Source organism: Antechinus flavipes, chromosome 2 (assembly GCF_016432865.1).
Source record: "Antechinus flavipes isolate AdamAnt ecotype Samford, QLD, Australia chromosome 2, AdamAnt_v2, whole genome shotgun sequence".
In the NCBI taxonomy this organism is placed as follows: Eukaryota; Metazoa; Chordata; class Mammalia; order Dasyuromorphia; family Dasyuridae; genus Antechinus; species Antechinus flavipes.
This window is the reverse complement of record NC_067399.1, coordinates 334,287,300-334,549,019: the sequence shown is the minus strand read 5'-3', so window position 1 is coordinate 334,549,019 and position 261,720 is coordinate 334,287,300. Positions and strand designations below refer to the sequence as shown.

General features: G+C 34.6%; 2 protein-coding genes across 9 annotated transcripts; both read left to right on the top strand.

The window, feature by feature from the left end:
• The first annotated feature begins 8,774 nt into the window (after positions 1–8,774).
• Positions 8,775–43,769, top strand: WDR89 (WD repeat domain 89). Of its 2 annotated transcripts, XM_051977801.1 has the most exons (3): positions 8,775–9,189; positions 31,949–32,043; positions 42,407–43,769. In XM_051977801.1, exon 3 carries the CDS (start codon positions 42,438–42,440, stop codon positions 43,587–43,589), a length of 1,152 nt encoding a protein of 383 aa, XP_051833761.1. In that variant the 5' UTR covers positions 8,775–9,189; positions 31,949–32,043; positions 42,407–42,437; the 3' UTR covers positions 43,590–43,769. The 2 variants fall into 2 exon arrangements, with proteins under 2 accessions (XP_051833761.1, XP_051833763.1); XM_051977803.1 differs by lacking the exon at positions 31,949–32,043.
• A 34,450-nt stretch (positions 43,770–78,219) lies between these two features.
• PPP2R5E (protein phosphatase 2 regulatory subunit B'epsilon) lies at positions 78,220–248,865 on the top strand. Of its 7 annotated transcripts, XM_051977795.1 has the most exons (15): positions 78,332–78,423; positions 80,763–80,926; positions 170,448–170,644; positions 210,066–210,167; positions 213,159–213,251; positions 224,721–224,851; positions 224,939–224,998; positions 225,955–226,063; positions 228,511–228,564; positions 228,660–228,710; positions 230,146–230,265; positions 232,777–232,904; positions 235,728–235,829; positions 236,275–236,312; positions 244,217–244,372. In XM_051977795.1, the coding sequence occupies exons 2-14, from the start codon at positions 80,770–80,772 to the stop codon at positions 236,276–236,278; spliced, it is 1,308 nt and encodes a 435-aa protein (XP_051833755.1). In that variant the 5' UTR covers positions 78,332–78,423; positions 80,763–80,769; the 3' UTR covers positions 236,279–236,312; positions 244,217–244,372. The 7 variants fall into 7 exon arrangements, with proteins under 7 accessions (XP_051833760.1, XP_051833755.1, XP_051833754.1 ...); XM_051977800.1 differs by lacking the exon at positions 236,275–236,312 and having other exon boundaries at positions 78,220–78,423; positions 244,217–248,865; XM_051977794.1 differs by lacking the exon at positions 236,275–236,312 and having other exon boundaries at positions 80,766–80,926; positions 244,217–248,865.
• The last annotated feature ends 12,855 nt before the right edge of the window (positions 248,866–261,720 follow it).

The window sequence follows — 261,720 nt, the reverse complement described above, 5'->3', positions numbered from 1 at the left end:
ATTTCCTTAATGTCATAAGGAAGCTAATTAGAAAAGATACCTAACTAAGATGACCCAAAATGGGAAAAAATGATCCAAAAGTTCTAGAGCTTATCTAGTTCAATTCTCGCATTAGAGACAAAAGTGCTTTGAAAAGGTAAGTAACTTTCCCAGGGTCTCCTTATGACCTGCTGATAAGAACCAGTAGTAATAGAACTAATTCTCCCGGCCTAATCCAAGCTTCTTTATCCTATCCTATTTTATGTCTATGCTCAAGTAAATGGAGACAAAATGAATTCCTAAGAGCTTCAAATTTTTATCTTCATTGTAAATATTAACAGTTAAGAGATTTTCTTAAGCAACATTTTTTATTTTTAAGTTCAAAAATCAAATTTCATGATCTCACAAGATAATCTAGTCAAGCAAATGTTCCATGAAAATCCAATTTAATTAATATTCTAATTTTTAATAGAAATGTGATAAACCTAAATAATAGATATGAAGAAACTGCTAATCCCTATTTTTTATATATTTTTTGTAACTTTAAGAAATACACATTTTCAAAGACAAATCTTTTTTTTGCAATGTAGAGAATACACTTATTTAAATTCTATAGGAATAACTGTACTGTCCAATTTAAAAAAAATGTTTAAAATACAAATATTTTCTTATGTTTATGTGACATTTCCATCTGAAGTTTTTTTTAAAAGAAAAACTTTTCTGGTTTAATCTTTAGGTCCTGAGTTATCACAGAGTTTAGGTATTGAAAGCATCTTAAAAGCTGTATAATAAATTTTTCCCACCCAATATAAGAATAACTTTCATAATATCACTGACAGCAAACCACATGGAATGCTTCAAAATTCTTTTTTTTTTCCCCCTGAGGCAATTGGAGTTAAGTGACTTTGCCCAGGGTCACACAGCTAGGAAAGTGTTAAGTGTCTGAGAACAGACTTGAACTCAGATCCTCCTGATTTCAGGGCTAGGGCTCTATCCACTGCACCACTTAGCTGCTCCCATATGGAATACTTCCAAGTAGCAGGGTACTCCATTTTTAAGGCAACATGTTCCTCTGTTCCATCAGCTATCTGGGATCTAAAAGTAAGCTAGTTTTCCATTTATAGAAAGTGAAATCCTCCCCACTGAAGAGTAAAAAGTTACCATGAAGTTTCATTGAAAACTAGAAGAATAGGGGAGGAGTGGAATGGGGAAAAACATTTGTCCACCAGGGAGAAAATGGAAGAATGTCATAAAATAATAATGAAAAAGGAGCTACCATATATTTGATATTTAAAAGAAAATTTGAAGCTCTTGGAAAAGAGGAAACTAAATGTTCTAAAGAAGCAGATGCTTGTCCTTTAAGAAGTGACAGTAGAGCCACTAAGTCTCATTCAGTGAGGATCAGAGAAGAAAGGAATAGGTGCTCATTGGAGACTACTATGAAATATGAAGGCAACTGCTTGTCAACCTGATAATAGGACTTATATCAAAGACATAATAGAGAAATTTCCAAGAATTTTTAAAACAGATAACTTATTACCAACTTCTATTGATTCATATTGTCACAAATGGTATTGTTCAAAGAAAACTTTTAAATTCACCAAAGATTATGAAGTTTTGAGGCAAAATGACAAAGGCCTAAGAGGGCGGGCAATGCCCAGCCACAGACTAAGGCCAGTGAAATTATTTGCTAAGGTGTCACTTAGGTGATATGAGCTGAGAGGTATAATAGTCTCCACACTGTTTGAGTTCTATAAATTGATAATTTTGCATGTTCTGGGAATTATGTTTTTATAATGATCTAGGGGGAGGGGAGGGTAAAGAGACAATTTTTGTCTTGTTTTGACTAGAAAATGACCTTGTGAAATTTAAAAGGTCAAAATAATTTGCTAAAAAGTGTCCATTCAGCATATCTGGAACATCAGTAGCTAACTTTAGAATGTTGTCATAAGCTAAAGACAAACTAGTCATTGTCAAAGCTTTACAAGGAGCATGGTAGAAGACCATTGTCATACTAAATGGCAGGGTTCATCAGGACACTACAGAAGGGACAAAAGAACTTTGTCAACTAGGAATTATCAGTTATTCCTTTGTCACATGCTCCTTCTTGTGTTCTCTAAGCTGACCCCATTTTTCTCCTGGACTCTTTTTGTACTTTTGAGAGAACTTGGCCCCAGTTTGGAGGTTATTTGTACCAACTACAACTCTGGTGAAGTTCTTCTTGTACTATAGTCAATATTGATATCAACTCATAATCAATAGAAACACATCAGTGGGGGCTAAAAGTACCAAAAAAATAGAACCCTAATCCCTCAGTTTTACCCTTGGAACTCTGAGGAACAAGTAACTGCATTCTAAAGATCTAGCCTGGCAGTGAGAATGTTGCTTGGGATAATGAGTCCCACAGCCTACTTTAAACGTTATAGTGCAGATTCATTTTGGGATCTGGGTTGAACGTATATATACTTTATAGTTCAGGTTCATTTTGGGATCTGGGTTGAACTTAAGTTCCTGTTCAATTGCAATTATATGAGTTTGTGGATTCTTTTAGAAAGTTGTTTATATTAAAACTAAAATCTGCCTCAGTCTACATTCAATAACCTTAGTTGCATTGTAAAAAACAGTGGTGGAGTTCCACCCCCCCCCCCATATGACTATTCTTCAGATATTTAAAGGCAGTAATCATATCTTCCCCCTTAGTCTTTTGTAATCTAAATCATCTCTAGTTTCCTCCACCATTTTTTTAATATAATATTGTTTCTAAATATTACCATCCTGCTTGCACTCTTCTGTATAGAACATAAAGTATATTCAGAGAGGGTTAGTACTTCTAGTGTGAAGGCTGCTGAACCTTTTCAGGGCTGCTTTCTATCCTTGGTGTCCACTTAATTCACAAAACTTTCATCTATGAGTCCAATAAGTTGTAGTATGCACAGTGGCCACCTTCTGGCAAACTGTTTCCACAGACAGATTAAACCAGATTTAGGATAAACAGTGGGTCTTGGATCCTTTGGTGAGCTGGGGTGATGAATCCCCCAAATATGTGAAAACTTCCTCCAGTAGAGTGGGCAGATGAAAACAATTTGTTCTACCAGCCAGGAAGGTGACTGAAACAGCCTCTAAGCTTAGTTAGATAATGAAGACACCAAGGTCATCTATTGAATCCCAAGCCATCATCAGTTGTCTTGACTTTGTCTTACTAATGGACTCCAATGACTCTGGAAGAATGAGGCTGAAAACTTAACTCAACTATGCATCACCTAAATCTAATTTATTCATGAAGCAAAAAGACATAATCCATATACCATTTTTTAAAACCTATCTCAAAGTTCTGGGGCAATAGGCAAGTAACGAAGAAGCAGGTGAGTATATATTGGGAGCTGTAATCACAACCCTGAATGCAAGTGGCTCAGACAATAGAGTAATCTTTTCACTGGGCAGGGGGTTTCTGCAGCCCCCTGGGTGTCTGAGCAGCCTTCTAAGCATTGTACTGCTCACCACCTGGTATGAGGAAGGGGCTAAAAAAAGTGCCCTAAAAATTGATTGCTTCACCCAATTCTGCCTTTCTTGCCACAGCAGGTGGGAATCCCACTCAGTGGTCAGAACATTAAAAAGATGTAGAAAAACTTTTGCAAATATGATTCCATGTGCCATTGGTACATGAAATATATGTATACTTACAGGCAACATAAAATCCAAGAGACCTGAAAGATGTATAGCTCTTGTTGCAATAGAATTTGGCAGGTATCACATGCAAATAGTAGCCCTCAGTGAAACAAAGCTGGCAAATGAAAGTTAGCATGTCGAAGTTGGAGTTGGTTACACGTTTTCCTAAAATGGCTGCAAATCAAAACAAATCTAGGCAACAAGCTTGTGTGCCTACCACAAAAAGTGAATGATAGATTCATGATAATGCGATTTCCACTTGCAGGAAAGCACCATGCCACCATCACCAATGTGTATGCTCTCACTATGACAAACCCTGATGAAATCAAAGAAAAATTTTATGAAGACTTGGAAACCTTTCTCATCAACATGCCAAACAAGCTTATAATTCAGGGTGACTTTTAATGCAAGAATAAGCACCGTTAGCAAGGAGTCCTTAGAAGGAATGGAGTTGGAAATAGCAACAGAAATGGTCATTTACTGAAGACCTGTGCATCTCATGACCTCTTCACAAACATTTACCTAAAAAATAAAACTTTGTAGATGCACCACCCTTGCAGCAAACATTGGCATTTAATAAAAACTATTATTGTAAGAAGAGTGCTAGATTGACCATAGCCTTATCCTCTCCAAGCTAAATATTTGCATTCAACAAAAGCAGTGACTCCAAAGTAAAGTGACCACCAGAAGACTTAATGTCAACAGATTAGAGTGATTGTCCAAGCAGAACAGTTTGTTTACAACTTGCAGGGAAAACTGAGCCAAAACATGGTTGGCAACAGTGGAGCAGAAATGGAGTAGCCAGTTTTCAGAGATTTGGTATACTGCACTGCATTTACTTATCTGGACAAGAACATGTGCAAATATCAGGACTGGTTTGACAAAAATGATGGGAAAATTCAGAAATTGTTAAATGAAAAATGAGAACTCCTCAATGTACCAGAAGGATAGTTTATCCATCTCTAAGAAGGCAGCATTTATTTCCAACCAGTATGATGTGCCCATGTCAAAGGTATTGTATTCTATGATTGAAGCAGAATTGGAGGAAAAATTAGTTTTTTTTTTTGGTTTTTTTTTTTTAGTATTTGCCTGACTTACCAATCTATATCAATACTTAAAAAACTTCAAGATTTCATCCATGTTGGGCATTCATTCCATCAAAAGGTTGCATCCTTAGCTCCATAATAGACGATCTTAATGGGTTTCTATCTTAATGGGTTTCTGTTTCTCAAATGCCCCTTTAATATAAAGCTGATCATTAGAGGATAAAAAGACAGTGTAGATGGCACAGTGGATAGAGTATGGGATTTGTTCCGGAAGACTGATTTTTCCGAATTCAAATCTAGCACTTACTAGCTGTCTGATCCTGAGTAAATCATTTAACTGTGTTTGCCCCAGTTCCCATAACTTGAAGGAAATGGCACAAGAAAACACCCATATATAATTGAACAACAATTAAATTAGAGAGTAAACATACAGTCCATCACAGGGTATATACGCAAAGTTTTCTAGCTCAGGAAAGAGTAAAAATTGATTTTTTTTTTCTATTTATACACGTATATAAACTTTTAAAATACACATTTCTTTATGAATCGTGTTGGGAGAGAAAAATCTGAACAAAAGGGAAAAACCACAAGAGAAAAACAAAACAAAAAAGTGAACATGGCATATGTTGATTTACATTCAATCTCCATAGTTCTCTTTCTGGAGGCAGATGGCATTTTCTAACCAAAGTTCATTGGAATTGCCTTGGATAACTGAATTGCTGAGAAGAGGCCAAGTCTTTCATAGTTAGTCATCACACAATCTTGCTGTTACTGTGTACAATGTATTCCTGGTCTGCTTGTTTTGCTCAGCTTCATATCAATCTAAAATCAGTTTGTTCATAATTTTTTATAGAACAATAATATTCCATTACTTTCATATACCATAACTTATTTAGCAATTCTCCAGCTGATGTGCATCTACTCATTTTCCAATTCTTTGTCACCACAAAAGGAACTGATACAATTTTTCCACATGTGGATCTTTTTCCCTTTAAGATTTCCTTGGAATATAGAGCCAGCAATGGCACTTCTGGGTCAAAGGGTGTGCACAGTTTTATAGCCCTTTGGGCAAAGTTCCAAATTGCTAAGAGTACACTTTTTTGAAAATCTTGACAAAGTAAAAAACCTGGACAATACATTTCAATGCATAAGGAAAGAAAATTGCCCAGTAAATCAACGAGAAACAGAGGGGAGAGTAAAAACAGAAAGATTCTAATAGTCATCTCCTGAAAGATACAGCAAATGAAAATATCCATGAATATCATAACCCAAATGTAGAGTTTCTAAATCAAAGGAAAAATATTTCAAACTGCCAGATTCTTATTCAAGTACCAAAGGTGCTGGCCTTAAATATAGAAGGCAAATTAGAGGAAGAGAGAAGGATGGAGCTTTTAAAATTATGGATAGTGGAAACAATCTTAACAAAAGATGATCATAAAAAAACATAACTTTTTTTCTTGACTTTTTCATTTTTTTTATTAAAGCTTTTTATTTTCAAAACATATGCATGGATAATTTTTCTACATTAACCCTTGCAAAACCTCATGTTCCAATTTTTCCCTCTTCCCCTGCATCCTCCTCTAGATGATAAGTAATCCAATATATGTTAAAGCTGGTAAAAATATATGTTAAATCCAATATATACATATATATCTATACAATTATCTTGCTGCACAAGAAAAATCAAATCAAAAATGCAAGCAAACAACAAAAAGGAGTGAAAATGCTATGGTGTGATTCACACTCAGTTCCCACGATCCCTACTCTGGGTGTAAATGGCTCTTTTCATCACAAGATCATTGGAACTGGTCTGAATCATCTCATTGTTGAAAAGAGCCACATCCCTCAGAATTGAGCATAGTGTAATTTTCTTGTTGCCATGTACAATGATCTGCTGGTTCTGCTCATTTCACTTAGATCAGTTCATGCAAGTCTCTATGTCTCTCTGAAATCATCCTGCTGAACAAAAAAAAAAAAAGATAATTCTGATAACATTAAAGTTTTATACAAACAAAATCATTGTAGTGAGAACTGTAAGGAAAACAAACAAGAATTATTTTTTTTGGTAGCAAATTTTTCTGATAAGGGTCTGATAAACATAGGGAATAGCTATAAATACATTCAGAATGCCATTCTTCAGGAAATAAATAATCAAAGTATATGAACAGGTTATTTTCAAAGGAGGACAGGTGAATTTGCAACAATATAGTGTTAAGTGTTCCAAATTAAGACAACTCTGAGGATCATGGGAACTAAGTGTGAATCACAACATAGCATTTTCACTTTTTTGTTTGCTTGCATTTTATTTTCTTTTTCATTTTTTCCTTTTTGATTTGAGTTTTCTTGTGCAGCAAGATGATTTTATAATGCTTATTAAGACAACTCACACCCATCAAATTGTCAAAGATTTAAAAGGGGGAATGATATCTATTGCAAGAACTGGGAGGGAGAGGGAGAATGGCAGGCATGAGCACACTAATGCATTGTTGAAGGAGAAATGAACTGGTTCTAACATTCTGGAAAGCAATTTGGGACCATACTGAACTCAATATGCTATGCATATTTTCTTTAAGCAATGATAGCACTACTGGATATATAGTCCCCCAAAAATCAAAAATAAAGAGAAAGGACATATCTACAGATACAAAAATATTTTAGTCACTTTTTTTTTCATTGCAAATAACTGGAAACTAAGTGCCCCAAAGAAATTATCATAAATGACAATAATTGAATATAATTGTAGCATACAAAAGGAGGAAAGGGACATATTCACAGAAACATGAAAAGATTTGAATAAATTTATCTACAGTGAGGGTGAGAGAGAACCAGAACATTATGCAATTGTTGAGCAAAATTACCTTCAAAAGCTTCAGAACTCTAAAGTAGCAAAGACTGATGATGACTCATGCTTTCCACCTTTTGGTAAGGAGGTAGTGGAGAATGATTGTAGTGCATATGAACAGGCTGAATGAGACATACATTGTCACCTACAATCAATAGGAGAATTTATTTTGCTCAATTTAACCTAGGAGTTTTTTATAGGAATAGAAGGGAATTGGGAGTCTTGGGATGGAAATGTGGTAATAAAACTCTCCAGTGGTTTAAAAAAGAGAAAAAAAAAAAAATGAGTAGAGCAGCATCAAGGAAACATACATAGAACAGAGAAGGGATTTCAGAAATCTGACTTTTTTGGGAGCAAGTGTTTTTTTAGGGGGGCATTTTTTGTGGTCCCAGCTTTTAGCATAGTAGGTACTTAATAAATGCTTGTTGACAAGGAGACACAAAGCACAAGCAGGAGGTGTTCTCTTTGTTGTTCAAAAGTGGACTCTTCTTTGTGATCCTATTTGGGGTTTTCTTGGCAAAGGTAGTGGAGTGGTTTGCCATTTCACTCTCCAGGTCATTTTTACACATGAGAAACTAAGGCAAACAAGCTTACATGATTTGCTCAGAATACACAGTAAGTGTCTTAAGTCAGATTTGAACTTAAGAAGAAGAGTCTTCCATTTATCTTGTTGCTCTGCAATGTTGAAGCGACTGTTAAATTTAAGCTATATTTTAAAAAGAAAAAGCTATAAGAAATCTAATCATAATCTTACTCTTTTTTTTTTGTATAAGGAAAGTTCCTGTTTATCAAGTTCATAACTTTTTAAGATGCTATAAAATTTTTTTTAAGTTTAAAAAACCCCAAAACTCATGTGAGTGGGTGGGATCGCCTTCCTCTGAGAACATGGCTCCCAGGAGAGTCAGTGACACCAAAAGGGAAGCTTTCAAGCAAGGACAACTGGAAACCACCAGGGAGCATCCATAACATCGCGGCTCTTCTCATGCCACTATGGCTTCTTGAAAGAAATAAAACTGTTGATGTTTCCGTTGACGTAATGGACCGAGGGAGTGGGGGGAAGGGGGGAGGGGAGGAGAAGGGAGAAAGGGGGAAGGGAACGTCGTAACGACGCAGCCGCTCGCTTCCCCTTAGCTCTAGCCATTTTTTGTTGGGCCACCCGCTTCTTCCGCATCCACCCTCCTCCCCCTTTCTCCGCCCCATCTGTCTCGCTTTGACCAATCCCCTTTGAACTTCCGTTCTTGGTCTACCAATGGGAAAAAAGAAGAATCTTAGCATTGCCGGAGGTAATTAAGGAAACGGAGCGGGTTCTTGGCTTCCTTCGAAACTCCGCAGAGCGATGGTATCCACGTGGTTGGGACACTGTGTTCTCGGTTCTCCCATATCTCTCGGAGGTGATTTGAACCGACTGCGAGGGCGAGTTAGGAAGCTGGATTGCAGAAGCATTCTGGGAGCGGCCATTGATCCCTGAAACCCTGGGAGCTGATCGCGTGCGTGCGAGAGAAGAGGGGCATACCTCCCTTCTCCCTCCCCCTCGGCGCCCTGAGGAGGAGAAAACACCTTCCCCTTTAGGAAACTTAGGTTGCCGGAGAAAGGTTCATCGAATGCAGTTGATAAGACCACGATTTTCTCGCCACTTGACCCTGGAACGAATCCCCGGTGAGTTTAGTACATTACCTCTGCTTGTTTCTCTCGAAGGGACTTGTAGTGACACCCAGCGGACTCTCTAGGAACTACAAGGACGTGGTAGTTCATAATGGGGTGGCTATTAACGTGGAACTTAAAATAATTTTAAATGATTTGGTGAATTTTTGTTTTTAGCTTGGGGGAAGCATCCCATTTGCCTGGAATGGTTTGCAGTAGTCATAATAGCTAGCATTTATGTACCGCTTTAAGGTTTGCAAAGCACTCTACAATCACGTTTTTATCTTAACGCTGCGAGATTGGTGCCGTTATTACCTCCATTTATAAAAGAAGACTTAAAACAGATAGAGATTTCGTGACTTCCCCAGGGCCACGTAGTGAATGTGTTCAAGGTTGGTTTTAATTTCTGGTTTCCCTGATTCGCAGTCCAGCACTTCATTCAGTGCATCTCTTAGCTGCCTTATAATCATAGCTTTTTAATCTGGGGTTTGTGAATTTATTTAAAAAAATATTTAGAAAACATAATTGGTTCTTTTGAATTCTGCATATCATACTTAATGCATCCAAAAAGATTTTTCTAAAATGGAACCCATAGGCTTCATCAAAGATCTGTGACATAAAAAGGCAAAGCCACTTTTTGGCGCCGTGCTAAGCCCTTGTTTAAAATTGGACTACGACTGGGATCCACAACACGCAAAAAAAGATGAAGAACTTTTTTCAGAACCAGGGGCTGGGGATATAATTTAAACCCAAATTGTGAATGAAAATTAGATGCATATAAATATATAGTTAATCTCTTTTACCCACTTTTTCGGTGGATGAGGTGTCTCGGGTATTTTAAGTACCCAAACTTTTTTTTAATGCTTTGAAATACTTTCAAATCTGGGCATGTTGGATTTAATTCATTCTTTAATGACTCAAGGTATGAACTTCAATTTTGAATTGAATTGTCTCAGTCCGAAGGGTCTGTTTGTCTTTACACTAAATTAGCCTCAGAAGTGCTGTGCTTTTTAGGAGAAAGAGAGAGACAGAGAGAATGTGTGTGTACTACATGTAAATTTGAAGTTACCTCTCAAAAAGAACATTTCCAAATAACAGTGGAACACAAAAAGACGAGTGCAAATAAAACCACGAATTTTTGTTTCATCTTGCTTGCTTTTTCAGGTATATGCTAAAGCTCACATGTAACGTTCAAAACGGTATTTGTTTGTGCTTCCTTTGTGAACTCCTGTTATCTTTTCCGTGTGTGTATACAAATACATACATACTTATTTCAAAAATGCTTCAATAATCTTCATTTTGGCTTCAGTATTGCTAAATTTTCTCTTGTTATTTTCTTCTTTATCACTAGAAGTTTGTTTCCCATCTTTAAAATTTACTACAGACTAAGAAACCTGTTACCTGACTTTACAGCTGTCTAAAATATGAGTAGTTGGCAGTCTAAGGTGTGAGCACTCTCTCTAAAGTATTCTTTAGTGTGAATTTAAGGACACTGCTTTTCTAAACTATTTTGCATCTAGAGACTTGTTTTCTGATTTGTTGTGATTTGTTGTGAAGTTGTTGTTCTCTGGATATGTGAGGTGTTTTATGATATTGTGTATGTTTAGTTTTATCATGGAAAAAATGTATTTCTTGTAGATGAAATAAACAGATTGTACATGCTGTATCTCCCTTCCCTCAAGTTATGCTCCAAAAGTTGTTTGAGCTATCTTGTTATGTCTTTGGGTTCTCAAGATGAAGGGGGGAGAAGGATAAGGTTAAAAAAAAGCTAGGAAAGTAGATTGAGGCAGGTTATAAAGGATAAATAAGAAATGGGAGTTTGTATTTGAATTTGAATCTAGAGGTAAAAATAGAGGCATTTCGAATTTATTGAATAGGGAGTGAAATAGGTGTAGTCACACCTAGAGAAATTTAGAGAAAATTCTTTTGACCATTGTGTGGAGGATGGATTGAAGTGGAAAGAGGTTTTAAGACCAAATATTAGGATGTGGTTTTTGCAACTATTTTCTTGGAGGGCTTAGAGTAAAGAGAAGGGAGGAGAATTTAAGAACTATTGTGAAGATCTGATTGACAACTTAGAAATGGATTAGATGTGTGAAAGGAAGAGTGAGAAGTGAGTGTTTATCTTGAAGAAAACATTTTGCTTTCTATTTTTTTAATTCGTAGACTAAAAAAGAAAGGTGAAATGTTTTAATTATTTATCACCTCACAAATAATAATTGTTATTTATAGTGCTCATATAGTAGCCGCTAGGTGAAGCAACAAATAGAATCCTGGACCTGGAATCAGAAAGACTCATCTTCTTGATTTCAAATTTGGCCTTAGTCACTTAATACCTGTATGACCCTAGGCAAGTCATTCAGTTCTTTTTACTTCAATTTCTTCATATGTAAAATGAGCTAGAGAAGAAAATGGTAAAGTGCTCTAGTTAGTGTCGATGTCAAGAAAGAAAATGTTCTTTCTTTGATTTTTGTCTCACCCCAACTCTGGGACTTAGACATCACAGGTATTATTCAAATTTATTTTTATTTATGAAATAATCAAAGGTACTCTAGTAAGGGGACTTGCCAATGGTAAAGTATTAGAGGAATGGTTGAATCAGGGTTGTCCGACTCCACTTCTAGCATTCTGTCTACTACACTAAGCTGCTTCTTGTGAGACATGATTTATTTGGACCCTTACGCTATCCTAATCAGTATTAATAGAATCATATCAAAGTTCATTATATAAGACCTCAGAGCTGTGAGCTACTGATTCTAAATTCAATTGCTTAACTATATTTAGGAAGTTAACAAAAAGCTCTCCATCCTTGTTTTTCCTTCTTATGGTGACCAAACCCAGTGTGGCAGAGATGACAGATATATGGCAAGTCTCCTAAAATATTTTTGTACCTCTGGACCAGTCTCTTATCCAGTAGGAATAGGAGACTATCTTATGACCACCTAGGTCACTTATCGTGATAGCTTGTACTGTTTCCTCCTGCCCAAACTAAGAAGAAATCTGTCCATTTTGTGTGGAGCTATCTCTTTACCCAATTTGTGATCCTGCTGACATTATTTTGCTTATTTTAGCTTATATATCAAATGTTAATCAGTGGAATTATTCTGTGTTTAGTATAGCTGATCTGGAATGACTGGACATCTAGCCATATAAAAAAGGAACCCTGGAAGGAAGAGGCATGTCAGATTATGATGAAAACTCAGAGGTCCACTTCATTAGAGGGAATCATGGATCCTTTAAATAAATGTGTCGCTGGCTCAGAGATCTCAGTTCCTCAGATACTCAGTTCCTGTAAACAGGATAATTTTAATCCCTACACTCTATTTTGTGTAAATTCACCTAAAGAAAGGGGTGTTTCTATACCTACAAGAGATTATCACTTCAACAAGTCTCTAAGAATCAAGTTGTTTAAATGATTAAATGTTTCCATGTTAAGTCAGTAAGTCTTCAAGCTTTTAAATGCTTTTTATGTGCTGGGCCTTGCACCATCAGGGAACTTGCATTCTACAGGAAAGAATATAACATGTCCAGAAATAAGTATATATAAGTTATATGCAAAATTGCATTGGGGGGAGAGTAGTGGCACTAACAGTGGGGAAGGCTTTCTGGAAGATGGTGGCAGGAGCTAAGCCTGGAAGAGCTTAGTTGCAGTTTGCTTATATGATTTAGCTTGTCTAGCAATGTGACCTTGTTGATCAGTGAACAGAGATCACATATTTAGAGTACCATTAGTCAAAGTATGGATGGTCAAAAAACTGATTCTTAGCCCTCTGTCTTCTTTCCTGTCATATTGTTAATCATCATTGCATAGGAGTAAGGGGCCACATGGCACAAGATGGAGGCCATTTAAAAAAGTTTCTTTGCTTCATGGATGACTATAGTCAAGAAAATTCATCACCAGGAGGCAGTCTAATGACAGCATACATCTAGTTATTAGCGATGTTGGTCTTTGCAAATTAGACTCAATCAATTTCAGGGCCTTAGTTAGAGCCTTCCCAGCATGGGAGAAATAACTCAAAGTTACAACAACAGTTGTTAAAAGACTGGGGGGAAAGGAATGCACCATAGAAAAATTAAAAGATTAAGGAAATAAGCCTGCTGAAAATATGTGATCTCAACTCATTGTCAGAGAAATAAAACTTCAAGTCCTCCTTTGGCCTTAACTTTTGGGTTTCTGAATCCTTGAAGCTACTCCAAAGTCAGGGCAAAAGCTTAACAGGCCAATCCCTGTTCTTCAGCTTCTACCTTTGGTCACTTGGGCTGAATTCATGTATTGGCTAGAAAAAAAAGTGTTTTTTTTTTTCTTCTTGAGTTTCCCAATCATTCCTGGGTTTGATACTCCTCCTAGATCTCTTTGTTGGAGTTGTACTATTTTTTCCTAGTCCACCCTTTTCACCAGTCTCTGCTAGCAAAGAAAAATTGAGAGAGCAGCTTGAAGTAATAGATAGGAAAAGGGAACCTTAAGTCCTGCTTCTTTTGATCCTGGGGATATATCCTATGCAGCATTAGGTGAAGGAGTTTCCTAATTGGGAACAGCTCACACCTGTGAAATCACCAACCTAGACTAGTCTTAAGTGTCAAAAATTTACCATATGGCTATTGAAGTTTCTGATTAGGTAAAAGGGTAGAAAAGCTGAGTGTCATGGAATGAATGGAGAGAATGTAATGGAAAGAGCAGTGTTAGAAGAGGCAACCAGAAACATCCAAATCTCAGTGAAAAACCTAAATTCATTTAATGTGAAGAGGTGGAAGGAATTTAAAATAGGCTTAGGTGGCAAAGTGGATAAAATGTTTTATCGATGTTTATTTTTATTTTTCCCATTGCTGTCACTTCCCAGCCTACTGTGTGCCAGAGACTACACTAAGCTTGAGTGATGCAAAGAAAGGCAAGAAATAGGCCCCATTCTCAAAGAGCTCATAGTGACTCCAAATAAAACTATTTTTTGAAATAAAGTACAATAAAGGGAATCAATATTGAGGTCAAAATCTTCTCTTTCCCACCTATATTCTTGCACTTCTCTGATGAGCCTGATGTCATGCTTTCCCACTAGCCTTTGGAAATCTCAGTTGGTTATTGTATTGATTAGAGCACTAAAATCTTTTATTGTTTTTCCTTTTTATGGTCACGTTGTAAATTGTTCTGGTTCTGCTCTTTATAGGTTCATATAAGACTTCCTAAGTTTCTCAGAAATCTTCATGTTTGCCATTTCCTATGGTTTAATAATGTTCTACATATGCTCTAATTTGTCCAAATGTTTATCATTTGATGGTCCCCCACTTTCTTTCCAAATCTTTGTTTGTGTTGATAGCATAACTAAGGACATCTTGTTGTTCTTGGGATATTTACCAAGTAGTGGTATCATTGATATCTGTGATAATGTTTTGTAAAATGTTCCATTGAAAATGATTAAAATCAGTTTTTTAACATTTAAAAGGTTAAATTCCAATCATGTGGAAAATTCTTAAGGAACACATTTCCTGATAATGTCTGTTATTTATAAACATGACTTTGACCATCAACTATAATTTTTCCCTCAGAGAACCCAGATGGTTCCTGATCTTCAGCTGCCCTGTTTATGGGAATAACTTCCAGATATATATATTTATAGAGAAAACCGAGAGATTGTTATGGAAAGAGCAATTAGAAGGGACAACCTGAAACATCCATAATCTCAGTAGACAAAATTCATTTAGTATGAAGAAGTGGAAGGAATTTAAGATAGTCTAGGTACTACATCTTCAGTTGCCTAGAGGACAATTTTGCATTTGGTATTTCAGGTAATGTGTCAAAAATCCATTCTTTATTATCTGCTCCCCAAATAAGCTTTCCTGCCAACTTCTCTGCTTCTGTGAATGGTAGCACAATTTCCCAGTAATTCAAACTCAGAACTTGGAATCATGTTCACACTTTCCCTCTTCTAATTCCCTAGTAGTTGAATAGTAACCAAGTATTCTCTTTAACTTCAAAAATCTCTCATATATCCCATTCATTTTCACTGAAACCACCTTACTTCAAAATTGTTGTTTTGTCATTTCTTCCCCATTGTAGTAATTCTACCTATACATTGCTGCCACATCTATCTTTCTTTTTTTTTTTTTTTAAGTTTTTTTTATTTAATAATTACATTATATTGACACTCATTTCTGTTCCGATTTTTTTCCCCTCCCTCCCTCCACCCCCTCCCCTAGATGGCAAGCAGTCCTTTATATGTTGGATATGTTGCAGTATATCCTCACATCTATCTTTCAAAAAAAAAAAAAAAACCCAACATTTTACAATATCTTTAGAGTTAAATCTTAGTAAAAATGAGTCTCTGGATGGATAGGATCAGTTTTGTGATTTATTGTATGTTGTCAAATTGTTCTCCAAAGTTTTTGGACCGTTCTTTACCATTAATTTTTCCTATATCAAGGGGCAAAAGATAAGTTTTGATTGTTACCACTCCTCTAGTTCTAGTTTGAGTCTCCTACCTCTTTTTTCCCTTCTTGTTTTGTTGGAATCTTTACAAACTGCTAACTCATTAGAGTTGATAGATTATTGATCTGCTCTTACAAGAAGATCCTTTGGGCCAGAACCTGAAATAAGGTACTAAGTAGAACTAATACAATGCCTGTGTTCACACCTCTACTCATTGGAGTTCACACATTTGGGGGATTTCAGGCTTTAGTATGAAATATCTGAATTCACACCTCCCTTGAAGCTCTTAGGGCCAGAGAGCTCTATGGGAGAAAACCCATAACTCCTCTCTCTGATATATAAGAAAGCAGAGACCCAGTTAAGATAATTCAACTGAATTACATGGAGAGGGGAGCGTCAAGTCAGAAGAAGCTATGAGTCGAGAGTGGAGCTTAATTTGGATTGAGAGGGGAGCGTCAAGTGAGTTCAGCCAGAAGCCCTCTCTGAGTGAAGAGTTTTACTTCGGAACATTGACTGAGGTTGGAGAGGAGCACTCTGGGAGATTGAGAGCCAGAAGCCCCCTCTCAGAGGCAAGACTGATTCAACTTGGTGCTAGCTCTGGAGGCTGAAGAAAGCAGAGGCAGAAGCAACGGACAAAGCTGCAAGAGCTCTTGGAACCAAGCAGAGAGAGAGGCCTCTAAGCTAACCGGGCTATATTGGAGACAATAAAAGATCTGAACTTTTATCACCTGGCTGTGTTTATTATTATATTATTATAGGTGATTATTACTTTCGACTGCAACAAAGACTGCCTCCAGAAAACCTCCCTGAGAAACCTGCTCTCCCCCAGAGAGAATCATCATATTATAATTTTAAAGAATAAAATCACCACATTGTTTCTTTAAAACCTTTCTAAAATATATAGTGATTTCATCAGTATAGTAATTCTGAAGATTCTTACATTGTTAATAGCTGATTTGTATTAACCATTTACATTTTTTGCTGATGTTGGAAGGCTTCCTTGAGATAGATGATGTCTTTTTGCAAGCTTTTTTGAACTTTGCTTTTTAGAAATGTATCTCCCACTTCTGGGTAGGTTATGGTGTATTTATAATGCATGCCTCTAGTTTTGTACCTTTTTTTCATTTGTCTAATTTTGCCTTTTCCCATTTTTTAAAAATGTTATCTTGGAGGCTAATAATGAGTATTGAAAGGAATATTTAATCTTGCATTCATTTTCAGGATTCTCTGCACATTTTGTATATTTTTAATTTCTTTGGACCTCAGATTCCTCTACACAACTTATTTTCTTATACAGATTTTTTTTGGGGGGGAGAAGATGTCAGCAATCTTAAATTGTTGTGTTCACCTGTTCACCAAGTCCATCACTTAATTCTATATATTTTTAAATTACCTTGCTAATTCAATGATTTTCCTGTAGCTATATTTTTTGTAATCTTCATTAACTGTCATTCTGTTTTATGATTAATTCTGTTGGTTGTAGTTTTTTGTTACAGTCTCTATATAGATAACTTTCATTACTTCTCAATTTTTTTACTATTTTAAAATTTTGGAAGGTTTTCTCCCAGATTGTTTTCTCTTTAGTCTTCTATGTGACGTTGTGATTTTTTAAAGTGGTATTTTTTCTTAATTATTTTGAATGTATTCTTTAAGATGATTTCATTTTAGGATATTTTGTGTATTTTCTCTTTCCTCTCCATTTATTTCTGGTATTTTAACTGGTTTAGTGGCTCTTTTAAATCCTTTTTCTTTTTTAGTGTTATTTTGTTATTTTTGAAGGACTTGGAAGGAGTGTAACTGAGATTGGAATCTATACTTTCCAGAATTTTATTGATGGATAACTCGTCTGGCTGGTCTTGAATATGTTTAGTCTTGGGAAATTACTCTTCAAGACAGCTTGCTTCTTTATTAGTTCTAAAAAGTTGGCATCTGTTTCCTTTTAACTTTGATTAATAGGATCATAAGAGTAGAGTGGGAAGGACCATAATAATAATAATAATAGCATTTGTAAAGCACTTTAAGGTGTTTGAAGTACTTTATAAATATTATCTCATTTCACAATCTGGAAAGGTGCTGGTGGTGTTCCCATTTTACAGATGAGGAAACTGAAGCAGGTAAGTTTAGTGATTAGTTCGGGGTCATGCTACTAGTAAATATTTTAAGGTCAGGTTTGAACTCAGGTCTTCCTGATTTCAGTTCTAGTGCTCTATCCACTTCTGCCAGAAACTAGCTCTATCACATCTCTACTTTCCAAGTAGGATACTGAGTCCTAGAGAAGTTAAAAATTGCCCAAGTTCACACAGATAGTAACAAATACAATACTGAACCAGAATTCAAACTTCTTTCTGTCCTAGTTCTGCTGTCTTGAGCAGCATAGAAAAAGCCCATTCACCTTTACATATGTTAACATTTCAAATGATTAAAAATGGCTCTTATGTAAGATTGAAATGGATTCATGATTTAGACAGAAAGAGTGATACTATAAGCAAATTAGTAAAACAAAGGATAATCTACTTCTCAGATCTGTGGAGAAGGAAGGAATTTGTGGCCAAAGAATAATTTGAGTACATTATGGAATGCAAAATGAATAATTTTGATTATATTAAGTTAAAAAGTTTGTTTACAAATAAAATCATTGCAAACAAGATTAGAAGGGAACCAGTAAATTGGGGGTGGGGGTGGGGGACATTTTCTATCCAAGGATTCTGATAAAGATCTCTTTTCTAAAATATGGAGAGAATTGACTCAGATTTGTAAGAATACAAGCATTTTCCAATGATAAATGGTCAAAAGATATGAATAGACAATTTTCAGATGAAAAAATTAAAACCATTTCTAATCATTTGAAAAGATGCTCTAAATCACTATTGAGTAAAGAAATGCAAATTAAGACCACTATATACCTCTCAGATTGGTTAAGATGACAGGAAAAGATGATGATGAATGTTGGAGGAGATGTGGGAAAACTGGGACACTAATACATTCATTATTGGTGGAATTGTGAAATGATCCAACCATTCTGAAGAATTGAAGCTATGTTCAAAGAGCTATAAAACTGTTCATACCTTTTGATCTAGCAGTGTTTTACTGGGTCTATATCCCAAAGAGATAATAAAAAAGGAAAAAGGGACCCATGTATGCAAAAATATTTGTGGCAGCCCTTTTTGTAGTGGCAAAAAACTGGAAACTGGATGCCCATCAGTAGGAAAATGGTTGAATAAGTTATGGTATATAAATATAATGGAATATTATTGTTCTATAAGAAACAATCAGCAGGATGATTTCAGAAAGGCCTAGAAAGACTTACATGAACTCATGCTAAATAGAGTAGAACCAGGAGAACATTGTATTGTACACAGCAATAACATTATGTAATGATCAATTCTGATGGACATGATTCTTTTCAATATCGAGGTGATTCAGGCCAGTTCTAATGGTCTTAGGATGGAGAGAGTCTTTAGACCCAAAGAGAGGACTGTGGGAACTGAGTGTGGATCACAACATAGTTTTCACTTTTTTTGTTGTTGTTTGCTTGCATTTTTTTGTTTTCTCTCTCATAACATATCATACTTGCTATCTAGAGGAGGGTGTGGGGAGGAAGGGAGAGAGAAAAATTTGGAACACAAGGTTTTGTAAGGATGAATGTTGAAAAGTATCTGTATATGTTTTGAAAATAAAAAACTTTAATTAAAAAAAATCTAATATCTCAAAGAGATCTTAAAGAAGGGAAAGGGACCTGTATGTGCAAGAATGTTTGTGGCAGGTCTCATTGTAGTGGCCAGAAACTGAAAACTGAGTAGATGCCCATCAATTGGAGAATGGCTGAATAAATTGTGGTATATGAATATTATGGAAAATTATTCGGTAAGAAATGACCAGCAAGACGATTTCAGAAAGGCTTGGAGAGACTTACATGAATTGATGCTGAGTGAAATGAGCAGGACCAGGAGATCATTATGTACTTCAACAACAATACTATATGATGATCAATTCTGATGGACATGGCCATCTTCAGCAATGAGATGAACCAAATCAGTTCCAATTGTTCAATAATGAAGAGACCAATGTGGAAATATGCTTTAAATGATTGTATGTGTCTTACCTGTATCAAATTGTTTGCTGTCCTGGGGAAGTAGAGAGGGAAGAAAGGAAGGAAGAAAAAACTAGGAACTCAAAATCTTACAAAAATGAATGTTGAAAACTATTTTTACATGTAATTGGAAAAATAAAATTCTATTGAAGGAAAAAAAAGAAAGAAAACTCTTATATAACAAATGCTATATTCGTATACACTCTTCTCTGTATTTTCTGCCCTCTAGGTCAAACAGCCCTAATTATTTATATACTTATTCTAGAGCTGTTACATTTTGGTCAGTTTTCTCTCTCCAAGTTCTCTAGTATGCTTATAAAGTCATAGATGAGGGGCAGTTAGGTGGTGCAGTGGATAGAACACCAGCCCCTGAAGTCAGGATGACCCGAGTTCAAATCTGGCCTCAGACACTTAACACTTCTTGTGTGACCCTGGGCAAGTCACTTAACTCCAGTTGCCTCAGCAAAAAAAAAAAAAAAAAAGTTATAGATATGAGATCCTGAAGAGACTTAGAAATTTATTCCAAACTCTCTTTTTCCCCCTTTGTTTTTGCAGATGAGGAAACTGAGGACTGAGGATAGTAACTTGTAATGTCCGGGCTAGCTTTCTGAAGGGCCTTGGGACCAGCGTTGGTCTCAACAGAATAATCACCACAAGAAGAGTCAGGAATAAAGTCCAAAGTCTTTATTGGTTCCTTCAGTCTCCCAGTCTGTACCAGCAGTCTCAGTCAGTCAGCCAATCTGTAGTCAGCAATCTGCACATCTCAGTCTCTGACCTTGGTCTGATTCTGACCTCTTAAATACTCTATTACAAATACATCAATTCATCATACTGAGTATAAGCCAATCTCACCTCCCTGAGAACCACAAAAAGGAGGTGGTCACACCCTCCCTAACTTCTTAGAAAGGGGGGTGAAAACATCAAAAAGGAGGTGATCATGCCCTCCCCGATGTCTCAGGAAGGGAGATGAAAACACCAAAGGGAAATGGGGAGTCAAACTAGATTAGTGGGTTTCTTCTGGGCTGAAATTGAAACAGATATACATAAATCCATCAGCAGGGGGGTATTACATAAGCACATAGCAATATAGCACAGGCTAATAGTGATGAGTCTCCCCACAGCTAGCACAGGCTCAGTGTGGTGTAACAAACATGAATTGCACATGCAAGTAGTGATATAACAAACAATATGAATCAACATGAGGAATTATACATGTCCATAAGTCCTAGAAGGAAGGTGTGTAAATAACAATCACACATACATCTCATCTAGCAGCCAAGAAATAATCCCAAACCAATCTATTGTCCATTACTTCATGTGTCAGAGAATCCAAGAATTCCTGCAAGTTTTAAAGTCTGTGTCAGTCTCATCATGTGTCAGGGAATCCAATGATTTCTAAGGGTTTTGAAGTCCCGCACCAGTCTCATTAACAATTTTTTATGATTGTGAGGCAATTAACATAACTGTCATGCTCTTTCAGTGGTGGGCACAGTCAACCATGGAATCACCCGATGGGTCTTTGTTTCAAGGGTCTGCTCTGTCTCTCTCCAATGGACAAGGCGAATATGGCTCGTTGGCACTCATCTGATTTCTTCTCCATCTGTAGATACAAGCAAACCTCTCCCCCAAGCAGCTAACCTATCTGGTCCCTTCCATTCACCACTTTCTGGATCTCTCCACATCACCTGGTGATTATCTAAAGATAGAGGAGCCAAACCTACAGAAAGCTAGCCCAGACATTACATTTACTGACTTAGTTAAGGTGACTTGATACCAAATACAGCCTTTTCTCTATGTACCAAATGCAAAGTGGTTTTTTTTTTCCTTTTGGGGGTTTGGTGGTGGGGTTTGCTTCTCTGCAGATCCTACAATGAACCTGTCCTGAGATAATGGACTCACACTACCATTATTTGTCTGAGTTTGCATTAACTTTGTAAGGATTACATTCTGGGTTCATATTGAACTTGCCAGCTTTAAATTCTGAGTTATCTTTTTAAGTAAGCTTTTCAATATAGGTTTCCTTATTTATTGTGCCAATAAAATTGACCTTTTTAATACAGGGCTTTACATTTATTACTGTGGAACTTTGTCTTGATTTGAACCCAGGATTCTAATCTATTAAAATCCTTTTAAGGCCTGATTTTGTCTTTATTAACTATCTGGTATTGTTTCATTTGAAAAAATTATGAGCATGTATTTATAAAAACTGTTGATAAAAATCACATATGATTTCAGAATTGAACAAGAGTTGGATTAGAGATTTAGAGCTGGAAGGAAAGTCACAGGCCATCCAGTTCAACCTTCGTTTGCAAAGAAGTAAATTGATGTTCAGGATGGTAACATGTCTAGCCCAAAGTCAAAGAACTAGTAAGTAGTCGGATTGGATTGGGTTTGGTTTGAGAACCTAAGATCTGCAGAGAATGAAGGATGTGTATATACTCTATATTAAAAGTCACTTTGGCAGACTTGGTAACTCACTTAACATTGAAGATACAGCTGTGCTGGGCACACAGGAAACTCTTTTAAAACAGTTAAGCTATCTTTCAAGTTCATCTGACAAAAGACATTTGTTCTGTGCAGCTCTTTTTCCCCATTAGATTTGTGACAGAAAAAAACCCAGAGTGAGCAAGGTAGAACTGCTGGAGAAATCTGCCCCCTCCTCCCCCTTCCCCTCCCCCCTCCTCCTCTTTCCTCCCCTCCTCCCCCTCCTCCCCCCCCCCCCCCCCTCCCTTTCTCCCCCCTCCCCCCCCCTTTCTTTCCCCTTTCTCCTCCCCTCCTCCCCCCTCCCCCCCTCCCTTTTCCCTTTCTCCTCCCCTCCTCCCCCCTCCCCCCTCCCTTTTCCCTTTCTCCTCCCCTCCTCCCCCCTCCCCCCTTCTCCTTTCTCCCCCCCTCCCCCCTCCCTTTTCCCTTTCTCCTCCCCCTCCCCTCTCCCTTCCCTTCCCCCTACCCCCTCCCTTTCTCCCTCCTCCCCCTCCTTCCCTCTCCTCTTCCCCCCCCTCCTTCCCCCTTCAGCCTTTCCCTCCTCTCCTCCTCCTCCCCCTTCCCCCTCCTTCCCCTTTCCCTTGCCCCTTCCCTCTCTCCTCCCTTTCTCCCCCCTCCCCCCTCCCCCGTCCCTCCTTACCTCCTCCTCCCCCCCTCCTTCCCCTTTCCCTCCCCCCTCCCCTCTCCTCCTCTTCCCCTCCTCCTCCCTTTCCCTCCTTCTGTCCTCTGCCTCCTCCCTTTCTCCCTCCTCCCCCCTGCCTCCTCCCTTTCTCCCTCCTCCCCCCCTCCTTTTCTCCCCTCCTCCCCCTCCTCCCCCCCTCCTTTTCTCCCCTCCTCCCCCTCCCTTTCTCCCTCCTCCCCCTCCTTCCTCTCTCCCCTCCTCCCCCCTCCCCCCTTTTCCTCCTTCCCCTCCTCCCCCTTCCCCTCCCCCCTCCTCCTCTTTCCTCCTCCTCCCCATTCCCCCTCCCCCCCCCTTTCTTTCCCCTTTCTCCTCCCCTCCTCCTCCCCCCCCCCCCTCCCTTTTCCCTTTCTCCTCCCCTCCTCCCCCCTCCCCCCTCCCTTTTCCCTTTCTCCTCCCCTCCTCCCCCCTCCCCCCTTCTCCTTTCTCCCCCCTCCCCCCTCCCTTTTCCCTTTCTCCTCCCCCTCCCCCCTCCTCCTCCCCCTTCCCCCTCCCCCCCCTCCCTTTCTCCCTCCTCCCCCTCCTTCCCTCTCCTCTTCCCCCCCCTCCTTCCCCCTTCAGCCTTTCCCTCCTCTCCTCCTCCTCCCCTTCCCCCTCCTTCCCCCTTTCCCTTGCCCCTTCCCTCTCTCCTCCCTTTCTCCCCCCTCCCCCCTCCCCCGTCCCTCCTTACCTCCTCCTCCCCCCCTCCTTCCCCCTTTCCCTCCCCCCCTCCCCTCTCCTCCTCTTCCCCTCCTCCTCCCTTTCCCTCCTTCTGTCCTCTGCCTCCTCCCTTTCTCCCCTCCTCCCCCCTGCCTCCTCCCTTTCTCCCCTCCTCCCCCCCTCCTTTTCTCCCCTCCTCCCCCCTCCTCCCCCCCTCCTTTTCTCCCCTCCTCCCCCCTCCCTTTCTCCCCTCCTCCCCCTCCTTCCTCTCTCCCCTCCTCCCCCTCCCCCCTTTTCCTCCTTCCCCTCCTCCCCTTCCTTCCTCTCCCCCCTTTTCCTCCTTCCCCTCCTCCTTCCCCCTTTCCCCCTTCCTTCCTCTCCTCCCCCCTTTTCCCCCCTCCCCCTACTTCATTCCTCCCTCTCCCCACTCCACGCTTCTCTCTCCCTGCCTTTCCTCCCTTTCCTCCCAGAACTTTGGGAGGAAATTTGAGAAACTGCCCAGGCTGGCAGGCTTCTCTTCCCTCTATTCTATCTCCTCTCCCCTTTCCAGTTATGCTCTTGACTTCTGTCTTCTTTTGTGGTTAGCTTCTCTTCCCTCTCACTACCTGGCTTTCCAGCTCCTTTTTATGTGTTGTCTTTCCCCATTAAAATGTCTGCTTTGAAGTCAGAAACATATTCTGTGTTTCTGGGGCTCTTGCCTCAACACTGGGTACAATGTAAATTCTTATTTGCAAGTGCTTGTGGGAGGAAGAGGCTGAGAGAAACTCTGTCTCTCTGGTATTGCTTAGGATGGGGCCCACTAGAGCCTTGTCAGTAAATTGCCAACTGTCTTTGTCTGAGACCTCCAGAAAAAAAGGAACATTCTACCTCTCAAACAGTTTATTTTATTTTTTGGCTAGCTCCAGTTGTTAGAAAGGCAAGTAGGTGGGACACCTGGCCTGGTGACAGGAAAATTTATCTTCCTGAACTCAAATCTGGCTTTCAGCACTGTGTGTGACTTTGAGCAAGTCACTTAATCCTATTTACCTCAGTGTCCTCATCTGTAAAATCAGTTGGAGAATGGCAAACCACTACACTATCTTTGCCAAGAAACCCAAATAAGGTCATGTAGAGTCAGACATAACTTGGGGGGCGGAGAGGGAGGACTGAACAACAGTTGTTAGAAAGCTTACCTGATATTGAACCTTAAATTAATCTGTATTTCTGCACATCTCTTTTGATTCTGACATCTGGGGCCAAATAGCTTCCTGAGCATAGCTGTCTCCTCCTCATCCTGTGCCCCAACATTCTAGGTCAGACATATATACTTCCCTTAACTAATCCTCACATGACATGAATTCCTGGTTATTTTCTAAGTGCTTTCCATTTTATATTGTTCTTGAATTGTGGTGCCCAGAACTAAATGAAGTGACCCAACTGTCATCTGACTAGGGAAGAATTCAGAGGGAAGATTACCTTATTTCAGGGAACTTTTGCCTTTCTTCATACAGCCCCAAATCACCTTAGCTATTTTGGTCGCAGGCCACTCAGACTCCTAGATCTTTTTCAAACAAACTGTATTATTAGGACCTCCCTCGTCCTGTATTTGTGAGAATTGACTTTTTTGACCTCAAGCCCTATCAAAACTCTTTCTGAACCCTGATATTATCCTATGTGATAGCTATTCTTCCCAGTTTTGTGTTTTCTGCAGATTTGAAGAATATTCTGTCCTAAACTATATCCATGCCCTTTTCCTGAACTGCTGGTTAGTAACTTTGTTAAAAAAGGAAATAAGATTAGTCTGGCATGGCTTGTTCTTGGTGAAACTATGGCTCTTTATAACTACCACTTCCTTTTCTAGTACTTATCATTTCTTTACTGATTGATTTTAGAATTTTACCAGGAATTGAATGAAGTTAGGCTGACTAGCCTATAATTGGCAGACAACATGTTCTCTTTGACTTTTTGGAAAAATAGGACAAAATTTGCCATTCTTTGGTCTTTTTATATTCTCCATCAGCTTTTAGATATTGCTGACAGTGGCTCATCAATCACATCTGTCAGTCTTTTCAGTTTCCAAAAATGATGAACTTCTAAGTCAAATGATCTGAACTTAAAAAGGAAAGCCCAGTTGTCTTTCTCCTTAATTATCTTGGGCATTGAATCTTTGTTCTCTCTTTCTCTTTAGTAGAGAAAACATGCAAAATAAAAATTAACGTGCTTTAGGCCTTTTACCTTGTGTCTCTAATCATTGTCCTATCCAGGGAAGCAGAATCCTCTCTTCTTTGATCTCCCATGTTTTATTTGATGCTGTTTTTAATTTTTATTTTTTAAAATCTGCCTTTATTTTATTTTATTTTCCTTTTTTTTAACTTTTTATTTTCAAATTACAAGTTTTCAACATTTACCCTTGCAAAACCTTGTGTTCCAAATTTTTTTCTCCCTTCCTTCCCCTCATTCTTTCCCTTAGACAGCAGTTAATCAAATACATGTTAAACATATGCAATTCTTCTACACATATCTCTACAATTATGTTGCGCAAGAAAAATCGGATTAAAAAGGAAAAAAATGAGGGGGAAAAAAGCAAGCAAACAACACAGAAAAGGTGAAAATACTAGATTGTGATTCACACTAAGTTCCCACAGTCCTTTCTTTGAATGCAGAAGGCTCTCTCTAACACAAGACCATTAGAACTGGCATGAATCATCTCGATGTTGAAAAGAGCCATGTCCATCAGAATTTTTCATGGCATAATCTTGTTGCAGTGGACAATACAATGGTCTCCTGGTTCCACTCACTTCACTTAGCATGAGTTCATGTAAGTCTCTCCAGGCCTTTCTGAAATCATCTTGCTGACTGTTTCTTATAGAACAATAATATTCCATTACGTTCATATACCATAACTTATTCAGCCATTCTCCTACTAATGGACATCCACTTGGCTTTCAGTTTTTTGTCATTACAAAAAAAGCTGGTACAAACATTTTTGCACACATGGATCCCTTTTTCCTTTTTTATGATCTCTGGATTAGAGGCTCAGAAAAGACATTGCTGGATCAAAAGATATGCACAGTTTTATAGCTCCTTGAACAAAGCTCTAAATTGCTCTCCAGAATGGTTGGATCATTTCACAGTTCCACCAACAATGAATGCATTAGTGTCCCAGTTTTCCCACATCCCCTCCAACACCTATCATAATCTTTTCCTAGCATCTTGGCCAATCTGAGAGGTGTGAAGTGGTTCCTCAGAGTTGTCTTAATTTGCATTTCTCTGCAATCAATAGTGATTTAGAGCATTTTTTCAATGTGACTAGAAATGGCTTTAATTTCTTGGTCTGAAAATTGTCTATTCATATCTTTTGACCATTTGTCAATTGGAGACTGGCTTATTCTTGTAAATTTAAGTCAATTCTTTATATATTTTAGAAATGAGGCTTTTATCAAAGCCCTTAGATGTAAAAAATTTTTTTCCAGTTTAATGTTCCCTTCTAATCTTGCCTGCATTGGTTTTGTCTGTTCAAAAATTTTTTAATTTAATATAATCAAAATTATCTATTTTGCATTTTATAATGCCCCCTAGTTCTTTTTTGGCCATAAATTCCTTCCTTCTCCACAGATCTGAGAGGTAGATTATCCCTTGTTCTCCTAATTTGCTAATAGTAAAAGATGCAGAGTTTTAAAGACAAAAATAACTCTTTGAAAATTAGAAATGGGGTAAAGGGAAGCTAGTGAAGCTATAACAAGACAGAATATAAAGAATGAAAAAATAGAACAGAATGTGAAACATAAGAAAAACAACAGATCTGGAGAAGAAAATATAATAACAGACCAAAAAAAGAACCGTGATGCAATAATGCAAAAAGTAACCCAAGAAAATTGTTCTGAAGTGATAGAATGTGTGGATAAAAGTAGAAATAGGAACAAATCTACCTATCACCACCTCAAAGAAATCCTTTGTGGCAAGCACATAGGAATATTATTGCCAAATTTTGAAAGTCCCCGGTCAAAGATAGAATCTTACAGAAACAAGGAAAAAACAGTTCAAATATATTGGAGCTACAATTAGAATTGGACAGGACTTATCAGTAGCCACAATAATGATCACAGGTCCTGGAATCATATATACTGGCAACCAAAAGAACTAGATTTGTGGCTAAAAATATTGTATTCAGCAAAATTATCTATAATACATAGGCAGAGCCAAAATGGCAGAGATATGCTTCATTCTGACCTCCCCTACTACCCTCAAACTATTTGTGAAATTCAGCCTCTGAATTAGTGCTGGACTATCAGAACTCATGAATATTGGGAGTGCAATACATTACCAACAAAAGATAATCTTGAAGATCACCAGAAAAGGTCTGTTTTGGTCAGGCACTGGCTTGGGTAGGCAATCAGGCAGAGCATGGAGGATAGCTTTTAAGGACTTTTCCTTAAAATAGTCAGTAGTATCTATTTAAAACCATCATATGTAATGGGGATAAACTGGCACCATTCCTTTTTTTTTTTTTTTAATAGCTTTTTATTTACAAGTTATATGCATGGGTAATTTTACAGCTTTGACAATTGCCAAACCTTTTGTGGAACCATTCCTAATAAAATCAGGAGTGAAACAAGGTTGCCCACTATCACTATTACTATTCAATATTGTATTAGAAATGCTAGCTTCTACATTAAGAGTTGAGAAAGAGATTAAAAGAATTAGAGTAGGTAATGAGGAAACCAAATTATCACTCTTTGCAGATGATATGATGGTATACTTAAAGAATCCCACAGATTCTACTGAAAAGCTATTAGAAATAATCCACAACTTTAGTAAAGTTGCAGGATACAAAATAAAACTACATAAATCATCAGCATTTTTATATATCACTAATAAAACCTAATAGCTAGAGATACAAAGAGAAATTCCATTTAAAATAACTGCTGATAGTATAAAATATTTGGGAATCTATCTGCCAAGGGAAAGTCAGGAACTATATGAGTAAAACTACAAAACACTTTCCACACAAATAAAGTCAGATCTAACCAAATGGAAAAATATTAAGTGTTCTTGGATAGGTCAAGTGAATATAATAAAGATGACAATATTACCTAAACTAATCTATTTAGTGCTATACCAATTAGACTCCCCAAAAACTATTTTAATGACCTAGAAAAAATAACAGCAAAATTCATCTGAAAGAACAAAAGATCAAGGAACTAATGAAAAAAAAAAATCACATGAAAGTGGCCTAGCTGTACCAGATCTAAGACTATATTATAAAGCAGCAGTCACCAAAACCATTTAGTATTTGCTAAGAATTAGACTAGTTGATCAGTGGAATAGGTTAGGTTCACAGGACAATATAGTTAATAGCCATAATAATGTAGTGTTTGACAAAAACTCCTGGTAAAATTGGAAATTAGTATGGCAGAAACTAGGTATTGACCCACACTTAACACTGTACACTAAGATAAGATCAAAATGGATTCATGATTTGACATAAAGAACGAGATTATAAATAAATTAGATGAACATAGGATAGTTTACCTCTCAGATCTGTGGAGGAGGAAGGAATTTGTGACCAAAGAAGAACTAGAGTTCATTATTGATCACAAAATAGAAAATTTTGATTATATCAAGTTAAAAAGTTTTTGTACAAACAAAATTAATGCAGACAAGATTAGAAGGGAAGCAATAAAGTGGGAAAACATTTTTATAATCAAAGGTTCTGATAAAAGCCTCATTGCCAAAATATATAGAGAATTGACTCTATGAGAAATCAAGCCATTTTCCAATTGATAGTCAAAGGGTATGAACAGACAATTTTCAGATGAAGAAATGGAAACTATTGCTAGCCATTTGAAAAGATGCTCCAAATCATTATTAACCAGAAAAATGCAAATTAAGACAACTCTGAGATACTACTACGTACTTCTTATATTGGCTAAGATGACAGGAAAAAATATTGGTGAATGTTGGAAGGGATGTGGGAAAACTGGGATACTGATACATTGATGGTGGAATTGTGAACGAATCCAACCATTCTGGGGAGTAATTTGGAATTATGCTTAAAAAGTTATCAAACTATGCTTATCCTTTGATCCAGCAGTGTTTCTACTGGGCTTATCTCCCAAAGAGATATTAAAGAAGGGAAAGGGATCCATATGTGCAAAACTGTTTGTGGCAGCTCTTTTCGTAGTGGCTAGAGACTAGAAACTGAGTGGGTGCTCATGAATTGGAGAATGACTGAATAAATTGTGGTATGTGAATGTTATGGAATATTGTTGTTCAGTAAGAAATGACCAGAAATGACCGGAATCAGGAGATCATTATACACTCATAATATATGATATGATGGTCCTGCACACTTCACTCAGCATCAGTTCATGTAAGTCTCTCTAAGCCTCTCTGTATTCATCCTGCTGGTCATTCAACTTCATTTTGCAGGGAAAGATAATTTGGGCACAGAGAAATTATGTCACTTGCCAAAGGGCACAAGTGTTTTCCAGTGATAGAATCAAGATTTGAACCCTGATTATTTGACCCCAAATCAAGTATTTTTTTCATTGTACCATGCTATTCCATTCCATTCCAAGATGTTCTAGCTTATAATCTTTCTTCTGAACTCTTGTAATATTTGTTATTTATTCCTTCATTCAGTTCTTGTGCTCTGCTTTGTGACTTTTGAACTGTTATTTCCTTGTTTTGTTTTATTTTGTTTTAACTTTTGTTGTACAGTATCTTAATTTCCCAGCTATTCTTTCTCATTGACATTCTGGATTTTGGCATTCTGTGCATTCCCTCCAGTACCTAGCACACATAAATAGCCTTATATTTTACTTGCTTTCTGTAGAACACTGTAATATATTTAGTTTTATTTATATATATATGTGTGTGTGTGTGTGTATATATATGTGTGTGTATATATATATGTATATATATATGTGACATATCTGTAAACCATAATATATCTAGCTATTAGATATTGTGCATGAAACTGTGAATCACTATTCTATACAACTTGCTTTTCCTGTACAACTTCCTTTTTAATTTTTTGCTCTGAATATAAAACAAGCAATTTCCCTATGTATACTAGAACAGAGAAAGAGGATTTTACATGAAAAATGAAACTCATACATAGCTTACCTTTATTTTTAAAAATATGTAATAATTAATTATTTAACTTTATTCTTTCTGACCTGATTTCTTCTGTGCATTTAAAAGAAATGCTCACCCACATGTGCAAAAATGTTTGTAGCAGCTCTTTTTGTAGTGGCTAGAAATTGGAACCTGAGTGGATGCCCATCAGTTGGAGAATGGCTGAATAAGTTATGATATATGAATGTTATGGAATATTATTGTTCTGTAAGAAATGACCAGGGTGATTTCAGAGAGGCCTGGAGAGACTTACATGAACTGATGCTAAGTGAAATGAGCAGAACCAGGAGATCATTATATGCTTCAATAACAATAATATATGCCGATCAGTTCTGATGGATGTGGCTGTCTTCAACAACAAGATGATTCAAATCAATTCCAATTGTTCAGCAATGAAGAGAATCAGCTACGCCCAGAGAGAATTATGAAAAATGAGTGTGGACCACAACATAGCATTTCCATTCTTTCTGTTCTTGTTTGCTTGCATTTTTGTTTCCTCTCTAAGGGTTTTTTTAAACTTTCTTTCTAGATCCAATTTTTCTTGTGCAGCAAGATTACTGCATACATATATATACATATATTGTATTTAACATATACTTTAACATATTTAACATGTATTGGACTTCCTGCCATCTAGGGGAAGGGTTACAGGGGAAGGAGAGGAAAAATTGGAACAGGAAGTTTTGCAAGGATCAATGTTGAAAAATTACCCATATGTTTTGTAAACAAAAAGCTATAATTAAAAAGTAAAAGAAATGCTCCAATGAATGCCTTTCTTTTCTTTCTTTTTGATTTGGTTTCCCTTCTTTTACACTTTAATTTACCATTCTGCCACTGAAAAATAACAAAAATGTATGGTTCAGCAAAGTAAAATTTCCATATTGGCCATGTTCAAAAGTATATCTCATTTTCCATCTTCCCACCTCTATGTCTAAAGGTAAGTAGCATGCTTTATTCTTGGTCCTTTGGAAACATAGTGGCATTACACTTTGTGGTTTTTAAGTCTATCAGAGTTGTTTTTCTTTGTTATTATAGTGTACATTGTTCTCCCAGTTCTGCTTATTTAATTCTGCATCAGTTCATACAAGTCTTTCCAGGTTTTTCTGAAGCCTTATGTTTCATTATTTCTTATGATCAAACAGAAGAGAAGTTTCGATTTTAATGTGGAGTAAGAACTTCTGACTGATTGATTTACTAATCATATAGAATAGGTGTGGGCTCTAAACCTGTGAGGGTTGTTGAGGTCTTTCAGGACATGCATATCTTGCAAACTTAAAAGTATCTTTGTTTATCTGTGATATGCATGCTCTCCTGATTAGTAAACCTTGTATGTCTTCTACCATAGATGTGCCAAGCTTAAGAGAGGTGGGTCCTCTGAGCTGTTGGTCGTCCTTCCTTCTTGTAGAAGACAATGTCATCAGAGAGGTGATGCCATGACATGTAAGTGAATTGGATTTAAGTGCGGGAGGGCTGTGCAAGGTCACCTGCTTCACTTTTCCCTCCAGAGTTATCTGGGCCTAGTGGCCATACAATTCAGAACAACTGGAGGTGGCCTGTGTGCAGTGGGAGACTTTGGCCTTTTTATTCTAAGTCCTTCAACAGATTTCAGTTTGACTGAGTGATTAAGTCTGGATAGCAATTGAGGCAAAGAATCTCCTCTTTTACCCAGGCAAAGTCTCCCAAGGCCCTTTCTAGTCTTAATCTATCTCTTGGGAGCTTACAGTCAATTTGAGAACACACTTTTAACACATGAAAACAGAATAATACAAAAGGCAGAATACAATGAAATGATAAAAACTGCACAATTTATAGGAAGTTAGGGGGAAAGAAATTACTATAGGACTGAATTAATATAGGTCTGAAAAGCTATATGGCATGAAGATCTAGGTTTCAATCTCATCCATCTTTTGACAGTTCATAGCTTTAAATAAAACTATCTCTTTTAAACATCTCAGATGGGATTAATAGTAGTATCATCTATGTCATAAGCTGTTGTGAGCTTAAATAAGCACATTTTCTGTATAAAATTTAGTGATGATGATGATGATGATGATGAATGAAATGGAAAGGGTGGATTCAAAGGATATTTCAATGGTAGCATTGATAGACATCTTGAAACTCAGCATGTCCAAAACTGAAATCATTATTTTTTCCCCCATGCCCTCCTCTCTTTTCAATTTACATAATTTCCCAGGGTATTGCCATCCTTCCATTCATCCAGGCTTGCAAACTAGGTTTTATCTTTTAACTCCTCACTCTCTCTTACCTCCTAACCACATTTAGTTGCCAAGACCTATTCTCTTCCATGACATCTCTGGTATTTGCCCATTTTCTCCTCTGATATTGCCACTGCACTGAGAGAGGCCATTATCACCTTATATTTGGACTGTTATATTAGCTTTTGAATGGTCTCTCTGACTCAAGCTGTTACCCAGTCCATTTCATCCATGAGACAGGTAGGAGGTACAATGGATGGAATGCTGAAACTAGATTCCAGAAAACCAGAGTTCAAATCCAACTTTAGACAGTGACTAGCTGTGTGGCTCACCTTTGCCTATCTTCATCTCTTCATCTGTAAAATAAAGTAAATAATAGCATTTATCTCCCAGAGTAATTGTGAGGATCAGATGGTAGATGTAAATATAAATACTGACTATTACTATTCTTCACTCAGCTGCCATCTTGATTTTCTTAAAGCACAAGACTGATCATGTCACCTCCTATTCAGTAAACTCCAGTGGCTTTTCTGGGATAAAAGATAAAGTCTTTTGACTTTTAAGGCCCTTCATGATTTTGCCCCTTCCTTTTTGTCCAGTCTTTTTATACTTATTATCTCTTTTACACACTCTACAATCCAGTAGCGCTAGCCCTTCTTACCCTTCCTCATACAAGACACTTCATTTTCCAACTTCAAATATTTTCACTATCTCTCTTTTCTGAAATTCTCCATGTCCTTCTGTAGTACTTTGCTACCTGAATACTCCATCCTCCACATTCCCCCCTTCTACGTTAGCACAGGAAATAAACTTATTTTTTTATTTTAATAACTTTTTATTGACAGACCCATGCCAGGGTAATTTTTTACAGCATTATCCCTTGCATTCACCTCTGTTCCGATTTTCCCCTCCCTCCTTCCACCCCCTCCCCCAGATGGCAAGCAGTCCTTTACATGTTGAATAGGTTACAATATATCCTAGATACAATATATGTTTGCAGAATCGAACAGTTCTCTTGTTGCACAGGGAGAATTGAATTCAGAAGGTATCAATAACCCGGGAAGAAAAACAAAAATGCAAGCAGTTTATATTCATTTCCCAGTGTTCTTTCTTTGGGTGTAGCTGCTTCTGTCTGTCTTTGATCAGTTGAAACTGAATTAGCTCTCTTTATCGAAGAGATCCACTTCCATCAGAATACATCCTCAAACAGTATCATTGTTGAGGTATATAATGATCTCCTGGTTCTGCTCATTTCACTTAGCATCAGTTCATGTAAGTCTCGCCAGTCCTCTCTGTATTCATCCCGCTGGTCAGGAAATAAACTTATAAGTAGCTACTATAATTTGACAATAGTAGAAAGATTAAAAGGGGGAATTTGGAAGTCACTTATAGACTGTTGCATAAATTTAAGGGAGAATAAGTTACTTGTAAATTATCTTATAAATTAGAAAAGCATAGGAGCTATTGTAAACTGTATATTAACTAAGATTACATCCTGAGACTATGTGCTAAAATAAGGGAAACCAGCTAGACCTTAACCCTAACCCTAAGGTGTCACAGACAAAAGTTTGTCCCCTACCACCAAAACTATAAAAATGAGATCCAAACTCTTAAACCACCACCACCACTCTATTCCCTATTCCCATTCCATTAGCCTCTGAATTTTCTGTCCTTATTAAAGTGTGATTGAAGCATTGTTCTACCATTTGTTGCCATCATGTCTTTCCTGGGGAATACCAAAAAGTAATTGGGTGTGCCTGCCCCTTCACCCTCAACCCAGAAGGACTCCTTAGCCATCTCACTCCCTTAATCATAACCTGAGATCTCAAGGACTGGAACTATAAGCTACTCATAGCTACTCCCTTCCTAAACAAGTTGGTTGTAAGGAATAGATAGAAAGCAAGGACAAATAACTGAATCTCTTGTTCCTTTCCAGGTGAACACCTTTATCTGTGTGGCAATAATAAATTAATTGGCAGTTCAGTCTTCATCTCTACTACCTTACTTTCCTGATTTCCTTCAAGTTGAAGCTTTAGAAGCCTTTTCTCATGTCCCTTAATGCTAATGCCTTCCTTTTGTTTATTATCATCAGTTTGTCTTGTATATATCTTATTTGTTGCTTACTTGTAATCTCTTACATTAGGTTTGTACAGTACTTAGTATAAGTGCACATTGACTTGACTTTTTGGCCATCATTGTCAACAAATATTAATCATGCTTCTTAATACTAGGGCTGGAATTTACTTTGAAGGACAAAGCTGGTTTAGTTGACACAGTGTGTTTTTTAACTCATAAAGCAAAGAAAATGGGGATAATAGAATGAAATTTTTATTTCAAAGTAAAATTGTATGTGTGTGTTGATGATCCTTTTCAGAATGTTAATGGTCTGTTCAAAATAAGCTTGCTGTCATAACTGTCTTAATCCAGTGTCATTACTCCTTAACCTGACCTAAACAATTCATCCAATGGACTTTTCTGCAAGATGGAGTATGCCTAAGATAATTTCAAAAGGCTACTTACTACAATTTTGAAAATGTGAATTGATCACAGAGCTGGGAGAGCATGAAAGAAAAGTATACATTCTGTTAAGCAAGCTAGGAGGCTTAGTAGATAGTGTCAGGCCTGAAATCAGGATACTCATCCTTGAGTTTGAATCTAACCTCACACACTGTATGACCCTAGGCAAATCATCCTCTTTGTCTCAGTTTCCTTATCTTTAAAAGAGCTGGAAAAGGAAATGGGAAACCACTTCAGTATCTTTGTAAAACAAACAAACAAGCAAATCTTCAAATTAGGATCAGAGTCAGATACAACAGACAACTGAAAGCAAAGCATGTATCCTGTTAATAAAACTTTGAGAGTACAAAGTGGGAATGCTAATTGCCACAACTGTAATTGGAGGAATAAGAATCGGATTAGTCTTGCTAAATTTTTATCAATTATTTTATAATTTATGTTTTGATACCATTCTTTCAGTGTTGCAGTTATTTTCTTGGAGAGTTGATAAAGTACTTTTTCTTTATAACTTTATTAGATTACCAGTAATCTGTAGTCAGATTATAATCTTGTGATCTATATTTTCTTTCAAGTCTAGTGATATTTTCATTTATTAAAAAAGCTCATGTGAATGCATATTTCTACTTTATTGTTATCTGGTATCTGAAAGTCTGATTAATATAAGAAAGATAAATTCATTTAAATTCTTAACCATATTTCTTTGTAATATTTATTTTTCATCCTTGGACCTATAACAGTAATTGCAAGTTTTATTATTATTACAAGTCTTACCCATACTTTGATGTTCAGTTCCAGTCAATAAGTATTTATTAAGGACTTATTATGCACTAAATCCTGAAAATTCAAAGAAAGCCAAAAACAATCCCTGTTTTTAAGAAGTCTTTTTTGGGGGTCCAATATGTAAATTACAAGATATATTGAGTAAATGGAAGGTAATCTGAGAGGGATAGCTGTAAGAGCTGAGAAAGGCTTCCTGCAGAAGGTTGAAATTCAAATGAGTCTTTTAAAATTTATTTTATTTTCCCAAATACATGCAAGATGATTTTTAAATTCACCTTTGTAAAACCTTGTTTTCCAAAATTTTCTCGCTCTCTTCCCCTGTCCCCTTTCCCCACACAGCAAGCAATCTGTTATAAGTTAAGCATGTGCAGTTTTTGTAAAAATGGAATGAGTTTTGAAGGAAGCTAGTGAAGCTAAGAGATAAAAATGAAGAGAGGATTCCAGTTATGGAGGAAAAGCAGTACAAAGGAACAAGTAGAAATACTAACTGAAGTGTATTAATAATGTTTGGAGGGAAGTATAAGAAGACTAGAAAGGCAGAAAGAGGCCAGATTATGCAGGGCTTTCTGTGGCAAATGGAGAACTTTAAAATTAGGCCTCAGATAATAAGGAGTCATTGAAGCTTACTGTGAAGGGAGGAACTTAGTATGATGTTATTATGTGGTGTAATATGGTTATTAGACCAACAATTTAAGAAATTCATTTTGGTGTCTGAGTGGAAGTTGGATTGGAATAGGAAGAAATTTGAGGCAAGAAGACAATTTATGAGACTATTACAACAGTCTATGGGGCAGCTAGGTGGCACAGTGTGCCACGCCTGAAATCAAGAAGACCTGAGTTCAAAAGGGGCCTCAGAGGCAAATCACTTAACCCTGTTTAACTCAGTTTCCTCATCTGTAAAGTGAGCTGGAGAAAGAATGGCAAATACTCCAGTATCTCTCCAAAGAAAACCTCAAATTGGATCATGAAGAGTAGGAAGTGACTGAAAATGACTCAAAAACAGTGACCAGAACAGTCTATTCAAAAGACAGTGAGAATCTGAACTAGAATTGTGATTCTCTGAATAGTTAATTATCAAGTATTTCTCTTATATTATCTTCATAGATAATTTATAATTGATTTGAGTATAACACAATAACTTAATTGTACATAATTACACAATTATTTGAATTGCTATTATTGTATATACTGTTCTCTTGATTCTGTTTATTTCACTTTATTATTTCTTGCAAATCTTGTTTTTCTAAAATCAACCAGCTCCTTTCTTTTTTTTTACTTAATAATAAATTTTTAAAAATTACATATAAAGATAATTTGAACATTCATGTTTATAAGATTTTGAGTTCCAAGTTTTTTTCCTCCCTTCCTTCCTTACCTCTCCCCTCCCCAAGACAGCAAGCCATCTGTTACGTTTTTACACATATACATAATCATTTTAAACATATTTAAATATTAGTCATGTTGGGAAAGAAAAATCAAAACAAAAAGGGAAAATGATGAGAAAGAAAAAAAAGGTGAAGTCGCCATTCTTTTTCTGGTTGTAGATAGCTTTTTCCATCCCAAATCTATTGGAATTGCTTTGGATCACTGTATTACTGAAAAAAACCCAAAGTTTATCAAAGTTGATTATCACACATTCTTGTTGTTACTATATACAGCGTTTTCTTGGTTTTGCTCACTTTACTCAGCATCAGTTCATGTTAAGTCTTTGCAAAGTTTTCTGAAATTAGTCTGCTCATCATTTCTTAAAGAACAATAGTATTTCATACATTCATATATTACAACTTATTCAGCCATTCCCCAAATGATGGGCATCCACTCATTTTCTAATTCCTCGTCACCACCAAAAGAGCTGTTGTAAACATTTTTGCATATGTGCGTCTTCTTCCCTCTTTTATGATCTCTTTGGAATATCTAGTAATGACACTGCTGGATCAAAGAATATGCACAGTTTGGTATTGTTGCAGTTTTCCCATATCTTAATCAACATTTATCATTATCTTTTCCTGTCAGCTTAGTCAATCTGGTAAGTGTGAGGTTTTCAGAGTTGTTTTAATTTGTATTACTCTAATCAATAGTGATTTAGCAGCTCATTATTTCTTATAGCACAGTAATTTTCCATTATATTCACAAACCGCAAATTCTTGAGTTGATAGACATCCCTTTAATTTCCAGTTCTGTCACCACAAAGAGAGATGCTATAAATAATTTATATTCAAGTAATATAAATATATTTATATTTAGTAATATATCATTAGTAATATGGGTTATTTTCTCACACACCCCCCATCACCTTGAGAAACATGGGAGAATTCTTAAAAACAATTTAGAATCACCTCCTCCCCCCTTTGCTAATCTTTGATTCAGCAATACTATTACCAGACACATATACTTCAAAGAGATTACCTTGGCTACAGTTATCCCACTTGAAATTATGTCTAAAAAAATGAATGAATGCATAAAGATCATTGAAAGAGGCTTAGAAAGAAGGAGTTAATAGTAAAGTTGTTATGGCTACTTGTTGAAAGTCAAAATTAGTTTTTATTATTTGAAAATTTATAATTAATTTTTAAAAAGAGAATAACAAAAATATAGAATGTTACAATCTAGTTTTCCTTATTGTTAATACATTGTTTTTTGGTTGTCTTCCCCCCCATCCCCCATTAAAACACCATTGCCTTCCTCCTAAGATTGAATCAATATTATACTTCTTTGTTCTGTCTTGGGCTTTTCAGGAGGTTTAAATTATTTACTTTTCTCACAATTGCTTCCTTTTCTTTTCTTTTTTTTTGCTGAGGCAATTGGGGTTAAGCAACTTGCCCACAGGATCACACAGCTAGGAAGTGTTAAGAAGTGTTAAGTGTCTGAATCCAAATTTGAACTCAGATCCTCCTGACTTCAGAGCTAGTGCTCTATCCACTATTCCACTTAATTGCCTTCCATTTGGATTTTTTAAAAAAATTCTACCAGCTTCTCATTGGACACAGTGCTTCTTTTTTTTTTTTTCTTCCCCTTTTCTCTCTCTCTTTTTTAAATTCCTAGTTCATCTTTGTGGATACTTCAGTACCATATGTAAATACTACTCATTTAAAATCAAAGTTGTTGGCAGATATGGACATCTGATTTCATGAGAAGAAAAAAAAGATTGTGAATCATTAGATTATTTTTTTGAAAATCTTTAAAGGTTTGTAAAATCAGTGAGTCAAGAATGTTCACCTACCATTACCAGGACTCTGGTAATATGGTATCCTCCTCTAAAATAACTTTATTTTTATTACGTACTCACTATATAACATTCCTTTTTATAAAGACCTATGGAAACCTAGAGAAATTTCTAAAATTCCTTCCCTTGAGAAGCTTACAATCGAATTATGGTGATAAAATACAGAGTTAAATAACAATAAAGAGGTAACATTTCAGTATGAAATTTCATAACATAGTATCTGATTAATTGCTAAAATGAATGACAGATACAGTGGATGCTCTAGGAGTTCAGAGATTCTTGGTTCAAGTTGTAGCGTTTGGAGAGGACTTTAAGACAGACAGCACAGTTTGATTGAAAGAATATTAGACTAGAAGTCCAGACACTATCCCACTAGTCTGTGTACCTCTTAATATCAAAATTATGAGGCAAAAATAAGTGTTTTTCTCAGTCTCCCTATTACCCAAGAATCTTTAAATCTTTGTGTTCATAATGTCTTTAACACATTTTTTGGTAGCCATAGTTGCCTCTCTGATAGTCAAGATCTTTATGAATTTAGTCCTTAATCTGTCTTTAATTGATTTGCTGAGCCTCAATTGGGCTAGAACATCCCAAAGCCTTTTTCCAGTTCTAAAATTTTATTTTCCTGAATTGGTACAATTTGAACTGAGTTTAAAAAACAAAATGGGGAGAGGGAGGAATTCGATAGTACAGTTGGAATCCAATTTGTAGTTAGTCAAACCTCAACTTTCATGAGAGGTGTAACATTCCTAATAAAAAGTATGAAAGTAAAGAATGAAAATTTTTTTTTAACATTTAACATTAACATTAAATGTGAGGTTCCTGTGATCACCAAAAATGAATTTTTCATTAGAGATTGCTGAAAATACACTTTTCTGTATATAGTTCTTTATAAGTGGCAATGGGCACTTTCCCTAACTTTTAAAGTAACCATGAAATTACCAATAAAATGCAGTACACAAAATAAAATTGGTAACATGCAAAATGTTTTTTCTTCACTATTAATTCCCTAAAATTGACCTTTTGTGCTATAAAATATTAATTTCAGACAACATTAACTCTTTATAACAGATGCAATCTACTATATCATAAGTACTGTGTAGCAAATTAAAATTCTTAAAATTAAAATTTTTTTTTTAACCTGAATCTTTCCTTCTACTGTAGCAGATAACGGTGTGAGGGTATTGTACTGCATAGCTATAAATCTCTCTACTTTGCCATCCTCTGAAAACAAAAAGGAGAGGTTACTGGGACATTAGTCACCATTGTCCGAAGATGCCAAATTAGCAAGTTCTTAATATTACCTTAGAGCCTGAAGGACTTGCAATCATGTCCCCAAAGCACAGTGCAATATACAACTTAAAAGTTTTAAAAGTAAAATATTTAAAATATGCAACAAATGCACAGGAGTTCCTTACAACAGTAAGTGAACAAGACCATTGAGATGTCTAGTAGGATACCAGCTGTTCCACAAACTGACACTCATTGTGCCTCTCATTTTTTTTCTACTGCACATAGCCATGTTGTATGCAGTTATCAACACAAAAGTGAAAATGAAGTTACTAATAAAATCACACAAATGCTTGATGTTGTGAAAATTCAGCATGGGAATTATGAAGATTATACACTGAAAAAGTTTGTGGGAAAAGGTCAGAAGGGGGATACAGGAAATTCTGCAACCTCTTTGTTGAATTTAATATATTCTTTTAAAAATGTACATAATCTGGTTTCAGACACTTAACACTTCCTAGCTGTGTGACCCTGGGCAAGTCACTTAACCCCAATTGCTTCAGCAATACAAAAAAAAATGTACATAATCAAATATTATGGGTTCATATTTAATCTTGTTCTTTATATATTAAAATACAATTTTTGCTTTTAATATAATATTTATTAATCTTGTTCTTTATATATTAAAATACAATTTTTGCTTTTAAGATAATATTTGTTAGCTGAAGATAAGACAGGCTAACTAGATTTGTACTGTCAGTGATGATTATTAGTTTATTTCTTATTGACAGGCAGTAGTAACTGTAACAAAGTATTAACAAGTTTAAAATAAATTAAAAACTGGGACAAATGCAGTTACATATGTATATTAGTTCCTTCTCTATAATTCATAGTCTTAAAGATTATATGCCAAGGGCATTGAGAGGTTAAAGAGAGTGACTAGAACTGCCATACCTAGTATGAGAGGCAGAACTTATCAAGGCTGGCTAACTATCCCACTATACCATGCTGCCTCTTTAAACCAGAATTATTAGGTGGAAATAAATGCTTTTCACTTGATTTCTTTTATTTTTTCCCTCAACAGTATTTTATTTTTCCAACTACATGTAGAGAGAGTTTTCAGCATTCACTTTTGTAGGATTTTGAATTCCATATTTTTTTTCCTCTTCTCTTCCCTTTCCCCACCCCCAAACAGCAAGCAATCCGATACATATATAATCACTTTAAATATGTTTCCATATTAGTCATGTTGTTTTCACTTGATTTCTGAGGTTAGATTTTAAAATCAGGCCTTCCCGACTCCAGGTCCACTACAACTCTATCCAGCTTAATGCTGAGCCCCACCCCTTCTGTTTCCCCAATTATCTTCTGAAAAGTTGTATAAAGCAGATTGGATCAATTGGAGGGTCATGATCAGTCAGACTTTTGAGTATGGCCACAATGGAATGGGAACTAATAGAAAAGGGCAAGAATTGAGCTAAAATTTAATGTTCTTTTTTGAAGGGGGAGGGATCAAATAATTTCTTTATTCTACATAACTTTCTCTACTGGAATTCTGTGAAAGGACATACAAGAGGTAATTAATATGGATAAAATATACATAATATGCACTATGCTTACTTGTATTTCACAAATCATTGGGGAACTTCTTATATTACTGATATAGTTAAAATATTTATGATTACATACACCATGGTGGAATGGCAGTTGATTAAAGATTACTCTAACTTATTACAAGAATAGTTTTCTAATCTTTGCATTTTATGCAAAAAAAAATTCTTTGCTTTAATTGCGATTTTCAAAGGAGCTTTAACTCAAATTTTGGTTGTTCTTACAGATTTTAACTGCCTTTGAATGCTACTGCAGATATGGAGAAGACTGAAGAACATTTTGCAAATTTGTCCATTGCTAGACGTTCTGCAGTGACTAAAGAGCCTACTTACCTCCTTGACATAGACACTTCAAAAAATGTACAGAAAGAAAATGGATGCATAGTTGCTGTTTCATGTTCCAATGGATCAGTTAGACTATATAATAAAGAGACATTAAGTTTGCTAAGGGAGTTTAATGAACAGTCTGGACTCCTTAAAGGAGTCAAATTTGCAAATTCTTATTCCCATGTATTTTCAGCATGCACAGATGGCACTATAAAGTGTTGGGATATGCGCTTATCAGGTAAAACACCAGTACAGGTATTCAAGGGTTATCCTTCCAATGTTTTCATCAGTTTTGATATTAATTGTAATGATCATATCATTTGTGCTGGAACTGAAAAAGTGGGTGATGATACTTTGATGGTATTTTGGGATGCAAGAAGTAGTTCTCAAAGTTCATGCCCTGTTAAAGATCCATTAGGTGTTTATTCAGAGACACACAGTGATGATATAACCCAGGTATGTTTTCATCCTGACAATCCTAACATGCTAGTCTCGGGATCAACTGATGGACTTGTGAATGTTTTTGATATAAGCAATGACAATGAAGAAGATGCCCTGATTGCAACTTGTAACTCTGGTTCGTCAGTAAGTTATGTTGGTTGGTCTGGGAAGGAATATAAAGAAATTTACTGTATGACACATGATGAAGGATTTTGTTGGTGGGATCTTGCCAATTTAGATACTGATCAACCAGTTACATGTCTGAATATCCAGGATGTCAGGGAAGTAATTAATGTGCAAAATGGAAATCTGGATTATTTGGTTGGTGGCTTATACCATGAAAAAACAGACCAACTATTGATTGTTGGAGGTACAAATACAGGAACTATTCACTTAATAAACTGTGCCTCTTCAGGATTGACATATATGAAAAGCCTTGAGAGAGGGCATTCTGCCACAGTTCGTTCCTTTTGTTGGAGTATGCAGGATGATTCTTTACTAACTGGTGGAGAAGATGCACAACTGTTACTTTGGAAACTTGGAGCCACTGAAAAGATTCTTGCAAAGAAAGATAACATGAAAATAGCTTCCTCTGTGCAGAAACGTATTAGAGTTCACAGTAATCATTCTTACAAAAAGTAAGAAAAAGCATAGTGGTTAAAACAGCTTATGATCTTGTTTGGTCTTCTGTTAATTAATATACTATAGCCTGTATGCAGAAATGGATCTATTTGTAAATTAGCTTTTTCAAGTACAGAAAAAACTTGATTTATATAGAACTTGAAATGTCATAAAAATAAAATATTTCTGAATTCAAAAGAACAGTCTGAATTCCATTACTTTTAAATTTTTTAAATCATTGTTAAACTGATAATGAATATATTTTAAAAATTAGATTAATTTTAAAAAAGAAAAGGAAAAAAATTAGATTAATTTTAAAAGCAATTTTCAAAGCTAAAGTTTTTGGTTTTTTATAAACTTTTTTAGCTTTGAATTGTTACACATTTGGCAGCTACTGCCTAATACACAAATTTTGTTCTGTTATTTACAATTAAACTTAGAATTGAATTTAAAAAAATAAATGGTGGAGTAAAATTTCTAAAATTATTTGAATTTTCTGTATTTTATTTTAAACCAAAAAAAAATAACATCAAGTAAATGGCAATAAGATGGCTGGCGAAAAGGGATATGAAACACATAGAATTGCTGGAGTGGTGCTACCAGGTTTAGTGAACTAAGTGAATTTATACTCATCAGTGAGGATGGTTTGGTTACATCCAAATTATAAGCTGAGTATATCATTCTTATAAACTTCATCCCTTTAAAAATGTCATTTTAATCCATAATAATACTTTTAAAAATAGAAATTTAATAGAATTAGAGTTGGAGGTGACCTTAGCCCTCATACTTCACTGAAAATTAGTAATCCCAGAATGTTTACTCAGAAGAGACTTCAAAGAAACCATCTAATCTAGCCTAAAAAATAAAACTTTCTACAACATGGATGAGAAGTGGTCATCGGCCTATTTTACTTGAAAGGAAACTTACTATCTCTTCAGATAGTTCATTCTACTTCTTAGGTCTGTTAGGAAGGTCTTTCTTCCTTACATAAAGGGAATTTACTTTGCAATTTTAATTCATCACCCCATGGTTCTGGCCTCTAGGACTACTTGTTCAGTTGTCTCAATAATGTCCGACTTTCTGTGACTCTCTTTGGGATTTTCTTGGCAGAAATATCAGCATAGTTTGCCATTTTTTTTTCCAACTTATTTTGCAGATTAGGAAACTGAGGTAAAAGGGCTTAAGTGTCTTTTCTGGGGTTACACAGCTAATAAATGTCTGACACCAGATTTGAACTAAGGAAGAGGCCAGACTTCAGGCCTGGCACTCTATCTACTGTACTACCTGGCTCCTTTTGTTTGTTATGTTGCCCCTTTGTATTTATGCAATGGACTTTTTGAATTCAAGTGTAAGATTTTGCCTTTTCCCCATTAAATTGCACCCTGAGAATCTGCCATAATTACCATCATAGAAGAAAAATTATTGAGAATGCACCAAAATAAGACAAATTGTTGGAACTTCTCTCTAAGGCCCCTCATTTCACATATTTTAAAATTTTAAAATGCCAAAGAGATTAAATGATTTGTCCAAGTATAAACGTTTACAAGGCAAAATTCAAAGTTTTTGAATTCTCCTTCATGAATTTTTGCCCAGGATGCTTGCCTTCTGATCTTTCAAATCATGGTTCTGTTGCCTAACATACTTGCTATTTCAAATTCACATCCACCTTAACATTTTAAAAAGCACGCCATCCAAATCATTGTTAAAGTGTCAAACAGTGCAGGACCAAACACATGTCCTTGGCACCTTATTAGTAATCTTTTAAATAGATGTGGATTAGGAGTAAATTGTGGATTAAACATTTTAATAGCTTTTTATATACAAAACATGCATGGGTAATTTTTCAACATTGACCCTTGAAAAACTTGTTTCAACTTTTCCCCTCCTTCCCTCCACTCCCTCCCCTAGATGGCAGGTAGTCCCATTTATGTTAAATATGTTAAAATACATTTTAAATACAAAATATGTATACATATTTATACAATTATCTTGTTGAACAAGAAAGATTAGATTTAGAAAGAAGGTAAAAATAACTTGAGAAGAAAAAACAAAAATGCAAACAAACAATAACAGAAAGAGTAGAAATGTTATGTTGTGGTCCATACTTGTTTCCCAGTGTTCTTTCTCTGGGTGTAGCTGGCTCTGTTCATTACAAATCAATCGGAACTGAGGAATTGATGTTTTTAAGAAAGAATTAACATGTAGAATCTAAAGATTCCTAGTTGAAATCTAACTTTGACAATTAGCAATTGTTCATCTGTGAGGGACAGCAATTGTATTATTAAATATCTTTGACTACTTGCTTGATAGTCATTTACTCTCAGGCCTTCAGTTTTGCTTGTCTACTTAAATTTCTTTGTGCCAAAAATTAACTTATCTTGACTTCTGCAGCCCATGTCTCAGAGAAAAGTCATCTCTCATTTCTTGTTCCCCACCCCCCCACCCCCCACCCCCACCCCCTCACCCCCGCCTCCCCAAGTACTTTGTATAAGACTATCTCAGGAGATAAGGCATGAGGCCACTGCTAGTATTTTTCCATCCTGCTTTTTCTCTGATACATAAAAGCCTCTCCTTTGAACGAGGTTATGAACCAGCTTAGCACTGGGCCAATGTTCTACTTGTCCCTTTGATTAATGAGGCCCACAGCAAACTTCTAGAGTGCAGGAAACTGCTATGCTGAATAGGGCTGCTGCTTCAGATCAGAGATGAAGGCCCTCAGAGCAGAGGTGATTTCCACCTGATGCTATGCATTTTGCAGTAAGTATCAATCAATAAACATTTATTAAGCATGTATTAACTAGGTGCCTGGCACTGTATTAAATGCATGGGCTTCAAGGGATAAAAGGACAGTGCTTATCTTCAAAGAGTTCACATCTGAGTATTTTATGTCAGTCATTTTCAGTAACTCATAATTTAAACTGGAGCACTGAATAGCTAGACCATCGGGCTAACTTCTTTGAACCTCAGTCTTCTCTCATCTACAAAATGGGAATAATAAAGAGTTGTAAACCCCAAATGAGAATAACATGTAAAGAACTTGGAAACATCAAATATCAATTTTGCCTTCAGTTTTTATTCAGTTGAATAAAACATTTTATTTTGTAGATTACTAAAAATATTAAATGGGAAATTAAGACCTGAGAAACTATTTTCATATAAACATTAGCAGTACTAATATATAGCTCTTCAGATGGTCAATTAACTGTCTACCAACTATGTATTTAAGTCCTCCAAAGATAAATTACTCATGGCAAATAATATTCAAAACACATAATTCCTGTAATGTGGGGGAGAGAAGGAAATTCTTTCAACTGAAATATAAAAAATGTAATTTTGTCTTCAATTCCGGATCTTTTTTGTTTCATAAGTTATCCAGATACGTTTTATTTGTTTTACCTTTCATGATCTAATGCTTTGTCCATTAAAACTTACTCTAATTGCTTTATAACACTAGAGTAGTAACACTAGGTTTTCAAAAGTTATGCCAATGAAGTGTAAGTTGGCAGGTCCTAGCAAGCTGGAACAGCTTCAAGTAGAAACTCAGCAACAAATTATCTGTCATTGGAGATACAGCCTAGGCTTGTTTTCTAAACAAGACTCATTTCTTGAGGGTTGAATAACCACCAAGGGATTTGGGGGAGAGGAGGTGTTTTGTTTTTTTATTACAGCAAATGATGAAGACCTATGCAATAGTAGTCTGTATTGAAGATGCTGGTCAAATACCCATTTTTGAAATTTTAAAGGTTTTTTGTTCTATTTCTGTGTTTTCTTTATCTAGCTCAATTGTCACTTTTCCTAGAATAATCATTTGGAAAATCCATACTTAATACATGTTATCTCTATCCCAGAAGGACAAGGATTTTTTGGGGGTTGCGGAGGGGCATGGCAGAGGGTGGTAAAATAGTTTATAATTTAAGAAGTAGGAAAGGAATAATAAGTGTTAGTTCCACTAATCCTTCTAAAAAGCTTGACAGAATGCTCGGACATGTTCTACTATAAGGTACACACTGCAAAAGAACTTGCTTTTTATTATATTTTTGAAAATCATTTGACCACTTGTAAGTTTCCTTGTCCAGAAGGACCACGTTAATTGAGCAGCTATAACATATTTTATAAAAATCACTGAACTTTTATGTTGGTTGATTCAAATTATGGTTAGAAAAATACATGAAAAAAATTTAAATATTTGAGCCCCAAGTAAGACAAATACATGAAAAAAATTTAAATATTTGAGCCCCAAGTAAGATGCTTTTCACATGTATCCAACTTTGTCATTAGTAAAATTAGCACAGAACTATTTTTTGCTAGTGTTGCTATGGGAAAAGATGGTAATCTCTCAGCTAAGATGGCAACATAGGAAAGGTCTAAAGGAGCCTCACTCTCACACAAACACTCTAACAATGTTCTAGAAATGTACAGCTAAATAGCAACCAGTCATGGATTAATACTAGAAAATTTTGAAGACCTCAGAACATTCTCAGGAGGAGATAAGCTGGTGGAAGAAGAGACCAGTGGGAACTTGGCTCTGATTTATTAGAACAGTAGAGAATATAACAAACCACAATAAGCTACTGCATTTAGGAAATAGGACCAGGCAAGTTTGCATACACCCGAGGCCTTGTAAGAGTCCTGAAAGCAGTGCCCTGGCATCCCATATAACAATAATAATAGGAGATGGGGCTGGCACCATGACTGGACAGTTCTAATATCAATGATTCTCCAAGAGGTTTGGAGCCACTGCTCTTATTGGATATACCACAAAATACTGGGTCAACACAATGCTTGGACAGTCCTAGAATAAAAACAGCAAAACCTCTGCTATCCATTTGGGACTTGTCAGGGTTATATCAAGGCACAGCCAACTCTCAAAGGGCTGTGCCCTGAGAAGATGGGGAAAAACTAAAACCTTGGTGGGCAACCAAGAGACCGATTCAGAAACCAGGTTTTCCTAGCCACTCAATCTAGAATGTCAGTGGCTTCAGAGAAAAACTATGGAGGAACTAATTATTCAGTTTGGGAGGGAGTAGCAAGTACATAGTCCTAAGTCAGGAAAAAATGGAAAAAAAATCAAACAATTAAGAAATAAGTGAAGCCACAATTGACCTCTCAAACCCTCTAAAAAATGCCAATAATAAAGCAACTTTAGCTGTCTCCATAGTATATAAAACACACAATTGAAGAGGTTTTTTTTAAAAAGCAACCATGAACTGAGGCACTCTTCTTCCACTTCTCATGCTACCACTAATGGATCTGACACATAGGTAAAGGCTTGCAACACAATGTGTCTCAGTACCCCACCCCTTCTAATGCTGTGGATTCTCCGAACTAGGCTGGAGAAGGTTCCTTATTCACCCAGCCAATATGGTAGATGGCAGCCCTTTAGCAGCCAACACCTGCTGGGAGTCCCTGCAAAGCTCGGGACTGAGGCAGACAGCCCTATCGCACCAGTTTGCCAGCCCGGGATTGGGACAGTACGCCAGGGTGGTTATGCTGGGGGTCGAGGGGACAGAGGTTAGTGCACTCCACTAAGCCGAAGGGAAACAGCACAGCATATAGCCAGGCCCAAGACACTCGGAACAGAGACCTAAACTTTTGAACTATCAATTACTCAGAGTGGGAGGCTGCTTTGAGATCCCCAAGGAAACCGTTATCAGAGGAGACAGAATCAGAAAGTGAATAGGGGAAAATGAAAAGGAAAAAAGACTGAAACTACCAAATAAGGAAGAAGAAGATAACTTAAAGATTTTGAATATAAGCAGATAAATGAAAGAGAGAGATAAGAAATTGAGAAATAGGAATATAATAAAAATAGGCTAAAGCCACAAAAGATCTCAAGAGAGGGGCAGTTAGGTTGTGGTATAGTGGGTAGAACACCAGCCCTGAAGTCAGGAGGACCTCAGTTCAAATCTGCCTGGATTTGATCTCAAGAGGAAGAAAATTTCATTAAAAATTTAGATCACAAGCAGATTAATCAACAAAAATAATAAAATTAGAAGAAAAGATGAATAACAAAATATACCCCCAAATTACAAGTTACATATTATTATTGACAAATTTATATAAGCATGTATATTACAAAATTACAGATTTGTATTTACATACACACATGTTACAATACAAAGAAATTAAATCAAAGTCTGATGAAAACATTCTTAAGAAAAGCATGAAACCACAGCAAGATATTTCATTATACTTAGGAGAATTCAGAGTCTTTGAGAGAAAGGAACACATGAGAAGATTTTTTTTAGCCTGCAAAGCCAAAATAATTAGCAAAATAATAATTTTTTTAAAACCCTGAATCCAAAGAAATCATCATCAATAGATAAAAAGTATTATTTAAAAGCACATATAATCTCAAAATAGTACATTAAAAACAGCTTAAGGATCATAGGCCATGATAAATGAAAAAATTCTTAACACCACAAACATACAAGAAAACTGCCCCCATACTTTTGCATACAGAGAATAAAGCACCAATCACAAGAATCCATAGATCAGTACCAGGAAGAAAAAACCCTCTGCTTCAAACTCTAAGACACATAGTGGTTAATTCAACAATTCCAATGATAAGCTCTGCAAGTGATTAGAAAGAACTTAAATATAGTGGAAACACTACCAAATAACGCAATACTATTCTGTTCCCACCAATATTCTGAAATAGGGAAGGCAGGGGAGATCAATATTCAACTCATAATGACATACTCTTCAAACTTGAGCCTATACTATGAAAATAAACACAGTAAAAATAAATATATTTGAAGTATTTCTAAGACAAAAAAAAGCAAGTAGATTAGATTATTCAGCTTGCAAAAATCTCAAACAATACAAACATAAGAAAAGTAAATAGACAACTACCAAGGGAAAAAACAATGAAATTACTCCATCATTAGACTAAAAAAAAAAAATAGAAAAATAAAGGCACTTATTAATTTAAAAATAGCTACAAAAAGACTATCAAGAAATTCTTTCTAAAAGCACTGATGAGTTGATGATGTAACCAGAAATTATAGAAAAAAAAAGTAACAGAAGAGCAGGCTTAAAATAACATTGACTAAACTATGAAAAATCCTTCTTTCCCTCCAGATGAATCAGCATATTTTGTGAAATTAAATTACCGAATGAAAAGATGCATAAGGGGAGAGAAGATAGAGAGAAAAGAATTATATCATATTATGGTTGAATTCATAGTAAACAATGAAGGGAATTTAATTCATATATTTGTATTATGAGGGGAAGCTTTAGGAGAATAGGTGAGTTGACAAAGAGATGGATTAAAGTGGAGAAAAGAAAGTGGGAAAGCTTGATTCACTGAGGGGAGGAGGTCCCACCAAAGTGTAATTCCATGGGAGGAGATACTTTGTAATGGCAATTGGGACTTTGCAATGGGTTTACTTTGCAATGAATTGGTGCAAAGGGAGACCCCATCCTATAAGTGTGTGGTATCTTCATGCCTTCCTTAAGGGAAGTCAAGTCAGCTAACTTATGGAGGCAATATCTTGCCTCAAGAGAGAGGAAATCGGCGCTTGGAGACAACTGGTATCTAGAAGGCTGAAAGGGGATAGGGAGAGAAATGGGGATGGGGGAAGGGAGGAAGAGGAAGAGAGAAAGAAAAAAGAGATGGAGAGAGAGGGAAGGAGACAAATAGAGCCTTCCTCTGGAAGGAGGGAAGGGAAAAGAGAGAGAGAGAGAGAGGAAGAGACAGAGACAGAGACAGAAACATATATACACACATAGAGAAAGAGTTGTGGCAAAGAGGAAAGTCGTCTTAGGGAAGGCAGGGAGTAGAATTGGGACATAGGAACATCTCTACCAATATTTCCATTGTTATCTCCCTTGTGAATTGGTACTTCTAAGAATGAGGCACAATAGAAGAATAAAAGACAAGGAGATGAGATCTAAAAAGGCAAATACAAATTGGCTAGATGAGGATAATTAAACATGACTTTTCATCTTTTCATTCTAAGAGGAACACAAAGAGGTTAAAGAAGAAATAAATAAGTATACAGACCATGAAATCAGAATAGAAAGAGAAGAAAATTAATTTTAAAAAAGCAAGGTTTTTTTAAAAATTCCTAGAAAAAGTCAGAGATTAAAAAAAAAAAAACAAACCTAACAAAAAAACTGCAGAGGTGGCAGAGGGGGAATTTTGAATTAACCATTTACCTGAGAGAGAGAGAAAAGGGAAAGAATTCTATAACTAAATAAAAGGAAGAAAAAATAAGTAAGACTTCTAAACTAGGAAAAGAATTGGCAAACAATATGGGGAAGAATAGTAAGAGTGAGAAGAAGAGAACTTGTTGGGTTATCACTGCCTTGAAGTAGAATTCTATAAGCAAAAAATATTATAAAGACAAAAAACTGACTTCAAAGAGAAAGGGAGACAAAAAAAAACTTTAGTTTAAGAAAAAAACACTAGAGACATAAATGGAACAAAATTTAAAATTCAACTCAACTTTAAATATGAATGGAATAAACATTTCATTTTTTTTTAAAGTGACAGATTGAAGAAGACAAAATTCAAACAAGAATTCGTCAGGTACTGTGCTAAATGAAAAAACAGTCCCTTTTTTCAAGAAGTTCACAGTCTATTTGTGAAACAATTATATATAAACTACATACATAGGATAAATTGAAGAGAATCTCTAAAGAAGGACATTAACATTAAGGGGAACCACAAAAGGCTTCTCAAATAGGCAGATTTACCTGAGTCTTGAAGGAAGTCAAAAAGATGGAGAAGGGGGTACACATGAGAAATAGCTGGTGACAATGTCAGGAGTTAGGAGATGATAGTATGGTGTGTTTGAAAAACAGCAAGGAGACCAGTAATACTGAATCAGAGTAGAGCAAAGCATAAGACTGGAAATGTAAGGACTAAGTTACAAAGGACTTTAAAAGTCAAACCAGATTTTATATTTGATCCTCGAGGTGGTGAGGAGCCTGAAGTTGTTTGAAGGGCTGGGAGTAGAAATAATATAATAGATCTGTACTTTTTGATAACATGGTGGAGGACTGACTGGGGCGGGGAAAGACTTGAATCAGGGGGATCAGTGAGAACGTTACTGCAATAAGTCCAAGAGAAAGGTGATGAGGATCTATACCAATAAAATGGCAATGAAAGAAATTGCAAAAGAAAAGATGGCAGGATTTAGCAACTGTTTTGATATGGAGAATAAGAAAGAGTAAAAAGTTGAGTATAAAACCTAGGTTTTGTGCCTGGCTCAACAAAACTGGGAAAGTTACAAAGAAAAGGGGATTTTGGGGAAAAGATAATGAATTCAATTTTAGACTTGTTGAATTTGTGATGTTAAAGAAATGAAAGTGAAAATCAGGAAGAGATTACAGATGGATAAATAGGTCTGAGAATAATCTGCATAAAGATAATACCTGAATTCATGGCAATTAATAAGATCACCAAGTGAAACAATATAGAAGGAAAAGGCATACAGAAAATAAAAATGACAGGCTGGAACAAAATTCATTCTGCATGAGTGCATCTAAGAAGAAGGAGTTTGCAATCATCCTATCAGTCAAAACAAAAATAAAAATTCACAACATACACACAAACAATGATAAAACATTTTGCTTAAAGGATCTATAGAAAATGAACTAATATCAGTATCAAACCTATATGTTTCAAATACCTTAGCATCTAAATTTATAAAGGAAAACCTGAATTACAGGAAGACAAGAAAATAGCAATCATTGAAGACCTTCATGCTCCTTGGAGTTGGATTAAATCTTACAATGATCAAAAAAAAAAGGAAAAATGAAGAATTGAAAAAATTCCCAAAGTGCTTATGGTATCTTTTGAAACAAAGAATACATACATTTCTTAGCACTGCATGTAACCTTTGCTAAAACTGATCACATTTTAAGGCACAGAGAAATTGCAAATAAATATAAGAAGATTAAATTGTAAAAGATTTATAGATCTCGATGCAATAAAAAGTCTTCAGTTTAAGGAAAACAAAACACACAGATCTAAATACAGACTTAATAATTAAATACTAATAATTAAATGGGTAAAAACAATTACATGAAATACAAGGATAATGTTTAGATAACACAAAAGTTTATGGAATGTAGCTACGCAATCATAGAAAAGAATTACTTTCCTAAAAGGCAAATGAACAAAGTAATAAAGATTGATGAACTAAATACAAACCCAAAAGAAGCATAAGAAAAATATTGAAAAAAAATAAATTGGAAAACAACAGAAATGATAAACAAAATTAAAAGCTCATTCTTGGAAAAGATTTAACAAAATTAATAAACTTTTAGTTAAGAAAATTTAATCAACAAACTAGCAAGTGAACAAAATAAAATCACAAGAAAACCAGAATAAAAAATTATCAGAACCTATTCTTCAGTTATCCAACAAAACTGAGAACATAAAATAGAGGACTATCTTCAAAAATGTAAACTATCTAAACTAACAGAAGATCAAATAAAGATCTTAATTAAACTAATCTCTAAAAAGGAAATAGAGCTATTTGTAAATTTGTAAAGAATTGGGAAGTTGGAGAGTGGCCAGAAGGAAAGGGAGAGAGTAAGACACTTCCTCCCAATGGATTGACAGGATAGCAAGGAAAAAGAGTCCAGACACACATGGATAAAAACTAAAGGAAAGAAACACATTGTATTCCCAGTGTTTATCACAGAGTCTGGTACCTATCTGGTACATAGTAAAGACTTTGTCTAATCTATTAGGTTTAGATCATTTATATATTAAAGAGTTTCCTCCATGCCTATGCTTTGTAGAATTTTGTTTTCTAGCACATGTGCTATACTTGACTGAAAGTTTTTCATTCTCTAATAAGATAATTTTTGGAATTATTATTAATCAGAGAAATGCAAATTAAGACAACTCTGAGATACCACTACACACCTGTCAGATTGACTGGGAAAGATAATGTGGAATGTTGGAGGGGATGTGGGAAAAACAAGGGACACTGATACATTGTTGGTAGAATTGTGAACACATCCAGCCATTCTGGAGAGTAATTTGGAACTATGCTCAAAAAGTTATCAAACTGTGCATACCCTTTGATCCAGCAGTGTTTCTACTGGCTTATATCCCAAAGAGATACTAAAGAAGGGAAAGGGACCTGTATGTGCCAAAATGTTTGTGGCAGCCCTGTTTGTAGTGGCTAGAAGCTGGAAAATGAATGGATGCCTATCAATTGGAGAATGGCTGGGTAAATTGTGGTATATGAATGTTATGGAATATTATTGTTTTGTAAGGAATGACCAGCAGGATGAATACAGAGAGGCTTGGAGAGACTTACATGAACTGATGCTAAGTGAAATGAGCAGAACCAGGAGATCATTATATACCTCAATAACGATACTGTATGAGGATGTATTCTGATGGAAGTGGATTTCTTTGACAAAGAGACTTAACTGAGTTTCAATTGATCAATGATGGACAGAAGCAGCTACACCCAAAGAAAGAACACTGGGAAATGAATATAAACTGCTTGCACTTTTGTTTTTCTTCCCGGGTTATTTATACCTTCTGAATCCAATTTTCCCTGTGCAACAAGAAAACTGTTCAGTTCTGCACACATGTGTGCAGATAGATAGATATTGTATCTAGGATATACTGTAACCTATTTAACATGTAAAGGACTGCTTGCCATCTGGGGAGGGGATGGAGAGAGGGAAGGGAAAAATCGGAACAGAAGTGAGTGCAAGGGATAATGCTGTAAAAAATTACCCTGGCGTGGGTTCTTTCAATAAAAAGTTATTTAAAAAAAAAGATAATGTTTGGAATATTTTTATTTTTTAATATGATGTTAATCAGTTTTCTTAATGTTGAACCATGCTTTCATTTCTGGCACAAATTCAACCTATGAATAATTTATTGGATAAATTGCTCTAATCTGTTTGACAAGATTTTAAGTCAATATTCATTAATGATATTGTTCTGTAGTTCTCCCTGTGTTTTACCTTTCCCTGATTTAGATATTAGATTTATATTTGTTTTATAAAAGAAATTTGATGGAGTGCTTTCTTTTTCAATTTTGAGCATTTGTGTAATATTGTTACTAGTTAATATGTAAAAGTTTAATAGAATTTTCCTGTCAATACCATCATTGGAAAGATAATTTTTCTGATTCTCTCCCCTCCACATTCTAACATTTATTTAACATCTTCTATGTGCAGGGCATAATTTCTATTAATCCATTCCAGATGACAAAAATGACTTTTTTTTCTAAATTAGATTTTACTTGTTACTATGAAACACATGGTTTTTGTCATTTTCCCATTACAAAAGAATCTCTACTATAACACATCAACTCCTCTTATCCCAAAGTGTCCAATCTATTTTTAGATAGTTCAGTTAAGAAGTTATTTCTTATGTCAAATCTAAATTAGGTTTGATTCATTTCTTTTTGCTCCCTGGGGGCCATGCAATTCAAATCTAATCTCCTTTCCATATGTCAGTCCTTCAAATACTTGAAGAGGGACATCATATGGTGAACCTTCTGTCTCAATTCCCTTGTGGAGAAAAAAACCAAAACTATTTTCCAGTCTAATTATCCATAGCTTATTTAACTGATACTCATATAACATGGTCTCAAGACCTTTTACTGTCTTGTTTCCTCTCATCTGGACATCCTCCAGCTCAAAGTTCTTCTTATTGTGGTGTCGAGAAATGAATGCAATGATCTAGATTTAGTCTTACCATTGTATCAGGACTATTACATGGAGTGCCTTTCTACTTCCACTTTTGGAAGGTCCTAAACATGAACTAAAAAGTTTTGCTGGGACTCTCAGGTAGGGATATTTTTAAGGTCCAGGTTCCCTTTAGTACTTAACCCAGTTATAAGTTAGAGCCCATCTAGAAGAAGTGTCTTAGTGGAAAGGGAATGGATGAATATCACAGGTCTTTAGTAGTAGCAATAGTTATTATTATTATATGTATATTTCTTTTAAAAAATATTCTCTTTGCATCTACATCCATCTCATCAAATAATTCCCAAAAGGATTCTGAGAAAAGGGCAGTGTAGGTCAGAAAATTCCAAGCTTTCCAGATTTCCCCCACAAACAAAACAAAATTTTGCCTCAGGGTGAACATAGATCAGTGAAAAAACAAATAAAACTTAGAGCAGAATGGGAGTCCTCTTGGGACAACTTGAGAAGATCCAAATAAAGAACCTAGGACAGGTCTTTTAACTGGTGTGAAGTATAAACACCTCTAGGTTAGCTCTGTAGAAACAGCAAGAGGGGAGCCCTGGGACTAGCTGGGTTCAGAGGTAGCCTCAGCCCTAACTACCAGAACTTTCACTTATATATAGAATGGGGAATCTGGGATCTGAGTCTGGGAAAAAATCAGGAAATCTCTGCTAATTAGGAATACCAGATCCAGCTGTGCTGTAGAGACATGATCTTGGAGAAGAAACCAGTGTACCTGGTCAGTGCAGAAGCAGTGGGACAGGGCTGCTGCTGACTGTAGGCACTTGCAGGAGGGTAGAGATTTTGGTTTGGAGTTCCAGGATGAAGGTGAGAGCTGAAGTGAAGCTAGAGGCTCCCCCCTTCTCCAGGATTATAGGTGGTTACACTAAGTTCTCATTTTTTTTTTTTTAAAAGGGCACACAAAGAAGAAAGAACCCATCATAGAAACTTATTATGGGAATAGGGAAGACAAGGGTTAATCTTCAGAGAAAGACATTGAAGTAAAAAAACCTCTCCTACCCTCAAAAGTAACATTCAATAACTGCCCAGAAAGAATTTATAGAAGAATTCAAAAAAGAGTTTAAAAAATATATTGACTGAGGAAAAAAAAATCCAAGAAAAACAAGATTATGAAAAAAACCTTAAACAATTAGAAAAGGAGATACAGAATCTTAAATAAGAAAATAATTCTCTGAAAATTATAATTGGACAAAGGGAAGACAATGAAGCTATAAGAGATCAAGAAATAACAAAACAAAATAAAAATGAAAAAAATAGAACAGAATGTGAAACATAAGAAAAACAACATATCTGGAGAACAGATCAAAAAGAGAAAACATAAGAATAACTGGACTACTGGAAAGAACCTTGATACAATAATGAAGAAACAATCAAATAAAATTGTCCTGAAATAATAGAACAAGAGAGAATAGTCAAAATAGAAAAAAACCCACTGATCACCACCTTAGAAATCCACAAGGAAATCATATAGGAACATTATTACTAAATCCAAATCTAAGAGAAAATTTTACAAGAAGCAAATGAAAACCAATTCAAATATGCTGGAGCTACAATTAGAATTGAACAGGATTTATTAGCAGCTACAATAAAAGAATGCAGGTCCTGGAATATTATATATCATCAATCAAAAGAACTAGGCTTGTAAGCAAAAATATCATATCCATCAAAACTAAGCATAATATTAAACAGAAAAAAAAGGATATTTAATGAATTCAGGATTGTCAGGATTTTGTCTCAACTAAACCTGAACTTAACAGAAAATTTAACAGATAGGACTAATTTCAAGAGACTTAACAATGACAAAGTGTTAATGTTTTATATGTAAATGTAAACAATATGTTTTTGATATCAGTAATTGAACAATTTGAAAGAAAGACTGGAGTAAAGCTCAGTATAAAAACTGACTCTAAAAGGCAAAAAGTCTAGAAACAAATACAAAAAAGGGAAAAATAGTCATTATACTATACAAATGAGGTACAGAGGAAGAAATGATACAGAGGTATTAGATGGAGGAAGAGGGATGACAGTTCTGAAAACCCATTCACATTGGGAATAGATTAAATAGGGAACAATACATACATACATATATAGGTATATATATTTTTATATTTTTATACCATGAATATAGAACTCTTCAAAATCTATAAAGAAATAAGGAGAGAGGGAATAGGATAGGGTATAGTTTAGAAGGGTATATAGGAGTGGGATTAATAGGAGTGGGATAAAGTATGTAGATTAATGGGAATAAGATAAATGGGGAGGGAAAAGAGGGAGAAAAAAGATGAGAGGAATCTATGGGTGGGTAGAGGTTAAGAAATAGCAAGGAAAGTTAAGGAATAAAACTAAAGTAGAAGAGTTAGCAGTTATAGGAAATAGGAGATATACACAAATACAATAACAAAGATCTGGAGTAGAACTTATTAGAAAAAAATAGGACTGGTAATCATTGATCTTAAAGTCAAACTTAAAAGATTCAATCAAGAATCTCAACGTTTTATCTCAACCATATTAATACTGTTTTAGATGCATGTCTATGTATGTGTATATATATGTGCATGTGTGCATAGATGCATATAAATGTATATAGATATATATAGAGAAATATGTATATATGTGAGTGTGGGTGTAAATATAAATATATTTATGCTTAACTGTAGCCTGCTTGGGGGAAATGGAAGGGATGAAAGAAAGGAAAAGGGAAAAAGTAAAGTGTGCAGCAGAGAACAAAAGAATAACCTATAAAAAAGCAAAGTTGGACAGTTATGAAGATATCTCCTTTTATTATAAATGCTTTTTTGAAATGGAAATTTATTGTTACATATTTTGAATTCTCTCCGATGTTCTGCTGGACACATAATAATGTTTTTTGTTTTCTTCTTTCTGTATTTTTCTATTTTTAAAAAATTTTGTATTGTTAAATTAAAAAGAAAAAACAAATAACTCCCGTTTTTCCTCTTCATTGGAAGTGTGTGTGTGTGTGTGTGTGTGTGTGTGTGTGTGTGTGTGTGTGTGAAAGAGAGACAGAGAGACAGATAAAGAGAAACAGAGAAAGAGAGACAGAAAGAGAAAGACAGAGAGAAACAGAGAATGAGTGTGTGTATATGTTTGGAAATTAAGGCAAACAGAAATAATAGTCTAAATATGATCAATTTATTAGTTAGGCCTCTTTCAATGACCAGAGACCCCAAATGAGGGCCAACAAGGTCTTTTAAAGCTAGGTGTATCTTCTAATTGGCCCAACATTATGTCATTTGGACCACTCTTGGCAAAAGTAAGATAATCCCTATTGCTAGCCATTTTCATGTTCTCTTCTTGAGTCCCTTGTCCCTTTATGCTATCACCAATCTTGCCCCACTAAGGCTTTACCTTGAAATTGCCCATTATTTGCTGCCATTTAACTGAGCTGAAAAAAAAAATCACAAAACCTGTTAGGTCTCGGCCCTAACTCCTGAGTGGAACAGGCCTTATGTGACTAGCACTAGAACTCCACCTGAAATGGCGAAGACTGTGAGCAATGAGGGTGGTGTGAGACTCCATTTATTACAAAGACTGCAAGTCCTTTTATCATCTTGGTGCTTGTTTTTAGTTATTACTTCATACATAATCACATCCTAGCCTATAGTAGATACATGATTCTCTACAGGAAGCTACACATAGATATGTTATGTGCATTCCTTTCCTAATAAAGATGTTCCCCTCTAAGGTCTGGCATGCCTTTCCTGGGAACTGCCATGTTGCTCCTTAGGGTGGGACCCCCTTCCTCCCAGTACCACCTTGTTCACCCTTACTTACAAGGCTACCCTTGGATTACCTAAGCCATGCCCTGTGTGATGTCCAAGGATGGGGGTAGGGTGGGTTTGGCAGGCCCTCTTACTTAAACCACTTTTGGTTTTATGACTACAAAGTTACATAATCTCAATTGTGTCCTTACTGCATCAAGGAAAACTTTTTACACTTTTCTGTCCCACGCATCACAATACCTTACGCAAATCTTTTCACTCTTACAATCTCTGGTTGCCCAAACTATCCCAAACTTCTTATCCAAGATCCTTGTCTCTTATTTCACAGAAAAAACTAAGGCCATTTCAAGAGCTTTCTCTTTTTCCTTCCTCATTTCATTTCACTCATAGATCCTCCATCACTATTTCCTCCTTCATCTTACTTGGAGAGATGGTTCTTCTTCCCTTCTCTACATGCACAAGTGATTACATTCTTCCTCAGTCAATTGTCCCCTCTGGTATTCTTATTCTTTCAACTATCTTCAATTTCACCTGATTTATTGATTGCTTATAGTTGCCTACAAACATGCCAATATCTCTCCCATCCTCAAAAAACCTTCACTTGATCTGCTCATCCCTGTTTGCTATCATCCCAGACCACCACATCCTTTTGTAGCTAAGCCACTTGAGAAAGTCATCTATAATTGATTTCTCCACTTACTTTCTTTTTTTTTTTTTAATAACTTTTTATTGACAGAACCCATGCCAGGATAATTTTTTACAGCATTATCCCTTGCATTCACTTCTGTTCTGATTTTTCCCCTCCCTTCCTCCACCCCCTCCCCCAGATGGCAAGCAGTCCTTTACATGTCGAATAGGTTACAGTATATCCTAGATACAATATATGTGTGCAGAACCGAACAGTTTTCTTGTTGCACAGAGAGAATTGGATTCAGAAGGGATAAATAACCCGGGAAGAAAAACAAAAGTGCAAGCAGTTTATCTTCATTTCCCAGTGTTCTTTCTTTGGGTGTAGCTGCTTCTGCCCATCTTTGATCAATTGACACTGAATTAGCTCTCTTTATTGAAGAGATCCACTTCCTTCAGAATACATCCTTAAACAGTATCGTTGTTGAGGTATGTAATGATCTCCTGGTTCTGCTCATTTCACTTAGCATCAGTTCATGTAATGTCCTCTCTGTATTCATCCCTCTGGTCATTCCTTACAGAACAATAATATTCCATAACGTTCATATACCATAATTTACTCAACTATTCTCCAATTGATGGACATCCTTCCATTTTCCAGCTTCTAGCCACTACAAACAGGGCTGCCACAAACATTTTGGCACATACAGGTCCCTTTCCTTTCTTTAGTATCTCTTTGGGGTATAAGCCCAGTAGAAACACTGCTGGATCAAAGGGTATGCACAGTTTGATAACTTTTTGAGCATAGTTCCAAATTGCTCTCCAGAATGGCTGGATGTGTTCACAATTCCACCAACAATGTATCAGTGTCCCAGTTTTCCCTCATCCCCTCCAACATTCCACATTATCTTTCCCTGTCACTCTAGCCAATCTGACAGGTGTGTAGTGGTATCTCAGAGTTGTCTTAATTTGCATTTCTCTGATTAATAATGATTTGGAGCGTATTTTCATATGTCTATAAATAGTTTCAATTTCTTCATCTGAGAATTGTCTGTTCATATCCTTTGACCATTTATCAATTGGAGAATGGTTTGATTTCTTATAAATTACAGTCAATTCTCTATACATTTTGGAAATGAGGCCTTTATCAGAACCTTTGATTGTAAAAATGCTTTCCCAGTTTGTTGTTTCCCTTCTAATCTTGTCCGCATTTGTTTTGTTTGTACAAAAACTTTTCAATTTGATATAATCAAAATTTTCTATTTTGTGGTCAATAGTGATCTCTAGTTCTTCTTTGGTCATAAATTCCTCCCTCTTCCACAGGTCTGAGAGGTAAACTATCCTACGCTCTTCCAATTTATTTATAATCTCATTCTTTATGCCTAGGTCATGAACCCATTTTGACCTTATCTTAGTGTACGGTGTTAAGTGTGGGTCAATGCCAATTTCTGCCATACTAATTTCCAATTTTCCCAGCAATTTTTGTCAAATAATGCATTCTTATCCCAGAAACTGGGGTCTTTGGGTTTGTCAAACACTATATTATTAAAGTTATTGATTGTTTTGTCCTTTGAACCTAACCTATTCCATTGATCAACTAGTCTATTAAGAAATAAGAAATACCAGATGGTTTTAGTAACTGCTGCTTTATAATGTAATTTTAGATCTGGTACAGCTAGGCCACCTTCATTTGATTTTTTTTCCATTAATTCCCTTGAAATTCTTGACCTTTTGTTTTTCCATATGAACTTTGTTGTTATTTTTTTCTAGTTCATCAAATTAGTTTTTTGGGAGTCTGATTGGTATAGCGCTAAATAAATCGATTAATTTAGGTAGTATTGTCATCTTTATTATATTTGCTCGCCCAATCCAAGAGCATTTAATATTTTTCCAGTTGGTTAGATCAGACTTAATTTGTGTGGAAAGTGTTTTGTAGTTTTGCTCATAAAGTTTCTGATTTTCCCTTGGCAGATAGATTCCTAAATATTTTATACAATCAGTAGTTACTTTAAATGGAATTTCTTTTTGTAACTCTAACTGTTGGGTTTTGTTAGTGATATATAAGAATGCTGATGACTTATGTCTCTACTTACTTTCTAAGTATGCAGTCTGGCTTTTGATCTCTTCATTTAACTAAAACTACTCTCTTTAAAGTTACCACTGATCAGATTTTACACTCTTTTCTCGATTTCTCTTTGACCTTTCTAAAGAAAGTGTCTTTGACATTGTTGATCACCTTTTTGATACTCTCTTCTCTCTAGGTTTTTGTGATATTACTTTCTTCTGTTTGACCATTCTTTTAGTTTTCTTTGCTAAAGCTTCACCCAAGTAATGTCCACTAATTGTGGGTGTCTTAGGCTCTCCTCCTCTTCTATATTATTTTACTTGGTGATCTCATCAGGTCAGATGCATTCAATTATCCCTACAATGATGATTCCCAGATCTACCTCTCCAGTTTCAATCTCTTTACCCACCTCACTTTTAGGTTATATATGTACAATCATGTTAAACATATTTCCACATTAAACATGTGAAATTTACAAATTCTTCCCTTCTCCATAGTTCTGAGAGGTAAACTATTCCTTGTTCTCACAATTTGCTTATGGTATCACCCTTTATTTCTAAATCATATACTCATTTTGATCTTATCTTGGTAAAGGATATGAGATGTTGGTCAATGTCTCCTAGTTTCTGCCATACTATTTTCTAGTTTTCCCAGCAGTTTTTGTCAAATAGTAAAATATCCTAAAATATCCCAGAAGCTGGAGTCTTTGTGTTTATCAAACACTAGATTACTATAATCATTAATTACTGTGTCTTAGGTATCTAACCTATTCCACTGATCTATTTTTTAGTCAGCACCAAATAGTTTTAATAACTGGTGCATTATAAATATAGGTTTAGATATGGTATAGCTAAGCCCCTTTCTTTAGCATTTTTTCTGTTGTAAGTTTATTTTTCCCACTTAATATTATTTTATTTTTTCCAATTACATGTAAAAATAATTTTCAGCATCTACTTTTGTAAGATTTTGAGTTTTAATTTTTTTCTCCCTCTCTTCTTTACCTCCCCCTTCCCAAGAGAGCAAGCAATCTGATATAGGTTATACAAGAATAATCATGTTAAACATATTTCCATATTAGTCATGTTGTGAAAGAAAAATCAGAACTAAAGGGAAAAGCTGTAATGTTCTCTTTAAAATGTTCTCTGTTGAGGTTTTCTTGGGGTCTCTGGGAGAGCCTTCATTTCAGTTCAGCAATCACCACAAGTGCAGCCAGAAATCAATCATAATATCACTAGGAAACCATTATTTGTTGTAGGATTAAATCAATGCTAAACCAGATTTAACCATTGTCTCCTCAATTCCACTTAGTACCTTATTTCAAGTTCTGGCCTCTAACATCTCCAGAATTAAATCAATCATACTGAACCCTGCTAAATTAGATAACTATTATCTCTTTCAATTCCACTGACTTAGTACTTTATAAGAATCCTTTGTTTCAAGTTCTGGCCCAAAACAAAAAACCAAGAGAAAGAAAAAACAACAAAAATGAAAGAGGTGTGCTTTGATCTTCATTTAGTCTCCATAGACTTTTCTCTGAATGTGGATGTCATTTTCTATTACAAATCTATTGGACTTGTCTTTTATCATTGTATTGCTGAGAAGAGCTAAGTTTTTCATAGTTGATCATTATACAATCTTGCTGTTACTATGTACGATGTTTTTCTGGTTCTATTCACTTCATTCAGTATTAGTTCATTTAGGTTTTTCCAGGATTTTCTGAAATCAACCTATTTATCATTTCTAATAGAACAATGTATTCCATTACATTCAAATGGAATATATTCCATTACATTCAAATACCATAACTTCTTCAATCATTTCCCAATTTATGAGCATTCTCTTGATTTCCAATTCCTTGCCACTACAAAAAGAGCTTCTACAAACATTTTTGCACATATGGGTACTTTTCCGTCTTTTATGATCTCTTTGAGATACAGACCCAGTATTGGCACTGCTAGATTGAATGGTATGCACAGTTTGATAGCTCTTTAGGCATAGTTTCAAATTGTTCTCTAGAATGGCTGGATCAATTCACAACTTCACCAACAATTCATTAGTGTCCCAGTTTTCTCACATCTTCAATAATCATCATTATCTTTTCCTGTCATCTTAGCCGATCTCATAGGTATGAGGTGGTACCATAGAGTCTTTTTAATTTGCATTTCTCTAATCAATAATTATTTAAAATATTTTTATATGACTATAGATGGCTTTAATTTTTTTTTCATTTGAAAAATTGTCTGGTCATATCCTTTGAGCATTTATTAATTGGGAAATAACTTGTATTCTTATAAATTTGGTTCAATTCTCTCTATATTTTAGAAATGAGATTTTTATCAGAAACACTGGCTGTAAAACTTGTTTCTCAGCTTCCTATTTTCCTTCTAATCTTGGCTGCATTGCTTTTGTTTGTGTAAAACTTAATTTAGTGTAATAAAAATATCCATCTTGCATTTCATAATGTTCTCTATTTCTATTTCTTATATGGTCATGAATTCCTCCTTTCTCCAAAGATCTGACAGGTAAACTATTCCTTGCTTTCCTAATTTGCTTATAATATCACCCATTATGTCTAAATTTTGGACCCATTTTTATCTATTTTTTCCTCCTTGCTTCTCATCTCTGAGAAACAGCTAGTTCTTCTCCTTTCTAAGGCTAAAACCTTTTATTTATTCCCTTGATCCTATTTATTCCTGTGTTCTCCAGGAGCTTGACCATTTGCTCAATCTCTTCAATCTTTTCTTATATAATTCTTCTCCTGTCTGTAAACATGTGTAGATTTCACTATCCTTACAAATGACTTTACTTGTTCTACTTATCTCTTCCAGCTACTGTAATAAAAAATTGTTTATCATGAGCCTAACAATCGTCAACTTATATGAATATTTCAATATCAATCAACAAAAATTTACTAATAATCTATGTACGAGGAACTTTGCTAGGGATACCAAGACAAGAAAAAATGAAAAAAATGAAAAAAGTTTCTATTGGTTAGTTTTTTAAAATTTTATTTTAAAATCAGCATAACAGTAATTGATAGTATGCTTGCTTGTCTGTGCTTCCTTTAGAACTTCCTTCTGCTATCTTCTGGGAATTTTAAAATTGATTTGTTCATGCTCTTTATTTTCTTTATTTTTATTTTTTGACATAACTTTTACTCTTCCATTTTCCCCTGACAAATATTATCTTCTACCCCAAATAGTCCTCCCTTATAACAAATAAGAAAAGTGAACCAAAACAAATTTTTACACATTGACTAAATTTTTTTTTTTTTTGGTAAGGCAATTTGGGCTAATTGGCTTGCCCAGGGTCGCACAGCTAGAAAGTGTTAAATGTCTGAGGCTGGATTTGAATTCAGGTCCTTCTGACTTCAGGGTGGGTACTCTTTGTACTGTGCCATCTAGCTGCCCTGTATACATTGACTGTTTCTGAAAATGTCTGAATCTGAATCAGTCCTGTGGAAGAATTGGATCACTTTTTTGATTTTAAGTCTTTCAAAGTTTTAGTTTTTTTTAAACATTAATACAGTGGTATAAGTTCTGCTACTTCTGCTTATTTTATTCTTTATCAGTTCAAATGAGTTTCCCCAGATTCTTCTTAATCTGCTTCTTTTGTACCATCTTTTAGTTACAATAATATTTCATTATATTAACATAGCATTTGCAACCATTCCATGATTGAGAGGTACTACCTATTTTTGTGTTTTTTGTTATAACAAAAGTTCTACGCCCATATTTTGTATACATGAGTTCATTACCTTTGTTTTCTCTTTGTAGTACACACTGAGAATGATAACATTAGGTCAAAGAGCATACACAATTTAGTGACTTTTGGGGAATAGTTAAAAATTGTTTTCCAGAAAGGTTAAAACAATTTATAGCTCTACCAAAAGCATGTCCTTTTCAAATCTTCTGGCAATTACTATTTTCCTTTTATTTTTGATCATTTTGGATAAAGTAATGTGTGTTTGAAATTGGAGTTAATATTTCTTTTGTCTTATCAGTGACCAGGAGTATGCTTTTCCTTTGAAAACTGTATCCTTTGGTTACTACCAATTAGGGAATGGCTCTTATTCTTATATATTTGTATCAATTCTCTAGGATATTAAACTTTTTTTTCAGAGAAATTTGCTGTATTTTCCCTAGTTAACTGTTTGCTTTCTAATGCTTTCATTTTTGGTACAACTTTTTTTTTTTTTTTTGGCTCATCTGTTAAGAACTTTCCTCTTATATGTTGTAGATCTCCTCCCCAGCTTCTCTTATTTCAACATTTAGCTCATGCATCCATTTGAGCTTATTGTGCTAATATGACATATTTGTCTAAACCTAATTATTGCCAAACTGATTTCCAGTTTTCCCCAGAAGTTTTTGTCAGTGAGTCCTTACTTAAGTAAACGTTTTAGGGTTTATTGCTCTACTAATCAATTCTTCCATTTAAAAAAATTGGTACCAACTATATTTGTTTTTCCAGTATAGTTTGAGATGCAGTACTGCTAGATATCTGTCTGTCTTTTCTACTTTACCCCTGTTATTTTACTTGAGGCTCTTGACCTCTTATTATTCCAAATTATTTTGCTAGTTCTATACAAAACTTATTGGTGGTTTGAGTGGTATGATGCTAACTTTGTTTATTGATTTGTTATGTTAGTAGAGCCTAACATAAGCAAGTAATTCCTCTCCATTTAATTATTTTTTATTTAAAGAGTGTTTTATAGTTATATAATTTTATAATTTCTGTTTATGATGTGGAAGGTACATATATATTTTTTCTCTCATATTCTGTAATTAATTTATTTGTGATTTCTATCTCCTACTGAGTTTTATCAGTAATAAACAGAAAAGTAATTGATTTTTGTGAATACTTTACTTTTTAAACTTTATCTATATGTCAATTAAATTTAGTTGAATCTCTAAAATTCTAAGAGTCCCTCATATTTATTCCCTCAATTTTATTTTCTTGTCTTCTTCATATCTAGCACCATATCAAATAATAATGGAAACAATGGATAGATATCCTGCTATACTCCTGATATTCCCAGAGAAGCCTCTAGTATTTCTCCATTACAGATAGTTATAGCAATTGATTTTAGATAGTGGCTGTTTGCCACATGTAAAGTTATTTTTAAAGTCAGACTAAAACATAGGTTCTATATTAGAATAAAATGAAACACTTCTAGAATATTTGAGTTAAAAAAGATTTCCTTTAGCAGAAGGATTCTTCAATAGGACATTATGCTGATTTTAGGTAAGTGCAGCATTCCTGTGTTGTCCATACAGTCCAATGATCAAGTATTCTCCATACCCACCTGGAGCTCCTGCAGATTTTTATACCGAGGAGACTAGCAATTATAAAAGCTGCCTAGCCCTTAGTCTCCTGATTCAATTAAATTTCCAAGACTGTTTTAATTTCTTTTAAGGAAAATTTGCATAACTTGATTGAGGCTGTCAGTCAGCTCCTATTGAGGAATCTAGCAGTTCATAACATTTCAACTTACAACAGTGCTATCAAAACTAGAATTATCTAGTTCAGAATTGACACCCATGCTAAAGGAAAAAGACACAATGTAAAAACAAGAAAAAGATACAAACCAGAGAGTCTTTTAGGCCATGTACTCTGTGATGTATAGAAACTTCCATTTTTGTTAGGATGGAAAAGGGAACTTTAATTCACCCCTCATTGGGAGCAGGCAAGGAGGGAAGGGGAGAATTTTAAAGTAGGTGCTGGAGAAGGGAAGAAGTGTTTATATAGTGGCTATCATGTGCCAATCATTGTGCTTTAATTTTTTTTTTTTAAATTTTGGAGGCAATTGAGGATAAGTAACTTGTAAATGTCTGAGGTCAAAGTTGAACTCAGAAATTAAACTTCCCGACTCCAAGATTAGTGCTCTCACTACCTAGCTGCCTCAATGGATTAGGAACAAAAAAGAAGAAGGAAAAGAGAGGGCCATTCTGAAGTAGAAACTGTTTATGTTTTAAACTGAAGTCATCCAACTCTGTTATCACTCTCCATCCTCCCTCCTCTCCTTACCCTCTTCAGAGTGTATTTATCCATATCTTCAATTCTAGAAAGATTTCAAGGCTCTTGGGGAAAATCAATCATTGTCTTCTCAAATGCCTAATTAGAATAGTGTTCCAAAGAATAAAAACAAAGTACAGATGGCAGTTTCCAATGGCCTTCAAATGCAAACTAAAAAGTTCCAGGCAGCTCTTTGCAAAATTATTCATTACATCCTAAAAATAGTTAGGTGGATTAGAGAAGCCATACTGGTGGACTTGACAATTGCCCTCAAATATAAAAGTTATGCAGAAATCAACCAGTACCAGTTTATTGTAATTCTCTTCAGGATATTTATATTTGTCTGAAGTAGATCATCCTGTTCCAAAACTGTTAACACCACCAAGAGCTCATCAGGTTGGTCAGTTACTTTAGAGTCAATATTGGAATGAAATAAAACATTCATACATAAAATGGTGAATAAAGAGATTTATTTGGATATAGCTAAGGAAGGTTATTCAAAAGTGGACATTTATTTGGTCACTCCCTCACCTCTGTGTTGTATGACATAATGTACTAGTATCACGGACCATTCTGACGTACTTCGTGGCTTTTTGTATTAAGTTGACTAGATGGCTACTTCAACAGCCTAATAAGTCTTATTCCCTTGTGTTGGTCAAATCTTGATTTGACTTCATTATGTTTTAAGTAATAACTAGTTTAACCTTCATGTACTGGGCCATAAGATATTCCCATTACACATAACTTAAGGCCTATTTAGTCCTGAGATTTAAAATAAAAACAAAAACAGAAGGGGGTGTTGTATTTTGTCAAGCCTTTTCTGTATATCTTGACATAATTATAAGTTTGTCAATTTTTTTTATTAGACTCATCTACTGTTTAATTTTCCTAATATTAAACCAACCTATATTCCTGCTATAAAAGTAACCTTATTGCATTATATAATCTTTTAAATATATTTTATAACTTCTTTGATAATGTTTTATCTAATGTTGATATTAGAAATATTATTCTAAAGTTTTTTGCTTTGCTTATCTCTTCCTGATTTAGCTGTTAAGACCTCATTTGTTTCATTAGAGTTTGGTAAGATGCCTTCTTCTTTCTCTATTTGTCCAAACAGAGTTAATTGCTTTATAAATATTGATAAATTCACTTTTAAATTCATTTGGGCCTTGGGTTTCCCTCCTTCTCCTTTTGGGAATTAATTTATGACTTAATTTTTTTTTCGTTAAACTGTCTGAGATTTTATATCAATTCTTTATTTTTTGTTCTATTAATATGAATTTTGTATTTTTGTGAATGTTCATTTTATCTAATAACATTGTTAATATATAATTGAGCAAAATAGTTTCTAATAATTTTTTTCACAAAATTTTTGTTATGAATACTTTTTCATTTTTGAATAGTTACTTAGTTTTCTTTTGTTTTTTTTCCTGTTTATTTTTTTCCACTTACCAGATTTCTAAAAAAAGAATTCTCAACTTTATCAATTCATTGTATATATTTTTTGAACATTATCTTTTCTTTGAATTTTCAAATATCCTACTTATGTTTAATTTCTTTTTTATTTACTGTGTTTTAAGAAAAAGAAATTACATGTCCAATTCATTGATTTGTTCTTTCTTTTTTTTGTTGTTGATCAAGGTGTTTAGAAATACATATTTTCTCCTAAAGCTTTGGCTGCATCTTAAAAATATTTTGGCATTTTGTGGCACACTTACCCGTATCACTTACTCTCGGAACTATAATCAAAACAATGCTATTATTTCTGGAAATAATGTCAAATAATCCATTTAAGATTCCATTCGCCATCTCTATCACTTCCTTGACTTAAAAAAAATTGCAAACCATTCTGGGCCCCCATTTTTCTTTATATCCTTTTTCTTTCAATTACTCAAGAGAGATTATCTTGCTTTTTGCTTTTCTATCCCTATCATTTAGCAAAGTGCTTGGCACATGGTAATCCGCTTAATAAAACCTTTCATCCATTTTTTCACTGTAATTTTTATTGGTAATAATAGCTAGCATTTATATATTAGCTTTGGATTTGTGAAGGGCTTTAGAAATATTTCATTTTATATTCACAACAACACTGAGAAGTGCTATTATCTTCATTTTACAGATGAGGAAATTGAGACAGACAGATGGACAGTAACTTGTCTAGAGTCCAGAGTCAAACAACTTGAACTCAAGTTTTCCTTAATCCAAGAATAGCACTCTATTCCCTGTGCCATCTGTTATTTGTTCTTTGCCTTAAATATTCTTTAGGATTATATTATTTAGTCTCCATTCTTTATTTGGAGGTACTTCCAGAAGTAAAACTTTTTTTATTACAATATGGTTAGTGCAGCATTTTATCATTAGTTTTTCTGCATTTGCTTATGACTTTTTAATGTATTAGATTCTTTCTAGTACCTATAACATGCTTAATTTTTGTAGTTCAGCTGAAATTTATGTATATTCCTTTTCATTCGCATTCAGAAATTTGCAAAGATTTTTCTAAGATTCTATTCAGGATTTCAACTTTTTTCTTTCAATGTTAGATATATCTAGATCTGAAAGAGATCCTTTGAAGTTCTTGGTACAGTTTTGTTATTTCTCCCTGTAATTCAACTAGCCTTTCCTTTAAGTTTGTAGATGCTATGCCATTGAAATACATTTACTATGTCATAGATATGGATACTTTATTTTTCTTTAAATCCAATGTAATTTTCCTGCTTATTTCTCTTGTCTATTTTAATCATTGCCTTGTCTGAGCCCATGATTATCACCCTTCCTTTTTAAGTCATCTGATGTACAAAAAATTCTGCTACATCCACTCATTTTTAATTCCATGTCCTTTCCACTCCTTTTTCAATTTTATCAATTCTGCTTTCTAATCCATCCTATTAAGTCTCTCCCATTTAATGGGTGAATTCATTCCATTCTTTCTCTACCTCATCTTAGAAACCTCTTAAAAACCCTTCATCTCTTCCTATTTCTACATTAAACTCAGAGTGTGTGTGTGTGTGTGTGTGTGTGTGTGTGTGTGTGTGTGTGTGTGTTTAACCCTCCTTTCTTGTTTATTTGATCCAGTTGTGTCTGACTCTTCTTGATCCCATTTGGGGTTTTCTTGGCAAAGATACTTAAGAGTAGTTTGCCATTTCCTCCTATATTTTATATGAGGAAACTGACTCAAATAGGATTAAATGATTTGACCAGAATCACACAACCAATGTTTGAATTCAGGTTTTCCTGACTCTAGGCCCAATGCATTATCCACTGCACATCTTGCTTTCCTTGATCTTTCTTTGCCTATTCCAATAAAAGTGAGGTTCATGATATGCTCTTCTCCCCCTCATTTTCATTTCCAAGTCTGTATTATCTTCTGGTGCACTCCCAATTATGACCAATAAAAAATTAATCTCTCTTGCTATGGATTTTTCCCCTAGTGTATCCTTCCCCTTCCCTTTTCTTCCCTCTTTTTAAATCCAGCAAAACAGAACTGAACTATAGTTGGACTCTTTTGTTTTCTTCACTTTCTCTGAGTCTTATAGTGGAATTCCAAAGGGATGCTTGTCCCTTCTATTAGAATGTTGGCATTTAAAGCTCCTTCCATGTACTCAAATACATCTGGGAATTGACCTTCATCATCCTTTCTCCAGCCCTGAAAGTAATCCCAAAGTATTAAAGAGGTGTTTCTATATACCCAAAGCTCTTTGTGACATGCAAATACCTTTACATTTACAAAATTGTTTACTGAATAAGCAAATGTCCGAGGCCATATTTGAACTCAGGTCCTCCTGACTCTAGGGGTTGTGCTCTATTCATTTCACCGCTTAATTGCCCCCTCTGATACATCTTCAGTCTTTTCCTTCTTACCAACTCTCTCTCTCTCAGGCTACCAACATGCTTTGATCTCCTCTATTCTGAAATGAATTAAATCTTTCCCTTCAACCATAACCCAAACTGAACATCCTCCTAAAAATTGTCTCTCCTTAACTTTTCTATTTTGATTCTCCTAGTCACTCAAGTTCACCACCTTGGAGTATTTTTTATATGATTTTAAAAACTGTATCCTAAACTTAGCAAACATAATAATTATCAACAAAAACATTCACAAAAACAGATGAGACCAAAAAATAATCATACACAATTTCATGAACTCCAAAACTTACACTTTAAAAAATTATGTTATTTTCATGTCCTCTTCTGAACACTCTTTGGTCTATCTTTTCCCAATTTTGTTAATCTTACATAATTACAGTGTATACAATATTGTTCTGGTTCTGCTTTTTTCACTCTTCATCACTTTATCCTTCCCATCTTTTTTAATTTCTCATGGTACACCGCTCTTCTATTATGCTTATAATTCACAATGTAATTTCTTGGTCATTAGATAAATGTGTATTCCAAATTTTCGAATAATTTGTTATGAATAAACTATCATAGATTTCTGTAGTGATGAGTCCTCCACAATTTTCAACTATGTTTAATCTACATCCTTCATGTATTCTTAAGTTTCAGTAGAACTAGATGACTTGCCATCTCATTCTAATTTTTTTCTCCCATTTCTGGGCTTTCTCCTATATGATCTCAAATTTTTTTTTTTTTTTTTTTGTATGTGTACCTTTACATCGTTCTTATCTTACATTACCTTGTGTTTCTACTGTTTGTGTGCATGCACAAACTATTCCCACTATTAAAGAATATAAGCTTTCTGAAAATAGGCTGTTTGCCACATGTATCATTAAATGTAGTACAATTAAGAGCTCAAAAAAAGTTTATTAAGTGTATATTCCTGCACAATTACAAAAGAGCAGTTAGGTGGCAGAGTACTCTCCCTGGAGTCAGGGAAACACAAGTTCAAAATTGGTTTCTGATACTAGTTATGTAACCCTATGTAAGTCACTTAACCCTGTTTGCCTCAGTTTCTTCACCTGTAAAATGAGCTGGAGAAGGAAATGGTAAATCACTCCACTATCATTGCCAAGAAAACTCCCAAAAGGGGTCACAAAAGGTCAATAAACAAAATTACAAATTAAACCAAAATCTACACTCCTTAACCTGATAACCTTAACTCCATCATGTGGCTACAACTTACCTTTATAGTTTTATTTTCTACAACTCACCAACATGAACACTATTCTCCAGCTAAATTAATCTTTTTGATGTTCCCTTCATTTATACTTTTCTCCTTCTATGCTTATGCTATCCTTTCATCTGAATTGCTTTTCTTTCTATCCATATCCCTTAAGGCTCAGCTTTAATTCTATCACCTCTGTGAACCATCTGTAAAATAAAAAAAAAATATGATTTTATTTCTTCCTGCATTTGTTCAGTTGCTAAATGATGTATCCATTCTCTGATTCCCTAATTATTTATTTTCAATTCATTTAGGCAACAGAAATATAACTCCACACTCAATGGAACTGATAGTTTATTAATAGTATATAAGCCAAGTGATACACACAAATAAAAAGGATTATGCAGAGAAAAACACTGATCCACTTCACTGTCAACAGGTTTTGCTCCTGAGAAATGAAATATCCACTATAAGTCTCATGAAACTAGTCCTGCCTAGAATTATCATTATAATTTGCTATCCAAGAAGTTGAGATGGTTTTGTTCTTTGGAAGACAAAGGGAATTGGAACCCTTTATAAACTGTTATGAATTTATAAAATATGACGAGCAAACTTCAGGCAACACTGATTATACCATTCAGGAGTAAGCTAGAAAAAAATGCACATCACAGTTAGTAAAATTCCTTTGTGTTAGGGCTAGTCTCATGCACTCATCATTCTTATTGTTTTCTGTCAGTTCACCCATTCCCATTTCTATACCTTTTCTCTGGGGGAAATGTCTAGACTAACCAAATTATATTTATTTGACAACTAAATACTATCTTGTGGTATCTCTTATTTCCTTTTGTTATATAATTCACATAAACTTTTTTTCCCACACATTTCTTCTTAACGTCTAAGCTCCCTGAAGGTAGAGACTGTCTCATAATTATTTATATTCTTCCCCTATGTCTGGCATGTAAACTGAATATTTTGATAGATAATGAAATTTTATTTTCCATTAATACAATCACATCATATTTTTTCTTTTTTTTTATTATAGCTTTTTATTTACAAGATATATGCATAGGTAATTTTTCAGCATTGACAATTGCAAAACCTTTTGTTCCAAGTTTTCTCCTGCTTCCTTCCACCCCCTCCCCAGATGGCAGGTAGACCGATACATGTTAAATACGTTAAAGTATATGTTAAATGCAATATATGTATACATGTCCATACAGTTGTTTTGATGCACAAGAAGAATTGGACTTTGAAATAATGTACAATTAACCTGTGAAGGAAATCAAAAAATGCAGGTGGACAAAAATAGAGCGATTGGGAATTCTATATAGTGGTTCACAGTCATTTCCCAGAGTTCTTTCACTAGGTGTAGCTGGTTCTATTTATTCCTGCACTATTGGAACTGATTTGATTCATCTTATTGTTGAAGAGAGCTACCTCCATTAGAATAGATCATCATATAGTATTGGTGTTAACATATATATACACATCATATTTTTTCAATTTTTATTTCATCTCTTTTCATAGAGTATATACTCAATGAACAAGGGGTATTCTGGTCAACTTAATATTTTATCAACACCAGTGTACCATTTAGGCTGTTCATGCATTAATATTTTGGTCAAAATCTTTAATGTCTTTTATGTCACTTATTCTTTGTAATATGCTGTAGTTTATTTATGTGCATCTTGAATGTTTGTAGTGGCTTTGGATTTTTAAAAATGATTTTTCAAGATCTTCCATGATTCAGGCACATAGTTTTTGAAGAGAATACTGGTATTAATGGTTTTCTGAGGTTTTGAGAAGTTTGCAATTATTCAAATTTTCTCTATTTTTCCCTTTGTCTAATCTCTACTCTAGATAATACTGAGTTAGTTCATTTAATTTCTGCAGTATCCATCTATCCATCTAAATGGTCTCTACTAATGGATTCTCCATCTAGCTACCTGCTATAGTTTCATCATTTTCACCCACTTTGTTTTTCTAGTTTAGATGAACTTAATAAATACTAAATTGATATGCCAAGTATTGAAAAATAGATAGCCCTTAGTTAAGATCATTATTATTTAACCTTTAAAGATCAGTAGAATATTGCTAAAAATAAGTAATTCTTGTTATAATACTCTTTAACAATTCTGAATTGTGTTAATTTTCTTCTTCATGAACATATATTTGTGTGTCAATGGAACCATTCCTATTTAGATTGAATTGAAATAGTGGGACAGAATTTAATTTTGTTGAAGGTATATGTAAATTTTCATATTTTCACCTATGTTATGTTGCCTATTTTAAGACTGTAAACTTATTATAGAGAAGTATTTTATAATAATATTGGTATTTTACATTTGTAGGAATGTAGAATATAAGATTCTTAAAAGCAGACTTCTTTAAACTTTGTATCCATAGTACTTAGTATGGATCCTCAACAAATATTTTTTGTTGATAACTCAAGAAGCATTTATTAAATACCTACTATGTGCTAGGTATTTTGCTAAGCAGACACTAGAGATGTAAAGAAAAAATAAATGAAAACACTCCCTGTCTGCAAAGAACTTACTGGGAGATGAGAGGGAGGACAGATCATGTACACAGAAAAGTAAATACGAACTATGTACAAATTAAACAAAACTTAATTTTTGGGAAGGGGATGATGTCATCAATTGATCATGAAAAGACCCGAGTCAAAATTTTAAATGGACTTAGGGATTCTAAATAGCAGAGGTAAGAAAAGAGTGGCAAATTCCTGGTGGAAGCCATTAAATTTTTATGCTGAACTTTACAATTTTTAAGCACTTTCACACATCTTATTTTGCTTGAGCTCTGTAAACCTGGGAAATGGCAAGATCAGATACTATTACTTTCACTATACAGATAAGGAAAAAAAAGGAGTAACCGCATAAAGTTTTCAACATAGGACAAGAACAGAGGTCTTCTGACCACTGGCTACCAATGGGCATTGCATTATACCATTTTCTTTTCCTTGGCAACGTGTTAAACATAATGTCCAACCACTGTGGGTTACTAAGAAAGAAGGCCATATTTGGAGTCAGAGGGACTAGGTTGAATGCTGGTTTTGCCGCTTATCACCTCTATGTGACCTCGGACCAGTTTTATCTGCCAAAGGAGAGATTGCGATAGATGGTTCTTTCCATTTCCAACTTACTGGTCCTATTACGTGAACTAGAATAAAAGTTTCTTCAGGGTGATTGCCTTCCTAAAGGCAAAATGCAGGATTATTAATTTGGGAAAGGAAGGACAGTACAAATAATAATAGTACAAAAGGATGAGGGGAAATCGGAGCATCCCTGGTTTGAACCCCTGGGCTCAGGTCCCCAGTGCAGGGCAGTGAAGAAGGAGAGCTTAGCCATCAAGAAAGAGAAATCTTAGGCTTAGACCACCACCAGAATCACCCTGGCTGAGAAAGAAGGCGGCTGCAGGCGTTCTGCCGGGAGGCTTCTCTTGCGATTTTACAGTCACCAACAAACTTGCCCCAGAAAGATGACCCTCCAGGGAAGGCGGGGGCCAAGATTAGCTCTGGCGGTGGGAAGAGAGGAAGGTTCCTCATTGCTTCCATCTATTTCCATTGGGGTTCCCTCACCAAAGGCCGCCGCTTCCTCCGTTCCACTAGCAGCGGGCTCCGAACCACCTGGTCTCCCGGCACATCCTCCAGTCCAGCCAAATGCAAGGCGTCCTAAACAGTCTTGAACCTTCCTCTGGATCAATAGCAAGTGGAACAACTGAGTCCAGGCCAGTGCCGGAAACAGCAACCACAGGGCCGGAGATTGCCGTTGCATCCGGGTAACATCATTCGCCAGCCCAATCAGCAACCTTTTTTCTTCCCACCCTTGCAGTCTCCCCGCCCCCCCACCGCCAATCCCTGACCAGCTCTCAGCCTAACATGCTGGAGTAGGAGTGAAAGCGCACGCGGACCAATAGGGCGGCACTTCCCTTTTAAAGGCTCCAGTGGGCAGCTGCGGGGGGCGGGTGCTGGTCGCCAGCATGTTCGGTTGCGCGTGTGCCATGGACTCAGCGGCTCGGTGATATTGACAATAGGAGAGAGAAAGGGGGCATTGACTGAAATCTACCGCGGATACCGATCGGCGGCTCCGGCAGCTGCGGCTCCAGCATCTGCGGCTCCTCCTCCTCTTCCTTCCTCTTCCTTCTTGCTTCTGCTGCGGATCCAGCTTCCCTCCCTTCCCTTTCCCCCCCTCCCCACGTCGTCGCCGCCGCCGCCGCCGCCGGGTCCTGGGCAACGAGCAAAGGCGCCGCCCGCCGGGAATGTGAGTGAGGAACTGCCGGGACCGCAGCGGGGTAGATGCCGATTTGATGGGACGGGCCCGCGGGGGAGGATCGTGAAGCTGCTGCCGCCGCTGCCGGAGCCGGAGCCCTTGGGTACCGCTGTGAGGCCTAGAGGCTCCGCCGCCGCCTCCCGCCGCTGCAGCCACCGAAACGAGCAGGAGAGACACCGCACGGGACTGCCGTAGCCAGGGACTCCCTACTGTCCCCTGGCCTCCCCGCAGCCGCACGCCGCCGCAGCCGCTCCCGGAGCCTCAGCCGCCAGCCTCCTTCCACTCCCCGCGGCCCCGCTCCCTTACCCAGGAACCACCTATCATCTCCGGATTCTCTCCCAGGAGCTTCAAGGTAACTTCGCCCCTATGCTGCCTACCCGGGACCTGCCTGCGGCCGGCCTCCTCCAGCCCGCCTTCCGGAGGAAGAAACCTGCTTGCAGCTCGGCCCGGCCCGGGGCAAGGCCCGACCCGAGCGCGCTCCACAAATTTACCTGGAAACGGTCCCGGCTCTTTTCATTAACACACCTCTACTCCTTTCCCTTTCTCTTCCCTTCCGGGATCGGGGTCAAATTTTTCCCCCCGCCCTCCTTCACCAGCCGCAGCCAGGGTTGGTTTGGTGAAGGGGCTTGAGCAGCAGCTTCTCTTCTTTAGAGCTGGGGGGCGGGGAAGGGATAGGAGTGGGTGGCACCCCCTTTGACAGACTCCCTTCCCTATCTCTTCTCTTCCTTTTTTCCTCCATTCTTATCTGTTTTCCCTTCCTCATCTCTTCTTCTCTCCTCCATCCCTATCTTCTCATCTCCTGTCTCCACCTCATCTTCCCCTTCCCCCTCTCTTCCTCTCTCCTCGGTCCTCATCTCTTTCTCTTATTCCTTTTCTACATCTCATCTTCTCATCAATCTTTTCATCATTTCTTCCATTTCCCTCTCTTCCTCCATTTCTTCCTTTCCGTCCCCTTCATCTCTTCTCTCCTCCATATACCTCTCTTTCTTTCTCCTTTCCTTTCCCCCATTTCTTTTCCTTTCCCTTTCTCCATCTTTCTCTCCCTCCTTTCCTCTTCCCCATCTCTTTTTTCCCTTTTTTCTCATTTCTTTCTAACTTTTCTCCATCTCTCCCCTCCTCCTTTGTCCCCACCTTTTTGGGTTGTAGCTCCCTGAAAAATACCCAATCCCTGCTGTCCCGGAGAAAATAAAAAGCTCCTTGAACTCAGATTTAGTGAACCTGTTAATTCATTACTTTTGCATACAAACCTATTGATAGATATTAATTAGGTAGCCCCTTGGGATTGGCATTTCTGACATTCATTTTCCACTGTGGACATAAGAATCAAGTCATTGGAATTCTCTGTTTTTATAAACTCTATCTTTGTATTTGTCATGTACCAGAGATTCAAAGTTAGAAATGTGGGAGGGAAAGTGGAAAGGGGAGATGAAAGTAGTGAGGGAAGCGTAGGATTTAGGGAAGTCTTGCTGAGTTACAATTAGAGCTAAATAATTCATAAACCAGGGTACAGAGGTTGGTCCCAAATTCAAAGCAAAAACAATGTGTCCTGAAATTCAAGTGATGTTTTGTGAATTGTACCCCTTAATGGCATGCAATTTCATTTTAGCTCCTGTGTTTATATTTAAAATCACGTGGATAGATTTTTTTAAAAAGAAAGTTTGGGAATTATGATTAACTGGAAAAAGCTTTTTGAAGGAAATAAAACATTAAAAAAACCTCTCAAACCTCAATACTATATATGGGTGCATTTGTTTTTAAAATGTAGAATGTAGGTAACACTTTTTTTATCTATTGGAACAGCAGATCAGTTATTGTATTTCAGCTTTTCTCCATATGTGGTATTTCTATCCTGCTCTACCATTAATCTTGCATTGGGGCCATGGATATGGTGGCATCTGTTTCAGGTGCTGAATAAAAACAAGGCTTGTTGCATTTAGGATACATTCTTTTAAATTTATTTAAGAGTGTGAAGAACCAAAAGCTTCAGTTTTTGGAGAAAAAGTCAATTTGAAGGCATGAGAATTGATGGTGATGAACTAACTTCATTGCTTAAATATTAGGGGAATTCAGTTTGATTGTCTGAGAAAGCTGTGGATTTTGTTTTGAGTTCAGCTGTATTTACTGCATGATTTCATCATAGCTTTTTATATTCAACTTTAATAATATAAGATGGATTCATTAAAAAAACTGCAACTTGGAAAATAATCTTAATCATGCTCTTTTATATGTTCTTTGCAAAGTAATTGAACCTGTCATTTGCATCGTGGGACATTTTATCATTGATAACATGTTAAAAGTAATTTCTAGGTAATTGCAACATTTTTGGTTCACTTCTTGGCAAGGTAATGATATGGTTGCTTAGAGTGAAAAAAACTATGGATGTCATTCATAATTTCAAATATTTGGGGAAAATGTATTATGACTTTCTAGTTTTAATGTATAAATGTGATTTGATGGTTTTAACATTATTGTAGGAAGAAGTTTCTTATGCATCCTAGAATCTAGAAATTGTATATCTAGGAAAAACAGCATAGCAGATTAATTGATCAAACATGCTTTCTTCCTAGCATACTACCAGTTTACTTCTCATTTTATAGACATCTTTTATGTGATTTTTAGTATTTAATCTGTGCCTAGCACCTTTTTTGTATTTGCTTTGGGAATATATTTATAATACTACTTTCTCTTCAGTAGGGATATGTCCTCAGCACCAACCACTCCTCCATCAGTGGATAAAGTAGACGGATTTTCTCGGAAGTCCGTCAGGAAAGCCAGACAGAAGAGGTCGCAAAGCTCCTCACAGTTCAGATCTCAGGGCAAGCCTATTGAGTTAACACCTCTGCCTCTGCTGAAAGGTAAGTTTTGTTATATGCATTTATGTGTATATAATTTTCTCAACTTGAATGTTACCTATTAAAATGTTGTAAATGACAAAATAATAGGATTACCAAATTAAATCATTATAACAAATTTTGGCATAGTTAGGTATACTATTGAAGTAAGCCTGTAGTTGGCTAGTTATATGATTAGTTGATTTCTCTCCTTCCTGCCGTTTTTAAGAAGTAGTTTTTGTTTTTTTCATAAAATCACTAGTGACCATTGGGAGAATAGGTGATACTCTAAGAAAAGGTACATTGAATTTGCAAGTGGAAAAATTAACTGTTCCAATTCTCTGGGTTCCCTTTTTTTAATTCTGTGAAAACTTTTGATTCTTTGGGCTTATGATGGATTTATTGTGTATACCATTAACTAGGGTTTTTTGTAGATTTTGCTACAGGAAGTGGATAATCCTATAGTAGAAGTTGATGCTATATGAAAAGGTCATGGGGAAGGATAATTTTTTAAAATAAGAAAATTTTAGTCACTCTAATAAGCATTAAAATTCATGGTATTCCATTATTAAAGATGGATATAATTACAACCTACTTCCTACCCTTCCCTATTTCTGCCCCATCTTGCCTTTCTTAGAAAGTATATTTCTTAGAAAGAAATATACCAATAATTGGTATATTGTACAAGGGATTTTGCTTTAGTATTTTCAGTTTATCTTCCCTTCCCCTCTGTCTTATTGTTTATGAGCAGTCATTGTTTTCCAGTCTACCTTCTAAAGAATATATCAATCAAACATACTTTCATAAATAAAAAGATAAAGACTTTGGACAGTATTACACATGCTAGTCATTTAAAAGAAAGTCAGCAGTTTTCCTTGCTAATTTGTTACTCCACATTTGGTTCTGTATTTTTTTAAAGAATGGTTTAGTTTTTTTTTTTTTTTTTGGTACAGTTTTGTATGCTGGAAGCTTGTATAGAAAAATTGGGCTTTTGATGGCAAAAAAAACTCAAACATGACCTAAAACATCTTAGGCTTTTAATTTTTTTAAAAGAAAGTGAAATGGTGGTAGGAATTAAAATTCTAAAGTATCTAATTGGTGATTTTGAAAATCTGATTGGGAAGCCCCACGGGACTACTAGAGAGGCAATGACCCTTTAAATACTTCATGGCATCCTAGAACTCAGAAGATCTGGGTTCAGATTTTGCCTCCGACACATCTTGGCTGTGTTAGGAAGTCACAACTTCTCAGAGCCTCAGGCACAACTCTTAAGATTCTAAAGTTACAGATTAGTGGCTCTGCTACATCATTGGGAGGAGTTTCTACACTTGGGAATTCCCTACATAGATGAAATCACAGGTCTGAACCAAAAAACATCACTACTGATTCCTGGAAAGAATATATTTCCTGCTTAAAAAGGAGGGTTAGAATGTGAGTTCACAGAAACTCTGTAGTTAAACAATTTGGATAAAAATATTTCTCAATAGCAATGAAATTCTTTCCGTTGGTTAGAGAAATGTAGAAAAACCTCTTTGGGGATAAAACTTATCATAGCTGCTGAACTGACAAGGTTGGGAAGAATCCTGATTTCTATAGTAATTTATTTAATCTGAAGCAGACATGTAATTTATTTAATCTGAAGCAGACATGTAACATGCTCTCATTATCTTCATATCTGACAAAGGACAAGGTAGAGTCTGACAGACCTAAAAATTAAACATTACCCTGAAGACCTTATTTTGCTTTTGGGGATTAGAAAGGATTTTGATCATCATTAGACCAGAAAAATGAATAGAGGAATATGGTGACAGTACTGGAATTTGAGTAGAGAAATTGATTTTAAGGATCCATTGAATGTAGAAGAGGTCCTTGTGAAAAGAATTAGGGATACATTGTATTGTTCCTCTGCTCAATTCTTTTCAAGGTGTTGTTTTCTTCAGTGTATTTTTTTTTTTTTTTTGGCATTTGGTCAATTGTGTTTTTAAGGAATTGTTTTCTTCAGTTTTTATCCTTCCTTTTCCAAACTGTTGACTTTTGCCTACCTCTTGTTTCTTTTCCCAATTTTTCTACTATCTCTTTATTTGCCTTTTGAGATCCTTTATGAGAGCTTCCAAGAAGCTTTTTTGGGTTCTAGATCAGTTCATATAACCTTTGAGATTTTCCATGTGGGCATTTTGTCCTTTTTTAACTTGGTGTTTTGGTCTTCCTTGTCACCTTAGTAGCTTTCTGTGATTAAGGTTCTTTTCTGTTTCTTGCTTATTTTCTTCTTTTTTCTCATTTTGTGACTATTTTGGTTGACCCTGATCCTAGGATATACCCAAGCTTCTTGTGCAGCTCTGAGCCTTGGCTTTGAGTACAGGGGCCCCTTGTATTTGGTGTCTCACTCACATCGCTGGGTAGCCTTACCTGCTTTCTCCAGGCAACAGCCTGGTTTCCCAGGCTGGCAATTTGCCATCTGAGCTGGGACTGGAGGCTGCCCCACCAGGTTGGAGCTGTTACTAAGCCAGGACTGAGGGTCTCAGTTACTGATCTGTGGGATTAGGACCATCTCACTGGCTTTACTGGACACCATCTGAGCTGGGCAGAGTGCCCCTTTCGCCTCTGTGAGATTGACCTTTCTTGAAGTCCTTCTAATCTGTTTTGAACTGGAGAGTGGTTTCATTCCTTCAAACTGTTTAGAGGCTTGATTTCCTGAGGTTTTCAAGAGAAATTGGAAAAGCTCAAGCAGCTTCCTGCCTTCACTCAACCATCTTGGCTTTGCCCCTGGAACTTTCCCCCCTGCTCAATTCTTAAGAACAGTCTGGTCATGCTGAAATCCTAAGAACTCTATTCTTCAAGAGTAGATTTTTTTTGGGGGGGAGAAGAGATTTGAACTTCATCATTTTGCCAGTTTATGATAGAACAGTATGATAACACAATATTATATATGAACCACAAAACCCAATTTCAGACAGCTTATTGAGAGTAATTCTGTTTAATAAGAGTACTTTGGGAAGGTAAAAGAACCTTGGAAACTTCATGTTTCCTTAGATAAATTGATTGTTGCCTATTACTTGATCATTAATTTTAGTAATAACTTGGAATATAATGAAGATAAAGGGAGATTTCTAGATGGTAAATTCTTTTTGCTAAGTCAAGAAGCATTTATTAATTCCTTCTTATGTGCCAGGCATTGTGCTAAGTACTGGGGATACAAAAAGAGGCAAAAGATTGTCCTTACTGTGGAGGTATTCACAACTAACTAACTAGGTATAAATAACCTATATACAGGAAAAATAGGAAGTAATTAAATTAGAAGGAGGGGTTGGAATATGCTTCTTATAGAGGATATGATTTTAGTTGGGACATGAAGGGAACCAGGGAAACTAATTAGGTAGAGACCTTCAGAGAAAATGTCTGGGGTCAAGGGATGGAATGTTCTGCCGGAGGAATAGTGAGGAAACCAGTATGAGACTTTGTGATGGGGAATAAAGTATAAGAAGAGTGGAAAGGTGGTGATGGTGAGTAGGGCTAAGTTAGATTGAGCTTTGAACACTAAGCATTTTGTATTTGATTCTGGGAGGCAATGGGGAGCCACTAGCTTTTATTGTTTAGGATGCTGACATGGTTGGATCCGTACTTTAGGAAGTCCCATTAGCAGTCCAATGGAGGATGGATTTGAGGAGATTTGAGGCAGACAGACCCAATAGCTTGCTACTGTAGTAATCCAAGTGTGTGTGTGTGTGTGGGGAAGGGCCTGTATTAAGGTGGTGGTCAGTGCCACTTTTTTAGAGAAGGGGGTATTTTAAGAGATATTGCAAAGATGAAATTGACAGATATTAGCAGTAGATTGAAAATAGTGGGGGGAGGTAAGAGATAGTGAAGATTTGACTGAGATACTAGAAGAATCATCGTTGTCCTTTATAGTAATAGGGAGTTTAGGAGGGGAGATACTTTAGGGAAAAGGAGTGGGTTCTGTTTTGGACATTTTGAGTTTAAGAGTTTATTGGACATTTAATTTGAGGTATCTGAATGTTAGTTGGAGGTGTGAGATTGGGAGTTAGCAGAGAGGTTAGAGCAGAATATGTAGATTTTAGAATCAATAGCATAGAGATGGTAAATAAATCCATGGAAGTGATGAGATCACCAAATGAAATAATATATGAGGAAAGGAGAAGAGGACCCAATTCAGAATCTTATAGAACCCCTGAAGTTAGAGAGTGTTACTTGGATGAGGTTTCAGCAAAGGAGACTGAGAAGAAGTAGACATATAGATAGGACAATCAAGTGAGAATGGTCTTCTTGAAAACCTAGAGAAAAAAAGAGTATTAGGTTTAATGCCAGGGTTCTTAGCATGGAGTTAAAGTATTAGATTTTAGGGAAATTTATGAACATGGATAGGGGAAAAAAAAGTATATATATCCAATAAAAATTTTGCATTTCCTTCAATTATTTAAAACCATTTTCTGAGGAATCCATAGGGTTTAGCAAACTGTGAGAGGGAGTCTGTGGCATTCAAAAGGTTAAGAAACCACAACTAAGTTGATAGTTATTGATTTAACTTTTCTACACTCTTATTTTGAATAAATTAGAATATTTGGTCACAATTTTATTTGGGGCTTATTTTTATGGATGTATAGGTGCATAGGTACCAGGTCTGGAATCAGGAATACCTGAATTCAAATCTGGCATTGGACACTTGGTAGCTGTGAAACCCTGGATAAGTCCCTTAATTCTGTTTCCCTCTGTTTCCTCATCTGTAAAAGAGCTGGAGAAGGAAATGGCAAGCCATTTTAGGAGCTTTGCCAAGAAAATCCCAAATGTAGTCAGGAAGAGTTGGACACAACGAAGTGACAAAGAAATTATGACTGAATTTGTCAAGGATCACTTATAGAATGGGCAAAATGAAAGTTCTTATGGCTCTAATTTCAGCAGCTTTGAAAACAGGAAATAGTATAGCTTAAATGCTTGAGAATTTTGCCTTCTGTTTACTAACATTAAAAAATGGCCAAAGTTGAGAACTTTGTTTGGTATATTATTGGTAACAATTGGTAACTTTGCTCTTAAAAGCACAAAAATCAGGAAACAAAGAATAACAGTTTTGAAGACAGGATCTTTTCTGAGGTCCCCTCTAACTCTAAATCTGTTGTCTTATGATTTCTTATCTTTTTTATATGTGCATTGCAAAGAATTTTCCTTATGTCATATATTAGAATGTGACAGGCTTTTAAATAAATAATTTTTCATTAATACTTGACATAATATTCAGAATCTATCTCTTTCATCTCTGAACCTTAACCTAAAAGGAATGGAAGTAAGCAACATTGGTTTATCTCTTCAACTAGCATTGTATGGTTTTACAATTTATATTGATGGTGATAATTTATATAGAAAGCAATATGAAATTTTCTAGTTCTACAGATATATAGGAGAATTATATTATATAAAAATTATATAAAAATATTCTCCTCTGTGACCTGTGTCTCTGTGACTCTGTTCTGTAATCTCATTTTACAGATAGGAAGCTAGATCTCAATTTTAAGTGCATCGTTTACTCAACAGTTCATGGGTTGTGTTCATCAAAGAGACTGAATTTGAACCTATATCTAACTCCAGTGCCATTGTTTTTTTCATAAAAAACCTTTTGTCAAGGCATCAGAAGAAGGCTATAGAGAATTTATTATTTTCATTTAATCAAGAAAGACTGTAGGCTTTCAAAGTCAGTTTTAAATGTGAATGATTGTGTCTTGTTACTATATTTTAGGGAATGCATTGTAATCTGCCATGTGCCAGGCACTGTGCTCTAAGTGCTGTTATTTGTACATTTGTCTTTACTGTTATTTGCATGTGTCTCTACAGTTTTTTCTACATTCAAGAGCATTTTCTCAGAAATAAATGATTGTACCTTAGTACACTTACAGATTGTGCAGTAGTGTGTTTATTTTAATATATGGAGATTTACACATTTGAATGCTAATAAAAAGTACAGTTACTATATTCAATCTCACTTCAGATTTTGCATGGTTTTGGGCATCATCAACAGCAAATATCAGAAATAATAAGCACTAGATCCCAGTGACAACATTGTTAGATTCTCTTATTGTAATTGTCAGAAATCAGTTCCTCATTTGTACAGAATTATTATTACCTGCAGCCTTAGTAGGAGTTAGTATTATTATGTTGGAGGAAAAGTAGATCAGACCACTTAGAGGAAGGACTTAAGAATGTGATTTTCTTAATATGTTAAAAGTTGTATTATAGTAATGGATATTGGTCCTACTTAAAAAATTAAATAGGAAACTTTCTAACATTGTTGTATTAGGCTTATTATTTTCAGGTCTTTGATTTGGTGATTTAATTCTTTTCTAGAGCCTTGATACCGTTACACTACTTATATACATAATGATAATTTGTTCAGTTGTATTCTTCAAGGTACCATTACTGTTGCCCTCCTTGCTTAACCATCTTAACCATCTAAACCCTCTATTAATTTACTAAACTGGATCAGTGATGTCCCTGGCATGGCTACTTTTCCTTAGATATAAAATGCAGTCTCTCCCTATTTTCCTGTTCTGAATGATTCTCATTTGTATTTTCCCTCTCAGTTCCTTCAAGTAGATCTATTGATTGGAGACCTTCCTCCAGTTCTTTTACTATTTTGTGGATACTAGTGCAGTACTCGGGCTATCCTAATATAGAGACTTTCACTATATGATTGACTTACTCTTTTTTGGTCATATATTTCATTTCTTTCAAGTTATCTTCTATGTAACTATTTGTGTATAAGTAATCACTAAAAACTTTTATTCAGATATTTAGACTGCTTTAAGACATATTTGTTTTTATGCTTAGAGAGCCATTCGTAGTCTTCTGGTATGAAAAGTAAATGAAGAGAGTCTTTTCTCTCAACATTTTTGTATTTAACTTTTTTCTCTTCATTGAGTAATATAGGATTCTAAGCCTAGAATAGCTGCCTGATAGATTTGAGGCTAACAATCCAAATCTGAATTGTTTGAAAACCAGATATACATTCTGACTTTTGAAAAATGTTTTATTGATTCTTTTCATTTAAAACATTTTCAACCACTGTTACTTCCTGCAGATATTCTCAGGTCTTGCCACTTCCTCCCCCATATACAGATTAGAGTAGTCAAGCAAACAAATCAACATAGTGTTTGGGTCTGAAAATATTCATCTCATTCTGCACTTCTATCCATTACTTCTGTTTACTTTTCTTTACATCTTTCCGTGGTGTTTTTTTTTTTTTTTTAATATTTATAAATTCTTATATTAAAGTAATATTCCATTATACTTGTGTGATAATATTTGTGTACCCTGTTCCCATTTGAAAAATACTTTGTTTCTAGTTTTTTGCTTCCACAAAAATACCAGAATTAACATTTTGCCAAATACAGGGTTTTTCTTTGTTTTTGACTTTCAATGCAATCATTTGCTCAAAGGTTATAGATATTGATCATTTTTTTTTGTTTAAATATAACTCACAATCCTACCACTAGTATTTGCATGTTATTTTCCTATAGATCCTTCATCATATATCTTTTCTGTATTTTGTCAACTTTGCCAATCTGTTGGAAGGCAGAGACCAAGAAAACTCCTACCATGATGTAGAAAGAATCAATCAACAAGGAAACATTCATCACCTACTATGTGCTAGGCATTATGTTAAGCACTGAGAATACAAATGAAACAGTTTCTGCTTTCATGGAACTTGTAGTCCTAATTGGAAATGACAGCAAGGACATACATACAAACACACACACACACACACACACACACACACACACACACACACACACACATACAGATACACATACAAGACATACATATACACATATGTATGTGTGTGTATATATATATTAAGGACACACACACACACACACATATATATACACACACATAAATGTATGTATATAAAGAAAATAAATACAATGTATTAGGTAGCACTAGTAGTGGTTAGGGCAGGATGTCAACAACAGACTATTAAGAGCAGAACTGGCTGAAAAAACAAACTAGAAATTGTTTTTATTTTAGGAAATCCAGTCAAAACAGTAGTGGGGAAAGTGAGAAGGATAACTTTCAAAAAGTTAAATGCATAGAGATCTCTTTCTAATAGTTAAGGAGGTAACAACTTTGGAGGATTGAGGAATAGATCTAGCTTTTGGATCCAGATAGGGATTTAATTGAGGGAGGGCTGTGCAGAGTCACTGGCTTCACTCTCTCCTTTGGAACTATCTGGGTCCAATGGTAGGATAGGGAAATTTTTTCAGTTGGAAGTTTGGTGGAGGCAGGGGGAATTTTCTACTCATGGCCAAAGATGAATTATTAGGTACCAGTGTGTTTTTTTCAAGTTTCTCCCGTATTACTATCTCCTCTCTCTCTTTTTCAAATTCCTATCCACTTTAAAAAATTTATTTTAAAATAAGTTTTTTTCTGAATTTAATGAACACTAAAAAAAAGGAGAATTTTCTGTATACAAATAAGAAAAGGAGTATATATATATATATATATGTACATATGTGTATATACATAAACCCTTTTATTTATAGTTTGCATTTTTAAAAAGTATATAGTCAATTTAGTAATCTTGTTTGTGATTCTTTTTAAATTTCACTCTATTTTTCTTCCTGCATTTTTAAAGATATTTCAGTGGCCCTCTTATTTTCTTTTGGGTAGGGTAGGAGCAACGTTATTGCTAGTTCCTCCTTATCTCACTCTTCCTGATAATAAAAAAGGGAATACAGAGTCAAGTAAAACAATTGGCATATTTGTCAAGTCTGAAAATGTATGTCTGATTCTGCACCATGGTTCCATCATCACTCTACCAGGGATAGAGCCATTATCAGACACCTTAATTTTTGTTAATGATTCAGGAAGAGAGAATAAAACTGGTGAGACAACAACTATGCTTCCCTTAAATCCAATTCATGTAGGAGCAAGATATCATTCATGTGTCATTGTCCTCTTCCAAAAACAAAGAATTAAACAGCAACAATAAAACTAGGGGAATCTGGAGTTCTCATTATTCCTGTGAATAATATTTCTACCTAAATTTTTTTTTCTTTTGGTTCTATCTATTTTTTAAAGTCCAGTTAAAGTACCACCTTATGAAGCCTTCTCGGGTTTAACTTTCAACTCTCCTTATAACAGTCTTTCTTTTTGAATCTTATGTAGGACTGCACTTTTAATATATTTATGTAATATGTGTATATTATAATTCTCACTCTCATCCTATTAAGTAAGATGAAGTTCCTCAAAGGCAGGAACCCTGTAATATCTAAACATTTTATTTGTACACTGTGGTTTAATAATATTTGTTTGAAGGAATAATTATAGATGACTAAGTTGGGGATGGGTGGATGGGTAGGAGGGAACCCTGCTGTAGGAAATCTTTGCCTAAATTTTAGAAACATTTTAGAAAATGCGAATGGTAACCCTAGACAGTTATACCAGTGCCTTGAGATTAAAGCTAAATTAATCCAAGGGTCAACTTCTTTAAAAAATTTGGGCAGGAGTGAGTTAAGGAATATGTTGGTTTCTGTCTAGTAATTAGGAGTCTTAATAAAATTATGAAACTTCCCATCCTATTTCCTGATAGTGTTTCTCTTTAAATCACCTTAGTACTACTATTATTGTAGAAGAAGATAAAAAGTGGGATGCAGGAAGTTGTGGGTTTAGAGAATAGTGGTGAAGGTATAGTGGTATTGGAAAAAACTTCAAAGGGGAAGTAATCATGTGTCAAAATCTGACCTTGCCGATAGGAAGAAGCTAAGAACAGCTGTTGCTGGTGGTGGTGGGCTTCTGTCAGCTCCAGGTTTTTTTGGTCTTAGTGTGGGATTTCATCCATGTAGGAACTCTGTCTGAGCTAACATGGATTTGCAATTCCCTTGTATTGTAATTAGGAGTCTTGGAGTGTTGCCTGGGGCCATGAGGTTGACCTATCTGTGACCATTAAGTAGTCCCTGTCTAAGGCTGAACTTGAACCTCTTAATGGCCAAGGCTGACCCTCTATCAACATGACCACAATCTCTCAGGTGCTCCACTTTTCATTCTTTAATTGTGTCAACACAGTTTCAAATATAACAGAACTGTTAATCTGATAAATGGTGATAACCAAACGAAATTATTTACACATAAGAATCTTTGATAATGGGTGAATTGGAAATCATTCTAACTGATGGGGTACTTTTCTTTTTGATTTTGCTTTTAGGTTTAGAAGATAGTTTATAAGCTGTTTAAGAAAATATTAGCTCTCTGAAAATGGACATGACAAATGTGGCATCAAGCTGGGGTTGTAACATAATTTATTGCCACAAAGTGTACATTGTGATTCAGAGGTATTTTACAGGTAATTCTGGGTGTTCATTTACATTAAGACTATTCAGAAACTTGTGACAAATGAATTCTATAGATAACCAGAAACTTTTTTTGCATTTTTGTTTGAAAAGTCTTTGAGAGTGTTCCTTTCCATTAACTCCTCTCCCTTTTATTTAATTGAAGACACAAGAGAATAGATTATGGTTTGTTTAATTTTTAGTCTTTTTGACAATATTTTTAAGAGTATTTTTCAATTCAGAATTGCTTTTTTTGGCACCTTAATTCCTTTTATTCACCAGAGGGATAAATTCTCTCATTCATCTTTGACACAGTTTTGGTAATGACTGCTTTGGTGTGGCAGGGAAGCCACATTGTGTGTTGTGCTTATGCCAAAATTTTCATGAATCTGTTTTATAATCCAAAATATATTTTGTAATTTGAAATAGCATCCAAAAGAATTAAATACCCCTTTGAAATTTTTTATGTTTATCACCTCATTTGTCATATTTAGTGTGGTTTTATTCTGTTTTTGCTTAGTTTTTAGAGGATTTTTTTAAAGCGATCTTAGAATACTAGTAATTTAAGTTATAACTGTTTGACTGCTTCTCTTTCTTATAGCAAAGAATAGAAACTGAAAAAAAAAAACCCTCCTCTAAAACATTGTTTTTAAAAGTGTTGTTTTGTAGTTGTAAACTTCTTTTGGCCCCTAATCCCCAAGCAAACTCTCTCAGATATATTTCATATTCAATATAATTATTTTATTTCAACTTTCACATAGTTATGTGGAGAGAGGGGAGATTATTTTCAACTGGTGCCTTGCCATTCCATGTTAGGGATACCTTATTTTTAAAGTGCTCATTGTTCTTTAATCTTTTGAGCATAGGGGTTTAGAAAAATTACTAAGTGTGAAAATAGCAAATTTCTGTTTTTTTTCTCTAGAAAAATGTATGTTAGTTATCAGGTAATTTTGGAGCCTTTGAAACCAGTGTGGTGTTTTCTTGGGAAGTAATTATAAGATTTTAGTAAAATTGAAAAATTAAACCTATCTTTTAGATATATTTCATTTGCTTTGAAGTGTGAATATTTGTTGTTTTCTATGTAGCAAAGCCATTCCAATAGTCATTATGCAACCCTAAGTAATTATGGGTGGTAGTGCTTCTCATTTATTTATTGCTTAAAACAGGGTACCTGCCAGTATGTGCCTCATCTCATCTATTAAAAATCACTTAGAATGCCCATTTTAAAGACTGAATGTTAAGTTGTTGTTGTTATTTTTTTTTTTTTCAAAACTTTGTCCAGTTGTTTGATGAACACATGCACCAGACCAGTTCACCAAGAAATCAGTTTAAACTATAAAGCAGTCTTTAAATTGTAGGGTGTGTTTGTTGGGTCTTTCATGGAGCCTTGACAAGATGGCTTAGTTGAAGAGCCATCAAAATTACTTTGTTGTAGATATGGTAAAATCACTGTCTGTCCTGTGGGCATAAACTCCACAGACTACATTATATTTGACTTTTACATAGATAAGAAATAGCTAGTATTTTAAAATCCTAATGTTAAATGAGTGTTAATTATATGTAATACTATTATTAAGTACTTAAATTAGAGAAAACACTGATGGTGAGTGAGTATGGCTACCTCAGGTGAGGTACCTGTCTGTAACTAATAACTGAAGCTGTGTGTTCCATTTTATAGAAACATTTTACAGAATACAGTGGAACCTCTTGGGATATAAGCACTTATGTTTTTCATTCAGTTATTTTAGACTAACCATCTTTTCATGGTTAAAGGACTACAGAAATGTGAGTAGTGCAGGTATCATTATTAAAACTTTTGTTTTTTAATTATTAAATATTAAATTATTATTTTCATCTTTTTATCATGATAATTTCCAAGACAAAGTAAATTGATATTTATATATTTTAAAGATACATTTATCTTTTAGGTATTATTTAATTTGGTTTAGATAACGGTTCTTTGAAATATTCTTTGCCCACTTTTAAGTCAGTATCACCTCAGATATTTGAGGATAGCATGAAAGCAAATGTTGCAGTCTAATCTTTCATACATAACATGTTCATTGAAAAATACATTTTTGTAATTTCTCAGCCTGTGCATGTGAAAAAAATGTGTAAAATGAGATAAATACTAATATATGGAAGTAGATTTTTATTCCCACTGCCTCTTCATAGTTCAATATAAACTCCTACTTAAGAAAGATGTGAGATTGTTGTTAAAACAGAATATTGGAAATGGTTGATATATTTAAAAGGAAAATATTTTTTGGGACTGATTTTTTTAAGGAAGAAAATTTAAAATTGGTTAATAATGCAGTTATGTTTGAGGGAAGTCCCATCTGTTGACCGTCGATAATTATAATTATTTTGGAAATGTCATTTAAAGGGTAGATTTGTTTTGAGATTTTGAGTTGAATAGTGAACTAGGAATAAATTCATATAAGCTGTGGGGATTTTGTGGTGGCTTTTTTTATGCCAGAGAGAAAATATAGAGTGGAATGTGAGGAACCTCCTTCCCCCTTTCTCTGGTACTATTCTTTTGTGGATGTGGGTTTGTAAAGGCATTCATGTTAAGTACAAGATTAGAATATAAATTATTGCCTGTTCTCCCTCAGTTTAATATCTGAAGCTTTAGGTCAGTGGTTCTCAAACTATGGTCCAGAGCAGCCTGGTAATCTCTGAAATCCTTTCAGAGAGTCTACAAATTCATAATTACTTTTTATTTATTTATTTATTCATTTATTTATTTATTTATTTATTTATTCATTTATTTATTTATTTATTTATTTTTTCTTTTTTTTACTTTTTATTTTTAATGTGCTCAATATCTATAACTATAACCCACATAAACACAAAATCTTTGGACAGATCCTCAATCCTTTTTAATAGGATAAAGATATTGAGAACAAAAGTTTGAGAACCACTGTTTTAGGTGGTCAGTTTTTATTTCCTGACTGAGGGATGAAGATAGATAAGGAAGAACTTTTTGTTGTAAACCTTTTTGCTCTTTCCTATTGGTTAGAGTTCTTCATGGCCAAAGATATTTCTTTTATTTTTGTAGTCCTCTTCAATTTTGTCTTGTGTCAGATTTAAAATCTCTTTTTATATTAAATGATTTTCCAATATATTTAAAAATATTTGTTGCCAAGTCCCAATTTTATTACTTGGAAATTTATCATTAGTGCTATTGGAAAGTTAAGTTGGATAACTTTAAAATTTGGATTTATTCAATAAAGATTTATTAAGTATTTTCAGATTGTAGAGTACTATTCTAGTCTCTGAGAGAGAAACATAGAATAAATGAGATTAGGTGTCTTTTCTTGTGAAGTTTAAAAACTAGTAGGGAGTTTATTAACTAGTCAATATTTGTGTGTGCACAAGTACCTAATAAAAAACATCACATGACAAATGAAATATAAAATGATGTATGAGATCTTAATGAGGGATGAGCACTACTGATTGTAGGAATCAGGGAAAATTTGAAGAAGAGGTGACATTTGAGTTGCTGTTTACATGATAGCCAGGATTTAAATAGAAGGAGGAGGGGATACTAATTTAATAAAGTCTTTACAGTCTAAAATCTTACCTTGGACCTGAACCCTCAGGCTTCTGGATTAGCTCCAGATTTGTAAGCCATGGGGGTTGAGAAATAAATAATAACAGCAGAAACAAGAATAGCTTTAAAATTTGCAAAGCAATATACAACCATTTCATTTTATCCTCACAGTAACTGTGGGAGGTAGGAACTATTATTTTCTCCATTTTTACAGATTAAAAAAACTGAGGCAGACAGAAGTTAAGTGATTTCCTTAAAGTCACATAACTAGCATGTGTCTTAGGCAAAATTCAAACGGGGTCTTCCTGACCCCAAGCCTGGTGCTGAATGCATTGCTTACAATTAAGACATACTATGCACAATTGAGATGATTGAGATGCCTGGAAGGTCGAAATGTGCCAAGTATAATTTCTGTTTCCCCCCTACTATGGCCTTTTTTTTTTCTTTTCTTTTCTTTTCTTTTTTTTTTTTTAAAGATAGCTGAATGAAGGAATGTGGTATGGTGTAAAGAATGTTATGTTATACTTGTAATTAGGAAGAGCTGGGTTCACTTTCATCAAGGAGACAGAGATGAGAAAGAGTAGTGTTCCAGGAAAGGGGCACAGCTAGTAAAAAATGCTTGGGAGTTGGTATGGCATGGATGAGAAATAGCCAGGAGGCTAGCTAGTATCACTGGATCCCAGAGTCCTTAGAAGAGACTAAGGTGGAGGAAGATCGGGAAGATAGGAGAGGGCTAGTGTATGAAGACCCTTGAATATTAAATAAAATTTTATATTTGATCTTGGAGATAAGAGAGAACCACTGGACATTATTGTCTTGGGGCCAGATCTATGTTTTAGGCAGATCAGACTTTTGACAAGTTTTGACAGTTTTGACAAGTTATCTTTGACAAGGTAGATTGGAGCTGGGAGATACTAGGCAGGAAGACTAATCACAGATCTAGATAATGAGTTTACCAGATTAGGACTTTAGTGGATCTCATCAGCTCCCATGGATTCAATGATCGTCATTTTGTGGATGACACTTAGCCCTAGTATCTCCTATGAACTCTAAGCTCACATCATTGCTAATTTTGAAATAATTATAATATTGGATGAACTCAGCATGTGCAAAATAGAACTTCTTATCTCCCCTCCCCACAGAAGAAAAACCAAAAACTGTCCTTCACTTCTCTATTTCTGTCTTGGGCACTACCATCCTTCTAGTCACCCAAGTTCACAACCTTTGCGTTGTCCTTAACATTGCACCCTCCCTCACCCCATATATTTTTTTGGTCATTTTTCTGTACAATATCTTTCATATCTGTCACCTATCGACCTATGTGAAGTTCATTCAGACTTGTCATTTGGAATATTGCAGTAGGCTTCTACTTGATTTCCTTTTGTCTTTTTTCTCTTCTCCATCCTTCTCATTTCTGTGGTCTTCCTCCTACCTAAAGCACAAATCTGATCATGCTTCTTTAGCAACTGAGATCCAAATTTTCCTGTTGGACATTGGAAATTTTTCACAACAAGACTAGCCCACCTTTCTGGGCTTCACTATTCTCCTCTCCTACACAGAGTTTGAGTTCTTTGCCTGATTCCTTATGTATAGTGTTCTCTCTCTTGTCTTTTTTGGTTATCCCTGGTTGTCCCCCATGGTTGGAATTGCTTCCTCCTCTTTGTCTCTTAGAATTCCCAGTTTTTTTCAGAGCTCACTTTAAGTGCTTCCTCCTAGCAACTGAGATCCAAATTTTCCTGTTGGACATTTGAAGTTTTTCACAATATGAATTTGTATCCTGAAATGACTTTGTAGAGATTTAGCAGAAGATTTGTTTCTGTATGGTTTCTTTTACAGAATGTAAGTTCCTTGAGGATTACGATCATTTAATTTTTGTCTTTATATCCCTATCATGTAGCACAATGCTTGACACATCATAGACACTAGATTGTGCTAATTTGTTGATTTCATTTATTTGTTGCTTGGTACTCAGAAGTGGCTTCTTCCTCACAAAACAGATTTTCTCCCAGATATTTCTAGATCCAGAATTATTCCATAAACCTTCGGGTTTTGAATGGCAGGACTGTATATGATAGGCATTTAATGACTTTGCTGAAGTCTAGGTCAGCTAGAGGGCTGAGGGCTTAGAGAAAAGATTGGCAAAAATGTTACCTTCTAAACTCTGATGAGTGATTTATAGGTTTTGGAGTAAGTGCTCCTCAAAATGCAGTAGCACGGTTTCTTGAAATAGGCTTTTTGTTTTTTAATGACACAAATTCAGCAAATCATCTACAAGAGGAATGTGCATTATTCTAAAGGTACAGTCTAGTGTTGTAATGATATAAAATTATGGTGTTTGAAATAGCAAAAAATATGAGGATACTAATAGCATGAGCGATGGTGATATGTTTTTCGAATGGTATGTGAGAAGTGTTTGGAATCTGGCTGCCTTAGCCTTTGATTCACTGATTAATTTTGTAGCAAAGTGAGAGAATCATGAAACTGTGTGTTTCATTCATTCTTGATGAAATAAGAGTGAATGGGTTGGAAGATAGTTGATATTAGACTTTCCCCAAGAAACAAAATTCTAGGGCAACTCTAGGGATTAGTACCCATTGGCCCACAATTATATGTTTATTTATATACAAGTTATTATATCCACAGCACATGGTGATAATTTATGTTCATAATGATGACCCTGATTTATGTTTCATTATGTTAAACACCATCTGTCTTAAAACAGCATAATATGACATTCAAGAAAGATTTGAATTAAAAATAATTGTTAAAAAGAGTCCTACATAGCCAAGATTCTGTTGTATTTATTTTTTCCCCTAATAATGTAAAAAAGGCTTAACATTAATTCTTGCACTCATTTCTGCTTTTATTTAAATAAGACTTCCATAATCTGATTTTGGATGAGTAGGTTTTCTATCATAGCAAAGAGCTGGAAATAACGCATTTACTTTATCCCATAGATTGGGGTATAGCTAAACAAATTGTAGTACATGAATGTAATGGAATATCACAGCATATTAAACAGTTAGTCTGAAGATTAGAGAAACATGTATGAGCAGATATAGAGTGAAGGGAGAAGAAACAAGAACATATGAAATAAATAAGAAAATATGAATAATCAAGCTAGGACCTTCACTCCAAATTTGGTGCTCTATCTACTTCACCACCCACACTTTGTTGTTGCAAAGATGAAAATGAGATGGGGAAAAGTGCTTTTGAAAGATATAAAATATCACAGATCTAAGTTATATTGAAGGAAATCTATTGATCTAAATTCTTTTCCTCATGTTCCTGAAATTGCTATTGTTAGTCTCTTCTAGGGTGACTAATTAGAGTTGTATGGCCATTGATCCTAAGGTTGACAGTTAAAATGTATGTGGTAAACAGCTCTGCCTAGTATAGGTTAGTTTGGTTTATAAGCTTAATTGCCTGGGGAAATGATATTTAGGACATGTAAGTTTCAGGAAAAGGAAGATTTGGACAGAATTTGAGGGAATACTATAGGGTAATAACCAAAGAGGATGATTCCAAGGTAATAGATATCCTAATATGATGGGGGGAAAAGTAGAAAGAGTTTGCCTATTTTCCAGTTTTGCTAAGGATTGCCCTATGGTACTGTTTTTACTTATTTAGTGCTACTGGGATTAGGATAAGAGCAACAAACAATAACAATAACTAGCATAAAATAACTCCTAAGATTTGCAAAACACTGTACAAATATCATTTCATTTTAGCCTCACAACACCCCCCATTGTACAGATAAAGAAAGTGAGGCAGACAAAAAGTTGTGATTTGTTATTAAGTGTCTGAGGATGACTTTGAATTCAGATCTTCTTGACTAGAATTCCATCTACTCTGGCACCTACCTTCATCCTTATCTGTAAAGTGGAGGGAAGGAAAGATAGCTAAGTGATCTAGCTCTAAGATCCCATATTGCTAAAATGGGAAGACTAGACAGATTTGGATGTAGTTATTAGATTGGAGGTTTTGCAAAACTAGGCCAGATAAGATGATTGTGAAATTGCTTTATGTAGCGTTCTCTTGCAGATGGTTGCATTATTAATAAAAGTTTTTTCTTTTCATGATTGTTTTGCTCTTCCCTCTAAAGTATGGGAGGTTTGGGCTGATAATAGGTAAGAAGCAGCACAAAGAAGGGGATGCTTTTTGACATGGACGCACAGCATGTTGGTTATAGCATTTCCACATCATGGTTTTTAGAGTCTGTATGAGGGTATGATTTGTATTTGGTGTGGCAGCCTGGAGTAGTGGATCAGAGTCCTGGATTTGGAATCAGGAAAACTTGTATTCAGATTCTCCCTCAGATCTTAGGTTAGCTAAACTAATTACACATTTGTCATTCTTTGGATGCTGTGTGATCCTGGACAAGTTTTCTCATCTATAAAACAAAGGAATTGGATTCAGTCTTTAAGATTTCTTTTCAGCTCCAAATCCTTGATCTTATGATTCAAATGACTAGAATGACAATCAGATGATCTAAATGTAATTCAGAGACCTTCTGATTTATGTGATCCAAGTAAGCTTGAGGTGGTTGGTGTTTCCCATTTATAAATTACTTTAGGAAGGAAGATGATATATTTAATTTAGACATGTTGAGTTTGAAGTGTAAGTAGGACAGGTAGAAATATAAATGTTTGAGATATGGCACTGGGATAAGAGATGAAATTTTGAGAGTCATCTATATAGAGGTTTTGCTTAAAGCATAAAGTAGATGAATTCTTCTAGAGAGAGCTTAAGTAAGAAAAGCTTAAGAATAGATTTGAGAAATACTGATTTTTTTGAGGAAGAGAAAACGGCGTAGAGGAAGATGAACCAGTGAAAAAAACCAACCAATAGGTATTAAATATCTGCTGTGGGCCAGTTTACTCTGCATGATGTTGGGAATAGTAGGGGAGCTTAAGCAAATCAAGATAGTTAGTAAAAATCATTAACTGTCTCAATTTCACAATCAGAACAACATGCTTATACAATATACTCACATAGTGTGTGAATATGCATACATGTATGCATATACATATATGTGCACAAATGTAGATGAAATATAAACAAGGTGATTGGTTAAGGGGATCATGAAAGGCTTCAAGGAAAAGGTAACATTTAAACTAGACCTTGAAGAAGGATAAGAATTCTAAGAGAGAAAGATGAGGAGGAGGGGGGTACATTTTAGGCCAGGATGACAGATAAGAAATTCAGTTCCATAAATAAGGAATAGTAAGAAGGCTGGCTCAGTTGGACCATGGGGAGTGTGAAGGGAAGTAATGGGCAGTGAGGCTGACAAGGGAAATTGGAATCAGGTTGTGAAAGGCTTTAAAGTTTCTATTATATGATTGAGACCAGAGGAAGCCTTTAGAGGTTATTGAGTAAGGAAGTGACATGGATAGATATGTGCTTGAGGAAAATCTCCTTGATAGCAGTGTGGATGAAGAACTGTGTATGGGAGAATCTTGAGGCAAGGAAGTTAATAAGAAGAATGCTATTGTAGTATTATGGATCCAATAGTATTAAGAGTCTAAACTAGAATTGTGGCCATGTGAGTTTAGAAAAGAGTAGTATAGAGATGCAATTAACAAAATCTGTCAACTTAGTAAATATATGAAGTGAGGGGAGATGAGGAATTGAGGAAAATATTGAGTTTACAAACTTGAGATTTTGGAAGAATGGTGTTATCTTTGATTGAGATAAAGTTCTAAAGAGGGATCTGTTTTGGGAGAAAGATACCAGTCTAATTTTGGACTTGTTTGCAATATTATTATATTCAGTCTGAAATGTTGACTAGTCAGGCAATTGGTAATGTGGGCCAAAGTTTAAGATAGATAGGACTTAGAGATGTAGATGTAGGAATCATTGACATAGAGAAAGGAAGCAATTGTATAGTGCCCACTATGTGCCAGGTGATATGTCAAGAACTTTTTATAATTATCTCATTTGATCCTCACAATACTGTGAAATAGAAGTACTGTTACTTTCTCCATTTTATTCTTGAGGAAACTGAGGCAAACAGAGTAAATAGCCAGTAAGTTTCTGAGTTGAGATTTGAATTTAGTACTCCTTGATTCTCGGTCCAATAGCATAGAAATGATGATTTAATCTCATGAGGATTTGTGATGTTACCACTGAGAGAGTAATAGGAAAGTGAAGCAGGTCCAGGATAGGAGAAAACCTTGAGGTATAATCACATAAGTTTAGGCGGTGATGATACAAAGAAGATTCAGGAAAAACACAATCTGTTTATTAATCTTTTTCTGACAACATCTAGTTCTTATCTTTTGGTTTTGCTCTTTAAAACTTACACCTGGTATTGTAAGTTTTAAAAATACCTTGAATTCTTTCAGAATAGACAGCAGTAATATCTTTAGGTATAGCAGCTATGTGAATTATAGTTCTTGCTCCACAGTATAGAATATTTCCCAATTCTCAATACTTAGGACCATAAATTTAGAGGAAGGTAGGATCTCTGAGACCTAGCTAATTTGGGATTTGTTTTTCTCTTTTTGTGTCACACAAACTTTAGACAGGATGGTGAAGCTTATGAATTCTTTTTCAGAATAATTTTTTAAATTAAAAATTAAAAAAAATCATTAATGAAGGAAATGCTACATTTCAGTGAAAGATTAGTAAAAATAATGATCTGATTTTTTTGCTTCCACCTAAGTCCATGGATACCCTCAATCTCTTGGCAGATTCCAAATTCATAACCCTTGATCTAATGAATCTCTTTCATTTTGGTAAATGTGAACTTATTTGATTTGCCTAAGATCACATAATTAATAAGGTGATATTTTGGAAGCTGGGAACTAGATTGACAGCACTAATTGAAGTTCATTAATTTAAAATGCAAAATAGTAGTGAAGCCACAGGTTAATTGAATTAATTAAACATTGGTCATTCTTTGCTTGCAAAGAGATTGCAAAAATAAATCTTTGAAAACATCTAAGATTTGACAAATTGAAGTTAAAAACTGAATCTACCTCTTCATTGCCAATTTTAAATTTTATTGAGTTATTGTTTTTTAATTTTTTGAGAATTATCTCTGCCCATTTTATGTGCATAAAGTTGTATGAAGTGATTAAGTTTATTTGGTACCAGTTCTTGCTTGGAACTTGAGAATTGTGATGGTTTACATAACATTGTCAGAAATGGAGTACTTATTCTTCAACATCATCTGTAATTATATCAGATGCCAACACTTGTGTACCAGGAAAATAAATAAATGGGTTGAGGAATTGGACTGGTTACTTGAATAAAATGGATACTTTGCTAATAATTTCAGAATGATTTTTAGAATGGCCAGTGTTGTTGGAGAAAGTCACGAAATTCTTAATTGAATTTACTACCAAATTATCCTTCTTAACGTTGGCTGAATCCTCATTATTACTTCTGTTGCTTTGTATTATTTTTATAGATTGTTTATAGAATTTCTCATAGCTCATGTTCATAACTATTATTTTCTGTTAGTTCAAAAATACAACCTTAACCTTCATTTTCACCTTTTGACATTATTTCCTTCTTTACTGAAGACTACAGCTATCTTTCATTAACTCCCTCAACTTCATTTCCTCTGTAGTTCAAATCTCCTTCATTGGAATGAAAAGTGGATTTTCTTCCCTAGTTTTTTTTTTTTTTGAAATGTCTAGTTTTCATTTTTATAATATAGTAATTTCTGATATGCCACTACTGTCTTGGAATTGTATCTTCTTTCTTATAGCAGTGAAAAACTTAAAAAAACAAAAACAAAACCCCCCCAAATGATCCAGGCTATATAGAGTCAAGAACTATGGTTCATGATGTTTTAGTTTAAATGGTCTTTTATTTTACATTGTTGTAATCATTTTTATATTCATTTTTCTGGTTCTCTCTCTTTTTTCTTTTTTTACTTTGCATGATGTCATATACATTTTCCAACATTTATTCCTCACGTGAATAATTTCTTCCTGCACACTAATAATGTGCCACTACAGTCCTGTACTAGTTATTTAGCCATTGTTCATTTTCTTTAAGTAGGCTATACTCCTACTTGAACCCTTAAACCCATATCCTCTAGATTCTAGCTCCACCAGTAATTTTCATCATCTTTTTTTTTGTACCTTTAATCTCTCCCTAAACCTAGATTCATTCCCTTTTAACTAAAAGTCCTGAGTTTTCTGGATTCGGTCTGAATATAGATTTGAGAATCATTTGTAAAGAGATGATTTAAATGCATGATAGCAGATAAAATTAAGAATTGTGAGAGTGTAGAGAGATAAAACAGTGCTGGACACAGCCTTTGGTGGTATAATTCAGAATTAGAGTGTGACATAGATGATCCAGCATGGGAAATGGAGGCATATAGGACTGGAGAACTAGGGAGAGAGGAGTATGATGAAAATCCAGATATTAGGTGGAGAAGATGGTCAAAGCCTACCAAATTCTACATAAAGGAAAAAATGATGAATCCTGAAAAAAAATTAGCAATTGGAATATGCACCTAAAAATAACAGTGACTCTTTTGGATTGAGCAGTTTCTGAGTGAGGTATAAAGCCACTTGGCTAGAGGGGTTAAGGTGAGTGAGAAATGGAATCAAAGCCTTTGCAAGTGAAAGGAAGGAAAGATAAAGGATGATAACTTAGGGAGATGTTAGGACCCAATGAAGATTTTTATGGATTGGGACACCTGGGCTTGTTTGTTGGTTAGGAGAATTTGTAGATAAATAAAGGATTTGAACATTGGAAAGGTGCTGCATATGGGAGGTAGTAGGAACTAGGCTAAACATAGAGAAGTTGGACTTGGTGAGATGGGGTCACTTTATTATCAGAAAATTTAGAGTAAAGGAGGAAAGAATAAGAGGATGATGATGATGTTTTCAGTTGTAGAGTAGGAGAGCGTGGAGGGAAGCTCACTGTGAATGACCTACTTTTTTCTGTGAAGGATGAAGTTGTGTTCATTGCTGAATGGGTGGAGGTAGTTTATGAGCATTAAAGTGGTATTCAGAACAAATGATTTTGGGGAATTTGAAAGAGTGCCTATTAGAGAAGATTAAAAGTTTTGCTGGTGGTTGTAAGGTTTTAGTTAAGATTAGATAACATATATTTATTTGTACTGGACCCAGGTTGCAGGATGTGTCCAACATAATTTACCATATGTTGTTGGATTCTTGAATGTCAGCTACATTAAGTTAGGATGGATTTTTTTTTTTTAAATGTGTATTGTGTGGTACCTGTGTGTTCTACAGCTATGTGTGGTGAATTAGTCAGCAGGAAGGGGTAATGACACTGAATCGTCATCGTCATCACTGTGAAGCATCAGTAGAGTCTGCTTTTTACAGTTTGTGGTGGGTGGATACTAAATGTAGTTAGGAAGTTGACATGCTACCTGGACAGAAATGAAAGATTTAGCTGGATATGTGAAGTACCTATGAACTTGAGACCTATGATTAAGTAGATGGGTTGAATGTTCTAAAAACAACAAAAATGAGTTTGTTGAAAAATGTTATTTTTAGAGGCAGGTTGGAGTTTGAATATCTTGTGGTAGTAGAAATTTCTCTTATATTCTTATCTTAGAAATACAAAATTACATTCAGAAAATAAAATATAGATTTGTTGAACAAACATGTCAAAGTATAGTTTTCAGGACTAGCTATCTAAAATATTTTAAATTCTTTCTTCACAAAGAATTCACCATTCATTTAATTTCTTTTTTCTTGATACTTTTTTTTTCATACATCATTCACAGTTTCCAAATAATTGTCTCCCTTCTCCCTCACCTTTCAAAGCACAAAACTGCCTAAATAGAGTAATATTGGGTAAGTAATACTCTTTGTTTTGCTTTCCTCTTTTGGAGGTTACCATATAATAGAAATGAAGAAAAAATATGTGTGTGTGTGTGTGTGTGTGTGTGTGTGTGTGTGTGTGTGTGTATTTCAAGCCTAATTATTTGTTCCAACATTGTCCATTGTGTTTGAGTTGACTACATATTTGTTACATTGGTAAAAATGTCATCATTCCTATGTCTTCTGTTTCTATGGACAAGAAAATTATTACCATAGTGATTTCCTTCTACAAACCATTTAAATAAAATGGATTCTTTTGAATTTAGTAGCCCAAAAATATTTAGTAAGATGTCTGTGAAAATGCTATATAAACCATTAAAGATTTTGTTATTAGTTGTGTTTAAAATTGGTAGTGATAGAAAAACTGAGGCACAAGAAGCTGTTAGTGTACCTATGAATTATGATTGTGCTGGGATTAGAATTCAGAATTCCTTTGTCCCCATTCTCTCTTTGGCTGGTTGCATATGTGGCTAGTTTAGGTGTTACCAGGTCAGTAACAAAGTACTGTTATTTAATAATGGTTAATTTCTGGAATTCTCCCTCTCTCATCCCCAACAAACAACTAACTCTCAAAATAAATACATTGGTATTTATTTATTTAAATTTTTATTTATTTTTTTCTTAAAGCTTTTTATGTAACATATACATGGGTAATTTTTCAACACTGACCCTTGCAAAGCCTTCTGTTCCAAATTATCCCTTCCTTCCCCCTCCCCTTCCCCAGATGGCAGGTTGTCCAATACATGTTAAATTACATTGGTATTTATATAATCCTTCCTGCCTTGTTGTGGTAGAGGGACTTGCATAGCTCAATGAACCAATTTACTACACTGTGCTGGGTTACTTCAAGACAGACAGATCATAGTAAAGAATTCTGACAAAGATGATCCACTGGAGAAGAAAATGATAAGCCACTTCAGTATCTTTGCCAGGAAAACCCCATGATCAGTTCTAAAGTGATTAAAAAGTGATGACATCGGAAGATGAGCCCCTCAGGTTGAAAGGTGTCCAGTATGAACATGACCTTGGACAGACTTCGAGAGATAGTGGAGGATAGAAGGGCCTGGCTGCTACATGAGGTCACAAAGAATCAGATGCGACTGAATGACTGAACAACAAAAACTTATATGTCAACTTCCTTACCAGACCTGGACAGAAGGAATTCTTTAAACAAGAGGTATGAATGTCTTTTTTATATCATGACTTTCTTATTCTCATTCCTTTTCAAATATATAGGGGCTCTCAAAAGTCTTACTACTGTTTTAAGCTTTAGTAGCTTAAAAAGCTTAATGAACTTTAATAGCTTAAAACAGCACTAAGACTTTTTTGATTCCTGTGTATTTGTGTGTATGTATGTATGTAACACATCGACTCCCCCCAATATTTAACATTTTCTAATATTGTATTAAAGGGTAAATTTGAAAGGTCAGAATTTTGGTTCTTTAGAGCTGTATATTGAATTAAGCTAAGATACATACTATTTGGCAATGAGTAAAAAAGTACACGTAGTTTTTGCCAAGGTTCAAGTTGCTGACTATGGCTCCCCCATGTGATCAGGCACTGGATTGGGCACATTTTCTGTCTATTGTTCAATAGTGTTTGCAGATGTGGTTGATACCTCAGTGTCATGTGACAGTTAATAGTCCCAGTTTAGAGAATTAGAGTGCTATTTTGGGGTTAATATCTGTTTGATTAAGTGATAGCCACAAAAATAAAATAATCATTAATTTGGCTTTCAGTGTTAATGCAGACTAGAGAATAAAATTAATTTACTCACCTGTCATCTTATGCTTAACTTCAGTATAGAATTTCTGTCCTGAAGATGCTTGCCTCTGTTATCACCAACTTTTCTCACTTCCTGGCTGTAACTGGAACCTGCCTTTCCTATGATACCATCTCCTTTATCAGTATTAGCTACTGTCACCCCTCCTCCAACTTGCTTATAAAAGAGGAAGGATTACTATCTGCTGACCTGAGACAATCACTAAGGAAAAAGGAGAATGGGGTATCTTAGAAGCCAAGGGAAGAGATGAATATCCAAAATGAACATGTATTCAGAGTTGTCAAATATTGTAGTCTAGGAATATGACCTGAAAAAAGATCATTGGAATTGGCAGTTTCTTTAGACTATCTCTTCAAAATTATCAATGATTTGAGTTGTGGGGATTAAAGCCAGATTGCCAAGGACGGTAAGGAAAGGCTGAGAAGTAAGGAAGTAAAGGCAAAAAATATTTCCCCAAGAAATATTAAAAAAAACCCCAAACCTTTAAGTATTTATGATCATATTATTTTGGAGTTGAAAAGTACTTGAGAAATCACCTAGTCCAGCCCTCTTATTTTTAAAAATGAGGTAAAGAAAGGAGTAGCATGTAAATAAAGGTAATAAGTCATAGAGTTGGCATTTTTACTTTGGCCCATGGTTCTAAAACCATATTTGTTTGTTTTTTACCATAACACAATTAGAGGGCCACTAAACTAAACTTGACCTCTTTTTGATCAACCAAAAAAGTATGTATGTATTATGTATTCATGTATGTATGTGTTTATTTATTTTCTGAGGCAATTGGGGTAAAGTGACTTGCCCAGGGTGACACAGCTAGGAGATGTTAAGTGAGTGAGACTTCTGACTTAAGGGCTGGTGCTCTATCCACTGTGCCACCTAGCTGCCCCCCAACAAGTATTTATTAAATCTCTTCTGAAAGTGCTAAGCAGGGGGGATAAAAATACAATGAATGAAATGATTTTTACTCACAAAGAGTTTACTTTCTAATGGGACAGAAAAAAAATCAATATAAAAGGAAAAAGAAAAATAAGCCCTAAAGTAATGAACTACAGTTTATATGGAAGGAAACTAGCAACTGCAGATATTAGAAGAAATGTGTGGCCTATATTTAAATTAAAAAAAAAAAAGACAAGCATTACAGGTTTGTGTTATTTGTTACGCTGGACTGAGTCCCAAGAGATTTTGACTGATACTGTCTTTGAGATAATGGACAGATCACTTCACCTTTCTAATCCTTAATCTTTCATGCTGTATAACAAAGATTATGTCTATATCATACCACATTTAATTTTTTTTTTTTTTTTTTTTTTTTAGTATTTGAGGAAAGCACATTGTAAAATTAAGCTTCATATAAGTTTATATGATCCTACTCTTGGTTTTCATTAGCAAGTTACTTATCTTCACCCAATTAACTGGAAAATGAAGAAATTGAGCCAGACACTCTTCTAATTCTAAACTTATGTTTTATGTTGTCTTGTACTTCTGATTATTTGGAAGACCATCAAGAGTTTTATTTCTTTACATCAGAAGACAGAACAAGGGACAATTGCAAAAAGTCAGATTTGGCTGACATTATAGTTTATTGAACTTAAAAATGAGTAGGTGGGCTTGAATAATTATATAATCTTAAGGTTGGAAGGGACATTCTTTTGTTTGCATTTGCTTTTAGCGACCCTTAAATGCCTATCCACTCAGCCATTTGTCTGCCTTGTACTTCAGCAATACATAGTAAGCATTTTATACATTTTCTTTCTTCTCCATATCACTGATGTTGGCATGAAAACCCTTCCCTCTGTATAGAAATTTTCTTTGAGTTTACTCTGAGTTTACCAAAGCTTTTTACTTTCAGATGCTTTCCCTAACTTTCCAACCTTTCTTTCCCTAGCTCTTACTCTTTTGGAATCTTTTGTTCAGCTGTGTTCTATTCTTGATGACCTTGTGAACTATATTGTTAATAAGGTTTCTTTGTAAAGATATTGAAGTGGTTTGCCATTTCCTTCTCCAGGGGATTAGTGACTTATCTAAGGTCACAGAGATACTAAGTGGATTTGAACTCTGATCCTACTTTTTCTAGGCCCAGCACTCTACAGTCATCTGGTTGCTTTATGAATATCTTAGAATTATTTATTTGGATATTCTGTTTACTTATTCATTTCCTAGCATTTATTATAATTATTTGGGTTTTTATCCTTTTCTCTTATGGTCTTTTTAGAACAGAGACTATGACTTCTCATTCTTGGGTTCTCCTATTTCTTTTACATAGGACTTATTTCCTGTGCATGAATTGACAGAGGCTTTTTTTTTTTTTTTTTTTTTTTTTCCTTTCTGAGGCAATTGGGGCATGCTTAGGGTTACACAGTCAGGAAGTGTTAGTATTTGAGGCCAGATTTGTACGAATGTCCTCCCAGCTTCAGGACTGGTGCTCTATCCACTACATCAAATGGCTGCCCTTACAGAAGCTTTTAAAAAATGGAAGTGATGGGTTTTAGAACAACTGATTTCCAAGGTGAGGGGAGATGAGGAAATTGATTTAATGGCTATTTTTCTAAGTGTATTTCCGAAAGTGTATTTTGAGGGATGTTCATATCATTCCTTAAGCAGAATAGATCCTCAAGACAATAAATTTATTTTGGTATGCTTGGATTAAAACTTTCAAGCCGTTTTGATTGTGCTTGGGGTTTTAACCTTCTTTTAAGGCAGGCAGAAGGTAGGCAATCACTCTGTTTCTGGAATACTTTAAAGGGGGTGTTTCTTTTTTCATTGTGAATAGAAAGTGGTTAGTACTTCATTCACCTTCAAATAGTGCACAGGAAATTGGACAGTCAAAATTTTTTTGGCATAAATTCTTTCAGAACCACACTTAAAAAATTCTTGTTTAGTGTGATTCATTCCTATGTCTATTTAGTAACAGTGTTTAGCTGAACTAGGTACAGGGATTTTTTTCCCTCAAGGAGCCCCAGAAATAGTTTTGTTATACCTAAATGTTATTGCTTCTATAATATTTCACCTTTGGGAGGAGTTGAATTTTATTGAGGTCAAGGCTGCATGGTCATCAAAAGATGTCTTAAGAATTGCAGTATAAAGACAAACTAATCTCAGAGCTAATGTTTATGTTAGAGAAACATTGTTAGCTTTATTTTTATTTTTTTCCCATTTATTCATTGTTTGGTTAAGGAGTTGGGAATCTGGTTTGAGAAAGAAAGAATGGTATTCTTCCTATTTCACAATTTTCTGCCACCTATGTATGAATTCTGTTTCCACCTGCCAGAAAGAATCAGGATAACAATTAGCTAATCTTTTTTGATAAATAGAATATGGCATAGACATTTTTTGTTTTTGTTTTTGTTTTGTTTGGCTGGAGTAGAGGGAGAGAATAGGGATGAAAGCAGTTGTTAAAACTTTGGACATTTAAAATTTCATTATGTTTTAATAAAAACTATTTCTATATAAACTTAAACTTTGTGAGTTTACATAGAATTTTTGTAGCTTTTGGTGGTCTGTTCTTCTTATTCTATGCCAGAAGCTTAAGATCCGGGAAGTCTTAACCAAATTGAAAAGACTTTCATCTCAGGTTAGTTATATACTACATCTAAGTAGAAATGATAGTTGACATTTATGGTTTGATTTTATGATATGACTATGATTTATTAAATATTTTCAGTCTTTATGTACATCAGATTTATGAACCTCATAATTGCTGTTTAAGGATCACATAAAGGATCTGTTATTTGTTCTTCTGCAAACTTTTTCCATACTGGCTTGCTGTTGCAGTCTGTCAATTAATGTGTCAAACTATGTGCTAGGCATATTGCTGGGAATACAAAAAGAAGCAAAACACCATCTCTGACCTCAAAAGAAATCACAATCTGATGTACAACATACAGATATTTACAGAGCAAGCTATAGACCATATATATAAAGAAACAGTTACTAGACGGAAGGCACTGGAATTAAGAGGGATTGAAAAAATAGTAAGTTTTATTGCCTAGGTCTCAGAGACATTGATACATGCAATAGGGATAGGAATACAGGTCTTTCTGATTTTAAGTCCAATATTCTTTGCTAAGCATAGTAATACTGATATCATCTCTCCATATTACAGAGGAGTTGTATCCATCATACCATCAGGGAGGTGATGCTATGCAAATGATTCAAGTGAGGGAGGGCTGGTCAAAGTTCACCTGCCTCTCTTTCTCTTCTAGAGTCATTTGGGTCCAGTGGCCAGATATAGGCAGCTGGACAACTGGAGATGGTCCTGCATGCAATGGGAGACTTTGGGCTTTTTAAGTTAGGATGTTAACAGGTCTGTTTGAGTAAGGCCACACTCATTCAATGATGGCCCATAGGCTAGATAGCAATTGAGGCAAAGAACGGCCTCTATCATCTAGTCCAAGAGAAAAAAAAAAAAAAAAACCTAAATAAATAAAGTTAACTCTGGGAGGGGATGACTTTCAGGGTTTCTGTTCTAAATAAAAATGATTGCTATTTTTTACATTTACTCTGAGTCAATCTGAACCTAACCAATGACCAGCTGGGGCTTGGCCTAAGACCTGTTGTTGGGCAGTCAGGGAGAACTAGTGTGATTTTGATTTGAGGCATAATCTAGCCAGTAAATTGCAAGTTATCTTAGGAAGGATCAGTGATTTAAAAAAAAAAAGTTTTTAAGAACATTTGTAGGTAAGATATGATATCCTTTGTGGATAGAGGGAGGGAAGGAAGGGAAAGAAGTAGTTATAGATGAATAAACTAGGACACAAAAGTTTCAAGCTGCTATGGTCATACAAGAGTATATGTATAGATATGACATACATATACATGAATACACATTTCTGAATGGACACAAAGTTTGATCATGTACATATTCTGGTTAGGTAGAAAAGATGAGGAATATTGGGCTTCAAGGTTTATAAAACATTTTTCCAAATTTATTTTGGACATTAAGTAATCAACAACTGAATTTCTTAACTGAACTTAATTGAAATTCTTTTGAATTCTCATCTTTTTCCCTTCCCCCAATTCTTACTTCCTTAGAGACTGGTAGATAACCCTATGGGGATTAAATCCTTCAGCTAGGTTGGTCCTTGAATAAAAAAACACACAGTCATCCCCAGTCCCCCACTGCCAACAGCTTGTTTATCCTATTCTAAAAGCCTTTTCACCTTTGTAGACCAAACCAGAGCTATGGCTTCCCTAGAACTCATGCCATAATAAGGTATGACAGTAGGATTTTAGTGGAACATTATTATTAGGTTGGTTAACACCATAACTTATTCAAGAAATGGAATAAAAACTAAATAATATGTAAAATTAGCATTGTTAGGGGCAAAACATGCATATATGATTTATCCAATTGTCCAGTGAGTCACCATTCTTGTTCCTGCCCCTCCTGGAAGTTGGGAGTAAAACCAGAGAAAATTAATTATGAATATTGAGTAAAAGTAAGAGACCTTCAAAGACCTTACACAAGGATTTCCCAACCCCACCCCCCTCCAAAAAAAAAAAAAAAAAAAAGAAACCCATACACAAAAATTTAATATAAAAGTGAAGACCGAGAAGTATAATATTGTACAGAAGTTGGATGATGTTCACTTGGGGCAAAGAGCACTGGATTTGGAATCAGAAAGCCTGAGTTCAAATACTAATTCTGCTAATTTATGGAAAGTCTCAATTTTTCTGGGCTTCAGTTTTATATCCTTAAGTGGAACCAGATGAGTTCAAGAGATTCTTTTCACCTATGATCTTGTGAGCCTGTATTCACACCTCCAGCAATGTGTAGTATCTGTGACCCTGAATAAGTCATTGAACTTTTTAAAATTGCAAATTTCCTTCTCTGAAAAAAAGAGGATAATAAGGACTTTGAGTACCTACTTCAAAGGGTTGTTATGAGGGTCAGATAAGACAATATGTCTCTATGACTACTTGTAAAATGCTATTTGTTTTATAATTAGGACAGTAATAAGAGGCTCTAGGTAAAAAGCACATGATCTTTTCTTTATTGAATGTCCTTCATCCCGTATATTCCTGCCATACTACCTGTCTTGCACTTACATTACTGTAAAAAGTCCCAACCTTAATTACTGTATACCTGGATGAGTACAATAGTTCCTAATGACTTTTCTTTCTGAAGTTTTTTTTTCATTTGTCATATCACAAGAAAGTGTTCCTCAAGCACGATTTCAGGTATTGTTGTTTCCCCTTTAAAAACCTCTAACAGTTTCTGATCAGTGTCAATATCCTCTTTCTCCCCACCCTTATACACTATACACTTTTACATTTTTAGTTTAGACTTTTTACTTTAGAACAGAAGAACAGAGATAAGTCACATTTTCTTCATTCTTCTCACTCAGTCCTCCTGTCATCTTTCTTAAAAGTTTTATCATATTAATCCCCCTGATGCTGAAGAGTCAGCATGATGTGGTAGAAAAAACACAGTAAATAATATTTACAAAAACCCAAAATAAATATGTTTTTTTCTTAAGGAAGAAATACAGTAATTAAAATAACAAAATCTGGATTCATGTCTTGGCTCTGCTACTCACTAGCAGGATACCTGTGAACAAATCTTCTGCAAAATCTTCCTTATGTGTAAAATGGAGATAATCATAATTTTACTACCTTTCTCACAAAATGGTTTGATGCCTTCAAACATGGCTAAATTGCCCCAATAATTAAAAAAAAATCTCTAATATCACGTCAAGTTATCATCCTATCTTCTTTTTTTCAATCAAATGCCTGGAAAAAAATGGCCTATTTACCTTCTCTCCCCAACTCCCCAACAAATATTCTTTCTTGCTTTAGCCCTTCACATTTCCACCATCAATCATGAAACTGAAATTGCTCTCTCCAAAGTTACTAGTGCCAAATCTAATGGTCTTTTCTTGATTTCCTTCTTGACATATCTATACTCTTTTCCTCTTCTGGGTTTTGTAACATCATTGATGGTTTTTCTATTGCACGTCCTATCATTTAATTTTTTCCCCTTCTAATTAGGTCATAGTTTTGATCTTTATTGTAAGATGTTGATGATATTTGTACACAAGTAGCTAAGTCAGAAATGACTCTCACATTGGTCACTTATTACTTTCTATATGTTTAAAATATCAGTTTCATTTTTTGGTGGTCTATATCCATTCTTCATGTCCAGCAGCTTTTAATCTCCTTTCCTGAAGAAAGTATCATTGCATGTGGATATGAGACTTTGTTGTACTCTACAAGTTTTCAGTCTTATTTCTTATTTTTTAAACATATTATCATATTGTTATTTATTTTGCCATATCCTGTGATGCTTATCTTTGAATAAAAGGCACTGAATATTTAAAATGTTGCTTTAATTTGGAGGTCTTAGTATAATTTTTGTAGAATTTGGCTTATATCTTCGTCTTTTGCTTAAATTTTAATTCTTTTTATTGCGAGTTTTTTTTTTTTTAAACAAATGCTTATCTTTAGCATCATGATAGGACATGATCAAGTTCTCTATAAATTAATGTTTTTGTTGCCTTTGGATTCAACTATCAGCCTTTTTATTTAATAATTTCAATTTAATTGGTACTTTTTTGTTCTTCTGGTTTTGCTTATAGTAATGTTAAAAATAGCACTCTTGACACTGAAAATCAGATGTCAAGGAAAATTTATTAAAGAAGAATCTTAAGGAACTGTCTTAACGGTTCTGGCTAGACGTGGGCCCACTCCTCTCAGGAAGAGGGAGCATTAAGTACAGAAATAGGGGAACCTTTATACTTGCTCATGTAACACAGCTCCTTCCTTCAGAGAACTGATTGATCCATTTTATCTGGGTTATACTCTTTCTGACAGGCCTACTACGTGTTTCCCCTTAATATGTATAAAATATGCGCTCCCTCCCCCCATACATCCCATGATCAAAAATGGCAGAAAACTCCTCTGGGATGTAGTGTTTAATATTCAATTAGCCTATTAAGCAGGCTCAGTAGTAATTTGGTTAAGTCAGGTCATTGACCCCAACTAATTTGGGCTGGATGGGCTATTATCTTAAGTGTAGTTTTCTCAAAACCACAAGAATCTTTGATTGGCTGAATCCATCTGTGGCTTCTTAGCCCCCCCCAATTTCTTATTTGATCAAGACTTCTATTAATCACTTAATTGTTCTGTGAATCCTAATCTTAATCACTTGTATTCTGAAAACCTCTTGGTCAGTGGTACCCACTATCCCACACTACCTTAAGGCTTGTAACTCTGTGGAAACCCAACTTTTCAGCATTTTTGACAGTTAAGATTTTTTTTGGGGGGTCAGATATTGTAAAAATTTTCTCCCAATCTTACTATTTTCTTTTTCTCCTATATTTATTTCTTTTATATAAAATTTTATGTGATTATCAAAATTATTTTTTCTTTTAGGATCAGATTATAATTTTATAATTATTACATTATTAGTAATTTGATAATTAGATTGCTATTATGAAATTATTTTTATGATTAACACAATTCAGTTTCTCTTTATGCCAGTTTGTGTACTTGATAAGGTTATATCAACTAAGTTGGAACAGTCATTCTTTTTAAAAAAATTTTAATAGCTTTTTTCCAAATACATGCAAAGATAGTTTTCAACATTCACCTTTGCAAAACCTTGTGTTCCAAATTTTTCTCCCTCCTTTCCCTTCACTCCTTCCCATAGTTAATCATGTGCAATTCTTCTAAACATATTTCTATATTTGTTATGCTGCGCAAGAAACATCAGATCAAAAGGTGAAAGAAGAAAAAAATCATGAGGAAAAAAACCAAGCAAACAAACAACAACAACAATCAAAAGGTGAAAACTATGTTCTGATCCACATTCAGTCTCCATAGTTCTTTATTTGGATGCAGATGGCTCTTTCCATCACAAGTCTATTGGAATTGCCTTAAATCACTTCATTGTTAAAAGAGCCAAGTCCATCACAGTTGATCATCATGTAATCTTGTTGTTGCTGTATACAGTGGAACAGTTATTCTTTTTTTTTTTTTAAATATAATTTTTAAAAAAAATTTATTTTATTTAATAATAACTTTATATTGACAAGAATCCATGCCAGGATAATTTTTTACAACATTATCCCTTGCACTCGCTTATGTTTCGATTTTTCCCCTCCTTCCCTCCACCCCCTCCCCAAGATGGCAAGCAGTCCTATATATGTTAGATATGTTGCAGTATATCCTAGATACAATACATATTTGCAGAACCAAACAGTTCTCCGGAACAGTCATTCTTAACACACAGTATTGCAGTTATTGTTGTGGATGGATGGATGCTCTCTAGGACTGTGAGTGGGCTATTTTATGTATATTGTTTTGGTTTCATGGATTACCATGACCAAGAGGTTGCCAAAGTATCTTAACTATGAGGATGAGCCTCTCTGGCTTTAATTAGGTTAATCCTTGGAAAGCCAACATAGACTATTGCTAGGACTTAACTCAAAGCTTTTCCAACATTGGAGGACCTTCCAGAGTCCTCCCCATACCCTTCAAGAATCCAGGTTTGTCTCCGTGTCACAATGGAGCATAGGAGTCCTTTGTGCTTTTGCATGGAGTTACATTGACAATAATGATAGTATTAGTAATGAACATTTTTATCGTGCTTTTTAGACATTTTCATTTGAGCTTCACAACAACCCAATGAGGTAGGTCCTACAGGCATTATTTTCTTCTTACTGTAGTCATGCAACTAGTCAGAGGCATGATTTGACTCTTAGTCTTCTTGACTATAACTACAATAATTTTTTTCTTAAAAACCACAGTGCTAGTCTGTAGTGTTAGAGGCAGAGTTTGAACCCTTGTCTCTTCTGAGCTCTTTCCACTGTACCACACTGTCTAAGCAGAAATAAAGAAAAAAAAATATCACTAGCATACATGATAATTCTTTGGTAGCATTCCTATTTTTCTAGTAGTGAAGTCTCTTGGGGTATCGAGAAGTTTAATGACTTTCTCATTATCATATAACTAGTTACGTGTCAAAGACAGAATTTAATCTAGTTCTTCCTTATTCTAAGATTAGCTTTTATTATGTCAGTCCCATGCTCCAAATCTTCTTTGCTTCCCTATTGAAAATATATTATATCAAGTCTAAGCTCCTTTATTTGACTTTTAAAATCTTCATTATTTGGGTCTATTCTTCTTCATCTTTTTTTATAATCTCTCCAAACTTTATGCTTTAGTCATTTTCATCTGTTATCTTCATTTCATACATGTTTTTTCTCTCTAGTTCACAGTTTCCTTTTGTTGAGAGGTGCCTCATCTTTCTCTTGAAAGCCTACCCAACCTTTAGCATAATATTGTAGAAAAAATGGGGCAAGGAGATCTAGATTCCAGTCCCTATTCTGCTACTAACTGTTGTGTGACCTTGATAAATTATCCAATTATAAATTTCTCTAAGCCTCAATTTTATCATTTGTAAAATGACATTGTTGGTTTAGAACATTGGTTTTCTTCCTGAAATTGCAACCAAAAATATAGGCTGCTTGTGGGTCAACATAAAGATCCTCAGAAAAATATATACATCCCACAATCTTGTCCAAACATTGAGATGACCAGAGAGTGCAAGACATTGGGGGAAATCTAACAAAGAGACACTGGTTCCAAGATTAACCCCTTTTATGTTGGTAGCACTTCCTCCAATCACAACTCTGTATAACCTCTGTCTCCATGGAGGTATTGACTGCTGTCATTCTCTGTCTGGCCTCCCGGGGTATAAAGAGTACGGGTAGGGAGACTGAACAGCATGGGAAAAACCACAGAGTATCCCTTTAAAGGGTAAAGGAAACATACTTGGGATCCAGAAATATCTCTAAGAATGAGAATGATGGGCATAATTTAATTAGATTGAATTGAATAGAGACAAATGTTCAGTCTCTGTACTTTTTGAACCCAAATACTGAGAGGAGAGTGTTCATGTGAAAAAGACCCCGAGGCTTTAGAAGACAACAAACACAAGACAATTCACCAAGACAAATCACCAGTGGGATGTGGTAATCAAAAAGAGGTAATGCATATATAAAAATATATATATGTTACGTTAATAAAAAAACAGACATCTACAAGGCTGTCTTCAGAGAATAGTTGAGAAAATAAATGCACTTCCCTTCCTTCATTGCAGAAATAGGCAACTTTGGATATGGAATAGTGTATAACTGGTCAGATATGATGGAAGTATTGGCTGGTTTTGCTGAACTGTTTTTTCTTATTTTAAAAGAAAATCTTTGTTCCAAAGGAAATCAGGAGGAATATATATATATATGAATGTGATTCAAAAATGGATTGGAGTGGCAAGACTCTTGGCAGGCAGAGTATCTAGCAGGATATTGAAATGGTACAGATATGAGGTGATGAGGACCTGTGTGTGCTTAATTTAGGAGAAGGAAGTACAGAGGTGACCTAATAAATAAAACTTAAAATGTATATGTTATCTAGAATGAGAGAGGATGTAGATTTGCTGTATTCTGTCCTAGTTAGACCATATCTAGAGTTAAATTCTGGGTGTCTCATTTACGAGGGACATTGATAAGCTGGTATATAGATAAAGAAGGGTGGCCAATATGGCAAGGAGGGTTGAAATTGGGCCTATAAGGAACTGGGAATATTTAGCCAAGAGGAAATAAGTCTCTGGGAACAGTTGTTTATTTTCTAATATTTGAAGGACTGTTATGTAGAAGAAAGGTCTCTTGTTATGTGGTAGAAAGTTTGAGTTCTGAAGGCAGAACTAGTTAGAAGATTGAAGGAGGAAGGTTTTCTCTAAATAGAAGAAATTCCATAATAATTAGAACTATCCAAAAATAGAGTTATAAGGGATAGTGAGTTTCCCTATCACTAGACACTTTTTTAGGCAAAGGTTTGATGACCTCTGATTGGATATATTGTGGACTGGATTTGTGTTTTAGGTATAGATTAGAGTAAATGAATCCCAGCGTACTTTTTATTTCTAGGATCCTATGTATTTGAAAGTACTTTTGTTGTCCTTTTAGATCTTAGGTTGAAAAGTGTTATGATGTTCAACTTAAAATTCTATTGAGAAAAATCTTGGGGGGCAAGCTAGGTGGTGCAGTGGATAGAGCCCCACTCCTGAAGTTAGGAGCACCTGAATTCAAATGTGACTTAACACTTCCTAGCTGTGTGACCCTAGGCAAGTCACTTAACCCCAGTTGCCTCAGCCAAAAAAAAGGGTGGTGGTGGTGTTAGTTTCAGATTTATGAAGAGCTCTCATGTGAGAGAGTGATTAGACATTTTTTGTAGTACTGGATGACAGAGGTAGAATATACTTCCAAGTTGAATATTCTGATTACTTCAGTCTTTTTAACTTTTAAAAAAAAATATGTACATACTGTATTTTCATTTCATTCACAATAAATTTCATTTATCATCAACATTCAATTTTGATAATAAATCTTTGCCTGCCTATTATGATACCTAGGTAGGAGCCCACATTTCTCTGTTTTACAAATTAAAGTTCTTTCCTTACCACAAACTTTCTAAGTATTGTCATTATCTCCAGTTTTCCAGATGAGGATACTGAGACTCAAAAGAAATTAATTAGCTTGTTCACAATTAGTGACAGAGCCATTACTTGAACCTAGGTCATCTCCCAATCCAGCAGTCATTTCACTACATCATACTGTTGCCATTCACAAGAAGAAAAATGGTAAATATTTTAGAGTAGTCTATTTAAAAGCTTTTGGAAAAGAGCCTTCCTTAGTCTGTGATAATTGACATGTAAACTTGGTATTACTTAATAAATCCAGACCTCAGCATTTTCCAACCAATGGTTGCCTTTTGAGGAAAAATCTTCTTAGCATTCTTTTGGTTTGACTTAAGATTTTTTCCCCCACTTACTTTCTAGCCCTCTTATGTAGATTCACCCTTACAACCTCATTTTTTTTCATTTCTAAAATGGAAAGAATACTTGTCCAGTTTTAGAGTTGTTAAGAGGAAGATACTTTGTAAATTGTAGTAGATAAATGAGTTTTTCAAGTGAAAAATATATTATTTCTATACATCAAACTGGTAAACTATGATTAGACAATTTTTTTCCCTCCAAAAGTTTAGATTTAAAACAGTATCTTTTAAAAGTACAGTACATAAAATGTAATTTAGACATTTTGTTTTACCATTTTAATTGTCATTCTTGTGTCCAAAAATCTTCCCACGGTTCTCCATTGCCTACAAATTTAATTTCCTAAGCTAGCATTCAAGATCTTCCACAATCTATTTGACTTTAATTTGATCTCTCTGTATTTCCCAGTGTGCATCATCTATGCCTGCCACACTTAACTGTTCACTATAGCCTTGAATATATTATTGTTGGTTACTAAGCTCTCATTTCCTTGCCTTGAGTGCTTTCTCTTCTGCCTGAAATCTAATCCAGATTTTACTTCCTCTGTGTTTCCTAACTTGATTATCTGCAGCCCACAGAAATTTCTCCCATGTTCTCTCTTATAGTCAAGAACCTTACCCCTTCTTGGTCTTACAACCTAAATTGTCATGCTTGACCCCTCACTTTCTCTCATATGCCATATCTAATCTGTTGATTTTCCGTTATTAATGAATGCCCTCTTCTTTCTTCTCCACCTGCTGCACCTCAGTGCAGGGTGGGTGGGGGAGAGGGAGGCCCTCATCACCTCACACCTGTGCTACAGTAACCTGCTGGTCGGTCTATCTGCTACAAGTCTCTCCTCAGACCGATTCACCCTACAGCCAAAATGATTTTTTAAAATGTAGATCCAACATGTCACTCCTACTCAGTAAATTTTAGTTGCTTCCTTTCGTTTACACTATTCACATAGAAAATGTTCTGTTTGTCATTTAAAGTCCTTCATGACTTGGCCTACCTTCCCAGTCTTCTATCATGCTTGCTCCCTCCCCCCCAAAAACAAACAAAACAAAACACCAAAACCACACACTACCACACCTCTCAGCACTCCTCCCCATTCCCCCATTCACATACACACATTCTTTAATTCAGTGATACTGGCTTTCTTTGCTATTACTAGAACAAAATAGGACATTGCATCTGCTGATGGGTCTTTTTTACCCACCCTGCCCCCTGCCTAGAATGCTTCCTCTCTCTTTCTCAGCTTCCTAGTTTCCTTAAACTTCCCTCTGATATCCCACTTTCTTACAGGATACCTTTCTCATTTCTTCCTTAATTCCAGTTCCTTCCCTAGATTATTTCCTATTTATCTTCTATGTAGCTTATTTGTGCATAGTAGTTATGTTGTCTCCCCCCATTAGATTGTGGCTTCTCAAGGATAGGGAATATCATTACTTCTTTTTGTAATCCCACCGTACAACACGATACCTGATACATATTAGACAGTTAATAAATGTTTATTGACTATCTTAACTGACCTCTAGTAATTCATACTTTTCACTGTTCCATTTATTTAGTACTTAAATATTAACTTGTGCTAACTTTTTGTCTTGCAAATCTATTTTTTTTCTTCAATTATATTGTAAACTTCCTGGGAGTAGCTAGGAGCATCTCATGCTTTTTTCATCCTCCACTGCATGCAGCATAATGTCCTTGTACTAAGTGCTCAATAAATGTTTTGATTCTGTTCAGTTCTTTTTATGTGTGTGCTTTTAAAAAAATTTCAGTTTCTTCAATTTCAGATTACATAAAGTACACAAAGGTACTTGTTTTACTGTTAATATTAATGAGTATGAGTGTTGTAATAAGGCACCTGCAGAGTGAACAGTATAGTCTTTAATTTGATAAAGTTCTTTTAATTTTCTTGAAGCATATTTCTGCAAAATGGCATATACAAATAATGTTTTAAAAACTGTTACGGTTGAAGCTGCCATTAAAGTTGATTTGTAGCATTTAGAATTTATTTTTGAGTACTATTGGCCTCTACTAGAGCTTTCCCCTCTTAACATTGCTTTTCATCTACCCTATGGATCTTGGGTGACTTACTTATTTACATGTTTTTCCTTTCTGGTATATGAGCCTCTTGAGAACAGGGATTGTTTTTGCCTTTCTTTGTAGCACCAGTGGTAGCATTGCTCTTGTCCCTTAGTAAATGTTTAATAAATGTTTGTTGATTGATTAGTTGTAAGTTCTCCATGTGTATAGTTCCACATCTTTCTTAATTAGATAAACTTTGGAAAGTTATATGAATGGAATAAATGGAATTTGTTGATATTATTTTATTGTAATTTAGACGTGTTCTCATAGGAAAAAATATGGGATCCTGACTCACAACAAATGCTTGTTAATTTGCCACAGATTTGACACAGGCCATTCTTTCCTTTTGATTAAATAATGCTGGTTTATTTAATATATGAAGCTAGTGAAATGCACAAGCAATGCATGTTATCTTTTTATTTCATTTGAAAGTAGAGAGGTTTAATTTAAAATTGGTGCATAGTTTAGTTTCAAGTTTTGGTAGTATTGAGATAGAGGCTGGATTGGATGACCTCTAATGTCTCTTTATACTTTGATTTTATAATTCTGTGATGACATGTTAAAGTGTTTTCATTAAGATATTTTGTGACCTGGGAATTTCATTTTTAAGTAGCTACATTGGCTGTTACTAATGTGCCCAACATTTAGCAGAATTTATAACCTAGAAGAACCACGTGAAGATGATGATTTTTAAGTATAGCTTTATAATATAAGCTGTCTTTCATGGCATCATCTCCCTGATGTCCTGGTCCTCTTGGAGAATGAAGAATAAACAAAATAACCCTTAATAATAAAGAGGTTGGGATGAAGGAACATTGTAAAAGAAGTGCTAAATTTTATTTCTAATATAGTCATCAGGTATAGTGACTGACTTGGCATCTTAGTTAGGGAACATCACGAAATATACAGATGGGATATTTTATCAGTGTCAGGCTTCCTAACATTGTGGTTTTAGGCAAGAGAAATATAGTAGGTGAGAGTGGGGTTATCTTACAATAAATCTCTCAGGCATTTCTCTCAGATTTCCTTTGTAGCTTCTTCTGTATAAGTTACTCTGCTACCATCTGTATTGTCCTGTGTCAGATTTCAGAAAGGGTCTTGGAGTCATTTAGACCAAAACCTACCCAAAGTTTGAAATCTTACAAAATCCCTGACAAAGGGTCATTCAGTCATTCTATGTGAAAGTTAGAATCCGACTTTTCCCCAAGGTAGCTATTGCCTATTAGAATGATGCTAATTTTTACAAGGAAAAATGTTAAGCTAAATGAAACCTGCCTTCCCTATATCTTACATCTATTTGCTCTGATTCTGCTGAATTTATCCTATTTGGCCAAGGATAGTAAGTTCAAATCCTCAGTTTCTGGGAGGAGAAAGTACCCCCTGATTGTTCTGGCTATTTTTAGAATTTTTATGTTGAGATGGAGGAGCTAAGACTTATAAGGTCTAAGTGTGTGTGTGTGTGTGTGTGTGTGTGTGTGTGTGTGTGTGTGTGTGTGTGTGTGTTGTTTCCAGTGAGAATGTAAGCACCTTGATAATAGACTTTTTTCTTTTTCACAGAATTTAGTTTAATATCTTATATACAGCAGTGTTTAATAAATCCTTGTCAGTCACTTGATTGACAGGGTAAAAGATGTTATATACAGAATGCTATAGTGGAAAGAACATAAGGTTTGAGTTCACATCTCAAACATTAGTAGTTGAGCAGGCCAGAGACAAACTAGTTCATCTTCTGAGTTTTGGTTTATTTTGTAAAATGGGGCAAATATTATTTCTAGTGCTTACTTGAAAAGATTTTTATGAGGATCAGATGACCTAATGTATTCAAAGTGTTTGGCAAACCTCAGAGTGTGTTCTAAACATCAGTTCAAATTTTAAGGTGCAAAAGAAAACTCTGTAGTATATTGTAGTGTTCTTGTTCGGTTTTCTGAAGTCTCTGGGGCAGCCTTCTTTTCAGCACAATAATCACCACAAGAATAGCCAGAGGTTAGAGTCCAAATCCTTTATTCTCTCTTTCAAAGTCTTGTCTCCTTTCCTGAGGCCTGGTTAGCTTTCTTAAAGGCTTTCCCGAGTCTTGATTTCAGTGGAGAAAATGCAGGAGGACAAGTCTGCCGCCACAGAGTGTGAGATGGGATGATTGAATCTGAGTTCAAGGGTTTGTGCTTCAGCCTCCAGTCTGCTTGTCTTCCCCAGCTCTGAATTTGGCTGAGGCTCCTAGCTTATATGCTCTATACTAAGTATTAACCAGTCATTTTATCATTTTATCACTAGGAAACCATTATTTGTTGTAAGATTAAATCAATCGTACTGAATTTTGAGAACTATTAAACACCATGCTAAACTAGATAACCATTGTATCATCAATTCCACTGACTTAACATCTTGTATGAATCCTTGTTTCAGAGTTTTGGCCCCTAACAGTATATACCAGTAATTTGTATAATTTTAGAAAACACTTTAATCAAATTTATGAAAACACGTGAAATGCCTGTGGCACAGTAGTGAATGATGGTTCTAAGCAAGGAGTATTTATTTTTTATTTTAATCAGAATCACTGTGTTTATGATTTTGAAAAGGACTGCAGTGCCTTGATAAGTTTTCTTACCTTAACTATTGATACTTCCTTAATCTGTTAATTGTGGACCACTTTTGCCTTTGAACAAGCCCATGGAAAATGATCTAATCATTAAATATGACAGTAACAATTATTATGAATATTAAGTATATGGTTATTATTAAAAGTAATAGTATATGGTTAGTGATAGGATTCTATAGCTACAAAGAAATGTATCAGATTTTTTATTTAGCTTAGGCCAAATTACAGTGATAATCAAGTGTCTGAAAACCCATTTCTCTTCCATATTTGACTTTCAAAGAAGAGGAAATATGGCCAACTTTTAAATTATGAAGTTATCCCCACATTTAGAAATATAATTATATAGATATTATATATTTGTTAAAGTGAATATTTCAAAAAAGTTAAAAACAGTATGATAAAAAAACAGAAGGGAAGTTAGAGTTTGTTCATAGATGTTTGTTACATTTTCTTCAAGAGCAGATAAATTAGAGCTGTTGTAGGTCAGAGTTCTCACTTATCTGTAAGGACCTGATGCTGTGTTTCCATTTGCATTGTGTATGTCTACATACTTAGGAACGAGAAAGATTGGCTTCTCTGCTTAAAATCCAACACAGAATGCCACAACCTTCAGGAAGCCTGTCGTGCTCTCAAGTTTGCAATGACCTACTCTCCTTGACTCTGCATAGCATTCTTTTATGCTGTAATTGTTTCCTATAATTGTCTTTGTATGTGAATCATTTTCTCCAAAGAACTATCTCTTTTAATAAAGAATAAAAAAGTAGAAAGAACAGTTCAATGCAACTAATGCAGCAAAAGTCTGACACTTTATGTATAGGTGTCCCTACTTTTAATACTTTAATATATAATATATATAATACTTTAATAAGATACTTTTAGTGTTATTAATTTAGACAAATAATTTGGAGGACACCTTAGGAACTATAAAGCTGTGAATAATTTATCATGATGTATTTTTTAAGCTGGCAAAAAAAAAAAATTGGATGGAAAGAAATGAAAATGTTCATGAAGGAAACTCCTGCCTAAATGAACCAAGGAAGAGGAACTACTGCATTGGTCTGAATGTAGGTTATTGCCTTGAAATGAGAGCTTTGAAAAAAATGTAAAAGCTTAAGTTGAAATATTAAGGTTTTTCTACACGTCATATTTTGGGGTAAAACATAACCTCTTTTTATTTTTATTTTCAATTAAAAGTTTTTATTAAAGCTTTTTAATTTTCAAAAGATATGCATAGATAATTTTTCAGCATTAACCTTTGCAAAGCCTTGTGTTACAATTTCTCTTCCTCTTCCCCCCATCCCCTCTCCTAGATGGCAAGTAATCCAGTATATGTTAAAAATGGTAAAAATATATGCAAAAAATTGTTTTTTTATATCAATCTAATATATCATTTTGAAATTGTTCTGTTAAATGCCTTCAGAATGTTCTAGGTTGCTGGCATCCATATCTAAAGGTGACATTAATGATAGGCTTTCTATTTAGGGTCTAGACATGTCCATCTGTCTTTTCTAAAAGCATTGAATCCTTGTGAAGAGACTCACTGAATAGCTGTAGCGTCAGTTTTCAGGTTCCTCTTTGGCTTGTAGCTCTACTTCTTGGCTTGGCAAGCTGCTTGATTGCTTTGTTTAAATAGGCCCACATCACTTCTTACTGCTACATGCCAGGCTGCCTTTCATTTTGCCAATGTTCTGAAATGATAGTGACAAATAGATATCTCTGGTTTCCATTAGTGTTCATTGAGACTCGCACTGTGGCTGCTAATACTCCCTACTTCTTGCATGATTAAATCAGAAGTGAGAAAGGCAGAAAGAGGTGGAAAGAAAGAGTGCTATGTTCTGGCACTTTGTTGTTCAGAGTGGATGCAACTTTTGAAATTTCTCCTTTGGATTTTAGCATAAGAAATACCTGTCATTTAGATTAAACAAATGATTAAAAATAAGAGAATTTAAGGAGGTTAAATTAAAAATAATGGTTATAAAATAAAGCAGTGATTAGATAGGTAGAGTCTAAAGAAATTATCCCGGATGCATTTCTCAAGTTTGCAGTTGACCAGTACAAAAAGAAACTAAAGGTGTATATGAATGTTTTCCTTGAATTATAAGTAAAGAGACTGGGAAAACCCAGATCAATGTTTTTAGTCATTACATTGCTAGAATTACCCTTTAAAATTATCATATTCTTTTCACATTGCTAAAATGAGTATATTTTAATAATTATTTTCACGACCATTCTAGGAACTTTTGTTCAAGCCAAAATATTGGCATTTTCTTTTCTGTTGAAAGAAAAGCTTTTCTAAGATTCCATTCTGTTTCATCAAAATTTCCTATGTCACCAATAGAAATAGGGCTTTACTTGAGAAAAAAAAGAGTTTGGGAAAGAAGCCATTATAATAAAAATTTCTTAGGAATAGGACCCCAGCTGGAAAATGTGGGATTATCTATTTCTCCTTGTCACAACATAATTTTTACTATCTCTAATCTTATAGAACACATAATTTCAGTCAAGTTGCTATTAAATCTGCCAAAAATAAATTTGCAATAATTTTTCAGAGGTGGTAAATGTCATTATAAAGACTATACTTTTTTTTCCTCTTGATGGGAGTTCTCAAAGTTTCAGAGGCCAAAGAATCATAAGTTCTCTTGGTTCCATGTGCTCTATTTTGGGGTGGGGGTGATCTCATGTACTTCCATTTTTCTTTCAGCTTGATAATTGATTCCTTTATTTTGTTGGTTATAAGAGGGCCTTAAATGCGTAGCCAATGAAGATTGGCATGCTAGAAGTAGTTTAAAAGACATCTTTGAAGTCCTGTATGCCTTGAAAATAAAGTAGTATAGGCTTGAAGAACAAGAGATATCAGATAGGTAGTCAGCCTGAGAATGGCCCTAGGAGATTCACAAGTTATTAAAAGAACTAGAGAAGAGCCTTATAATTCATTGGATAGATCCCTTAATGGGAATTAATGGAAGGATGTAGACAAGAATTATACAGAGTAAGAGTGGGAGGGTTTTGGTCTGTGGTAAAGGTAATATTTACATTAATGAGAACACACATCCATTGATATGTCTGAGAAGATATGGGCAATTGAGGGAAGGATTATAAGTATATTCTGATTTTTTTATTGATGTGAAAATGGAACATTAATTTGGTTAGCTGGTCTGTGACATCACCAGCCCTGAAATCAAAAGGACATGAATTCAAATCCAGCCTCAGATAATTAACACTTCCTAGCTGTGTGATCTTGGGCAAGTCACTTAACTCCAATTGCCTCAGCCAAAAAAAAAAAAAAAAAAGAAAGAAAGAAAAAGAAAAAAAGAATTACTGCTTTACAGAGTGGGGAGAATTTTGGGGGGAAACTCTTAAAATCTGAGGGCAAAAGCAATGAAATCATAAATGAGAAGGGATAATGTGGGCAAGGGAAGCAAATGTTGGTAAGGGCTTGAAAATGGGGTGAGACCTGAGGCTGAAACTGCCATGGAAACACTGGTATATCACTTTCTATATACAGAGTAAACCCAAGACAATTGAATGAATTATGATTAAATGATTATAAACTGATCCTATTCTTTGACCTTGTTATTCTTTTACTAAAGACACATGTTAAAGACATTTATGAAAGGGGAAAAATATTCATTTATGAAACAGTATTTGTAGTTACTATATTTGTAACTTTTAGTTTTTACTGTCCAATTATGTGAACCCATTTGGGGTTTTCTTGGCAAAAATTCTAGAGTGACTTGCCATTTCTTTCTCCAGCTCATTTTACAGATGAGGAAACTGAGACAAACAGGGTTAAGTGACTTGTCCAGGGCCAATACAGTAAGTGTCTGAGGCTAAATTTGAGGTCAGGTTTCATATCTCCTTCATTTTGTTTGCTTCTTTTACAAACGAGACAAAATTTTTAATTTCAAAAATTACTTAATATTTTATTTTTCCCTAGAATTTTAAACTTTCTTTTTTAAAACTTTGAATTCCAAATCATTTCCCTTCTGAAGTCCCTCCTTGAGAAGACAAGCAATTTCATATGTTATACATGTAAAACATTTCCATATTAGCTTTATTGTGAGGGAAAACATAGCCAGAAAATAAACCAAAACAAATAAACAAAAAAAACCTCTAGAAAAATAAAGTTAAAAGTATGCTTTAATCTATATTCAGATCATCAGTTCTTTTCTCTGAGTATGGATAGCATTTTTCATCATGAGGCCTTCAGTGTTGTTTTGTTAAGAAAGCTAAGCCATTCACAGCTGATCATCTTATACTATTGCCATTATGTAAGTCTTTCCAAGTTTTTCTGAGATATCCTGCTCATCATTTCTTATGGCACAATAGTATTCCATCACAATCACATACCACATAATCACCTACCACATAATCACATATCATAATTTGTCCAGCCATTCCTCAATTAATGGACATCTCTTCAGTTTCTATTCTTTGCCACCAGTAAATAGCTGCTATAAATATTTTTATACATGTGGACCTCTTCTCCCCTCCCTCCCCCTTTTTTTTTAAAGCTCTTTTGGGATACAGATCTAGTAGTGGTATTACTAGGTCAAAGGATATGCATTTTATGGCCCTTTGGGCATAGTTTCAAATTGCTCTACAGAATAGTTGAATCAGTTCACAAGTCCATCTATGGAGCATGAATTTCTCATTTTTCCCACATCTCCAATATTTATTATTCTCCTTTTCTGTCCTATTAGCCAATCAATAGGTATTGAGATGTATTATTTCAGAATTATTTTAAAATGTACTTATCCAAATAATCGTGAGTTAGATCATTTTTTCATATGGCTATTACTTCATCTGAAAACTGTTCATTTCTTTTGATCATTTATCATTTGGGAAGTGACTTTTTTGTAAATTTGACTCCATTATCCAAGTGCTTGAGAAAAGAGGCCTTTATCAGCGAAACTTGTTTCAATTTTCTTTTACATTTAATATTGCTAATTGTATTTTCCATCCATCCTATTTTACCTCAGTTTATTCTCTCTCCCTTTACTTCCAAAGTATTTTGCCTCTGATTATACTCTTCCCTCAATCTGCCTTCCCTTCTGTCATCCCCCACTATTTCCTGTAGAGTAAGACAGATTTCTATCCCCAACTGAGTGTGTATGCTATCCCTTTTCTGAGCCAATTCTAATGTGAGTAAGATTCACTCATTCCCTTTTAACTCCCCCTCCTTCTCCTCCACTTTAAAAGCTTTTTCTTACTTATTTTATGTGAGATAATTTACTTCATTCAACCTTTCCCTTTCCTTTTCTCCCAATAGGTTCCTCTCTCCCCTTACTTTAAGTATTTAGATAATATCCGTGCATATTCAACTTACACCTGAGCCCTGTGTGTGTGTGTGTGTGTGTGTGTGTGTGTGTGTATGTATTTCTAACTGCACTAATAATGAGAAAATTCTTATGAATTAGAAGTATCATCTTCCTATATAGGATTGTAAACAGTTTAATCTTATTAAGTCTTTTATGATTTCCTTTTTCTGTTTCTCTTTGTCTTATATTTGAAAGTCAGATTTTCTTTTCAGCTCTGGTCTTTTTTTTTTCCTCAGTAGTATTTTATTTTTCCAAATACATGTAAAGATAGTTTTCAACATTCATTTTTGTAAGACTTTTGTTTCAAATTTTTTCTCCTTTCCCTCTCCCCAAGACAGTAAACAATCTGATATAGGTTAAGCATGTGCAGTCCTTTTAAATATATTTCCATATTTGTCATATTGTATAAGAAAAATCAAATAAAAAAGAAAAAAAATGAGAAAGAAAAAGGAAATAACCTAACAACAACAACAAAAGGTAGAAATATATATGCATTGATCTACCTTTAGTCTCCTTAGTTATCTTTATGGGTGGAGGTGGTATTTTCTATTCCAAATCTATTGAGTTGCCTTATATCAAATCACTGCATTGGTAAGAAGAGCAAAGTCCAGTGTAGTTGATCATCACATAATCTTCCTGTTATTATGTACACTGTTCTCCTAATTCTGCTCACTTCAACTCAACTCATCAGCTCTGGTCTTTTCAACAAGAATGTTAGAAAGTTCTCTGTTTCATTGAGCATCCATTTTCCCTCTTGAAGGATAATACTTAGTTTTGTTGGATAGGTGATTCTTGATTGTAGTCCAATACCCCCCCACCCCCCCAATATTAGGTTCCAAGCCCTCTGATTCTTTAATGTAGAAACTACGAATCTTATGTTATCTCGACTGGGACGCTACAATACTTGAATTGATTCTTTCTGGCTGTTTGCAATATTTTCTCCTTAATCTGGGAATTTGACTATAAAATTCCTGAAAGTTTTCATTTTATGATCTCTTTCAGGTGGTGATTAGTGGATTTCTCACAATTATTCTTTTACCTCTGTTTTTAGAATATCAGGGCAGGTTTACTTGATAATACCTTCAAAGTTGATGTGTAGACTCTTTTTTGATCATACTACTTTCCTCTCTTGGATCTGTTTTCCAGGTCAGTTGTTTTCCAGTGAGATATTCACATTGTCTTGTTATTTCATTCTTTTGATTTTTATTGTTTCTTGATTTCTCATAAAGTTGTCATTAGCTTCCATTTGCTCAATTTTAATTTTTAAAGAATTATTTTCTTCAGTGAGCTTTTGAATTTCTTTTTCCATTTAGTCAATTTTACTTTTAAGGGAATTTTTTTTCTTCCGTGATGTTTTTGTGCCTCTTTTTCCATTTGGCCAATTCTGCCTTTTAAGGCATTCTCCTTATTGGCTTTTTATACCTTTTTAGTTTATTATTTTATTTTTTTTTACCGTTTGGTCTAGTCTGTTTTTTAAGATGTTATTTACCTCAGTATTTTTTGGTGCCTCCTTTGTCAAGATGTTGACTCGTTTTTCATGATTTTCTTGCATTACTTATTTCTCTTCCCATTTTTTCCTCTACTTTGCTTATTGATTTTCAAAATCCATTCTGAGCTCTTCCATGGCCTGAGACTGATTCATAGTTTTCTTGGAGGCTTTTGATATAGGAGCTTTGTTATCTTCTTCTGAGTATGTGTTTTGATTTTCCCTGTCACCATAATAAATTTCCATGATCAGAATGTTTTTTCTGTTGTTTGCTCGTTTTCCCAGCCTTTTATTTGACTTTTAACTCTTTATTAAAGTAGGGCTCTTCTTCCTGTTCCAAGCTCAGGGTTTAAAAGTGCAGCTGTTTTCAAAGATGCTTCTAGGGATACCTGTAAGTATTCAGTTCTTCCTAAGAAATATGATCAGAGAAGAAGTGTGTTTACTACTCATCTGGCCTGTGCTCTCATTTGTGAACAACCACAAGCCTTCTTTTTTGGTCTGGAATTTAGGGAGAGTCACAGCTCCATTGTGGGTACAAGCTCTGTGCTTTTCTTCCCTTTGAGACTGCTACCCAGAACTACCACCTGGGACTGTGATTTGGATTTGATTATGGGCAAAGCAACAGAGTTCTGACACAGTACTAGCAAAAAGACCCTTCTGATCTCCTGATCATTTGGGCAATTCTTTTACTGTCTGTAGGACTGAGAGCTACAGAACCAGGTGCTACTCACTGCTGATTCAGTGGCTTGCAAAACCTGCTTCTGGTTTTGCTGGGGTTAAGTCTGTGCTAGCTTGGCCTGTGTTGGATTGTGCTTCATTCTCATATATCCATCACCTTTCTTTTTCTGCTGACCTTCTAAGTTGTCTCACTCTGTACTTTTGTGGGTTCTGCTGCTTCAGGAATTGTTTTATGACAGTATTTAAAGGTATTTGGAGCATTTTGGGGGAGAACTCAGATGAGTAGATGCTATTTTTTTGCCATTTTTGTTTGACTCCCATAATAATTATTTAAAAAAGAAATTAGGTGATGAGATAGAGGATGAATATGTGAGTAGTAGGTTTTTTTTTTTTTTTTTTTTAGCAAACTCTGTCAGGATTTGTTTGCATCTTATTTTACATTTGTTTCTTGTTTTATTTAAAAGTTTTGAATCTTGGTAAACTAATTAGTAATGTGAGGAGTATTAAAAACACAAATATAAAGAGCTTCCCCAAAATAGGAATTCCATTACACCTTTCCCCCAAATATGTTAGAGCTACCAAAAATATTTGGCCATATTTGCCAAGCTAGTGCTTTGAATTCTTTAAAAAAGTTTTATTATTGCTATTATATTACATTCATTTCTGAATATATCTTTGCTGATCCCTGCCCGCTAAGTTATCCCTTATAACAAGAATAAAAACAAAAGCAGAAAAAAAAAGCATTTCAGCTAAACTAATGAACATGTCTACCAAGTTAGAAAATATATGAAATGATCTATGTCTTTAGTCTTCTCCTTACCTCTGCAAAGAAGGGAGGGAGACTGTACTCTATCTTCCAACCATCCTTATCTTGATAATTTTAATGCTAAGCTGGAGAAGGAATAGTAGCTGCTTCTAATACACATGTAAGTGTTCTGGACAAGTATGAAGCAGAGTATTAAAAAAAAGTGGAACACAGGAAATTCATTTTAGTTCCACATGCTGATATTCATTTTAGTTCTTCAGCCTGATGCACACTGGGCTTACATAGTTTTGTTTTATTTTCTAAGCAAAGGCTTAGTCATTCGGGGTATTGGCTATTTTCACAGTTGAACTATATATGTCAAATTTTGAGCATCACTTGGAAATTAGTGGGGTGGGGGGGAATGTATTTAGATACCAGCTTTATAGCTAACTGTTAGTTATACTAGACAGATTATTTCTCTGATTTCTTCGTTTGGTAGATTGAGATTTTATGAGATCGTGTATTTATGAATTTTTATGAATTTTATGAGTTAGTAAGCTCTTTTCTAAATAAAACTTTTGTTGTAGAAACAAATAAATCTCATTATAATGCAGCTATTTGAGGGCAAGTAACATCTGTCTTAAATTTTTACAGTAAAAGTGAACCTCTGGGGATATAACCATGGACTTTTAGCTGGAAGGTAAAATATATGTGTGTGTGTGTGTGTGTATTCTTTTGTGTGAGGAAAGCATTTAAAATGGTAACTCTTGAGTGCTATGTACTTGTGAGATGTGTATAATAATGCTAAAGTAATAATGGAAGCTCTGATGCCTTTAAATCTTCACTAAAACTTTTGCGCAATCTTGGACTAACTAGTTTACTTAAGTAGTCATACATAACAGTTGTGGGTAACTAGATGAATTAATCTCTCAAGACTTCCAAACCTTAAAATTTTATATTGTTTTCTGTCAGTGCATATTTTCCTAAGACTCGCCATGTGAAAGAGAGATTGATTTGTTTAGCTTGGTTCCAGAACCAAACGTCCAAGGAGCAATGGAGACAGAAATTTCGAAGTCAAAGCTAAGTTTGATTAAAAAAAAGGGAAATTTCCTAACAGATTGAACTGTTCCAAAGTGGAATAGATTGCTTCCAGAAGTAGTTGGTTAGGTCTTCCAGGTTAGCTCCTTATCTGGAGTGTTATAAAGAGAATTCTTATATTGCTGCAGATGTTGCTAAATCACCTCTGAAATTCCTTCTGACTTGAGATTCTGGGATGAAAAGTCATGGTCTTTAAGGAATTTTTATATTATTTAATTTTTTCACACCAGTAAGAAAAATTATTGATTATTCATATACTTATTTTCCCAGAACATATCAGCAATAATAACTTATGTTTTACTTTAAGATTTATGGAACAGTATAACTTTTCATTTGAGCATCACAATAATTGTGTGAAATTATTAGAGGTGTTAAAACCCCCATTTTATACAAGAGGAAACAGAGGCTCATAGGGATAAAGAAGGATCACATAGCCAGTACAGTGGTATAGTCAGTAGTGGTATAGCAGGTTGCAAACCTAATATTTCATGTACCATACATGATGCCTTGATTATTTTAATTGTTTGGCAAATGTAAGGGAACCCACCATTTGTGCAAATGTTTCTGTTTTGTCACAGAGAAAATATTACTTAGTGGAAATGTTTTATATGTGATAGGGGAGAGAAAGTTGAGAGAGGAATAAAAATAAACACATTTTCCTAAGCATTTTTTTGGGGAGGGCTCTATCAATTTGCTATTATGTGGAGACACACAAGATTCCAACAAATGAACTAAGAGTTATGTGTTATAAAAAGTGAAAAGATCTTTAAAATCTATAGCTTGTTTTCTCCATATAAAAATTGGAAATAAACAGTAAAGAGGTTTTAGATTTCTTTTTTCTTATAGCTTGGTATTAACCACTATATTCTTTTAAATAGCCTATTTTTTACTGTGTCTATGAGAGAAATCAGGTTGAAGTTGTGTGAAAGGAAAAGATGTTCTGTTCTGCATAGTTTTACCAAAACAAGGGGTATTTAAGGAAATTAAGAGTACTTTTAGTTCAGAAATATTTTACTGCTTTAGAGAAAATTTAAAGAAAAGTTTGTCCAAAGCAGAGCTTTCTTTTGTGAACTGTAGTAATATTAGTCAATATAACTTTTTCAGGTATAGCAAGTACTTCATCTTTTCTGTTTGTAGGTTCATTTCAAGGCCACAGTAAACAAATTAACTTGTATTTGGTTATTTAGAGGTTCCTGTAGATGTCTGAAGCTAATTTTTTCCAACACCTCTTTCCCCCCCAAAAAACCCCCCAAAACAACACAAACCTAACATTATATAAAATGAGCATTTCAATTTACAAAGTAGAACAAAAACAAAAGAGAAGTATATTTGAGACCCTAAATCTCGTTCCATACAGTTCACATATTAATAAAGTAAGCATGCAACTTTCAGAGCTTTCCTGATTATCTGGGTTTCCTTCTTACCTTCTCTTCCTTTTTATACAATTTTAAGAAATGTTTCATTGACCCATCCTTCCTCTTCCCATTTTCTCCATTCTCCCTTGACCCCTCCTTTCCTTCCCCTTTTTGTCTCCTCCCTTCTCTCTCTCCTCCTCTTTTGCCCTCCCTTTAATCCCTCCATTCCTTCCATTTTCTCCATACACATAGACCAAAAAAAGACCCTTGTAATACGTACAAAATACAATGTAAGTATGTACAAAGTGAAGAAAAATTTACCATATTGATTGTGTCCAAAAACATATTTATCAATTTGTATCTTGAGTCTTTAATTTGTTTATCAATTAATGGGGTATTTTTTTGCTTCATCATAAAAGTTCTAGAATTGTACTTGGTCATAGTCACTTGTTCTTAAACTTAAATTTGTTTTAATACTGTTGATATATCAGGGAACAATTTGAGCATAAGATATATTTTGAATTTGTTTATGCATGATTTTATCTGTGAGAAACCATGTATATACATGGAATACAGTACATAATGGAACTGAGCTGCATAGATTGCACATATGCACAGATCTCAAACATCGACCAGCTACTCAGCTTTTAGACAGTTCTAATTATTAGAATTTTTTTCCCTGATACCAACCCTAAACCTTCCTCTTTATAGTCACTTATATTCATTGTCAATGATTTTTCCCTTTCTTCCTCTTTATAGTTTCTACCCACTGTTCTTCATTTTTCTCTTTGAGAACATAAGTCCAATCTTTCTTGCACATGGAAGCTCTTTGACCATAGTGATCATATCCTCCCCACCTCCAAGTTTATAGTTTTGTTTTCTTCTTGTTAAACAATCCCATCTCCTATATTTTCAACATGTTTCAAATTCTTTTGCCTCAAAGTGAAGCTACATTGTCAGAAATCATCTGTATTGGGAGAGAGGAGGCATGGTACATGTCTGTCTGTCTATCTAATCTAGCAGACTTACCTCTTTGATCTTTTATTTCATCATCTTTAAAATAATGTCATATAATAGCACTTTAAAATGGACAAAACGCTCCTCAAAACAGCCCCATGAAATATGAAGTGCAAATAATTATCTCCCTTTTATAGATGAAGAAATGTAGACTTAGGTAGTGACTGATCCTAGGATACACTATTACTTAACCTCAGGCTTTGCTCATTTTACTTTATCGTCAGGTAAATATGATGTATTTAATTTATTAAGCACTTTCTGGTTAGATTTAGATGATATCTAAGATCCTTCTCACATAAAGTTTCTTTGCTCTTATACAAACATCCAAAGCAGTATTTAGAAAACATTTGTTAAATGAAGTGGCTATTTAAAAAACCATCTCTATTTCAACACACATAAAATCAAGTAAAGAGATTCTATAAATATCATAAATGTAGAGGTAATTTGAGATTTATTTATTGCAATGTCCCAATCAAAAACATTCTAAGCAAATTAGAGTTCTAAAGATGCCTAAAGAGTTCTAGAAATGTTCTAAAAGAATTCTAAAGATGTATCCACTCTTGCCTTTATCTTGAGATTGATTTGGCCAGGTAATATATAAAACAAATTTGAATAGTTAATTTTCCAGTCAGTTTTCTAATTACATAAATAGGTAGTCATGAAGAAGTAACATTCAGTGATTTCTTTGCAATCAATTTTTAATGGACTTGACAGCTTTGGTTTCCTTCAAAAGGAAGAAGACAATGGAATATTGGGATTATTAAATATTTACTATCTGCCAGGTTCTGATGTATTTTACAAATAGGATTTCTTTTGATATTCACAATCACCCTGGGAGATAGGTGTATTCATTATAGAATTATCTAGTGACTTCATTGTTCCTATCAGGAAACATGAATAATATTTTTGTCTTGATTAGTCTTTTTGGTAGTGAGCAGGAAGAAACAATTACAATTATAATATTTCTGTTGCCTAATTGAGCTATTAAATCTGACTTAGATATCAGAATAAAGTTGAGTGAGATTTGGATGAACATTTTCAGTGACTTAGAATCTCTTTACAATTTAGAGTTATATTAGCCATATATAAGGAATTGGGCTTGAGAAATGGGTCTTCTTGCTTTACAGTTTATTTGTAATAATAGGCAAAAACCACTTCAATTTTCCGCTTCTCATTTTCCTTTGTTTCTAAAATGGGGCAAATAGTCACTGTGATGTTCTAGTCAGAAGCTTTTATGAGAATCAATTGAGATAACGTGTATATAAACATTCGGAATGGTACCACGTATATAGACATTTGTATATTTATTATATCTAATTTGGAATGTAAGATTCTGGTTTGGGCAGTGTAACAGTCCACCTTTAAAAGTATTCCTATGTTTATCTTAAGTTTACATCTAATAAATCATAATCTTCTTTTAGACTATTAGTTTGAAATGAAGTATAGCTTTATTTATAGCCATAGATAGCAATATATGTGTGTGTGTGTGTGTGTGTGTGTGTGTGTATGTCTATATGGCAGCAGTATTGTTCTTGATAGTACAGTTAAAATTTTGCCAAAATTTCCTTTGGTAACTTCTTTTTGGATGCTTTACCTTTCAGTTCGGCTTTGCTTTGGGGCCACAGTGATAGGCTCTGAAATTTTTTTTTTTTTTTTTTTTTTCAGATAGTTTCCTTTGTTCTTCAGTGGCGTAAGAATGACGGATATTTTATGTGGCTTTTATTGATATGTTCTCCACAACTTTATCAAAAAATTTTGAAAGTTGTATTCTATACAGCTTTATAAAAAAAAAATTGAAAGTAGTTTACCTTAATTTTTGTAAATCTCTTCTACAAAAGTGATAACCTGAATGTAAGGTGGCATATTTTGAATTGTCAGAGGCTTCTAAATTGTCTGCAGGAGTTCTGGCAGGCCCTATTTAACTAGAAAGGCCACATGGTGATACTACTGATGGGTTTCATGTTCATCATAAATTGAGTTTCATTATCTGGCTTGACCACTATAGGGTGAATTTCTTTAGTCACCGTTAAGTCAAAAGACTTCTATTATGGTTTGCAGTGGTCTTTATGTGGGTAGAAGGAACATCCATATAAATGAGATTATAAGCTCTTTGAAATAAAGGTAGTATTCTGTAGAGGTAGACTCTTAGAACTAGAATGACCTCAGTGTGAATTCTACCTTGTGATTATTGTGTCATATAACATTCCTTGAACTGTTTATTTCATATAGGATGAAATATTTATCTTAATTGGGAAGTTCTTTCTAGTGAATGGGTAGAGCTGAGGGTACTCTTGGTGGCTCTTTTGATGTGATAATATGCTTTTAGAACCAACAGAGCCCTTGGCAGGTATCATACTATCATTGATACTTATGCCGACTTTTTAGTATTCTCACTTGGGGCTGGTTTCCATTATTCTTAAATGTTACGAATTAAAATTTAATATTGTACAAAAGCTAATATGATTGAAACCACATGTCAAGTTTTATTAGCTTAAAATCAGATCTTTACTCTTTTGGATGTTATGGAACAAGTCTAGTTAAGTGGGTAGTGAATTGGGGGACTTGAAAACATTCAGTATTGATTCACTGAGGAATCTCCTTCTTTCCTTGAGGAAATTTATTAAAATGCACTAATATATAAGAAGAGATAAAAAAAATCCTCATACATCTTTCTCTTTTATAATGAAGATGGTATTTGTCTTTGTTCATTTCTTAATTATCATGTCATCTACCTCTGTTTCTGTTATTTTCTTCAGTCACTGTTCTTTCCCCTGATTCTTTTCCTTTCCATTTTAAAAATGTAAATTCCTTTGAAATACATTTTTGTCTGCAAACAGGAGCATCTGGGGGATTTTACCATCTATAGGAGCCCCACAGATGCTTCGGTTTGCAAGATGTGTTGATTACCTCTATCCCTAAAACATCGCAGAGCCTCCTAGAAGAAATTTGTTAATCATTCAGTGACATTTAGCCTAGCTATCCATTCAGGAAAGTTCATGTGGATGAAAAATTTCTATTGTTCAGATTTCTACATGCATTGGAATAGATGTCATATAGCATTCGTTCAAATGTTTGGAAAAGATAGGAAAATGAGGGAAAATGAGGATAGTGGATTGTATTGCTTTTGGAAAATTGAGAAGTATTTTTAATGATTGTAAGCAAAAAGCCCAAAGCCCATCTTTTCAATACAGTTTACTGGTGTTGGCAAATAGCAGCAAGCTCTGAAATATCACTGTCTCTGAAGAACTAAAGTTAAATGTCACTCAAAGAGCAATGGAAAGGCACATGGTAGGTGGGAGCAGGCTTCAACATATGACCAGTGAGGAATTTGAAAGAACTGGAGACAAAGATAGCATCAAAGAATTGTATGACAGAGAGGATATGTTAGTCATTGGACTAAAATGAGAGATGACAAATGGGTGGCTTGAGTTCTCCACTTGGGACCCTTACTAGTGTTAAAAGAAAGCAAAGAAGGGGTCTGGAAGATTGGATAGATCACCTGCAGCAGTTTTGTAGTGAATTTGTTTAGGATTGGTAGGTGTGGATGTTACATTCTGCATCTTGGAGAGAATTTCTGAATTGATAAGATTTTACATCTGAGTTAATTATTCCTTGAAATACTTCTAGTGTCCCCAAACTTGCCATACTTGGCTCATCTTATCTAGTGTAGCTTCCCTCCCTTTCCCCACTCCCTCCCCCCCTTTAGACCTGTATTCTGAATTGGTTCTCAACACCTTTTACAAAATATTTATTCTTCAAAAATTGGGTTTAATGGATTTAAATGAAATAATATTTAAATATATTAGGGGAACCATTTGATGACTTCTAATTTAATTTTTAAAAATTAATATTTGCCTCTGAATTTATCTCTTTTGAAAATTATTTTCAGTCAGGTACTTTTTTTTTTTTTTTTTTTTTTTTTTTAGCATTTTGCTCTATGTCTCCCAATATGCAAACTCTTAAATTACTGCATGTCTTATAGCAAGAAGAGGGATCATTTTTCCTTTCAGGGGTAATTTCCTGAAGAGGGGAAAACAAATCAGACATTAGATGGGCAAAAAGTAGCTTACTTTACCCTCACTCCCTTCAGAAAAGAAGAATGAAAAACATCTAATTTTTAACTTAAGAAGAAAGGTCCTTTTTATAAGAATTACTGAGGAAACAGAAGAAACTAAGGTTAAACAGACATTTACACAATATATCAGAATAAACTCAAAATGGATACATGGCATGAATGTTAATGATTATAACATATACAATTTAGAAATGGAGTAAATTCAGTTTTTTTTTAAAGAGATTATGATTAAACAAGGAATAGAAATGATAATCGGGAATGTGTGTAATTAAAAGCTTTTGTTCAAATAAATACATTTAGACTAAGAAGGGAAGTGATCATTTGGGAAAAATAATATTAAATATCTCTCCAAGATATATAGGCAACTAGTAGAAATAAATAAGCTCAAAAGCCATTGCCTAATCCTTAGGTGATCAAAGGATATGAAGGAACTTTTCTCAAAACATTGCACACTGTTTACGACCATATGAAAGAGTGCTTCAAATCACTAATAAAAATTGAAGTGCAAAAAAATAAAATTTTCGTCAAATAGACAAAGATCACAGAATATGATCAGTGGTCAGTGTTAAGTGGCATTGTAGAAAAATGGGCACTATTAATGCAGTATTGGTAGAACTGTGGCTTTATCCTGCTGCTCTGGAAAGCCATTTAGAATTGTGCTGAGAAAGTGATTAAATGTCTTCCTCATTTTCTCACTAATCATTTAGTTTCTCCTTGTCTACTAGTTGTTTCCTTGCTACCTACAAACAAATTCATATTTCCCTAAAAAGCATTTGCTTGTTTCTAATAGCATGATTAGTTGTTGTCTCAAGCTTTTTATAGCCAAACTTTATACTAAATATAAAAGTGGAATCACAATCAGGAATTCCACTTTGTTTCCTCTTACTCTCTTAAATCCCCTACAGTTACTTCTGACTTCATTTAACTGCAACTGCTTTTCCCTAAGTTATATGTGATCTGTTGTTTCTTCTCAGTCGCATTCTTCTTCATTTCTCTGCAAACTTTAATACTTGTCACTTGCCTTTTCCTCTAGGTTTTTGTGTTATTGCTCTCACTTTGTTGTCATCCTGTCTGATTATTTTCTTCAAGACTAAGCTCAAAACCCACTTTCTGCTAGAGGTCTTTCTTGGTCCCTTTTAGTGGTCTTGCCTTCCTCTGAGATTAACTCCAGTGGATAATCTGTAAATGCTTTATGTCTTTAGTTATTTGAAGATCTCCCTCTTTAGAATTGTAAACTCTTTGAGGTCACTTGTTGATTAAGTATATCAAGTATTTTTTGATATACTTATTTTCTAGATTCCATTTTGTGTTTTTTTGTTTTTGGTTTTTTTTGGCCTTTATTTGGGTGATATGTGGTGATCTGTGTTTCTATTGCACCTACACTTAGATGTTGATATAATTATTTCCACTGTCTATAGGTCTTCAGGTTAGGTTAGGTTAGGTTAGGTTAGGTTAGGTTAGGTTAGGTTAGGTTAGATTAGGTTAGGTTAGGTTGTGGTCCTTCATTTTCAAAGAAGAACAAAATGACATCACTATGTTAGAGTCAAGTTCCAATATGTCTGTCTATGGCTGATGAGACCAATCTAAGTTTGGAGTGCTCTGCCACAGGTTGGACAGAAATAGGCCTTATGAACATTTGAGGTGGACTCTTTAGAATTTTGTGCATCTTGCATTTCTTTGAGCTATTTCAGTTCTGCTTTGCTCATATAGCATAGCACCTTCTCTGATGAGAGCACGCCATGTTGGACAACCATGTGCTAGTGTCTCCCATGTCATACAATTAATTTTAAAGTCAGTAAGTTTTCTCAAGTAGCTGTTTGCCCATATTTACTGTTTTGGAGAGTCATCTCAAATATCATCGCTACACTCACTTCCTGTGCTCCTTACTATGGTGTTGATTGTAAACTATCTTGATGTGTGTAGATTAGATTCTGAGAAGTTTGTAGACTGTCATATATTGTAGGATAATGTGTTTATTCATGATGATTACTGCTAATAGCAGTTTTTAAAAATTAAGTCTGTCTTGATACAGTTGGTTTATTAGTTGGATTTATGTTTTCAAACTCAAAAAGGGCTTTTTTTGACATGTTTTTAAAATGTCCTTCTCTTTTCAAAGTCTTTCTACACATGGTACTTTTTGTTTTTTAAACATCCATTTCATTATTAGGTAACACACTTGTACCTAGTAATGCAATAAAAATTAAATTTCAGTGCCTCTAGGCTCTTTAGCTTTTTCCCCTTTGGATCTAAGTATTTCCTAAATTTCTACTTTAATTTCAAAATGAAGTAATTTCTTGTGATTTCCCTGCTTTTATCTCCAATTCATTAAGATATAATTTGGAGCTAAGGGTATTATTTACAAAAGAGGTATGAAGACTTTTATAACTGGTAAAATGTTTCCAATTTTATTAGAATATGGTACTGGCACATAAACAAAACAGTACATTTTACTCACACTTAGGATATATTTCTGCTTAGTGGTGAAGAGTATCTGAATACATATATACACATTTATAACAAGTGGATATATCTTATTATCTTGCCTTGTGTGATGGTACCAGAACCTAAGTAAGACTTATGCTGTTTTTTGGGTCAAATTGATTATCAACAATGGTTTTGAGTAAGGTCAGCCTGCTAAATCTTCTCTCGATTTCTTAGATCTGTAAAAAGGAATTATGTCATGCTGGCTGCTCATCTTTTTTTTTTTTTTTTTTTAATTTTATTTTATTTAATAATAACTTTGTATTGACAGAATCCATGCCAGGATAATTTTTACACGACATTATCCCTTGCAATCACTTATGTTTCGTTTTTTTCCCCTCCCTCCCTCCTCCCCCCCCCCCCCCAGGATGGCAAGCAGTCCTATATATGTTAAATATGTTGCAGTATATCCTAGATACAATAAATATTTGCAGAACCGAACAGTTCTCTTGTTGCACAGGGAGAATTGGATTCAGAAGGTAAAAATAACTCGGGAAGAAAATCAAAAATGCAAATAGTTCACATTCATTTCCCAGTATTCCTTCTTTGGGTGTAGCTGTTTCTGTCCATCATTTCTCCAATGAAACTTAGTTAAGTCTCTTTGTCAGAGAAATCCACTTCCATCAGAATACATCCTCATACAATATCGTTGTCGAAGTGTATAATGATCTCCTGGTTCTGCTCATCTCACTTAGCATCAGTCCATGTAGGTCTCTCCAAGCCTCTCTGTATTCATCCTGCTGGTCATTCCTTACAGAGCAATAATATTCCATAACATTCATATACCACAATTTACCCAGCCATTCTCCAATTGATGGGCATCCATTCATTTTCCAGTTTCTAGCCACTACAAACAGGGCTGCTACAAACATTTTGGCACATACAGGTCCCCTTCCCTTTTTTAGTATCTCTTTGGGGTATAAGCCCAATAGAAACACTGCTGGATCAAAGGGTATGCACAGTTTGATAACTTTTTGGGCATAATTCCAGATCGCTCTCCAGAATGGCTGGATTCGTTCACAACTCCACCAACAATGCATCAGTGTCCCCGTTTTCCCGCATCCCCTCCAACATTCATCATTATTTTTTTCCTGTCATCTTAGCCAATCTGACAGGTGTGTAGTGATATCTCAGAGTTGTCTTAATTTGCATTTCTCTGATCAATAGTGATTTGGAACACTCTTTCATGTGAGTGGTAATAGTTTCAATTTCTTCATCTGAAAATTGTCTGTTCATATCCTTTGACCATTTATCAATTGGAGAATGGCTTGATTTTTTATAAATTTGAGTCAGTTCTCTATATATTTTGGAAATGAGGCCTTTATCAGAACCTTTAATTGTAAAGATGTTTTCCCAGTTTGTTACTTCCCTACTAATCTTGTTTGCATTCGTTCTGTTTGTACAAAGGCTTTTTAATTTGATATAATCAAAATTTTCTATTTTGTGATTGGTAATGGTTTCTAGTTCATCTTTGGTCACAAATTTCTTTCTCCTCCACAAGTCTGAGAGATAAACTATCCTATGTTCCTCTAATTTATTTATAATCTCGTTCTTTATGCCTAGGTCATGGACCCATTTTGATCTTATCTTGGTATGTGGTGTTAAGTGTGGGTCCTTGGCTGGCTGCTCATCTAATTGGGAGTGTTACCAGAGTGACACTTTTCTTCTTCTTGAAGTTCTCTTCTTTTTGAAGGTCAAGTAGAAATGATTATATATTTAATTTTATATAAGCTATTCCATAGGTGAATAAAATGATTGTTTTTTAGTAATTGATAAGAGTACTGGGATACACATTTGCTTTCTGAAGGCGCACTGATAACACTATCAGGAATACAGTAGTAGAGAAAAAATTAATGATACTATAAATTTTTTGTGTTCCCACATAATTTTGATTTCTTCTGCTGGTTCTCTATATTTAGAAAACCCTTTATTCCAGATAGAGGATAGATTTATGAGTATTTGGTGTAATGGCATGAATTACACACACACACACACACACACACACACACACACACACACACATACACACACACACACACACACACACATATATATTTATGGAAAAAAAATATATACTCAATTTATCTGAGTAGTTGTGAACAACAGTTTTGTTTATAATGATACTCTAGTTCCAGCATATTTTTGTTGACAACAGCAACAAAATTTATAGTACAGGAATTTGTCATCTCTTAATTTATAAAGGATAGCAAGTGCCTGGTGTATTTAGCTTCTGGCCACCTGATCATGTCTTTCTAGTTATCTGGCAGATGCTAAATTTTGCAGCCTGCCATGATATGTTGCAGTTTTCACTACTTCCTTGCATAATCTGTATCAATCAATAATCTGGGCTTCCTAAACAAAACTTTCTTGTAATTTCTAGTGACTCCTGAGTTGCTTTCATAAACTCTTTTTTTTTTTCTGTAAATCTATATGATGCAGCCATTTATTTGCTGCTTCCTTGTGAATGTATCCATAGATTGAATTTATGTGGATGTTACCCACAGATTTGGAAGTGTCTGTAGTGCCAGAACTCTCTTAGTTCAGGTACAGTGTTGGTACAAAATGAGGTGGTACTTGCAAGTCATTAAACGGGTAACAGAAAGAAGTCTGCTTTGTTCCAATACAACAAAGAGATGCAACAGAATAGAGTGGTTCTTCTCATCTCCATATGGAAATACTTTTGGATGTTAGGATAAGATATGGTGAAGAACGAGGCAGCTAGAGTGACCTTTAGAAGTCTACAAAGTCAGAAGGCTTGTTGGGACTTTTTGTATCCAGAGGTGACTGGGAAGCCACATTGGGGAAGAAGCCACATTGGTAAATAACTAGTCCTATCGTAGAGTGCCTTTTAATCTCACATTTGGGTCTTAATTATTTCATAGACTTCAACTAAAGTTAAACTATTTTCAATTACATTTGGCAAATCAGATATAGCTGTTATCCTTTACTACTGTTTGGTGCAATGATATTTGCTTGTTCTAGAAGTCATTCTGTATTAACTTTCTGTGTGTACAGAGATGATCAGTTCTCTTCCTCCCCTCCTCCCCCCTGCTTTTTTTTTGTGAGAAAGCATTAGTGAATACAATAATTATTTTTTGTAGCTGAATACAAGTTTAGGATGTAAGTTCATCCTCTGAGGATTCAGTGATTGCATCTTCCTCACAGTTTTAATAACAGACAGGATAACTGGGATGATAGGCATCTCATTTGGTTCTTACATTTTGAAATCCTCTACTGGGTTTCAGTATTTTGAAAGGTTTTCATTCTCTGTAGCTTAGAGATTATGGATAATTTGGTAAAGATAGCTATTCAAATGTTAAGTCTTTAAAATTATTATGTCTAGGTACTTGCGGATGACAGTTCTTTCTGTAATGATGCTGCAGTTCTACTGAAGTTTATTGGTTAAATTGTCCAGGATATTTTGAGTTAGCTAGTTATAGTATGGAATATGTTATTTGTTAGTCCACATAGAGAGCTTCTGATATATAATTGTGTTGCTAAGGATTAGTAGATGTTTGATTTTCATAGCCTTCAATAATGTGTTTTTATAACATCTATCCTTTCTTGCAAATTCCACATTGATCCCTAAATCTAGGTTCTTTAAAAGGATAATCATTCTGTAGTTTCCAGTGGCAGTGATCTCTTCTGAATTACCATCATAAACCCTTCTCTTTCCAAAAACAGATTGGTGTGACTCAGCTGTTGGTTTGCTTCTTTATTGACATATTCTTGGCTGAGTTTGACTGTATGTTGTATATGGACAGCCTTTCGATTCCACTGTTTCATAGGCTCTGCCTGGAGGTAAGCTACTTACAGTTATATTTAACAAATCCAATGGCGTGTACCTCTTATCAGCCTTTGTTACTAATGCTTGCTAAAGTGAGTTGTGCTTGTTCCAAAAGTATATCTGAAGTCTTCTAACCTGTTTATTAATTACTTGAAGCATCTTGTTTGTTTTTTTCTTGATGAGGAAGTCTTTTCTTTATATAGCTTTTTTTTTGTGATAAATCCTGTTTCTTTAATATTATATAAGTTTTTACTAGCATATTTCTCTTCCTCTTCTCATAATTTCATTGATACAGGTTTAAAAATAAAATTTTTTTTTCTCCATTTTTTTTTTTTTTGAAACCTTAATCATCCAGTATTTCTCACGCACTCTGATCCCAAAATATCCAAACAATTATACTTGGGCAACATCTTTTCTGTCCATCTTCTCTTCTTACTGGGCTAACTACCACTTTAATTCAGGCCATGATTTCTTTTCACCTAGACTAATGATACAGTCTCATAATTGGCTCTTAAGTCTTTTTTCCTTTTTAAAGATCCTCATACAGCTGCCAAAAAGATACTCCAAAATGCAGGCTTATCACTTAATCTTGTTTCTAGAATCAAGTACAAAATCTTTGTCATGTAAAGATCTTTACAACCTGGCTTCAACCTATTTTTCCATGTTTATTATGTATATAACACTCTCTTTCATGCAATCTACAATCTAAACACATTAACCTTCATGCTGCTTTCATATCTGACCCCCTTCAGACTACTTCCTGTTGCAGGAATGGCATCCCTCATTTTCACCTTTTAGAATCTTGTCTCCTTCAGAATATAAGCTTAAATGCAGTTTTCTATATGAAGCCTTTCCTGATCCTTCACCCTTCCCTCAGGTATTAGTGACTTCTTTGTAATAGTTACATTTTGTATGTACAGATATGCACAGAGATATTATAGTGTATATATGCATGTAGTATTTAATAGAATATAAGCTTCCAGGAAACAGGGATCACTTCCTTTTTGCCTTTTTATCCATAGTGCATGACACACAGTGGATATTTAATTAATGCTTGTTATGTGATTGCTCTAGCCCTCATTGATCTCCTTTTCATCTAATATTCACAGTCTACTTTTAGTATCATAGACATAGAGTTGGAACTAAAGAGTTCTTTCTACTTCCTCTTTTTAGAGAGTTTTTAGAAAACAGAATTACTTGCTCAAGTAACTTCAGCTTGGCAGGATCTGAACCCAAATTCTCTAACTTCTAATCCATCAATCCTCCCACTGCACCCTATCCTCTTCCTTTGCATTTCTATCTTTGTTTTGTTTTAATGAGTTGATTTCCCTTCCCTGCTTCTTGATGAGTTATTTGAGGGCATTTGCCATGTTTTCTGTTTCTTATCCTTTGTAATGCTTAGTAGCTACTGTGTTGCTTAATTGGAGGTCTTAGGAGGATGACTACAGGATTAAAGGAAGCTCAAAACTGGTTTTACCCAATTAAGAGAAACAGTTCTTTTATATTAAGCTTGAAACCTTGGGTGACCTGTTTCAGGTCTTTAATTTTTAAGGTTTCTGAGAACTCAGTTTTTCAGACTATTTTGACAAAGTATAGTACTGAGGGATGTTTAAGTGAAGATAATCCTATAAACACAGAGGATCACAAATTTAGAGTTTGGTAAAGGGACCTTGAAGATCATTTAATAAAGAGGTGGCAAATTCTTGTGGAGTGTTGCCAGAATCAAACAAACATATAATTGGGAAATGTTTTACAAAATAAATAAAATACAACATAGATAATGTAAAATTGTGGTTTTCTTAGGCAATAAGGGGTCTGAATGGTTTGTTTTTATTTGAATTTGAGACTGCTGATTTAGTACAACTTCATATTAGTTGATACCATTAGCTTTGTTGAACACTGGGGTGCTGACCTTCCTTTACATGCTAACCTGCTTTTCTAAGCCTGGTTATCCCCAGATTATTTTAGGAATGTTTTATTGTTAGCCAGGCTTGTCTCTGTATTGAAACGAACTTTTCTAGATTGTTGAGGGTTTTCATAAGCTTTTTGCTGAAAGCATCCTCTAGGATTTTGCCATTTTCTTGAAATCCATCTAGCAGAAACACCTAGCATTTTGAATCAATACTGTGCATTTAATTTCATGAAATTAAAATTGCTTTTGTTATGGTACAATATTGTTTGCTTAATGATTGGTTCATGTACTAATTGGACAAACAAAAAAATAGGAAAAAAAAACCTCATGAATACAGACTCCTTTACACCCTTATATAATCTTGAAGGTGTTTGCTTTTAATTGACTTGGCTTATGATAGCTACTTGTTTGGCCCTGTTTTTCTTGTAACTTTGTGTTTCTGTTTGTGATATTGTTGAATTGCAACTGAAAAACTTGTGCAACATAAAACTGTTTTCCATTTTGTAGTCACCTTGCTGTACTTTCTGAAGTCAGACCTCATTTATTGAATAAGATGATGAATAAGGAGAAACTGTTATTATACAAGGCATTTGTAGAAATAAAACTAGTTTAGAAAGTGCATGTGCAGCAACATACTTAGCTGAACATTTAGGCGTTAATACTGATCAAAGAAAGTGGGAGCTTCAAGTTCAATATGTACATACCTGGCTTTATTTGTATTCTGTAAATGGTTCCTGAGAAGTCTTTTCCATCTTGCCTTGGTATGCAAATAGATTTTTATCCTCAGGAAATTAGTAAGGGTAGGGAGGGACTTCTTATTTTTATAGCTATTAAACTCATAAAAATTAACTCAAAATAGCAAAGAGGATTTCTAAATTCATTTGTAACTTTAGTGCCTTGAAATATTTTCTTCTTTGTCTTCTGAGACACAAACTTTTTATATTTTCTTCTGTTTTCTGAGACACAAACTTTCTATATTCTGTTCCCTCTCCAACTGCTGCACTAATGTTTTTGAGAATAATAACGTACTAGTCTATCCTCTTTTAATATGAATATTAACAGATGCTATATCTGTAGTACTTTTCATTTTGCAAGAAGATTCACATGTTAGCTAATTCTTAAAACAATCTATTGGTGTAAAAAAGTGTAACAATTAGTGTCCTCATCTATGATGAAACTGAGTCATGACTATAAAATATCAAGTGTGACAGTTTATAGTTAAAGGTTTTGTTTGTATATTTGTTTCACAGTTCATTTGAGCATACTCAATTCATATTGAAAAGAAGGATACATATTTCACATTCAGTCTCCATAGTTCTCTCTCTGGATGTGGATGGCTCTTTCCATTCCAAGTCCATTGGAACTGCCTTGAATCACCTCATTGTTGGAAAAAGCCAAGTCCATCAAAGCTGTTGATCCAGAATTTTAATTGTGTTGATGTTGATCCTGAAAATAAATGCAATGGGAACATTTTTTCCCCTTAAAGTAAGCCAAGAATAAAAAGTTAATTATGAAAGAAAGCAGGGAGTTAGTCCCCCCATTTTAGAGGTGAGTAAACGGAAGCCTAGATACTTATCCCTAACAGGGAGCAAGCCCTCAGGAGCAGAACTTGAACCTGGATCCTCTGACTTGGAGTGTGGGACCTTCTGACCGAAAACAAATAAAAAAGATATTTGTACAATGCACCATACATAGTGTTAATCATTGCAGCTTTTATCTCATTAGATCTTTACACAGTCCTGCTAGGTAGATGCTGTTATTGTCCTTCCCCATTTTACAGATGAGGAAACAGAGGCAGACAAAACTAGCTCAGAGTCACACAGCTAGTACTATTCTGCGGCTGGTTTTGAATGCAGGTCTTTCTGACTCTGAGCCCAGTGTTCTATCTGTAATCCTCTAGATACTCTTATCATCCACCTTCCTCATCTTTAAGAAATTTTTATTCTGTCCATTGAATTTTTTGCTTAACTGAAAAGGTATGTAGAATTTGTTTTTGTTTTTATTGTTCATTAAAATTTTTTTTCTAAAATCCATTAATTGAACAAGTTTGACAACAGAGAAGAGATGAGAAAGTGTATTTTTTTCCTTTTATTGGGTTGATGTGGAATGTTAAATCTGTTGTATTATGTATCAGCTTATTTTTTGAAATGTTTTTGTTTCAAATCTTTGTTACAAGAGAAATTTTCTGGATATGGGAAGTAGAAAGGGATCTATATATCTTTTAATAATAGCTTTTTATTTTCAAAATACGTACAAAGATAATTTTCAACATTCACCCTTGCAAAACCTTGTGTTCCAAATTTTTCTCCCTCCCCTAGACAGCAAACTATCCAATGTAAACATGTGCAGTTCTTAGGAAGAGATATATTAAAAAATGAATTTGATATAGGTATTCAAAAATGAAACCAGGAAAAGTTTGACTCATTAGGTTATTTTCAGTGCCGTAGAATGCAGTTATGATTTAATTTTTCAAAATTTGGGAATAGCTTACATTTATAAAACTCTTAGAATGCATTGCCTCATTTGAATCTTAAAAATTCTTGGTGAAGTAGATGCTATTATCATTCCCTGTTAGAGATGAGGAAAGTGAGGATCGAGATAGAAGTAGTTCTCAAATCCTATTTTGAACTAGGTCTTCCTAGGTCATTGTTTTTATGGCTCTGCATATTGGTTGTGATTGTGTAGTACTATAGATTTAGAACCATGTACAAAATTGGACGGAAGATGTATTAATCTTAGAATATATTTTAGAAGTTTTTTATTTAAAAACATTTGAAAACATTAACTTACTAATGATTTGATTTTTTTCTGCTAAAAGTCTAGTTTGGAAAAGTATTGTGATTGTTTAAAACATTTCAGTTATTTGTTGTACTGTGTTATTATTAGAATCACAGATATACAAATTATTAACAACCAATTATTTTAAGACATAATTTTACTGGTAGTATATTGTTGCATACTTGGCTTTGTAGTTATTCATTTACTTGCATTTATTTTTTTATTTTATATATATATATTTATTAATAACTTTTTATTGACAGAACCCATGCCAGGGTAATTTTTTACAACATTATCCCTTGCATTCACTTCTGTTCCGATTTTTCCCCTCCTTCCCTCCACCCCCTCCCCCAGATGGCAAGCAATCCTATACATGTTAAATAGGTTACAGTATATCCTAGATACAATATATGTGTGCAGAACCAAACAGTTCTCTTGTTTCACAGGGAGAATTTGGATTCAGAAGGTATAAATAACCCGGGAAGAAAAACAAAAATGCAAGCAGTTTATATTCATTTCCCAGTATTCTTTCTTTGGGTGTAGCTGCTCCTGTCCATTCTTGATCAATTGAAACTAAATTAGCTATCTTTATCGAAGAGATCCTCTTCCATCAGAATACATCCTCATACAGTATCATTGTTGAGGTATATAATGATCTCCTGGTTCTGCTCATTTCACTTAGCAACTTGCATTTATTTTTATGGCTACTGTTTATTATAAGCTAGGTGGCACAGTAAATAGAGCACCAGTCCTAAAGTCAAGAGGACCTAAGTTCAAATCTGGTCTCAGACACTTACCACTTCCTAGCTGTGTGACCCTGGGCAAGTCACTTAACCCAGTTAAAGGGGGGGAAAAGAAGAAATGTTATTTTAAATATAAAATATTGATGGGCAAGCATGAGCGGGTTTTGATCTGCATGATTGGAGGGAAGTTTTAAAGCAATGAGATTGCAGATCAATTTGAGTAATTATAAACTAAGAGTCCATTCTGATAAAAAAAATTTTTTTAAAGACCTGAGACATAGGTATAGTCTATAAGAACCTTGGGTAACTTTTATACTATGAGAAGTATCAGAGTAGGGCTTTGGAAGTATTACCTCCAGAGTAAGCTGAAAGATTTTATAAATAAATAATTCAGTATAAAAAAGCTAGGCATCTTTTATTTGCTATAAGTTTTTGATTTAAAAGGAAAATCAACAACAAATCAACAGAAAAATACAAACTCTACAAAAAAAATCATTTGCTTTTGATCAACACTGCAGTATTCTTCAATAAAATAGTATGCTCTCTTTGGATGTTCACAATTTTGTAATCTAACACTTTTCAGAAATTATTGGCTTTAAGAAACGAACAGATTGTTTGGTGCTGAAAGAAGCAGCAGAAATCCAGCACAGACAACAACTCAGAATGTTATAACAGAATTTTTAGTTTTGGAATATTCATCAAAGTAATGAAAATGTGTCAATTTTAGGTATGACATTTTGAAAAGCAGTTCCCTGATTTATAAATTCTATTAACCTTCATTTTAGTTATAGTGAGCATCTCTATGGTGAATGATACTATTGCAAGCAGTATAATAGCAAGAAAATATGCACCATGGAAAAATTTTCATAGTTGCATTACTTATGATAACAAAACTCTATAAACAAAATATTTGCCAAATGATTAGAGAATGGCTGAATTAATTGTGGCTTGTGATTGTTATATTACTATGTCATTAGAAGTAATGAATATGAAGACTAGAATAAATGTTGGAAGACTTAAATAAAATGATGCGGAGAGAAGAAAGTAGAAGCAAAAGAATCAGTATGCAATGACTGTAATAATGCAAATAAAATAAAAATGAAGGAAAATAAAATTTTAAAAATTAGTGTTTATTAGTATTTCATCAGAATAAAAGAAATACATCCTTTCTGTTGATTCTCAGGCTACTGCTTTGCAGATTTAGGTATTTGCTGGACAGTCTGTTGTACCAGAATAAAATGCTCTGATTACAGTAAATTAAAATATAAAGATAGTTTTCTGTTTTACTTTGTCCTCATCCCCCATCTTGAATAGGAAATATTATTAAAATAAATTTAAATTTAAACATTTTAAATAAAATAATTTAAAATTATATAATTTTACTGTCTCATCAAGGCAAGAAATACTTAAAAAATTTGCAATGTACCATGTAACATAAGTGCTAAATTTTATATATGTAAATACATGTTTATATATGGCCACTGCTACATATAACTTATATATATAGAAATAAAATAACAAAAATATATATAAACCTTTTGATAAAAGTCAGATTAGAACTCCATTATAAGAGAGTAATAAAAAGTGCTTGACAGTCAGAACTGGAAAGAACAATCAGAAAATTCATAAGTTGTAATATTCTATATTGATTTGGGGTATTCCAGTATAAAATACAGCATTGAAATTGTTAACACTTATAGAAAATTCTACTCATTTTTATTTACTGCGGGTACAAATCTGATTTAAAACAACTAAATGATTACCTTTTATCATGCATGTGTAAACACAACTTTAATTAATGAATTTGGTAATTGTTGTTTACTGATTGATATTAATTTATTTTTTGATTTGATTGATTAATTAACTGATTGATATTAAGTACAGTGAGGCAGTCTCTACCTTATAATTTTTCAATTTTTTTGTTCTAATACAAAAACATTTACTTAGATCATGAAACAGTATGGATAGTAAGGGAGAAGATCAAATAGTAAAAAAGTTCCTGCACTTATACAAAAATTCCCCCTTTCTCCTCCAATTCTTCAGTAAGGATATAATTACTCAATATTCCAAGATCGTCAGGGATAAATTTTTAGGATGGTATCAAAGGATTTTTTCCTACAAATCTTTTTCTTCAGGACATTGAAAACTTCTCTTTGGCTCTGGAGTATTAGGATTTTTGTAGACTTATTCAGTCACAGAATTTGAGAGTTGGAAGGGACCTGAGGACCACCTAGTTCAATCAGTGACATGCTAGTAAACAACTTGCTGTCAGGATGGGGACTGAGAGGGGAGAAATTTTAAGATAGACTTGAATCTGCATTAGTATAAACATTTTCCCATCATTTTTGTGAATCTAGAGAGGAGTTGGCAAACTGTAGGTGAGAACAAAATCAGGCATGTTTTTTGTATAGTCCTGGGGCCACATATTTTCACATTTTTTTAATACAACAAAACTTTGTTTTTGTTTTTATATTTCTTTTAAAACAACAACAACCAAAAAAAACCAAAAGCCCTCCCCACCCCCCCAACAAAAACAAAAACAAAAATCCTGTCTTAGTTCTTAGACTGTATAAAAACAGGCACAGGATGGCTTTAGCCAAAGAACTGTTTTTTGCTGACTCCTGGTGTAGATAATCAACAAAATAATAAATCAGGATGATTTCTTGAATTCCAGAGTACACTGAAAATTTTAATAACTGGCTCTCTAGAGCTGGCCTTTAGAAGATTCCAATATATCTCTGAGTTGAATCTATATGTATGACTAGAATTCTCACTAGAAGATATCCAACCAGGTATTTGAATTGAAGCAAATGGACAGACCTCTGATTAAAGACTGCTAAGGAGGAAGACTCCCCTACCTTTTGAGTTGATTTTTTTTTTTTTTTTTTTGTGCCAGTTCTTACTGTTAGGACTTTGTTTTAGAAATGAGTCCAGGTTGATCATGTTTCATTCCTGCATGTGCTGTGCTCATGACTGGTGTGCTTTGCTGTCATGCTTCTTTGTGAGGCATGCCTCTTCCCTCTACCCCCCTTAGCTTTTCAGATCCCTTTTGGATATTATGTTTCCTCATTAGACTGTAAGCTCTTTGAAAGCAAGGACTGGCCTTTTCCTTATATTTATGCCTGAAGCCCATAACATAGCACTGCCTAGCATATAGTAATTGGTTGATAAATGTTTGTTGCCTTGCATTAGGAAGTTTTTGTCCAGACATCGTCTCAACTGGATTCTGTAACTTCTGTGCATTGCCTCAGGTTCTTTCCTTTGGAGAGAAACAGAAAAAAAAAATCTCCACATGACAGTCTTAACATATACTTGAAGTCTGTTGTCATGTTTCTTTGGAGTTTTTTCAAAGTTAAATGTGCCAAGTGTCTTCAACCAATCCTTATACAAGATTAGCTCAGGACCCTTCAGAAGCCATCCTGGTTACCCTTCTCTGAACACTTATCAATGCTCTTCTGAAACCATGGTGCCCATAATTGAACACAGTATGACAGATGAGATCTAACAAAAGACAATCTCCTCCCTGTTCTTAGAAGCTATGCCCATTTTAAAGCAGCACAAGCCTACATTAAGCTGATTTGGCAGCTATGTCAGATTGTTGACTCATTGTTTTATTCCTGATCATTTCCCATTTTCAGAATAACTGCTGTCTAATCATGTCTTCACTATCTTCTACTTATAAACCTGTTTTTGTACTCATATGACTTTCCATTTAACTTTAATAAATTTCATCATCTTCACTTGCTTCACAAGCCCAATGTGCTAGCCTAAAGATTCTTTTAGATTTTGATTTTTTCCTTCTATGTTAGGTACCACCCTCCCACCTTGGTTCAGGCAGCAGGGTTTGGTGAGCATATCTTTTATGTTTTTATTCAAGTCAGTGATAAAATGCTAATTAGCTCAGATCACTGGACTATATTACTGCAAATTTCCAGCTTCATTGACATCGAACCATTAACTAGTTCTTCAGACTTGCCAGCCAACCAACTGTATTATTGTCTAATCCATATTTGTTTATTATTTCTTTTCTTACAAGCATAATATGAAATAACTTTATCAAAGATTTTGCTTAAAAAATCCAGGTAAATTATATCCATAGACTTCCCCTTATTTATTTTAGTCAATATATGTGGGAGGGCTTTCAGTTGGAGAAGGAACGAAGGGGGAGGGAGGTAATGAGATTAATCTGTCATGGACCCATTCTTGATAAAGCCAGGCTGAGTCTTTATGACCATTGCTTCCCTTTCTAAATGTTCAGGAGTTGAAGTTAAGCTCACTAGCCTACTTTCTGCCAACGTTGTTCTCTTTCCTACATTGAAAATTAGAATTTTCCATTCTCCAATCTTATAACACCTTTTTTATTTCCTATAGTCTTTCAGATGTTACCAATTCTGTCTATTAGGTGTCTTTTCTTTTTCTTCAGTATAATGTAATAGTGAAAAGGGCTCTGAATTAGATATTATTTGTTTTTTGGGCTTTTTGCGTAGACATAAAGTCATAGTTTTTACTTTTTTCCCGAATTTTGTCTCCTGTGACTTTTTGCATGTTTTAGCTACTAATCTAATTTTATAGCTTTACAAAGATAATTTTCTCCCTCTCCCATTTGTTTTAGTTTGTTGATTTCATTTGAAAGTACTTTGCAAATACATTCTTACCAGCCTTTGTTAGGTATACCCCTTCTCTGGCCTTGATTCTGTCATTCCTCCATTGTAAGCCATTATACAAAAATCTAAATCCCATATTGAGATACAACTTCCTTAACCAGCTTCTTAACTCCTAAATTAATTTTTCATTTCTGCATCCATTTCCTAAAGTAAATCATAAACTGACTTTATGGTTCAATTTTTGCCCAAGACTTCATTGTTAACAAAATTTATAGGTTTATTTTAGAAGTGTCATTTTTGCTTACACAATTCACCCAAAGTGGGTAATTTACATCCATTTTTATAAAACTGGTATCTTTTTGTTATATCTGTTATCAAATGACAAATGGGATATCAAATGAAATAACATGTAGAACATTTGGTAAACCTTAAACTGGTGTTTTTATTTGATTCTTAATATTATTGCACATGCCTCACAGTACAACAGATCTTTCTTGTCAGGACCATGCTACTCTTTCTCTTTTTCTTCTGATCCTTACTATAAATTCTCAGTTTGATAATTTCTCTGGTTCTAATGTATCACTCTTTGGAGGACAAACAACTTCTTTCTACCCAGAGCATTTAGCTTTCTCCTTTTTGGGAAGAGCTTCCAATCTCTTTTTAAGCTCTAATTGTATAGCTTTCCTTTTCCTTCCCATCACCTTTTATGTAACTACTTTTCCATTCATCATCATAACAAATGTCAGTTTTCTCTTCTTCCCCATCAGGTTCCTTTGTCTACCCCTATTTAAGTATTTCTTCTGTTTACTTTAGGACAGGGTCTTTGGACTTTTAAAAATATTTTGAAAACCAGTTCCTTTATAATCCTTTTATTTCATTTATGCATTTAAAATCATTTTCTGGGAAGGGTTCACTACAGTAGGCTATGGATGGCAATTGTGGATGGATGAAGGCAGTTCACCATGTGGATTCTCAAAAGCGGTCCATGATGGGGAAAAAAGGTTACTAAGCTACTCCAGGATCACTGCCTTCTTCTCTCTTATAGCAGGTACAGGGGATAGAACGTTGGGCTTGCAGTCAGTAAGATCCAAGTTAAAATTTTGCTTCAGGCACTTAGTAGCAATTCAACCTTTTCTTGAGTGGTAAAATGTGATTATAATAGCATTTTTCCTCCCAGGATTGTTGTGAGGATCAAATGAGATAGTATTTAATATTTTTAAAGCATTGCACAGTGTTTGACACATACTTGTTCCCTTTCCTTTTATCTTACAGTTTGGGTTGTAGAAAAGGGTTCCTTAAGTCCTTTCACATTCCTCTAGAAAGGAAATCACTTTAAATTTAGGACAAATATAATAGCTATTCTAATGTAGTAAGAATATAAACTTTGTATAAGATGCTAGCCATTGCACAATTCCCTCTATTCTTTATAATGCTTGGGATTTTCAGTCTTATTTCTTTGAACTATTTGAAGGTAATTATACCTCAATCCTAATCATCTGGTTAAATTTTTACAGCCAGTTATCACCTTTTGATAGCCTGAGTCCTCTAGGAGTTCCTTTCTTTTGCCTCTGCTGGTGGGGCACATCTATCCTCCTCTCTGTCTTTCACTCATATCCTCTTTGTCTCTTCAGTTTGTCCCCTATAATCATCCTATTTGATTAACCCTCTATTTGTTTCACTTTCCCCATTATTATTATTATTTTTTTTAACTTAGCCTTACCTTGTATTACCAGCTACCTTAACCTTCTCCATCACAGCACATTTTCAAGTTCTACTCTATAATTCTCCTTAATTCTGTTCTTCTTTCAAACAGAAGTAGAAATTGGAACAGTATCTAGGTGTTTGTTCTTTGGGTTTTCCTCCATTTCTCCAACATTTTGTCCTCAAACTCTGAATTTCTCCAACCAAGCCACATAATTTCATTTTCCTTCTTATTTTATTTAAGACCTTCTTTCATCTCTCCATTCTTCCCAATAAATCTCCTTCAGAGAAAACCCAAGAATCCATTTTATCTCTCCCCTTTGTTCGCTATTATTTAATAATATCTGGTTATAAGATATAATTTGACTATATATATCTCTTACCTATTAGCAATAAAGAATCCAATAATTTTTTGTGTGTGATTTTCTGGCCAAGTACAAAGAGTTTTCTGTGGTCAAAATTTCACGTCCAAAAAACAGTTAAGTCTGAAAGAATGATCTAACAACACCTTTTATTTCCTAGTGGTGCTGGTTTGATCTGATAATATTGCATAGCTACTGATTATTTCCTGGCACATAGTAGGCATTTGATAAATGGTTTTTGATTGAATAAACTGCGGAGAGAGGAAGAAAATGAAGGGGGAGAATCTTCTATTAGTTCTTTTCTTTAAGGTCAAGTTTTGACCTTTATCAATGTTGTCAAGTTATGCTTCTTCAGACAGCTCTTTAATAGGATTTGGCCTGTCCAGATTATCTCTTCTGTTAAGTACAGGCTAGCTCCCTGGAGGCCTCAGGGTCAGCCAGAGTCAGGATAAGTAAAAGTCCTTGGTCTTTAGGAGGAGAAATGAAAGAAATAGGCAAACTGCCACAGGCTCCCCAAAGATGTATCCTCAATTCTGGAGTCCAAAGTCATCAACTTCTCTTCCCTTCATCTTGCCTCTAAGTGAAGCTCTGGCTTCTGCCCCTCCACCCTCTAATCCTTGCCTATGATTATCTTAACATCTAGCATTCACCCAGCTTCAACTGTGAGAAAAGCAATTTATCCAAACATATGCTAATAGAGTCATTGTCTCATATCAAACAGGTAATTAACCTTAAGTGCTCAGTTGTCTGATTCAAACACATCTTTTTCAGAGTTTTAGCCCTTTACACACTTCTCTCCCAAACCATTTAGGATTTTAAGAAATCAAGCAAAATTATCAATAACAACTGTTTAATGTTATAAGTAGCATTCCTTTTAGGTACAATTTCATTATATGTTTGAGTACAATTTTGTACTTTAGAGTACTACAGTATTTTAGATAATCAATAGGTATGGTGTATTTTTATAAGACCATGGGACATCGAACATTTTCAGAAGGTTTAAGAGTACAGTTGTCTTATCTTTGCCTTATGCCATTTTATTTGTTCACAACTTATGATGAATTTGGATTCCTAGAAACAAAACTTTCTGATTTTATCATTGGAAAAGCTTTACAACATGACAGAGCTATGACTATATTTTATTTTAAAATAACTGAAGCTGATGAATAAAGGAGATAGAGTAGGCTTCATTTTGCACATTTGGAAACAGAATTAGACCTGAAAATGTTTTTATTGGCTTATAGTATTTATACTGCCTTTAAAAGAACCAACATCAAGGAATGATTCATTAATAACAGTCGAATTCCTTTCTCTTTTCTACCCTTTCATTCTTGGTATGTAAAGGACCCAATAAAAATATGTTTCCAGTGTTTTTCCATTCTATGACATACAGCTAAATTTCATAGTTTGAAGATCAGGGATATAAAAACTTTCAAAAGGATACTAATAAGAGAGCATGATATAGAGGTCTTTGGGAGAAAAAAAGAGGGTGATAGGGAAATAGAAGAGGAAAGGCAGTGATTATACAACTGTTTTAGAAAAGTTCAAATTAGCTCCTGTTAATACACTTTTATATTACATTAGACTTTATAAAGTTTTTACATGTATTATTTTGTTTGATTTTTCATGACAACTTGGATAGTATATAGTATTAAATATCATCTCTAGTTTTTTAGGTAAGAAAACTGGCAGAGAAAATCTGTCAATCAAGCAGCAATATATGGGGCGACTATGTAATACAGGATAGACTGCAAGAGCTGTATTAGAGAAGATATGAGTTCAGATTGGGTCTCAGACACTTAAGAGCTGGGTAACTATGGAATTCACTCAACCATTGATTGCCTCAGTTTCCTCAATTGCAAAAGCAGATAATAATAGCACTTACTTCAAGGGGTTGTTTCAGGGATCGACAAAAACAGTCCCTGCCCTAAAAAAAACTCACGTTCTAATGGAGAACACATGCAAAACAAAATGGTATGAACAAGCTATATCCAGTGTAGATTGGGAGTAATCAGTATGAACTAGCAGTAAGGGGATGGAAGTGTAGTAGATAAAACTGGGATTTTAGTTGATCATTGGAAAAAAGGCAAAGGATCCAAGCTTTGGAAATGAAGAGGAAGAATACTTTGGGTTTAAGATAGCTAGTAAAAATTGCTTAAACAAGCTTATTTAGATTAAACTCAAAAGTTTGCTTCTACAACCCTATTCTGAGATTTTCTCTCTTAGTTTGATTATTTGGAGATATGAGGGTCACTGACTTTGAATAATACTTAAAGATTGTTTTAGGGAAGGAAAGTTTTAAAAAAAAGTATTAGTAACTAGGTGGGGCTAAAGGTAGTAGATATTAGAGCAGGCCCTGGACTCAGGGAAACCTGAGTTCAAATCCAGTTGTTAGTTTCTGTTTACTTCAGTTTCCTAATCTATAATATGGGGATGATAATTGACCCCATTTCCTAGGACGAATGATAATTTTGTAAAGTGTTTTGCATACATTAAAGTGCTACATAAACAACTATTATTATTATGATAGTATATTTACTATTTTAATAGAAGTCATAATGTCCATATTTGCTTGGGTTTTATGGTGTTTATGATTTCATTTGAGAAATTAGATTCATTTATTGACCCTTCATTATATCTTTGAGGGAGAAGCCTCTGTGTGTGTGTGTGTGTGTGTGTGTGTATTCATTCTATGGTGCTTCTGTCAAAAAAAAGTTATTTTATAGTGTGGTATATGGAAAGCTGATCTAGGGGGCAAGAAGTCCTGAGTTCAAGTACATCCTCTGACACAGATTTGCCTTGTGACCTTGCGTGATGTTGAACTCAGACCTTGATGTAACTTTCTTAATAAGCTTTTGTTTTTCCTTTGCAAGGCATTTGGAGTTGTGACTTGCCCAGGGTCACAAAGCTAGTCAGTATTAATTGTCTGAGGCCAGATTTGAATTCAGGTCCTCTTGACTCCAGGGATGGTGCTCTATCCATAGCATTGCCAAACCCATCATCTCATTTGATTTTCACAACATTCATGTGTTATAGGTGCTATCAGTGCTCCATTTTACAGATAAAGCAACTTGGGTTAAGTATCCAGGATCAATCAACTAGTAAGTGCAAACACTTACTGGGATTTGAACTCAGCTCTTCTTGACTCCTCATCCAGTGCTCTGCATTGGTAATTCCCTATAACTAGGAAACCACAGATCCAATCTTAATTCCCTTTCTCGCCTTTTCCCAAGTGTTACCTGGCATTGAACTATGAAGTAGAGATGTGCATGTGCAGGGTTGTATAGTGGCATCAAGTCAAAGTTAAGTCATAAAGAGCTAAAAAGTCTTCATTTGAGAGTATTATAAACTTAATATTAAACATTAATTTAGTGTAACTTAGTGGAAAGAAAATTGTCTCTGGAGTCAGAGAATAGGGATTTCTATCTTGCCACTTTGGGTAGAGTTACTTTGCCTTTCTTGGGCCTCAATTTCCTCTAAGTAACATGAAGGCTTAGGGCTTTTTCAATCTACATCTACATTTGTTTTCTAATTATTTATCTTTAATTGAATTTCATTGTATAAAATATTATAACTTCACCAATTATCCTTGCCAATTTTGTTGTATGGAGTTGTATTAGTTAAGCTATGTTCTTCCTGTTCTGCTTTTAAAAGGGAGTTTTATTTCATAAAATTCTTTCCTAATTTATTTACTTCATAATCCAATTAATATAAATAATTATGTATTCCATTACATTAATGTACCACAATTTAACCATTTCCCTATTATTTAATGTTGATGGCTTATATGTTCTCAATTACAGAAGTTGCTATAAAATTCTTTGAACAGATAAGCCTTTTAATATAAAGACTTTTCAGGGAGTTAAATAATAATGTTAAATAGTATGATTTTTTGTTTCTTTTTTAATTGTTTTCTAAAAAGATCCTGCCAGCTAGCAGACTAGCTATGACTTTTTCAAGTGTCATAGTATCACTAGCACATTTATCATGTCCCTAATAATTATATTTGTTTAATAGAAAAAGTCATTTTTCCATAACTGAGATTATACTTTTTATACCTTACATCATTTTATTCTCCTTTATGATATAATTCCTTTGTATGTTTTAAGTTCATTATACAGCTAAAATTCACTGAGATATAGTACCAGGTATGAACTTAAAATCCTCCTCCTCCTCCTCCTCCTCCTCCTCCTCCTCCTCCTCCTCCTCCTCCTCTTCTTCTTCTTCTTCTTCTTCTTCTTCTTCTTCTTCTTCTTCTTCTTCTTCTTCTTCTTCCTTCTTCCTTCTTCCTTCTTCTTCTTCCTTCTTCCTTCTTCCTTCTTCCTTCTTCCTTCTTCCTTCTTCCTTCTTCCTTCTTCCTTCTTCTTCTTCCTTCTTCCTTCTTCCTTCTTCCTTCTTCCTTCTTCCTTCTTCTTCTTCTTCTTCTTCGCAGATTTGAACTCAAGTCCTCCTGACTTCAGGACTGGTGCTCTATCCACTGTTCCACCTACCTGCCCCAATTTTCATATTTTTTAAGTTTATTAAGGGCTTTTGTTTGTTTTTGTTTTGTTTTGTTTTTTTCTTAGTTATTTGGTTATACATCTGGCACTTCTCTTTTCTTGTCAGTTCATTTCTGTTTGTTTTTTGCTTCCCCCTTACCTCCAACACCCAAATATCCATTAATTTTGAAGATAATCACACATACAGTATTTTAAAGATTTAAAGTATCAATCAACTTTCATCAATTTCCTTCCATCCTTACCCCATCATACTATTGTTTTTTGTTTGTTTGTTTTGCTGAGGTAATTGGGGTTAACTGACTTGCCCAGGGTCACATAGCTAGGAAACATTAAGTGTCTGAGGAAAGATTTGAACTCTGCTCTTCCTGACCACATCATCTAGCTGTCCCTATTGTTTGTTTTTAAAATTTTTACTTTTCATGTGTAGTTGTTTGTAATTATGTCCCACTCTTTGACCTCTTTTGGGATTTTCTTGGCAGTGATATTGCAGTAGTTTGCCATTTCTTCTTCCAACTCATTTTATAGATGAGGAGTGGACAGATATAGGGTTAAGTGATTTGCCCAGTGTCACACAGCTGCTAAGTGTCTGAGATAGAATTTGAATTTTGTCCTCCTGACTCCAGGCCCAACATTTCTATCCACTCAGCTTCTCTTTCCTCCTATTCCCTAATTTATTTATTTATACAATTGTTTATGTCATCCTCCTATTGCCACATCTCTTCTCTTCCCTGTTTTGAACAGTAAGAAGAAAAGAAAAACTCAAAAGAGTGCATAGGGGCAAACAAGATAAATTGTGACACTGGCCATGTTCAAAAATGTACGTCCTGATCTGTATTGTAAACTCATCCTTTCTGGCAGGAGGTAGCTGGCCTCTTTCATATTCAGACCTTTGGACTCATGATTTATCATTGCATTGGTCATAGTTGTAAAGTTTTTCAAAGTTGTTTTTCTTTCTATGTTGTCATATAAATTTCTTCATAGTTCTGCTCTCTTTGTCCTGCATTATTCTGTTCAGTTCTTCCCAGTTTTCCTCTGAAACTGTACTTTTCATCACTTCTTATGATACAATGATATTGCATAATGCTCATTTATCTAGTTTTTTTTTTTAAACCATGCCTAATAGGTCGATTTCCTTTTTATTTTCCAGTTTGGGGTAATTATGAAAAGAAAGGCTATCGGTATTTTTATATATAACAGTTCTTTTCAAGTCAGAGTACCTACTGTGTGCCAGATACTTATCTTATATGGGTATTAGCCGATTAGTGTTATCTCTGGGTTAAAGACAGTAACTTTTGGGGTCATAAGTCCAAATTGCTTTTCAGGACAGCTTAGATCACTTTCACAGCTATAGTGATTTTTGGTTCAGTTTTCTTGGGGGTTTCTGGGGGTCTTTGGGAGCAGCCTTTGTTTCAGTTCTGTAATCACCACAAGAACAGCCAGGTGTTAAATTCCAAAAGTCTTTATGTCTCCTTGCCTTGGACTGGACAGCTTTCTTAGAGGCCTTCTGGAGTTTTGGTTTCAGTGGAGAAATGCAGGAAGAGAGCCTGCCACCAGGAGCCTGACTGAAGGTGAAAATGAATTTCTCTCTTCTTGGTTCTGATAGTTTAAGCTCCTGCCTCCAGGAGTCTTGTCTAGCTCTCTGAATCTGAGGGTTTTCTTGAGTCCCAGCTTATATGCTCTACACTGAGCATAAATCAATCATTATATCTTTAGGAAACCATTATTTATTGTAAGATTAAATCAATCATACTGAACTTAGAGAACTATTAAGCACCATGCTAATCTAGATAACCATTGTCTCATCAATTCCACTTAGCTAATACCTTTATAAGCATCCTTGTTTCAAGTTGAGAGTTCTGGCCCATAACATCTCCTGCTTTCTTTTGTTTTAGAATATAAGGTGGTCACTCTCCCTGACTTCTCAAAGAGGTGAGAACCCCCAAAAGGAAGTGATTACGCCTTCCCTGACTCCTCAAAAAAAGGTTGAAAACACCAAAAAAGAAGGTGATCACGCCCTCCCTGACGTCTCAGGAAGGGAGATGAAAACACCAAAGGGAAAATAGGAAATCAAACCAGATTAGCGGGTTTCTGAAGGGTCTCACTTGAAACAGGTATACATAATATTAACATGGGAGATATTACACATAATTACATAAATTATATAAGCACATAGTAATACAGGCTAGTAGTGATGTGACAAATAACATGAATCAACATGAGGAATTATATGTTATGTCCTAGAAATAGTCCAAAAGGAATCTATTGTCCATTACTTCATGTGTGTAGGGAATCAAATGATTATTGCAAGATTTGAAGTTCTGCAACAATCTTATCAACATTTTTTTTTAATCTCAGGAAATCCAATGATTCCTGCTGGTTTTGAAGTTCTGTAACAGTCTCATTATCAGCCATAGTCTTTCAGTGTCAGATGTTTCTTAGGTCTTCTCCTTTATTTCAAGGTTTTTCACTGTTTTCTGTCTCTCTCTGATGGACAAAATGTTATTGGCACCCATCCAATTCCTTCTCTATCTGTAGAAATACAAGCAAACCCTCTCCCCCAAGCAGTTAACCTATCTGGTCCCTTCCATTCATCACTTTCTAGATCTCTCCATATCACTTGGCGATTATCTAAAGATAGTGGAGCTACTTGCACTGGACACTGCCCTTCTGTCGGGTTAAAAAAGCTTATATTCTCCCCAATTTTCTTTCCCCAATCTGATTGCTTTTTGGCTGATTGATCATGTAATCCCTTTTTTCCATCTGATTGCTTCTTGGTTGATTGATCATGTAATTCATTTCTCCCATCTAATTGTTTTTCTGCTGATTGATCATATCAGAATCCTGAACTTCTAAAGACTCTCTGGGTATAAATTTGGCTGCCATCATGCCCCACCTATTTTTTGTTTGATGTCTTGGAGTTTGGGCCCTGCCTCCTGTTTCCCTGGGTTAATCTATATTCTGAAGCCCAATGGAAATCTTGGTTGCATTTTGAATATAGAATTTTGGGTCTTATTTTCTCACCTTGTCCTCTCACTCTATCTGTTTGCCTACATTGCTTTCAGATGCCCTATTTTTCCACATTGAAAGCATTGACGAGTTTCTCTGGAAGGCCCTTGCCAAGAGGGACCCTGTCTTCCCATGTTCTGCATCATAGCCTGGATATAAAAGGCATTTGTGCCCACTGTTGCACAGCGTTTTATGATCTCCTCTAAAGGAACATCTTTGTGTAGTCCCCATATGATTCTTCTACAAACCTTATTAGCATTTTCCTTAGCCAGTTGTCTTATCATAATTCTTGTAACTGCATTTTCTCCAATGGTTCTTGTGACAGCTGTTTGCAAACGTCCCACAAAATCCACAAAGGGTTCATTTGATCCTTGCACTATTTTTGTGAAGGTTTCCCCTCGATCTTTCCCAGGGAGGGTGCCCCAAGCTTTTATAGCAGTAGCAGTAATTTGCTCATCTGCTGCTATGGGGTAATTAATCTGTGCTAAAGCATCTGCAATACTGACCTTTATCTGCTAGTTGGTCAAAGGTGAATTGTATATTAACTCCAGTTTGTCTATTTTGTTGGGCTTGTAGCTTGCATAGTTTACTATACTCGGAAAGCCACAACAAGTTTTGTCCAGGTTCTAACCATGTCCTTGCTATAGATTTTCAATCACTAGAGGTTAAGGTTTCATAAACCAAAGTCTCTAGTAACATCTTTTTTTTTTTTTTTTAATAGCCTTTTATTTACAAGTTATATGCATGGGTAATTTTACAGAATTGACAATTGCCAAACCTTTTGTTCCAATTTTTCCTCTCCTTTCCCCCACCCCCTCCCCCTAGATGGCAGGATGACCAGTAGATGTTAAATATATCAAAGTATAAATTAGATATACAATAAGTATACATGACCAAACCGTTATTTTGCTGTCCAAAAAGAATCGAACTCTGAAATGTTGTACAGTTAGCCTGTGAAGGAAATCCAAAATGCCGGCAGGCAAAAATATAGGGATTGGGAATTCAATGTAATGGTTCTTAGTCATCTTCCAGAGTTCTTTCGCTGGGTGTAGTTGGTTCAGTTTATTACTGCTCCATTGGAACTGATTTGGTTCATCTCATTGCTGGAGAGGCCCAGGTCCATCAGATCATCATATAGTATTGTTGTCAAAGTATATAATGATCTCCTGGCCCTGCTCGAAACGTTTCACTCAGCATCAGTTCGTGTAAGTCTCTCCAGGCCTTTCTGAAATCATCCCATTGGTCATTTCTTACCGAACAATAATATTCCATAATATTCATATACCACAATTTATTCAGCCATTCTCCAATTGATGGCATCTACTCAGTTTCCAGTTTCTGGCCACTACAAAGAGGCCTGCCACAAACATTCGTGCACATACAGGTTCCTTTCCCTTCTTTAAGATCTCTTTGGGATAAAAGCCCAGTAGTAACACTGCTGGATCAAAGGGTATGCACAGTTTGATCACTTTTTGAGCATAGTTCCAAAATGCTTTCCAGAATGGTTGGATGTATTCACAATTCCACCAACAGTGTATCAGTGTCCCTGTTTTCCCACATCCTCTCCAACATTCTGCATTGTCTTTCCCTGTCATTCTAGCCAGTCTGACAGGTGTGTAGTGGTATCTCAGAGTTGTCTTAATTTGCATTTCTCTGATTAATAATGACTTGGAGCATCTTTTCATATGGCTAGAAATAGTTTCAATTTCTTCATCTGAGAATTGTCTGTTCATATCCTTTGACCATTTATCAATTGGAGAATGGCTTGATTTCTTATAAATTAGAGTCAGTTCTCTATATATTTTGGAAATGAGTCCTTTATCAGAACCTTTGACTGTAAAAATATTTTCTCAGTTTATTGTTTCCCTTCTAATCTTGTCTGCATTAGTTTTGTTTGTACAAAAACTTTTCAATTTGATATAATCAAAATTTTCTATTTTGTGATCAGTAATGATCTCTAGTTCTTCTTTGGTTATAAATTCCTTCTTCCACAGGTCTGAGAGGTAAACTATCCTGTGTTTCTCTAATTTATTTATAATCTCATTCTTTATGCCTAGGTCATGAACCTATTTTGACCTTATCTTGGTGTACGGTGTTAAGTGTGGGTCGATGCCTAGTTTTCTAGTAACATCTTAACATAAGATAATGTAGCCCTATAAAGAGTGCAACCTTTTTTCAAATCCTTAATTTTTTCCAGATCAAAAGGAGAACTTAAGCTCCTGCCTCCAGTTTTCTTGTCTTTTCTGTGTGAATCTAGCTCTCTGAATCTGAGGGCTTTCTGAGTCCCAGTTTATATGCTCTACACTGAGTATAAACCAATCATTATATCTCTAGGAAACCATTATTTGTTGTAAGATTAAATCAGTCATACTGAACTTAGAGAACTATTAAACACCATGCTAATCTAGATAACTATTCTCTTATCAATTCCATTTAGTACCATGTAAGCATCCTTGTTTCAAGTTCAGAGTTCTGGCCCATAATACACAGCTCCATCAAAAGTGTATAAAGGTGCCCATTTTCCAGCAGTTCCTTCAACATTTGTCATTTTCCTCTTTGGTCTTCTTTGTCATGCTCATGAGTGTGGGGTGGGACTGCTCAGTTGCTTTATTTTGTTCTCTATTAGTGATATGGAACTTTTTTATATGGTTGCTCTTAGTTTGGATTTCTTCCTCTGAAAAAATGCTTTTTTCCTATTCTTTGACCACTTATCCAATGGAGGATGGATGACTCTTTAATGAACTTTAATTGATTCCTCATATATGTTGGATATGAGATTTTTATCAGAGAAATTTAGTGCAAAACCTTTTAATTAAATTATATGTAATCAATATTTCCAATTAATTTCTATGAACCTTTTTTTCTATTGTTTGTTTACTCATTACCTCGTCCCCTGTTCCAACTATTTATTTATGTTACCTTATACATTTAAGTCATTTATCCACTTATCATTAATCTTGGCACGTGGTATAAGATGTTGACTTATACCTAATTTCTGTTGAACTGATTTCTAGTTTTCCCTGCAGTTTTTGTCAAACAATGACTTTTTACTCTTAATACCTGGAATTTTGGGGTTTATCAAACACCATCTTATTCTGTTGACTTTGCTTCTATATGGTTTTAACCTAAGTTTTGATTCCACTGATCAACCTTTCTATTTCTCTAACCACTACCAAATTCTCTTAATGATTATTGTTTTGTAATTTAGTTTGATACCTGTTACTACTATATCTTCTTCCTTTCCATTTTTATTATTATTCTTCATGACTTTTTATCCTCTATATTAATTTTATTATAATTTTTTTAGCTCCATAAAGAATACTTTTGTTTTGTTTTCAAATTGTTTGATTGACATGTTAGTGAATAATTAATTGAGGGAGTATCATCATTTTTATTACACTGGCTTCACCTACCCTTGAACAATCAATATTTCCTTGCTTAGATCTGTTTGTATTTCTGCAAAGAGTGTCTTATGCACAGATTCATTGGTTTCTTAGATGAGTCTTAATATATTCCTAAACATTTTATACCTTCTCTTGTTATTTTGAATTTAATTCCCTACTCTTTTTTTTAACATACATTTTATTATAATTTTATCCTATTCTGTAATGAAACTTCTTGTTGTTTTGATTGGTATTTCATTAAATATTTTAGGTTATTTAGGATATATTGTCAATTTTACTGTGTTATTGAATGCCCCTGTAGCATTATTTAGGACTTCCTCATTTTCAATAATGATAGCTTTTATAGTTATCCTTTTATTGGTCATGTGTATTTCTTGGTAAGTTTTTCGAAGATATTTGTTCTTACAAATGAATTCTTTTTATAAACTTTTTTCTTGATATTTATTGCATTGCCTTTGCTTGTTTATGTGATGATATTGGTGGTTGCAAACAGAAGTGGTCTATTAATGTATTCCTCTTACTATTGATGAATAGATGGCCTCATTCTGAGTAATTGCTATAAAAGGGGTATGATCCAGGACTGAGAGGATTAAAAGTGACTGAATATAAAGTATTAGAATCTTCATGTTAATATGAAGAGAATATGGTCAAGTGGGATTAGGAAGATCTGGTTCATTATGTGATCTTAATGACACTTTAATTTTCCACTTGTAAAGGGGAGAATAATAATAATGATAATGACATCTCTATATTTTTTGAGGAATGATTTGAGGATTAATGACTTAAATTCTTTGGATGACAGCAGCAATTCTGTCAGCCTTTTTTTGGGAAGCCAATTTGTTTTCCTTAGCACCAAATTCCTTTTTTGTTTGTAGAATTTGATAAACCTGAAATTTCTGAGTAATGTTTTGAATCTGTCAAATACACATGCTTTCCATACCTGACTTTTTTTCCTTTTGGATTATCATACTGTCTTAACCTATTGGCTTTTTGAAATCTTACTTTCATAGGCTGCAAGTAAAAAAAGTTTTTTTTTAAAGAAGGATTAACATGAATGTACCAACATTTCTGCTTTTAAATTTTTTTTAGTGAGATTAATCACTAAAACAATAGTGAAACTTTTTTGCCCAGTGTACATTAGGAAAGTTTAGTGCTTAATTCATATAATCCAAATTAGATTTTGGACATTGGGGATGAAGATTATATATTTGTTTGAAATTTATTAATACTTTCTAATTGCTCTTGGGAGTTTGTTAAATCTTTTACTTTTCAATAGCAAATGATATAAATTTGTTATTGGTACAATATTGTTGCTGAAGTTTTAAATCATATTAGTAGATAAAGATGTCCCATAAATGTCTAATTGGTTTTTAAACACTACAGAATCACTGTTTCATGTGAACTCTATTTTGAGCTTTCTTTTGAAATAACTAATTTTAACAGAGAATTCCTGTTACCTAGAAATTGATGACAGACTTACATTTCCTTTTTTGTTCCTTAGACGTTCCATCCTCAGAGCAGCCTGAACTGTTCCTAAAGAAACTTCAGCAGTGCTGTGTCATTTTTGACTTCATGGACACGCTATCAGATCTTAAAATGAAAGAATACAAGCGCTCCACTCTTAATGAACTGGTGGACTACATTACAATAAGCAGAGGCTGTTTGACAGAGCAGACTTACCCTGAAGTAGTTAGAATGGTGAGTTTTTTTTTTCCACATCGCGCATACTTTTCATTCAGATCCTTCCATAGTTACTCACAGGTGTTTATGGTCTAAGCAAAGAAGGTTGCTTCCACAAGTTAGATACAATCTTCTGTGTGACTAAGCAAAACCTAATCACTGTGATATCTGATATGCATTGTCTGAGGATGAAATCCACAGCTTTTATATCATAAAACTAATGAAAGATTGATAACTTTATATTTGAACCAAGACTTTTCAGTACCGTGCTTGGATGTGTTTGTGTATTTATGTGTATGCCTGTGTCTGTGCATGAATATGTGTTTTTAAAGAAAAGGCTAGGAGGAAGACTATTGAAAGTTTCAAGTCTTTATTTGATCTATATTCCAAGTTTTGTATATCTTATTTTTTTCTCTTCATTATGGAGAAAGCATCTTTTAAGCTTTTAACAAAATTCTGATTTAGAGAATCCTTCCTTTGTCATCAGTTTTCACTGAACTGAGAAATGGTTATGATTTTCTTTTAAAAAGTTTTATTTAATCTTTCTTTTCAGTTGTCACAGTAACTTCTCACTGACCTCTTCAGGCCCTTTAACAAAGAAGTAAAGTGAAGCAAAAGTAATCAACACATCAGTTACTTCATGACATAAACAATCATTGTCAGTGCTTATTTCTTTCATAGTCTTCTGTGGAGTTAGTGCTTTCCTTCTTTATCTAAGAAGTCCTGTAATATCACACTCATGTTATTCTCATTTTACTAATGAGTAATGCAGTGGTTTAAGGAATTTAATATACTTTTTATAAAAAGTACTTTATTTATACATCATTAGAAGTTTCCGACCCATTGTTGCATTGTGATTCTTAACCAGAGATTTACTTCTGACTATTTACTTCTGACTATATATTTGGCTTTTACAAATATATGGGTTTATAAATTATATTACAAGGATGCAGGAAGAGAAGAAGTTTGAAAGTATGATTTTAAAAGTGTTTTTAATTTGAGATGATTCTGTCACTTAACAGTTGAAGAAGTGGTGGGTAATTTATGAAGGTTATCTCAGGTGAATGCCAATAAAATTTAAATTCCATCCTAGCTTATCTTATTTTTGTTGCTAGTCTAAAGAAAAGTTATTTTAAAATGTAACTGTGGGGTCAGTGATTTAAATTCCATTTCACTATAGCCCTAAGAATTTTAACTATTGAATATACTTCTTAATCTGGCATTCAAGGACCTCTTCAATCAACATCCAACCGAATTTTTCAGCTTAATCTATCTTAAACAAAATTTCTGTGCTTCAACTAAGTGAATTCATTGACCTTGAATAGCCCTTGATCAATTGCTATCTTTATGGCTGCTCATATTATATTGCCCTTTTCTGAAATACCCTCCTGCTTCTTTCCTGTCTAAATCTTGCTTCTCCTTCAAGGTCCAACTCAAATACAACCTTCTCCAAGTACTTTAGCCCAAGGTAATTTCTTCCTCTTCTGAACTGTAGCATTTTGTGTTTGTATTATTTACTTGAAACTTAATTATATACTACTTTTTAATTCTTTAACTTTTTGTTAAAGAATTAAAAAAACAAAACAAAACTCCTTTCAGATCATTAGTTCCTACGGTACAAGTTCTATAGTACCATATCTTTACTCCTTTATTGCCATGTTTTCTAGCATAATGATAAGTATATAGCAGTTGATAAATATTTATTGAATTGAATGGGGAGAATTCCCTCTTTAGTTATTGACATATGTATCTTTTGCTCCATTTGTCTCCTAAGTTAACCAATCCAACCAACATTTATAAAACAACTACTATATACGAGGTACTAGGAGAACATAGGCAAAATGAGGGGATAGAGCATTTAAACTGGTAAGTATTTGGTGGTCAATACCAGAGAAATAAGAGAATACTAACAATTAAGGAGTTCAGAAAAAGCTTTCTACTGTGGAAGATGATTTATTGTTGTTGCTGAGCCATTTCAGTTGTACCCAACTCTCTGTCATGCCATTTTGTGCTTTTCTTGATCAAGATATTGGAGTGGTTTGCCATTTCCTTCTCTAGTTCATTTTATAGATGAAAACTGAAGCAAACAGAGTTTAAGTGACTTGCCCAGGATCACAGAGCTAGTAAATGTCTGAGGCTGGATTTGAACTCAGATCCCCTTGATCCAGGGTCAGTGCTTTATCAACTACACCACAAGAAATGATACTTAAGCCTTGAAGGAAGTTGGAAATTATAAGAGGTAGAGAAAAGAAAGGAGGGAGAAGATATTTCCTGGACATGAAGGATATAATACAAAGTCATGGAGGCAGGAGATAGAGTGCCAGATTTTGATTACAGCAAGAAATTGATTATTAAATTTGGGGAATAGAAAATGAATAGGTAGTATATTTGGAAAACTAGAGTGTATCTAAATTGAAAAAGATTTTGAGTCCCAAATTAGGGAGTTTATATTTTATTCTAGAAGCAGTAGAAACATTGTAGCTTCTTGAGAAGGTAAGAAACATGACAAAAGCATGTGATTGGGGGGGGGGGGAGTAGAAACTCCAGGCAGAGTTACCATCCAAGTATAAAAATTTATGAAATGTGGGAATAGAATGAGGTTGGAATTGTTTGTTAGATCCTCAGTTACAGGAACTAATTACTTGAAGATTGAAAGAATTCATTTAGTATATGAGAGGAAGTGTAGTTTGGTTGGAAAGGTTCTGGACTCAAAAGAACTGGATTCACATTCTTATTTTTCTATTCTAATTTCTTTTCCTCTCTGGCTTTCAATTCATCTGTAAAAATGGAAAAATATTATCTTAAAGAGGTCTTAGGTTCAAAGTATATGTTGAAACCTTTGATTGCATCCAGATATTAGAACTACTGTTTATCATTTTAGCAACACCAAAAAAAGGATTATTCTTTTGCCTTTGGTATAAAAAGAAATTGATTATTAAATTTGGGGAATAGAAAATGAATAGGTAGTATATTTGGACAGTAGAAACATTGTAGCTTCTTGAGAAGGTAAGAAACATGACAAAAGCATGTGATTGGGGAGGGTGGGGGAGTAGAAACTCCAGGCAGAGTTACCATCCAAGTGTGAAACGGAGAACAATGTCTTTTTAGAAAAAGAAAAAATAAATTTTGACTAGTAGCATGTGTTGTATAAGCAGGTTGTTGTTTGTTTGTTTTTTTAATAACTCATATTTGTGGAGTACTTTAAGGTTTCTCTCACTTTTCAGATGAATTGAGAGAAGTTACTGAGTTTTCCTGAGGTCACTAAATATGAAACATAGGATTTAAATCCAGCTTCCCATTCTAGTGCTCTGTCAATTGTACCATGTCGCTTCCCTTTTTAATATAACTGTTTTTCTCAGAAAGTACTTAGAGATCTGATGCTACTACTGGGAAATATATCATTCCTTTATTAACTTAATTTTAGTGGTCTCAAATGTATAATGCCCTTTTCTTATTAGATAAGTCTGAAGAGCTGCTTGGTGTCATAGAACACTAGTCTTGGAGTCACAAGATCTGGGTTCCACTTTTGGTCTTGTCATTTGTAAGCTATCTATTATCTATATCTGGGCAAGCAAGTTACTTAACTCTTCAGGACAGCAGTCCTCTATAGAATAGAGATACTAGGTTTTCTCTATCCTCTTAAGAGGAACATAAAGTACCATAGAGTACTTAAGCTAAGACACTTGGAAAGAGGGAAAAAGTACTGCCATTAAATTTTTAAACAGTTTTCTAAAATGGGAAGGATGAAACTGGCCAGAACCTAAACACTTCTTGTGCTCTATTCTTTTATTTTCTGACTTTTTTAAGATAGTAAGTACTTTCTGTTTAGGATAGCCTCTCTGCCCCCCATTTCTCTACCAGCCAGCCTCCCTTCTACTCTTTACCCTGCAGTTTGGGAAAATAGAGCTGGGTACTGTCTTGAAGACATAACTCCCAAGACAGCAAAATAATTTATGTAGTATTGACATATTTCTGTGAAGAAGGTGTCACTGTCTCATTGTTAGAGAGGAAAATTGAGGCACAGAGAAAAACCTTATTTTGTTTGTATGTTGTATCGTAATTATAGGCAAAGCCTATGTTTGGGACAAATAGACCTACCCAAATTGATTACTACAGAGATCACTCATAGAAAGCAGAATTATTTATTAGAATCTTGAGAAGCGGACCCCATCCTGGTCTGCGAGCAAAATTTCACAGCAAGATAGGTCCAGAGCCTTGAAAATGCTTACAGCTTTTATACATTTCAGACAAAGAACCTCCAAAATCCCACCCTCTATATGTTGTGATTGGTCACATAAATCCACTGTTCCCCTAGTTGGTCAGGAGAATGTAGTAGACAAGGTGATATACAGCTTCTTCAACCACGTAGTCCAGACCTTATCTAAAATCACGTGACTCCGGAGAAGCCGAAACTGAGGCCTATAAGGCTTGATCTACTTTAGAATCTGTAAGTTCTTCACCTTTTCCCACACAGTTCCCCCTGTTATTCATAAATATATTTGCACATATATTTCCCCATGAAGAACTAACATTGTGGTTAAATTCAATTAACATCCCTACACATTGCTTGTTAATCTCCTCATCTGGATCATCCCCTGCTACTACCTCCCATCCTTCTTTCTGTAAAATCATCATTTTAGTGGCATCCTCCATATTGTAAGATTCTTCACAGTGATCTTTGAACTATTCTTGTTAACAATGTAATTATCCAGGGTAAACATAGTGGCAACAGAATAACACTACTGATTGCAATTTCTGTACCATAAGCGCTGTTTCCACCAGCCACCATCAAACCAAGACCACCAGCTATTTGTGAAGGGAGATTTCCAAATTTGTACAGGCACATGAACTATCCTGCAAATGCCCTTAGTAATTTCTTTTACTGCTTGTCCATTGTCATCAATTTGCATACAATAGATGGACAAGTCTTGTTCCTCACAGACCCTTCCTTCCTCCTTCCTCTGCTAACAGATAATTTAAAACTAGTCTAGGTTATAAAACTACTTCTCTTGTCTGGGTGGCTTGATCGGCTAATAGATTAAGGGCCTGAACAGTTTGGTTAGCTGTTATCTCTAAGACTGCTTGCAGTTGAATTAATCTGTTATAAATATATATATATATATACACACTGGTGTCCGATATCCCCAATTACCATCTTGAGCTATGTTGCCATTCCATATTCCTTGATAATCTGTGCTGGACTCACCCATTAGCATCACCAATTTGAATAGATTACAGGGTGTTCAACAAATAGGCTTCAACTAAATTCCTTCAAACATCCCTCATTACCCCCTAATAAATGCTGGTGGACACAATTAAGCACTGACCCATATTACAAACAATATTTGACTTGCTCCCTCTGTTTCTATAGTCACTACAATCTATGATATCTACCCTCTCTAGTTGACGAGTACAAGTCCATTCACACTTACTCTCTCCCATCCATGGCCCTGCACCTGTTTGATTTAGGCAATGCCCCAATAAGGTTCCCCAGATCAATACCACTATCAAGATTTTACATGCACAGTTCATCAGTTCCTTTTCAATATTTGTCTCAGCTCATTTTCTGGATTTGGTTTGGAAGTCCACACCTTAGAGTGTCCACTGGTCCTTTAATTCTGGTGTGCTGAGTCCACCCCCTTTGCTGTGTAGCACCGCTGTGTCTGATGTCAAGAGGATCTGGAACGGTCCTTCCCAGGTTGGGATCAGCTTGTCCTCCTTCCATGTCTGAACCAGGACCCAGTCTCCAAGCTAGAACTTATGCCCTGTGAGGAGTCTGAGCAATAAGCCCTTTTAGTTGTAAAGTTTTCAGATGTTGCAGTACAGACATGACACATTTCCTTAAAAACAAATCCTTGGTCTCAAATATTGGATCCCAGGAAGAATTTTGAATCCCTTTTGGAAAAGGGTGACCATACAGTAATTCATAAAATGATAATCCCACATCCCTTCTGGGTTTTATTTTATTCTTAATAAGGCAAGGGGAAGGCACTTGGTCCAGGGCAATTGTGTCTCAACCAATTTAGTCAGTTGCTTTTTAATTTCCTTATTTATCCTTTCCACTTTGCCTGATGAGGGCAGAGGTTATGGAGTGTGTAAGTCCCATGATATTTCTAGAGCTCGGGCCACAGAGAGGAGGATCTTAGCTGTGAAATGGGTGCATCGGTCCGAATCTTCCTGCTCCACCAACTCATATGCTCAAGGAGTACTTTTACGACTGCCAAGGCAGTTGCCCAGGCAAGGGGAAAGTCCTCCACTCATAAGGTCAGATGCTCCACTATGACCAACAGGTATTTGAGATGCCCCACTGATGGCAGCTTGGTCAACTCTACCTGAATGCTTTGGAAAGGCCTGACACCAGGCGCCTTCCTCTTTTTTGGACTTGTCATTGGACACCCCAAGGACTGCCCTGATGTAAATGGTGGAGCACGTCTCATACCTGCTGTGGTCAGTACCTCTCTGCCGTCAGGGAGGAGCCAGTGCCCCTCTTTATCTTCCTGAGCACCAAGGCTTTGGATTTCCTGCTTCTCTTCTGGGGTAAGGGAAGGTGGAAGCTTTGGAGGCAGAAATGCCAGAATCAGCACTATCATTTCCTCTGTACTTACCGATTCCTCTTCTTCAGCCCGTTTTGCCTCCTCATCTGCAAAGCAGTTTCCCCTTGTCCAAAATCTCCTCTTTGGTGCCCCTGCACATGAATCACTGCAACGTTCTTAGGTAACTTAAGATTAGTCAAAATTTCAGTGACCAATGCTCTGTGTGCCAATCCCTTACCTTTACTGTTTCCATTCTTTTCCTCAAGTAATTTACAGGATCCAATTTCTTTTTCCCTTCACTTATACAATGACTTAAATATTTTATCTCACATTTCACGAATTGCAATTTGTCTTAAGAAATTCTCAGTCCCTGTGCTCCTAAATAATTTAACAAATTGATACTGACTTGGACAAGTCTTTTTCCTTCCTGCCACAAGAAGATCATCTACATATTGTAAGACTTTTAACAATAAGAAATGTATGCCAGAACATTCACAAATTCTTATATACCCAAATAGATGTTCCATAAATTGAATATTATATTAATCATTTTGCTTTTTTTTTTAAATACCCAATACACAGAAAAATCCAAAACTACATATTGTCCATAACAAAAACATTTTCAAAAGGACAGAGGCAAAAACTATTATCCTTGGAGTCCCTTTAAATATTTGTCTTCAATACAATTAATTAAAACTTCCTATTTTTAAATAAAATACCCTGAAAAGTTCTTAGAAACATCAATTAAACTTTTTAAAATAACTCTTCCAAATATATATCACATTTCTGATCATATTCTTTAAACATGAAAACCATTATGTATCTAAAGAAACAAATGTTCAATCAATTAATATCTTGTAAGAGCAGCATATCCCTTTAAGTGAGTTTGCTTTCTTCAGCCAAAAGCGGCTACACCTTTCCACTACTGCTCTCCCCCTGCAAAAACAATCCCATTTCACAGTCGTCTCTCTGTGACTATCCTTTCCAACCAGTTCCTTCTTTTTCCCACTAATTTCTTCTTGAAATCATTTGCTCCCTCTAATCAATCCTTAAATCACCTTCATTCTCCTGTCCTATATCTCTCTGTCTCTCTCCTCCTAAGGCATACTTGCTCAAACCTTCTCCAACAGACTTTAAACACTCCCAAACTATTAATTGCTTTTGTAAATCAATCTCTCTTGTCCCTTGTCTTTAAATCACCTTTTTTTTTTTTTTAATAAACTTTAAACTTCAAGGTTTACAATTAAGTTTGAACCAAATTTCATAAAAATCATAATATAGTTTACAAATTACTCAATATTTTTAAAAAAGTGATATACCATTTAAGTAGGGAGATACAAACATGATCTCCCCCTTCCCCCAGGTAAGCTATTGGCATTTTATTTAATAACCTCTGTTTTAATTTAAAGTCCAACCAAACAATAAGGCAAAAAAAAAGTTTTTCTCTTTGGTTGTAAAGGCCACAATATTCATACAATTCTTAAGATTTTATCCTCTTAATAAACCTAACATGTGCAAGGCAACAGTAAAATTATTTCAAAATTATTCCAATTTCAATTTTATTTCAATTTCAAGATTATGATACTTCTTTAAAATACAGTATGTTCCCAAAACTCTTAATGAAATGTTGTAGACAAACAGTTACCCAGTTTAGCCTTCCTAAACTTTCTGTTCTCTAATTCTATGAAAGCAAACTTGCTAATAATGATTTTTCTTTCTTCTCCTGGGGAAAAATGTTTTGTTTTGTTTTTTTTCTGGAAGTATGCCTAGTTTTCCCACAGGTCCAACAGGTCAGAGCGCCCCCGTGTTCAACTATTTATCTCTCTCACTCTATTTTTATTCCTCCCTTCCAATATCTGCAACTTCTTATTTCCAATCTTAACACACATACCAATTTAAAGTTATTTTAAAATTAACCAGTACTTTAGTTTGTGAAATTTCCTAAAATCTACCTATATATTCCATTCAAACTTATTTTCTTCACTAAGCCAGGAAAGAATTAAGCACCAATCCCTGCTTTACCTTGAATTTTTTTTTTTTTTCTGAATCCTGATAACAGGCTCCTTGTTTACAGGAGTGATATCGACTGTTGTTCTATTTTCTCAAAACTTTCCAGACTTTCAATCTATGTTCTTATTTTTCCCCTTCTTCCCCTCTTCTCCCCACAATTCAGCCTGATATTTTTCCAAGCCTGCAACACAGAGGCTGAATTCTTATCTCTTATGAGCTTGCTCACTTTTAACACAGAACAGAATGCAAAGCAGACATACACACACAGACAGACACAGAGCTCTATTTTTCTTGAATTCCATAGCTAACATCTTGATAAATCCATGGACTGCTTCTGCCACCCTGAACCCAGTCCAGGTTTTCAGGGAAGATGCTCCCAGAACAAAGCAACAGTATTTAATTAACCTCTTTTGATTTTTCTCTTTGTCCTTCGGGTCATTGTCCCAGTTATTTAACCGACTCCCAAGGGGGCTATCGGTCGGAATTCCCTGCACCTTGTCCTGACATACAACTTTGGACTGCGATCAGTACCGGTGTAGGTCACCCTCATACCAGCAGTCACCCGAGAGTGCTCTTGAAAGCCCTTTCCTTGGGGTCTGAGCAGTCCTCCAGTTCTTTTAGAGAGCTTGTCTCTCCCTCGGCCAATAGACCCCCAGGCTTCGACTCGCGCTTACCTCTTGAGCTATGTGTAGATCTTCTAGACGGTGCCGGCCGTCGGGACTTGTCTATTGTCTTCTTTCTTCAATTCTGCGTTCCACTGAGTACCCCTGCCTTGGGTCATTGTCTAAGAGGGAGGGAGGCTGCACACCCAGAGCCAGAGACCATGGAGAAAACTGCTCCATGGGCGCCTGTCCCTGTTCGGGGTGCATACAGCCATCTCCCCCAAAGACCACATCCCGGACGAGCCCCCAACTGTTTGGGACAATTAGACCTACCCAAATTGACTACTACAGAAATCACTCATAGAAAGCAGAATTATTTATTAGAATCTCGAGAAGCGGACCCCATCCTGGTCTGCGAGCAAAATTTCACAGCAGGATAGGGCCAGAGCCTTGAAAATGCTTACAACTTTTATACATTTCAGACAAAGAACCTCCAAAATCCCACCCTCTATATGTTGTGATTGGTCACATAAATCCACTGTTCCCCTAGTTGGTCAGGAGAATGTAGTAGACAAGATGATATACAGCTTCTTCAACCACGTAGTCCAGGCCTTATCTAAAATCACGTGATTCTGGAGAAGCTGAAACTGAGGCCTATAAGGCTTGATCTACTTTAGAATCTGTAAGTTCTTAACCTTTTCCCACATACCTAGAACTCATTTGTTCTGTGATTGTCAGCTAGGTTCTAATCCATTTCTCGTGATCAGCAATGTGCCAGCATTAATGGGTAAAATGGTGCAGACATATAATCAACATAAGTACTATAGGAGGCAGCTTGTGAATCATCCTTTGAGAATAATCACAGTCAATCATAGGATCTTTTCCGTCTAACAATAATAATAGTCAACATTTAAATACTGCTTTAGAGTTTGCAGAATGTTTTTTCATACAAATTGATTGTTGTCCAACTTCAAATGGGCCCTCATTGCATCATTTATTCCTCTCTTTGATTCCCTGCTTCATTCCCACAGAAGCTGAATATTCCAAGTCTTTTCTCTTCTTCCTGATACTTTTCCTTGTACTTTTTCTGCTGAGGATCTGCTGCTAAGTTTTCTGAGAAAATTGAGAACATTCATATTGATGTGCTTTTCTTTCCTTTTCTCTTACTCGCAAAACCTCCTAATGTCTCTTTCCTCTCAAGCCTTTGATAAACAGGTGTCCCTTTTCCTTGCCAATGAAAACTCCTCTCTATATGTATCCTTCAACCCATTCTTCCTATCTTCCCAACAGATTTTCCCCTTGATTTTTCCCCAACCCATAATATCCAAAGTCACCCAATTTACTTCTTCCTTTCTACTTTCTTTGAACTTCCCCAAGCCTCCCCGTTCTCAGAAAAACCTTAGATCCTACTATTAGCTGTTGTCATACAGGTCCACTTATACAGTCAAATTCCTTAAAGGCATTTATACTTTCTGTGTTAACCCCTTGGCAATCTGGTGTCCAAAACTAGATTGTTTTCAATGGAAATAATTTTCTGTGAAGTCATCTGATCTCTTCTTAGGTTTTTATTGAATCTGATGTCGTGGTTGATTGGTTGGTTTTCTATTTCTGATCTTACTTGACTTACATTCGGTTCTATTGACCAGTTTAATGTGTACTCTCTTCTCTCCAGGTTTTTGTGGTACTGTTCCTTCATGGTTTTCTTTCTTCCTTTACAGTTTCATCAACTAATCATGCCCCCTAATTATGGGTATTTTCTACACTTAGTCTCTTTGGAACTTCACCAGATACTCTGTTTTTTTATTACTCTATCTTCATATGATGGCCCACATCTCTTCACTGCAGAAAGCAATCCTTTAATCCTCCTCTTATTCTGTATTTTATCCCTTCCCTCTCTCCTCGCAGCAATCCTAAATCTTATCTTCTTTTCTGACTCCCTTCTTTCTCTGGATAGAAATAACTAGGATGTTATCATCTGGGGAAACACTTTTTTTTAGAGGGGGGAAGTAATTAATTAGATGGTGATTGGATCAGAATCAGGGTTTAGAACCTTTGTCTCACCTAAGTAATAGTTTTTCCTGATGCCTTGAAAGAATTGTGATAATGACACAAGTTAGGAAGAAAAAAGCTGTTTTTGATTACTTTTGGCTATTTGTGCCTTGAGGGGAAGAGGCTTTGAGGGAAGTGGTCTAAGAGGGATCAAATGGTCCTAGGACAATAATTCTCCAAGATTAGGTGATTGGTGTTCTGCATTTATGAAGCAAAATTTTTTTATTACCTTTAATTGTGTAAATATATTTCATAATATTGCCAAAATTTTCTTGTTCAGAATTCCTATAAATATTACTTCAGAAATGTTTTGTGTTGGATAGAGTTGTCCAAGGACATGAGGAAAATCTTCCAATTTGTATATTTCTTTATCAGATAGAATCTTGGATTTAGAATTGATCTAAGTTAATTAAAAATAATATTTCTGACAGATGTGCCTACAATGCAAAGTACTGCCTATTAACCTTTTTTGCCATACAAGTTACAGAAGAATGTATTTTTAAACCATTAGTCTTATTACATGTAGATTTTTCCCTCCTTTTTCAGTACATATTACATTTAACATATAAATATAACATGTAACACTGATCTGATTTTCTTTGTCACCTTGGTTTTTTGTATTCTTAAAAGTTTCATTGATAATCTTTTCTGGTCTTTTTCTATCATTTTTTATTGCTTCTCCCTTCACTATTCCCTCTGTAAACATTCTCTACTTTTTTATACCTAATCCCCTTCAAATAAAACCTCTACCTTGTAGTAAAACTTCTACTTTTTAACAGTTAAATACAGTCAAGCAAAATAAATTCACAGTTATTAATTATGAAAAGTGATGTCACATTCTGCATCATCTCTCTACCAAGAGTTGATATGTATATATCATCATTAGTCTTTTAGAGCCATTTATTAAGCACTTGTTGCCTGCCAGACACTTTGCTAAGGATTGGGGATACACAGAAAAACAAAACAGTCCCTGCCCACAAGGATTTTCCCATTCTAAAGGAGAAAGAGATACCATGAAAATAACTAGATATATTCACTGGTTAGATATGGGTCAAATTGGTGGCAGTCTCTAGGAGGGAAGGCACTAAGGAGAACTGGGAAATACTTCTTGCTAGTTCAGAAATGAAGGATGCTGGAGAAGCCAGGAAGTAGAGTTGAGGAAGGAGAGCTTTCAAAGGGGGAGGGGAGGAAGGGAGGGCCCCCAGAGTAAAGAAAGGAAGTCCTGTGCAAGGAACATCAGAGAAGCTAGGCTCACCAGATCTGAGCACATGAAGAGTAAAGGTAGATTGGAAGCTTGGGAGGGTAACCAGGTTATAGTTTGATAATGTTGAATTTTGATTAGGAAATGTGATAGTTTATTTGCTCATAGATATTTTAAAAAATTTTTAATAGTATTTTATTTTTTTCAAATATATGCAAAGATAGTTTTGAATATTCACTTCACCTTTGCAAAACCTTGTGTTCTAAATTTTTCTCCCATTCTTTGTCCCTCCCCAAGATAGCAAGGTTAAACATGCTCAGTTCTTTTAAACATATTTCCATATTTGTCATGCTGCACAAGAAAAATCAGGTCAAAAGGGGGGAAAATGAGAAAGAGAAAAAAAAAAAGCAAGCAAACAACAACAATGACAAAAAATGAAAGTACTATGCTTTGATCCATATTTAGTTTTCATTGTTCTTTCTCTGGATGTGGATGGCACTTTCCATTCCAAGTTTATTGGAATTATGGCATATGTTTTTAAAGGTTCTTTTGGATCAATAATAGGATATAAAAGTAGGCCATTAACTCGAAGATACCATACTTTATTTAAACTCTTAATTTTTTCCTTTTGAATATTTTTTTCTGTGTAAAATAGCTATTTATATATGTCCTCAATTTGCTATTTTCCTAAGAAGTTTTCTCTATCTGTTTTTCATATCTAGTCCAGTCTAGAGGTTTTGTTTCATTTATGATTTTAAGAAGTTATATGTAAGATATTTATTCAGGGAACAATTGAGCTGTAATGTCATTTATTTCATTTGCAAAACTAGGTTTACAGCTTTACTAATGGAAAAGTTAGTGTTTTTCCATATACTTAATTGTTGACAGCTGTGACCTCTCTGAATATGATATATAACTGTCCAATAGTACCTTTCATCTCACTATAATGTGAACACTTTTTTCCATTAGCTGGCAATAGAATTTTAATAAAATCTGTTACAGTATTAGAATATGTCTCTCTCTTTGAAAGTGTCGTTTAGTGATATTTGGAGGACTTGGAGTGCAATAGAATGCTTCTAGAGCAAAACATTTTTCAAGCAACTGAGAAAAAATTGACGTACAGAATTATGGGGAATGTTTCCAGAATGTGAAACTCCTTTTGTTAATCCTTTGATCTATATTTCAGTCCAAATCATCCATTAGTCAGCTAGCATTTATTAAGTGCCTACCAATTGCCAGGCAGTGTGTTAAATACTGGTTTGTACGTGACTGTCAGATGCTTGTTAAGTCAAACATAAGAATGTTGCCTGATGAATTTAGTCTCTAGAAGAAACTATGATATAGGAAGATGTTGGCTAAATAAAGCTGGAAGAATGATAATGTTCTGAATGTGTTGTTCATGAAAACATTGATGATTAAATTGGGAAGTTGGAAGAGGAAAAAGGAGAGCAGGTAACCTTTAGTAGGCACGTGGACAAGTGACTAGTATTCAGGAAACAAATGGCAATCAGATTCACACACACACACACGCACACACACTAACAAGTTAAGAGTTACTTATGTGATGGGAGGGAGTGAAGAAAGAAAATTGATTTCATTTTTTGAGTTGATCAAAGAAAAAATTAGGTCAGTCAGTGGAAATGAGAAACTAGAAAGTAAAGGACAGGATGGAAGGACCTGGAATACATTGAAGAAGTGAAACCGAAGAGTAGGGAATGGCAAGACAGTTTTTGTTTTGGAGGGGGGAGAGAACAGAAAAACATTAGGTAGGATTTACAGAGTAAGTTGAATTTGGAACAGTGTGACCCAGAAGAGAAAGAGATGTGAGGCAGATTTCCTGTGATATGTCCGGTTCCTAAAATGCTGCATCTTGTGGAATTTTTCCTTTGTAAAATCTGTTTTTTCATTTGTGACAAAATTAAAATCACTTTAGATGAAATAAAAATGAAATCAATTTAAGATTAGTCTTTAATAACAACATGGATGAACTATTTTGTTTTTAGAGGACTAATTGTTAATTTGAAGGAAAAATTGGACCAAATGTTATATTGAAAGTGTTGAGATGTTTAAAAACTTAGCTTTCCTTTAAAAAAATAAATTATTGGGTTGAGGGTCATCTTCTTGACCAGAGTTGCTCATATTCTGTCTACCTTTCTTCATATCTATGATAATAATACCAATTTAAAAACAGAACATTAAAACATATACATTTTAGGCTCATTATGATTTGATACACTAGAAAGCCATCCCTGTCTGGCTTGTTGCCAGTTACTCTATCCTGGACAGTTATCCAGCTTATCATGAAACACTCTGATCAGGGGCAAAGAATGATAACTACATACAGACAGATGGTGGACACCCTCATAGGATCATAGAACACACGTGGATAAAGTAAGTTTTATTTTTAGTTACTTGTCATGCAACCTGGGGATTTGTTATACTAATGAAGGGTCACTGAATAGAATAGTTTAAAAAAAGAATAGCAGCAAAAAAGAAAATCACTTTTATTGTAACTTTTTTGGTTATATTCTGAATCTTCAATAAAGTATTTACACATTTAATCAGTATATTATGATAGTTATTTTATAAATTAAAAATTTAGCTATGTATACTTTTTTCTTAATTTCTGTTGTAATCAACATCTGTATGCAAATTTTTGAGAATTTATTTTATAATTTGTCAAAATGAAATCATATTAACTGATGAGCTAAAAACATGTTCCGAGAGCTGATATTAAAATTGGCTTTTCACAAAGACAGTTGATTTAATTATTTTCAAAATATCTTAATTGTAGTAGTAATTTTATTTAAAACTTAAAATAATTTTCTGTGAGGAAAGAAATATTTGGATAGTATTTGTAATATTTAATTTTTACATGAATTTGTATAAACTAGTGATTCAAATTATATCACCCATCAAGAAAAGATTGAATTGAATTAAAATACACATAGTAAAAATCTTGACAGTTCACGGTTACTGTAAAATTAAGGTATGATTATTTTCCCCAAAAGCTACCCTGAAGGAGCCCCATAGTATCAGGATGTATTAGTTAGTACCATGACTATTGCAGCGTTTACACATCTATTTTTAGAGTCTAGGATTTAATATCTGCAAACATCAGTGCTGGATTCATTGCTCTATTTCCAGTTTTGGATGCAGTTGCTTAAGATTGTGTATATGAAATAATATTTCTCTAATAGTTTTGAACTGAGAAAACAGACTACAAAGAGAAATTTTTTTAAACTATCAGCTGTCACCTTTTCAAAAGGTAGAAATTTCCTGAAATTCTATTTGCGCTCTCTCTCTCTCTCTCTCTCTCTCTCTCTCTCTCTCTCTCTCTCTCTCTCTCTCTCTCTCTCTTTGTGTGTGTGTGAATGAAATTCCTTTTCCTGAAATGGAAACCTGTAATATAACCCTGACTTGAATAGATAGAGTTGTGATGTAATAGGGATAATGCTGGGAGTTCAGGATGTGGAATTTGACTTTTGTTAAAGTGCCTGTAGACACTTGAAAGTTTTTTTTAACATAATTAATAACTATGTTCAGTTAATCTGATAAGCAGCCATATTTGGGCTAGGTTTTTGGTAAGAAGTTCAAGAGACTTTTGAATTAATAGTTAGCTGCTATAAACTAAGAGCTTACTACCCATACTAGGATAATAAGCTGGGAAAATGTAGAAGAATGAATGAAAAAACATTTTGAAGAAGAAAATGGGAGAAAAGGAGCTGAGAGAGACAGAGACAGAGACAGAGAGGAAGAGAGAGAGGAGGGGAGAAGGGTAGAGAGAATGAGTACGGAGAGAAAAGAATTACATGGTTTTTACCCTGGAATAATAGAAGAATGAAAGTCATTAAAGTGAGGAAATGTGAAGGGAAGCTAGTTTCGGCGGAATAATTAATTTAAGTCTCAACAATGTTGAATTTGAGGGAATCCCCAAATATACAAAATAGAGCTTATTTCTAGGCAGTTATTTGGCCAAAGATATGAACTTAGTTATATAAGCTATGAAAGAGTCTGTTGATTGCCTACAAGGTTCTTTAATAATCATTTTCTTCAATTATATTATTCATTTAAGTAATTAAACTCCTGTATTCTTATTTCCTTATTTTCCTAGATCTTCTCCTTATTTGCTCTATTTAATTTTCCATAACACATCAATTTCTTTAGGCTGTAGGAAAGAAAGAGAGCTGATCTATCCTGGATTATAGAATAGGGAGAAAGAAAAAAAAAAATCTTTATTTGATCTAAAGGACAGTACAAAGATGGATCTTTGAAAGATGTAATCTCCTTTACCAAATAGCACTCTTATCATACCAAACCAATAGAATCTATCTTATTGGGGGGAAAGTCATTAGAATAAGATTCCTTAAGAGATAAACTTTTTTACTTCAATAAGTACTTACTATGACTATAGAATAAATTTCTGAATAGAAATGGAATGATGAAATGCTTATTTTTCTAAATAGTTGTCAAAGTAATAATGCCCAAAGGTACAATTTCTTAATTGTTTTGTGTATTATGGACTGCTTTGACAGCTTGGTGAAGCCTACTGACCATTAGAATAACATTTTTAGATAATAGAAGGAAGTGCTTTCATTTAATAGTTAGTGAAAATAAAGGGGAGAATGAGAGAGAGAAAGAGAGAGAGAGAGAGAGATTTGTGTGTATTTTTTTTTTTTTCTCTTTACATTCAAGTTAATAATCTATCCCTGAAGTGTATACATGAATCCAGGGTAAAAAAAACAAAACAAAACAAAACAAAACAAAAAAAAAATTCCTAAGATAGTCACTTTATATTACTAGTAAATAAGCTTCTCTCTGAAGAAAAATATGAAGAAAAATTATAGTAGGATGAGACTTGGTCAACGGTATTTATTAGGAGTTTACTTTGTGCTGAGCAATGTGCTGGGTACTAGGAAGCCAGGCAAAAAGAAAGAGTCTCATTCTTTCATTCCTTGAGGGGAGAGTGAGAAGACTTAAGAACAATAGGGACACATATAACCAAGTACACAGATAACGCATGGTGTTTTTGGAGAGTGATGGGAGGAGTTATGGGCCCAAGAAGCTGAAAGATTAGGAAGCATCTTATAGGAGTTAGCTTTTGAGCTGGGGTTTAAAACTATAGAATAGCCTTAAATAGTCAATACAATAGAAGATCTATCAAGTTCTGTGAGTATGGATCCATTGAGGGTCTCTAGCCCAATCATAAAAGCAGTTCTTAGAGGAAATTTATCTCTAAGTACTTTCATGAACAAAAGTTAGAAAAAAATTCACGAACTGGATGCGCAACTAAAGAAAAACTAGAAAAGCAATGACTCAAAAAGCCTAACTAAACACAAAATAGAAATTCTGAAAATAGAGATTGAGAATCAGCAGTAAAATACGCTTGACTTTATACAGCTAGGAAATGGTTTTAAAAAACAACTAACAATCTAAAAAATGTTAGCTAATCTGATTTTTATTTTTTTAAGGAAGAAAAACCAAATTGCCAATATCAGAAATGAAAAAATGAGGAGATATATCAAATGAAAAAGAAATGAAGGAAATTATTGGAATCACTAGTCCAATTAAATGTCAATAATGTATTAAATTGAATGGATAAATATTCTAAAAAATATATAACATCCTGGTTAATAGAACAAGAAACTGAGAATTTAAAGAATCTTAGAAAAGAAATTGAACAAATGAGTTCCCAAAGAAACAAAATTTCAGTGACAGATGGATTTACAAGTGAATCTATTATACAAAAAAATTTCAGTTTATAATACATTATTTATAAAACAGATCTGTGAAATTTCTTCTATTATATATTATTGATACCTAAAGTAGGCAGAAACAAAGCTGGAAACATTAAATATCCCTGATCAATATTGACTTCCCAAAATAATGAATTAATACTAATGGAGAGCCTATAGTAACATAACAAAAAGAGTATCCAGTATGACAGGATTGGATTTAAATCAGAAATGCTGGGTTAGTTCAGTATTGGGAATGCTATTAACATAATAAATCTTAATAAGAATTAAAAAAATCATTCTCTTATGTCAGTTGATATAATTTTAAATATTAAAAAGCATAGCAATTACTGGGGATAAAATAAGCAGTTTTGTTTATTCAATATGGAAATTTTTGCCCAAACAGAACCAAGACATTTAAAAATAAAGGGAAAACAATTGAGGAAATTTTTTTTTTCTTGCAGAATTATGTGACAGATGGTAATCCAAGATATATAGGGAAATTTATTCGAATACATAACAATAAAAACTATTTCTCCAATAGATAATTAGTCAAAAGATTAAACAGGTAGTTCTGAAAAAAGCAATTAAAAGCTTATTCTATATACTGAGTACTATAGTAAATGCTGGGAACACAAAGGAAGAAATGGTTCCTGTTCTCATGGGTGGGGTAGTATGTAAGTAATTACATGAATATACATACTCAGAATTGATAGATGGAAGATGATTTCAAGGGGGAGTTACTGCCTGCTGGGAGAACCAGGACTTCCAGAAGAAGGAGATGCTTGAATTTAATTTGAAGAATCTTCCAGTGTGGAGATGAGGAAGGAGAGTATTGCAGGAATACTTAGAATTTTTCTCTGGCTCTCCATCCGTACTTTGTACTTATTTATGTTTATATTGTATGTCTCTGAGGTAGCCAGATGGCACAGTGTATCTAATATTGGGCTTGGAGTCAGAAAGATTGGGAATTCAAATCCACCTCAGAAGCTCTCTAGGTATATGACAATGGGCAAGTCACTTAACTTTTGTTTGCCACTGGGAGAAGGAAGTGGCAAATCACAGGGTCATAATGAGTTAGACATGTTTGAAGTGACTTAACATTATCATCAACATGTTTCTTTTATGCTCCCTGTCCTTCATCTACTTACGAATCAAATTTGTTTTATGTTTGTAACTTTTTTTCCTGGCACATATTAGATGTTTAATAAATGTTTGTGGATTGATTTGATTGAACTACATATAGGGTGTGAGATGAAGGACTTTTAAAATAAGCTTTAGAAGCATGGAGCACCTTGAATCCTGGGCTGGTTCTAAACAAGTATTGCTATTAAGACACCCTGATTCCATTAACATTGGCCCCTTGTAATGATTCGTATTGTCCACTAATTCACTCCTAGCATTTAACATGTAAACTTTTGTCTAGCAATGCCTTCTGTATTTTTGCAGTTGATTTTTTTTCTTATCTGTGAGTCTGTATTCTTTGCCTTCTGGAATGTGGTACTTCCAAGCTCTCTGAAGAAGCTTACATCCCAATGATGGATATAGCATGAAAAAAATCTACGTATCTACATGATGTAGACAGTGTAAATAGAAAGTAATATTGAGTAAAGGCTGGGTAAGAGAAGGGTGAGTGGGATAAGATTGGGGAAAATTTTATGTAAAAAGAATTAAAGAAGAGTTTTGAAGAAAATCAAGAAATGAAGGTGAGGAGAGCAAACATTCTAAGCATGGGAAGCAGCCAATTCAAAGGCACTATATCAGGAAACGAAATGGATATGTCTGAGGATAGAACGTAGAGAAGTTTTGTTATTGAATTTAGAATTTGTGTGGGAGAATACATGAGTACTTTAAAGGCCACACAGAGGATTTCATACTTCATCTTGGAGGTAATAGGGAGCTACTAGACTTTAAGTAGAAGAATGACATAATCAGACTGCACTTTAGGAAAATCACTTTTGCAACTAAAGGGAGGATGGATTGCAAAAGTATAGGAATGAAGTGATCACTTCTTGAATTAGAGTTGTAGGTTTGTGATTGTAGAGAATGGTACAAATGTGAAATAAGTGTGAGAGAGGAATCAAAGATGAAATTGAGCCTTGAGATGTTGAGAACCTTGGTGCCTGAGAGTATGAGAATGCCGTTGACAATAATAGAAAGGATAGGAAGAGAAGAGGGCTTTGGGGAAAAAATAATGAATTCGGTTTTAGATATGTTTAGGTTAGAATGTCTGCAGGACATCCAGTCCAGATGACCAGTAGGCAATTGGAGATGCTAGTCTGGAGTTTAGCAATAAAGTTAGGACTGTATAAGTAGATTTGAGAATTCTCAGTAGAAAGGTAATTGAATCTATGTGAATTGATGAGATAACCAAGTATAATATTGTAGTATTTGAAGAGAAGAGGGCCCAAGACAGGGTACACTGAGCATTGGGTGATGCTCTGGATAAAGATCCAGCAAAAGAGGCCGAAAGGAGGAGGGAGAATGAGGGTAGTCATGGAAACCTAGGGGAAAGAAAATGTCAAAGAGAAGAGTGTGAATGAATGACAGTATCAGAAGCTGAAGAGAGGTCTGGAAGTTTGAAGACTGAGAAAAAGCCATTCTTCTCAACAATTAGATGATTCAGATCAGTTCCAATGATCTTGTGATAATGAAAGCCATCTATACCCAGAGAGAGGACTGTGGGAATTGAGTGTGGATCATAACATGGAAATAACTTCCACATAACTGGAAATACTTCTTTTGTTGTTGTTTGCTTGAATTTTATTTTCTTTCTCATTTTTCTTCCTTTTTGATCAGATTTTTTTTTGGCAGCAAGATAATTGTATAAATATATATGCCTATATTTGATTTACATATATTTTTACCATGTTTAACATATATTGGATTACTTGCCTTCTAGGGGACAAGGTAGGAAGGGAAAGGTGGAAAATTGGAACACAAGATTTTGCAAGTGTCAGTGTTGAAAAATTATCCTTGCATATATTTTGAAAATAAAAAGCTTCAATAAAAAAATAAAAAAAAAACAAAACCCCAACTTTTGTTATTTTAACCAAGTATCATGTATCTACTCCTAATGGCAGGGATTTTGCTTATTTTACTCTCTGCAGAGTTGAACATTGTATTGTATTCAAGAACTTAATAAATGATCATTTTCACACACACACACACACACTCGCGTGCGTGCAAAGAAAAAGCCATGAGGTTTGGCAATTAAGAGATGACAACTTTGGAGAAAGCAATCTCAGTTGAATGATGAGATCAAGATTGGAGAGAATAAGGAAGAGAATGAAAAGAAAGGAGGTGGAGACACCTTGTACATAGCCTTCTCAAGGTTAAGCGCAAAATAGGAAAAATGCAGCTGGTAGGTATGGACAGATCACATGAGGATTTGTATCCATTGTTGGATATAATTTTTTGTCTCAGTTTCTTCATCTGTAAAATGAGTTGGAGAAGAAAATGGTAAACCACTCCAGTATCTTTGCCAAGAAAACTCCAATTGGGATCATGAAGAGTTGGATATGACTGAATAACGGCAAATACGTCATAAGCAGAAATGTTGAAAACAATTGAACCTGAGATGTTTGATCGAAGTTCTCTTTTGATGAATCCACAATATAGCTAACTATATCTTCCTTTAGTCTTATTTTCCTCCCCCCCCCTTTTTCATTTGTCTGAACTTGTGATTTCAGTAGTTTAGAGGATTCCTAATGAAGAAACCTCTTCTACTAATGAAGAATAGCAGATGTTTTATGTTTTTATGTTTTTTGAAATTTGCATAGGCATGGAAAGTTTATGGGAATTTCCTATGGTTACAAAAGCAGAAATGGAAAGAGCACTGCCCTTTCATGTATGAGGGGCCGTGTTCTAATTCTGCTTCTGTTGCCTCAATCTTATGTGACTTGGGACAGAACATTCTGTACAAGGTCTTTCCTAATCTTGTCCCACCTATCCTTTTCTTTCACAGCTATCACTCAGTTACCTTCTATTTATACTATCTCCATTGTGTAGACACATACAAAAGAACTCCTTGGTTCCAAAAGTTTCTTCACAAGTAAAATAAAGAATTTGCTTCCAGTAGATTGTCTCTGAGGGTTCTTTTACTTCTAGAACTAGGATCATATGAAGACAATGGATATCACTCCCAAGGGGTGTGGAGATGTGAAAAGAAAATGGAATTTGGAGTCAGTGTCTCTAAATGCAAATGGCAGCATTTATCTCTGCCTTACTTTAGGCTACTGTTCCTATAACTTTTTTTTTTTTTTTTGGAAGGCAAGGGCTTGGGCAAACTGATTACTTTTTCCCCCTCTAAGGCAATTGGGGTTAAGTGACTTGCCCAGGGTCACATAGCTAGGAAGTATTAAGTGTCTGAGGCTATATTGAACTCAGGTCCTCCTGACTTCAGGATTGGTACTCTATCCACTGTACCATCTAGCTGTCCCAAAGTGATTACTTCTGAGATATCTTTAAACTCTTAGGATTTTTCGGCATTTATTAGTTTGATTCTCTAATTTGTATAATTGTAATTAGTATATTCTTTTGATTCTGGAATTTTCACTCATCATTACTTCCTAAAATGAATCCTAAAACATATTTCACAGTGTATCTCTTCTAATCTCAGATATACAACCAGCTGAAAAATCCCCTAAGCTTTCCTGTGTCTTCCCCTTTTGCCCAACTGGCACCCATCCCCCAAATTATTTTTGTATTTTTTTGTTTACTTATTTAAGCACATTTTATTTCTTCAGATAGAGTGGAACTTCAGTCTTTATCAGTTCATACAAGGGTCTTGGGCTGACTGAATTCCTTATATTATTAGTCTTTTCTTTGAGAGCAACTATCTCCTATTGTATTCATATGCCACTTTGTTCACCCTTCCTAGCCCCTGTGGGCATCTACTTTGTTTCTGCTTGTTTTGCTGCCACAAAAACATTGCTATCAATATTTTAGTATATGGGAGCTCTTTCTGTTTTTTTTTTACTTCCTTGGAGTATGTGCCCAGCAGTATGTTTGTGGGAAACAAACAAACAAATATAGACTAAGAGAAGCAAAAGAAAGAGCAAAACCCAAAAGAAAAATGTAACTGCTACAACTACATGCAAGTTGCTTTGGAGAGAAAGGAATATCAGTTGCCACAAGCATTATAGGAATAACTAAAACACATTAAAGAAAAGATAAAAAATGAAATGAAGAATGAAAAATTTAGAGAGAAAATAATTCAAAGGAGAAATAATAAATTAAAACTGAAAGTAGAAAACTATTCAACTAATGGATTTCCCGAAAAGACTTATTGTGAGATAAATGTTAGAATCACATCAGAATTTTTTTTTTTAATAGAAGAACACACAAAACATATACTAGTTTGAGGAGACTCTTTAAAATTAGTCAGCCTCCTCTTGAGAACCAGAACCAAAACAACAACAACAACAATAACAAAAAAAAAAACCTGGACAACATATTTCAAGAAACATTTTAAGAGAAAACCATTCAGATCTCTGAGAATCAAAAGACAAAGTGGAAATAGAATTGATTCTATTATGACCTAATAGGAAAAAACCAAAAGTAATGTCATAGCTTATATTAGATATACCAAAGCAGAGGAAAAATACTTTAAGCATTTCAGAAAGAATTTAAATACTCAAATCACAGACAGGATCACATAAAAGCTGAAACTACCCAAAAGAGAAAAAATCTTGGATGAGTACTCTAAAGGCAAAAGATGAAGGCTTACAACCAAGAATAATCTTGCAAAAATTAATATAATCCTATGGAGGATGTTGATTGACTTAAGAAAAGTAAATGAACAGATGGAAACTATGGAAACTCTTTAGTCTGGACTTCCATCTCCTACTCAGTTTCCTAGAGAATGGCCTCTTTGAGTTATAGGCATTAAGAATTGTTTGTATTCTATCCCTCTAGATAAGGAGGATGTGAAAAGATTTGCCTTTTTAGTACCCAGCGTTAATTTAGCTGAGCCTTATAAAAGATATGAATGGACAGTTTTTGCCACAGGGAATGAAAAATAGCCCAACTATGTGTCAGATGTATATTGCTACTGCTCCCTCTCCAGTAAGAAAAGCATTTCCAAAAATTATGTTGTTACATTACATGGATGATATCTTGTGCACCGAGGAGCAAATGTTATAAGCATGTCTACAAAAGACCATAGAAACACTAAGGAACTGCAAATTGCATATAGCTCCAGAAAAAATTCAGTGGCATTCTTCTTTTCGATATTTAGGCTATGAAGTATATCCACGTTGGTGCAAATATATCATGTTCGGGCTAGCTCTGTGGAGGGCCTCAGGATCAGTCAGAGTCAGGATCCAAGTCCATGGTCTTTAGGAGGATAAGTGAAGGAAGCAAGCAAGCTGCCACTTGGCTCATTAAAGATGAATCCTGGACTCTGGAGTCTGAAGCCTTAAGTCTTCTCTCCTCAAGTGTACTGCAGCTAGGCCAAAAGATTCTGATCTCTCTTCCTCCACTCTCCAAACCTTGCCTATGATTATCGTGAGGAGAGCCATCACATTACCATATGCTTATATGAACCATTATCTCACATTGAATAGTAATTAGCCCCCAGTGCTCTGCTGTCTTAGATTCAAGTACACCTTTTCAGAGTTCCAGCCCTCTACAATCCTACAAGGGAAAAAATGAATCTTTAGTAGGAAAGAGAACTTTCAAAAATTTCTAATAAAAAGATCAGAGTTGCACAGAAATTTTGGCTAAAGAGAAACCTAAGAAGGTAAATAAATTTGAGTAATTAGAAGGGACTAAATGGTGAAATGCCTATGGCAAGAAGAGACAAAAGTTCCTTAATTACCTTTTGTCTTCAGAGGTAATAAAGGGATATAAATAAGACACAAAGAGAAGAGAAAAAGAAAGAGAATAAGGAATACACTAAGGAAGAAGAGTAACTCAATATAATTTGCTAGAAAAGCAGTGATTTTGTAAACATGGTAGAAAGAGTGGAAGAAAAGTGAATTTCTCATGTCCTCACTTTTATCTGAACATTGTAAAGATGGATTAAATACCCACACATACATTCTTATTAGTGCAGCATAGAGATTAAACTCACCAGAGAAACAATCATTAGTAGAAAGGAAGGGGGAAATGAAATATAAAAGGGTGAGTAGAATAAGGAAATGAATGATTTGTCATAAGCAAGATATTTCCATTTGAGTGTTGATTAATAAAAGGAAGAGTAAAAAGAAAAAGAAGTATAAGAAAAAGATCAGGATCTGAATTTGGTTTGGAAAAAAAAGGAGGGGAAAAGAGTAGGAACAGACCACTTGGGCAGTAGTGTTAATGAAATTTCTTTTCTTTGTAAAAAGCTGCTTGGAGGAAAAGAGGAAAAAAATATAAATGGATATGATAGGGGCAAATTTATAACTAGTGATCAAAACTACAAATGTAAATGTGTTGAATTCCCCTATAGAATAGACAAAAGTAGCAAAATGTCTTAGAAAATAAAATCTAACAATATGCTTTTTATAAGAAAGGTACTTGAAACATAGACTTGAAGATTTTGGAGGATATAGTTTAATATCAAAACTATTTAAATAAGAATGAAGTGCTAACTTCAAATTTGAGGAATAGAATAAAACTCAAAAAAAAAAATTCCACAAACCTAACAATCACAATTTAAAAATATGACTGAATTAAACATTCAGATAAAATAAAAGTGGCAGAGTAAATAAAGAAAAATCTTTTTTTCCCCTTATAATAAACACATTTTTAAAACCTTAAGACAGTGAAAGTGATAGATTTGAGGTAGGGAATAAGACATAAATTTTTAGTCATAACCAGGATGTGAATTTCTTTTTCTTCACTATCTGCTTAACAAGAAAGGATTTTTGAAAATTTGGGAGATGACACAGAGAATTCATTCATTCAACCAAGTTTATTCCTTAATGGGTAAGTCCCACAGTATATGAATGAGTAGTTCCTCAAAGAATTTCAAACTAATAATAACCATATAAAAGATTGTCCCAAATCACTAACCCGACATTTTTTTTTTTTTTCTTGGCCCTGTAGCTCTCTTAATGGCATTGTTTTTTGTTGCTTCTGCGCAGTTCTTTATTGGTAAAACATTGCAATCTATTCATATCCATTATATGCCACTCCTTTGCCTCCGTGGTGAGCTATAATTTTAATTCTTTGTAGTATCACTGGGGAAAATATTGTTGTTTAAAAATCAGCTTTTTAAGTCTTCATATGGACTGGTATGCGTGCGTGCGTGCGTGCATGTGTGTGTGTGTGTGTGTGTATGTATGTATGTTATTTATTTTCCTGAATGGTTGCACCAGTTTTAAATTTTCTGCTTTTTTGCATTTCATCAATTTTTAAACTGTGAACCTGAAAAATATTTAATATGCTCAAGAATCTTCATTCATTAGTTTGATGGAACAATCAAATGAGTTTTTTTCCCCCCAAGTTTATTGATATCAGCAATACCCTTTATTTCTCTTTTTACTTGTTTTGTCAGATTCTAATAAAGTAACACTAAAATCACCTAAAATTAAGTCCTTTTTTTTTCTTTCCAATTTGACTATACAATTTGGAGCATAACAGTTAATGTTGATTATAAAAAATGTATATAGAGTGTTGTTAATCAAAATGTATATTCTCTGTTTATCTCTGTTGGTGGCATCTGTGTGTAATTGCCTTGCATGAGATTAGAATTATGTGTAATTGTTTTAGGTGAGATTTGAACTACAATTCTTTTCCTGTGCTGGATTTTACTTAATTTTGTTTCATAGGCAATTTGGTGAATTAAACTGATTTTCCTCATTTTTTGATGTATCAAATTCTAGTTTATTTTTATTATTCTCATTGAATAATCTGATGTGTTTGAATTGGTGTTTTTTAGTATGAGTTGTTTTTCTTTCTTTACAAAGATTCTCTTTGATATTTAAGCTCTAAAATTTCATTACTTTACATTTGGGTGAGTTACGCTCAGTATTCCACATAGTTGGTGTCTGATAGATTCAGTAGATTTATATTCTATTCTTTATTTTCAGTTCTACCAGGCATTTTTCTTGTTTGATTTTCTAGTAACATGGTATTCATTCAGGCTGTTTCTTCATAGTTTTCTGGATGATCAATACATTCTCAGATCATTTTACCAAGTTAGGTCCTTTTTTTGCAGCGATATGAGGTTATCTTCTAATTATCCTCCTTTAAATTTTGTTATTGTTGATTGTTTTGCTGTTCTTGCATATTTGTATTTACCTTTAGGCTATTCCAGTAGAGTTTACTACAGATTTCTTAAGATTTTCCACTGTCTTGTTTAAGCTATTGATCTTGTTTATCTTTTTGTATTCTTCCAAATACCTTATTTCTGTATTTTTAAATGCTAGTTCTTTTATGTCTCTCATTGTGTTTCTCATCACATGAGAATCTTATGATAATGTTCTTTCTCCTTGTTTCTTAATTGCTTTTTTTTTTTAATCCATTAGCATTTACTTACTTTATTGGATTGATGACTTTTTCTCATCCTCCTCTTCCTTCTCCTCTTCCTCTTTTTCCTGTTCATTTCCTTTTCCTTTGAGTGTTTCTTTGTGAGGGTTTCCTAGTAAGCATTTCTTTTACATTGGGTATACTTTTATTGCTCTTTTGAGGTAATGAAAGGGGAGTACTTGCTCAGCCTTGTTATCACACTTCAGCATTATTATTTGTTGAATTTCTTTTTTTTAATTAGTTAGCTGAATAGTGTTTTACTTGAAACTTTACCATCATTTTGTGTGTATGTATGTGTTTTGTAAGTCTCCTTTACTAAATGCTGTGTTATCTTTTCTTTAGAGCTTCCTTTTTTCTAGATGAGGAAACTCAAACAGATAATAAAGTTGTTACTGGTATGAGGTCCTGGAATGACAGACAGCTTTATTTAAAATAATTAGTACTCCTTCCTTGTCTGACAGCTCTCTATATATTGTGCCACTCCACTTTTCCTTTGTTTAAAAATAACATATTTTGAAGCCATGGTAATAATCTCAATTGTTTTACATGCTTTGGTATAGGATTTCAAGATATAATCATTTCTGAGGCACATTGACTAGTATAGATCTGAAGTCAGCTGTAATGTCTTCTATCTTGTTTTAAGAAAGATATAAACTTTCCACTTAAAAATCTACTGCATTAATATAGAAATGATGAATCATTAAATTGAATAATTATCCTCAATTAGTGTAGTTGAAAGAATACTGAATTTTGCACCAGAAGGTTTGTTTTCACATTATATTTCTTGAAACTGGTCAGTTCTGTGACTTCAGGCATGCAACGCTTCTTGTTTCAGTAGAAATTGTACTAATTGTTTAGTCAGTAACTTAGGTTTAAATCCCATCTTGGATACATATGACCTGTGCGTTCTAGGACAAGTTGTTAAATCTCCCTGAGTTTCAGTTTTCTCATTTGTAATATGAGAAGATTGGACTAAAGGGATTTATTCTGAGGTCCTTTGAAGCTTTAGAGCTGTGAAATTGGTTGGCCTCTGAGCCTATGTTTCTTTCTTGAAAATGGAAATAAAAATATGTACATTAATTGCCCTACAGGTTTGTTAGGATAAAATGAGAGAATATATGTGTAAAATGCTCAGAAACTGTAAAATGATATGTATGCTTTCTGAAGCAGTTTGAAATAGTGGATAGATTGTTCTTTTGGGGTCATGAAAACTTGATTTCAAATTCTGCCTCTAATATTTGTTAGCTTTATTAACTTTTTAGAGCTTCAGTTTTCTCATCTATAGAGTGAGGTGTACTTAACTCATGGTGCTGTTGTGAAGATTAAATAAAATAATATATGTAATGTATTGTAAATTTTGAAAGAAATCTCTTAATGGTCCTGTTTTTGACATTTCTAACAGTATAGGGGTCTCTATCTTTTCCTCTCCTTTTCTGGGGAGGTGGGTAGGTATAATATTTCATTAATCCTGCCATTCTTAATTATTTTGCTTACCTTTTTTGTAGTTTTATCATTCACAGTATTTTTGCAAGAAAAATTTTTTTTGGTTTTTTTTTTCTTTTAGGAATATACATCAGTTATTTTTTTTTAGTGGATGTCTATCTTTTTATTATTTATAATTAAACTTAGGTTTGCAAGATATATCACTTTGGGTTGCAGCTTAAGCTCCTTCATACTTCACAACATATTATTCCATTCTCTTCTGAATAAAGATATAGAATTAATCTTAAGTCAATTGGATTTCTTTTTTTAATATATTTCTTCATATTACTTGCAGAAGTTGTTATCAGAATTGTTCAATTTAACCACTGTATGTCTTGGACTTTGTGACATAGGGTTTTCTTCTGTAGGTGAGCTTTGTATTCTACTGTTTATCCTTTATATATTAAGAAGATTCTGAGTAGTCTTGTGGTATTATTTCTTGCAGTTTATTTGTTTGCTTTGTCATTTTCTTCTTGGAGACCCAGACTCTATAGGTTGTCTCTATGTATCCTTTCTTGGAAGATCAATATGTTTTTGCTTGTTGCAGAGACACTGTTTTCTTTTAACATTAAATGGTTTCCCCCCCTTCCTTTCCAGATTATTCAGTCAATTGTTTTCTCTTTTGTTTGTTTGGCAATATTTGCTTCCATAGATTCAAGATTTTTTCTTATTATTTTTGCTGTTAAGGTCATAAATTTTCCTTTGAGAATTTTTATTTCTTTCTTGATGGGAACAACTTGCTAAGTTTTCATGTTTTCTTGGGAATCCACAGGGTCCTTAACTTCATCGGGAGATGGTTCATTTTTCTTCAGAAATGGTTGGACTTATTTAAATGATCTGGAGATAATATTTCCTTCTATGAATGACTTTCTTACTATATTTGAAGTGATATTAGGCACCATATGAAGTGATAATATCAGATAGAAATATAAAATATGATTTAGGAGAGTGTGTAGTGGTTAGTGATATGGAGTAACCATGACCTAAATATTGACCATGGGTTTAAAAAGTTTTGCCATTTGTTACATGAAATAGCTCAAGGATTTACTCAAGTATGAATTAGCAAGGTAGAATCATACTGATTAAACAACTTGCTTTTGGGGCTGGAGGTTGACTTTTGAAGTTTCTGGAAACAGAAGAGCAGGTGCTGGATCTAGGGAGTAGGGTGGGGGGGACAGGCAAGAGTTTGGTTATCTAAAGATATGCTAATCAAAACAGAATTAGAGGTTAGAATACTAATATTGGAAATGAGCTCCAGCTTTACATCATTCTATATTAACAGGACAGTCTGGGAGAACTGACCTGATTATTGATTATAGGAACATGATGGGCTCATTTTAGCAATACCTGAGAATAAGCTGGTTTAGAGTTCACATCATAGTGGCTTGTACTCAAGATTTGTAGCTGAAATGTTTGGTAATTCCAGTCTTTTGTCCTTAGATTTCCCTTGCTCACTTTTTATTCCATCTCCTTTTGTGCTGGTTTCTCTAAGGTTTGGACCTCAAAGTCATCTTAGCCTCATCCTCTATAAAGGAGAATTTGTTTTACAACTATCTTAGTCTCTGCCCCAAGTAACTTGGGGACACATGACTGAGTTCAGCTGGATGACAGTCCCTTTTCCTTTAAGCCTAGTGGAACACTCCCTCCCCCAATGTGCTGGCAGTCAACACAATTAATTAATATGCTGGCAATTGGCATAATTAATTCTCTGGGGGAATACTGCTATTTCACATTAGGGACATAGCTGCCCCAAGCAGAGCTTATTTGTATCTTACTGTGCCTGTTTCCCTTGCACAGGCTTAGGTTTTGGGAGAGGGCACAATTGAGTTCTGTTGCTTGTTGCCTCAGACTGGTAAGAGCGAAAGCTAATGTGTGTGTGGGGAGAGGGGGTAGGGGAGGAGTGGGGGTTATTTGGCAGAGACTCTAGCATCAGCCATCGGAGAATTGCTCAGTGGATCTCAGCACATAAACTCATGAAGTGGATTGTGGCAATGCCAGAACAAGAGAGCTGGTGGGAGGAGTGAACACTTGAGGACTAAATGTTATTTGATATTTATCAATTGTTACTTCATTAGAATTCTTAAGTGTCTCAGATTATTGAGAAAGCTGCAGTTGCCTTATCTGTGTCACATAATTCTTATTTTGGAAAAGTTTGAAAGATTATGAGGATTGAACAATTGTCTAATCCTCTATCTTCTTGTCATATGACCCCAAAGTAGTCTTTGCAAACATTGAACTATTACACAAATGTTAGTTATTTTCATCCTGGGCGGGGAGTCACTTAGTAAATTGCATATGCATAATTTGTCTATTGTTGCTTTTAGTGCAGATTGGACCAAGCAGGTGTTTTTTTTTTTTTTTTTTTTTTTAATAAGGGACAATTAAAAATGACCAGTGTTATCCTTAAGTAGAGCAAATATATATTTTTCTAGGTGAATAGTAATATGTTGACAAGTAAAGTTATGAAGTTACAGAACTTTGAATTTTGATAAAGTAATTTTCTTTATAAACTCAAGGCATGTTTCTCCTGCCTCTCCTCCATGCCTAAGTGTGAAGAGGCAGGTCAGTTCTCTGAAAGCTCCCACAACTATGAACTTGAACTTGAAGGAACTGCAAATCAGCCTTTACTGATACAGATGTTGCTTGTGAATTGGAAATGAAATAAATTGAAGATAAGAGGGAAGAGGAGAGAGATCAGAGAATGTGACTGCCTCTCTTATACTGTTACTATCCTCTCACATGAAGGAATCCTTTTTGCTGGTCAGAATTAGATCCCTAGCAGCCACTAGCAGGTGGTTCCAGTAACACTCCCCCTTTCATTCAAATTGTAATTTATGTTTAACTAAAGTTTCAGTTAAAAGTTGATCTAAACTATATAGCCATAGACTTTATTTATAAAGATGATGTCCTCTAATCAGGCTAAATAGTGCTTCCCCCTCTCCAAGTCAAACCTCTTGAAGGAGTTTAAAAAAAAAAAAAAAGATTTGGATTCTAGAAACCTAACAGTCTAATCTTGGCTCTTAGACCACCAGTGTGACTTTGGACAAGTCACTTCATTCTTTCCAACTTCAGTAGACTTATTTGTAAAATGAGGAAGCTTATTTAGATGATCTCTAAGGTTCCTTTCAGCTCTATGTCTATTATTTTTTGGCTGATTGTACTGATCTTTTGATATTACTGAGTGTCATAATAGCTAGTTAGCTTAGGCGGGGGGAAAAAAAAGAGAAATCGGGGGCATTTAAAGAAATTGATAAAGGTAAGAGAAAAGAGAGAGAGAGTGAATTCTCATCTCCATGGAGAAGTTTATGGAGTTGGAATTGAACTCAAAAGACTAGTTTGCTTCATTCAAACAGTTCTATTGCAGTCATAAATGTATGATTGTTTGAATAAGCTGACTTCTTTAGTCTCAATTCTCTCCTTTTTGAAATGGAAGGTTTTTTTTTTTTTTTCATTTCCTTCCCTTTTTAGCATTTTCAAGCTAAGAGTGACTTTTGCATTTTATTTAAAATAACATTGACCAGGATTTGGTCCTTGGAATGGTTGTTGACCACTTGACCCATAGTATATCAGTTACTTATGTTTTGGGGAGTACAGCTATTAAGTACTGCAAATAAAAGTAGTGTATAGTCTTTGCTCTGTCATTTACTAGCATATCGCCTCTGTGAATAATTCTAAAAAAGAGCAATTGAAGTAGATCATTTCTAAGGTCTCTTCTGAATATATATGCTCTATGCTTCCCCCCCTCCCCACTATTGCTTATATTTTGAAGGACTTTTTACTTGAAAGAGGAATTACAGAAGGTAGGGTAGAACAACTGGGCTTAAAACACTAAGGTCCCTTGAAACTTAAGAATTCTTTGGCAGGATTTACACTGCTTTATTGGGTAGAAACTATGGAGTTCAGCAACTAGTTCCCAAGAATAAGTCCTTAAAATAGAAAACTATCTAATGGCATGTTCTTTCCTAGACCAGTCCTACCCTTCTTCCTTTCCTGGCATAACCTCCTTAGCCACTTTTAGGAGGCTTCTTCCAACCAATGTCATTGTCAATGGCCTGTCCAGGGACTTAGTCCTGAAGTCTGAATCTCCCCTCCCATTCCCCACTCCATTCCCCAGTTTATCTTTAAAAAGTTGATTTGAGAATGCCTTTTTTTGGTTGCTTGACAAGGAGTATCTTTAGCTCCAGTGGTTAGAATAGTATGGCTTGGTCCCAGGAGATTAATTAGAATTAATAGGTACAGAGGGGCATATTTTTGTTCTGTATAAGGAAAAACATGACAATTAAGAATTCTGGAAGTCACAAGTATTGGTATGTTTACCATCACAATGAGGTCTTCCAGGGGAGCCTGGATGTCCACTTGTCAGAGTTGTTGCAAGGAGATTTCTGTAAACTCAATCTAGAAGGTTCTTCCAACTCTGAAATCCATGATCTTCACCTCACAGTTTTATGAGAAGGGAAAGTATCGTGCAAATGGAAGCTAAAAAGAGAATTAAAGTTAAGAATTATGTGGTTTATCATCATATGTTCTTCTAGGGCCTAGGTTGGTAAATTTTCACTGTAAGTAACACTTGTATGTATAAGGGACATAAAAGAAATTAGATGGGAAATAGTCAATTAATAGCACTTTTCTTAATGAACGGCAACATGGTATAAAGGAAAGAATGGTAAACTAGGAGCAGATCTGACTGTGTCTCTAACTAGTTGTGTGACTTTGGGTAAGTCTCAGTGTGCTGTGCTTCAGTTTCCTTTTCTGTAAGCGGGTGTTAGTGGTAATGATCTCCAAGATCCCTTCAAACTAATCTTAAAATATTTTAAAATTCCAAGGGCAAACTCAGTGGCAGATGATGGTTGCCAATGTCTATACAGTGAATTGCGCCCCCTTGTGGTAAGCATATCTAGTCTCCATTTCTTCTTTTTTTCTTCTTACAGTTTTCTTACAATTATTTTTTTGGCTTAAATTGCAGTCCTTCATCCTTTCTGCTGTTTATTACAAAACTTTTTTTGAAAGTCTTTTTCCATTATAATTTTGGTGCAGAATTTGTTGATATAGAATTGAAGACTTTTTGGAGTTGGAAGAGACTTTGAAAGTCTTTCCAGCCCCCTCAATTTTCAGGTGAAGAATCTGAGACTCCAAAGGGTTAGTTACATGATTTGTGTAAGGTTATAGGTAGTTAGTGGAAGAACTAGGGCTCACCCCTAAGATCTGTTTATTTTAATTCGTGACTTTTTCTTGAATACCACACTTCTCTCAAAAATTTTGTAATTTGTCCTAAATGACCTCTGAAGTCTTTTGTTCTGACAAATAATTTTTTGGTGAATATTTTTGAAAATATAAACTGTAAATTTGATTTCAAAGTTTTATTTGTTTCTCTAAATCAGAGGTCCTCAAACTTTTTAAATAGGGGGCCAGTTCACTGTCCCCTCAGACTGTTGGAGGGCCAGACTATAGTGAAAACAAAAACTTTGTTTTGTGGGCCTTTAAATAAAGAAACTTCATAGCCCTGGGTGAGGGGGATAAATTTCCTCAGCTGCTACATCTGGTCCACTGGCCATAGTTTGAGGACCCCTGGGTCTAAGTGATCATCTAAAAGGAAAAAAAAATTTTCAATGCCCATTTTATCTTAGCCACCTATCTCCTTTTATGAATTTGAGGGAGGGGCAGGAATGGAGAGTTTTAAGGTAGAAAGGGATTAAGCATAAAACTGTTTTATTTGATAATCCACTTAAATCTGAGATATAAATTAAAGATGGCTAACAATAGCAGAGCAAGATTTCAAAGAAGAAGACAAAGCATTAGCTACAAGTTTACCACTTAGTTGATTAGACAGCACGAGTAATTTTTTTTGTTCACTTAATTTCATTTTATTCATTGACAAATGCCAGATTGGCACTGGATGACAAACTGTAGTTGTCTTTGTAAAATAGTTTTCAAATAGCACAGATCTTACTGTAAAACCAAAAATAAAATATTATAGAGGCTACAAAAGACAGACAGAATAAACATCCAATTTGGCCTCAGCAAACCCGAGTTCAAAAAACTTGGGGTCCAACTTTTAATACTTAATAAATTTGTGACTTTGAGTAAATTTGTTTAATTTCTTTAAGCTCCAGTTTTCTTATCTGTAAAATGAAATGATAATACTTTTACTTACTACCCTAATGTACTGTAAGAATCAAATGGCATATTGCAATAAAGTGATCCAAAAATTTAAATTGCTATTGCATTGTATTTATGAGCTCCATCAAGTCATTCTAGACATTTCTGTCCATGGAAGGGCACTCCTCTGTGCAGCCTGAGTTAGCATACCTCTGAGTTGTGTGTGTGTGTGTGTGTGTGTGTGTGTATGTGTGTGTGTGTGTTTTTAATAGATGGTGGTATTTATTGGATTATTGGATAGATGAAAATCCAATAATCCCTCATGTGCCCCACTATTATATGGAGGGAAAGGGCGGAGAGGGAAGAAGAAGGGAGGGAGTTGTGCTTGGGAAGCAGAATGAGAGTTTTCACAGTTCTGTTGAGCCACAGGATCATTGACCATGTGCCTGAGGAATATGTGGTGGGAAATAAGGTATAAGAAGACTAGAAAAGTAAAGGAGAGTATAATTAGGAAGGGCTTTGAACAAACAGAACATTTTACGTTTGATTTTTAGAGGCTCTGAGGAACCACTGAAGTTTATTGATTGGGGTAGGGATTGGGGAGGATGGATATGATCAAACTTGTGCCTTAGAAACATCACTATGGTGACTGAATGGAGAATGGATTGAAGTGGGAGAGACTTGTTGTTGCAGGCAGACCCCAAATGGGTTATTGCAATAGGCAAAGTAGTGTATTGGAGTGATGTTGCAAAGGAGAAATCAACAGGCCTTTGCAACAAGTTGAATATAGTATGGAAAATGACACCTCAGGTGCGAGACTGGGGAACTGGGAGAGTGGTGTTGCCTTCTGCTGTCATAGGAAAGTTAGGAAGTAGGAGGAAAAATAATTAAATTCAGTTTGTACAGAGTGGATAAGGAGGATAATTTGGTCATTAAACTATTATAGGGCCATCCTTTCCTTTTTTTGATGGGACAAGGATATCAGTAGAGCTTTGCGTTATTTGCTATTCCCTGCTTTCAATCTGACTGATCCATGTATTTTCCCCCCTACCATTCATACATTTTCCTCTGAAGACATTCTTTATATTACTTAACCTGCTTTATAGTCCTTGTTTTTAATGGGTGGTAGCCCACCATCTTTCTCTCCATTGCTCTTAGAATGACCCACAACTTCCAAAGGAATAGAGACTGTGATATTCCATTATTTGCAACCTTAAAACATTTCCAAAAAAGTTCATGTTAAAAAGTTGTAACTTTGTTTCATTGTTGTTATTGTTGTTTGTCCTTTGTTCTTGAAGAGAACCATGACATCAGGGAGAGGATGCCATGACATGCAAGTGAATTGGATTTAAGTGAGAGAGAAATGTGCAAGGTGACCTGCCTTATTTTCTCCTCCAGAGTCATCTGGGTCCAGTGGCCAGATATGATTAGCACAACTGGAGGTGGCCCTGCATGAAATGGAATATCTTGGCTTTTTAAAATTACAGTCTTTCAACAGGTCTCAGTTTGACTAACACTGTACTTGTTAGGGTCATTAAAAAACATTGTAACCTGGGTCTAGTAGTACATTCATGTAGTCCTGCTAATGGAAGACTGAGCTATAGAATCCCTTGTGCTCCGGAGATGTGAATCACAGTGTGCTCAGCTAATTGATTCTATGTTTGAATTAAGTTTGACATTAATTTGGTGAGTTCTCAGGGCCACCAGTTGCCCTGAGGAGGAATGAACTGGCCTAATGAAGTTTAGGAGGACCTGAGTTCAAATCTGGCTTCAGACACTTAACACTTAATTAGTTTACTAGCTGGACAAATCACTTAATCCCAATTGCCTCAAAAAATCTGTAAGTAATTCTTGCAATTCCAACCTGGACAATATAAGGGACCCAATGTTTTAAACATTGAACAATTTTTCAAAGGCAATCCAATGTCTTTTCATTCTCGTCATTTATTGGCCATTGGTTTATCATATAGTGTAAATTTTTAATTTCTGTCCAAGATATTACTGAGACAGTGTGGTACAGTAGAAAGGACAAAGCCTACCATTAACCCTTAATACCCCTATGACAGTAGGCAAGATATTTAACCTACTACTCTGTTTTGAATGTCCTTTGTTATGATGGCACATATCATTGGCAAATCTGTATCTTCTTATTTTATGGCTTAAACTCAGAGAGTTTTCAAGCAAAGTTTTTTTGTTACTGAGTTGCACAGAATTTTAAAATCGGAAGAGAATATAGAGCCCAACCCATATCTGAAAGAATCTCTGTTTTAACATGTAACAAATTATAACATTCAGCTTCTATTTGAAGACCTTCTGTGATATACAACCCATCAGTTCCAAAGTAGTCCATTCCACTTTAGTGTAGAAATTTTTGTCTTTGCAACTTCTACCTTTTGCTTTTGATTCTGCCCTCTGGGCCAAACAGAACAGGTATAATCTTTTTCATATTATAGAAATATTTGAAGAACACATCTTTACATATTGAGTTTGTAATCCATCAAACTCCCACATCTTTTTTCTAAATATATAGCTGTTTGGCCAAGTCTCTTCCAATCCTGTATTTGTACTGTTAATTTTTTGAACTTGAGGATGACTTTACATTTGTGTTTGTTGAATTTCATTTTCTTAGATGTAGCTTCGTTTTCTAATGATCTAAGCTAATGCTGGCATTTGGTGTATAAGACATTTGTCTCAGTTTTATGTCTACTAAGAATTTGATAAAAATGCAGTGTACATATTTATCCAAATCATCAATAAAAATGTTAAATAGGACACAATAAAATGGGATACTCCATTAGCTGCCTCCTGCCATATTGAGATGGAAACATTAATGATTACTTTTTGAATACAGACATTTAGCAAAGTCTGAATCTTTCTAGTTATATTATCCTCTAGTTTATATTTCCATCTTTTCCAGACTAATGTAAGCTTACTTTATCAAATGCTTTTCTAAAATCTAAGTAATTATTGTAATTGATCAGGGGGAAAGAGTTAATGAAAATCTTAATACAAAAACTTTTTTCCCCCTCCATGCTGCTTGCATTGGAGAAATTTTGTGTCTTAATATCTTTTACCATGCTCTTTTGTAAGACTTTATAAATAAATTTATATTCTAAATTCATATTTCTCCATAATTCTCTACCTTGATAAAAGATATCCAGATTTTGCCAGCTGATTGTTTTTGGGTCCTTTTTGTTTCCTTATAAGTAGTTTGTTTATAAATGTTTAATATGCTTAGGAAATGATGATATAAGTCTCTTAAAAATCATTATTAACTTTTTTTTTTTAAGCTTGCTGATTGGATTTCTATCAAATTGGAGTTGTATCAACTGTATGCCATATTTTCTCATTTTTATTCTTCTAATACTGGTATTGATTTTTGTTCTTTGTTCTAAGTCTGTTACCAAACTGTAAACATGCCTGATTTGCAAATAATATCTACATCACTAACTAGTCTTTTTTCCTCCCTATTGAAACATAACCTACTTTTGTGGTGTTACTTGGTTCTTACTATGTCCAACACTTCTTTCTTGGTGCAGAGTTTCATTGAAGTCTATTTCTCACTTCTGAACTGTATTGCTAAAGTATTTTTTTACCATCTTCTAGCTTGAATTGAAAGCACAAAGTATCAGAATATATGTTGATTTCCATTGAAAGGGCCTTTTCCAAGTTCCTTGAATTTCTCTGCTGCCTCATCTACAACAGATGTTAGTACCTAAGTGACAGTTATTTTTACAGTTTTCTCTTATAAATGCCTATCATGTGCTCTACAGTGTGTGATCACCAAGTATCTCAGTAAATGATGTTTCTTGTTGCTCTTGGATTCACAGCATTGTCTATTCTTTCCATTTTGGTTCCATTCTTTCCTAAGATTTGCTTTTTCTTTAGTTTCTTTCATTTATAGTAAGGATGTCAAGATTTATTTGATTCACTTCTTTGTGTTTTATATTTATTTCTTGGACATTGCAGCAGGACTACCAACAGCTAAATTGATGCTGAGATGATCTAAAAATCACATAATTCTTAGCTTACATTGACTTTTCTTTGGCCATTCTATCATTCTCACTGTAGAAACAGAAGGGGGCAACATAGGTGAAGACCATTTTATGTTTTCCTTTGTTCCATGATTTGCCATGGCCTATAAGCCTTTCCAAATCTAGCCAAATCGATCTTTGAAAAATATGGTTATCCAATGCTGTTTGTATGAAGCTCTCTTAGAAACTATTTTTAACAAATTTTATTGTTGTTGTTGTTGTTTTTTTTTTTAAGGTATCTTGCAATATATTCAGAACTCTCCCTCCTAGTGACAGCAATGAATTTGATCCAGAAGAAGATGAACCTACCCTTGAGGCATCATGGCCACATTTACAGGTATTTCATTTCATGAAAAGCTGTAGGAGCAGTTTCATTATTTCATTAGTTGATGAACATCAGATTCTTTTCAGTTTTTATTCACCATGATATGAAATTACTAGTAGTTCACTTAACAAATAGCTAATTATTTACTTGTTCATCACTTTTAATAGGATTTCTAAGAAAATAAAACGAAATTTTCTGTTTTCTTTTTAGGACTTTAGTTTGAAATTTTTTGTTCTTGCAGAGTGAGTCAAAAATCTTTTTGCTCCTGTACCTTCTAAGCATTTTCATATTGTAGATTGTAAGCATTTTAAAGTGATCCAGCAGGATACACCAGAGCCTCAAACTAGAATAAAACGATTTTTTATATTAACACTTATTGAACATGATGTATTCATTAAATTTTACAAGTCATAAAAAACATTTTACATAGGTGTGCCAGGATTATTACCTAACTCTGTGTAGGGTTTTCATCATAAAGAAATTTGCTTTTTGGGATCTCTTAAGTTGTTTTTTTTTTAAAGATCCTGATAGTATATCTTTTATATTCTCACTAGAAAGAGGAACAATTGAGTGCAGTGAGATATATGAATGATCCTTCATTTTTTGTATCAGTTGGAGAGTGTTTCCCAATCTTTTTTAGTCTGCCATATTAAAGCTTAATCATTGTCTTCCGCATCCCCCTTTTATTCTCTTTCACACTCTCCAAGATAACATTTTTCCACATTATATATTAATCTGCTTCCCTTTCACCATGTTTTTTTTTTTTTTTTTTTTTTTTTTTTTTGTGGCATAAGGAAATCAAAGATGGCATTAAGACACCTTCAAAATGACCTCTAAAGTCTTGATATGTTGTTTGAGAAATATTTTAAAAGAATTTTGCTGCTTTTAATTTCATAAAGTTTTACATAAACTTACACAACTGTCTCTTTTAAACAAGTTTCATAATTTTTGCAAAAATTCAACCATGCTATTTTCCCTGTCATATACCAATTACAGAGAGATATCCTTTGGACTTCCTCTCTTTTCCATATGTTCCTCCTGAATTATGAAGAAACCCCCAAATGGGATATATGCTATGTGTGTATTAGAGGCTTGGGGTGGTACTAATTTCTTTTTTTTTTTTTGGCCAAGCCTGAGTCTTGTATTTCATATTGCTCTCCTATTTTACTTATTTTCGAAAGAACTTCTTTAAAAGGGTAATCCTCTGGGAAAAATCTCGATTGCAGATTTAGAACTAGAAAGGACTTTAGAGAAAAGAACTCATTTAGTTCTCCCACTCCATTTTCTGGATTAAGAAACAGGCCCAGGGAATATAAATATTTTATCCAATATCCCATGGCCATTAAGAAGAACTAAGGTTGGAAATGAATTTCTCTAATTCGACACCAAGCTCTTTTTATTGCATTGAAGTGTGAAACTTTATTTTATAGCTTTTTCTTTTTACAGAGAAGTCCTAGGTGTTTCTATTATTCAGCTTTTTAAATATTTCTCTGAATTAATGACTTCAAAATCATTTTCATCCTTTCCATTTTTGATGCAAGTTCACAAATGACTGAGCCAACACTGCACTCTAATGTGTTGACAGAGGGAGAGAGGGAGGAAGGGAGGGAGGGAGGGAGGGAGGGAGAGAGAGAGAGAGAGAGAGAGAGAGAGAGAGAGAGGAGAGAAGAGAGAGAGATTTCTTTTTTTTGGCCAGGTAGTTTGCACTCTGTGTGTGTGTGTGTGTGTGTGTGTGTGTGTGTGTGTGTTTTCTTTCATTCTCTTCCCTCCTGTCTTCCATGTCCCAAGAAGAGAGATTAAGGTTTTACAAATTAGATTCTTGTGCTAAAATAGTGCTTACCATTTCAAAATAGTAGGACATTTTTTGAATGACTTCTTATAGTGAAGGGAGCACTTTCTAGTTCAGATTTGAAGTTAAGAATAAGAGTCTTTTTCTAAGATTGACATGAAATATTCGTGTGGTACCTTGAAAACATTTATTTTTTGGTTCCATCTTCTGTCTGAAAATATGCTTTGCCTTTGGAGGTTCTTAGGCAAAATTTGTTGCTTAAGTGCAAACTACTTTTTTGTATGTATTAATAAATATAACCAAGCTTTCACCAAATTATTAAAAATCATAATTAATTTCTGAGAACCAGAGGGCAGAAATAATGCATTCCCAATTATACTGAAATCCTTACCATCCAGTGAGTAAATATTGCAAAATGAGAGCATGTATTCTCTTTGTAGGAGTTGGCAAACGATGAAACTGTCTTTATTAGGGTCATTTGAACAGGCTCACTTATTTTTGCATAATTAATAGTTGTTCAAAGATTATAGTATAATGAATCAAAGAATGTTTTCTTCCTTTGAAGTGTTGAGACCTAGAGGCATTTTTTTTTTAATAATACTAGCATGACAACATCAGGACAAAAAAGCATAGATTTACTGGGGCGGGGGTGGCAGAAGAAAACTTAGGAAATCTCTTAATTAAAAAATATGAAATAGGGGAAAATTGGGTTTTATTACCAGGGTAAAATAAGACTTCTGTGTGCATATATTAGAACTAATATTTAAGTCTTTTACTACACAACATTACAAGTTGCTATAAAATCCCCTCCGCATTTCTAGGTCAGGATTATGGACTAATATTACTGCTCTAGTCATTTTGTGAAAGGGGAGCTGGAATCATGGTGGTTGTATGTGTGTGTATAGGTTTTGACTTAACAAAGTCAATACAGATATTGTAGTAGTTAAACTCCTTAATCCCATTTATTGTGTATGTCTCAGATCCCTCACAGTTATCAGAGCAACTTTGTGAGAAAAGTTGATTTAATGTCACTTCTGTACTAGTGAGAACACCAGTGATAAGAAAGGCAGAAATGATGTGATCAGCTTCCAGCATATCTGGGCTTCTAAAACAATCCAATTTTAGTTCATTCATTGTGCTTTGCTACTTTATTTATTTATTTATTTTTTTTAGTATATCTTATTTTAGAACTCACTGTCTTCTGTTTGTTGCAGCTTGTATATGAATTTTTCATACGATTTTTGGAAAGCCAAGAATTCCAACCCAGCATTGCCAAAAAATACATAGATCAGAAATTTGTATTACAGGTAAGAAAACTGTTTAAACTGACTAAATTGTGTTTTAATGCTTTGATGTTTAATTTAGCATGGATAAATGTTGGTCAAAATTTTGTTCAGGATCACCAGATAGATACCAAGTATTTAATTCCACCTCAGTATATACATACATACACACAAGTCAATTTCCATTGTATTCTAATATAGCGAGGCATCTCTTTTAACTCACTGCATTGGAAGTTAGTAACAGTGGAAAATGCAAATCCCTGGGTTTTTCCTATTTTCTTTTATGAGTAGTTTAATTTCTCGTGTATAGCTCTTGTCTCTTGTGAACCTTTGTTATTTTAAAACCTATTATTTATATAGGAATTCCTAAGGTGCTCTTGTAAGGGTTTCTTGAAACTGAACATTTAATCCACAGGATTTGATTACAAAGCATAAATAAAATGTCTTAAATAATAGGAATCAAAACTTTTGCTGAACCTTACGTTTCTTTTATGAATTTTTATAATTCATGATTTTATGATTTTATAATTTTTTTTCTTTTAGAAAGCAGCAAACCTCCCTTTTAGGAAGCAATATTATAAACCTTTGGCAGTTTTCTTAGGGGAATTAACTTACTTTGACAGTTAGAAATCTTGAATTGCAAAACTACATAATACTGTATAAATTATGATGACCAAGTTTGGCTCTAAAGAAGAGTTATGTAAATCTAGAGATGGGGAGCTATAGGTATGAGATAATGTATATATACTATCCCATGTTCAGTGTGTCTGTTGGCTTTGCTGAAATTTTTTTTCCTGTCTTAATCCTCATTACAGTAGAATAATACTTATTACAATACAATAGGTGGGGAGAAATGGGGGATATATTTGGAAACAAGTATGACATTAAATGAAATTTTAGATTGCATTTTTGCAGACTTTGGGGGCTAGATCCCATAACTTATAGGCCTTTTCTTCCTATTTATTCTTATCTTGGGACTCTTTACAGTTCTGGGCCAGTTATTTTACTTTAGACCCCTGATTAAGGAACAGTGTCTTTTCATTTATAAATAATTTTCACCTTTTGGAAAAAAGGACAGATTGGATACAGTATTTAGGAAAGAACAAATAACCTTCAGTATAAAGCAACAGAATTTCATATGTACAGACTTTGATAACAATTAACAAATACTTGTAAGCATCTCTTATGTCAGGCTCGAAGGACAAAAATGCAGAGAATGAAACAATCCCTATTTTTGAGGAGCTTCTAGTCTCTCAAGGGGTGCTTGTGTGTGTGTGTGTGTGTGTGTGTGTGTGTGTGTGTGTGTGTGTGTGTGTAATAAATGGCATAAAGTAAATGAAAATACTTTCAAAGTAGTTAAATATAAGGTAATTTGGGAGGAAAGGCACTTGCATTTGGAGAGATCAGAAATGTTTTATGTAGAAAATAGTGCTAAAATTGTATCTTAAAGATCTTATAAAGGAAGAGAAAGACTCTATAAGATGAAGATAAAGAGGGAGTGCATTCTAAGCATGAGTATTGAGTCCTGCAAAGGCACCAATACAGAAAATATTTGTCTAGATTACTTAGTGGGTGGAAGTTGGCAGTGGAATGGCTATGAGTAATGGCTAAGAAGATGGGAAAGATGTTGGAATCAAGTTGCTTAGAGTTTTAACAGCTAAACAGTAAAGTTTCTATTTTATCTTAGTCACAGTAGGAAGCCATTGGAGTTGATTGAGTAGGAAAGGCACATGGTCAAATTTTTACTTAAAATTATTTTGGCAGTAATATGTAGGATAAATTGATTGGTGAGAAGTTTAAGGCAGGGAGTCTGCTGCACTTATCTAAATAAGATGTGATGAGGACATGAATTAAAGTGGTAGCTGCATGAGGAGAGAGAAGGGGTTAGAGATGACATATTATAAAGATAGAAGTGATAAAACTTAGTAATTTATTAGATGTAGTTGGTGAGGGAGATTAGGGAGCTGAGGAGCATGCTGAGTTGTGGACATAGGAGAATGGAAAAATGGTAGTGCTTTTGATTAGATGTGGAGGAAAGGAGAGTTTTGGAAAAAAGATAATGAGTTTAGTTTTAGACATATTGAGTTTGATTTACTTATTCTCTGAGCCACAGTTTCTTCTTTTGTAAAATGGTGATCATATTACTTAGTTCACTGCTGTGGTATTGCAGTCCCACTTTGAAACATACTACTTGGCTTGGTAACTTTGGAAGCCCTTTAACCTCTTTTGTACTTTTGTACAATACTTTAAAACTTAAAAGTTGAGGATAATTGCTATTCTTCATTGATAGGAGTTTCTGTCTTGAGGTTTCTATATGAATGAATTCATAGGTCTAGACCCCAAAACCAAAGTAATTTTCTAAGTGTGCTTGTGTCACACAAACAAACTTTTCTGGTGCTGACCTGAAAGAGGTCGTTCACTCATCAAGGAAAAAGCTAGAATCTTTTTTGAAAAACAGTTTAACAAAGAATCAAGGCTCAGTGTTAATATACTACTTCTGCATGCAGGGTTTTCCTCCCAAATAGTAAAATAAATAAAATAACTATGTTTATAATGCAAACATGGCTATTGATTTCCCATGACCATTTACTAAACAAGCTTTGTATTAGATTCTATTGCAAAGTATTATGTTAGTCCTTTAAGGAGATAAAAAGATAAACAGGGAGTATCTATCTTTTTTTTTTTAATTTAAATTTTATTTTATTTAATAATAACTTTGTATTGACAGAATCCATGCCAGGGTAATTTTTTACAACATTATCCCTTGCACTCGCTTATGTTTCGTTTTTTTTCCCCTCCCTCCCTCCACCCCCCCCCCCCCCCCCCCCCAAGATGGCAAGCAGTCCTATATATGTTAAATATGTTGCAGTATATCCTAGATACAATACATATTTGCAGAACCGAACAGTTCTCCTGTTGCACAGGGAGAATTGGATTCAGAAGGTAAAAATAACTCGGGAAGAAAATCAAAAATGCAAATAGTTCACATTCGTTTCCCAGTGTTCCTTCTCTGGGTGTAGCTGTCTCTGTCCATCATTTATCCATTGAAACTCAGTTAGGTCTCTTTGTCATAGAAATCCACTTCCATCAGAATACATCCTCATACAATATTGTTGTCGAAGTGTATAATGATCTCCTGGTTCTGCTCATCTCACTTAGCATCAGTCCATGTAGGTCTCTCCAAGCCTCTCTGTATTCATCCTGCTGGTCATTCCTTACAGAGCAATAATATTCCATAACATTCATATACCACAATTTACCAAGCTATTCTCCAATTGATGGGCATCCATTCATTTTCCAGTTTCTAGCCACTACAAACAGGGCTGCTACAAACATTTTGGCACATACAGTAAACCCTATCTTTAATAAGTACATTTACCCAAATAATTTTTAATACATGGTTAAATATATAGAATAAATATAGAAGAAAAGTGAACAAAGGACTTCGAAGGTTTAGAAAATTTTCCTACTGTGGCATGGGACATTTCATTTGAATTCAAAAAATATTTAGTGCTTCAAAATTTGTACATACAAAATCTGTGCATGTAGCACAGATCAGAGGTCTCAGGGAAGAAGATAGCTGAATGAGAAGATGAAGGAAAACCTCCAAGTAACATTGGAATTTTGGGCCTTGAAAAATGGAGAGAATTTCAGTTGTATTTTTTGTTTAAAAATATCATGTATGAATTTATGTATTACTTTATTCTGTATTTATTTAAATGATACAGGTTAGTACATTTTTTTTTTTTTTTAAATCACTGGGAGTTTAGTATTTCTAAAGACTGGCTTCTTTGAGTCTACAAGTCTAGAATGCTAGTGGTTGCTACGAGACATACTGCTCAAATGTCTCCATAAGCATATCTGCTGCTATGGATTGCTATTTAGTAATTTGTACTTCACATTGAAAGTTATATTTAGCAAAAAGGTGCCATAATTATCATGCAAATTATGCAAGTCACTTAGCTTATCCTTAAAAGTGACCTTTTATCATTATGTTTTAAAACCTCAAAATATATTGGATAAAACAGAAATCAACAGATTGGATTTCAGAGTCTAGCTTGAAATGGGTCATAAAGAATCTTAAATTTCAACTTTAAAGAAGTGTTTTCAAAACCATTCTATACGTATTAAAATATTTTGCCTTTTCTCCCTCAAAACAGTTTTACCTAGAACAGTGATTTTCAAAAAGAGATCCTTTAATAGGTCTAAGCAGTCAAAACTTTTCTTTATATTTTGTTGTTCAGTTGTATCTGACTCTGCATGACTCCATTTGAGGTTTTCTTGGCAAAGAAACTAGAGTGATTTGCCATTTTCTTCTCCAACTTAATTTACAGATGAGGAATTGAGACAGATAAGATTAAGTGACTTGTACAGGATCACACAGCCATTATGTGTCTGAGGCTGTATTTAAACTTTGAAAGATGTGTTGGAATCCTTACAAAGTGTTAAGTCATTAGAATTGATAGAGACAATAATTATCTAATTTAGCATGGTTCAGTATGATTGATCTGATCCTACAAGGAGGTGTTATGGGCCAGAACGTGAAACAAGGTACTAAGTGGAATTGAGGAGACAATGTTTAAATCTAGTTTAGAATTGATTTAATCCTAACAACAAATAATGGTTTCCCATTGATATAATGATTGGTGTGTACTCAGTGTACAGCATATAAGCAAGAAGCTCTCAGGGCCAGACTAGAAGCCCACTCTTGGAGGTGGAGACAGATCCATTCCATATTCCATCTTTGTGCTGGCTGGAGACATTCGGAGGGAGCTAGGGGCTGAAGCTGAAGATTTTGAAGGACACAATAAAGGACTGGATTTTAACTCCTGGCTGCATTTGAAGTGATTATTACTTTGAACTGAAACTAAGGCTGCCTCCAGAAACCTCCTCAAGAAACTGGCTCCCAGAGAGAACCATCATATAGTATAAAAAAAGAAGAGAACACCACAAAGATGAATCTTCCTGATTCCAAGCCTCAGTGTTCTATCTATTGTCCTACCTACCTATTATACTAAATGTTTTCATTTGAAATATGGCAACCATCAAGAAATATAACTCACATAAACAAAAGTTTTTGATGGGGTGGAACTACTCAATAATTTCTAAGAGCATAAAGGGGCCCTAGAACAAATAAAAGATTAGTAGATTCGTATATGGAACTCATTAAATAATTATTACCAGTTAAACAAACTGATTTCCTCTACTCTGCCCACAAAAGCAAAACCCACCAAATCCCCTTCATCCTTGTTCCAATTGCAAGAAAGTAAGAAAGGAGGGAAGGAAGATAGAAATATGAATGTGAAGTATTGTAGATTTGGGGATTTTGTAGACAATTTAGTCCAATCCTCTTTCATTTTTACAGAGGCATCTAATATAGTAGAAAAGGTACTTTGGCCTCAAGTCAGGAAGACCTGAGTTTAAAAGACATTTTAAAATGGGGATAATTGTTGAGGATAAAGTAAGACAATATTTGTAAAGCTCTTTGTAAATCTTCATGTACTATCTCAGTGTTAGCTCTTATTAAGTAAATTTTTATTGATGTCTTTTTTTACATCAACTTAATTTCGTCCAATATACTACTTCTTTCCTTTCCCAGAGAGCCATCTCATGTAACAGAGTATTTTATAAAGACAAAAGAATAAGAAGTGTAGAAACAATCAGTAGAACTAATCATTACATTGAAAAGTTTGAAAATGAAAAAGTGTGCCATACTTGTGAACCTCATCTCTCTGCTAAGAGATGGGTGGTGGGGAGAGAAGGGGAGTGTTGTTTTCTTTTATCTCTTCCTTCTAGCTGTGCCTCTTCTTTATGTCTACTTGGATCAAGTAGGGTAAATTTATTCCCTTTTCTATGGCATGGGTCTTCAAATACCTGAAGGCAGCAATCATAGCATCCCCCTCCCCATTAATGTCTTTCCTCCTTGAAGCTAATCATGCCTTCAACTTATCTTCATATGGTATAATCTTCCATCTATTTTGTTCTGCTTTAAAACACAATCTCCAGCTTATTATCTTAGGGTATTTTTTTTTTTTTTTTTTTTTTTTGTTGTTGTTGTTGTTGTTTGTTTTGTTTTTTGTTTTTTAGACTTGAGGTAAAGAAAAAAAAAATTTTTTTAACAGTTTGGATACCTGAGGTTCTTCCTAACTCCAGCTATATGATGATGTTAGTAATAATAAAATGAAGAAAATTCACATTTGCATACCATTTTTTTGTCACCAAATATTTTTTCTCACATCCAAATTTTTGTCTATGTATGGGAGGAGACAGAATCCTTCTATAATTTCTTTTGGTAAATGAACCCCTGTTGAGGTTAGCACTTAATTCATGTTAGCAATTTTTTTTTTTTTTAAATAATCTGTAGGTTTAGGGAGTTGCCTGAGGCTCTCCGAGAGTGTAAATGATTTGCCCAAGATCACATGTCCAGGATGGATCAGAGGCTTTCCTAGTCCCAAGGCCAGCTCTATCCCCTCTGCCTCATATTATCATCTACACCTTATAGAAAGGGAAACTGAAACTCCAAGTGATTAAATAACCAGTAAATGTCAGAGTTGGGGTTTACTCTTCATTTTCCTTTGTGGTTTCTGTACCAGCAGCTTCCCAACCTCATTATACATTTATCTGCTTTGCTATAGATATAATCTTTGTGAAACCAGTGCGTATTTTTTTCATCTATCTTTGTATTCCCCTTGTTGCTTTGTAATCCAGTAGGTGCTAAAAATAATTATTTGTTTATTGAATGACTATAACTTCTAGAATTAAATATTTGTGGTTATGAATCTAATCAATCTCCCCTGTCCCCCCCTTTATGTGTGTTTTCATGTGTGACAGAAGCTTATTGGAGCATATATACTAGCTAATTAGGGGAGCTAAGGATTGATTTTAATTGTTTTTGACCTTATTTGGTATAAATTGTTTTCTCTTTATTAACTAATTTAAAATATTATTTTAATAATAAGATTTATTCAAAGACAACATTTATTTGAGTAATTAATGTTGTGCAAACACTATGTATGGACTAGCATTTAGGACTCCTCCATGAAGATTTACAGACATTAATAGAAAAAGATTCCATACTTTTTTGTTTTCCTTTTTTAAAAGTTTAATTCAGTTGAACAAGTATGCGTAATCACCTATTCTTTTATGCAAGAGGCTCTGTGCTCTGTCAGACATAACAAAGACATAACAAAATAGCCTGTGCCCTAACATTCTATTGGTGGGGAGGGAATGACACATGTAGTAAAAATTACATAAGTAAATACATTATATTGTTGTTTGTCCTTCATTTTCAAAGGGAACCAGTGACATCATGGGCGGGCTGTGTCTTGACTTGCATGTAAATTGGATTTAAGTGAGGCAGAGTTGCACAGAGTCATCAGTCTTACTCTTTCTTCCTGAGTTATTGTGACAGGACAAAAGTCAAGAAGACTGGCAGTGACTTGGAAGACAGTGGTCTCTGATGCCTGACCAAATTCTTAAGAGCTCCCATTCTGCTAGGGAAAGTCTTCAAATGCTTGCAGTAGACATTACCCTAACTCACCAACAGGTTGGAGGCCTCTCAGTTACCTTTAACTTGATTTAGCCCATCTGTTCAGAAGATTTACCAAGGTGTGGCTGCTGTGCATGTTACAGCTTCTTGAAACCACAGGTTTGAGTTGAATGAATCAGGTGGACATCTAAGGTAGAAGAACAGCCCTGAAAAAAATTTCAGCAAGGAGTCACACTAGAGGTGCTAGTTCCCAAATATCCCATGCACTTCAAATATATAGAATATATGCAAATAAAATTTACATAAAAAATTTAATATAAAGGCTGTTTATTAGCAATTGATCAGAATTCCCTGAGGCTAAAATAGAAAAATAAGAATTGAAATAGAAATACAAGAGGGACGAGGTATATGTAGTTGAAAGTGTGTATGCAGAGTTGTGGTGCTCAGAGAAGACAGGTTACATCTCAGAATCATAGGGATCCTGAGAAGAGGAGACTTGTCTCATTTAAGGTAGCTGAGGTAATGTTGATTTGATGCTTAATCCTTGGAGAAGTTACAGAAGTGTGGCAGCAAAGCAGATGTCCAATCTTAGGTCTTCTCTGATGGTCAAGGCAGGGGAAAATGGAGTCTCTGGTAATTTTTTTAAACATTCAAGTGATAGATTTCTTTTGTAGTAGATAGTAGCTGAAGGCTTTGATTCTATCTCATTTTCACTTTAGATTTATTCTGTTAGATTCAGAACAAGTTTTTTTTTTTTTTTTTTTTTTACTGAACTCTTCACCTTGTTTTAGGAAGATTGACTTCTGAATTAATGTCAATCTTAAGTTAACACGTTGATAGAACATCCTATTCTGTATTCACCTTGGGCGCTTAATTATAATTTTAGTTTAACAATTTGTTATTGCTAGTCGTTTTTTAGTCATTTCTTGCAAAGATATTGGAGTGGCTTGCCATTTTCTTCTTCAGCTTATTTTATAAATGATCAAACTGAGGTAAACAGAGTTACCCAGCTAGTAACTGGGTAATGGATTTGAACTATAGAAGATGAATCTTCCTGATTCCAGGCCAGGCACTTTTATCCACTATGCCACCTTGCTGGCCCTGGTTTGATAGTAAACTATTAACCATATTTCTAGTTTTAAACAAATTAAATTACTTTTCTCATTTCTTTGTTGTAAGTATGTGTATGTAGATATAGTTATTTTGTTTCATGTACCATGATTCTGCCTTTATTTTTTCCATATGATTGATACATAATTTTGGCTTTGGCAATTACTACAACTTTTGAAACTTTACCTTCTTTGGGTCATTTTCTTTGTCTTTTAGTTGAGGATTTTGGAATAATGTTACAAAGTTTTCAGTCTTGATTCTTTTATCTTTGTCTCTTATTTATATTAAAAAGTAAACGGTACATTTTGTTAATTCTTTTTTTGCATCTGATTAACACTATGATTCATTTTTAAATTTTATTTTTTTTTAATTGTAAATTTTTTAAAAAAGCATCTTTTCATAAGACTAAAGGAAAGTACCCTGTATTCTATTTTTTGAGGATCTAATGCAGCCATTAGTTAGTTATTATGTTTTCATGAAATGGCTTCAAGATTAATCATATGCAACTACAGTTGATTCAAGCTTTATAACCTTTTTCCCCCCTTCCCATATGCTGGTTGTGAATTACTCATGAAACTGTTTTACAAGACCTAAAATAGAAACAGAACCAAAAATAATGGGGGGAGAAATCCATTCTTTTTGTTAATGAATAATATAATAAGCTATATGAGTGTGTAGCAGAGTATACAAATCATAGAGCAAAAGATGAGACTAAAATAACATATTTGCCCTTTGAGTGTTTTTCATCTTTGGCCAATAGTATTTCAGACTTTGTGAACATTGCTTTGTTGCTTAGCTTGATATTTGAAGATGCTGTGGCTAATAATTATTTATCACCTGTGTGTGTTTGTGTGAAAGAGAATAATGCTTGTTCCTTTTCCCATTTGCTTGTTTTTAAATAATTTGTGTAACCATTTGATGTCTATGGCATTGTCACTACTTCACCAAAAATCAAATCTTCCTGTTTTATTGCCTTCTGCCAAGGTAGTCTTTTCACGTATTCTATAATTATGCCATATCATGTGCTATTAACTGTTTTTTCCTAGCCATTCTACATGTAAGAGAATGAAAATTTCTTTAATAATTTACTCTAACCTAAAATATCCTGTCAAGTCAGTGAGATAAAACCATTGCATTCATACAGGAACTGAAATTTTATTAGGGTTACCAGCTTGTGCCTTGCTAGGATAGTCTCAGACCCTGAAATTTTGGCCTGCCCCAACCTGATATTTAGATTTCTGAACATTTTGACCATTTTGTATTTAGGGGTTGGGAGAGTGGGCCCCTTATTGGGTTGGAATGGTCAAAAAAATGTAATCATGTTATTGCCAAACTGGTGATGAAGTCTTCTGCACAAATTAAGTTTGTTTCCAGATTATAGACAAAAAACTTCAAATATGTTAGTCTCAGAGTATTCAAAGAATTTCATTGGTTACATTAAAAATAGGCAGCAACCTGAGTCTGAACTAGAAGCCTTGGGTTCATATCTTGATTTTGATATTTTAAACCTCTTTGTGACCCAAGTTAAGTTCACTTTTCTGGGTGATTTTAACTAGGTTTTCATCATCTGTGTAACTCTGAATCCTATGATTTTATGAAGATTCAGTGATACTCCCTTAGAAGTAATGTGTCCTTTTTGTTTGTTACTTTTGATTATTTTATTTGCCTGAAGTCTTTCTCAGAAAGATATACCGTTTAGTACTTTTTAAGGATGATGGCATAGATTTTTATTTTAATTTTAAAAATAAAATTATTTTCACATTTTATTTTTAATAGACATGCAAAGATAGTTTTCTTTTCTTTTTTTTTTTTTAAACTTTTTATTGACAGAATCCATGCCAGGGTAATTTTTTACAGCATTATCTCTTGCACTCACTTCTGTTCTGTTTTTTCCCCTCCCTTCCTCTACCCCCTCCCCCAGATGGCAAGCAGTCCTATACATGTTAAATGGGTTACAATATATCCTAGATACAATATATGTGTGCAGAACCAAACAGTTCTCTTGTTGCACAGGGAGAATTGGATTCAGAAGGTATAAATAACCCGGGAAGAAAAACAAAAATGCAAGCAGTTTATATTCATTTCCCCGTGTTCTTTCTTTGAGTGTAGCTGCTCTGTCCATCTTTGATCAACTGAAACTGAATTAGCTCTCTTTATCGAAGAGATCCACTTCCATCAGAATACATCCTCAAACAATATCATTGTTGAGGTATATAATGATCTCCTGGTTCTGCTCATTTCACTTAGCATCAGTTCATGTAAGTCTCACCAGTCCTCTCTGTATACATCCTGCTGGTCATTTCTTACAAAACAATAATATTCCATAACATTCATATACCATAATTTACTCAATCATTCTTCAGTTGATGGGCATCCATTCATTTTCAGCTTTTAGCCACTACAAACAGGGCTGCCACAAACATCTTGGCATGTACAGGTCCCTTTCCCTTCTTTAATATCTCTTTGGGGTCAAAGATAGTTTTCAACATTCACCCTTGCAAAACCCTGTGTTCCAAGTTTTTCTTCCTCCTTTCCTCTTACTCCCTTCCCTAGGCAGCAAGCAATTCAATATATGTTAAACATGCAATTTTTCTATATATAATTCTACATCTATCATTGCTATACAAGAAAAATCATTAAAAAGGAAAAAATGAGAAAGAAAGAAAAAAGCAAGCAAACAACTACAAAAAAGGTGCTAAGTACTATGTTGTGATCTACCTTCCGTCCCCAGACAGTTTTTTGGGGGATGAAATGGCTCTTCCATTGGAATTGGCCTGAAGGTGGCATAGATTTTATGCATAATGATTCTACTTGTCAGCATTTCCCAAGATTAAATAGTGCATAAATTTTTATTTATTGTTAAATAACATATGTCTGTGTGTTTTCTACAATAGCTTTTGGAACTATTTGACAGTGAAGATCCTCGAGAGCGAGACTACCTAAAAACAGTCTTACACAGAATTTATGGCAAGTTTCTTGGTCTTAGAGCATTTATCCGAAAACAGATTAACAATATTTTTCTACGGTAAGTAGTGAGGGGAGAGATAAAGGAAGAAAGACTTAAGGTAAGAAAGACATACTTAGCCTAAGAACTTTTTTTCTTCTATTTTAGGTTTGTTTATGAAACTGAACACTTCAATGGAGTAGCTGAACTGTTGGAAATATTAGGAAGGTAAGCACTTTTTGATTTAATTGCTAATCTCAGTTGAATAGCTTTTCCGAAAATTAGAGTCAAGTGGCAAAACTGAAGTGCTGATTTAGATAAATCTTTTTGTAAATTACTTCGTGTTTGCTTTAAGCTTGACTAATTTCAGATTTTTTTTCTTAATCACTTTGTCCTTTGTGTTGATAAGCAGGTATTTTAATTTATTGTAGTGACAGCTATCTAACCAATGATTTCTTTATTTGTCCAAGGGCATCTTATTTTTGTTTCTGGGCCAGCTTGTCCCTCGACACATTTGTTGAAAAATTAAAGGTCACAAACAAATAAACAAATAAATGAATAAATTGTTATTCTCCAAGGAACAATATGCACATAACAGCTTTTAAACAATTGCCTGCAGTTGTGAAATGGATTTGTTAATTATAGGTGTTAAAAAAAGCTTCTTAAGGCAGATTAGTGTAATTTATTTGGATTTTTTAATTAGATAATATGAATTGTAGGAGGAAAAAATGTGTGGTCTGATGTGGGGTTTCTTTTAGTGAGGTCTTGTTACCCATTGTGACTCCTAGTTTGGGAAGAGTTAGGAAGCAGGATCTGTGGTACAGGGACAAAGTATGACTCGAGAGGGTCATATTCAAAGAAGAAATGAGTTAGCCAAATAATTATTTGAAGGAAGGGAATAGGGAAAGTAACAGAGGAGCAAGGAATCTTTTGGTGGAAAGAGAACTTAAACTTTCTCAGTGATTAGATAAGGAATCTTTGCTATAGAATCAAAAATAAAATATTAGTCTTTTATTTCCCTTACCAGTGAAGAGAATTTGCTAAATCTTGATCTTGAATTATAGTGTTCTTTTTTCTTTTTTCCCTTCTTTTGCATTGTTGGTATTTTTTTTGGCAAATGAAACTGATAACTTAAATTTGTTGCACTGACATTGTTAATCTTTATTTCTTCCCTTATCTCTTAGTATTATCAATGGCTTTGCCTTACCTCTTAAGGCAGAACACAAACAGTTTCTGGTGAAGGTATTGATTCCTTTACATACAGTCAGGAGCTTATCTCTCTTCCATGCACAGGTAAAATATTTTAAAGTATTATTTCATGTGGCTACAATAGAATTTCTTGATATCTAAAAAACAATGTGGTAGCTAAACTTGCTAAAATTTCATTAGGAAATTAGTTTTAGCTATATTGAATCGTAGAATTTTTTAGTCCTTTAAAGAATTTTGGAGGTTGCCTAGTCCAGTTCTCTCATTTTGTCAGAAACTTACATAACAGATTAATTGTGACCTTCAACCTCACACAGCTGCTTATTAAACATTGAGACTGTTATATTAAACCAATGTGAATAAATGCATGTCTCAATTTTAGATATTCCAATAGTATTCTTTAGCATGTTTTTCTCCTATCTTTTAGTTACCTCATTATTTCCTTTCATGTTCTTTGATCTTCAGTCAATTTCCCTGTCTTTTTTCTCCTACTTTTATTACTTTCAAAAGTCACATCTTCTCATTATTGGTCTTTGCTGTTATTTTCCATATTCAGCATGTCATAAAGGGATTGCTAGTTTTAATAGCTTTTTAATTCTGTAGCAAAATTCTATTCCTTTCTCCCTCCTCCATGTTTGAGTTTGACAAAATATATAATAATTCATTTTTCCAAGTGGTTTTCTCCTTTAAATGATAAATCCCTATTTCAAAAATTTTGGCCCATGTGTTTTTAATTTATTTTTAAAAGTTGTTTCACAATGGTGATTGTTTTCCAAAAAAAATTTATGAGCCCTTCCTATAAATCCTGTTTTTTGTCTTTGGAATCCAAAATCACTTTTAATAAGCATATAAAAGAATATTTACTATAAATGAACTTACTTTAGACTCAGAACTCAAGATTTCATCAGGTCCTATCTATGCCAGACTCTTCATTTTTCTGCATGCCAATGTGGTAAAGCGTTTTGCTTATGTTGGTCAGCAGCATTTCAAATAAATTCCCATTACTATAGCATTATTTTGGTACCACGACAAATTACTATTTTGCTGGTGTTGCCAGACATAGGAAAGAGGCATTGTTGCAGAACACCAAATGATTCAGGAAGCTTTGTTCAAAAAAGATCTCTCAGAGGAAGTTCAGAGAATTTGAAATGTTTTTCCCTCTTTTTTCTTTTTTTGTCATTACATAAACTATTACCAGTATTCTAATTGTAGATGTTTCCTAAAACTCTGTATTAGGTCCTTTTCTCTCCTCCTCTATACTTTCTCTTGGTGACCACATTAGCTCCCATGGGTTAATTTTTTTTAACGTGATACAACCCCAGCCTCCCCTGAGCTTCAGATTTGCCTGTTTAACATTTCAAATAGTACATATCAGAGACATCTCAAACTTTGCACGTCTAAAACAACTCACTGTGTTCCCCCCTCAACTCATTTCATTCCAGATTATTCTATTTCTGTCAAAGGAATCACCATTTTTCCAGTCTTTTGTTTTTGTATCCTCTGTGTTGATCCTTACTAGCATTAATCTCTCATATCCAATTTCCAAATCTTGTTATCTCTACCTCTATGACATCTGTTTCATTCTACCCTTTTTCTCTATTTACATAATCACCATTTTGGTTTAGTTTTTAATCATTTTTTCTGTTTCTTCTCATCCTTAACATACTGCTGCCAAAATAATTATACTTAAGCACATATAGGACCATATAGATCCTCTTTATAATCCTGTCCCAAGCTATCTTTTTAGCTTCCATTGGACATTGATGTTCCTCTTGTTTTGTGTTCAGTCAGTTTACCTTCTGATTGTTCCTCGTACACAATACTACATCTCTCATCTCTGTGCCTTGCACTGTATGTCCCCCGTGTCTGAAATGTAGTGCCTCATTTCTACATTATAGAATTCTTTTCTCCTTCAAGACACAGCCCTAGCACTATCTTGTATGTGAAGCTCCAGATGCTAGTGCTCTCTCTATCTTAACGACTTTATATTACATATTTATATGTTGACAACCCTTTCTTCTGTCTCTTTCTTCCCCCACCCCCCAACTAAAATGCAGGAACCATTTCATACTTTGTATTTTGTATCTCTATCACATAGCACAGGGCCTAGCATATAAATTGTAGGTTGATTAAGTTGAACTTATCATATGACCTAGAAGTTAGTAAGGCTTGTGTAGATGTCCTTTTTTTCTGTCACAGACATGTCAGTTTGCTCTAGTATGTTGGACCTCGGTTTTTTTTAACTGTAAAAGGAAATGATTTTTATATGTCTTCTTCCAGTCTTAAAATGAGTATAATTTTTCCCCCCACTAGGGTCTAGAAATAAGAATGCTTTGTTTTTAAAAATGGTTTTCATTTTGGATTTTTTCTACATTGAGTTAAAACAAAATTTAGTAAGCAGAGTAAGAGTAAAGTACTTACTTTAGTAAGTACATATTTTTAAATATGTACACTGTATACTTTTGAGTTTTAAAGAGCTTTTTCGAGTTCTTAGAAAGACATATTTGTAACCTGGTATTTTCCTCTTCTTTCAGTTGGCATATTGCATAGTACAATTTTTGGAGAAAGATCCTTCACTCACAGAGCCAGTAAATATTACTTTGATACCTTTTTTCATTTAAAAATTCCTTTTTTCTATTGCTGTGGATTTGAAAAGTTAAGTATTCTCTTTTTTCCCATTTAGGTTATTAGAGGGTTAATGAAATTCTGGCCTAAAACATGTAGTCAAAAGGAGGTAAGTTTTTATCACTATGTGAGTTTCATAGTCCTAAGTCAGACCCAACAGCATTTCTGTGATGATTTTACCTTTCCTGGTGGTTTTCTTTTTTTGATAAAATTCTTAATAATAGCATAGAAAGGATCTGAAGTCTATGTCTTCCTCCAAAAAAAAAGTTCACAAGTATGCAGAAAATTTCTTTTATGTCATTATAAAAGGATTGTCATAGATATTATATTTTAATTTGCTTTACCTTTCAAGTAATTTTCATTTTTTTAAATAAAGTTTCTTATTTTCAAAACATATACATGGATAATTTGACAACATTGACCCTTGCATAGCCTTGTGTTTCAGATTTTCTTCTCCTTCCCCCCACCTCCTCCCCTAGATGGCAAGCAATTCAAAATATGTTAACCATGTTAAAATATATGTTAAGTCCAATATGTATAAATGTATTTATACAATTCTCTTGCTGTATAAGAGAAATTAGATCAAAAAAAAGTAAGTAAATGAGTAAGAAAACAAAATGCAAGCTAACATATTTTTCTTTGAAATTATCTTTAAAATGTCTAATTTATATCACTTAACAGTTATCTTTGTAGTACCACTTATGTTCTAAGTGCTCTTGCTAAATTAGCCTAGTTTATCAATCAGTAACCATTTATTAAATGCCCAGTGTGGATCAGGTATTGTGTTGGTGAAGCAGTTGCAGAAACAAAAATTGAAAAGATCCCTGCCAAAACACAATGTACTTATGTAAATGTATGCAGAATAAATACAAATACATAGCTTATCCAGTACCATTACTAGGAGATTCCCTGTCTACTAAAAATTCTTAATGGTGTGTGTGTGTGTGTGTGTGTGTGTGTGTGTGTGTGTGTGTGTGTGAGGGGGGAAAGGGAGAAGACTATTTGTAGATATTTGTACTAGATTGAATGACTTTTAGAGTGTATATAAATATATGTGCACATTTCTTAATTTTTTTTAGTACAATCTCCCTTAAAACCATTTAGCACCTTGCTAAAAAATGTCCTCATGAAAATTCACACATACATACCACATATTGTAGTTCTAGTCCTGATCTTGTCACAAAAAAAAGGTGATATGACAACGGTTAATAAAGGCCCTTTGAGGCAGTGTGTGCCTGTTATGATAAGAGAACAGGTGTACTTATTAGTAATAATATGATAATATGTCACTGAAAAGTTTCTTGTATTTTTTTGGGGGGGCAAATCATTTTCAGGATATTGACTTAATTTGAAAATATATCCTATGTTAAATACTTTGTAAAGTAAAACCCAAAGAAATTACATGCTTAGTGTTTTTTTTTTCTTTTGTACAAGTTTTAATATACTAGATTGTCTTACAACAGACCATATATATAATCACATTTTCAACATCTAGTAAAGATCTTGAAGTTTTATATTTATTTAGCATTCTTATTGTTTTCTAGGTCATGTTCCTTGGGGAGCTGGAAGAAATCTTGGATGTGATTGAACCTTCACAATTTGTTAAAATTCAGGAACCATTGTTTAAACAAATTGCCAAGTGTGTATCTAGCCCTCATTTTCAGGTCAGTAATGGAGAAGACCTTGTGTTTTATTTTTATTTTTTTTAACAGCAAGCTCTAATGTCTGCTGGCATGTGGACAGTGGAATTATTTTGGTTAAGTTTCCTTTCTGTGGGATAAAAGTAGAATAGATGTAGGAATCCATGATTTGATTGTCTAGCTAGGCATTTACATTATTGGAAAGATCAACTAATGATCATATGGTATATAGCCACATTCAGTAGGAAAAAAGCACTTACCTTACATCTTTGAGAGTATATTCCAGGGAATAGGAGGCAGTAAAAATTAGAGCCCCACCTGAGCTTTTAATTTGAACAAAGAATATTGTTGGAAAATAGATTTGTAATGGAAAAAGTTCTTTCTTGACTGAAAAAAGCTTAGGGTTTCGTTGTTCATTTCATATAATTTAGAATTAGGAAAGACTTTAGAGATCATTTTCTCATTTCTCTCTGTTTATAGATTAGATTATTTAACCTTTCCAGACAGATTAAGTGATCCTAAATTATCTGGGGAGTTAAGAATGAGAGACTGGGGAGAGGGATTCAGATCCAGGTTGTCATCTACTTCCAATGCTAGTACTCTTTCTGTTATACTACCCTGCCTTCTAAGTGTCCTTAATATCGATAAAATTGGGCAAAAGACATTTATGTTTCAAACTCACAAAATTGGCAAAGATTGACTTTTTTATGAATTGTCTTATCTCTCTAAAGAAAAAAAACTAGAGTTTATTAGGGGTTGAAGATGCTAAGGGGATTAATGTATAGAAAAGCTTCCTAGGCTACTATTTGCTGGAGATAGGTCACCAATAAAGGATTGGATGACATTTTTTAGATATGTTGGAAATAATGTTGTTTCAGATCAGAGTTGGACTAGTTGGCCTCTAAGATCTTTTCTAACTGAAATTCTTTGATTCTCAGTTTTTTGGAGAACTGGGTTGAGGTAGAGAAACAGTTGAGGATGGCATGTATTTAAATAATCATAGATTGCAGCACTTGAACATAATTTCTCACATATCCTCTTCCTTTTATATACTCTTGTACAATAGTACTTACAAATGCAGTCTTAATTTGCATATAATTATTTTTATATTAGCTTTAACTTTCTTAGTAGATTACAAGAGTAATAAGTGAAGAGACTAACTCTCTTGTATTCTTAGTACAATACCTTGTAGCACATAGTAGATACTCAATTGAATAAATAATGATTCATATTTATATTACACTTTATGGATGACAAAGCACTTTCTCCCCAGTAGATCCCTGAAATAATAGTACAAGTTTTATTGTCCCTATTTCATATATGTGAAAATTGAATTTCAGAGATTATGTGTTTTGTTTAATGTCACATAGCTAGTAAATAATGACATTCTAGTCTTCTCACTCCAAGTCCATGCTCAATCTGGATAAATGAATGTAAAGATGAGAATGATTGAAGAAAAAAAAAGCGAATAGGAGAATGTCAATTTTAGAAAATGATGAAATGTCTTAAATATTATAGTTAAATACATTATAACTAGAAGAAGGTAGTTTTATCTGTTTGTTTTTTCATACTGTCAGTTACTAAACTTAGTTTTTAGGTACTGCTTTTTTATGTCAGAGTACTTTGATAGATATTATTATTGCCCAAATTCAATTTCCAGGTAGCAAGATAGAAATAAAGAAATTGAAAAACTTTCCCAGAGTTAATTGGCAGGTTTTTTTTTTTTAAAATCATAATCAGAATTAGACTTAAGGAATTACTAGTTTACTGCTTTATTATTAGTATCCCTTCTTTTCTTTTGTGAATTCCCCAACAATAAGTTCAGAGTACTGTATATACTAAAAGGTTTTTTTTTTTTTTAAATTCTTTAAAATCTGTTGGGGATGGTAAGTGACATTAAAGCCTGAGAAAGATGACAAGTTGCTATGCTATCTCACTCCAATATTTTGTTCTCATTTTAAAACAATTGTTACTAATTTATATGAGAGCAAGAAATAACCATTTTTTTTTTCCCACTTAGTCTCACTTTGTAGATGATGCATTATGCCTGTCCTATTGAATTCTCAAGTTGGGGTAGGATATCAATTTGTATTGAGAAAAGATGTGTAAGAAAGAAGGAAGCAAGTATATGGTAACACTTTGAAGAGTGCAAAAGAATTATTTTGGAGATTATAAAGAATTTAGAAGTAGAATAAATGGCATTTGAGGTCAAAGTTATTTACACAATAATGACATGTAAGATAATATAAAAAGAAGAAGGCACAAAATTTTATTTTCATTTTAAAATTTAGGAACCATTTAGGATTTTGCAGAGACATTTAAAATACATTCTCTAATGAAGTAAATATTAAGATTTAATTTTGTATCTGATTGAAATATCATTGATTTGATTTTTTTTAATCAAGAAAAAGAAAAATAACCACTTAAAACATGTTTTTTTAGAAATCATAACATTTTATTTTATCCTGGTTTTTTGCAAAGCCATTAGCTCATTTTTTTCTTTAGATATTTATTTTATTTTCCCTTTCTTCAAAGGTGGCAGAGAGGGCACTGTATTATTGGAATAATGAATACATCATGAGTTTGATAGAGGAAAACTCCAATGTCATCCTTCCCATCATGTTTTCCAGTCTCTATAGGATTTCCAAAGAACATTGGAACCCGTAAGTTTTAGTTCAGGATTTTAATTTTTTCAATTCCTTTAAGAGCTGGTTATGTCATTTCTTATATCAGAAAAACCTCAATGGTTTCAAAGTGTTTTTTTTTTTTTTTTTTTTTTTTTTTGCCTGACATTTAAAACCTTCCCTCCACAATCTTGTTCTACCCAACTTTTCTAGCTTTATTTTATACTACTCCACTCCCATTTACTATATAATATATAATATAATATATACTGGTTGTATATATTATAATATAACATATAATAATATAAACTGGATGTATCCATAGACATTCCTCTTGCTTTCCTGCCTGAGTGCCTTGATTCACACCATTCCCCTTGCTTGTCATACCTTCACTTCCCTCTTTTATCCCTATTCAATTCCTGCCTATCCTATGTCTTCATGACATTTTTCCTTGATCTTTTCCCCCCTTCCCACTGCCATCTTTTTTCTACTCCCTCCTTTTTGTACCACTCTAATGTGTCTGTCATGTATTATTTGGAATTATAAGTTTTTGTGTATGTGTCATATCTCCCTTTTAGACAGTAATCACTACTATGGAAGAAATGATCTTATATAAGCTTTGCACATACCGCAGCATAGAGCCATACTTGGTACATAATGGGCACTTAATAAATCTTTGTTGAATTGAATTGACTGACTTTAAGACTCTTGGATTTAATCCTTTTAAGAAGTTCCATAGGGAAAGAATTGTGATGTAAAGTATTCAAATATTGGTTTAAATTTCAATTGGATATAAGTAAAAACTATGTTTGATTTTTATTAACCTTCATATTTACATTTAAAACAACTTCATACCATGAAAACATATCAATCAGTTATAATTTACCACTTTTAGCTTTTATCACTTTTATCACTTAGAGCTTTTAAAAAAAAATTAGTATATGTATTAATAAGAAATCTATATATAAAAATTATTTAGGGCCTTTATAGTATCATTTGCAATACTGTAATGCTCTAAATGATTTTCTTACTATATAGATATTACATATATGTGTATATATATCTATATATATCCTTTAAGAGTTTCACATTTAAATTTTCTTAAATCCCATTTGCCTTATGTGTAATTAATGGGTTACATTTATAAAAAATTGTAAGATGATAATAGCTGTGATACTAGGATATGTATATATAGTGCTTTAAGATTTGCAAAACACTTTGTAAACATTATCTATTTTGATCCTCACATTAACCTGGGAGGTGAGTACTATTATTATTTCCATTTTACAGATGAGGAAACTAAGGCAGGCTTACGTGATTTTCCCAAGATCATATAGTTAGTAATTATCTGAGGTAGAATTTGAACCTAAGTCTTCCTGACTCCAGATTTGGTGCCCTGCTAGCAAAAATTCTACAAATATCACTTATAGTCATAGGATTTTAGAGCTGCAAGAAAGTTAACACATCTTGTCTAATATAATTTACCCAATGAGAGAAGTGTTAAGTAACTTATCCAAGTTTCCAACAGTTTTCCAGATTAAAGATTTCTTCCTTTTTTAAGTGCCACCTTAACCTACTGGGATCTTTCAGAGCAGAATTCCTTATTTGTTAGAAATGAATTGAATTTCTCCCCCCTTGCTTGTTTGCTTGCTTGTTTTTCATAGTAATCATTTTGGGGCAATAAATATGTATGTTCTTTCCTCCCTCCAATCCCCCATTGCTCTTGAGTTAGACTGGACTATTCTTCAGAAATAAATAGAGCTTATGTTGTTTCTTTGAGGTACAGAGAGATAAAAACGTAGCATCCAGTATCAAAAAATTGAAATTGGATACTGTATTCATTTAGCTTATAAATTAGCAGTAATGGCAGACATTCATATAGAGTTTACAAAGTACTCTATATAAATCCATTGTCTCATTTGATAAAAGAATTCTGTGAGATAGGTGCTATTGTTATATTCATTTAACAGATAGGAAAACTGAGGCTATGTACTGTTAAGTGATTTTTTCCCCAAGTCACACAGTGAGTATCTTAAGGCAGGTTTTTAACTTAGATTTTCCTGCCTCTGATACAGTATTCATCTATTATACCAGCTAGCTGCCTAGATTAGTTTGTGGCAAAGACAATAATGTCTTTGAGATTATCATTGGAAGATAGAAATTATACTTTTGATATTGTAGATTGAAGCTAAAGTTATTTGGAGTTAGTTCCTACTTTCATTAGCATATAATACAAGACTGTTAGACTCAGTATTGCCTGACCACAGCCAGCAATTTGGAACTTGGCTGGGTGTCTCACAAACATATACCATTGGGTCACAAAGGAGGAGACAGGACAAGAGCAGATGGATTGGAGCCAATCCATTCCTGTCAATAGAAAACTCAAACTTGTCTGTTGCTCATCACCCTGGAGGTAGTACATTTATTCATCTTTTTTGAATCTTTATAGGAGTAAGTTTTAATTTTTTTGAAATTCTGTAAATTATCATTTAAAAATTACTTTTAGGAAGAAATTAATGCTAGTAGTTGCCTCCTAATTACCAAGTGCCCACTTGTGTAGATTTACTCCCCATATCTTCATAGGAACATTCTAGTTTTTTTTGGCATGGAGGAGTCATAACGGAAATTCTTTCACTTTATCAGGTCTGTAGGGTAGTATTATTAGCTCCTGACTGAATGGATTCTTTCCTTAGCTAGCAAAGAGTGGAATTATAGATCACTTCTAGTTGTGCCAACTGGAAAGTTATGGAGACAGAAATATAAATTAGAAAAACTCATCCAAATCAAAGTATTTCTCTGGATTCATTTATCATAGTGTTAAGTAAGACCAATTAACAAATAATCTTTCCTCTGTATTTGCAGGGCTATCGTTGCTTTAGTGTACAATGTATTGAAGGCATTTATGGAAATGAACAGCACCATGTTTGACGAGTTAACAGCCACTTACAAGTCAGATCGCCAGCGGTAACTTTTTAAAGCTTTTTTGTCAGCTGTGCATAAGGTCCCCTATTTAGTTCTTGCCTTATTCTTTGCTCAGATTGCCTGCTTTAACCTACTGTCAAATGCAGCACTTCTTTGTTTTTTGTTTTTTTGCATGTTCATTTGCTTTATCTTTGTGGAATGCCAAATATCATGCATTGATTTCTTTTGTGCCTTATGAAATACAGTACCTGTCCTCAGGTTTGTGAATATTTAATCTCTCATAGGCTTATTTTCAACCCTTAGTTTGAAAAGGAAATATGTGCAGCAAATTCTACCTTCATATTAGGTTTTTATTCAGCCCCAACAGAGTTCCTCAGTGGTATTCTACCATGTCTACTGTCATTCCATTTCAGGTTTTCAGGCAATTTGAATTTTGGGCTGTTCTTTGAAATGTTGGGTTGACACTGTTCTTTCCTTTCTCATATAGATAGGATCCAAATCCTTTTCATTTGGAATTGCCATTTGGTGAGGAGAAACCTCTTATATTATATATAAAAAACCTTTTTATTACCACTTATTTCTCTATTCCCTGTTTGCTTCAGCCCTACCCTTTAGATTCACTTGTGTTGCTTTGCCTTTCTACTGTTTTCTATGACCCCTGTTCTATCATTTAAAAATTTCCTTTCTTCTCAGACCTCTTCCTGTCAGGGTGTTCTCTTGCACTCACACAGAAATTTGACTCCCTCAGAAGACATTCATTTAGTTTCTGACCATTTTCTACATTTTTGGGTAGACCCTTTCTAATTCCTTCCACTTTGACTCTTAGTACATTGCGTACATAGTAGTAGACCTATTCCTTAATTCTTGCTTGCTTCCTCAAGATGAGCCCTCTACCTCCATTACTCAATAAATACTATTCCTTTGAAGTTTATTTCATCTGAATTTATTGTACTGTTTAGATCCTTGTTGCACCGCCTCACATCATCACACCATCATCGCTGCCTCTGCTGCCATCACTGCCACCACTGTCCCTATCCCAGGCCACACTCTAGGTCATTCTCAAGTTCTGGCTCTTAGTCTTCTTCTCTGCCTCAAACTCTGACTTGATACATTCATTTTCCCTAAAACACTCTGGTCTGCTTGTTCATCACTCCTGTTGTCTCTATCTTTATTCCACTGTTGCCACAAGATGGGGCAATCATATCTCTGTTCTCACCATTACCTATTTCTCTTCTAGAGTGCTGAAATTCTTTTCTGATCTTCCTGTCCTATAATTTCTTCCTCTTCCTTGTTCTTCCTAGAATTATTCTTTTCACAGTGACAATACCTGGAATTTAATCCAGCAAACATTTATTTATTAACCACCTGCTATATGCCAGGTATGAGGGAAACAAAGACAAAACAGAGGCACTTTCTGTCCTCAGAGAGCTCACAACCTTGTTCTCCTACCTGTCCCCATTCTTTAGCCACATTCTCCTCCCTTCAGTGTTGACACTGTTGACTGGTTCTATTCTATATTTACCCTCTTCTTTTGATTCCCTTGTTCGATTGACCTATTGCCTTACATGTATTGACAAACTTGAACCATGGTAACCTACACCATCTTTCTTGTGTGCTTCCACTCACTTGTTACTAAGTGCCTATGAGAAACATTATACAATTTTGCTGTGAGGTTATATAAACTTGTTACTAATTTCAGTTACATACAAACCCCATTCACTGACTCAGCAGAAGGCCTCAGCTCCTATTTTACTTATAAAATTGAGGCCTTAGTCATGAATTTCATCCACTCATCTGTTTTACACATCAAAACTTTTCTAGTTGCCTCAATCCTTTCATTCCTTTCTGTTACTTGTTTCAGATTCTGAGATGGGTGATCCTTTTCCTTATCAGGCCTCTACCTGTGGTCTTGATTACATTCCCTTTTTCCTTAAGGATGTTGCCCTTTTAATCATTTCCTCATTATCTGTCTTCATTTTTCTTGATGTCTTAGCAGCATTTAACAATGTCAGTGTCCTTCCATTTGGACAGCTTCTTATTTTTCAGTTTTTACAATGCCATTCTGTTCCCTGATCTTCTCTCATGTCTGAACATTTCTTTTTTTTCTTTCTGTTAACTCCTCATAATCCATCTCTTGCTTCCTGTGAGTGCCAGTCAAAATTTTATCCTAGCCTCTCCTCTTGATGAAACCATCAGCTCTTAAAGGTTCATCATTTCTACTTCCAAATATATGAATTCAATTCTAATTTCACTTCTTAACTTATCTCACATTGTCAGTTGCTTATTAGACGTGTCCATTTGGAAGTACTGTTGGTGTTTTAAACTCGACTCGATATGTCTTGTAATCTTTACTACTTTCCCCAAACTCTGAACAAGTTCTTATATAAGAGTTCATCCTCTCCTGACTAAAGAGAGCAGCATATTCCTTTTCTTGAAGGCATCTCATCTCTTTTTCAATCAGATTCATATTGGAGTCATCCTTGACTTTTCTGTTTCTCTTCTTCCCCCACTCCCTGCCTCTCCCTTGGTCTCTCTCTGTTTCTCTCTGTCTCTGTCTCTCTCTCTCTCTCTCTCTGAGGCAGTTATGTTTAAGTGACTTTCTCAGGATCACATAGCTGGTAAGCATTAAGTTTCTGAGGCTGGATTTGAACTCAGCTTCAGTTCTTTTATCCACTGTATCATCTAGTTGCCCCAAACTTTGTTTCTCTTGCTTTTTATAGTTAATTAGTTACCAGGTCTATCTTCATGGACATCTATTACATCTGCCTAACCCTTCCTCCTATCCCACCCCACCCCCTCAAGTCAGGTCCTGCTGTTTATAATACTAAACTTTTCCTCTCCCTTCTCTCCCTCCTTCTTCCCTCCCTTCCCCCACCCTTTTACTTTATATATCTGTCCAAATAACTTTGGTTTTTGGTACTTCATGTTCTTCTTCCAACCACTGCCCTCATTCTGCCCTAGCCTTACCAGTGGTTTCTTATTGGCTCTATATTAAAATACAGCTTGTCATTTAGTGATTCCTTAACCTGCCTTAACAGACTTAATATTGTTCCCCTTTAGGCACTCTTATGCTTTGGTGACAGTAACGTATTTGGTGTTCTCTGAACTTGATGTTCTGTCTTCTTCCTTCCTGATAATATACACTTTTTCCACTTCATGCCTACAATATATTCCCTATTCTGTATAAACTCTTATTTCTTCAGTTCATGTTCTCTTCATTTTCAGATTATCATATATATATATATCTTTATAAGATAATCACTCATTGGAGGAGAAGTTTCTTCAAGGCAAATTTTTTTTTCAATTTTGTCTTTGTAACTCTAGCACTTAGCACAGTATCTTTGTACACAGTAGACATTTAATAACTTGTTTTTAAAACTGCATTGGTGTGAATTGAGTGTAGTGAAATCCTTAATCCATGTCACTGGGGAAGTGATAAATAAACTTTTTTGATTTTACTTAATGGTAGAAAGAAAATTTTACACCTAAATGCACATGACTCAATTGTTAAAGGGAAAATTTTCAAGATGAATACATTTCTTAATTCAGGTTTCTCTCTCATTCCCCCATTTAAGCTAAGTCTAATTACTTTCTCCTTCCAACCATCTTCTCCACCCCATTTTCTCCTCTTCTTTCTCCCTTTCTCTTCCCCTCCCCCATTCCCTACCCCCAATGCATTACTGTTAACAAAAGCAGCAGCAAACAGACACTTGGCATAGGGAAAACTCAGATTACATTTGTGCTTGAGTTTTCTCCATTTCCCGCTTACAAAAAGTTCCTGATTCCAATATTTACAATATTATAACACACTCGAGTGGCATCTGCAACTCATCTTTTTCTCTTGTTTTTTTACTCTTAAGGAGAGGACCTGTATTACCATAGAACTTGCTAACAAGTTGGACAATCTCTTCAAAAAAATTTTTTTTTTTGGCTTTGAAATCTTCAATCAGCATCTTGGGGTAGCGCTCAAATATTTTTATAAGGTTAAGCTGATTTTATATTCATTTCCAGAGGAGGAGATGAAAAAGAAGTTTTTCACAACACTTTCTTTTGTGAGCAGGGTGGCTTCATACCTCGATTCTAAATGACATTAGAAGATTTAGAAATAAACTTAGGATGAGATGAAGTATATAGTTGATAATCTGTCTTGTTTAGTTGAAAGACACTTTGTATGAGGATGGTGATAATGATTGTGTGTGAGTGTGTGAGTGTGTGTGTGTGTGTGTGCGCGCGCGCGCGCGCAACTACTTTCCTAATCAGAGCATTATTTTAGGCTTTTGTTTTCTTATTTAAAAAATCAGATATGTTTTATGACCGTCTGAGTGTTTAGTACCAGTTGAAGCAGTTTTAATTTGGCCTAAGAAAACATTTTTTTTTTCATTTCACATGCTAAATTTTCTAATATGAGTGTGTTTCTTTTCTAATTTTCTAAAGAAGAACATGGAAAAAATGAAAAAAAAAAGTCTTAGAACTTTCAGTAATTGAGCACACTCAGGTTGGGCCTTTGGTTTCATTTTGGGCCCCTGCAAACAAAATGCCAGGTACTGTGTATCATAAAATTTTGGGGCTCCTAAAATTATTAGAATGTAAACTGCTTTGCTTTGCTTAATTTCGATTTTGTTAATTATATTTTACAAGTGAGAAAAGTCAAGTGAAAAGTCAAGTTGGTTTCAAAGGGCCATCTTATTTTGAGAATTTTTTTTGAGAGTTAATTTCTTGAAAAGTAATTTGATTCTAAAATTTGGTATCTGTATAAAATCTTGTCATTAGTAGTCAGGAGAGTCTAAACTCTGTCATATTAGGAAGTTGTATGATGTTTTGGGGTTCTTTGAATTATAGTAATGTTATCTCAAGCCCTTAAATTAACTATGATTATATTCTGTGTCATAAGCAAAATACTATTTTAATTTTTTGCTGTTTAAAAATTTTAATTCATATAAATATTGAGAAGCATCATTAGAGCATGGAATATGTCATCAGCTTCAGCAGAAGTCTTATTAATATTAACCTCATCGGGGAGAGGGCTATTCTGTGGAAAATCCCAGGAAGAAGATTGACTCTTCTATTAATAGGAGAATTTAGTGTTAAATATGACCTGGTCATTGCTATTTGGCTTCAGAAATATGACAAGTACTAGTACAAGGTAAAATTGCAAATAACTTCTAATTTATTATCTAAATTGAACAGACAAGACTTTTTATACAAGATAGGAATATCCTTAGGAGAAAAAAGGTATTGCTTTGCTTTAGGAATCTAAGATAGGTATTTTTATGAAAGTAGATTTTTTTCCTTTTTTGATTATTGATATAGTTCACATTAGACTCTCTAGAGAAAAATAGAACTTACAAGATTTAAGGAAGCAAGGGAATGAATATGTCATATTATAAAAGTTCTCATATATTAGACCCCTTTGAAGAAGGGATATAAGTAGAACAACAGTCATGGAATGCCAAGGGTTAATTAATGCCTACTGGGAGGTATGGGTGACCCAAGTACTTAAAGTAGTAACATTTGGTTCCTATGTCAGTATTAGTGCTATTTCATATTGGAACTGAAAGAGAGTGTGACAATATCCAAGAGGCATTAAGTTTTAAAATTTAGTTTTATGGGATATTCTTTTTGGAAATGATGAAGAAGAATGTAGGTGACATTAATATTATATCAGAAATACTTAAAACTTTTGAAATGAAAGTTGTCAGTATGACATGCATTCCATATCTGGAAAAGAAGCTTTTTGGGGACCATTACCAAGAATGCCATAAATCAGTTGATGCATATGTGAAACTATTTGACAGAGTAAGCTTCTAAAACATGAAGTTGGTGTTTTAGCAATGTCTTATTTCACTTCAAAATAGGTAAATATGAACCTGACTTTTTTTTGATTTAGGAACATTCTCTTCTATTCTTCCTCCCAAATATAAAAACTATGCATTTTACATAAGCATTATTCATAGTATCCTGATTTTTTGTCCTTGTAAAATATCAAAAATGTCCAAAGTTCTTTGGGTACCAAATAGATTTTTGAGTTATATTAGGAACCTAAAGATGCATTTTTATCAAGTTTCCAACTGAATTAGTCTAGGCTACTAAGAAGATATTAGTAAGGGATTTCTTTTTTAAGGTCAGAGGATTATGTATTTAGTACTTCTCTGGAATGGAAAGATTATCTGGATGAACTTTGAATTTTTGAACTGAGTAATTTTGCTCCAAAGGAGGAGGTTGTGTTAGTGAATATTAGGGCCAAGATTCAAATTTTAGACTTCTGATTCTTAAGTCTAGTTCTTTCTTTTTTTTTTTTTTTCCATACAATGTGCTGCCCCCACAAATACCTTGGCTATTCTTATATTTAATTTAGTTTTCTGGATTCTGGGAAATAGGTAAACAAGTTTGAAATGAATAGTGCAGTAGATGAATTTTGAGAAAATATGTCGCTACTTATCTGAGTGAGATAATGTCTCCATCTTATCTGAGATAGGATAAAATAATTGAGCCAGTTATTTTGGAACAATTCAGGTTAACTTGTTTTGCTACTTCAAGATGCCATAATTTCATTGGTGTGGGTATTCTTTTCACTTATGAAAGAATGAATAAAATTCAATAAAAATTCTTTAACTGCTTACTTTGTATAAGGTGTGGATTCTACCACAGACATTGTGCCAACCTGCATTGATATAGAAAGTTTCTATCTGAAGAGTTTCCTAAAACAATGAAATCATATGTTTAGTCCCCCGTCTCCAGTGGCAGGCACTGTGATAAATTCTGAGAATACACAAATGAAAGTAACATACCTCCTGACCTTAAAAAAAATTACATTCTTACAGTGGGAGGCAATGCCTATTATTATTTAGAAGTGAAGGCTGGGAAACGGTATCTAGGGAATCACAGGGATGATAGGATAAATGGCAAGATGTTGGCATGAATGGCATATCTTCATATGGTCTGATGATTGTGTTGAACACTGACCAGTTAGATATAATAGGTTACTTGAATTTGTGACCACTCATGAGTCCACCCAAGGAATGGGCTTTCCAAAACTGAATAGATTAATTGATCCAGGGATTTCATAGGGATGTTTTTGGGCACTGTTGGATTAAAATGGAATTGTAAAAACTTATAAATTCCTAGGTTATTTCCAAAGAGACTATACAGTGCAATAAAAAGGGGTAGAAGAAATAAAAATATAACTATGACATTATACCACTGTGTTGGTAATTTTTAATTAGCACATGTATATTACCTATGTGAGACTAAGGAGTTGTTGCTTTCAGTCTTGGTTAGAGAACCTTCAGTGATCTAATTGTCACTTAACAAAAGTAGGTTTTCTATTTAGTATTTCTGTTAGTATTTAGGATGTACAGAGTTAAGCAAAACAGAGTAAAAAAATCTGGAAATTCCTTATGTCCTGAGTATTAATAATAAAGTTTAAAAATGCTTTTATATCAAAGGTGCATTGTGACCAAATTGTTTAAGGAAAAATAACAACAAAAACGAGGGCTGTATTCACAAAGTATACTTCATTGGCTATCTGCTTTGTACTTAAAAGTGAAATCTTACATCTTTGGTAGGTAAAATGCTAGTAAGATTCATGTACAGTATATATTTAGCTAATGCAGTTGCATTGTTATATACCAGAAGGTATATATTGCAGGTTTTACTTTCCCAGGACTCTTAATCTGTTACAGACATGACAACAGTGAGTTGACAATCCTAAATGATTGGTCCCAGCAATATTCATATTTTAGTATGGAGTACAAACTCTTTCCAAATTGCTAACATGTAAACTAAGGGAACCTGAAACCTTAAAAGTTATCAGAAGTTATCAGAAGAATCATTTATTTTGTTATGGATGTACAGAGTTAAAATAAGAGAATATTCTTAAGTCACACATTTGTGTGTGTGTGTGTGTGTGTGTGTGTGTGTGTGTAACATGTATTAAGAGAGAAAAAAAAATGAAGCGATAGAAGGGCTAAATATTTTTGCCTTCCCACAACTCAGGATTTATAATATTTCTAGAATCCCTTTTGAAAGTGGTGGTATATGGAAGGAATTTGGTTTTGACTATATAAGAATAAACATCTCCTCTCCACTGCCAGCACTCTCCTCAAAAATTACCAAGATGCTTCTAAGTGAGTGTTGAACAACTGAATTAGACAAGTGATCCCTTTTGTTTTTCTGAGTTTAGATAGCAATGTTTCTGTAAGGAACTGAGCAGAAAAGAATATTCATGTGAAAAAGAAATTTAAAATAGCCATGTCATTTCCTACTTGTTCAATTAATGCTATTTTTGTGTCTGAGTGGAAAACCAAGAAATGACAAGCTTAATGCCAAATTTTTCACAGAATTCAAAATGTATATGTATGGCAGATGGGGGATTCTAGTCTCTTTAAACCTTCTTCACTGTTTACACTGAGTTCTGTTTTTTCCACCAGTGAGAAAAAGAAAGAAAAAGAACGTGAAGAATTGTGGAAAAAACTGGAGGACCTGGAATTAAAGAGAGGTCTTAGACGTGATGGAATAATTCCCACTTAACAACAACAACAAAATGACAACAGCATTATTAACCTGTGGAGTCACACATTTATGTAGTAGAAGATGGAGCAACAGTTTTCTGTATTGTGCAACTTTACAGTAGATTTCACATTTGTTTCATTATTACAACAGCACTGTATATACCTGTCAATAAGTAAAGGAAAAAAAATAAGGACTTAAATCCAAAGTTTGGACAGTAGATGGACTTCTCAGAACTTTGCAAACATAATCATTGTTCTAACCCTACTTTAAAAGCAGTCTTCAGAGATCTGTTGATAAAATTGCTATGTTAAAATTCCATTGTCAGGAGTTCCTTATTTATCATTAGCAGAGAGTATGATACAATTTTCAAATGTGAACAATCTTAAATTTAGCTTGTCTTTCTGCTAAATTGTTAAATGTATTTATAGTAAAAGGAAAAAAAAAAGACTGTCATTTCCTTATAAGTTTGTGTAACACCCTCCTTCTCTGGATAACTTTACTGTAATTTGACATCTTTTCCTTTTGCACATCTTCATAAGTTGAATGTCCACAAAGAACAGGGCCGTGAATACACAGGTCCCTGCAAAGGTTTTGTTTACTGGTGTGAGCAAGCATCTTTCCAGTAATCAGGCTAGTCCTCATACTCCTTCAGTTTTCACATCAGGAGTAAAAGATAGAGAGGTGATAAACATAATAGGGAAGGGAATTTTGGATTTATGCATCAGTTTATGATGGAATCCAAATCAATGTCTTGAATCCTTTTGAAAGCAGGCACTGGTACATCACAGACTTCAGTACCTAATCAGTATTAGTTATGTGCATCATTGAACACATATACCAGAGCTGTTTTAGTAATGACTGAAATACATCTTTTTGGACCACTTTGAAATAATAAAGACAAACACTAAACAGTACAACCGTGAAATTGATCTCCAGGGATTGCAGATCTAATTGGGAAAAGAGTTGAGCAAACAGTTTGGACTGTTTGGAGTTGTTGCCTTACTTTTTAATATGTATTTATAAAGTATTACAGCAAAAGAGGATGTAGCCTCTGGAAAAATGTTACAGTGTTTTTGTAGACTCTAGTTGAATTTCTCATCCCAGCGCCAGCCCTGTTTTTAGCTGGAAAGGATTCAGGATAACATTATTATGCATTCTGAATCAGATGCTTATTCCTAACTACTGTATTTGTTACCAAAAGTGGTTCTACAAATGCTACTGAAAAAAAAAAATCTGGAAATTCCTTATGTCCTGAGTATTAATAATAAAGTTTAAAAATGCTTTTATATCAAAGGTGCATTGTGACCAAATTGTTTAAGGAAAAATAACAACAAAAACGAGGGCTGTATTCACAAAGTATACTTCATTGGCTATCTGCTTTGTACTTAAAAGTGAAATCTTACATCTTTGGTAGGTAAAATGCTAATAAGATTCATGTACAGTATATATTTAGCTAATGCAGTTGCATTGTTATATACCAGAAGGTATATATTGCAGGTTTTACTTTCCCAGGACTCTCAATCTGTTACAGACATGACAACAGTGAGTTGATAATCCTAAATGATTGGTCCCAGCAGTATTTATGGTATAGAGCAGATTCTGTGTTCGTATGTCTAATTGTCCTAGTTATAAACATGAACACATGAACTGTTGCCTTTTGATAGGAACACAGTATAAATATGGGCTTGTATATTTTCCTCCCTCCATTTAGGTATGTTGTAGAAAATAGTTTTCTTGTTTCCAAGCCAAAAAAAAAAAAAAAAAAAAGGAGTGGAGACAGATGGACAGGGCAGCCCTGACCTCCCTCCCAGGTTCAATGTTTCAGGATTATCAGGTCATAGTTTATACATAAGTTAGCCACATATGAATATTGTCATCTCAGCAACTTTGTAAAAACTTGACAATGTTAATTCTGAAAATGAAATAGCAGTAAAATAGTCATATGCAACACCAAATATAACATGGTTTAATGGGATTACTAGCGATTTTTAAAAGAAATTGATGGAAGATTGAAACTTTGGCAGAGGCTGCCAAAGATTATACAACTTCTTTTAAAATACTGGAGAAAAGGTGCAAGCTCAAATATTAAAGATAAAAATAAATTTGTAACAAACCATCTCCTTTAGCCCCTTTGATTTGAATAGCTTTTGATTTCTATGCATTATGATTATTTTTGGTAGTCTAATCTTATATTTGCAGTTAACATGCCTTTGAAGACTGAGGACATTAAAATTCATGGATGAATGAACTAATCTCTGCCCAGTGAAATGAAATGCATCTCATTCAAAAATTAAAAAGGCAAGGAATCTTTCTTGCACCTTAGATGATTTTATATAGATTTTTCTCAGTATCAACTTTATATGTTGATATCCACATTGAGAAAAATGGAGCCAAATTTTAGACCGATATGAAAAGTTGGTCACATTAACCTGCTGCCTGTAAGTAGCAGCATATCTAAAACTCCTAGGGCAATTTCTGAGAAGAAACACTATCTTTTCATTTTTTTTTAAACTGCAAGAGACAATGTGACATTTGTCATGTTGTGTCCAGTGACACAGAATAACTGAGGTAACCCGACTGTTGCACTATGTGACATAATTAAGGATGTACTTGCTGCATTTGCAGCAGCCCTCCTTGACCCTTCCCACAATCCTGATCTTTGCTGCAACTCAGTTGTGATGAACACATCTCATACTTTTGTTTGCTTCATTATTTCCAGAACTATATATAAATATATTTTTTAAAGAGCAAATATCATAGTTAGTGAGTGGTCACTCACTCTCTTGTTCCTACCATATTGGTTTCAGGGTGAGAGTTAAGAGTGTCTTCAGAAGAGGACTGTGGCCTAGATAAAAAGGCATTAGATTGTGGGCATAGAAAAATCATACCCGTGAATATTCCCATCTCACACTTTAAATCAAGCATGCATTCCTTTTTCACATCTTGCAATTTTTCCCAGTTGTTTTTCTGTCACTTTTTGGGTTTTTTTGTTTTTTTGGTCTCCCAAACATTTGAGTGTTTTTTTTTTTTTCTTGTTTGTTGGTTTGTTTTTGTTTTTTGCGATTATTATTTTTTTTTTTTGTAAAAAATAAAATAAAAATTTAAAAATAAATGAATTAAAAATACTCTTTAATGCCGCTGGATACTCACGAGCAGGGTTACACTCAGTTCATCTTGGACTTGTTTGCATAAATAGAAGGGTTTAATTTATTTTGTACCTCCTTCTATATATGGAATCAGTCCAGGGTGCAGAGCCAGGAATTGCTTGCATTTGCACCTGCTGTACCTCTTGAGTATAGAGCAGGCTCAATCACACTATGGAAAGAAAAAAAAAAGTATATTTAGAGCTTTAAAAGCTTTTTTATTTTTTTGTGGGGGGGTAGGGGTGGGGTCAAGGGAAGATGTATGGATGTTTATTAGCATGTAAAAACATGTTTGGTTCAGGTTAATTTTTTTTTCTACTTTTAATTGTTTTTTTTTTCTCCAAATTGGGTGCACCAACTTGTCCCAGAAAGTGGAGTTCTCTCTCTTTCAATGCTATTACCAATGTCATCACAAAGTGACAGTCACCTGATAGCAAAAAGGTGACAGGTAGACATGATCAAATGATGTTTTATTTGCACATGGATATTTTTATTTTTATATTCTGGTTCAACCAGTTCTCCTAACGGAGATAGGAAGTGAGCCACAAAGGATTTTTCTAGTAGGTATTGGCAATGAATTTTATATTCCTCAATATTTAGTTTTAAAAGTCTAAAAGAACTGTGCATTGCGGAGGCAAAATTGAGCAAATTTTGATTTTAACAGAATGTCATTTCATAGGCTGCTTTGTCCATTGAAGCAGCACTTACTTGTTTAAAAACAAACATCCTATATCATGATTTGTATGAATATAGGTTTCTTTTTTTTTTTTTTGATTGCTTACTGTACATAAGTTGTAATCCAAACCTCATATACTAATGAGGAGTTTTCAAATATAAATATTACCAATAAATTTCTTGTCCTATTTTTGATTGTAGCATAAAGAATGACATGTTCTTGCTTTGGTTAAAGGATTTAGCATTAGCTTTATCTTTTGGTATGTTAGCATTTCATTGTTTCAGCAGGAGAGGGCAGCAAAAGTTCATTTTCCCCCTTAGAAATGCTGTGGTCCATTAGCTTTTTTTTTTTTTTTTTTTTTTTAAACTTCATCTATTTGTGGGTAGAAAGAAAATGAAACATTTTTTGATATGAGAAGTTGCATATGAAAATAGAGACTGGCCTGACCAGACAGCGAAAATCTTCTGTTCCTCATCAAATGTTAAAACGCCACAGAACAATCTTCCAGCTCCAGCTAAAGTATATATGCTACTTCCTCCTGAGACTGACAACCACGGGCAAGCTGAGTGTTCAAACCCATGGGATTCCAAAATGTTGTTCTTTGGAAGCGATTTACTTTCTTCAAGGTGGTAACAAGGACAAAATGACTGGTGCTCCCAAAAATCAATGTAACTTTCTCCTTTCACGCGTGTGTGGAGGGCTCTGTACTGTGGGTGCATCGAAATAAAGAAGCAATGATGAGTTTCCACCTGCTTGGCTGGTTTTGTTCCTGCGTGACCAGGTGGGGTTGAGGTTGGGAGTGGGGAGGGCCATTCTGCAACGTTCTCACGGTATGGCCAGTAATATTTGGTCTGCATGGTAGTGGTGGCTCTGGATACGAGGCCCAGCTGGGAAATGTTGGACAAGGTGGTGGACGAGTCCCGCTCTGAGCTCATGCTCTCGTCTTGGGGTCACAGACACAGTCAGTGGCACAGTGGATGAATAGAACTTGGGGCCTCGAGTCAGGACTCATGAATTCAGATCCCACCTCGGACATTTCCTGGATATGTGAGTCTGAGCAAAGTCATTTCAGCATATGCTTGCTCAACTATAAAATAGGGGAAAGGACATAATAGTGCCTACCTCTAAGGCTTACTGTGAGGATCAAATGAAATAATGTTTGTAAAGATGTTCAGTATAGTGCCTGACACATAGTGGGTGCTTAATACATGCTTATGTGAGGATCAAATGAAAAAATATTTCTAACAATCACCCTGGCATAATGCATGCTCATATAAGGGTCACATATTTGTAAAAGCATTAAGCAGTATCTGGCACATTTTCCTGTTCACAAATCATTTTCAGATCTGCCTGATTCTTTATGATCCCCACCCCAAGTTGTGTTTTTCTTGGCAAAGATACTGGAGTGGTTTACCATTTCCTCTGACCATCAATATCAATCAATGAATTTATTTTAAAAATATTTTCATAATTATTTCAATAGAATAGATTTCTTTTGTAATTGCATTTTATTTTATGCATTTAAAGACATCATTCTAAGAAGGGGTCCATAGGCTTCATCAGACTATCCAAAAAAAAAAAAAATACAGAACCCCTGATCTAGAAAAAAGGATAAATATCATATATGAAAAAGAATGATACTTTGGGTTTCTGTATTTTGAAGTAACATTTGAATTTTATTGAGTCCATTTTCTCATGTTGCCTAATTCAATGATATCTGATTTTGATGAAAATTAGGAAGAGCTCTCTGTGCAGAGAGGAGTGGGAGCATATCAGAATTTGGAGAGGGAACTAAGTAATATAAATTAGTAGTCTCCAAACTTTGAAATAATGCATCCTTAAGAGATAAAAACAGGTTTGATAATTTATTCTCCATATAGATAAGAGTATATATCTGTATATTTATTTAAACATTATATACATATTATTCTAAGTTAAGATTTTTTTCAGTATTTGGTTTTAAAAACTCATAACAAAAAATGGTACTTCACAAAAATACCTAGCTTCAAATTTAAAAAATATTACTAGCTATGCTTTTTATATCATGATACTCAATTTTTTTCTTTATTTTAAAATTTTTATTTACTTTAAACATTGTTTTCTTTCTAAGTTGTGAGTTCCAAATGCTCTCCCTCCCTTCTATCCCATCTGCCATTCACTAAGAAGAGTTAACAATATATTAATTATACATGAGATTTTTCTCCACATTAGCCATATTTTTTAAAAGCAAGAAAAATAAATGAGAAAATTATACTTCACTTTGCATTATAGTTTATCAATTCTTTTTCTTGAGGTAGATAATATTTTTTCTTCATGAGTTCTTTAGAATTATTTTGTATTGTATTTATTGATTAGAGTAGATAAGTCTTTCAGTTGATCATCATTACAACACTGTTGTTAGTGTGCACAATGGTCTTCAGGTTCTTCTCACTTCACTTTGCATCATTTCATATGTTTTTCCATCTTTTTCTGAAACCAACCCACAGCTTATTTTTTATAGCACAATAATACTTCATCACAATAACATGTCACCACTTATTCATCATTTACACACCAATTGATGAGTACTTCTTCAATTTCCAATTCTTTGCTTCTATAAAAAGATCCGCTATAAATATTTTTGTACATGTGGGTTTTTTCTTTTTTCAAAAAAATGTCTTTGGTGTACAGATCGAATAGTGGTATTTTCTTCCTTCTATTATCTGTCCTTTCTGAAAGACGGGGGAGTGATATGTCAGTTATTTTAATTTGCATTTCTCTAATCAATAGTGATTTAGAGTGTTTTTTCATATTTTTCATTTATGATCATTTATTCATTGGGATATGCCTCTTATTTTTATATATTTGACTCAGTTTTATACTCAGTATAAATTTGAGAAATAAGATCTCTATCAGAGAAATTTGCTGTTAATTTTTTATATTTTACTTCATTGCATATGATGTCTTTTTCCTAATTATCTCTTTTTAATTAGATCTATTTTGTTTTTGCTTTGTCTGAGATTATGATGTTAACCTTTTTTTTTTTTTTAACTTCAGCTGATGCATAGTAGGGTCTAACTGTGTGTCCTCTTGTAAATAACTTATTGTTGGATTCTGATTTCTAATCCATTTTGCTATCTACTTCCATTTATATATGAATTTATCCAATTTCTCCTTGGGGTAAATTGCATTTCTAATCACAACTCTCTCTCTCTCCCTTTTTCTCCTCCCCACCCTTTTCTCTGTCTCTGTCTCTGTCTTTCTCTCTGTGTATATTCTTCTTTCTTTGAACAAGCCTACCACTGTCACCCCATGTCCACCTCATTGTAAAAGCTTTATAGGAACAACGGCTGTATATAGGAAGCACGCATGGATAGCCATACACATGGGGAATATGTATGGTTAGGGAACATGTAAACAGGAATAATTTAAGCCTCTGATAATTCAGAGCTGCTATTTTTTGTGATTTCATCACATTGAGCTATCCTAATCAGGTTTGCTTCTCACTGGTCTCTATTGGACATATATCCATGGACACTATCCCTATTGGAAACAATCTCCATTAAGTATGCATTCTCCATTGAGTGGTCCCCTACAAGATATTATTTCTCTGAACACCACTCTACTGGATTCTATTTTGCTAGACACGTAGAGACTCTGCCAGGCATGGCTCCTGGCTTTTACTGAAGCCCTTTATTGTAGCTCTAACTGTTCTTTCTATGAAGAGTAGTCAGTGCCATTCTCGTTTAGTTCAAAACTAGGAATTTTTTTCCCTACTTTTTTTAGGAGAGCAATTGTTCTTGCTTTAGTCACAAAATCAATAACAGTCTTCTCTGGGGAAAATAACAAAGCAAAATAGCTTTATTCCTTCCTTGAGTTGTCTTTCTAGAGCCTTGGCTAAAAGTTTTCATTTTTACCCCTATCCTTAGCCAGTCAAGTCAACAAGTATTAAGTGCTTACTAGATACTAGACAAAGTCTTGAGGATAAAAGCATACCTTGGTCTATTGTGCTTTGTGATGACCACGTATTTAAAATCAGCCAGAGTCAGGAATTCAGGTTAGGGGAAAATCGTCGATCTTTCTTCTTAGTGGAGGTGAAGAAAGATCGAAGGGGAAGGGGAATTGGAGGTGAAGTGGGGTCGCGATAGCAATGTGAGCAGCTGTGACAAGAAGCCAGCCAGCAGTCTCTTTTTCTGTTTCCTTCTCCACCCCGCTGCTTCCATCCACCAAAATTGTCATTTCCTAAACAACACGTCAGGACTTGCACAAAGAGTGAGTGGGGGCCATTCTTTCTCCAAGCATATATATTAATAGAGTATGGTCCAATTACTGTTTAGCCTCATGTGCTTGGGACCTCAGTGCATCAACTTGAGCCTCAGCCCATTACAGTGCTTCACTTTATTGTGCTTTGCAGATGTTACATTTGTGCAAGTCTATGGGCAGATTTTTTTTTTTCAACAGCATGTGCTCGCATTTTGTCTATGTTATATTTTTGCAATTCTCACAATTTTCAAACTTTTTCATTATTATATTTATTTTGCTGATTTGTGATCAGTGATTTTTGATGTTACAGTTGTAATTGTTGATGCATGTGTTCCGACTGCTCCACCAACTATCTATTAACCTCCTCTCCTTCTCCTCTCTCTTCCCCGAGATACAACAATATTATAAAACATTATGTACAATTAGTTAATAAGTAGCCACAGTGTTTGAAAGGACTGAGTTCAATTCTGAAAGAAGAACGTTCTACTGTGAATAAAATTCTCTGAGTCAATATCAATAGCAATTGTTTCTGTTTTGTCCGGAAATCCTGAAGGTTTTCCCCACTCCCTCTCCCAGTCCCCATTGAAACACACACACACACACACACACACACACACACACACACAGAGTTTTTGATTAGATAAAAAAGGCCATTCTTTGCCTTTTTTCTTACCTATTCTTAAATATTGATTGGATGTTGCCTCAAACTGAGACCTGTTAAAGACCTTAGCTTTTTTTTTTCTTTTAAAAAAAATTAAAAATATTTTTGTTTTGGGGCAGCTAGATGGTGCAGTAAATAGAGCACCAGTCCTGAAGTCAGGAAGACCTGAGTTCAAATGTGACCTCAGACACTTAATACTTCCTGTCTGATCCTGGGCAAGTCAATTAACCCCAATTTCCCCAGCAAAAAAATGCATAAAATGACATTTTTACATTTTTTTAAATCAAAGCTTTTTATTTTCAAAATATGAACATGGGCAATTTTCAACATTCATCCTTGCAAAACCTTGTGTTCTAATTTTTTCCCCTCCCTTCCTCTCATTCCCTCTCCTAAAAAGCAAGTGATACAATATATGTTAAACATATGCAGTTCTTCTATATTATTTCCTCAAATATCATGTTACACAAGAAAAATCAGATGAAAAAGAGGAAAAATGAGAAAGAAAATAAAACAACAAAAAGAATGAAAGTACTATGTTGTAGTCCACATTTAGTTCCCATTGTCCTTTCGCTGGGTACAGATAACTTTCTTCATCACAAGGCCATTGGAACTGGTCTGAATCATCTCATTGTTGACAAGAGCCACATCCATCAGAATTTATCATCATATAATTTTACTATTGCCATATATAATGTTCTTCTCGTTCTGCTCATTTCACTTAGCATCACTTCATGTAAGACTCTCCAGGGCTTTTTGAAATCATTCTGCTGATCAAAGACCTTAGCTTTAAAAAGGCCAAGGTCTCCCACAGCATCTAGGGTCGTCTCCAGTAGTCCTGATCTATATTTGGTCACTGGATCTGATGGTTCTGGAGGAGAAAGTGAGGCAGGTGATCTTGCAAAGCCCTCCCTCAGTTAAATCCAAATCAACTGCACTTCCCTGATGCCATGGTCCTCCTTGAGAACAAAGGACAGATAATAGTAGCAACAGCAAACAGTGTCACAAGCTACAGAGAAATCTTTCATGACAGAAAAAGTCAGTAGATGCAGCAAATTTCATTGTTGTCTTATTTTAAGAAACTGCCACAGCCACCCTAGCCCTTAGCAACCTCCATCTTGCTATCAACATCAAAATAAGTCCCTCCACTGGCAAAAAGATTCTGACTCATTGAAGGCTCAGATAATGGTTAGCACTTTTTTTTAGCAATAAAATCTTTTAAATTAATGTATGCATATTTTAAAGATATAATACTATTGTACATTTAATGATGATGTACTCATCATTTAATAGTGTGTTGTAAGCATAACTTTTACATGCACTGGGAAACAAAAGAAATGTATATGTCTCACTGTATTGTGATATTCTTTTTTGTTGCTGCTCTCTGCTCATAGTATCTAGAGATATGCCTGTAAAAAGAAAGGATAAAACCAAATCAAAACAACCCAAAACAAAAATATCTCTGTCTCAAGGAACTCACAACCTGATGGAAGAGACAACTTAGAAACCACATATAAACAAGTTATGTCCAGAATAAATTGAATATAAATAAAAGGTAGAATTTTAGCAGGGACTTGAAGGAAACAAGGCAACTCAGGAAGGGGTAATGAAAGAGGAGAAAGAACTAGGCAAAAGGAAAAACTAAGAACATGCTGAGTGGGGAGATGTAGGGACTTTTGTAAGGAACACAAAGGAGGCCAATGTCACAGAGTATGGGGAAAGTGAAAACAAAGAAGCTGGGAAGAGAAGGAAGAAGAGAGGTTCTGAAGGCTTTAAATGTCAAAAAGAGGTTTGATCTAGGGGGAATAGGGGACAATTGGAGTTTGATTTAGAGATAGGTAGATCTGAATTCAAATTCAGCCTCAGACATTTAGTAAAGGTTACTTACCTTCTATCTGTCTCAGTTTCCTTTCATCTTTCCATATGGAAGAAATTTCAGTTCCCAAAGATTTTCTTGAGATAACAATAGTACCTATCTACTAGAATTGTTGTGAGGATAAAAATAAGACAATGAAAAAGAAAACACTTAGCAAATCTTGAAAAGCCATATAAATGCCAATTATTATTAAGCATGATAAAATATAACTTGCTTATAAGTTAAACTGGCTACCAATATGCTTATTCCTTCAATTTCTTTTTCCTGTCTTATTGGTAGAGTTAAGATTTCTGAACTATGTCATATAATAGCAATGATAGTGAACAGTGTTACTTTACCTCTTATTTTATGAGGAAGCCTCCAGTGTTTCTCATTATGTATAATCATGGCTCTTGTTTTTTAATAAATATTATTATTTTTAAAAGCCCATTTACACTTTTAAATTTTTAACAAAAATTATGCTTATTTACATTTTAACAAAATTGGGTTTGCATTTTATCAAAGACTTTTTTGCAATCTATTGAATATAATCACATGATTTTTTGTTTTTTAATATTGTCCACAATATTTACCGTTTTCCTAATAAAGAAATTATTCCATATTTATTATATAAATACAGCCCTGTTCAAAGTATATAATATTTTAATATGATGCTATAGATATATTGGCATCAATATTCATGAGGAATATTAATTGTTAATTTTCTTTCTCTGGATTTAGATATTAAGATCATATTTATATCACAAAGGGAATTTGGTATGACTCTTTTTTGTTTTTATAAATTATATAATATAACATTGTAATTAATTATCCTTTGAATGTTTCATAGATTTCACTTATAAATATATCTTGTACTGAAGTTTTTTCTTTTACCCTGTTCAATTTCTTTTTTTCCAAAATTGAATCGTTTGAATTCTTCATTTCTTTTTCTTTAAATCTCAGTATTCATATTTTTGTCTTCACTTCACCCATTATCTGTCAATTTTGGGGCACATAATTGGGCAAAATAGTTTCCAATAATTTCTTATATTTCCTCTTTATTTGTTATGAATTCTTTCTTATTTTTGAAATCGATAATTTTATTTTCCTCTTAAAAAACCACAACCCATTTGTTTATCCATTTTATCATTTTCTCCCTAAACAGCTTTAGTTTTATTTATCTTTTTTCTTTCAATTTTGTTAATATTTTCTTTGATTTTCATAATTGTTATCTTGGTATTCAGTTGGGGTTTTTTAATTTGTTGAATTTCCCTGTTTTAGTTGTACAATCAAATAATTAATTACCCTTTATAATTGTTGATTATAAAATTTGTTTTATAATTTGTTGATTAAAGTGGTTAGTGATATGGATATTCCCTTAAGAACTGCTTTGATTGCAATCTTAAAGTTTTGATATGTTGTCTCATTTTTGTCATTTTTTTCTGATGAAATTATCTGTTGTTTCTATGACTTGGCATTTGATCTATGAATTTTTTAGGGTTGATTTAGTCTTGATTTAGATTTGACTTCTTTCTGAAAATGCTTTTTACTGATTGTAATTTCTATTAAATGGTAGATAGCTAAGGATGTATTTAATATTTCCATCTTTCTGCATTTTATGAGACTTTATCATCTACCACATAATTAATTTTTGTAAAAATTTTTTTTGCACTATTGAAAAATATGTTCACTTTTTTGTAGTAACATTCATTAAGTCACCAGAAAGCCCTTCCCCAAAATGGAAGTGATAATGAGAGTAGTCAGCAATAAGAGAGGGGAGCTGGCAGATGGAAAGATATTACAGGATGAGAAAGCCACATGAGCTTAGGAAAATTCTAGGGTATGAGGGCAGCTGAAGCATGGTAGGAAAGTCTAGAAAGTCAGAAACATAGCTGGGAGAACAGGCCAGCTCCAGCCTCCAGGCCTCTGTCTTCTCTGAGTCTCTTCGATTCCCCCCTCTAGGTCTGACTCTGACCTCTTAAATACTCGATTACAATTAAATCCACTCATCATATTGAGTATAAGTCAATCATTATACCACAGGGAACCATTATTTGTTAGATTAATTCAATTATACTTAACTAAAGAACTATTAATCACCATGCTAAACTAGGTAACCATTGTCTTATCAATTCCACCGAGTTAATACCTTGTAAGAATCCTTGTTTCAAGTACAGAGTTCTATCCCATTACAGCTCCTGCTTTCTTTTGTTTTAGAACATAGGTGGTCACTCCCTCCCTGACTTCTCAGGGAGATGAGAACCCAAAAAGGAGTTGATCACTTCTCAGAACTTCTCAGAAAAGGGGATGAAAACACCATAAAAGGAGGTGAGTATGCCCTTCCTGATGTCTCAGGAAGGGAGATGAAAACACCAAAGGGAAATGGGGAGTCAAACCAGATTAATGGGTTTCTTAAGGATCTCACTTGAAATAGGTATATATAAATCCATCATCATGGGAGATATATCAATATAACACAGGCTAGTAGTGATATAACAAACAACATGAATCAACATGAGGAATTATACATGTCCATATGTCCTAGAAATATTCCAAAACCAATCTGCTGTCCATTACTTCATATATCAGGGAATCCAATAATTCCTGCAGATTTTGAAGTCCTGTATCAGGCTTATCATGTCTCAAAACCATTCCTGCTGGTTTTGAAATTCTGCACAGTCTTTTTTTTTTTTTTCTTTAAATAACTTTTTATTGACAGAACCCATGCCAGGATAATTTTTTTACAGCATTATCCCTTGCACTCACTTCTGTTCCGATTTTTCCCCTCCCTCCCTCCACCCCCTCCCCCAGATGGCAAGCAGTCCTTTACATGTTGAATAGGTTACAGTATATCCTAGATACAATATATGTGTGCAGAACCGAACAGTTTTATTGTTGCACAGGAAGAATTGGATTCAGAAGGTAGAAATAACTCAGGAAGAAAAACAAAAATGCAAACAGTTTATATTCCTCTCCCAGTGTTCTTTCTTTGGGTGTAGCTGCTTCTGTCCATCCTTGATCAATTGAAACTGAATTAGCTCTCTTTATCGAAGAGATCCACTTCCATCAGAATACATCCTCAAACAGTTTCGTTGTTGAGGTATATAATGATCTCCTGGTTCTGCTCATTTCACTCAGCATCAGTTCATGTAAGTCTCGCCAGTCCTCTCTGTAGTCATCCTGCTGGTCATTCCTTACAGAACAATAATATTCCATAACATTCATATACCACAATTTACCCAACCATTCTTTAATTGATGGGCATCCATTCATTTTCCAGCTTTTAGTCACTACAAACAGGTCTGCACAGTCTTAGTAACAGTTATTCATCTCAGGAAATGCAATGATTCCTGCAGGTTTTGAAGTTCTGTAACAGTCTCATTATCAGCCATACTCTTTCAGTGTCAGATGTTTTCTTAGGTCTTCTCCTTTATTTTGAGGTTTTTCTCTTTTTTCTCTCTCCCATGGACAAAGCAAATAGAGCTCATTGGCATCCATCTGATCCTTCTCCATCTGTAGAGATACAAACAAACCCTCTCCCCCAAGCAGTTAGCCTATCTAGTCCCTTCCATTCACCACTTTCTGGATCTCTCCACATTACCTGACAATTATCTAAAAATAGTGGAGTTGCTCGCACTGGACACTGCCCTTCCAGTGGGTTATAAAACCTGTCTGCTGGAGCTAATGTATCTTTATTGAAAATTAAAAAGTTAATGGGATAGAGAGTTAAATTTAGAAGTTCTCTAGGGTTACCTGTGGATCCCCCATTCTTTTGTTTTTGGAAGAGTATCTTAATGTCTCTTCTTCTCCTCTCTGCTATTGCCTGACCTTGAGGATTAAAAGATATGCCAGTGGTGTATGAAATCTGATACTGTTATTGTTACTGATATTGTTAAGGGACAAGTCAATTCTCTGAGAGCCTCCACAGCTGTGGATCATAACATCTGAAGGAGTTGCAGGGCAGCCTTTGCTGACACAGGTGTTGTAAACTGGGAATGAGATAAATTGAAGGCAGAGGGAAGAGGAGAGAGGTCAGACAACACAACAGCCTCTCAGTCAGAGAAGTCAGAGAACAGCAACTGCCTCTCAGTCTCCTTGTATCATTCTCTCACAAGAGGAGATCCATTCTGGGTTGGATCTCCAGCAGCCACTGTCAGGTGGCTCCGGTGTATTCCAACACCGAACTCCTCCTCTTTTTTATACAATGGAATGGAGTGGTCAGCTCCTATTTGGTCCTGACTCAATTTCCTGGTATCTTGATGCTGGCCTCAGTTTTCCTCTAGTGATTCTGTGCTAGAGAACTGGCAGGCTTTTGTGCCCCTAGTTAGACTTCTGTTCTCCTCCAGATCTAACTTTGGATGTCCTCAGTTGAGGCACTGTTACAAACATTTAAGAAAGTTGTAGCTTATTGCTCAGTAAATTACTATAACCTCCTGATGTTCTTGATACATCCTTATGTTTTGTATACAGCTATGGTCTTCCTGCTCCTTTAGGATGTTCTCTATTGGAGATTTTGGGATGGATTTCTTAACTCTACCTGAGCTCACATCAGCTTTCATGGCAGGGCTCTCAGTGCCCAAGGCTTCTGGTTTGTCTTTTGGTATAGTCATGAGTTAGAGAAAGTTATTTATTGATGTTTTCCTATGGATTTCTTATTCAGTATTCAATCTAGGGCTCTGTTTAGATCATTGCTAGAGCATATGTAGAGAACTAGGCACCTTTATTCTGATATCTTAAGAAGAGCTATCAATGTAAAATGAGGGTTTTAATAACCATCTTAAAAACTAACCATTCCATCACTTATGATAACTTCTTGAGGATGAAAATAGTTTGATAGTTATGCTAGACAAACTAGAGGAAAATAGACAAAATCTCAGCAGATTATAGGAAAAACTAAAATTCATAATGGACTGGGGAATTTCTCTTATCTTTTTATAAAATCTCTTATAAATTGTAAAAGACAATTAAATGCCAATGACAAAGACTTGACAGTGGCAATAGCAAGGATCATAATATAAAATCCTTTGGCTATGACTTCTCCAAAATTAGCTAGAATGGGTCCCACAGTAATGGGACTTTTTACAAGAATGATATCTCTGCCCGTAGATTCATAACTATGCTCAAAAAGTTATCAAACTGTGCATACCCTTTGATCCAGCAGTGTTACTACTGAGCTTATATCCCAAAGAGATCATAAAGAAGGGAAAGGGATCTGTATGTACACGAATGTTTGTGGCAGCCCTCTTTGTAGTGGCCAGAAACTGGAAACTGCATAGATGCCCATCAATTGGAGAATGGCTGAGTAAGTTGTGGTATATGAATATTATTGTTCGGTAAGAAATGACCAACAGGATGATTTCAGAAAGTCTTGGAGAGATTTACACAACCTGATGCTGAGTGAAACGAGCAGGGCCAGGAGATCATTTAAACAAAAATATAAAAAGAGAAAAATTTTAGAAATAGACATTTCCTACACTCAAAGGAAAAAGTATTGGTTCTAGCCCTCTATGGAGAAAGGAGAGTGGAAGCAGACTAAGGGGAAAGAAAAATGAAGAAATACCACATTTTTGAGGAAATTGGGACACTAGTTCATTGTTGGTAGAATTGTGAATTGACCCAGCCATTTTGGAAAACAACCTGGAATTATGCCCAAAGAGTTATTCAACTGCCTATGCTCTTTGACCCAGAAATAACAGTACTGGTTTATTTCTAAATTGAATAGAGTAAAAGGAATGACTGAACAAGTTGTGGTATATATTTATGATGGAATACCAGTATGCTAAAAGAAATGAGCTCATTGATCTTAGAAAAACATGGAAAAACTTGCATGAAATAATGAAGAATAAATGAGCAGGACCAAGAAAATATTTTATATAGGTATAAACAACAATGTTGTTTTAAAAATTGTAGTATCCAGACTAGCTTTCTGGAGGATTGCTGGATGGGCCTTGGTCTTAGGTTGAGGAGTGATGAAGGCAGGAGAGCCACCATGAGGCTGGTCAAAGATGGAGTCCCGAGTCTGTCTATTTCAAGTCCTCTCAGCTCTTATATATCTTAGTACGATTACATCACTACAGCACACTGAGCATGTGCCAACTGTAGAACCATTACATCACCATATCACACTAAGTATATGCCAACTGGAGTGATTACATCATTACATCACACTACATATATGTGAACTAGAGAACCATTATCTCATCAATCACACTGAGTAAACACCCTGTTGTAAGTATCCTTGCTTCAAGTGTACCTTTCCCAGAGTTCCCCATTGTCTGTTGTCCTCTACAAAGAATGACTGTGAGTGAATAAGTAATTTTGACTATTATAAATATCCAAGTTAATTATAAAGGACATATGAAGAAGGATGCTATCTATAGCCATACACAAACACAGAGACATACACACATACACATACACAAACAGTTATTAGTGTCTGGTGATAGTCATCTATAGGGCAGGGGAAAAAGAAATTTACATGATAATTTTATAATATATTTAAAAGAAACCACAAATTATACATAATAGATTTGCAGTTTCATGTGCAATTATCTTTTTTTCATTATACTGTTATGGAGATGCTAATTTTATTTTATAAACTAAAAATAATGATAATAAAAAAGAAACCTTACTTTGGGATCTGCAGTGGTGAGTGGAAGGGCCTTTAGCAGCACAGAATCCTCTTTGAAGGGCATCATGCATGATCTTTCCTCATAGTTGTACTCCTGGTGCTTATTGCTTAGGAAGGCTACATTCTGTGACTCTATCTTGCTTTTCTTGCTTCCCCTCTCTATAGACTCTAAAGATAGGAATTACTTTGTCATTTATTCAAATCCCTTCACTCACGG

Excerpts from the sequence above, each read along its gene's own strand:
- WDR89 (XM_051977803.1), top strand. The coding sequence starts at position 42,438 with ATGGAGAAGACTGAAGAACATTTTGCAAATTTGTCCATTGCTAGACGT.
- PPP2R5E (XM_051977800.1), top strand. The coding sequence starts at position 80,770 with ATGTCCTCAGCACCAACCACTCCTCCATCAGTGGATAAAGTAGACGGA. Across the intron at positions 228,711-230,145 it reads AAACATGTAGTCAAAAGGAG|GTCATGTTCCTTGGGGAGCT; the intron begins GTAAGTTTTTAT and ends ATTGTTTTCTAG. Across the intron at positions 235,830-244,216 it reads TACAAGTCAGATCGCCAGCG|TGAGAAAAAGAAAGAAAAAG; the intron begins GTAACTTTTTAA and ends TTTTTCCACCAG.